The 288358-nt window shown below is 39.5% G+C and overlaps 1 protein-coding gene and 1 pseudogene across 14 annotated transcripts; one reads left to right on the top strand and one right to left on the bottom strand.

Moving 5' to 3' along the window:
* Positions 1 to 83429: 83429 nt before the first annotated feature.
* LOC122477200 lies at positions 83430 to 84305 on the bottom strand (annotated as a pseudogene).
* Positions 84306 to 95017: 10712 nt separating this feature from the next.
* Positions 95018 to 261317, top strand: HUWE1 (HECT, UBA and WWE domain containing E3 ubiquitin protein ligase 1). 14 transcript variants are annotated; one of them, XM_043570274.1, is made up of 86 exons: positions 97611 to 97780; positions 101142 to 101281; positions 106352 to 106417; positions 106634 to 106767; positions 126752 to 126820; positions 132618 to 132716; positions 133426 to 133632; positions 135013 to 135165; positions 156474 to 156536; positions 159010 to 159087; positions 160144 to 160191; positions 160275 to 160343; positions 160949 to 161048; positions 162352 to 162452; positions 162747 to 162897; positions 163033 to 163160; positions 163757 to 163897; positions 164108 to 164213; positions 165723 to 165857; positions 166362 to 166463; positions 166952 to 167032; positions 176043 to 176149; positions 176323 to 176500; positions 184323 to 184414; positions 185018 to 185229; positions 188197 to 188254; positions 189296 to 189472; positions 192494 to 192739; positions 193758 to 193891; positions 194738 to 194832; positions 204669 to 204860; positions 206993 to 207209; positions 207618 to 207740; positions 208929 to 209166; positions 209551 to 209781; positions 211296 to 211418; positions 211916 to 212011; positions 212600 to 212869; positions 214778 to 214930; positions 216497 to 216624; positions 216851 to 216932; positions 217588 to 217764; positions 218224 to 218383; positions 218660 to 219018; positions 221890 to 222085; positions 223285 to 223452; positions 224534 to 224679; positions 225092 to 225158; positions 226129 to 226343; positions 230099 to 230310; positions 230759 to 230941; positions 233511 to 233683; positions 234037 to 234185; positions 234944 to 235019; positions 235852 to 235950; positions 236539 to 236672; positions 236860 to 237028; positions 238381 to 238609; positions 239242 to 239420; positions 239705 to 239794; positions 239954 to 240108; positions 241246 to 241291; positions 243240 to 243524; positions 244362 to 244617; positions 244818 to 244948; positions 245476 to 245690; positions 245766 to 246054; positions 246193 to 246295; positions 247045 to 247591; positions 248280 to 248883; positions 249577 to 249698; positions 249811 to 249967; positions 251211 to 251343; positions 251620 to 251822; positions 252421 to 252548; positions 253836 to 253932; positions 254486 to 254641; positions 255299 to 255544; positions 255857 to 255974; positions 256789 to 256929; positions 257872 to 258159; positions 258275 to 258380; positions 259028 to 259145; positions 259446 to 259627; positions 259915 to 260105; positions 260693 to 261317. In XM_043570274.1, exons 5-86 carry the CDS (start codon positions 126776 to 126778, stop codon positions 260793 to 260795), a joined length of 13260 nt encoding a protein of 4419 aa, XP_043426209.1. In that variant the 5' UTR covers positions 97611 to 97780; positions 101142 to 101281; positions 106352 to 106417; positions 106634 to 106767; positions 126752 to 126775; the 3' UTR covers positions 260796 to 261317. The 14 variants fall into 14 exon arrangements, with proteins under 14 accessions (XP_043426211.1, XP_043426201.1, XP_043426204.1 ...); XM_043570276.1 differs by lacking the exons at positions 97611 to 97780; positions 106352 to 106417; positions 106634 to 106767 and adding exons at positions 95018 to 95137; positions 95340 to 95438 and having other exon boundaries at positions 194738 to 194805; XM_043570266.1 differs by lacking the exons at positions 97611 to 97780; positions 106352 to 106417; positions 106634 to 106767 and adding exons at positions 95018 to 95137; positions 95340 to 95438.
* Positions 261318 to 288358: the final 27041 nt, after the last annotated feature.

Genomic DNA, 288358 nt, shown 5'->3' with positions numbered 1-288358 from the left:
TCTTCAAAATTCCTTTGGCTATTCGGGGCCTTTTGTGGTTCCATATGAATTTTAGGATTGCTTGTTCTAGTTTCGAGAAGAATGCTGGTGCAATTTTGATTGGGATTGCATTGAATGTGTAGATAGCTTTAGGTAGTATTGACATTTTGACAATATTTATTCTTCCAATCCATGAGCAGGGAATGTCTTTCCATTTCTTTAAATCTTCTTCAATTTCCTTCATAAGCTTTCTATAGTTTTCAGCATACAGATCCTTTACATCTTTGGTTAGGTTTATTCCTAGGTATTTTATGCTTCTTGGTGCAATTGTGAATGGGATCAGTTTCTTTATTTGTCTTTCTGTTGCTTCATTGTTAGTGTATAAGAATGCAACTGATTTCTGTACATTGATTTTGTATCCTGCAACTTTGCTGAATTCCTGTATCAGTTCTAGCAGACTTTTGGTGGAATCTATCGGATTTTCCATGTATAATATCATGTCATCTGCAAAAAGCGAAAGCTTGACTTCATCTTTGCCAATTTTGATGCCTTTGATTTCCTTTTGTTGTCTGATTGCTGATGCTAGAACTTCTCACCACTGTTGTTTAACATAGTGTTGGAAGTTCTAGCATCAGCAATCAGACAACAAAAGGAAATCAAAGGCATCAAAATTGGCAAAGATGAAGTCAAGCTTTCATTTTTTGCAGATGACATATTATACATGGAAAATCCGATAGACTCCACCAGAAGTCTGGTAGAACTGATCCATGAATTTAGCAAAGTTGCAGAATACAAAATCAATGTAGAGAAATCAGTTGCATTCTTATACACTAATAATGAAGCAACAGAAATACAATAAAAGAAACTGATCCCATTCACAATTGCACCACGAAGCATAAAATACCTAGGAATAAACCTGACCAAAGATGTAAAATATCTGTATGCTGAAAACTATAGAAAGCTGATGAAGGAAATTGAAGAATATATAAAGAAATTGAAAGACATTCCCTGCTCATGGATTGGAAGAATAAATATTGTTAAAATGTCAATACTACCCAAAGCTATCTACACATTCAATGCAATCCCAATCAAAATTGCACCAGCATTTCTCAAAGCTAGAACAAGCAATCCTAAAATTCATATGGAACCACAAAAGGCCCCGAATAGCCAAAGTAATTTTGAAGAAGACCAAAGCAGGAGGCATCACAATCCCAGACTTTAGCCTCCACTACAAAGCTGTCATCATCAAGACAGCATGGTATTGGCACAAAAACAGACACATAGACCAATGGAATAGAATAGAAACCCCAGAACTAGACACACAAAAGTATGGCCAGCTAATCTTTGACAAAGCAGGAAAGAATATCCAATGGATAAAAGACAGTCTCTTTAACAAATGGTGCTGGGAGAACTGGACAGCAACAGGTAGAAGGATGAAACTAGACCACTTTCTTACACCATTCACAAAAACAAACTCAAAATGGATAAAGGACCTGAATGTGAGACAAGAAACCCTAGAGGAGAAAGCAGGGAAAAACCTCTCTGACCTCAGCCACAGCAATTTCTTCCTTGACACATCCCCAAAGGCAAGGGAATTAAAAGCACAAATGAACTATTGGGACCTCATCAAGATAAAAAGCTTCTGCACAGCAAAGGAAACAACCAACAAAACTAAAAGGCAACCAACGGAATGGGAAAAGGTATTTGCAAATGACATATCAGACAAAAGGCTAGTATCCAAAATCTATAAAGAGCTCACCAAACTCCACACCCAAAAAAACAATCCAGTGAAGAAATGGGAACAAAACATGAATAGACACTTCTCTAAAGAAGGCATGCAGATGGCCAACAGGCACATGAAAAGATGCTCAACGTCGCTCCTCATCAGGGAAATACAAATCAAAACCACAGTCACATACCACCTCATGCCAGTCAGAGTGGCTAAAATGAACAAAACAGGAGACTATAGATGCTGGAGAGCATGTGGAGAAATGGGAACCCTCTTGCACTGTTGGTGGTAATGCAAACTGGCGCAGCTGCTCTGGAAAACAGCGTGGAGGTTCCTCAAAAAATTAACAATAGACCTACCCTATGACACAGCAGTAGCACTGCTAGGAATTTACCCAAGGGATACAGGAGTGCTGACGCATAGGGGAACATGTACCCCAATGTTTATAGCAGCACTTTCAATAATAGCCAAATTATGGAAAGAGCCTAAATTCCATCAAATGACAAATGGATAAAGAAATTGTGGTTTATATACACAATGGAATACTACGTAGCAATGAGAAAGAATGAAATATGGCCTTTTGGAGCAACATGGATGGAACTGGAGAGTGTTATGCTAAGTGAAATAAGTCATACAGAGAAGGGCAGATTCCATATATTTTTGCTCCTTTGTGGATCCTGAGAAACTTAACAGAAGACCATGGTGGAAGGGGAGAAAAAAAATGGTTAGAGAGTGAGGGAGCCAAAACATAAGAGACTTTTAAAAACTGAGAACAAACTGAGGGTTTATGGGGGTTGGGAAGGAGGGGTGGGTGGGTGATGGGTATTGAGGAGGGCACCTGTTGGGATGAGCACTGGGTGTTGTATGGAAACCAGTGTGACAATAAATTTCATAATAAAAAAAAGAACAAAGGCAAACAAAGACATGTTCTTAGAAACAATAAACTTTGAAAGTTATCACCATCATACTCTGACTAAGGAAGATCCTATAGGATGTACTTCTGGAAGAAAGAAAGTGATCCCAAATGGAAGGTCTGAAATGCAAGAAGGAATAAAAAACAAAGAAAGTGGTAAATATGTGGGCAAATGTAAGTAAACATTGGCCACATTAGGCAGTAATAATAATGTCTAGAAGGATTAAATAAAGTACCCGACAATACATTTGCTCCTCTTCATCCCCAGTTTTGCCTTCAATTGAGCTAGAATCTGCTTCTAGATAACATTTACCTCTTGCAAAGCACACCCCATACAATAGGCCTTAAAGATCTGCAATTCTGGAATCTTCAGGAAGCACCTGGGACCTCAATTCCATAGAAGTGTGCTTCAGTTTGCCTGAGTACCTTCCAATTCCATCAGCTTTCCTTCATCTTTGCTGAAAAGCTCTTGGAAGGAAGTTTCCTTTGCCATTGTCCCTCTCATAATCTGACCACAATAATAAATAAACAAATAAATAAATACATACATACATACATACATACCAGACAATACCATCTAGGTTGGGAGGGAACAAAGCAAGTTATCTAGGATGAGGGTAAAGTTTTAATGAACTTTAGACTTTGATCAGAGGCAGGGTAACCAGTAAAATAATAGAAATCAAGGATTAACTTCCAAACCAGTAGAGAGGAAATAAATGGCATGATAAAAATATTCAATCAAAATGGATTAAAAAGCAAGATGTGAGAGAAAAAGAAATAGAATCTGTATCTGAATAGAATGGATAAAATAAGATATAAGATTTAAACCCTAATATATCAGTAACCATTTTAAAGGAAAGTAGATTTAAATGCTCCAGTTAGGAGATAAAGATTATCACAGTGGATAAAAAAAAATAAGCAAAACACAAAACAAAAAAGTCTTTAACTTGATGAATAATGTCTATAAAAAAACATATGGTAAACATCAAATTAGTGGAGAATTAATAGAACCATTCCATTAAAGTCAATAACAAGATAAGATTTCTTATATCTTCTTCTGTCGCAATATTGTACTAAAGGTCTTGACCCATGCAAAAATGGAGAATAAGACTATAGGAGTATAAGACTTTAAGAGTATAAAGAATATGAGTATAAGACTCAGAAAATAAAAGACAAAATTGTCATTATTATTCAATATGGTTGTCCACATAGAAAATCCAAGAAAATCTACACATCATTAGATCTAATAAGAAATTTCACTAGGATTTCTGGATAAAGATCAACATATAAAAATAGCACCCCTTGGGGCGCCTGGGTGGCTCAGTCGGTCAAGCGTATGACTTCGGCTCAAGTCACGATCTCGTGGTTTGTGGGTTCAAGCCCCACGTGGGGCTCTGTGCTGACAGCTTGGAGCCGGGGGCCTGCTTGGGAGTCTGGTCTCCTCTCTCTGCCCATCCCCCGCTTGTGCTCTGTCTCTCTCTGTGTCTCAAAAATAAATAAATAAATGTAAAAAAAAAATAGCACCCTTGCCTAAGTGGTTCAGTCAGTTAAGCATAAGACTCTTAATCTCAGCTCAAATCTTGATCTCAGGGTCATGAGTTCAAGCCCCATGTTGGGCTCTGCACTGGATGTGAAGCCTACTTAAAAAAAAAATTGCACCCCTATAACCAGTAATAACTATTCTAAAATGAAATTTTAAAAAGAACTCATTCACAGTGACAAGGAAACAAACCCATTCACAGTAATAAGGGGGGATAAAATGATATACCTGATGTATATGTTTTTTAATGCTGCATAATAAGTTAAAATAAATTTAGAGGCTTAAAACAGCACACACTTATTTTCTCACAGTTTCTGTGGATCAGGAGTCTGGGCACAGCTGAGATGGATCCTATGTTCAGGGTCTCACCAGAATGGAGTCAAGGTGTTGGCAGAGTCTATGGTCTCATCGCGGTCTCAGGGTCCTTTTCTAAGCTTACATGGTTATTAGCAGAATTCAGTTCCTTGCTATTGTAGAGCTGAGGGCTCTAATTTCTTGCTGTCACCTGAGGCCTTGCTCTCATTTCCTAAAAGCCATCCTCAGGTACTAGCTCTGATGCCTCCTTTTTATAGCATAGCAGCTTGCTTCTTTCTTCAAAGCCAGCAGGAGAATCTCATTTCAGTCTGCTATAATGGAGTCTTACATAATGTAATGTAATCATAGAAGTGACTATTCCATCACTTTTGTCACATAATGTCATCTAATCAAGGGAGCAACTATCCTATCATATTCATATCCACGTGCAAGGGAAGGTGAAGGTGATTATCCAGGATATGCATACCAGGAGGTGGAAATCTTAGGGGCCATCTTAGAATTGTACCTACTCACTTAAGAATAAATATAACAAAAATTGTGGTAAATATATTTGAGAAATATATGAAACATAGGCCATCAAAAAGAACCTACTTGAATAAGTGGAGGACTATCACAAATTTTGTGTGGTAAGACTCAGTATCATAAAGCTATGAACTTTCCCTAATTAATCTCTAAATTAAGTTAAATTCTAATCCAATAGGATTTTTATGGAATTTTTCAAACTGATTCTAAAATTCATATGGAATAGATTTGTTGAAGAATAATTATTGAGTTATGAAAAGTAATGAGGAGAAAAATTGACTTGTTTTACCAGATATCTTTATTTTACAGTTATAGTGATTAGAACAATGTGATACTGGTGCAGAAATAGACAAACGGATTACTGGAAGGGAATAGAAAAGCCAGAAATAAATCCATGGAACTTAGAATATTATAAAAGTGGCATTTCAAACACTGGGGAAAGGAAAGAATAGCCAATAAATGATATTGGAACAACATATTTTTACATGGAAAAAATAAAATTTGATCACTACTTTGTATCTTACACAGAGAATAATTCTAGATGGACAAAACTCTAAATATGAAAAGCAAACTTTTAAACCTATTAGAAGAAAATATCTGAAAATGTAATATGACCTTGGAGTAGGAAAGTTTTCCTTAACCAAGTTATAAAAAGCCCAAACCATAGACAAAAAGAATTATTTTTACTTTATTAAAATTAAACCTTCTATAAAATAAAAGCATATAAATAAAATATTAAGATGGGTGCCAGTTTGGGGCCCTGGGTGGCTCAGTTGGTTAAGCATCCAACTTCGGCTCAGGTCATGATCTCGAAGTTCATGTGTTTGAGACCCACGTCGGGCTCTGGGCTGACAGCTCAGAGCCTGGAGCCTGCTTCGGATTCTATGTCTCCTTCTCTCTCTGCCCCTCCCCCACTTGTGCTCTGTCTCTGTCTCTCAAAAATAAATAAATGTAGGGGCGCCTGGGTGGCGCAGTCGGTTAAGCGTCCGACTTCAGCCAGGTCACGATCTCGCGGTCCGTGAGTTCGAGCCCCGTGTCGGGCTCTGGGCTGATGGCTCAGAACCTGGAGCCTGTTTCCGATTCTGACTCCCTCTCTCTCTGCCCCTCCCCCGTTCATGCTCTGTCTCTGTCTCAAAAATAAATAAACGTTAAAAAAGAAAAAAGATTTAAAAAAAAATAAATAAATGTAAAAAACAAATTTTTTTAAAAGATGGGTGCCAGTTTGGGAAAAGATATTTGCAACACACATAACAGACAAAAATTAAAAACTGGTATAAAGAATTCCCACAGCACAATAAGAAAAAGATGAACAAAACTCAACAGATAAAGAAACAGTACATTAAAAGTCTACTACAGAAAAGGAAAATAAAATGAAAAGATACTCAACCTCACTAAATATCAAGAAAATATTAAATAAAACAGTGAAAAACCATTTCATATCCACCACACTGGCAAAAAGTTTATCTTCTGATACAGAATAGGTGGAACAGCAGAAATCCTCATGTTCTGCTATTGGAAGTGTAAATGGAGACAACCACTTTGGACAGAATTTTGACACTATTTAATGATACACAAGGTATGTTTACCATACTACCCAGTAATTTCACTTCTAGCTAATTTTCCTAGAGAAATTCTCCAACATGTGGACAAGGAGAATGTACTAAGATGCCCATCACAGCATTGTAATAGTGTAAAACTGGATAATGTGTAAATGTCCTTCAATAAATAAATGGGTAAATAAAATGTGGTACAGTCTTACAGTCAAATGCTACACAACAGCCAAAAGAAATTAACTGGATCTATGTATTATCAACACTTGACAGGAAGACCGGCGGCAAGATGGCGGCTTAGGAGGACGCTGGGCTCACCGCATGTCCTGCTGATCACTTAGATTCCATCTACACCTGCCTAAATAACCCAGAAAACCGCCAGAGGATTAGCAGACCAGAGTCGCCGGAGCCAAACGCAGACGAGAGGCCCACGGAAGAGGGTAGGAAGGGCAGCGAGGCGGTGCGCGCTCCACGGACTGGCGGGAGGGAGCCGGGGCGGAGGGGCAGCTCGCCGGCCAAGCAGAGACCCCGAGTCTGGCTTGCAAAAGCGGAGGGGCCTGACGGACTGTGTTCTGACAGCAAGCGCGACTTAGCGTCTGGGAGGTCATAAGTTAACAGCTCTGCTCGGAAAGCGGGAAGGATGGATGGAGGACAAAGGGAGGGAGAGCTGCTGAGCCCCCTGACAACAGAGCTCAGTTTGGTGGGGAACAAAGGCGCTCGCCAGCGCCATCTCCCCCGCCCATCCCCCAGCCGAAATCCCAAAGGGAACCGGTTCCTGCCAGGGAACTTGCTCGCTCCGCACAAACACCAAACTCTGCGCTTCGGTGGAGCCAAACCTCCGGCAGCGGATCTGACTCCCTCCCGCTGCCACAGGGCCCCTCCTGAAGTGGACCACCTAAGGAGAAGCGATCTAAGCCTGCCCCTCTTGCCCCCGAGCACCTTGCCTACCCACCCCAGCTAATACGCCAGATCCCCAGCATCACAAGCCTGGCAGGGTGCAAGTAGCCCAGACGAGCCACACCACCCCACAGTGAATCCCACCCCTAGGAGAGGGGAAGAGAAGGCACACACCAGTCTGACTGTGGCCCCAGTGGTGGGCTGGGGGCAGACATCAGGTCTGACTGCAGCCCCGCCCACCAACTCCAGTTATACACCACAGCACAGGGGAAGTGCCCTGCAGGTCCTCACCAATCCAGGGACTATCCAAAATGACCAAGCAGAAGAATTCCCCTCAGAAGAATCTCCAGGAAATAACAACAGCTAATGAGCTGATCAAAAAGGATTTAAATAATATAACAGAAAGTGAATTTAGAATAATAGTCATAAAATTAATCACTGGGCTTGAAAACAGTATAGAAGACAGCAGAGAATCTCTTGCTACAGAGATCAAGGGACTAAGGAACAGTCACGAGGAGCTGAAAAATGCTTTAAACGAAAGGCATAACAAAATGGAAACCACCACGGCTCGGATTGAAGAGGCAGAGGAGAGAATAGGTGAACTAGAAGATAAAGTTATGGAAAAAGAGGAAGCTGAGAGAAAGAGAGATAAAAAAATCCAGGAGTATGAGGGGAAAATTAGAGAATTAAGTGATACACTAAAAAGAAATAATATACGCATAATTGGTATCCCAGAGGAGGAAGAGAGAGGGAAAGGTGCTGAAGGGGTACTTGAAGAAATAATAGCTGAGAACTTCCCTGAACTGGGGAAGGAAAAAGGCGTTGAAATCCAAGAGGCACAGAGAACTCCCTTCAGACGTAACTTGAATCGATCTTCTGCACGACATATCATAGTGAAACTGGCAAAATACAAGGATAAAGAGAAAATTCTGAAAGCAGCAAGGGGTAAACGTGCCCTCACATATAAAGGGAGACCTATAAGACTCGTGACTGATCTCTCTTTTGAAACTTGGCAGGCCAGAAAGAATTGGCACGAGATTTTCAGGGTGCTAGACAGAAAACATATGCAGCCAAGAATCCTTTATCCAGCAAGTCTGTCATTCAGAATAGAAGGAGAGATAAAGGTCTTCCCAAACAAACAAAAACTGAAGGAATTTGTCACCACTAAACCAGCCCTACAAGAGATCCTAAGGGGGACCCTGTGAGACAAAGTCCCAGAGACATCACTATAAGCATAAAACATACAGACATCACAATGACTCTAAACCCGTATCTTTCTATAATAACACTGAATGTAAATGGATTAAATGCGCCAACCAAAAGACATAGGGTATCAGAATGGATAAAAAAACAAGACCCATCTATTTGCTGTCTACAAGAGACTCATTTTAGACCTGAGGACACCTTTAGATTGAGAGTGAGGGGATGGAGAACTATTTATCATGAGACTGGAAGCCAAAAGAAAGCTGGAGTAGCCATACTTATATCAGACAAACTAGACTTTAAATTAAAGGCTGTAACAAGAGATGAAGAAGGACATTATATAATAGTTACAGGGTCTATCCATCAGGAAGAGCTAACAATTATAAATGTCTATGCACCGAATACCGGAGCCCCCAAATATATAAAACAATTACTCATAAACATAAGCAACCTTATTGATAAGAATGTGGTAATTGCAGGGGACTTTAATACACCACTTACAGAAATGGATAGATCATCTAGACACACGGTCAATAAAGAAACAAGGGCCCTGAATGAGACATTGGATCAGATGGACTTGACAGATATATTTAGAACTCTGCATCCCAAAGCAACAGAATATTCTTTCTTCTCGAGTGCACATGGAACATTCTCCAAGATAGATCATATACTGGGTCACAAAACAGCCCTTCATCAGTTTACAAGAATTGAAATTATACCATGCTTACTTTCAGACCACAATGCTATGAAGCTTGAAATCAACCACAGAAAAAAGTCTGGAAAACCTCCAAAAGCATGGAGGTTAAAGAACACCCTACTAACGAATGAGTGGGTCAACCAGACAATTAGAGAAGAAATTAAAAAATATATGGAAACAAACGAAAATGAAAATACAACAATCCAAACGCTTTGGGACGCAGCAAAGGCAGTCCTGAGAGGAAAATACATTGCAATCCAGGCCTCTCTCAAGAAACAAGAAAAATCCCAAATACAAAATCTAACAGCACACCTAAAGGAACTAGAAGCAGAACAGCAAAGGCAGCCTAAGCCCAGCAGAACAAGAGAAATAATAAAGATCGGAGCAGAAATAAACAATAGAGAAACTAAAAAAACTGTAGAGCAGATCAAGGAAACCAAGAGTTGGTTTTTTGAAAAAATAAACAAAATTGACAAACCTCTAGCCAGGCTTCTCAAAAAGAAAAGGGAGATGACCCAAATAGATAAAATCATGAATGAAAATGGAATGATTACAACCAATCCCTCAGAGATACAAACAATTATCAGGGCATACTATGAAAACTTATATGCCAACAAATTGGACAACCTGGAAGAAATGGACAAATTCCTGAACACCCACACTCTTCCAAAACTCAATCAGGAGGAAATAGAAAGCTTGAACAGACCCATAACCAGTGAAGAAATTGAATCGGTTATCAAAAATCTCCCAACAAATAAGAGTCCAGGACCAGATGGCTTCCCAGGGGAGTTCTACCAGACGTTTAAAGCAGAGATAATACCTATCCTTCTCAAGCTATTCCAAGAAATAGGGAAGGAAAACTTCCAGACTCATTCTATGAAGCCAGTATTACTTTGATTCCTAAACCAGACAGAGACCCAGTAAAAAAAGAGAACTACAGGCCAATATCCCTGATGAATATGGATGCAAAAATTCTCAATAAGATACTAGCAAATCGAATTCAACGGCATATAAAAAGAATTATTCACCATGATCAAGTGGGATTCATTCCTGGGATGCAGGGCTGGTTCAACATTCGCAAATCAATCAACGTGATACATCACATTAACAAAAAAAGAGAGAAGAACCATATGATCCTGTCAATCGATGCAGAAAAAGCTTTCGACAAAATCCAGCACCCTTTCTTAATAAAAACCCTTGAGAAAGTCGGGATAGAAGGAACATACTTAAAGATCATAAAAGCCATTTATGAAAAGCCCACAGCTAACATCATCCTCAATGGGGAAAAACTGAAAGCTTTTTCCCTGAGATCAGGAACACGACAAGGATGCCCACTCTCACCGCTGCTGTTTAACATAGTGCTGGAAGTTCTAGCATCAGCAATCAGACAACAAAAGGAAATCAAAGGCATCAAAATTGGCAAAGATGAAGTCAAGCTTTCGCTTTTTGCAGATGACATGATATTATACATGGAAAATCCGATAGACTCCACCAAAAGTCTGCTAGAACTGATACAGGAATTCAGCAAAGTTGCAGGATACAAAATCAATGTACAGAAATCAGTTGCATTCTTATACACTAACAATGAAGCAACAGAAAGACAAATAAAGAACCTGATCCCATTCACAATTGCACCAAGAAGCATAAAATACCTAGGAATAAATCTAACCAAAGATGTAAAGGATCTGTATGCTGAAAACTATAGAAAGCTTATGAAGGAAATTGAAGAAGATTTAAAGAAATGGAAAGACATTCCCTGCTCATGGATTGGAAGAATAAATATTGTCAAAATGTCAATATTACCCAAAGCTATCTACACATTCAATGCAATCCCAATCAAAATTGCACCAGCATTCTTCTCGAAACTAGAACAAGCAATCCTAAAATTCATATGGAACCACAAAAGGCCCCGAATAGCCAAAGGAATTTTGAAGAAGAAGACCAAAGCAGGAGGCATCACAATCCCAGACTTTAGCCTCCACTACAAAGCTGTCATCATCAAGACAGCATGGTATTGGCACCAAAACAGACACATAGACCAATGGAATAGAATAGAAACCCCAGAACTAGACCCACAAACGTATGGCCAACTCATCTTTGACAAAGCAGGAAAGAACATCCAATGGAAAAAAGACAGCCTCTTTAACAAATGGTGCTGGGAGAACTGGACAGCAACATGCAGAAGGTTGAAACTAGACCACTTTCTCACACCATTCACAAAAATAAACTCAAAATGGATAAAGGACCTAAATGTGAGACAGGAAACCATCAAAACCTTAGAGGAGAAAGCAGGAAAAGACCTCTCTGACCTCAGCCGTAGCAATCTCTTACTCGACACATCCTCAAAGGCAAGGGAATTAAAAGCAAAAGTGAATTACTGGGACCTTATGAAGATAAAAAGCTGCACAGCAAAGGAAACAACCAACAAAACTAAAAGGCAACCAACGGAATGGGAAAAGATATTTGCAAATGACATATGGGACAAAGGGCTAGTATCCAAAATCTATAAAGAGCTCACCAAACTCCACACCCGAAAAACAAATAACCCAGTGAAGAAATGGGCAGAAAACATGAATAGACACTTCTCTAAAGAAGACATCCGGATGGCCAACAGGCACATGAAAAGATGTTCAGCGTCGCTCCTTATCAGGGAAATACAAATCAAAACCACACTCAGGTATCACCTCACGCCAGTCAGAGTGGCCAAAATGAACAAATCAGGAGACTATAGATGCTGGAGAGGATGTGGAGAAACGGGAACCCTCTTGCACTGTTGGTGGGAATGCAAATTGGGGCAGCCACTTTGGATAGCAGTGTGGAGGTTCCTCAGAAAATTAAAAATAGACCTACCCTATGACCCAGCAATAGCACTGCTAGGAATTTATCCAAGGGATACAGGAGCACTGATGCATAGGGCCACTTGTACCCCAATGTTCATAGCAGCACTCTCAACAATAGCCAAATTATGGAAAGAGCCTAAATGTCCATCAACTGATGAATGCATAAAGAAATTGTGGTTTATATACACAATGGAATATTACGTGGCAATGAGAAAAAATGAAATCTGGCCTTTTGTAGCAACGTGGATGGAGCTGGAGAGTGTGATGCTAAGTGAAATAAGCCATACAGAGAAAGACAGATACCATATGGTTTCACTCTTATGTGGATCCTGAGAAACTTAACAGGAACCCATGGGGGAGGGGAAGGAAAAAAAAAATAGGTTAGAATGGGAGAGAGCCAAAGCATGAGACTGTTAAAAACTGAGAACAAACTGAGGGTTGATGGGGGGTGGGAGGGAGGAGAGGGTGGGTGATGGGTATTGAGGAGGGCACCTTTTGGGATGAGCACTGGGTGTTGTATGGAAACCAATTTGTCAATAAATTTCAGAAAAAAAAAACACTTGACTGAAAAGAAGCAAGTTGCAATGTAATATACATCATTAACATATTATGCAATAATATATATTAAATATGTATGTATAGTCTGAAGCTTTTTTTGTAAAGTTAAAAATGCACAATACCATACTTTACTGCCTATACAGATATACATTTATGTAAATATTATTAAATTTAATGTTTATTTATTAAATAATGTTAAATTTGATACTATGAACACCAAATTCACAATAGCATTTTTATCTGGGTAGGAATAGAGGAACAGGATTGAGGATGGGTGGGCAAAGCACACTTCAACTTAATTGCTTAATTGCTTTTATCACTTTTAAAAGCATAGATTTGAAGTAGATGTGATAAAATGTTAACAATGAAGAATCCTGGGTGTATGGCTGTTTGTTATATTATTCTTTATACTTTTCTGAATTTTTAAATTATAAAATAAAATATACCATAGAAGGAAAAATTGGAAATTCTTCCCAAATTATGCTGGCAGCCAATTCCAGGATGTCTGTGGTGAGCAGCAACCAAAAAGGTAAAGGGAATGAAAGGAAAAGGAGCTGGTATGCCCATCACCATACAGTTCCCATGCTATTCAAGTGTTCTTGTCTATTTGTAAATCTTATTAGTCCTCCCAAAGCTCAAAAAAATATAAGATGACTAATACATCATTAATATTCCTATGTGTTCTATGAAAACAAAACTGTAAGGCTCTGGGCAGCAACTTCATAAAATGTCAAATTTTATAGGAAAATAAAGTATATATGTACAGAATTATTGAAAACTTGTTGGGATGAGCACTGGTTGTTGTATGTAAGTGATAAATCAATGGGTTCTACTCCTGAAACCAATAATACACTGTATGTTAACTAACTTGAGTTTAAATAAATAAATCATGTACTTTAAGAAAACCTTGCATATTAAAACAAGATTCTCAAAGAAGGATCTGGTAGAATAGAAGCTCTTTTATCTGATGGAATTATAACTGTAGTCAATCAGCAAATGGGAGAAGTCAGTAAAGCAGAGAATCACATACATATTCATATATTAAAACTTTTACTTTAAGTTAAAACATATAAATGTACATTCATTCACCAATCTTTATTTAAGATCAAGGACTTTTCTTTGTGTATGTTCCCACTAATTGGCCTTCTTCATTTTTCCTACAGAAACCATAGTTGGTGCATTATCTGTGAGTGACAGTTTTGGTTTCTTCAAAGTGGAGCAAGAACTTGAAGAGGATTCTAATGCAATCCTTTCAGAATTTTAAGAGGGGCTAATAATGTTGAATGTGCTTTCATATCCTCATTTTCCATCCCTTTTCTTGCAAAAACAAATCTCTTCATGTGTGTTTCCGTTTAACACCCCGTTTAATACATATTGTTCGTTCATCATCATTGAACTCACAGCCAACAGCACTATAACTCACGCCCAAATGAAGCTTACCTAACATGTGTGATTCCTTTATATAAGGTATATCACAGCCTTCTTTTGCTGAGAAACACTAGACAGCATTTAAGCATTAAGCTTGGAGGCCATTTTAAACAGTAAGCCACCAACAAAAGTCACAAAAATGTGAAAAACATGGCACTAAATATATCAGAAAGAGGACACTAGTTTACAGTATGAGAATACAAGCAAAAAGTCAGAACATCATCTTGTTTGACCTCAACTAGTCACATGAACATTAGGCAACCCAAATTTTTTGCCACTGTGCTCATCCACATGTCTGCAAATAACTATGAGAGTATTGCAAGTATTGATTTCAGGGCTACATATTAATTCTAGAGAGTAAGTGAATTCACAAGTATATGATTCATGAATAATGAGAATTGACTGAATATCCAAGATCACTCCATAGGAAGTCTGATAAGGATGCCACTCCTGGCATGCCACCACTGTCAAAGGTCACTTCATGCTACTGTCAGTTCTGAGAATAATTTTTCAACATTGTGCATCTGTTTCTCTTAAGTTTCAATGATGTAACAGAAGCATATTGTGAGAAAAACCCAGGGCCCTGTCTCTTATCAAGACTCATAATAGGGGGTTGCCTGGATGGCTCAGTCAGTTAAGCGTCTGACTTCAGCCCAGGTCATGATTTCATGGTTCATGAGTTTAAACCCTGCATCGGGCTGTATGCTGACAGCTCAGAACCTGGAGCCTGCTTCAGATTCTGAGTCTCCCTCTTTCCCTGCCCTTCCGTCACTTGTGCTCTCTCTTGCCCTCTCTCTCTCTCCCTCAAAAATAAATAGACATTTAAAAATATATATATTTAAATTTAAAAAAATTTTAAAGACTCATAATGGGAAATGATTTTTACATACAAAGGGTGTTCTGATGTTAGATAGTACCCACAATGATAAATACTCAGTAAAGTTTATTACTTTGCTCAAAGTCTGCATACACCATACTTTCCATGTTTACAGTTTGTGTTTCACATTGTTCCCACCTAAAATAATGCAGCTAAAGTTCCAACAACTGAAAATAGGCTCGTTCTCTCCCTAAAATGAGGGGCATCTCAAAGTCTTATCACTTATTATATCTGGCTCCAGTTCCAGAATATCTGTGTAATGTTCATCCCTCCTCCAGCTCTGATGCAATACTATCACAATATTCTGAGACTATGGTGTGAAAGCTAAAGTTCACTCTCACTACCAGCATTCCCCACATGAAGTAATGGTCAAAAAAAAAAAAAAAGAAGAAAAGAAAAGAAAGAAAAGGGAGATTTGTTAAAATAGATTAAAACATACATGGCATAATAAAAAATAAATTCAGGTGGAGTCTATAATTCTTGGTTTTACACTTGGTAAAGATGTAATTTGTACAAAAATAATGATACAAAAAACAGACACATAGACCAATGGAATAGAATAGAAACCCCAGAACTAGACCCACAAACGTATGGCCAACTCATCTTTGACAAACCAGGAAAGAACATCCAATGGAAAAAAGACAGCCTCTTTAACAAATGGTGCTGAGAGAACTGGACAGCAACATGCAGAAGGTTGAAACTAGACCACTTTCTCACACCATTCACAAAAATAAACTCAAAATGGATAAAGGACCTAAATGTGAGACAGGAAACCATCAAAACCTTAGAGGAGAAAGCAGGAAAAGACCTCTCTGACCTCAGCCGTAGCAATCTCTTACTCGACACATCCTCAAAGGCAAGGGAATTAAAAGCAAAAGTGAATTACTGGGACCTTATGAAGATAAAAAGCTGCACAGCAAAGGAAACAACCAACAAAACTAAAAGGCAACCAACGGAATGGGAAAAGATATTTGCAAATGACATATCGGACAAAGGGCTAGTATCCAAAATCTATAAAGAGCTCACCAAACTCCACACCCAAAAAACAAATAACCCAGTGAAGAAATGGGCAGAAAACATGAATAGACACTTCTCTAAAGAAGACATCCGGATGGCCAACAGGCACATGAAAAGATGTTCAGCGTCGCTCCTTATCAGGGAAATACAAATCAAAACCACACTCAGGTATCACCTCACGCCAGTCAGAGTGGCCAAAATGAACAAATCAGGAGACTATAGATGCTGGAGAGGATGTGGAGAAACAGGAACCCTCTTGCACTGTTGGTGGGAATGCAAATTGGTGCAGCCACTCTGGAAAGCAGTGTGCAGGTTCCTCAGAAAATTAAAAATAGACCTACCCTATGACCCAGCAATAGCACTGCTAGGAATTTATCCAAGGGATACAGGAGTACTGATGCGTAGGGCCACTTGTACCCCAATGTTCATAGCAGCACTCTCAACAATAGCCAAATTATGGAAAGAGCCTAAATGTCCATCAACTGATGAATGCATAAAGAAATTGTGGTTTATATACACAATGGAATATTATGTGGCAATGAGAAAGAATGAAATCTGGCCTTTTGTAGCAACGTGGATGGAACTGGAGAGTGTGATGCTAAGTGAAATAAGCCATACAGAGAAAGACAGATACCATATGGTTTCACTCTTATGTGGATCCTGAGAAACTTAACAGGAACCCATGGGGGAGGGGAAGGAAAAAAAAAAGAGGTTAGAATGGGAGAGAGCCAAAGCATAAGAGACTGTTAAAAACTGAGAACAAACTGAGGGTTGATGGGGGGTGGGAGGGAGGAGAGGGTGGGTGATGGGTATTGAGGAGGGCACCTTTTGGGATGAGCACTGGGTGTTGTATGGAAACCAATTTGTCAATAAATTTCAGAAAAAAAAATAAATAAAAATAAATAAAAATAAAAAAAAAATGAAAAAAAAATAATAAAAAATAAAATAAAATACAGGTGTTAATTGTAACTCCCAGAGCAATTACTTAGAAAATACCTCAAAAATGTGGTAAAGATGGCTCTGGTCCAAGATTGTGATTTAGGAAGACCCTAAACTCTCCTCCTCCATGGAACACACCAAATTACACCTATTTATAGAATAATGCCTCCTGAAGAAAAACAGAGGGGCAACTGAACAGCTTCTGCACAACATAAGATAGAGAGAATGGCAAAAGAGAACAGCAAGGGAGATACAGACAGGGGTGCCCACTGTATGGAATGTCCCAGGACCCCCAGATCACACTAGCCACAGATCCAGCCAGGGAACAAAAGTCATCAATCACACACAGTCTACATAGGGGAGAATCATACACAAGATCATTCCTTCAAGTTAAGGAGAAGCAGCTGTTTCATCTAATCCATAGAAAGAAACACAGAAAGTCAAGCAAAATGAGGAGACAAAGGAATATGCCTCAAAGAAAACAACACAAAACCTCAGAAAAAGAACTAAATGGAACAGAAATAAGCAATATACCTGATAAAGAATTAGGGGTGCCTGAGTGGTCATTTGCTTGAACATCCAACTCTTGATTTTGGCTCAGGTCATGATCCCAGAATCCCGGCATTGGGCTCCACACTGAGCATGGAGCCTACTTAAGGTTATCTCTCTCCCTCTGCCTCTCTCCTACACTCATGCTCTCTGTCTCTCTAAAATAAAAAAAATTTTTTAAATAATGCTCATAAAGATACTCACTGAACTGTAGAGAAGAGTGGAAGAACTCAGTGAGACCTTCAATAAAGAGATAGAAAAAATTTAAAAAGAATCAATTAGAGTTGATAAATGCACTAGAAATAAAAAAAAACACTAGAGGGAATCAGCAGTAGATTCATGGATGCAGAAGAACATATCAGCAATCTGGAAGATAGGGTAATGGAAAGCACCCAAGTTGAACAGCAAAAAGAGAAAAGAAATTTTTTTTAATGAGGATAGGTTAACAGATTTTTTAGACAAAATCAAGCAAACAAACATTTGCGTTATAGAGATCCCAGAAGGAGAAGAGAGAGAGAAAGTGATAGAAAACTTATTTGAAGAGATAATAGCTGAAAACTCCACTAACCTAAGGAAAGAAATAGATATCCAGACTGAGGAAGCACAGAAGTCCAAACAAGGTGAACCCAAAAAGATCCACACCATCACACATAATAATTAAAATGTCAAACTTTCAACATAGAGACTTTTTTTAATTTTTTTTTAACATTTATTTATTTTTGAGAGACAGAGACAGAGTATGAGCAGGGGAGGGGCAGAGAGAGGGAGACACAGAATTCGAAGCAGGCTCCGGGCTCCGAGCTGTCAGCACAGAGCCCGACGCGGGGCCCGAACCCACACACTGCGAGATCATGACCTGAGCCGAAATCGGACACTTAACCGACTGAGCCACCCAGGCGCCCCCAACATAGAGACTTTTAAAAGCAGCAAGGGAGAAGCAAAAAGTTACCTACAAGGAAAAACCTATAAGGTTATCAGCTGACTTTTCAGCAGGAATTTTGCAAGCCAGAGGGAATGGCATAATATATTCAAAGTGTTGAAAGGAAAAATCGTATCAACAAGAATATTCTAGTTGATAAAATTATCACTCAGATTTGAAGAATGTATAGTTTCCCAGACAAACAAAAGATAAAGTTTATCACCATCAAACTAGCCTTGCACAAAATACTAAAGGTAATTTATTAAGTGCAAAAGAAATGGCCATAAATAGATATAAGAAATTCATGAATAAAAATGTGTAAAATATGATAGCATATACACAAAACATGGAGGAGGGAGTAAAAAAATAGAAAGAAGTGTTTTTTAGAACACTTACGTTTTTGAACGTAAATAACTATCATATTAATATAGACTGCTATATACTTAAGGTGCTACGTAATAACCTCATGGTAACCACAAATCCCAAACCTATAATGGATACATAAAAAAATAAAGAGGAAGAAAGCCAAACATAACACTATAGAAACTCATCAATCACAAAGAAAAAGAATGTGAGAAAAATAAAAGGAACAGAGAAGAACTACAAAAGCAATGAAAAAACAAATAACAAAATATCAATACATTACCTATTGATTTAAATGAAATGGCCTACATTCTTCAATTGAAAGGAATAGGGTGGAAGAATGGATAAATAAACAAGACCCATCTATATGTTGCCTACAAGAGACTCACCTTAGACCTAAAGGCACATGCAGACTGAAAGTGAAGAGATGGAAAAATATTTACCATGAAAATGGAAGCAAAAAAAGAGCCATCATAGCAATATTTATATCAGACAAAATAAAACTTGAAGAATGTAATAAGACAAAGAAGGGCATTGAATAATGATAAAAAGAACAATCCAACAAGAGGATGTAATCATTGTAAATATCTACACACCCAACACTGGAGAATCTAAGTACATAAGGCAAATATTAACAGATATAAAAAGAAAAAATGATAGTAATAGAATAATAGTAGGGGACTTTAACACCTCACTTACATCAGTGAATGGATCATCCAGAAAGAAAATCAACAAGGAAAGAGTGTTTTAGAAATATGCATTAGACCAAATGGCCATAACATATACAGAACAATCCATTCAAAAACAGCAGAATGTACATTATTTTCAAGTGCACATGGTACATTCTCTATAATAGATCACACGTTAGGCCACAAAACAAGCCTCAATAAATTTAAGAAAATTGAAATCATACCATGCATCTTTTCTGACTACAACAGTATGAACCTAGAAAGAAATCACAAGAAAAAAAAAAAACTAGAAGAAACACAGTCACGTGGAGGCTAAACAAAATGATATTAAACCACCAATGGTGTCAGGAGAGGAATTAAGATGGTGGGGTAGTAAGGGAGGCCTACACTTGCCTCTTCATCCCTCAAACACAGCTAGATAAATGTTAAATCATTCTGAACACATGAGAAATTGATCGGAGGACTAAAGAACAAACTGCACAACCAGAGGGAAAAAAGAGGCCACATTGTGGAAGGTAGGAAGTGCATAGACGTAATCTGGTAGAAAAAATAAACACAAGTGCTACAGAGGGGAGGGAGCCTCTCATGAAGGGAGGGTAGAAAGAGAGAGAGAGGGCGTTGTGTGCAGGAGATTGCACAAGAAAAACACTTCCCCCAAACCATTGACTGGGAAAAGGAGAGGGGCTGATTATCACAAGTTTTTATAAGCATCAGAGCTCAAAGTCTGAAGTTTTAGAAGCCTGTGCCATCACCAGGATGGAGCCTGGCAGGCATAGTGGTACTCCTGTCAAGAAGGAGGGCAGAGGTCTGGGAGCAGACAGTGTGGTCTCAGGATCCCCTGGGTCACACTGGGATATACAGTTCCCCTTCTTGGAGTGCATTTCAGAGAGGTGGTGTTGTCTCTAAGGGGACAAAAAATGCTGGTGGTCATTACTGAGCTGCGCCATATATTAGCATAGCATCAGAGGCACCTACTGAGGGCAGCTAACCTGGACACCAACTTTTTGCTGCACTTTACCACAAATTCCAAGCCCCTGAGCATTCATGCAACTGCCCTCCAGGGACAAAACAGCACCAGCTGCAGCTCAGTGAGACCCTCTTACAGAGGATCAGTGAGGGTCCATGCTTCACCCAGTCCCTAAAATTTGGCATTTAAAAACACAGCCAGTGCGCCTGAAATTAAAAAAAAAAAGGAGTAATGCACCGCTGTTGTGTGGGCAGACAGCTCCAACACGGACAAGGTGAAGGCAGGGATCTGAGGGATCCTTGGGAAACATGAGGGGAGATGGTTCACTTTTCTGTGAGGGCTTCCTGAACAATGGCAGGTGCAAATTCCCCTCTCCTGGGATGAATGAGTGGGTTGATGCCATTTTTACCCCCCATCCATTATCTGGGATGGACTTCAGTGAGTAGAATTGCACCTACAGTGGAGGTTTGAGGTGCTTACACTTATTCCCACCCCCTGCCTTCTGCAGGCAGTTTTTTACAGGGCAAGTGTGCATAAAAGCAAGAGAAGCAGCAAGCCCTTCTCCCAGAAGACCAGCACAAACCCCCCCCACACACACGCACCAAGTCTACTGGCCATAGAATGTTACAAAACTTCAGCTCTAGTGGAAATAGGATCTAGCCTCTTTTAACAAGCAGACCAAAACACACCTAGTTAAAACTTGCCACACACTTTACAAGGTCCAAATACTCCTCAATGCGGGCAAGGAGAAATTCTGGAAAAGACAGACCTGAGGGAAAGAGCAGCCAAAACACAACTGCAGAGTGCACACAGCATATACCAGACACACTTCCTGAAGCACCAGGCCCTGGTCAGTATATGACATCTTTTTAATATAGTCATTACTCTCAGGAGCAGGAAACATAACAGGCTTTCTTAACATGCAGAAGACAGAGTTGTAGGCAAAATACCAAGATGGAAGATTTCATCCTAAAAGAAAGAACAAGAAAAAGTCATGGCCAAGGATCTAATTGAAACAGATATAATTAATTTGCCTGATCAAGAATTTAAAGGAGCAATCATAAGGATACTAGCTGGGCTTGAGAAAAGCATACAAGACACCAGGGAGTCCCTTACAATACAGATAAAAAACCTAAAAACTAGTCAGACCACAATAAAAAATGCTATAAATGAGATGCAAAACCAACTGGATGTAATGACAACAGAATGGAAGAAGCAGATGAAGGAATATGTGATATAGAAGATCAAATTATGGAAAATAATGAAGCTGAAAAGAGGAAGGAAAGAAAAATATTGGATAAAAAATGCAGACTAGGGAACTCAGAGACTCCATAAAGCATAATAAAATTTGTATCATAGGAGTACCAGAAGAAGAAGAGATGGAAAAAGAAGCAGAAGGTTTATTTGAGCAAATTATAGCTGAAAATTTCCCTGATCTTGGAAAGAAAGCACACATCCAAATCCAAGAGGCACAGAGAGATCCCATCAAAAGCAACAAAAGTAGTCCAACACCAAGATATATCATACAAAAATTTGCAAAATACAGAGATAAGGAAAACATCCTTAGAGCAGCAAAAGAAAAGAAAACCATAACTTACAAGGGAAGACAAATAAAGTTAGCAGCAGACTTATCAACAGAAACCTGGCAGGCCAGAAGGGAATGGCATGATATATTTAATGTACTGAATGGGAAAAATATGCAGCCAACAATACTCTAGGCAGCAAGGCTGTCATTCAGAACAGAAGGAGAGATTCCCAGGCAAACAAAAGCTAAGAGTTTGTGACCTCTAAACCATCCCTTCAATAAATATTAAAGGGGACTCTTTGAGTGGGAAAGTAAGACCAAAAGCAACAAAGAACAGAGGAAATAACAGAGAAAAATCTCCAGAAACAATGATTTATAGGTAATACAATGGCACTGAATTCATAACTATCAATAATCACTCTGAATGTTAATAGACTAAATGCTCCAATCAAAGGACATTGGGTATTAAAATGGATTAAAAAAACAAGACCCATATATGAGTCTGCCTACAAGAGACTCACTTTAGACCTAAAGACACGTAGAGACTGAAAGTAAAGTGATAGAAAACCATTTATCATGCTAATGGATGTCAAAAGAAAAATCCAGAAAAACTGGATTTTTAAACCAAAGACTATAACAAAAGATGAAGAAGGGCACTATATCATAATAAAGGAGTCTATCTTACAAGAAGATCTAACAATTTTAAATATTTATGCCCCCAAATTGAAAACACCCTGATATATAAAACAACAAATATGAAACATAAAGGAACTCATGGATAATAATACAATAATAGTAGGGGGCTTTAACACTCCACTTACATCAATGGACAGATCATCTAGCAGAAAACAACAAGTAAACAATGTCTTTGAATGACACACTGGACCAGATACACTTAGCAGATATATTCAGAACATTTCATCCTAAAGCAACAGAATGCACATTATTTTCCAGTACACATGTGTGACATTCTCCAGAATAGATCACATACTGGGTTACAAATCAGGCTTCTAGAAGTACAAAAAGATTGAGAATATACCATGCATATTTTCTGACCACAATGATATGAAACTTGAAGCCAAACACAAGAACAAATTTGGAAAGACCACAAATACATGGAGACTAAAGAACACCCTACTAAAGAATGAATAGGTTGGCCGGGAAATTAAAGAAGACATAAAGAAATACATGGAAACAAAATGAAAACACAACAGTCCAAAACTTTTGGGATACAGCAAAAGTGGTCATAACAGAGAAGTATATAGCAATACAGGTCTACCTCAAGAAGCAAGAAAAGCTTCAAAAACATAACTTAACCTTTCACCTAAAGGAGCTAGAAAAGGAACAGCAAATGAAGCATAAAACCAGCAGAAGAAGAGAAATAATAAAGATTAGAGCAGAAATAAATAATACAGAAACAAACAAACAAATAAACGAAAAACCACAGTACAGCAGATCAGTAAAAGTAGGAGCTTGTTTTTTGAAAGAATTAATAAAATTGATAAACCCCTAACGAGATGTATCAATAACAAAAGAGAAAGGGCCCAAATAATTACAATCATGAATTAGAAGAGATCACAACCAATACCACAGAAATACAAATAATTATAAGAGAATATTATGAAAAATTATATGCAAACAAATTGGGCAATCTGGAAGAAACGCATAAATTTTTAGAAACATATAAACCAACAAAACTGAAACAGGAAGAAATAGAAACCTTGTGCAGGCCAAAAGCCAGCAAGGAAATTGAATCAGTAATCAAAACTCTCCCAACAAACAAAACTCCTGGGCCAGATGGCTTCACAGGGGAATTCTACCAAACATTTAAGGAAAAATTAATACCTATTCTTCTCAAACTGTTCCCAAAATGGAGGAAATGGAGGAAAACTTCCAATTCATTCTATGAGGCCAGCATTATCTTGATTCCCACAAGACAAAGACCCCAATAAAAAGGACAATTAGAAGCGAATATCCCTGATGAACATAGATGCAAAAATTCTCCACGAAATACTAGTAAATCATATCCAACAGTACATTAAAATAATCATTCACCATGATCAAATGGGATTTATTCCAGGGCTGCAAGGGTGGTTCAATATTCACAAATCAATCAACGTGATACACAACATTAATAAAGGAAAGGAAAAGAATTATATGATCCTCTCATTAGACACAGAAAAATCATTTGACAAAGTACAGCATCTATTCTTGAAAAAAAAAAAACTTTAACAAAGTAGGGATAGATGGAACATACTTCAATATAATAAAGGCCATACACTAAAAACCCATAGCTAATATTATCCTCAATGGGAAAAAAACTGAGAGCTTTTCCTCTAAGGTTAGGAACAAGACAGGGATGCCTGCTCACAACATTGTTATTTAATATAGCACTAGAAGTCCTAACCTCGGCAATCAGAAAACCAAAAGAAATAAAAGGCTTCCAAACCAATAAAAAAGAAGTAAAACTTTCACTATTTGCAGACAACATAATACTCTATGTGGAAAATCTGAAAAACTCCACCAAACAATTGCTAGAACTGATACACAAAACCAGCAAAGTCCCAGGATACAAAATCAATGTACAGAAATTTGGCGCGTTTCTGTACACCAATAATGAAACAGCAGAAAGAGAAATCAAGAAATTGGTCTCATTTATAATTGCACCAAAATCCAGAAGATACCTGAGAATAAACCTAACTAAAGTGGCAAAAGATCTGTACTCTGAAAACTATAGAACACTTATGAACAAAATTGAAGATGATACAAAGAATTGGAAAAACATTCCATGCTTATGAATTGGAAGAACAAATATTGTTAAAATGTCTATACATCCCAAAGCAATATACATATTTAATGTAATCCCTATCAAAATATCACTAGCATTTTTTACAGAGCTAGAACAAACAATCCTAAAATTTGTATGGAACCACAGAAGACCCCAAATAGCCAAAGCAATCTTGAGAAAGCAAAGCAAAGCAAAGCTGGAGGCATCACAATTCCAAACTTGAAGCTCTGTTACAAAGCTATAGTGATCAAGACAGTATGGTACTGGCACAAAAACAGACACATAGATCAATGGAACAGAATAGAAAACCCAGAAATATACCCATAACTATATGGTCAACTAATCTTTGACAGAGTGAGAAGGAATATCCAATAGATAAAAGACAGTCTCTTCAACAAATGGTGTGGGGAAAACTGGAAAGCAACATGCAAAACAATGAAACTGGACAACTTTCTTACACCATACAAAAAAATAACTTCAAAATCGATGAAAGACCTAAATGTGAGATATAAACCATCAAAATCCTAGAGGACAACACAGGCAGCAACTTCTTTGACATAGGCCGCAGCAACTTCTTACTAGACACATCTCCAGAGGCAAGGGAAAGAAAAGCAAAAATGAACTATTGGGACTTCATCAAGATGAAAAGCCTCTGCACAACAAAGGAAACAATCAACAAAACTAAAAGGCAACCCACGGAATGGGAAAAGATATTTGCAAATGATATATCTAATAAAGGGTTAGTATACAAAATCTATAAAGAACTAATCAAATTCTACACCCAAAGAACAAATAATCCAGTGAAGAAATGGGCAGAAGACATGAATAGACTTTTTTCAAAGAAGACATCCATATGGCTAACAGACACATGAAAAGATGCTCAACATCACTCATTATCATGAAAATAGAAATCAAAACAACAAGATACCACCTCACACCTGTCAGGATGGTTAAAACTAACAACACAGTAAGCAACAGGTATTGGCGAGGATATGGAGAAAGGGGAACCCTCTTGCACTGTTGGTGGGAATGCAAACTGGTACAGCCACTCTAGAAAATGTATGTAGGTTTCTCAAAAAGCTAAAACTAGGACCACCTTATGACTCAGCAATTACACTACTATGTATTTACCCAAGGGATGCAAAAATACTGATTCAAAGGGACACACGCATCTGATGTTTATAGCATCATTATCAACAATAGTCAAATTATTGAAAGAGTCCAAATGTCCATTAACTGATGAATGGATAAAGAAGATATTGTGTTTATATATACAATGGAATATTACTCAGCCATTAGAAAGAATGAAATCTTGTGCGCCTGGGTGGCTCAGTCGGTTAAGTGTCTGACTTTGGCTCAGGTCACGATTTTGTGGTTCGTGAGTACAAGCCCCACATATGGGTTCTCTGCTGTGAGTGCAGGGCCTGCTTCATATCCTATCTCCCTCTCTCTCTGCCCCTCTGCCCACTTGCTCTCTCTCTCTCTCGCTCTCTCTCCAAAATAAATAAATAAACATTAAAAAATTAAAAAGAAAAAAAAGAAAAGATGAAATCTTGCCTTTTGGAACAACATGGAAGGAGCTAGAGAGTATTATGCTACATGGAATTAGTCAGAGAAAGACAGATACCTATGATTTCATTCATATGTAGACTATAAGAAACAAAACAGATGAACATAGGAGAAAGAAAAAAAGGAGAGGAAGGCAAACCATAAGAGACCCTTAATGACAGAGAACAAACTGAAGGTTGCTGGAGAGGAGGTGGGTGGGACACAGGCTAAATTGTGATGGATATTAAAGAGGGCACTTGTGATGAACACTGTATGTTATATGTAAGTGGTGAATCACTAAATTCTACTCCTGAAACCAGTATTACACTATATGTTAACTAAGTAGAATACAAATAAAAACTTGAAACAAGCAAACAAAAATAACCAACAACCAAATGGTCAATCAACCAATCAAATAAGAAATTTAAAAATACATGGAAACAAATGAAAATGAAAACACAATAGTCAAAAATCTTTGGGACACAGTGAAAGTGGTTCTAGAAGGATAACATATAGTGATTCAGGCCTACTTCAAGAAATGAGAAAAGGCTCAAACTGTCTAACCTTACACCTAAAGAAACTAGAAAAAGAAGAACAGACAAAGTCAAAGATGAATAGAATGAAGGTAATAATAAAAATCAGAACAGAAATAAATGACAGAGACTAAAACAATTTTTTAAACAAAATCAATGAAACCAAGAGCTGGGTCTTTGAAAAGATAAACAAAATTGACAAGCCCTTAGCCAGACTCATGAAGAACAAAATGAGAAAGAATCCAAATAAATAAAATCAGAAACAAAAGAGGGGCAACAACTAACACCACAGAAATACAAATAATTACAAGAAAATACTTTGAAAAATTATATGCCAACAAGTTGGACAACCTAGAAGAAATGGATAAATTCCTAGAAGCATATAAATAGAAAATATGGACAGGCCAATTGCTAGTAACAAAATGGAATTGTCTATTTTAAAAAACTACCAAAAAATAGAAGTTCAGGACCATATAGACACACAGGTGAATTCTACCAAACATTTAAAGAAAAAATACTACGTATTTTCCTCAAACTATTACAAAGAAAAAAAAAGAAGATAAAGGAAAGCTTCCAAATATATTCTATGAGGCCAGCATTACCCTGATACCAAAACCAGGCAAAGATAACAAAAATAAAGAAAACTAAAGGCCAATATCCCCGATGAACATAGATACGAAAATACTCAACAAAGTATTAGCAAACTGCATTCAACAATATATTAAAAAGTTCATTCACCACAATTGAGTGGAATTTGTTCTGGAGATGCAAAGGTGGTTCAATATTCACAAATCAATCAACATAATACACTACATCAACTAAACAAAGAATAAAAATCATATGATCAGGGGCGCATGGGTGGCTCAGTCGGTTAAGCGTCCGACTTCAGCTCAGGTCATGATCTTGCGGTCACGAGTTTGATCACCGCATAGGGCTCTGTGCTGACAGCTGAGAGCCTGGAGCCTGCTTTGGATTCTGTGTCTCCCTCTCTCTATATGCCCCCCTCCCTCCCCACATGTTCGCTCTCTCTCTCTCTCTCTCTCAAAAATAAACAAGCATCAAAAAATTTTTTTAAAATCATATCATTTCAATAGCTACAGAAAAAGAATTTGACAAAATTCAACATGCATTCATGATACAAACTCTCAGCAAGGAGAGAACATACCTCAATATAATAAAGGCCACACATGAAGAATCCACAAGTAATATCTTACTCAATGGAGAAAAACTGAGAACTTGTTCTGTGTATTTAAGAGTCTCTTATGGTTTGCCTCCCTCTGTTTTTATTTTTCCTTCCCTTCCCCTATGGTCATCTGTTGTGTTTCTTAAATTCCACATATGAGTGAAATCATATATCTGTCTTTCTCTGATTGACTTACTTCACTTAGCATAATACACTCTAGTTTCATCCATGCTGTTGCAAATGGCAAGATTTTATTCTTTTTGATCGCTGAGTAGTATCCCATTGTATATATCTACCACATTTTCTTTATCCATTCATCAGTTGATGGATATTTGAGCTCTTTCTATAATTTGGCTATTGTTGATAGCACTGCTATAAACATTGGGGTGCATGTGCCCCTTGAAATCAGCATTTGTGTATCCTTAGATAAATGCCTACTAGTGCAATTATTGGTTTACAAGGTGGTTCTATTTTTAATTTGGGGGTGGAACCTCCATACTGTTTTCTGGAGTGACTATGCCAGTCAACATTCCCACCAACAGTGCAAAAGGGTTCCCCTTTCTCCTCATTCTTGTCAACATCTGTTGTTTCTTGAGTTGTTAATTTTGGCCATTCTTGACAGGTGTGAGGTGGTACCTCATTGTGGTTTTGATATGTATTTCCCTGGTAATGAGTGGTGGTGAGCATATTTTCATGTGTCTGTTAGCCATCTGGATGTCTTACTCAGAAAAGTGTCTAGCCATGTCTTCTGCCCATTTCTTAACTGGGTTATTTGTTTTTTGGGGTGTTGAATTTGATAAGTTTTTAGATTGACATAGATTTATATGTCATTTAGATTTTGGATACTAACCCTTTATCAGATATGTAATTTACAAATATCTTCTCCCATTCCATTGGTTGCCTTTTAGTTTTGTTGATTGTTTTCATCACCATGCAGAAACTTTTTATCTTGATGTGGTCCCTTCATTTCTGGAGGTAACATTTCTTATATGAGGCCTGATGCTAAAACCAATGACATCATTAGGAAAGAAAACTATAGACCGATATCCCTTAATATAGATGCAAAAATACTCAACAAAATACTAGCAAACTGAATTTAGCAGCAAATAAAAAGGATTATACACCATGACCAAGTAGGATTTAGCCCAGGAAGGTAAGGTTGGTTTAATATACAAAAATCAAGCAATAAAGAACAAAAGTCATATGGCCATCACAGTAGACACATAAATTCATTTGATAAAATACAACACCCTTTCATAATAAAAACATGCAGCAGACTAGGAATAAAGTGGAACTTCTTGAACCTGATAAAGGTCATTATGAAAACCCTACCTCTAATACATACATAATGGTGAAGGACTGAGTGTTTACCCTTAAGATAAAGAAAAAGACAAGGATATCTACTCTTGCCATTTCTGTTCAACATTGTACTGAAGGTGCTAGCCAGTGTAATTAGGCAACCAAAGAAACAAAAAGCATCCAGATTGAAAAGGAAGAAGTTAAACCACATGTATCATAGATGATATGATCTTGTATATAGAAAATACTGAATAATCTATAATATCATTAGAACGAATAAGCAAGTTCACCAAGGTCACAGGATACAAGATCCATATATAAAAATCAATTGTTTTTCCATATACTGGCAATAAACAATTCAAAAATAAATTAAGACAATAATTCCAGTTTTGAAAGCATCAAAAAGTATAAAATACAAAAAACTTTAACAAAGAGTGCAAGAATTACACTCTGAAAGCTATATAACATCATTGAACGAGATTTTAAGACCTATATAAATGGAGGGGTGCCTGAATGGCTCAGTTGGTTAAGCATCCGACTTTGGCTCAGGTCATAATCTCACGGTTTGTGAGTTCGAACCCTATGTCATGCTCTGTGCTGACAGCTCAGAGCCTGGAGCCTGCTTCAGATTCTGTGTGTGTATGTGTGTGTGTGTGTATCCACCTCCCCCTCCCCGTCTCTCTCTCAAAAATAAATAATTGTTAAAAAAAATTTTAATAAAATACAAAAATTTAAAAAGACCTACACAAACGGTAAGAATACTGTGAAAGATTTAATGAAGATGTCGATTTTCCTAAAATTAGGGTACATATTTAGTGAAATTCTTATCAAAATCCCAGCAAGATTTTTTTGTACATATAAACAATATTACCCTAAAATTTATATAAGTAAAGGCAAAGGAACCACAATAGTTAAAACAACTTGGAAAAAATAATAAAATAGGAGGACCCACTCCACCTGATTTCAAGACATATTACATAGCTACAATTAGCAAGACTATGTGTTATTGGTGGAAGGATAGACACATAGATCAATGGAACAGATAGAAAACCCAGAAACAGACCCACAAAAGTCCTGTCAACTTATTTTTGACAAAGATGAAAAATAAATTCAATGGAGGAAAGATAGCCTCTTCAACAAAAAGTGCTGAAGCAATAAGATATCCATAAGCAGATAGATGAACTTCTACCTAAACCTCAAACTTTATACAAAAATTAACTAAAATGGTTCATAGATTTAAATATAAAATGTAAAATTATAATAATTTTAGAAGAAAATATTGAAGAAAATCTTCAGAATCTAGGGGTTGTTGAAGTGTTCTTAGGCTTGACACAAAAAAACATGACCCATAAAAGAAAAATATCAACAAATTGGACTTTATCAAAACTTAAAACTTTTGTTCTACAAAAGAACTTGTTAAAAGGGTAAAAAGACAAACTATAAACTAGGACAAATATTTTCAAACCACATATTTGATAAAGGACTTCTATCTAAAATTCATAAAGAAATCTCAAAACTCAGCAGTAAAAAATAGATAATCCAATTAGAAAATAAGCAAAAGATATAAAGAGACATTTTACTAAAAATGATATATGGATGACACATAAGCAAAGGAAAATATATTGAACAGCATCAACCATTAGACAAATGCAAATTAAAATCATAAAGGGGTACCACTACTTACCTATTAAAACAACTAAAATAAAAAATAGTGACAAACCAAATGCTGGCAAGGATGTGGAAAAACTGGATCTCTTATGCAATCCTGATAGAGCCACTCTCAAAATGGTAGAGCCACTCTCAAAAATAGTTTAACAGTTTATTATAAAACTAAACATGCAATTACTATGTGACTCAGGAATTGCACTCTTGGACATTTATCCCAGAAAAATGAAAACTTTTGTTCACATAAAAACCTGTACATAAACGTTCATAAGCACTTTATTCCTAATGGCAAAAGTACTGGAAACAATCCAAGTATCTTTCCATGAGTGAATGGCTGAACAAATTCTGATACAGCCATATAATGGTATAATGCTCAACAATTAAATTGATATATGCAAAATATTGATGCATGGATAATGAAACAAAGTCAATACCTAGGAGTCACACACTGTATGATTCTTTTTATATCATATTCTTCAAATTACAGAATTACAGAGATGGAGAACAGATTAATGGCTGCAAAGGATTAGGGATGGTAGGGGTAAGAAACAGATGGATGTATCTATAAAGGCATAGCATCAGGGGATTATTGTGGTTACGGAATAGTACTGTGTGTTGATTGCAATGGTGGCTACACATATCTACGTACTTTATACTAATGTCATTTGGGGAAACTGAGTGAAGGGTACACTTAACCTCTTTGTACTACCTTTTTAACTTCATATGAATCTAAGTTGGTTCAAAATAAAAAGTTTCCTTAACAAACAAAAATGTTTGTTTATAAATCAGGCTGATCTTCCCTGTAACACTAAATGCCAGAAGACAATAGATCTATGTCTACAGTTTTGAATGGAAATGGCTGTGACTCCAAAATTTTATACTTAGCCAAATTGCCTTTCATATGTAAAGGAAATAGAAAGGCATGCTCAACTTCATTCATTTATTCCACAAGATATTTTGAGTTCAGGTAAGATATTCTGTACCAGGTAATATGCTAGGTGCTGGGGATAAAAAGGTAAAAATATAAATATGTTTCCTTCCCTCATGAAGCCCTCCAAAAGTATTGTGTGGTGCTTAGAATAAATTAGCACAGAAACAAATGTAGAAATACTTTAAAACTGAAATCATTTCCATAAAGAATAGAGTGCCATTATTTAGAATAATGTGGGAGAACCTAATTTAGAATGTGTGACCAGTACTATTGGTTTGCCATCCCAAATCATTCCCAGCCCCTTTCTTCTCATCACATAAACTGAGAAAGCTAAATGTTCACTTTGGCAGCCTCCTTCACAACTAAGGAGTAGGCATGGACCTGAGAAATCTGTTCTGAGGCTTCTTGGAAAGATTTCCTTTCCTGATAAAAATGCAAAGAAAACTTTTTCTTTCCTATTTTTTGATGACTGAAGCTATGGCAGACCCCTGAAGGGAATAGGTTGATAACAAAAGCCAAAACGTTTTCTGGTGTTAGGCCATTATTTTCCTGGTCCTTTGGCTAGGAGAACAGGCTTTTCTTGAAGTTTTTTTGTCTGGGCCTGTTGGCAATTCAGAGTTGGAGGCTTCTGCAGTATTCTATCCAATCAGGACATAGGGGAGGCACTAAGGAAACAAAGGGACTCACTGTTGTGTTGTTCCTCAAGTCCCAAGGTCCCTAGGCAGTTTATCTCCTTTCCACCATTCAGAGTCTTCATATGCTTGTTTGTTGCATACATCCAGCATTTATTAGTTGTAAGAGCGAAGACCTGGAAAGAATAAGCTATTCCATCTGGGAGAACTGGAAGTCCAGAAACTAGTTTAAATGTTCATTCTGGCTCTGTAGAGCCTGGCTTATACAGAGGCAAGGATAGAGCATGTACATTTATTAGGAAACTGTTGCATTGTTCCCAGACATGTGATGGCAGTAGAATCATAGACACCAACAAATCTGAAATATATGTTAGAAATAGAATTAAATGGACTTGCTATTGGATTAGGAGTGGGGGGTAAGGAAAAGAAAGGAATCAAACAGAAATCATTTAATATCTGGCATTTTCAGAGATGGAGGAGACTGGGGCAGGGATGGCTTTCAAGGGGAGGGGAAAGGAAAGCAGCATTTTCATTTTGAACGTGTTAAATTTGAAATGTCTGTTCCAAAAAACTAGCAGAGATGTCATGTAGACATCTAGAGCCTGGAAGAGTGGCCTAGGCTAGAGTATTTAAATTGGGAATCTTCAGATTAAAACCTTGGTACTAAAGAAAGTCACTTAAGGAGAACATATACAAAGAGAAGAGGGCCAGGACCAAGTCCTGAGAAGCTCCAATATGTAGAGACAGAAAAGTCATAAAAGAATTATAAGAAGAGGCTAGTGATGTAGGCAGCAAGCCTGCAAGTCTTCTGTGACTCTGGTGTCACAGAAGTTGAGAAAGGAAAACATTTCAAAAAGAAAGGAGTAGTAAATGGTGCCAAATCATGATGGAAACAGAAATTAGAAGTCAGCAAGGTAGCCACTGGATTTGGCAACATGGAATCCACTTGTCATATTGACAAAAGCAGTTTAAGTTGGATTATGAGGTTGGAAGCCAAATTTGAATGAACTGATGAATAAAGGGAAATCAAGAGGTGGTAACCATAAAGAAGAGCATAGACAACCATTTTTGGAGGGGTGGCTGTGAAGGAGAACAGGGATTTTCATTCATTCACTCTGCAAATAGTTACTGAATGATTAATATAGTATGGGTATTGTTCTAGGCTCTGGGAATATATCTGTGAACAAAACACAGTGGGAAAGCCCTAATGTGAAAAATTATCCGGATAAAGACTCAAAGGAGGATTTTGAGGTTAGAAAAGCTAGAATATGTCAATAATCTACTTGAAATAAAAATACTGTTCTGCAGAATAGTGGATAACACAAGAAGAAAAGTCCTTGAAAAGGCAAAACATTAATCATAGGCTCAGAAAATATATATCACCAGTACCTTGTGAAAATTACTTGAAAATGATCTCCAAACAATGAGGCAAAGTTAAGTTTAAGAATCAACTTCTAGGGGCGCCTGGGTGGCGCAGTCGGTTAAGCGTCTGACTTCAGCCAGGTCACGATCTCGCGGTCCGGGAGTTCGAGCCCCGCGTCAGACTCTGGGCTGATGGCTCAGAGCCTGGAGCCTGTTTCCGATTCTGTGTCTCCCTCTCTCTCTGCCCCTCCCCCGTTCATGCTCTGTCTCTCTCTGTCCCCAAAATAAATAAACGTTGAAAAAAAAAAAAGAATCAACTTCTAGGGATGCCTGGGTGGCTCAGTTAATCGTCTGAATTCTGCTCAGGTCATGATCTCACAGTTTGTGAGTTCAAGCCCCGTGTAGGGCTCTGGGCTGACAGCTTTGAGCCTAGAGCCTGCTTCGGATTCTGTGTCTTCCTCTCTCTCTGCCCCTCCCCTGCTTGTGCTCTCTTTCTCTCAAAAATAAATAAATAAACATTTAAAAAGGAATCAACTTCTAGTTTGAAAATAATAAATTTTCAACATTTATTGTGTTTTTTTCAAGCATACAGAAAAATTATAAGAATGATACATTGAACACTCATATATTCACCATCTAGATTCTATAATTAATATTTAGCTAAATTTGTTTTGTCACTATCTATAGCAACTCATACTACTTTTTAAAAATTTTTTTAACATTTATTTATTTTTGAGAGAGAGACAGAGCATGAGTGGGATCAGGGCAGAGAGAGAGGGAGACACATAATCTGAAGCAAGCTCCAGGTTCTGAGCTGTCAGCACAGAGCCTGATGCGGGGCTCAAACTCATGAACCATGAGATCATGACCTGAGCTGAAGTCGGACGATTAACTGACTGAGTCACCCAGGTATCCCTCATATTACTTTTTGATGCATTTCAAAGTGCTAGAGACATCAATACACTCATCTCCAAGCACTTCAGAATGCATAAAAGGTAATGATTTCAGCACGTGTTTAAGTCCCTTTTTTTCATAATCCCATTGAAACAACCTAAGAACTATAAAGATAGGAAAAGCTCTTTATAGGTGAACAACGAACAGATTAGAAACTTTTAAAAGCATCTACAAGACTGTCAGATAAAAGCAGTGAGTAACCTAAATTCAACTCAAAACAAAGTAGAGGTTCATGTAAGAAGTAAGAGGACTGTTCTCTCAGAAGAGCTTTGGAAATGTCCAAAGTTAGCAGCTGAGACTGGAAACAGAGGCAGGCAACAAGATAGATACAAGGGAGAAAACCAAACAACTAGGGTAACTGTTTCAGCATCCCACATGTGGACCAACTGGCTCAAGTCTGACTCCAGCCTTCATTTGCTTCAGATGGTGAGGAAAGTGGGCGGCATTACCATAGGAAGATTCTAAAATAGGTAGGTGAACCAGTTAGAGAAGGTGTGATGTGCCCCAATTAGCTGCAGGCTGTCACAATTATCATTGGCACATCAGGAACTTCCTTGCACTGTGGGTTCCCTATTTTCCATGGGAAACTGCACTTAGGACCCAATACAAGAGCTCTAAATCTCAGACAGCAGGAGCCTGAGGTGAGAGTGGAATAAAAGATCACTCTAGGGAAAAATTCAAATCAAGAGAGACATTGGGTACCACCCACCATATTGCTGGCACATAGAATAGCTGAGGGAAAAAACTAGTCATTTGACAAAATACTTAACCTCCCTGATATATGACTACATTTTGGTAGTTCATTCCATACTCTTCATGTCTTAATTGAATTCCCCCAATACAGTAAAATAAAACTACAGAAAATACAAGCTTTCAATTTTCTTCTTTGTCTAGAGTATCATCTCAGAGGGAATCTGTCTCAAATGTCAGGAAGAGACAAACATAGGCTCCCTCTTCAGAATTACCAGTCAGAGACCAGTAATGAACTTGTGAAAAAAATTCAAAAAATTTTAGAGAGAAGACCATTCCAAGGAAATGTTTACCTTTGAAATAGACTTGATGGGATGAATAGGTGATAACTTTAGAAAATTGTAAATTAGTATTCTCAATGAGCTTTTAGAGGACATTCCATTTCTACAGAGGGAACAATCGAAGCTTAATTTCAGATGAAAAACATAATTGCTGAATTTGAAAACATAATGGTGATAGTGAACAGTACATTGGATATTGCAGCAAAAAGTCAGTTACTTAGAATAAAAGCTAAAGAAATTCTTTTATAATCTAAAAATTAAAAAAAAAGATGATGATAATGAGTCAAAAGAAAAACCACATGAAAGAATTTCATGAGTAAGGAATGAAATCCTATAAGAATCCAGAAGGAAAAGAGTAGGTTAACCACAAATGGAAAAAAATTAGGCCACCATCAGATTTCTTTTCCACATCATAAAATGTGAGAACTGAGCATTATCTATAGAGTTTAGGGGAAGCCAAAGTTGTGATCCAAGAACTCTATATCCCACCAAGTTATCGCTCATGTATGAGGGTAGAAAAAAAGACATTCCCAGATAGTCAGGGACTCAGAAGGCATACACATTTATTTCCCCCATGCCCAATCCTGCTTTGTAGAAAAAATTTTCTGTGCACAGACCATGGAAAATGTCCCCAAACACCTGGCTCTATGGACCATGCCCCAAAACTGAACATATCAGGTTATTCAGAGAACTGGAAATGGGACCCTGAGAGACTGGTCAGGGAGAGAGCTCTGGGCATTTGAAGCAAAAGGTCATTTAGAGTCAAGGTGGGAATCGCCATTATTGTAAACCTGCAAGTTCAAATTATGGTGGAGCAGTGAGGCTCTGAGGGAGAGGAAGAATCTGATTTGCAGAAAGAAGCAGGAGAATGAAGTGGATCCAGAGAGAGAGAAAAAAGAAAGACAATGACTTATTTTTCTGTCTTTGGTTATGTAAAGATGCTGTTGTTTTTGTTTTATAAAACCCCTTTTTGTCATTTTTCATGTTTTATTTCTGTATTGGTTAATGTTCTTGTAGTTGAAGTAACAGAAACAAACTAGGATTAGCTTATACAAGAAAGAGGATACTTTATAAAGATGTAAGAGTGGCTTGAGAAATCCAAAGGAAAAATGAAACCAGACCTCAGGAAACAAAGTCTTAAACACCCAGGAAGTAACCTCTTTCCATCGCTAATCTCTGCTTCTCAATATATATTTGTTTCATTCTTCTCTCTCTTGCCAATTGATTCTCACTGCTTCCTAGTCTACCTGTTGGGAAATGATTACCAACAGCTCCAGAGTTTCCATCTCCTCCATTGTTTAAGAGAGCTTTCAGCCTGAGATGGGAATCTCTTAGACTCAATTCCAAGGGCTGCAGGGAAAAGGATTATTGGTTCTGTTTGGATCAGATGCCCACTCCCAGTCTAATCACATGTATCCAGGGTGATTCCCAAAGTATTCCTAAGAAGTGTTGACTATAGACTATCTTATTTTATTTTTCTTTAAAATTTTTAAACGTTTATTTATTTTTGAGAGAGAAAGACAGAGACAGAGCACAAGCGGGGAAGGGCAGAGAGAGACAGGGAGACATAGAATCTGAAGCAGGCTCCAGGCTCTGAACTGTCAGCACAGAGCCTGATGCAGGTCTCGAACTCATGAGCCGTTGATCATGATCTGACCTGAGCCAAAGTCAGACGCTCAACCTACTAAGCCACCCAGGTGCCCTTAGACTATTTTAATTACAAATATGAATATGTTGGATGATAACAACTGTTGGCAAGGATGTGGAGAAATCAGAACCCTCATACATTGCTGGTGGGAATGGAAATGGTGCAACTACTTTAAAAAACAGTTCATCAACGTCTTAAATGGTACAGCACAGAGTTACCATATGACCCAGGAATTCCACTCCTGGGCATATAGTCAAAAGAATTGAAAACATATGCCCACATTAACACTTATACACAAATGTTCATAGCAGCATTATTCATAATAGCCCCAAAGTGGAAAAAAAACAAATGTCCACCAATTGACAAACAGATAAACAAAATGTGATATACCTATGGAATTTAACATAATTTAACCATAAAAAAGAATGAAGTATTGGTATATGATATAACATGGATAAATCTTAAAAACATGCTAAGTAACAGAAGCCAACATAAAAGGCCACATGTTGTATAATTTCATTTATATATAATGTACAGAAAAGGCAAGTCTATAGAGACAAGAAGTGATTGCCAGGGTCTAGAGGAAGGAGAAGTGGGTAGTGAATGCTAAGTGGTATGGGGTTTCCTTATGGGATGAAGAAAATATTCTAGAACATTTAATACCCTGAATTAGTTATTGGTGATGGTTGCACAACCTTGTAAATACACGAAAAAATCATTAAATTGTACACTTTAAAAGGATGAATTTTTTGATATGTGAATATGTCTCAACAAAATAATTGTATGGGAAAAAATGAAAGAAACCTTTAAAAACAATACTTATTATTCTTTAAAAATCTGAACAATAAGGAACCCCATAAAGGAAAAAGGCAGTAGTTTTCTGATCACCTCTAAGGAGTAACCATTGTTAGCAGGGTGTTGTATATTCTCCCAGACCTTTTGTTATACATATAAAATGTACGTATACTCTCCATAAGTAAGTTTAGTGAGGTTTTTTTTTCTCTTTCACAAGGTTCAAATAGATAGAATCATACTATATGCTGTTTTAAAATTTTCTCTGCACCTTGCATGAGTTCTACATTGTGTTGACCAAAGCCTGCACTCAGTGTTGGGTAGGATGGATACGGTCCACATGCTGATGGACAGAGTGCACCCCTAGGTAGTCCTCTGGGGGTAGGAAAATTCCTTGCCTTCCAGGGGACATCAGTTGCCTGGGTACTATACTACCTTATCTCTGCATCCCAAGGGCTTCAGCTCACACAGCTGCCCTTGTTTCATCCTTCACCCTTGACTCTCTTTTGCTATGTTTCTATTATATCTAAATTTGGAACACCCCCTTCTTCAAGATGCCTCCACCTTTTGCTTTATTAATTTTTAAAAATTTGTTAAAGTTTATTTATTTATTTTGAGAGAGACAGAGACAACGTGAGCAGTGGAGGGACAGAGAGAGAGGGACAGGGAGAATCCCCAGCAGGCTCGGCACCATCAGAATAGAGCCTGATGCAGGGCCTGAACTCACGAAACCATGAGATCATGACCTGAGCCCAAACCGAGAGTCGGATGCTTAACGGATTGAGCCATCCAGGTGCCCCAAGATGCCTCCACCTTTTGTAGCATTTGTTGCCTGATTGTGTGATTCAAGTATTTGGTTTCCTTCATCTTTCCAATCACATTTGCCTTCTCTCTTTCACAGATTCCTCATAATTCTAGATCTTCTGGGAGTATCTATTTCAGTTTTCAAGCACCACATGTATTTATTTTAGAAATATGTAATTTCTGGGGCTCCTGGTGGCTCAGCCAGTTCAGTGTCCAACTCTTGATTTCACCTCAGGTCATGATCTCACAGTTCATGAGACTGAGCCCTGCATCAGGCTCTGTGTTGACAGCAAGGAGCCTGCTTGGGATTCTCTCTCTGTCTCCCTCAAAACAAATAAATAAACTTAAATATATATATATATATATATATATATATATATATATATATATATATCGGGGCGCCTGGGTGGCTCAGTCGGTTAAGCGTCCGACTTCGGCTCAGGTGATGATCTTATGGTCCGTGAGTTCGAGCCCTGCGTAGGGCTCTGTGCTGACAGCTCAGAGCCTGGAGCCCGTTTCAGATTCTGTGTCTCCCTCTCTCTCTGCCCCTCCCCTGTTCATGCTCTCTCTCTGTCCCAAAAATAAATAAACGTTAAAAAATTTAAAATATTCCTAGCAGTGCTATTGCTGGGCCATAGGGTACAGGAGTACTGATGCATAGGGGCACTTGTACCCCAATGTTCATAGCAGCACTCTCAACAATAGCCAAATTATGGAAAGAGCCTAAATGTCCATCAACTGATGAATGGATAAAGCAATTGTGGTTTATATACACAATGGAATACTACGTGGCAATGAGAAAAAATGAAATATGGCCTTTTGTAGCAACGTGGATGGAACTGGAGAGTGTGATGCTAAGTGAAATAAGCCATACAGAGAAAGACAGATACCATATGGTTTCACTCTTATGTGGATGCTGAGAAACTTAACAGGAACCCATGGGGGAGGGGAAGGAAAAAAAAAAAAAAGAGGTTAGAGTGGGAGAGAGCCAAAGCATAAGAGACTGTTAAAAACTGAGAACAAACTGAGGGTTGATGGGGGGTGGGAGGGAGGGGAGGGTGGGTGATGGGTATTGAGGAGGGCACCTTTTGGGATGAGCACTGGGTGTTGTATGGAAACCAATTTGTCAATAAATTTCATACATATAAAAAAAATAAATAAAAAATAAAAAATATATATATATGTATATATATATAATTTATATAATTTCCAAATAGAGTAGGAGGAAGATGCTGGATCATGTGCTTAGTCCTCCATCTTGATCTACTCTCCTTCATACTGCTTTATGACTTATCTTTTTCATTCAGCAATATATAATGGGGTATTGGTTAAGATCCCTTGATTACAAGCCACCAAACCCGATTTATTTTAACAAAATAAAAAAAGGGAATTTACTGAAAGAAGAATGAGATAACTCACAGAATCAAAGAAAAGCTTAACAACTGAACCTGAGAAAAGACAAGAACCAGGACAACTTGTAGGATCTCGATAATCAGTTCTAATGAACAGGATGTCACTGTTGAGAGAGGTTTTCTCCTATAATAATTTTCCTATTTTTGTGTGATTACACCCAAGATTCAAGTTCTTGAGAGAGTTTTATTGGCCTAAACTAGATCACATGCTCAGTCCTTCAGCATGGTAAATAAGAGGATTTAATGGGTAGTTTCATCAATAGTTGGTGGGTTCTTGCCCCCATATCCAACTTTGTGCTGAACCACAGTGCTTCAATGGTTCTGTGTTGAACCAGTCCTGTGTTGAACTACGGTTGGTGGTTTCAAGCCCCATATCCAGCTTTGTGCTGACAGTGTGGAGCCTGCTTCAGATTCTCTGTCTCCCTCACTCTCTGCCCCTCCCCAACTTGCTCTCTCTCTCTTTCTCTCTCAAAAATAAATAAACATTAAAAAAGACTAATGTAATTTTTGGGATGGGATAGTTTTTCACATGAAAAAGGAGGAGTTATTACTAAAGGAAGTATACTATACAGACAAGAAATGATAGCTGCCCACCAAAGGCCCATCCTCATCTGCCCAATAACCACCTTCCTATACCTACAATTTCAAAAAATGCCCCCTTATATAATGCAACTGTTCCGTGTACAATTGAAAGCACACTCAGCCCTTTCCCCTAGAGTCAACTGAAGTCTCATCAGTTACTACACCCAGATCCAAGTCTAGGATCTCTGCATGATAACTTTCTTTCCCCACTTCCATGCTGATCCGTATATTCTGTAATCCATGGACTAAATAATAGCATTCACTATCACATCCATCACTTCTACATAGAGCAATGGAGGAGAGTTTTAAAAAATATTTAAATATATGTAAATATAGACATATGTATGTGTAAAACATGAAGTATAATGTTTAAGTGAAAATGTAAATATTCATTTTTACAACTGGCCAGGAGGCTGTGGTTGGTATTTATGATTTCCCTTCCCCATTACCCATTCTAAATTTTGAGCTATTGGTGAGCCTGTCTACATGGAGTTGTTTTAGTCTTCCACTAGCTTTTACTTCTGGACACAGTAGTAGCAGAAAGTGCCCCAGAAGATTTGCTGGCAGGGGAGCAACCATACTCAACCATACCCCATTGGGTAGTAGCAATCCTGTTTCACCTTGATAGAGTCAGTCATTCCAACCTAATCGGTAAGTCCCTTCCTTTTTCTGGCTTGTCTTCCCAGCAGCATGAGAAGCTTGAAATGACAACGTGGCTGTTGTCAAATATACTTCAGGGGAAGCATTCCTTTCTTCAGTATTAAAACCTCTAAACTGATAGAGTTCAGAATCGCAGAAACAGGAAGCAACATTTTTACAAGTGATGCATTAAGTATAATAGTAAGAAGGATCACTCCTATTTACATCCCCTGGTTCCTTGGTCCCTGTGTTCTAGCTATGAAATAAAAGCACCATATATTTATCAGTTACTATAGAATGGCATCCTGTCTTAACAAGATGCTGCCTACCAACTGAGGCACAACTATCCTTCCCATTCTATAAAGCTAGTTGGTTTTGGTTGATGGGAAATGTGGTAACACCAGTGCACGTCAGTTCCTTGCCTGACTTTTTCTTCTGTAAGGTAAGTTTCTTGGTCAGTGACATCTTTCTATGTACCTGTCATAATGGATAAGGTATTCAATAAGCCCATGGATAGTGAAATTTGCAGAAGCACAGTGAGCAAGGGAGGTAGATATGTTTCCAGAATAATTAGACATTACAGAGACAACAAATCACTGCCTGCTCCATGAGGGAAGGGGTCTAGCATAATCAACATGCCACTGTAGCTGGTTTGTCCTCTTGAGCCATAATCCCTCATTGAAAGCTTATGACAAGCAATCTGGGTTAACAACATGGTCACTCAGCAAAGACCAATTCAAACTTAGGAGGGGGGAGTTGGATTATTGTTCATGAGTCCATTTAGCAAGTGCTGGGTTGGCTGAGAAGGGAGGTTTACTGATGTTCATAGGATGGTGCATCTTGTCCACCTGCTTATTGAGAGCCTCCTCTGTAGTTGGGTGCATTGGTGAGTATTCTGGGAGTATACAAACAGTCCCAAAATCTGGGACCATTTTGAGAGTTCTGTGTGCATGTTTCTTCCTTAGATCTCTATTTCCCTTTCATTATGGAATATTTGTGGGAACACCAATTTTATTGCTTGTTAGATCAGAAAAAAAATAATGACAAGCAGCTTAGGTTGTATGCCTAAGGATGTTGTATGCCTAAGATCAGGTATTCAGTCTCCACCAGAGCAAACCATGATGTGCTACTAAAAAGGAGATCAGTGTTTGATGAGAGGGGCACAGATTTATTCCAAACTCTTAAACATCTCAGTTGTGATTTCCCTATCAGGGCTTTCCATAGAATCCCTTCCCATTGCACATTAAGCTGTTTGTTCCATAATGGAGATAGGGGAAAGAGTCTGAATGGATTTTGGATTTTGAAATGGTTGATGTTCCCTTCCTCCAGCCAGCACCAGAGGGAGAGAGAGAGAGTGTGTGCGCTTTCTTTGGATTCTTCTCATTCTATATATAGAACCTGTGGTGGGGGAATTCCTGGATGAAAATGCAGCAATAATGCCCCTGTCACTCCCACGAGATCCATACTCTCATGCTGGCTCACACTCCAGCAATTGCCCCCAGCAATTCATCAAAACTTCTAGTTTAATGTTCTTACTTCTTGCCAGCTTTTTTCATTTTTTAATATTTTATTTATTTATTTTGAGAGAGAGAGAGAGAGAGGAGCAGGGGAGGGGCAGAGGGAGAGAGAGGGAAAGAGAGAATCCTGAGCAGCCTTCATGCTCAGCACAGAGCCTGAAGCGGACCTGACCTCAAGAACCATGAGATCATGACCTAAGCCAAAATCAAGACTTGACGCTTAACCCAAATGAGCCACCCAGGTGCCTCCAGCTTTTTCTGATAAGGGTTAAGAGTGACATCTTTCTAGCTCTCAACATCTCCAAGTTGAAACTGGACATTCATTGGAGACTGAAATTTGAATTTCATGTGATTTTCATATGTCACAAAACTTTATTCTTCCTTTGATTTTTTTCATCTCTTGAAAAATTTAAAACTACTGTTAGCTCACATCCTGTACAAAAGCAGGCAACAGGCTGGATTTGGCCCACTAGTGGTAGTTTACCAATCCTGATCTGAGGGATTTATGCTACCTTATGGTCATGTGATATGGGAAAAGGTCTACCGAGTATCTTCCAAGAAAGGTTCTGGATGTGTCCTTACTCTGAGAGGCACATAAAAAAGACAGTCCAGATTCTTCCTTTTGATGTTGCATGACTGAATGTGATACACAGAACTTGAGAAGCCACATTGCAACTGTGAGGGGACTAGCCTCAGGAAGCTGAGGGTGGCAGAACAGAAAGATAACAAGATTCTCGGGTCCTTGATGACATTGTTGAGCAGTTAAATTAACAAACACTGGAGCCATCCTACCTCATAACATATTATATAATACAATTTATCTTTAATTATATCTTTAATTATTTAATTTATTATAATTATATCTTTAATATCTTTAATTATAGGTATTTTAGAGTTATATTTTTTGTTAGACATTCTAACTAAAACAGTAAGTCAAAAGTTCATGTTTTTTAGAGAGAGACAAACAAAAGAAAGACTCTTAACTATAGAGAACAAACTGATGGCTGCCAGAGTGGTGGGGTATGGGTGAAATAGATAAAGAGGATCAAGAGTACACTTACCTGGGAATGAAGCTGGTGCAGACACTCTGGAAAACAGTATATTAAGTTTCCTCAAAAAACTAAAAATAGAACTACTCTACAACCCAGCAATTGCACTACTAGGCATTTATCCACGGGATACAGGTGTGCTGTTTCAAAGAGACACATGCACCCCCATGTTTATAGCAGCACTATCAACAATAGCCAAAGTATGGAAAGAGTCCAAATGTCCATCGATGGATGAATGGATAAAGAAGATGTGGTATATATATATATATATATATATATATATACAAACAATAGAGTATTACTCGGCAATCAAAAAGAATGAAATCTTGCCATTTGCAACTACATGGATGGAACTGGAGGGTATTATGCTAAGTGAAATTAGTCAGAGAAAGACAAAAATCATATGACTTCACTCATATGAGGACTTTACGAGACAAAACAGATGAACATAAGGGAAGGGAAACAAAAATAATGTAAAAGCAGGGAGGGGGACAAAACAGAAGAAACTCATAAATATGGAGAACAAACTGAGGATTACTGGAGGGGTTGTGGGAGGGGCGATGGGCTAAATGGGTAAAAGGCATTAAGTAATCTACTCCTGAAATCATTGTTGCACTATATGCTAACTAATTTGGATGTAAATTTTTTTAATATGGAATTTATTGTCAAATTGGTTTCCATACAACACCCAGTGCTCATCCCAACAGGTGCCCTCCTCCATACCCATCACCCACCCTCCCCTCCCTCCCACCCTCCATCAACCCTCAGTTTGTTCTCAGTTTTTAAGAGTCTCTTATGTTTGGATGTAAATTTTTAAAAATAAAACAAGTTAAAAATAAGAAAAGAAAAGAAAAGAAAAGAAAAGAAAAGAAAAGAAAAGAAAAGAAAAGAAAAGAAAAAGAAAGTGATGTAAGGTGGTGGTTGTTGTATGAGTATAGAAGTCTTATGGAAGGTGAAGGTATTAAAAATTATATGCTTTCCTAGAATATGCCAATGACTTTTCATGCTTGTCACTTTTACCATATTGTGAAACTTTTTAGGATAAATAAATGGATTAAGTAATATGAATAAAAAAGAGTACACTTACCAAAAAAAAGTTCTATTATTATGATGAGCAATGAGTAATGTACAGAATTGTTAAATCACTTATATTGTACACCTAAAACTAACATAACACTGTAAATATACCCGATATAAAAATAATAAATTAAAAAAATTCTTTTACTTCATCAAAATAATTATGTTCATTTGAAGAAATTATTTTTATTTAATTTTAATTTTAATTCCACTTATTTAGCATACAGTATTATATTAGTTTCAGGTATACAATATAGTAATTCAATAGTTCCATACATCACCCTGTGCCCATCCTGACAAGTGCACTCCTTAATCCTGATCACATATTTAACCCATTCCCCAACCCTCTCCCCTCTGGTAACCATCAGATTGTTCTCTACAATTAAGAGTCTGTTTCTTGCTTTGTCTCTCTCTCTCTCTCTCTCTCTCTCATTTTTTTCCCTTTGCTTTTTTCTTCAATTCCACATATGAGTAAAATCATATAGTATTTGTTTTTCTCTGACTGACTTATTTTACTTGGCATTCATCCTCTCTAGTTCCATCCATGTCTTTGCAAATGGCAATATTTCATTCTTGTTAATGGCCGGATCCTATCCCATAATATATATATATATATATATATATATATATATATATATATCACATCTTCTTTATCCATTCATCAATCAGTGAAAACTGGGGCTACTTCTATATCTTGGCTACTGTAAGTAATGCTGCTATAAATATAGGGGTGCATGTATCCCTTTGAATTAGGGTTCTTTTATTCCTTGGGTAAATACCTAGTAGTGTGCTTGCTGGATCATAAGGTAGTTCTATTTTTAACACTTTGAGGAACCTCCATACTAATTGCCACAGCGGCTGCACAAGTTTGCATTCCCACCAACTGTGCACGAGTGTTTCTTTTTCTCTACATTCTCCCCAATGACTGTTGTTTCTTGTGTTGTTGATTTTGCCCATTCTGACAGGTGTGAGGTGATGTCTCATTGTAGTTTTGATTGACATTTCCCTGATGATTAGTGATGTTGAGCCACTTTTCATGTGTTTGTTGGCCATCTGCATGTCTTCTTTGGAAAAGTATCTGTTCATGACTTCTGTCCATTTTTTATCTGGATTATTTGGTTTGTGTGTGTCAAGTTGTGTCAGTTCTTTATACATTTTGGATACTAACCCTTTATTGGATATGTCATGTGCAAAAATCTCCCATTTCCTAGGCTGACTTTTAGTTTGTTGATTGTTTCCTTCACTGTGCAAAAGTTTTTATTTTCATCAAGTCCCAATAGTTTATTTTTGCTTTTGTTTCCCAGGCCTCAGGAGACATATCTTAAAAGAATTTGCTACAGATGATATCAGAGATTTACTGCCTATGTTCTCCTCTAAGATTTTTATGGTTTCAGGTCTCACATTTAGGTCTTTAATCCATTTTGAATTTTTTCTTATGTATGGGTGAAAGAAAGTGGTCCAGTTTCAGTATTTTGCATGTTGCTGTCCAGTTTTTCCAATAGTATTTTTTGAAGAGACTGTCCTTTTCCCATTGGATAGTCTTTCCTGCTTTGTCAAGATTAATTGACCATATAGTTGTGAGTTCACTTTTGGGTTTTCTGTTTTGTTCCATTGATCTATGTGCCTATATTTGTACCAGTATCACACAGTTTTGATTACTACAACTTTTTAAAAACATTTTAAAAGTTTATTTATTTTTGAGAGAGAGAGAAAGAGAATGAGAGAGAGAGAGAGAGAGAGAGAGAGAGAGAGAGAGAGAACCCGAAGCAGGTTCGGGTTCAGCACAGAGACCAATGCGGGGCTCAAACCCACGAACTGTGACATCATGACTTGAGCGGAAGTCGGACGCTTAATCAACTGAGCTACCCAGGTACCCCCAATTACTACAGCCTTAAAATATAAGTTGAAGTCTGGAATTGTGATTCCTCCAGCTTTGTTTTCCTTTTTCAATATTGCTTTGGCTATTCAGAGTCTTTAGTGGCTCCATACAAATTTTAGGATTGTTTATTACAGCTCTGTGAAAAATGTTATTGTTATTTTGATAGGGGTTGTATTAAATGCTTAGATTGCTTTGGACAGTATAGACATTTAAACAACATTTGTTCTACCAAGCCATGAGCATTTTCATTTCTTTGTGTCATCTTCAATTTCTTTCATCAGTGTTTTATAGTTTACAGAGTACAGGTCTTTCACCTCTTTGGTTATGTGTATTCCTAGGAATCATATTATTTTTTGGTGTAATTGTAAATGGGATTGTTGTCTTCATTTTTCTTTCTGATGGTTCATTATTGGTGTATAGAAATTCAGGAGATTTCTGTACATTGATTTTGTATCCTGTGACTACTGAATTTGTAGATCAGTTCTAGCAGTTTTTTGGTGGAGTCTTTTGGGTTTTCTATATAGAGTATCATGTCATTGTCAAATGCTTCTTCCTTACTGATTGAATGCCTTGTATTTCTTTTGGTTGTCTGATTGCTGTGGCTAGGACTTCCAGTATTATGTTGAATAAAAGTGGTGAGAGTAGGGGTGCCTGGGTGGCTCAGTTGGTTAAGCGTTTGACTCTTGATTTTGGCTCAGGTCAGGATCTCACGGTTCATGAGTTTGTGCTGACAGTGTGGAGCCTGCTTGGGATTCTCTCTCTCCCTCTCTCTGCCCCTCCTGTGCTCTCCTTCCCTAAAAAACAAAACAAAACAAAACAAAAACTTTAAAAAACGTGGTAAGAGTAGACATCCATGTCTTGATTGTGACCTTAGGGGAAAAGCTTTCAGTTTTTCTCCATTAAGGATGATGTTAATTGTGGGGTTTTCATATATGAACTTTATTATGTTGAGGTATGTTCCCTATAAACCTATTTTGTTGAGGGTTTTTAAAATTTTTTTTCAACGTTTATTTATTTTTGGGACAGAGAGAGACAGAGCATGAACAGGGGAGGGGCAGAGAGAGAGGGAGACACAGAATCGGAAACAGGCTCCAGGCTCCGAGCCATCAGCCCAGAGCCTGACGCGGGGCTCGAACTCACGGACCGCGAGATCACGACCTGGCTGAAGTCGGACGTTTAACCGACTGCGCCACCCAGGCGCCCCTGTTGAGGGTTTTTATCATGAATGGATGTTGTACTTTGTCAAATGATTTTTTTGAGTCTATTGAAATGATCCTATGGTGCCTATCCTTTCTCTTATTGAGGTGATATATGACTTTGATTGACTTGCCTATATTGAACCCAGGAATAAATTCTACTTGATCGTGGTGAACAATTTTTTTAAATGTATTGTTGAATTTGGGGCGCCTGGGTGGCGCAGTCGGTTAAGCGTCCGACTTCAGCCAGGTCACGATCTCGCGGTCCGTGAGTTCGAGCCCCGCGTCAGGCTCTGGGTTGATGGCTCAGAGCCTGGAGCCTGTTTCCGATTCTGTGTCTCCCTCTCTCTCTGCCCCTCCCCTGTTCATGCTCTGTCTCTCTCTGTCCCAAAAATAAATAAACGTTGATAAATGTATTGTTGAATTTGGTTTGATAGTATTTTATTAAGAATTTTTGCATCATGGGGCGCCTGGGTGGCTCAGTTGGTGGAGATCTGACTTCAGTTCAGGTCATGATCTCGTGGTCCATGAGTTTGAGCCCTGCGTTGGGCTCTGTGCTGACAACTTGGAGCCTGGACCCTGCTTCAGATTCTGTGTCTCCCTCTCTCTCTCTCTCTGCCCCTCCCCCACTCATGCTCTGTCTCTCATTCTCAAAAATGAATAAATGTGAAAAAATATTTTTAAAAAAGAATTTTGCATCTATTTTCATCAGGGATATTGGCCTGTAGTTCTCTTTTTTACTGGTGTCTTTATCTGGTTTTGGTATTAGGGTACTGGCTTCATAGAATAAATTTGGAAGTTTTCCCTTTTTTCTATATTTTGGAATACTTTAAGAAGAACAAATATTAACTCTTGTTTAAAAGTTTGGTAGAATTTGCCTGTGAAGCCACCTGGTCCTGGACTTTTGTTTGTTGGGAGTTTTTTGATTACTGACTCAAATTCTTTGCTGGTTATCAGTATGTTCAAATGTTCTATTTCCTCCAGTTTCAGTTTTGGTAGTTTAAAATGTTTCTAAAAATTCATCCGTTTCTTCTATGCTATCCAATTTGTTGGCATATAGTTTTTCATAATATTCTCTTAAGATTATTTGTATTTCTGGGGCGCCTGGGTGGATCAGTCGGCTAAGTGTCTGACTTCGGCTCAGGTCATGATCTTGCGGTTTGTGAGTTTGAGACCCGCGTCGGGCTCTGTGCTGACAGTTTGGAGCCTGGAGCCTGCTTCGGATTCTGTGTCTCCTTCTCTCTCTGCCCCTCCCCCACTTGTGCTCTGTCTCTTTTTATCTATCAAAAATAAATAAATGTAAAAAAAATTTTTTTAAGATTATTTATATTTCTGTGGTGTTGGTTATTTCTTCTGTCTCATTTGTCATTTTATTTATTTGAGTCCTTTCTCTTTTTCCCTTGATAAATCTGCTTGGAGGTTTATCACATATGAGAGAGGAGAAATGGATAAATTCCTAGAAACATATAACTACCAAAACTGAATCAGGAAGAAATAGAAAACTAGAACAGGCCAATAACCAGCAAAGAAATTGAATCAGTAATCAAAACTTACCCAAAAAACAAAAGTCTAGGGCCAGGTGGCTTTCCAGGGGAATTCTACCAAACTTTTAAATAAGTGTTAATACCTACTCTTCTCAAACTATTGCAAAAATTAGAAATGGAAGGAAAGCTTCCAAATTCATTCTATGAGGCCAGCATTACTATGATCCCAAAACCAAAGACGCCACTAAGATGGAGAACTACAAGGGTGCCTGGGTGTCTCAGTTGGTTAAGGATTCAACTCTTGATTTTGACTCAGGTCATGCTCTCACGGTTTGTGGGATCAAGCCCTGCATCAGGCTCTGCACTGACAGCAAGGAGCTTGCTTGGGATTCTCTCTCTCCCTCACTCTCTCTGTCTATCTCTCTCTCTGTCAAAATATATAACATCTAAACAAACAAAAAAGAGAACTACAAGCCAATATCCCTGATGAACATGTATGCAAAAATTCTCAAGAAAATACTAGCTAATCAAATCCAACAGTACATTAAAAAAAACATTCACCATGATTAAGTAGGATTTATTCCTGGGCTGCAGGGGTGGTTAAATATTCACAAATCAATCAACATGATGTGCCACATTAATAAAAGAAAAGATAATAAAGAAGTTATCAAACTCAACACCCAAAAAACAAATAATCCAGTGAAGAAATGGGCAAAAGACATGAATAGACACTTCTCCAAAGAAAACATCCAGATAGCCAACTGATACATGAAAAAATGCTCAACATCACTCATCATCAGGGAAATACAAATCAAAACCACAATGAGATATGACCTTACACCTGTAAGAATGGCTTTGGTTCAGGTCATGATCTCATAGTCTGTGGGTTTGAGTCCCACATCAGGCTCTGTGCTGACAGAATCGAGCCTGCTTGGAATTCTCTCTCTCTCTCTCTCTCTCTCCCTCTCTGTCTTCCCCTCCACCTCTTGAGCATGCTCTCTCTCTCTCTCTCTCAATAAATAAATAATCTTTAAAAAAATCAATAATAAAAAAAGCAATTAAATAAAAAACAGGCAAATGATTTGACCAGACACTTTACCACAGAAGATATATAGATGTCAATAAGCAAATAAAAAGATACTCAAGGGGCACCTGGGTGGGTCAGTCAATTGAGCGTCCAACTATTGATTTTGGGTCAGATTATAAAACTGTGGTTCATGGGATCAGGCCCCTTGGCAGCCTCCATGCTGACAGCATGGAGCTTGCTAGGAATTCTTTCTCTCCCTCTCTCTCTCTCTCTCTCTGCCCTCACCCCGCTAGTGTGTGCTCTCTTCCTCTCTCTCAAAATCAATAAATAAACTTTTAAAAAAGAGACTTAAGATCATTAGCCACTAAGGAAGTGCAAATTAAAATTACAATGTGATACCACTAGTCTCTTATTAGAATGGCTAAAGTTAAAAAGACTACTAAAACCAATTGTGGAATATGTGGAGGAACTGGAACTCTCACACAATGCTAGCAGAATGTAAAGTGGTACAGCCTCTTTGGAAAACAGTTCAGTAGTCTTTTGAAATGTTAAATATACATCTGCCATATGATTCAATCATTCTTCTCCTAGGAATTTACCCTCAAAAAAGAAAAGTATTTTCACACACGGACATGTAGAAGAGTGCTTATAGCCGCTTTATTTTTAACAGTCACCAACTAGAAATAGTCCAAAGGTCCATCAACAGGTAAATGGATGAACTAATTGTGGTACAACTATACAATGGAATTCTACTCAGCAATAAAAATGAATGAACTGGGGCGCCTGGGTGGCTCAGTCGGTTAAGTGTCCGACTTCAGCTCAGGTCACGATCTCGCGGTCTGTGAGTTCGATCCCCGCGTCGGGCTCTGGGCTGATGGCTCAGAGCCTGGAGCCTGCTTCCGATTCTATGTCTCCCTCTCTCTCTGTCCCTCCCCCATTCATGCTCTGTCTCTCTCTGTCTCAAAAATAAATAAACGTTAAAAAAAATTTAAAAAAATGAATGAACTACTGATACAACAGCATGGATGAATCCCAAAATAGAGAAGCCAGACAAAAAAGACTACATACTGCCTGACTCCATTCCTATAAAGGGCTAGAATATGAAAGCTAATCAAGCCATAAAAGGACATGGAGGAATCTTAAATTCACTCTGCTGAGTAAAAGAAGCCAGGCCACAGAATGTATGATTCCAAATATATGACAACCCTGAAAAAGCGGAACTATGGAGTGAACAGTAAAAAGATCAGTGGTTGCCAAGGGTTTGTGGAGAGGAAGTGAGGGATGAATAGGTAGAAAACCAGGGATTCTTAGGGCAGAGGAACCATTCTGTATGATACTGTAATGGTGGATGACATTACACATTTGTCAAAACCAAGAGAACTACACAACACAGAGTGAACCCAAATGTAAACTACAGTTTTAGCTAATAGTAATGTTATCAATATCAGTTCAATTGTAACAAATGTACTATGCTAATGCCAAATGTTATGAATAGGGGAGAATGGGGACATAGAGGAGAGGGGGTATATGGAAACTGTATTTTCTGCACAATGTTTGTGCATACATAAAACTGCTCTAAAAAATAAAGTTTATTAATTTACTTTAAAAAAAGAGAAAGTTCAAGCTAATCTATAGTGACAGAAACAGAGCAGTGGTTGCTAGGAGTAGGGGTAGAGGGAGCCAGGGTAGGTAGGAGTGATTACAAAGGGGCTAGGGAAATTTTGGTGGTGAAGGATATACTCATTATATAGATTGTGTTGATGGTTTCATTGGCATACACATATGTCAAAACTTATCAAATTGTGTACTCTAAATATGTGCAGTTTATTAAATCCATTAGTTCTCAATAAAACTCAAAAAACTCTTGGCTTACACAAGTTAAGATGGGTTTTCTATTGCTTTTAACAATTTTTAAAATTTATTTTAAATGTTGTATTTATTTTTGAGAGAGAGTGTGAGCAAGTGGGGGGGCAGAGAGAGAGGGAGACACAGAATCCAAAGCATGATCCAGGCTCTGAGCTATCAGCACAGAGCCTGATGCAGGGCTCCAACCCACGATCTGTGAGGTCATGACCTGAGCCGAAGTAGGGCCCTCAACCGACTGAGCCACTCAGGCACCCCAACGATTTTTAAATTTTTTAATGTTTTGGAGAGAGAGAGAGAGAGAGCACAAACAGGGGAAGGGCAGAGAGAGTAAGACACAGAATCCAAAGCAGGCTCTAGGCTCTGAGATATCAGCACAGAGCCGGAGGCAGGGCTCAAACTCACGAGCCATGAGGTCATTACCTGAGCTGAAGTCAGACACTTAACCAACTGAGCCACCAAGGTGCCCTGCTTTTTAACTAAAATTTTTGCCTGATACAATCATCATAGTTAAGCAAACTATGTCTAAATGATACATTTAACCAACCTTCAATGCACCCAGTTGCACAGTGGCAGAAGAAAAACTAAGTAGCTAAAATTAAAACTCGCATTTGAAGAAGAGAAAAGGAAATAGCACACAGCAGTTACTACTTGGCCAAAGTCCAGACTCTAGTGGGGGTAACAAGGATTCCATTCCCTCGGTACAGTACATTCCTTGATCCACCAATCTGTCTGTTCCTACCTCTGGGTCTGTCTTGGGAGAATTACCCTGGCTTATTAACCCCCTTTGTCCCGTTTGGGATTATTGGGAAGAAATCCTCTTCTTGAGGCTGTATCACTTTAATGGCACACTTTTTGTTGGCAGATTCAGTGTTTCTGAAAGTATGATACCTTATCCACCTGCACTAGAATCCCCTGTTTAAAATGCAGGCTCACCTGGGTCTCACCTCTGACCTACTGAATCATAATCACTGGGAGTATGGCCTAGAAATCTACATTTTATCAATCATTCTAGGTGATTCTTAGGTATACTGTAGTTTAAAAACATTGGTTCAAGCCTTGAATTGTCATTCTCATTTCATACAAAGGAAAGTTTAATTTAGGTTTCAATATTATTTATTCTCATATTGATAATCCCTTCTGAGAGTGTCCTAACATGGCTTCTCAAACTAGGGTCCGTGGCCTGGAGTCCCCCCTTCCCAGGGGTTCAAAAGTGTATTCTCAGTCGTTCATAAATACTTCATTTTTAAAATTTTTCTTTTGATGATAATCTAAATGCAACAATTATAATTCTAGATTTGGATGATCGCCTCATAGTAAAGTCCGGCTATATAATTTTGGTAGCCATGTTACCACTGATTTTGTTATAAAGTTGGTACCCAGGCATATTATTTCAGTTGTCAGGTGTATAATAGTGTCTGTGGCCCTCTGTCCCTAGCTAGTGATGTGCTCATATGTCCCATTCCTTGTCTCAAAGTGTAGATATAGTACTTCCTCTTTGACACAGTACAGTAGATGCCCAAGGTAACCTGAAAGCACCCCTTCAAGTGCTAGAGCTAAGGGTCTTCACACATTAGCTAGATGATAGTGATATAGGGTCTTGAGGCACAGACAGGATCTTGTTTCCATTCATGTCACAAGAGGGCAGTAAGAAGATGAGGTCCTGGGGTACAGGCAGGGCAACTTTGTCATGAAGATGCCTAGGAGGCAAGATCTCAAAGAACAAAGTGATGTTTCATTCATGGGATGGATACCTTTGAGACTTAGCCCCTGGCCATGGTTTGGGTTTGGTTCCCTGGTCCAAATCAGTGTTTCTCATGACAATACTCCTCACCCATTGACAGGCCCTTCTCAGGCTATGTAACTACAGCCAGTGGCTGGTTTCCATTACCTTAAAGGATGAGTAAATGTTTTCATTTTTTCAAGATCTCAACCTAGCCTCAAGAAGGACTTCTTGCCACAATGTGTGTGTCACAATTGGAGCTCTCACAATTTACTATGCTATGCTCCCAGTAAAAATCTTTGTGTCTCCACAAGGAAAATTCATTCCCCATCCCAAGAGAAAAAGGAATGTGTCATTTTCTAAAACTGATTCAAAAATTCCCGTGTGGTGGTTTCAGAGATGATTGAATTAACAACCAACACCATCAAAGGCACAGGGTCTTCCATTCTTCTTTCTGTCTTCCTCTACTGACAGCAGATCTTTCTTCCTGGTTGCAAGGTGGCTGCAGCAGTTCTAGCATTGCATGCAGACACAGAAACGTCCTGTTAAGAAGAGGGGAGTTTCCTTCTATACATCTCCTTTTATTAGTGAGGAAACCCATTCCCAAAAGTCCCCCAATAGACTTCCCCTCAGATCCTAGGACATGATCCCCTCAGATCCTAGATCACATGCCCATACCTAAACCGATCATGGACTGGGAGAATGAGCCCATTAATGATTGGCATTGACTATTCAAGATTTCACCATCACCTCAAAAGAGGGCTGGGGTAAGGCCCCTTCCCTAAGCACATGACCACTTCAGGACTATGCCAGCAAGGAAGAAGAGAAAGAAATGAATTTAAGCAATTAGCGTCGTCTACTTTACCTACCTACCTTCAGATTTCCCTCATATGGATTGGTCCAAAGGGTGCTGCACAGGATCCCCCAGAGGTGTAGATGGGTGGGCATCTTGATAACTGGCTGTCTCCATCTTCCCACTTGAATTCACCACCAAGCTCCCTCACACCTGGTATTTTGGGTTCTGTTTCCCTCAATTTCGTACACAGCTGAATCCCTCAAAGAATTTGTTCCTACCTTCTGTTACGGATGTGGCAAGATTGTTCCCTGTCTACATTGGGGTATGTGGAGGTAGTTTTTCTAATCAGTTCCTTTATAAGCAATAAGCTATTTTGGTAGATCACTTTATCTGGACTTGACTACATTTCTGACTACACTTTGTACACAGTAATGGTACCCAAGTTACCTTAACACGTGCTAGGAAGTAGCTGTCTAGTGATGGCTCACAGAGCAGCCCCAAATTTCACAGCAGCACTCAGGCCCCTTATCCTGTCATTTCCCTTGCCTTTTTCTCTTCTTGCTTATGATGAGAGACAGTAGTAGCTAGCTTACCAACCACTACTAAGGGTATTAAGGGTAGATGAACACTGAATGAAGTTACCTGTAGTCTTGCCTCCCTCACCTATTCCAAATCAGAGATCAGTGAGCAGCTAAGTATGTTATCCAAATACAAAAAAGCAGTGACAAATCCTATGGCATTAATTCATCCTGGTGTATTTCAGATGTGTGCCAAGAATGCCTCATATTGGTTCCACTGCATTTTCTCATCAGGCCTGAGCATCCCAAATATATCTAATATAAGTCATTTAAACCCCTCTGGTTATGGGTCTCCCCAGGGATGGTAGGGCTCAGTCCTGAGCTTCTGTACCCTAGCTATTCAAAGTATTGTCGTTGGCAAATGTAAATTTAGAGGATAGCTCCTATACTGAGAATTTTAGAACAGAAACTCCCTAAAGTTGTTATACATAGATTTCTTATCTTTGGCACCAAATGGCTGCTATCAGAAAATATACTCTGGTGCCTGATTTTGTCCCCAGGTGTGTTTGGGTGCATCCCATTGAGGGATCAAAGGCAATGACTTGCTGAGAAAAGTACTCTAAATTCTCTCCCTCTACCCACCACCACCACCTACTTGCTCCCAGATCACCCAAGTCATCATGCCAGGGCCTCTAAACAAGGAAGTTATATTCTAAGGCCAATACTAATTGCTTTCTCTGCCTTGTATAGGGGACTGAAACTCCTGGTCCTGCCCCCGCTCCCAACCATTAGGCAGTTCTCATTCACTCCAATCTGGCAGCAAAATATTAAGGCCCTGAGGGAAATAGAACCCTTGTTCTTTTTTTTTTTTTTTTTTGGATCACTTTCCTCAGCTCAGGGTCAGCCCACTCTGCCTTCCTCTACTCTACTCCCAAATGAGGTAGCGATGACTAACTTGGTGCCACGTGACACCAGGCAGCCCCCCCCCAACCATCAGCCTGTACTCTGTCTCTCGCTACTCTTCTTGCGTGTACATTTGAACCCACTTCCTCTGGTTAGGGACTTCCCCATCTTATGATTCTTGGAAGGAGGCAGGCTCTGACTGCCAACACGGACTTAAGAATGCCACATTTACTCTCCCTTGCAGCTACGGTGTTGGCACATAACCTAGACCAATCACCCTAGACTTTGTCTTAAAAGTTAGAGACTCGGAGACTGAGTCTCTCTCTCAGGCAGCACTAGGATTCACGGCCACACAGAGCTTCCTGCAGGGAAACAGTGGTGAAAGCTACAGACTGGAGTGCTCAGAGGTGCTGCAGTGGGCTCCTCACCAGACCAGTTCTGCGATGTGGTTTGAGTGTTGTTCCTGCCTGCAAACCTACTTCTCCAGCCCGCCTGCTCGTTCTGGGAGCTGCCCAATATCCTTTTTTTTTAATATGAAATTTATTGTCGAATCGGTTTCCATACAACACCCAGCGCTCATCCCAAAAGGTGCCCTCCTCAATACCTATCACCCACCCACCACTCCCTCCCACCCCCCATCAACCCTCAGTTTATTCTCAGTTTTTAAGAGTCTCTTATGGTTTGCCTCCTTCCCTCTCTGTAACTTTTTTTTCCTCTTCCCCTCCCCCATGGTATTCTGTTAAGTTTCTCAGGATCCCCATAAGAGTGAAAACATATCGTATATGTCTTTCTGTGTATGGCTTATTTCACTTAGCATCACACTCTCCAGTTCCACCCATGTTGCTACAAAAGGCCATATTTCATTCTTTCTCATTGCCAAGTAGTATTCCATTGTATATATAAACCACAACTTCTTTATCCATTCATCGATTGATGGACATTTAGGCTCTTTCCATAATTTGGCTATTGTTGAGAGTGCTGCTATAAACATTGGGGTACAAGTGCCCCTATGCATCAGCACTCCTGTATCCCTTGGGTAAATTCCTAGCAGTGCTATTGCTGGGTCATAGGGTAGGTTTATTTTTAATTTTGGGGGGAACCTCCACACTGTTTTCCAGAGTGGCTGCACCAGTTTGCATTCCCACCAACAGTACAAGAGGGTTCCTGTTTCTCCACATCCTCTCCAGCATCTATAGTCAATATCTTTTTAATGAATTCTTTTTCTACCTAAATCAGCCAGAGTCCAATTCTGTTGCTTGCAATCAAGGATCTGTGCTGTTACACAGCTGCTTCTCCTTCAGGAATTTGTCCTAGTTCCAAGAAGACCCCAAAGGCTTTCTTTGTCCCCAGGGAGAGTTGAAGGGGATTCTTCATAGATTTCCATTTTGTTATACATACTAAAATTATAAACAGTAAAGCTACCCACTATTGTCCCATGGTATCTAGTTTACTATCAGTGAACACATATGTTCTGAGCAATGCCAGAAAGCCCCTTTTAAAGAGATTTTGTCCTGGCAAAAGACCTTATAATGCTTCTTGAAATAATTAGTTTCATGATGTCCTGTACATAGTAGACCTGATCTTTGTGAACACATTATTTTGAAATGGGGATTTAAAATGTACTTTGGCAGGAAATAAATATTCAAATGTAATGAGTAAAATTGATTGTGTTTCTTTTGAGATGACGCAATAGCTGCCTGGTATTGAGCCTGCTTCTCCAGTGTGTGGTGGCAGGAAGGTTTTCAAAGTTTACCTTGGTACCTTTGAAACCTAGTAAGCGACTAGTTCCCTTTCTAAGCTCTGGGGCAGAATCTAGCCCTAAATGATAAGGCACTAACAATGTCCTCAAACCTGACCAAAATAGGGCCACACCTTGCTGGAAATTGGAATTTTAGCCATGTCAGTCTGTCTGGGAAGACAGTGGGGCCAGCCCTTCTGTCATGACTGCCAGGATCCACCTTTCCCATTTATTTCCACCTGCTGTGCCCACTTTAGGAGGGTCAAATGTGGCTGCATTGGATGTTGTACCAAAGCTGTCCCTATAGGCACTAAGCACCTGGGGCTTGAGGGGATGGATGCAAGGTTTCTGCAAGTCAAGAATATATGAGCTGGTACAGGAATTTGGGGGAATGATAGAACTGTTATATATCTTGATTATGGTAGTGGTTGTATGACAGACTCTAGGCTCTGTCTAAACTTGTAGAACTACACACTAATAAGAGTAAATTTTATTGTATATAAGTTATAGAGAAATTCAGGGGTTTTTTTTCTTTAAAGAATAAGAGTGCTGGAACATCTATTTTCCATATGTAAATTGTGGCTGTGCAGTAGCACAGCAAGCAGGCACATGACCACCATAAAGGACAGTGCCTCCAGCTAATCTGAAAGCACTATGTGACTGTCAGTTCACACTTAAATAGCCACCTCAAACATGAACTTCTAACACTTGTGACTGACTGCACAATTTAGGGAAAGGAATTCAAATTTGTGAGGAGGGTATTGGGCATCTTTCAGGCTTTTGCTGGAAGCTGAAAGAATCTGTTCCCCTTTGTCTTGATATAGAACTATTTATTCCTAGACCCAAAAAGCTAACACCTATGTGCATAATGAAAGGCTTTGTAGGATCACCTAATGCTGAGAAAGCAATTTTCACTGAACAGCCCATAAGACCCAAATTCCCAGTAATAGGACCAACTTTCCCTAAAAGTTTTATGGAGTGGCTGGATTCCCACTATTCTGCTACTTAGTCGGTAAAGCCCTGGTCCCAATCACCTTCAGGTGCTGTGTCACACAACTCTTGGTTGACCTCCTATCCCAGTAGTTCTCAGCCTTGGCTGCAGTTTAGAATCACTTGATACCCAGACTACCACTCAGAGCAGTTAGGTAAGAATCTCTGGGGTGTGGGACGTAACATCAGTGCTATTTTTTAAAAATACCTCAGGTGATGTCTCTACTTTGGAAAGGGGACATGCTAGTGGTGCCTGGGTGGCTCAGTCAGTTGAGCATCTGACTCTTGATTTCGGCTCAGGTCATGATCTCACAGTTCTTGTGTTTGAGCCCGGCGTCAGGCTCAGTGCTGACAGCATGGAGCCTGCTTGGACTTCTCTCACACCGTCCTGTCTGCCCCTCCCCTGCTTGTGCTCTTTCTCTCTCTCTCTCTCTCTCTCAAAATAAATAGATGAAAATGGAAAGGGGGCATCCTTCCATTTCATGGACTGGCAGAAACACAGGAAAAGGAATGTATTAGTCTGCTCAGGCCACCATAACAAAATATCTCAGACTGGGTGGCTTACACCACAGAAATTTATTTTCTCACAGTTCTAGAGGCTAGAAGTCCAAGATCAAGGTGCCAGCAAGGTTGGTTTCCCCTGAGCTCTCTTTTTGGTTTATACATGGACACCCTCTTGCTGCCTCTTCACGAAGTGATCTCTCTGTGTCATGCGCCCTGGCATCTCTTTGTGTGTCCTCATCTCCTCTACTTATAAGGACACCAGTCAGATTAGATTAGAGTCCACCCTAATGGCCTCATTTAAAAATTTGTTTTTGTTTTTTTATTTTAATGTTTATTTTTGAGAGCAAGAGAGAGACAGAGCACGAGCGGAGGAGGGGCAGAGAGGCGTCCCCCCTAGTGGCCTCATTTTAACTTAATTTCCTTTTTGAGGCACTGAGTGGCTCAGTAGGTTAAGTGTCCCACTACGGCTCAGGTCATGATCTCGCACTCCGTGAGTTTGGGCCCCTCATCAGGCTCTGTGCTGACAGCTCAGAGCTTGGAGCCTGCTTCGAATTCTGGGTCTCCCTCTCTCTGCCCTTTCCTCACTCATGCTCTCTCTCTCTCTCTTTCTCTCTGTCAAATACAAATAAACATTAAAAAAATTAAAGGCTCTATCTCCAAATACAGTAATGTTCTGAGGTACTGAAGGTTAGGGCTTTATATGAGATGGGGATGGGGGACATAATTCAGCCTATAACAAAGGAGATCATGGTTCCTGGTAATACTCCTTAACTTTTTTAGCTTAACCTGTTGGGCTTAATAGACAAACTCATGGTACTTTGAGAGTGTGGTTGCCTGAATCAAGGGTAGGAGACTAGAATTCAACAGGCCAGTCCAGTTTCTATCTTCACAAGACAATTCTCTCAATACCAACCACTGTTTCTCTTAGGACCAATGTTGGGCACTTCTGCTTTGTCTCCAGAAGTCTCTGAGGTGGATAAGCATAGGACATTAATCAAATTAACTTCAAATTCCCTGCTGCACCCTAAGCTGTAAAGTCTATCCCTGTCATATCTCCCTACCAGATTATACCCACATTGTCTAAAACAGTTCACCAGAAGTTACATGTTCAGCCCAAATGTAGTATTAAAATGTCACAAATAATGTATCAATGTCCAAATTCTGAACAATGTGAAATTTCTCCTCTCCTGAAATTCTTAGGAGGAAAGTAAATTTCAAAATTCCGAAGAAATTTAGGTCCAAAATTATTTCCTTCCCTTTTACTATTTCTGCTCACTCTCAGCTAGAAGGGTCTCACTCTGCGGTGGGAAGAGAATGGAGGTTCCTTTGACAACTTAAACCTGGGCTGCCATCCACTGGAATAGGTGTTCACTCAGGATCCCCTAAAAAGAATTAATCCAACTCCAAGATTCTCATAAATCCCATTGTGTAAGAGTTAAAAAATTACTTAGACACATAAGATTTTCCCATCTCCAATGCCACATGTACAACTTCAGAAGAACATAATGCAAAGAAGCAACTAGACAAAAAAATTCTGCAGAACCATCGGCCTGGTATCCTCAGCAAATCAGTATTATTAAAGATGGTCTGTGATAGATTAAAAGAGACTTAAGGGACATAAGAGCAAAATGTAATGTATGGTCTGGATTGGGTACTGCTTTGGATGAAGCAACTGCAAGGGACATTTTTAGGTCATTTGGGGAAATATAAATATGATCTTGGTGTTAAGTCAGTTGAAATTTTACTGAAATAGCAAAACAGAGGTTGATAACTAAAAAAAGAACAGGGTAATACAACAGTATATGTAGTAAGATCTCGGTTTGTTGATAAAACAAAAGCACGTATAGACACACACATGCTCATGTGCGCACACACACACACACACACAGAGAGAGAGAGAGAGAGAGAAAGGAGAGATCCTGAAAGCAATGCACCAGGGTCTTACAGTGGTGATTGCTGGGTAGTAGAAATTTTACTTACGTAATTATTTATCATATTTCTGCTTGTCTATATAGTCTCATTTCCTGTAATGCATTGGGACTGCTTCTGTATTAATAAAATATTATTTAAAAAATTCTTAGTCACAAGCAAATCTCAGCCACTGAAGCAGTTGTCCCAAGCAAAATTATGATGCTAGAAAGTAGTATATAATACAGTCCAGACCCACACCGCCGTCAGAAAGCAAAGCGTGTATCTATCAGAGACAGCAATATCTGGAGGAAAGAAGAGTAACCACAGAAAACGTGAGAGAAAGAGGAAATTGTCTTGCTTTCAGTCTCAACAGGAGGCAACTTACATCGTGCTATTTGTCTAGGGTCCACAACCTTTCACTTTGAACTCTGCTGGGATTTATCAAGAGATTAACAGTAGCACTCAGTTTACCCTATGGTAGAGGATGAAGTTCCATGCATGTTTGCTGTTACCTCTCTCAGAGAGTGGCATTTGAGACAATCCTGTCTTCTTGAAAAGTTAAAAGATATTTTGCGGTGGCACCCTAGTCCTTAGGTCATCTTTGTGGCTCCTTTCCTCAACCTCTACTCTATTTGAAACCACTTAATTCCCCATTTTGAACCCTGTGCTCCTGGCATCCCGCATTCCCCTAAGGATGGGCTTTGTGTGGTGACCCAGCCTCCACACTGTGAGCAGTTACAAGTAGTAAGCATGGCTCTGAGCATGGTTCAGAACCTTACTGCAGGAATTTTCTATCGCTGCGGAAACAAATTACCACAAACTTAGTGGCTTAAAACACACATGCATTCTCTTACAGTTCCAGTGGTCAGACATCCCACATAAGTCTCACTGGCTGAAAATCAAGTGTTACCGGCCCCATTCCCTGTCTGCAGGCTCCAGAGGAGAATCCATTTTGTGCTCATTTGAACTGTTGGCAGAATTCAGGTTTTTAAAAAAATTTTTCAATGTTTATTTTATTTTTGAGAGAGAGAGACAGAGCTGAGCAAGGGAGGGCAGAGAGAGAGTGAGACACAGAATCTGAAGCAAGGCTCCAAGCTGCCAGCACAGAACCTGACACAGGCCTCAAACCCACAAACCATGAGATCGTGATCTAAGCCAAAGTTGGACGATTAACTGAGCCACCCTGGTGCCCCAGAGTTCAGGGTTTTTTTTGAAGTTGTTGAACAGAGGTTCCCATTTTCTTGCTAGCTACAAACTAAAGCTGACTACATTCCTTGGTTTGCGGCCCCTCCTCCACCTTCAAACTCAGCAACACTGAATCTCTCAGACCCACTCTTCCTCCACTTTTAAAGACTGGTGTGTTTAGACTGGGCTATCTCTGTTTCTGACCCCTGGAGAGCTCCTTTTTTATAGTTTTCAAGCTCAGCCATCCATTTTTTTAACTTTAAAAATATTTTATAAAACTGTGGGACAACTGTTTCAAATTGAAACTAAAGAGACATAAGATGCAGTGCATGAAACTCGACTGGATACTGGTTTTTAAGAAAGCTATGAAAATTATAATAAGATATTTGTGATAGAGGATAAAGAATTTCCCAAATGGAAAGCTAAAGGACAGTTTCAAATAAGTCCCAACAGCTATATATGTCTCTGGACTACCTCATTGTCCTTGCCGACTAACAGTATAGAGATTTTATAAGATGCTGTGTGTTTTTAGGCTTGTGTATTATTTAGTGTTCATTTGGAGAGAAGCTTGCTTTCTTTTTCTCCTTCAATCAGTAAGTGACCAAGTGATACTGACACTTGGTATCATGAGGCCCTGAATATTTCAGAATGTTCTGGGTGCTTGATAAAAGAGTCAGAAAGTTCAACATTAACGGAGATTGTTAAATTGGGGGGGGGTGCAGAATATAACTTTAATTCACTGTTTTTATGACAGCATTTAGAATAGTGTATCAGGGTTAGAGAAAATAGGTTAAGTATATTAATAAGATCTCATGAAAACCAGGTAATAATTTTATGGGATTGGAACTATCTGCTTGAACACATGTCTTATTCTTATCTTCTTATGTTATTTTTTGAGCTGACTCTTGTTATACGTTTAATTAGCTTCTTTCCTAATGTTATTACCCATGAATTCAGTAGTAATGAGAAGCTGTATACTCTGCTCCAACAATAATCCTGATATGATATTGAAAATGGCTTTCTAACTAAAAGGATTCGAGAGTCCTTGATACTTTATATAGTACAGAAGAATTCAAGATGATCATGTGATCTCTTGCTATTATCAGAAATCAAGGACACACTGAGAGGTAGCAAGATATCCTTAAAAACAACAATATGGCCATCATCTACAGAGAACTGATATAGTGACAATTTGAGTATCCAAAAGGAAATGATAATGAAAGCTAAGTGCATCTACTTTGGTGTGTGTAAAGTAATAAAGTATGATGCTTTAAAGAACCCCCAAATATAAATTGTACTAGAAATAATCCTATATGCCCAATTCTCACTGTAAATATGTGGGATAAATCACTCAAATGATAAATTTGCAGTGTTTTAAGTTGTAAAACCAATACAATATCTTTCTTACATGAGGAAGTTTAAATAGACATTATGGTGAGGTGGTAATATATTTATTTTGTTTTCTTCCCACAATACACGAAGTGGTAAATTTTAGAAACATTCCCCAGTATAAATGGGTTTGTTTCATTTTATCTTTATTTATTTATTTATAAAACTATTTATTTATTTATGTAATTTATTGTCAAATTGGCTTCCATAAAACACCCAGTGCTCATCCTAACAAGTGCCCTCATTTTGTCTTTATATAGTCACTTAGATTTCAACTTTCTCAGTTAACAATTGTTCAGCTGCTTTCCACCTTTAAAATTTTTGTTGATGTCTACTACTGACCTTATTTACTTCTCCTTTTCCTTAATTGTAATTTTTTTATTTGAGAGAGAAAGAGAATTAACAGGAGAGGGGCAGAGGGAGAAAGAGAGAGAGAGAGAGAGAGAGAGAGAGAGAGAGAGAGAGAAAGAGAGAGAGAATCCTAAGCAGGCTCCACGCTAAGCACAGAGCCGGATTCAGAGTTCAATCCCACCACCCTGGGATCAGGACCTGAGCCAATATCAAGAGTTGGATGCTCAGCCAATGGAACCACCCAGGCGCCCCTCCTTAATTGTATTTTTGGTAGAGTTGGAATGAGAAATAACAATGTAAATGAATATCCATTTAATTATGTTTAGTGTGTAAGTAAGAGGGGTTTTTTAGAAATAAAGTATTTCAATTATAAATAAAAACAGAAGCTATTAAAGACATTTGGGGGACAACCAGGGAAATATTAATATGGCCTAGATGATATTATTAGATATTAAAATATTATTGTGAGGATACTATTGTTAATTTCCTTCGCTATGACAAAGGTTTTGTGATTATATAGGAGAATATTCTTTCAAGATGCACACTGAAGTTTTTAGGAATAATGTAAGTCAACTCACTTTCAGATGTTTCAAAAAATTAGATATATGATGATAGATAAAGCAAATATGGCATAATGTTAACAACTGAAACTGAGTGGTGAGCATAATGATATTCACAGTATTAATTTGGATTTTTCTATGCATTTGAGATTTTTCACAATTAAAAACTGGGAACATTTTACAGTAGCTTTCTAGGCATTTGAAACAGGGCTGAGGGGAGGTTTTAGCAAATGCCCAAGTCACCATCTTGATCCAGAAGCTCAGCTAAATTTTTCATATTTTAATCTGCTTCTTAGGTTGGTTACCTCTCCTTCTCTAAAGTGTACATGGCTATATTCACTAGGGTATAGGTTCAGTTTCTTGTAACAGACATACAAATTGACAGAGGCATAAATAAAGCAGAAATTTATTTCCCTTGGATGTAACAGACCAGAAGAAGGCAGTTCAGGACTAGTGTGGTAGCTGTTCTATAAGATTTTTCAGAGATTCAATCACCAGAATTGTGCTCCTAACCATATGATACAAAATGGCTCACATTTCAGCCAGTAGGATGAAGAAGGGAAGAGCTCTTACATTAAGGTCTCTATCCGAAAGTTGTACACATCATTTCCAGTCACATCCCATCCGCTAATATTTAGCCACACCTAGCTGCAATGGAGAATAGGAAATGCAATCTTTAGCTGGGCAGGTATGTGCATACCTAAAAAGATAATTACCTTGAAAGAAGGTGAGAACAGATATTGAAGGACAATTAGCAATGTCTGACGCATTAGTTACTACTTTTTGAATCACAGTGCATTCCTTCCTTTTTCTTTAATTTTGGATTCAGACTTAGACACTTGGTTTTCCTAAAAAAAATCCTCTATCTTTTGTCTTGTGAAATTCATCATAGTGAAAAACAAGTACTCGAGAAATTGTGGTTAACTAAACCTATTGTGGCAATCATTTTACAATATATACATATATCAAATTATTATCATGTATGCCTTAAAGTAATAAGATGTTATATGTCCATTATATCTCAATAAAACTTGGAGGGGGAGAAATTCTGGATCTGGCAAAAGTATCTACAGTTCAACAATTCTTGTCTACCTTCACCTTCCAGAATTGGATAATTCCACCAGAAGATATTCTCCCATTAAAATCAACATCTATTCCAGACTTAACTCAATCCATTATTTTCTTGCCTGATTTCCCTGTTGTATGTCATCTTCCCCATTTCTTTGTCTTGGAGTCCTAACCCTACACAGGTTCTAAGCTTGTGCCCACGAGGACATGTCATACTTGTTCTCCCACCCATATTTGTGTTGCCTTGAAACTCATCTAAAATGCTTGAAGTATTTTACAATGATCCTTAGTCTCTCTTTCATAAATCTGTCCAAATTTTTATACTCACTTAATGTTACGGTTTATAGTAGTTTTCTATTACCACAAACTTCCAGGCTTAACAATACAAATTTATTATCTCATTATTCTGTAGATCAGCAGTCCAGATTGGCCCAACTGGTTTCTCTGCTCCAGATTTCACAAGGCCAGAATCAAGGTATCGGCCAGCTGGGCTCTTACTGAGAGGCTCTGGGAGTAATCTGCTTCCAAAGCTCATTCAGGCTGTTGTCAAAATCTAGTTTTTTGCACTGACAGACCTGAGGGCAGAGTTTTCTTGTTGGCAGTCAGATGGGAGTGGCCCTTAGTTTAAAGGCCTATTTCCAGTCCTTGCACGTTGATCCTTACATCTTACACTTGGAATCTTTCTGATTTCTCCTTCTGCCATATCTCTCTTGCTGCCAGCAGTAGGTTCTTTGATTTTAAGGGCTATCATATTGGGTCTACCTGGAAAATCCAGGATAATCTCCCTGTCTTAAAGTCTGTATCCTTAATTATGTCTGCAAAATCCCTTTTGTCATGTAATACATCATATTCACAGTTTTTCAGGATTAGAGTGTAAACATTTTGGGGGAGGGGGCATTTTGCCTACTAAGCTGAGGTCTCTAAGGTCAGCTTTCAGAGAACACCTTTATATGCAAATACTTTGCCCATAGCATTGTAGATCTGGACTCTCACTGGTAGAGTAATTCCAGTGTGTTTTTGTTCTCTATCTCTTTTTGGTTTCTTTGGGACTCCGAAAAGCTCTCTGACCTAGTAACAATTAAAATATCTCCCTGTTGTCTAGTTACATCTTTAAAAGCTTTTAGATCTGAGTATCTCTTTTTCCCTTTCATCTCTGTTTAGCTCATTATCCAGTTTTCCTAAGATCACATTTTTCAAGACAATCCCTCTCTTTCTCCAGCTTAAATAGCATAACATTTTGTATCTTTTTCTTTCATTCTCCTACTGCTCTTGTTCTGACAGTAATGCTTATTTTTATTTTTCTAACGTTTTATTATGGGAAATTTCAAACATACACAAAATTAGAGAGATACTATAATGAACCCCTAAGAATAGTATAATGAATCACTCAGCTTCAATAATTATCGACACTTCGCCAATTTTATTTTTTTTAAGTTTTTAAAAGTTTATTTATTTATTTTGAGAGAAAGAGACAGAGAGAGCGCAAGCAGGGGAGGGGCAGAGAAAGGGAGAGACAGAATCCCAAGCAGGCTCTGTCAGCAGGACTCGAACGCACAAACTGTGAGATAATGACTGGAGTGGACATCAAGAGTCAGACGCTTAACCACTGAGCCACACAGGCACCCTGGCACTTTGCCAATTTTAATTCATCTATTCATACTGTTTTTCTGGAATATTTCAAAGCAAATCTCAGAAATGTCATATCACTCACACATAAATTAGAATAAAGCATTATTTTGAAGGAAATCCAGTGCCTCCTTGATTTTGCAAGCAAACCCTATTCCTAGAGATGGTGGTCTTTACATTTTTTGGTTTAGTCTTTGGAACTTTAATAATTTTAAGACTTGTTTCTTCACCTCAATACAAGAAGATGTTATAGCATAGCATATATATACTTTATATGGTAGGGGCTCCCATTTCTCTATCTATACCTTGATAAAAATCACCTGCCTTCCTAGGTTAAAACCAGAGTCTGGGTCTTTAAAATCCAAAGTCATAATCATGTTTCATGTAATTAATAAGTCCAGTGCCAACCTGACACCAGGCGGAGATGGTGGTGGTGTTGGGGGGAAAGGGGATGAGTCTAGGAGTCTGTGGACATGCCACAAAAATTCAAGAAGGCAGCTCCTCCATATTTTTTCCTTGCCTCTGTAACAAGATGCAATTCAAATCAAGATAGAGGGATGGTACTGATAGAATGTCACCTACTAAGTGCAAAATATATAATTTCACTCTTTAGTACTTTGTGGTTCACATGGAATTTAGCTACTTTTGCAGTTAAAAGCCTCAGCCTATAGTTCTGAGAAATAGGAAAAAAAAGGAGCAAAAATGTTTCAGCCCTCTGATTGTTAAAGCTGTTTTCAACACTGTAATTAATGTAACATTGTGTGTCAATTATACTTCAAAAAACTGTTTTGAGGTGAACCTAACCAAGGCCAAAATATTCTTTTCCTGATACTCTAATCCCTTTCTCAGCCACAAAAGCATGCACAGTCTGTTCTTACTAGGGTTCACTTGGTTCCACCTGCTTTTAGACACCTGCCACAGTTGTAAGGTCAAAGACCTCTAGGGCCTGTGATTTCTAAAGCTGCTGTCTATTAAAAGCAGTGGCATGTCTGCAGACACCAATCATAATGTAAACTGCTACAAACTCCCAAAGTCAATGATGAGCATGGCCAGTGCTTTCCAAGGCTTGACCTTATGGCAAAAACAAACAAAAAAGAAAGAAAGAAAGAAAGAAAGAGAAAGAAAAGAAAGAAAACCAGCTGCAACACATGTGCACACCGGCCACCACACTCCCACAAAGAGAACTGCTTCCCTCAAATGTTATTCTAGATCTCAAATGCCAGTCATTGCATTTGTTTCTTGAGGTTTCTCAACCCAGACACCATGGGGGTACCTCTAAAGGTCCTATCTATAATCATATCACTTTCTCCCCTGAATTCCAAACTAGTTATGAAATAGACACAAGAGGGGCCTCGGTGGCTCAGTCGGTTAAGTGTTCGACTTCGGCTCAGGTCATGATCTCTCCATTCGGAGAGTTCGGAACCCCACATTGGGCTCTGTGCTGACAGCTCGGAACCTGGAGCCTGCTTCAGATTCTATGTCTCCCTATCTCTCTGCCCCTCCCCTGCTCTCTCTCTCTCTCTCTCTCTCTCTCTCTCTCAAAAATAAATAGAACATTAAAAAAATAAACAGACACAAGGGTCAAAGAGGGATCTGAATATTGAGATTTATTGTTGATAAGACTGATTTGGAGAATGGATCCGTGGCCTGCAGCCTGAATCGGGTTTTCAACTTTTTTATCCCAAACCTAGATTTTTGTGCCTTCCTGAGGGAATAGATGTGTCTGTGCAGCGGAGCCTTACCCCGCTAAGCTGGCCTTAGTAAGGCTTGGCCACATGGAGGGGCAGATAGGAGGACATAGCATGCTATATAGGCAAGGGAGCTCTGAAAAACATGGCAGGGAGCTCAGCAGGGGCTGAGCAATAAGCCCTCAATTAAATTTTGGAATCTCACCAATCAGTCACTGTGGGGAGGAGGTGGTAAGTGAAAGAGGTGGCGTGACACATAGTGGGGACTGGAAAGCTCTCATCCCAACACTTCTGAAAGGGCAGAAATTTCTAGTTCATGTACAGATGGAAATACTAGAAAGGGAAACATCACATAACTAATAAATATGGTCAAAGGGGAAGAAGCAAGAGAAGGGCTCCTTCCCCACAAGGCCAGGGCTTTCTCCAGTGGCCAGCCTTACATACTCACTGCATGACTGGAACAAACCAGAATGCAGTAATATGTAGAAATGGGTACTCCAGTGCCCAGTAGAAACACTGGAACATACTGGTTTCGCTCCATGAACATCTCTTAAGAGTCTTGCCTGATTACTGTGGCCATATGGGAGGGAGAGAACTTTAGAGCTAATTTAAGCCCAGTTATTGGTGGTTTGTGTTTTTTTGTTTTTGTTTTTGTTTTTTTTTGCCCCAGATGGCAGAAGACAATCAAGTCCAAATGCAAGACAGAGAATAAAAGAGAACTTAAAACAGAGCTTGCAAAATGGTAGCCTGCTGAAGAGATCCAGTCCACAGATGTGCTTGAATTGGCCTGTAAGATTTTAAAGATCTTTTTAAGTTTATTTATTTATTTTCAGAGAGAGCGTGTGTGCACACGCGCATGAGCGGGTGAGGGGCAGAGAGAGAAGGAGAGAGGGAATCCCAAGCAGACTCCACACTGACAGTGCAGAGCCCAATGCAGGGTTCAAACTCACAAACCGTGAGATCAAGCCCTAAATTGAAATCAAGAGTCGGATGCTTAACTGACTGAGCCACCCAGGCACCCCTAAAAAGATATTTTTCAAATTAATTGTCAGCACCTAAAAATTGGTAGAGCTCATATAAAAACCCAGATTTTATGTCCTCTCTGGAAAAGTTGGAAGATTCTGGCCATGCCAATGTGCATTTCTGTATGGCAAAATCAGCTGGACAGAGTAGCCACTGCTTCTTTTAGGAAGGGGCACAGTCCCCACCTAGGCTTTTGTGTGACTTGCCTACATTTGGGTTTGTGATCTCTGATTTAAATTGACCAGCATTAGCGATTGTTTGTGATCTGAAAGAAATGCAAATCACCCATCTCTGGGAGTGTTTAATCATGCCAGAGTGAGTATTTGGCAATGTAGAGAGTGCCAAGGAGGTGTGTGCCAAGAATCTGACCATCCATCAGCAAGGGGAGGGATGAGAAGACATCTGTCTATGTAACGAGGATGAAGAAATTGTTATGAGAGGCAGGAGAAAAGGGGGCCACAGCCCGCAGTGTGGAGAAGCAGGCTAGGCTGGAGCAGGTGACAGCAGGAGTCAATTACAGCCAAGTGTTGCTAGGGCAACTCAGTCTCCATGAACAGCCTGGAGGGCCTCTGGCCCTCTCACTGCTAAGGCAGCTGATTTAGGAGGCTAGAGCTCTGAGGTCAGGGAAGCTTATGGGGGAAAAGATAAGGCTGCTGAAGCATTGTCCTGGGTTAGGGCTCCAGTCTTGGTAACAGGTACAGAGGGAGCCACAACATCCCACACAAGAGTTACTGGTGGCTACTCTAAAGGCCTCTGGAATTTAGAACCATTACGTCTCCACCCTTCAGGCCACTTCTTTCCAAACTGCAGGTTGTAACTCATTGGTGGGCTATGCAATTAATTTCGTGGGACAAGATCGGCATTTAAAATTTTTTTAATGTTTATTTATTTTTGAGAGAGAGAGAGAGAGTGCGAGCAGGGGAGGGGCAGAGAGAGAGAGAGAGAGACAGAATCTAAAGCAGGCCCCAGGTTCGAGCTGAGCTGTCAGCACAGAGCCCAACGCGGGGCTGGAACCCATGAACCACGAGATCATGACCTGAGTCGAAGTTGATGCTTAACCGACTGAGCCACCCAGGTGCCCCCGATCAGCATGTTTAAAAACAAAACAAATGAATACAATATTTTATAATTTTCTAATTTTTTTTTGCTTAAAAATACTTAAATTCTATTTGTTTATTTATAATTTACATCCAAGTTAGTTAGCATATAGTGTAATAATAATTTCAGGGGTACATTCCTTAATGCCCCTTACCTATTTAGCCCATCCTCCCTCCCACAACCCCTCCAGTAACCCTCTGTTCTCCATATAAAATGTTTATTTTTGAGAGAGAGAGAGAGAGAGCAAGTGGGGGAGGGGCAGAGAGCGAGGGGGACAGAGGATCTGAAGCAGGCTCTTGGCTGACAGCAGAGAGCCCGATGCGGGGCTCGAACTCAAGAATCGTGAGATCGTGATCTGAGCTGAAGTCCCACGCTTAACTGAGCCACCCAGGCACCCCTAAATACAAAATTTAAACAACAGAGTGCATTACACACAGTAAATACTGTTTTGTGAAACAGTGGTTTCAGATGTCTCTGAGTGTACGTGTGCATGCATGTACGGAATTGTGATGTCAAATATGTTTCTTATTATGTAAATTGAGCACAAAGAAGTTTGAAAGCCTCTGTCACAGGCTACAGTCAGTCACCGTGGCCAGCTGATTGGATGTGCCTCATTTGGCATGTCTAGTGGAGCTTTTTGCTCTTTTGTTTTTGTTGTTGTGAGCAAGAATGGCAGATGTAGGCCAATTATAACCTTCTAAGGAGGACTCTCTGGTATCAGAAAAAATACAGGTTATGTTGGGCCAGCTGGGAAACAGGTTTTGAGGTGTGGCTTCTCAGAAGAAGTGCAACTCCACCTGACTGCTCGAGACTCTACCCACTAGGAGTGGGAGCACTGCAGGTGATTGTGCAGGTGAAACCAAAAGGAGAGCCTGCTCCACAGTAGTGGACCCAAATTATGCTTTTGTCGGGAATTTTCCAGGTTTTTTGCCTCAAATTTTTATTTAAATTCCAGTTAGTTGGGGCACCTGGGTGGCGCAGTCGGTTAAGCGTCCGACTTCAGCCAGGTCACGATCTCGCGGTCCGTGAGTTCGAGCCCCGCGTCAGGCTCTGGGCTGATGGCTCGGAGCCTGGAGCCTGTTTCCAATTCTGTGTCTCCCTCTCTCTCTGCCCCTCCCCCGTTCATGCTCTGTCTCTCTCTGTCCCAAAAATAAATAAACATTGAAAAAAAAATTTTTTTTAAATAAAAATTCCAGTTACTTAATATATAGTGTAATATTAGTTTCAGGTGTAGAATTTAGTGATTCAATACTTCCATACAACACCCGGTGCTCATCACAAGTCCCCTCCTTAATGTCCATCACCTATTTCACCCATCCCCCACCCACCTCCCTTCTGGTAACCATCAGTTTATTCTCTATAGTTGAGAGTCTGTTTCTTGGTTTTCCTCTCTTCCCCCCACCATGTTCGTTTGTTTTGTTTCTTAAATTCCACATATGAGTGAAACCATATATTTGTCTTTCTCTGACTGATTTCACTTAGCATAATACTCTGTAGCTCCACCCACGTCATTGCAAATGGCAAGATTCCATTCTTTTTTATGGGTAATATTCCATTGTGTGTGTGTGTGCGTGTGGGTGTGGGTGTGGGTGTGTGTGTGTATTTATGTGTGTGTGTGTGTATACATACCACATCTTCTTTATCCATTCATCAGTCAATGGACATTTGGGTTCTTTCCATAATTTGGCTACTATAGATAATGCTGTAAACATCAGGGTGCACGTATCCCTTCAAATTAGTATTTTTGCGGTTTTGGGGTAACTACCTAGTAGTGCTATTGCTGGATCACAGAGTAGTTCTATTGTTAACTTTTTGAGGAACCTCCATACTGTTTTCCAGAGTAGCTGTACCAGTTTGCATTCCCACTAACTGTGTAAAAGGGTTCCCCTTTCTCCATATCCTTGCCAACACCTGTTGTTTCCTGTGTTAATTTTAGCCATTCTGACTGGTGTGAGGTGATATTTCATTGTAGTTTTCATTTGTGTTTCCTTGATGATGAGTGATGTTGAACATCTTTTCACGTGTCTGTTAGCCATCTATATGTCTTCTTTGGAAAAATGTCTATTTATGTCTTCTGCCCATTTTTTGAATGGATTATTTGTTTTTTGGGTGTTGAGTTGTGTAAGTTCTTTATATATTTTGTATTCTAACCCTTTATCAGGTATGTCATTTGCAAATATTTTCTCCCATTCTCTGGGTTGCCTTTTAGTTTTATTGATTGTTTCCTTTGCTGTGCAGAAGCTTTTTATCTTGATGAAGTCCAAATGATTTATTTTTGCTTTTGTTTCCCTTGCCTCCAGAGACAAGAAGTAAGAAGTTGCTAGAAGTAAGAAGTTGCTACAACTGACGTAAAAGATGTTGCTATGTTCTCTAGAATTCTGATGGTTTCCAATCTCACATTAAGGATTTTCATCCATTTTGAATTTATTTTTCTGTATGGTGTAAGAAAGTGGTCCAGTTTCATTCTTTTGCATATTGCTGTCCAGTTTTCCCAACACCATTTGTTGAAGAGACTTTCTCCCATTGCATATTCTTTTCTACTTTGTTGAAGATTAATTGACCATATAGTTGTGGGTTCATTTCTGGGTTTTTTATTCTGTTCCACTGACCTATGTGTCTGTTTTTGTGCCAGTACCATATAGTCTTGATCACTACAACTTTGTAATATAACTTGAAGTCTGAAATCATGATGCCTCCAGCTTTTCTTTTCTTTTTCAAGATTGCTTCGACTATTCAGGGTCTTTTGTGGTTCCATACAAATGTTAGGACTGTTTGTTTTAGCTCTGTGAAAAATGCTGGTGATTAATAGGGATTACATTAAACGTGTAGATCGCTTTGGGTAATACAGACATTTTAACAATATTCTTTATTTCAATCCATAAGCACGGAATGTCTTTCCATTTCTTTTTGTCAACTTCAATTTCTTTCATCAGTGCTTTATAGTTTTCAGACTACAGGTCTTTCACTTCTTTGATTAGGTTTATTCCAACATATGCTTTGGTTTTTGGTGCAATTGTAAGTGGGACTGATTCCTTAATTTCTCTTTCTGCTAGTTCATTATTGGTGTATAGAAATGCAACAGATTTCTGTACCTTGATTTTGTATTCTGCAACTTTACTGAATTCGTGCATCAGTTTTAGCAATTTTTTTGGTGCAGTCTTTGGGGTTTTCTATATAGAGTATCATGTCATCTGTAAGCAGTAAAAGTTTGACCTCTTCCTGTCTGATTTGGATGACTTTCATTTCTTTGTGTTGTCTGCTGTGGTGAGGACTTTCCAGAACCATGTTAAATAACAATGGTGACAGTGGACATCCCTGTCTTGTTCCTAACTTTAGAGGAAAAGCTCTGTTTTCCCCCCACTGAGGATGATATTAGCTGTGCATTTTTCATATATGGCCTTTTTTTTCTGAAATTTATTGACAAATTGGTTTCCATACAACACCCAGTGCTCATCCCAAAAGGTGCCCTCCTCAATACCCATCACCCACCCTCTCCTCCCCCCCACCCCCCATCAACCCTCAGTCTGTTCTCAGTTTTCAACAGGCTCTTATGCTTTGGCTCTCTCCCATTCTAACCTCTTTTTTTTTTTTTCCTTCCCCTCCCCCATGGGTTCCTGTTAAGTTTCTCAGGATCCACATAAGAGTGAAACCATATGGTATCTGTCTTTCTCTGTATGGCTTATTTCACTTAGCATCACACTCTCCAGTTCCATCCACGTTGCTACAAAAGGCCATATTTCATTTTTTCTCATTGCCATGTAATATTCCATTGTGTATATAAACCACAATTTCTTTATCCATTCATCAGTTGATGGACATTTAGGCTCTTTCCATAATTTGGCTATTGTTGAGAGTGCTGCTATGAACATTGGGGTACAAGTGGCCCTATGCATCAGTGCTCCTGTATCCCTTGGATAAATTCCTAGCAGTGCTATTGCTGGGTCATAGGGTAGGTCTATTTTTAATTTTCTGAGGAACCTCCACACTGCTTTCCAGAGCGGCTGCACCAATTTGCATTCCCACCAACAGTGCAAGAGGGTTCCCGTTTCTCCACATCCTCTCCAGCATCTATAGTCTCCTGATTTGTTCATTTTGGCCACTCTGACTGGCGTGAGGTGATACCTGAGTGTGGTTTTGATTTGTATTTCCCTGATAAGGAGCGACGCTGAACATCTTTTCATGTGCCTGTTGGCCATCCGGATGTCTTCTTTAGAGAAGTGTCTATTCATGTTTTCTGCCCATTTCTTCACTGGGTTATTTGTTTTTTGGGTGTGGAGTTTGGTGAGTTCTTTATAGATTTTGGATACTAGCCCTTTGTCCGATATGTCATTTGCGAATATCTTTTCCCATTCCGTTGGTTGCCTTTTAGTTTTGTTGGTTGTTTCCTTTGCTGTGCAGAAGCTTTTTATCTTCATAAGGTCCCAGTAATTCACTTTTGCTTTTAATTCCCTTGCCTTTGGGGATGTGTCGAGTAAGAGATTGCTACGGCTGAGGTCAGAGAGGTCTTTTCCTGCTTTCTCCTCTAAGGTTTTGATGGTTTCCTGTCTCACATTTAGGTCCTTTATCCATTTTGAGTTTATTTTTGTGAATGGTGTGAGAAAGTGGTCTAGTTTCAACCTTCTGCATGTTGCTGTCCAGTTCTCCCAGCACCATTTGTTAAAGAGGCTGTCTTTTTTCCATTGGATGTTCTTTCCTGCTTTGTCAAAGATGAGTTGGCCATACGTTTGTGGGTCTAGTTCTGGGGTTTCTATTCTATTCCATTGGTCTATGTGTCTGTTTTGGTGCCAATCCCATGCTGTCTTGATGATGACAGCTTTGTAGTAGAGGCTAAAGTCTGGGATTGTGATGCCTCCTGCTTTGGTCTTCTTCTTCAAAATTCCTTTGGCTATTCGGGGCCTTTTGTGGTTCCATATGAATTTTAGGATTGCTTGTTCTAGTTTCGAGAAGAATGCTGGTGCAATTTTGATTGGGATTGCATTGAATGTGTAGATAGCTTTGGGTAGTATTGACATTTTGACAATATTTATTTTTCCAATCCATGAGCAGGGAATGTCTTTCCATTTCTTTAAATCTTCTTCAATTTCCTTCAGAAGCTTTCTATAGTTTTCAGCATACAGATCCTTTACATCTTTGGTTAGATTTATTCCTAGGTATTTTATGCTTCTTGGTGCAATTGTGAATGGGATCAGTTTCTTTATTTGTCTTTCTGTTGCTTCATTGTTAGTGTATAAGAATGCAACTGATTTCTGTACATTGATTTTGTATCCTGCAACTTTGCTGAATTCCTGTATCAGTTCTAGCAGACTTTTGGTGGAGTCTATCGGATTTTCCATGTATAATATCATGTCATCTGCAAGAAGCGAAAGCTTGACTTCATCTTTGCCAATTTGGATGCCTTTGATTTCCTTTTGTTGTCTGATTGCTGATGCTAGAACTTCCAGCACTATGTTAAACAGCAGCGGTGAGAGTGGGCATCCTTGTCGTGTTCCTGATCTCAGGGAAAAAGCTTTCAGTTTTTCCCCGTTGAGGATGATGTTAGCTGTGGGCTTTTCATAAATGGATTTTATGATCTTTAAGTATGTTCCTTCTATCCCGACTTTCTCAAGGGTTTTTATTAAGAAAGGGTGCTGGATTTTGTCGAAGGCCTTTTCTGCATCGATTGACAGGATCATATGGTTCTTCTCTCTTTTTTTGTTAATGTGATGTATCACGTTGATTGATTTGCGAATGTTGAACCAGCCCTGCATCCCAGGAATGAATCCCACTTGATCATGGTGAATAATTCTTTTTATATGCCTTTGAATTCGATTTGCTAGTATCTTATTGAGAATTTTTGCATCCATATTCATCAGGGATATTGGCCTGTAGTTCTCTTTTTTTACTGGGTCTCTGTCTGGTTTAGGAATCAAAGTAATACTGGCTTCATAGAATGAGTCTGGAAGTTTTCCTTCCCTTTCTATTTCTTGGAATAGCTTGAGAAGGATAGGTATTATCTCTGCTTTAAACGTCTGGTAGAACTCCCCTGGGAAGCCATCTGGTCCTGGACTCTTATTTGTTGGGAGATTTTTGATAACCGATTCAATTTCTTCACTGGTTATGGGTCTGTTCAAGCTTTCTATTTCCTCCTGATTGAGTTTTGGAAGAGTGTGGGTGTTCAGGAATTTGTCCATTTCTTCCAGGTTGTCCAATTTGTTGGCATATAAGTTTTCATAGTATTCCCTGATAATTGTTTGTATCTCTGAGGGATTGGTTGTAATCATTCCATTTTCATTCATGATTTTATCTATTTGGGTCATCTCCCTTTTCTTTTTGAGAAGCCTGGCTAGAGGTTTGTCAATTTTGTTTATTTTTTCAAAAAACCAACTCTTGGTTTCGTTGATCTGCTCTACAGTTTTTTTAGTTTCTATATTGTTTATTTCTGCTCTGATCTTTATTATTTCTCTTCTTCTGCTGGACTTAGGCTGCCTTTGCTGTTCTGCTTCTAGTTCCTTTAGGTGTGCTGTTAGATTTTGTATTTGGGATTTTTCTTGTTTCTTGAGATAGGCCTGGATTGCAATGTATTTTCCTCTCAGGACTGCCTTTGCTGCATCCCAAAGCGTTTGGATTGTTGTATTTTCATTTTCGTTTGTTTCCATATATTTTTTAATTTCTTCTCTAATTGCCTGGTTGACCCACTCATTCGTTAGTAGGGTGTTCTTTAACCTCCATGCTTTTGGAGGTTTTCCAGACTTTTTTCTGTGGTTGATTTCAAGCTTCATAGCATTGTGGTCTGAAAGTAAGCATGGTATAATTTCAATTCTTGTAAACTTATGAAGGGCTGTTTTGTGACCCAGTATATGATCTATCTTGGAGAATGTTCCATGTGCACTCGAGAAGAAAGTATATTCTGTTGCTTTGGGATGCAGAGTTCTAAATATATCTGTCAAGTCCATCTGATCCAATGTCTCATTCAGGGCCCTTGTTTCTTTATTGACCGTGTGTCTAGATGATCTATCCATTTCTGTAAGTGGTGTATTAAAGTCCCCTGCAATTACCACATTCTTATCAATAAGGTTGCTTATGTTTATGAGTAATTGTTTTATATATTTGGGGGCTCCGGTATTCGGTGCATAGACATTTATAATTGTTAGCTCTTCCTGATGGATAGACCCTGTAACTATTATATAATGTCCTTCTTCATCTCTTGTTACAGCCTTTAATTTAAAGTCTAGTTTGTCTGATATAAGTATGGCTACTCCAGCTTTCTTTTGGCTTCCAGTCGCATGATAAATAGTTCTCCATCCCCTCACTCTCAATCTAAAGGTGTCCTCAGGTCTAAAATGAGTCTCTTGTAGACAGCAAATAGATGGGTCTTGTTTTTTTATCCATTCTGATACCCTATGTCTTTTGGTTGGCGCATTTAATCCATTTACATTCAGTGTTATTATAGAAAGATACGGGTTTAGAGTCATTGTGATGTCTGTATGTTTTATGCTTATAGTGATGTCTCTGGGACTTTGTCTCACAGGGTCCCCCTTAGGATCTCTTGTAGGGCTGGTTTAGTGGTGACAAATTCCTTCAGTTTTTGTTTGTTTGGGAAGACCTTTATCTCTCCTTCTATTCTAAATGACAGACTTGCTGGATAAAGGATTCTGGGCTGCATATTTTTTCTGTCTAGCACCCTGAAAATCTCGTGCCAATTCTTTCTGGCCTGCCAAGTTTCAAAAGAGAGATCAGTCACGAGTCTTATAGGTCTCCCTTTATATGTGAGGGCACGTTTACCCCTTGCTGCTTTCAGAATTTTCTCTTTATCCTTGTATTTTGCCAGTTTCACTATGATATGTCGTGCAGAAGATCGATTCAAGTTACGTCTGAAGGGAGTTCTCTGTGCCTCTTGGATTTCAATGCCTTTTTCCTTCCCCAGTTCAGGGAAGTTCTCAGCTATGATTTCTTCAAGTACCCCTTCAGCACCTTTCCCTCTCTCTTCCTCCTCTGGGATACCAATTATGCATATATTATTTCTTTTTAGTGTATCACTTAATTCTCTAATTTTCCCCTCATACTCCTGGATTTTTTTATCTCTCTTTTTCTCAGCTTCCTCTTTTTCCATAACTTTATCTTCTAGTTCACCTATTCTGTCCTCTGCCTCTTCAAGCCGAGCTGTGGTGGTTTCCATTTTGTTATGCATTTCGTTTAAAGCGTTTTTCAGCTCCTCGTGACTGTTCCTTAGTCCCTTGATCTCTGTAGCAAGAGATTCTCTGCTGTCCTGTATACTGTTTTCAAGCCCAGCGATTAATTTTATGACTATTATTCTAAATTCACTTTCTGTTATATTATTTAAATCCTTTTTGATCAGCTCATTAGCTGTTGTTATTTCCTGGAGATTCTTCTGAGGGGAGTTCTTCCGCTTGGTCATTTTGGATAGTCCCTGGCGTGGTGAGGACCTGCAGGGCACTTCCCCTGTGCTGTGGTGTATACCTGGAGTTGGTGGGCGGGGCCGCAGTCAGACCTGATGTCTGCCCCCAGCCCACCGCTGGGGCCACAGTCAGACTGGTGTGTGCCTTCTCTTCCCCTCTCCTAGGGGCGGGATTCACTGTGGGGTGGTGTGGCTCGTCTGGGCTACTTGCACCCTGCCAGGCTTGTGATGCTGGGGATCCGGTGTATTAGCTGGGGTGGGTAGGCAAGGTGCTCGGGGGCAGGAGGGGCAGGCTTAGATCGCTTCTCCTTAGGTGATCCACTTCAGGAGGGGCCCTGTGGCAGCGGGAAGTAGTCAGATCCGCTGCCGGAGGTTTGGCTCCGCCGAAGTGCAGAGTTGGGTGTTTGCGCGGAGCGAGCAAGTTCCCTGGCAGGAACCGGTTCCCTTTGGGATTTCGGCTGGGGGATGGGCGGGGGAGATGGCGCTGGCGAGCGCCTTTGTTCCCCACCAAACTGAGCTCTGTTGTCAGGGGGCTCAGCAGCTCTCCCTCCCTTTGTGCTCCAGCCTTCCCGCTTTCCGAGCAGAGCTGTTAATTTATGACCTCCCAGACGCTAAGTCGCGCTTGTTGTGGGAACACAGTCCGTCAGGCCCCTCCGCTTTTGCAAGCCAGACTCGGGGGCTCTGCTTGGCCGGCGAGCCGCCCCTCCGCCCCGGCTCCCTCCCGCCAGTCCGTGGAGCGCGCACCGCCTCGCCGCCCTTCCTACCCTCTTCCGTGGGCCTCTCGTCTGCGTTTGGCTCCGGCGACTCTGTTCTGCTAATCCTCTGGCAGTTTTCTGGGTTATTTAGGCAGGTGTAGATGGAATCTAAGTGATCAGCAGGACGTGCGGTGAGCCCAGCGTCCTCCTAAGCCGCCATCTTGCCTCAACTCCATATATGGCCTTTATAAGGCCTTTCATATATGGCCTTTATTTCATATATGGCCATATATGGCATTATTTCATATATGGCCTTTATGCATATATGAAATATGCATATTTCATATATGGCCATTATGGCCATATTATATACGTCCATTTTCATATATGGCCATTATTATTCATATATGGCCTCCCTCTATCACTACTTTGTTGAGGTTTTCTACCATGAGTGAACATTGTAGTTTTTCAAGTGCTTTTTCTGCATCTATTGAGAGGATCATATGGTTCTTATCCTTTCTTTTATTAAGGTGGTGTATCACATTGACTGATTTGTGAATATTGAACTACCCCTGCAGCCCACTTGATCGTGGTGAATGATTCTTTTAATGTACTGTTGGATTTGATTTGCTATTGTTTTGTTGAGAATTTTTGCATCTACGTTCTTCAGGGATATTGGCCTGTAGTTCTCATTTTTAGTGGGATCTTTGTCTGATTTTGGAATCAGGGTAATGCTGGCCTCATAGAATGAGTTTGGAATTTTTCCTTCCTTTTCCATTTTTTGCAATAGTTTGAGAATAGGTATTAACTCTTCTTTAAATGTTTGGTAGAATTTCCCTGTGAAGCCATCTGGCCTTGGACTTTTGTTTTTTGGGAGATTTTTGATTACCAATTCAATTTCTTTGCTGGTTATCAGTCTGTTCAAGTTTTCTATTTCTTCCTGTTTCAGTTTTGGTAGTTTGTATGTGTCTAGGAGTTTGTCCATTTCTCACAGCCTGTCTGATTTGTTGGCATATAGAATTTCATAATATTATAACTGTTTGTATTTCTGTGGTGTTAGTTCTTATTTCTCCTCTTTCGTTTGTGATTTTATTTATTTGGGTCCCTTCTTTTTTTTTTTTTTTAATTTTTTTTTCAACGTTTATTTATTTTTGGGACAGAGAGAGACACAGCATGAACGGGGGAGGGGCAGAGAGAGAGGGAGATACAGAATCGGAAACAGGCTCCAGGCTCTGAGCCATCAGCCCAGAGCCCGATGCGGGGCTCGAACTCACGGACCGCGAGATTGTGACCTGGCTGAAGTCGGACTCTTAACCGACTGCGCCACCCAGGCGCCCCCCTTCTTTTTTGTTTTTGATAAGTCTGACTAGGGGTTTATCAATTTTATTAATTTTTTCAAAGACCAGCTCCTCATTCCATTGATCTGTTCTAATTTTTTTTTTAGTTTCGGTATCACTTATTTCTGCTCTTATCTTTATCATTTCCCTTCTTCTGCTGGCTTAGGCTTCATTTGTTGTTCTATACCTAGCTCCTTTAGATGCAAGATTAGATTATTTATTTGAGATTGTTCTTTCTTCTTGAGGTAGGTCTGTATTGCAATATACTATGGAATTTTCCAGGGTTTTTAGGAGTCACATCATTCGCATCATTGATTTTTCATGTCCCACATTGTTGGTACCCTACCCAATGGCCATCCTTCAGTTTCTCCCTCCCTGATACACCCCCATTTCTGTTGATATTTAGGGAAATCCTAGACTTCACGGGAGCTGGGATCTCAAATGAAGACCCACAAAATGTCAGCCCCCAATTTTTATTACATTCAAAAGACATCACAATTACTTAGCTTGTTATAAAAGTTTCTACATGTATAATCTCAATTTCTGCACTTATTTTGTCTTGGACTAGTAACCAACAGTTTGTAGATTAGCACCAGCCCAGGGGCCAGACTATGAGTGGCACTGGTCTGAGCTAACTAATCATGGTAATTCTAATTCCCTCACCAAATGATTGGTTTGGGCATGGACAAAAAACAGGGACAAGAGGGTATGTTTACTGGGGATGCCTAGGAAAATTTCTCTTGGTCTTAATAAGGGACACATGATATTTATAATCTTTCTTCCAGCCTTTTGATGTTAGTGTATGACCATGTGATGCCTGAGTAGCTACAGCTATCCTGGCGTCATAAGGTGAAGGACCAACAGGCAGAGGATAGTGGAACAAGATGGCAAGGATGAAAAATGGTTGAACAAAGCTGCAATTGTGTACTGATTCACCAGACATACCAGGTGTCATTCTAAATCTAGCTTCATTTTTTTGTATTTTAATTTTTTTTCAAGCTTCCATTCACTTTATTTTTCTTATGAGGTAACCACAGCCAGAGCCTGGGTCCTCTGCACAGAGACTCTGGGTTGGGTCTTTACAAGACCCAGTGAATTCCTGATAGGGAGACTTGGTGAACACAGTCTCTTTCCAAAGGTCAGGCATGAGATAGCTGTAGGTCTTGGAAATGGCATCAAAAGTAGCCTTGGTGAAGTTGCCCAGGGTGGCAGTGCACCCCCTTGCTGAGGTATAGTAGTCAATACCAGCCAGCAGCAGCAGCTTCTTGGGCACAGGGACTGAGACAATGCCAGTGCCTCTCAGGGGCAGGGATGAGGTGCACCAGCACAGAGCCACAGCAACCTGTCACTTTGCATGGGACAGTGTGGGGCTTGCAGATCTTGTTCCCCCAGTAGCCTCGCCACATGGGAACCATGGAAAGCTTGGACAGGATGATGGCCCCACGGATGGCAGTGGCTACCTCTTTGGAGCACTTAACACCCAGACCAACGTGTCCATTGTAATCTCTGATGGCAACAAATGCCTTGAACCTGGTTCGCTGGCCAGCGTGGGTCTGCTTTAGCAAAGGTATAATCTTTGAAACCTGGTCCTTGAGGGACAACCCCAGGAAAAAGTCAATGATCTCAGATTCCTTGATGGGCAGGGAAAAGAGATAGATCTCCTCCAGGTATTTGATCTTCGTGTCCTTGACCAGGTGGCCCAGCTTGGTGATGGGGATCCACTCCTCGTTCTCAGCCTTGCCTCCATGAGCTCCGCTGCCCCGGCCCTGGCCCGGGATGCCGCTGCCTGCCGAAGCCTCCGCGGAAGCCGCCAAAGCCTCCCATTCCAGGGCCTCGGGGCCCTCCAGGGCCTCGGGGCCCTCCCGGCCCTCCAGCAGGACCGGCGTCATCTGCCATTTGGTGTTTTCCCAGAGAAGCAACTGTATTTTAATTTTAAATTAATATACAGTAAATTTGATTTTTTGTGTGTACAGTTCCATGAATTTTAATACATACAGAGATTCATGTAACCACCAACATAATCAGGATACCGAATAGTTCCATCATCCCATAAAACTCCATCATGCTATTGCTTTGAAGTCACACCCTCTCTCTACTCCTAACCACTGATCTGTTCTCCATCGCTATATTTTTGTCCTTTCAAAAATGTCATATAAATGGAAGCAAACAGTACATAATATTTTGAAGTCATCTTCTTTCACTCAGTACAATGCTTCTGAGATTCATTCAAGTTCTTGCATATTCATTCCTTTTTATTGATAAGTAGTATTCCATTGGATGGACATATCACAGTTTATCCATTCATCACTTAAAGGGTATTTGGGTTGTTTCCAACTTTTGGTGATTATGAATAGAATACTTCTAAAGATTTTATGTACAGGTTTTGTGTGAACACAGGTTTTTATTTCTCTAGGGCAAATAACTAGGCTTGGCATTGCTGGGTTATACAGTAAGTATATATTTAACTTTATAAGCTGCCTGTTTTCCAGGGTGTCTATAGCATTTTGCATCCTCACCAGCAATATAAGAAAGTTCCAGATGTTTCCCTATATTTTCCTTTAAAAATCTTATAGTTTTATGATTTACATTCAGATCTGTGATCCATTCTGAGGTAATTTTGGTATTAAGTATGAGGTTTTAGTCAAAGTTCATTTCTTATATATGGATGTCCAATTGTTCTAATATCATTTGTTGAAAAGACTGTCATTTCCCCCATTGAATTCTTTGTACCTTTGTCACAAATTAATTGACCATATTTGTGTGGGTCTATTTCTGAATTCCCTATTCTGTTGCATTGTTCTATATGTCTGTCCCTTCACCAACACCACACTGTCTTGATTGCTGTAGCTATTTGGTAAGTCTTAAATTCGGGTGGTGTGACTCCTCCAAGTTTATTAATCTTTTCAAAATCATTTTGGTTATTCTACTTCCTTTACCATTCTATATGAATTTTAGACTCAACCCAACTCTATTTTACAAAAAATCTTGAGATTTTTATAGGAACTGCATTAAATCTATAGACCAACTTAGGGAGAACTGACATCTTTAATATTTTGAGTGTTCCAGTCCATAAAAATGGTATGTTTCTCCAGTTATTTAGGTCTTTGGAAATTTCTTTCATCAGAATTTTATAGGTTTAAGCATATAGATCCTGTATATGTTTTTTTCTTTTAAAATTTTTTTTTTATTTTTGAGAGAGAGAGACAGAGCACAAGCAGGGGAGGGGCAGAGAGAGAGAGAGGGAGACACGGAATATGAAGCAGGCTACAGGCTCTGAGCTATCAGCACAGAGCCCAATGTGGGGCTTGAACCCACGAGCCATGAGATCATGACCTGGGCCAAAGTCGGATACTTAACCGATTGAGCCACCTAGGCGCCCCAAGATCCTATACATGTTAGATTTTTCCCTAAGTATTTCATTTTCTAGAGCTACTATAAATAGTACTGTTTATTGCTAGTATACAGAAATGTGATTGATATCTTTGTGTTGATCTTGTATTCTGCAACCTTGCTAAATTTACTTATTAGTTCTAGGTGTGTGTGTATGTGTGTGTTATTTTGGGTTGTCATCTGTAAATAGGGATGGTTTTATTCATCCCCTCTCCTTTCTTCTCCTCTCCATCCCTAACTGCCTACAGTTGAGCTGCCTAATTCAGATGAAATATAAGAGTGGAGGATAAATAGAGTTGTTATAGGTCATCTGCAAATTATTCAAGTTGCTTTGAAGTCATTCTACAGCAAGGTGACAAAAATATTACATGCAAATGATGTGATCATGTACTATGAAAAATGGTAAAGCAATAATAAAAATTTTACAATAATAAATATTACAAAAATACCAGTACTTATGTGCCAGGGACTGTTCCAATTATTGTACATAAACAAACTTTTGTAATCACAACCCTATGATGTGGGTACTATTATCCCCATCTTACAGATGTGTAAACTATGAATGGCAGAGGTGGGCACAAACCCAGGTAGTCTGGCTCCATTGCTTACACCCTTAATCATTACCCATTGGAACAGAAGTTTCTAGAAATGGACTCTACAATATCTGAGATATTAGTATGATTTCAAATGAGTAAAACATTGACTATTCAACAATTATATAGAAATAACTGGATAGCTATTGGGAAAAATTAAAGTTGGAAACCTACATTTATACTACACATCAAAATAAAACCCATATGGAACATGCATTTAAAGGTGAAAATTAAAACCATAAAGGTGCTAAAAGAAAACATAGAGAAAGAATTTTAAAATCTTAAGGTGGGGAAAGGTTTTCAAAGTACAGCACATAAGCCATCTATTATACATGAAATAATCAGGGGTGCCTGGGTGACTCAGTCGGTTAAGTGAACAGCTCAGAGCCTGGAGCCTGCTTCAGATTCTGTGTCTCCCTCTCTCTCTGCCCCTTCCCCACTTGCGTTCTCTCTCTCTCTTAAAAAGAAATAAACATTAAAAAAAGAAATAATCAGTAATTTGATTATATAAAATATTTTAAATTTGTATATTCTAAGAAATTTACAAGTTAAAAGACAAACTGAGGAAAGTATCTGTGACAGGAAGCCAAAGTGTTATTATCCACAATATAAACAGAACTATTCCAAATCAACAAGAAAATACTAAATTCAATAAAAACCTGGGCAAGCAACACAAACAGGCTACATATTTGAAAAAAGAAGAATACAAATGGCTAAGAAACAAATTAAGAGGTGTTCAATTTCACCAAAACATCAAAAACATGAAAATGAAAGCAATGAAATATCACCTTGTATCAGATTAGCAATGATAAAATAAGGGAAAATACACAGCTTTGGTAAGGGTATGGGGAAAAAAAACATTCTCATACTCTGGTACTAGGAATATAAATGTGTATAATATATTTGGGAGGGAGAACTGGCAATATCTATCCAGTTGCAAAATGTGCATACCCATTGCAGCAATTTCATTTCCAGGCATTTGTTTTACAGAAGTACATACATGTACAAAGCTCTTTACAAGGATGTTCATTTTAGCACTCTATAATGATGAAAGCTCAGTAACAATCCAAAGAAACATCTACCCTATGCAAATAATTAAAAACCAGTGTATACCTTTAAATATTGACATATTAAGAAACTCATAACTGTTATCTATTTATTTCTGAGGATTCTCAAGGGATTTCATATAGGGTGACTAAAATGGGCATAATCATAATGCTTGCCTTACAGGGTTTTTTATTCATTCAATCTTTCAAAAAATATTTATTGAAAAGATACAATTGTCAGGCACTATGATAGGTGCTGGGGTACAAATATAAACAAAAATGACATGGACCCTGCTCTCAAGGAGATCACTGTTTAGTGTAGGGTGTATGTGGGGTGTGTGTGTGTGTGTGGGCAGGGAGAAGGAACAGACCTTAATCACACAACTGTACAGTTGTCTTGGGTGCCTAGGAAGGCAAATAGCAGAATATTATGAAAGTATTACAGGGTGCCCTGATCCAGTTTTGGGGGGTCAGGGAAGGCTTCTCTGAAGTGGTATTTGAATTAAAAAGAAAGATAGTGATAGGCCAAGCACTTGTATAAATGCCAGCTCCAGAGATTAGTTTAAAATAATACACACACACGCACACACACACACACACACACACACTGACATAGAAAGAATGTCAAGAATACACCAAGTCATTCATCAGTCAATGGACATTTGGGCTCCTTCCATAATTTGGCTATTGCTGACAATGCTGCTGTAAACATTGGGGTGCATGTGTCCCTTGGAATTAGTATTTTTGTGATCTTTGGTAACTACCTGGTAGTGCAATTGCTGGACCATAGGGTAGTTCTAATTTTAACTTTCTGAGGAACCTCCATACTGTTTTCTAGAGTGACTGCACCAGTTTTCATTCCCACCAACAATGTAACAGAGGGGAGGTAGGTGGGAGGATGGGTTAAATATATAATGGGAATTAAGGAGCGCACTTGTGATGAGCACCAGGTATTGTATGTTAAGTGTTGAATCTCTAAATGTACACCTGAAACTAACATTACACTTTATGTTAACTAACTGGAATTTAAATTAGAACTTAAAAAATACATTAAGTCAATAAAGCAGGTTGTAAAGCATATATGGCATGATTCTCCCCCTTTTTATGGTTTAAAAAGTCCTATATTATAATACACATATGTATCAATATATAGATAGAATACAATCTGGAAGAATATAAACCATACTAACAGTTGTTAACTCTATTTGAATAGTTTATGAGTTTGACATTCTGTAATCAGAAAAACCAATAAAGATATATATGAGGAGTGATAGCATCAACATTAGAAATATTAGTATTCAAGGCAAAATGTTTTAAAAAGGGTAAAGAGAGATACAGATAAAAGAAACTATCTACCAAGAATATCTTCTATCATAAACATACATACTGAACAATATTACATAAAAATATATGAAAACAGAAAATCAGATAAGTTATACCTTATAATGTGTATTTTTTAAACAATGCCTATACAACACTTGCAAAAATTGATCATATACTGAGTCACAAAAGAAAGCACAATACATTTCCAATAGTAGAAACGATAAAAGTCACATTATTGGACCACAGTGCAATACAACTAACTTATATCCACAAAAACAGAAAAAAAAAAGTTGAGTCACTTCAAATATCAAATAACACTTCTAAATAACTCATGGTCAAAGAATAAATCAAAACCAAAATTATAGACTAGAAATTAATAAGAATTAAAACACTACATATTAAGGTCAAACACAGAAAAAGGTTATAACTTTAGATGCTTTTAGAAATAAATGACTGAAAATGAATAAACCACATGTTTCATGTAAGCCATTACAAAGAAAGCAGCAAAATACACTTGAGAGAACTAGAGGAATATATTAATAAGTATAAAAGCTGAAAATAATTATTTCTCGAGTAGAGAGTGGGGAAAATGGTAGAATAGGAAAATAAATCCAAGAAATGGTCCTTTGTAAATATCAACAAAGCAGAAAAACCTCTACGGTCTAGTTAAAAGAGAAAGAAAGAAATGCATCAAAAAATAAGACTGTTTAATTCATGGATAGATGATAGCTATGTGATAAAGCAAGTGTATTAAAACATTAATGGTAAAATGTATGTTTGTGGGTATGCAGGTATTTACTATAAGATTCTTTCAACTTTTCTATATGTTTGAAAACATTCATAATAAAATATATGAAAATCTATTATCATCCAGAACAATAAGTTTTGGGAACATTGCATTAGAAGTTTCATTAAAACCAGGGAAGAGACAAAGATGCCCACTGTTACCTCTATATTTAACATTTTTCTAGAAATTCAATAAAATGTAATATGTCAAGTCATTGCACATAGGAATTATAACCATGAAACAGAGGGAAATCATTATTTGTAGATGATATCATGATCTACCTCTAAAACTAAAGAGAGTAAATATAAAAACCATTAGAACTGACAAAGAAGGTAGGTAGGGTGACCAGTTACAAAAAGATGTCCCATTATGCACAAAAAATATAAAGACTACTTCCAAATAGAGGTTGTAGCGCAAAGAGATGTGTGAAAGGTGTCTTTCATGTTTTGCTCCATGTTCAGTACTTCTGTGATATTTGAATCTTTTATAACCAGAATGATTCACGTAGTTGTTTGAAAAAGGGAAAATAAATCTATGGTAGGCAGAATCCTAAAATGCTCCCTTCCTCAGATTTTCAGACTGTGAATATAATACCTGTGATTATGTTATATTACCTGCCAAAAGGGATTTTGCAGATGTAATTAAAGTTCCCCTTAAAATGGGGAAATTATTCTGGATTATCCCAATGGCCTTAATCTAATTGCACAAGCCTTTTAAAAGCAGAAAGTTTTCTCAGGTTAGTGGCAGAAGAGAAAGGCAGAGAGATCCTAAGCAAAAGGATTCAGCATGCCACTGCTGGCTTGAAGATGGAAAGAGGTAAGTAAGGAGAAGAAAGTGTGGGTGACCTCTAGAAGGTGGGAGCATGGGGATCTCAGTCCTACAATGGCAAGGAACTAAATATTGACAACAGCTTGAATGAAGTTGGAAATGGATTCTTCCCCAGAGCCTCCAGATAAAACCCAAGTCTGGAGACACCTTGATTTTGGCAATTGTTTGATCCAAAACAAAGAACTCAGACAAGCTCACCAAGACTTCTCACATACAGAACTGTGAGACAATAAGGTATTATTTTAAACTGCTAAATACGTAGTGATTTGTTATGCAAAAATAGAAAACAAATACAAAATACTTCACATGTGCAAAACAATGAAATATGTAGCCTATCAAATTTTCAAAGGTTTAAAACCCTTTAATGACCCAGTCATGCAAGCAGGATGGGGAAATGACTCACCTACATGCCCCAAGGGAATGTAAATTGGTAAAATCTTTCCCAAAGTACACTGGGCCCCTAAAATGTGGATATGTTTTACTTTGCTGAAATTTATTGTAGTTGAATAAACATAGTGGTGAGCAAAGATTTTTCTGAATATCCTTTACAGAACTACTTATAACAGTGGACAATTACAAACAACATGAGTGGGGCACCTGGGTGGCTCACTCGATTGAGTGTCTGACTCTTGGTTTTGGCTCAGGTTATAATTTCACGGTTTGTGGGTTCGAGCCCCATGTCAGGCTCTGTGCTGGTCATTCGGAGCCTGCTTGGGATTCCCTGTTCTCCCTCTCTCTCTGCCCCTCTCTCTCTGCCCCTCCCCGGCTCGCTCTCGCTCTCTCTCTCTCTCTCTCAAAATAAATGAATAAACATTAAAAAAAAAAAAAAAAAAGAAACGGGCACCTGCGTGGGTGGCTCAGTTGGTTAAGTGTTCGACTTCAGCTCAGGTCATGATCTCAAAGGTTGTGGGTTCTAGCCCAGCATTGGGCTCTATGTTGACAGCTCTGAGCCTGGAGCCTGCCTCAGATTCTGTGTCTCCCTCTCTCTCTGCTCCTCCCCCACTCACACTCTATCTCTCTCTTTCTCAAAAATAAATAAACATTAAAAAAAAGAAAATATGATTATACAGCAATAGAAGACTGGTTTGTCAAATGTAATATCCTACAACCATTTGATGAAGTAAACTTATGCAAATAGAAGGCCGATAGGAATTCTTATAGAACTCTACAAGCTAATTTTAGAATTCATCTGGGAAAGAAAATGCACAAGAAAAGTCAAGAAATTCGTGGGAAAAAAAGAGAGGGGCTTGCCCTAGCAGATATGAAATAATAATTTAAAGCTCAAGTGCTTAAAAAATGTGTGGTATTGATGCTCATATGGATTTTAGGACTATTGAACTGATGATTTACATTAAAACCTATGTCTATACTTAGGAGTTTGGTTTTTGATAAGGGGAAAAGAATGATCTGTTCAATAAATGTTTAGGGCCTAATGAAAAATACTAATAAGTAATTAGTATTACAAGGGAATAATAGTCACGTATTAAGCATAATATTGTTAGAATGTTTAATGACTTAGAAAAATGTTTACCAGAAAAATTCCAGATAATTAAAGAGCTAAACATAAAAAAATCTAAAATATTACAAGGAAATACAGAACAATGTTTCTAATCTTGGAGTAGAAAGGCCTTCTTATGCAAGATTCAAAATGCAAAAGCCATAAAAGAAATGACTGATAAATCTGAATACACCAACTTTAAAAACATCTATGCCCAAAAAGACCCCACGAGCAAAGTTTAAAAATAAGCAGAGGTCTGCGAAACATTTCCCACACATGTAACAAAGATTTATATCCAGACTACATAATTCAATAACAAGAAGCCAAATAATGCAACTGGAAAACAGATAAAAGATATGAACAGGCAAGTCAAACCAACACAAGCAAGTAGCCCACCAACATATGAAACTATCCCTTAACCTCACTAACAATCAGCAAAATGCAAATAATAAGACATTTTTCACCCATCACATTGGCAAAATATTCAAACAATTGGTTAATATTGAGTGTGGATAAAAATTTAGGGGAATGGTTATTCTTATTCACTGCTGGTGGAGGTATAAACTGAGTCATTCTGCATGGCAATTTGGCATTACATATTAAAATTTCAAAATGTGCTGTCTTTGAGCTATCTATTTCACTTTTCCATATTTGTCCTACAGAAATATTTTAGCATATGCACAAAAAATGTACAAGGATTTTCACTGCAGCACTGTCAATAGTAAGAAAAAATAACACTCTAATAGTAAAAAATTGAAAACAATATATATTTATCAATGGGTGACTATATCAATAGTTAACTATAGTACACTCACTCAATGGAATACTATGCAGTACATAAAACAATTGAGGTAGATTTATATACACTGACATGGAAAGATCTTCAAGCCACAGAAAGTGAATACAGCAATGAACAGAACAATACATAAAATAGGATGTCATTTATATCTTCAAAAAGGAAAAAACACAAAACAAAGCTATGTATTTCTATATGTGTATATGAATCTAAGAGGAACTTTAAATTTATCTGTGTTAAGTGTTTTGCAATAATGTATTCATTCATGTGTAATTAGGAAAACCTTTGTAAAATGAAAAAAGGACAAAAAGCTAAAGAAAGGAATGTTTCATGTCATTAAAATGATATAAAATAAAATAAAATAAAATAAAATGTTATAGACAAATATTTAATTATATGGAAAATACTTACTAGGTTATTAAATAACAGCATGCCATACTTTTGTTTAAAACTATAGGGGCGCCTGGGTGGCTCAGTCGGTTAAGCATCCAACTTCAGCCCAGGTCATGATCTCGCAGTCTGTGAGTTCGAGCCCCGCGTCGGGCTCTGTGCTGACAGCTGAGAGCCTGGAGCCTGCTTCTGATTCTGTGTCTCCCTCTCTTTCTGCCCCTCCCCTACTCATGCTCTGTCTCTCTCTGTCTCAGAAATAAATAAACATTAAAAAAAACTATAAATACATATATAATGCATAGTAAAAGGCAAGGAGGACAAAACTAAAGCATTAATAGTGGTCCTCTCTAGGTGGTGAGATTACAAGTTTTTTATCTTTTGGTATTTTCTTTATGCTTTCATATATTTTCTGAATATTCTACAATAAGAAAAATAGAAGTGTGTGTGTGTGTGTGTGTGTGTGTGTGTGTGTAAGGGGATGCTGGTTGGAATTAAGACTATAAAAGGAGTGCAATTGCCAAGAGAACTAAAGGATGCTACAGATTGAAATGATAACGAGGATTGTGGAGGTAAGTGGGATTTTAGAATTAGGAGTTGGAAAACTAGACTTTATGGGGCCTAGGAATTAACAGTAGAAATGTAGGGGTTAGAATTAGGCATAGAGCCCATGGATTATTAGAATTAATGCAGTTGCTGTGAGAGATTGGAATTAGAGTCAAAAGCCTTACTAAATTAAAAGGTTTTTTGAAGACTATAAGCACTATTGATGAGGATATTGGAATATCCAACTAAATTGGAATTCTCACATATTTCTGGTGGGACCGTATATTGTTAAAATTGTTCTGAAAAGCCTGTCATGTGCTTTTGGGAGGAGTGACCTTTTGACCCTATCTATTCCACTTCTACAAATTTCTCCTCGAGAAAAATCTTAGAAATATGCACATATTTAGTTATATCAAAGTTCATGTCCGTATTTCTTTTAATTAAAAAAACCTAAAAATAGAATCCTGGTTAAATAATTAACATTACAATGGAATAACATTCACCCATTAAATATTTAATGGATCAATCTCTCTGAAAAGGGGCCTCCATAAAGCAGAGATCATACACAAAATTTTATGTATAAATATTTATTTGGCAGGCAGTGGATCCATTCATCAGATTCTCAATTCGAGGCATGAACCACTGTTCTGGAGGGCTAGAATTAGAACTGGAAGGTATAATTATAGTTTTTATTTCCTCTATGTCTCAAGAGTACTTTGAATAGTGCGTTTTGTCTTTATGCTTTAAAATACTAAGTTAATACATGCTTTAAAAAAACTCAAACCTTATCGAAGTATTTAAAGTTGCGATTCAAAATTCCCCTCTCTTTTCACCTTCTAATCTCATTCTGCAACCCAGATGAAGCGCGATTAATAGGGGTATCTCCTACCAGATCCTTTTTATTCCTATGCATTCACAGGTGCAGATCCTCTATAAATTCTGCCAATCGCACTACCACCCCAAATAATACCAAGGAGAACAATAAAGAGGATGTTTATTGAGAGCTTACTACGTGCCTGAAGTACGTGTTCTAAGGGTTTGCCGCGGGGGGGGGGGGGGGGGAGGGGAATTAACTGTGGTCAGCGTCCCCGTCGTCTCCAGCCCTCCACACCGTGTCCCCGCTTGCCCTCTTGCCCCCCATTCTTCACAAGGCGGCCGGAGAGATTGTTAATTTTTAAACGTAAATCAAATCAAATCAAATCAAATCACGTCACCCTTCAGCGGCTCACATCGTGCCTCGAATCAGATCCCAATTCCTTAGCGACCCTACTATCCTCTAATGTTGGATATGCTGGACAGGGAATAAATAGCTCAGGCGCAGTCCGCTATAGGGGACTCTACTCTACCGCGGAGGGAGTGCCCTCTAGAGGGGCAGGGGCGGGGCTTCTCAAGCGGGGGGGTGGAGCCTCAGATCGGGTGTGAGGAGAGCCAGAGGGGTAGGTTTTCCGCGGAGGGCGAGCGAAGGGAGCAGGGCCGAAGCAGGGCCGCGGACCGGCCACGCTCTCGCGGGCCCCGCGGAGCTACTGCCACCGAGGTAAGCGTCTTTTCCCCGGGTCGGGGGGGGCGGCCTTTGCTCGCGAGGCCGTCCTCGGCTCCTCGCGGAGGGTTGTTCCCACGGGACCCTGCGCAGAGTCGCGGAGGTGGCGGCCTTGGGGAGCCAGCAGGGGAGGCTGGTGAAGGGGCCCGGCGGCCTGCCCCAGCCCTCCCTCAACCCCGCCTTCTCTCCCCTCCCCCAGGCCTTGGCAAGCGCCAGCCCAAAGCTAGCGGCATCTTCTGGGGCAGCGGGGCAGCGGCAGGCAGCGCAGCGGGAGAGCGGCTGACAGTGGGGATGCGAGGTACCGGCATTAGCTGTGGCCAAGTGGCCCTAGAGAGGGAGTAGAGGCCAGGCCTTCAGCGTTTATCTCACGGGTTCTCGGAAGGCGGCCTCAGAGGAGGGGGAAGGTGAGGGGCCGATAGGCAGGCTTCGCGGGTAACTACTAGGCGTTGTATATGTATGTTTTGGTATTTAAATGGTACTACACACACACACGCAAAAACATTCGTTTCGGTTAATTGCTTTTTAAAAACTTAATATATCTTGTAGATCTTCATATATCAGGGACTCTAAATTTATCTCATTTATAAACAGCTGCATTGTATGATTGTACTACAGTTTATTTAACCATTTCCCGATTGGTGTACATTAGCTGGTTTTCCTTTGGCGGGGGGAAGGGGGCTATTACAAGCAATGCTATAATGAATGGGTTTGTATATATACGTTTCATGCACATGTATGAGTATTTCCGTAGGAGAAATTCTTAGAAGAGTAATCGCTACTCAGTGTATATGCATTTTGAATTTTGATAGATTTGTCCAAATTGCCTTACCAAAAGGCTATACTGATTTACACTCTTTCAATGTTGTGCAATATTGCCCATTTTTCCACAGTTGTGCCAACATGAATTATTATCAATTTTTGTAATTTGGGCCAATTTGAAGCGCAAAAAATGGTATGTCATTGTTTTCATTTGCATTTCTCCGATTACCAGTGAAATTGAACATATTTTTTATTTGCCCGATTATAAAAGTAAGTAGGCAAATATAAAATATCTATAAGCAATAAGCATTTCGAAAATTTAATATTAAAAACCCCATTCGTAGTAGCAAGAAAAACGAAAAAAATACCTAGAAGTAAACTACAAAACTTTATTGAGGTATATAATAAAAGAACGTTTGCATACATGGAGAAGGGATACCATGCTTCTCGGTAGGAAGGCTCAATTTTGTAGTGATGGTAATTTTTCCTATGTTGAGTTATACAATTGATGGAATTTCAATAAATATGCCAAGTTTTTGGAACTTAATATGATTCTAAAGTTCATCCAGAAAAAAAGATGGCTAAGAAAAACCGAGAAAATATTTTAAAAGATAAGTAAAGATGGGGGTATTTGTACTACCAGCTATTAAAATGTACTCTAAAGGAACAGTATTTAAATTAGAATGGACAGAACAATGCATTAGAATAGAAAAGCCCACAAATGGAGCCAGATTGGATCCAAGATTTATTGGAGAAACATTGTTGGCTAGACGTGGAAAAACTGCCATATTAAAAACTGCAAGCACGCACCCCCCATCCCCCGCTTGAATTTTCCTTTGAGGGCAGACTCCTTTGTTTGGAGAAAACCACTTTATTGGATCTTTTGGTTATGCCAAGGTAAAGCGTCAGGAGTTAAAAATTAGTGGCTTTAGAGCTAGAACTAAAGATATGAGCCTTTCGTTACATTAAGATGGATTCAGGTTAGCCTGCAGTGCGGCGATGGAAGGAGTGTGGTTATTAGGTCTTAAAATTTTTTCCCCCGATCTAATGGGCAAAAAATGTTATGTCATTGTTTTCATTTGCATTTGTGAGCTTATTGTGAGACTGAACGTCTTTCATGTGTTAGTCCAGGATAATATGTGACTACTGGAGGCAGGTAACAATAGGGGACCCATTGCTCCTCTTCCAGGACGCAGTTTGGTTAATTGGTACAGCTCTGTCCGGGAGCGTGAGAATAAACAGGTTGACTTTTTAAATTTTCCTTAAGCACTAGGCTCTAGACACCTTAGATCGGGGGCGGAGGCAGTTTTCAGGACATGGCCGAGATTTGGCGCTGAGCTGTGTCATCGCGAGGTTTGGCAGCCAGCTCCGCAGTGGGTCGGAAACCTCGTGGTAGGCGAGATCCCTGCAGGACGGGAGGTTCCTCCCTTCCCCCCGAAAAAACTCCCAGTCATTTTCGTGAAGCTCCGCCTCTCTCCTTTTTAGGAGCGTGCATTAGGTCTCGCGAGATCTCGTGTTTCCTAAAGGCGAGGCGCGGGCGGCATCCTGCAGTGAATTCGAAGGTCTCGCAGAAACTAAAACGTAATATCGCGATAGTTCTCTCGGCGCATGCGGGAGCCGGCGGCAGCGGCAGATTGGCTCCGCCCCTCGGTGCTTAGTGAGGTTGTGCGTCATTTGCTCTTCGCTTCGCGTAGGGTGAGAGCGGAACCGTAAAGACTTCGGCTTTGGTGGGAGGAGGGGTCTGGGAAGGGCTGGGCTCAGGCTTTTCCCGTCCGGTAGGAGGTTCTCGCGGGATCGCGCGGAGGCGGCCGCGGTTAGCGTACGGACTGCAGCAGCCGCGGAGGCGGCGGTAGCGTCTTCGGCTCGTGCTGTTCTTATCCGGTGAGTTCTCGCGCGAGCGGGGTTACGTCCTCGTGGGATCCGTTGGCGGTGGCGGAGGTAGCTTGGGGGAGGGGGGCAGTGACTAGGGTCGGTCCGCTTGCTGTTAAGATGGCGGCGGGAGATGATGTCTGTCCGGCCAGGACCCGAGACTGAAGTGTTGGCTGTCCGCGTTTATGACGCTTCTCAGGCACCCGACGTTAAGGAGGTGAAGGTTGGGGAAACAGTGAGGTGCCGGTAAGCCAAACCTGAGGCGAAAACCACGCCGTCTCTGTTCGGTTGAGGCGACACCATTTCCCGGGCCTCAGTCGCGTGTGGGCCCGCCTTTGCCCCACCAATCGGTTGTCGCCACTGCAGTGGGCGGGTTGGGAAGGGTGGGGGGCGGGAGACCTGGAGTTAGTTAGGGACTGGGGTTGGGGGTTAGATTGGGCGGTGGGGGGAAGGGGACCAACCTACGACGGCTGGTTCCCTTTCCACTACCTTTTTTCGGGCCTGCCTCTGTTCTCCGCCCCTTCAGCGGCCCAGATGAATCTCCTGGTTTTTCTTGAGTTGAGGTGGGTTCTACTTCCCCAACTGCCTTGGTGTTTGAACTAAGATTTAGGGGTCTAGTTTTGGTGTCTCTGACGTACTCCTCCTCCTTTTCCCCTAATTCTGTCCTCATCCACATGGATATTTGAGGATTGTATTTAAGAGGAGCTTTTCCCTGTCACCCCCACCCCAGCCCTATTAAGGAAAAGCTTAGCCAAGTTCTCTAACCTGTCCTGTCTCCCTCTTCCATTGGTCCTCTTGACGCAAGCGTTGAGTAGAGCCTTTCCCCTTTCTTGCATTTACTCCATCTTTGTGGATGGAACTGTACAGTAGCCTTCCGTTTCCTCAGGTCTTCAGATTTGTATGACCCTGATTCGAGTACACGACACTGATTTCTGCAACTTTGCAGGCTGCTCGACCACTTTTAATTCTTAGATGGAACAATGAATGGATTGGTGGTTGGATGATTGCAGATCATCTGTTCTTGGGGCTGTTAGCCTTTCCTTCCTCATTACACTCCCCGACACCCCCGGCCTCCCGCCAGAACCCTAAAGGAAAAGCTGTGGAGGATAATCCTCCAATAAACCAACTTTTTGTCCTTCTCTATCCCCTGCAGTCTTTCTTTGCAAGCTTGGGAACTGCCCCTTTTCCCTGCCTTCCTCTGAGTTCCTGAGTCCTCTTGGTCTGTGCACCTCTATCTTTGCTTCTGATCACCTCCTAACATGCTTCTCAATTCTTTTATACCCCTCCCCGTGTTCTTTTTTCAGGACTTCCATCCCTTAGAGAGAAGATACCCTCCTGTCAGGCTCCACTACATTTTCCCCTCCTCCATGTGCTAGAAAATAAAATAGCTTTGATTATCCTCTGACCCTCAATCATTGCCCTGTTCTACTTTTTTCTTTGCTTTTCCCCCATTCCACCATTACTGTAGACAATTCCCTATCATTTGTTTTCTTTATAGATTACATATTCACCATTGTTTTCTCTTAGGCTCCCTTAGCCTTGCATAGATTGAGGAGACACCAACATTCTCCAGTCAAGGGAGGCACTGGTATGGTGGAAATAACTGTATGCTTTGGATTCACATGGGAGTTTGTGACCTTGGGCATATGACTTCAGATTCTCAGTTTTTTCATCCGTGTAATAGGGATAGTAGCGCTTTATAGGTGCTAGAATTAGTTTGTAAAGTGTCTGGCTTATGATAGACACACAATAAATTGTAGTTAGTTTTTATTGGTGTAAGAATAGATTGGAAGATGTATCTGTGTCATAGGGTAGTTTTATGACCTGAGAAAGAAGAGATTTTTATTCCTCTAAGTTTTTAGTATATTTCTAGGCTTGTCCTATCGTTTTTGTAGTTTTTTCCTCCTTTTGGATCACACTATTTTATCTCCTTTGGTTCATGATGTTTGATTGGAATTCCCACCTGTGTTAACCTACTAGTCTAGGAATTTTAGTGCAAAATCACTATCTTGAAATGACCACTGGCCATGAGAATCCTGTCAAGAACCACATCCAGGTGTTTGCCTTTTAGAAGGGATGCCTCATCCCTTGCCTACTCCCTTCCACTGCTTCAAAGAGAGTCTGTCCTGTTGTTCGCCCAAAGATGAAATTTGTTACCATGCTTTACACAGTAAGCAAGGGAATTTCTGCCAGTTAGTTTTCAAGTGTTCATACTGCTTTTCTCCCACCTCCTTTCTTTGGTTCCTCAGATTAGTGTGGGGATCTGCTATTTGGCTTTACCTGCACAAGGCAATTCCTATCTGAGAGAATTTAGGAAAGTTGTTTGGAATACCAAGATACTTTCCCATAGTGAGTTACTGCTAGTTTTTTTAATATACTACTTCTTGTTGTATTTTACCGTGTTATATTTTCTAGCATTCTTATTAAATAGAAGTGAATGTATTCAATTTGAAGGTAGTTTTTCCTACTGTTAATATTTTGATTAGACCAATATTAAACTCAACACTTTTACCTATTACCTTGGCCGGGTGATGAGGTTTGAAATAGGAATATGATGATGTGAAAAGTTTACCTAGGAGTAAAGATACCATAGGTAACCATCTGGTAATTAACTACGTGGGCACTAGTTTTGAGCTTTCGGGCTTGCTTTGTTCAGTTTAAAGTGCTTTGGAGGTAATAGAGTTTTCCCCCTATTCATTGGAGGACAGGAGATCACTTTCTGTTTTGTGATATTGCCTTGGTGTTTTTTGTACAGTGGGTCAAGTAATGAATCAGAAATTAACTAAACCTCAATTTGATTCTTGTTCAGAACTAGAATAAATCTGGGAATGATAATCTAGGTGTGACCTAAAAGGTTTAATTTATTCTAGGTAGATCTCAGAGAAGTGAGGAAGGAGTGGCAATACCAGTTAAAAGCTTTGTGTAAGGTTCAGTGGCACAGTTCAACCTGAGTTTCCCAGGTGTTTATCAATTGTCTCCCAGTATGCCCAAAAAGATGTGTGAAGTTGTAAAGTAGTGTGTGGTTCTTTTCACACACAAAAAAATAAATTTAACATTGCCTTAGTATCAGTTTACAGTGAGTATATAAAGTTTTCTATAAAGTAATTACTGTCCCCTATAATTTCGTTTGGGTTGAGGACTGAGTTGAATTTTCAGGGGGTGTTGTCTGAATGTCAGAATGGAAGAATTGGCTTGGCTTTTGGTTTTGAATTCTTATTACTGTCTAAAGCAGGTCCTTAAAAATGCAAATTGATATGTGAGGGCTATTACTTAAATAATAATTGAGTATGTTTGAACATTTATATAATGGTTAACTCCCCCACACCCTAATAAATGTGTATCTCTCTCTCCCCACCCTTTTTTTTTTTTGTAGGTCCTCCAGTAGTCTGATCTGAGTGGGTTAGCACTCCAGAGGAACCAGCAGACCAAGACCAACTTGGTCAGGAAGGTTCAGGAGGCTGTAGAAGTGTTGGGATTTCCCACCAGGATGAGTATGATTGGCTGTGATTTTAGGTTAGTTTTTGTAGATCTTTGGGTAGTATTTGTATTTTACTTCCTGGAATGGAGGTAGTGGTGGGGAGTGTATGTATTTCCATTTTGTAATTGAGCTACTTTGGTTTTTTTCATTATTTGGATCTGATGTGGCATTGGTTGCATATCATGTTATTGTTTAAATGAATTCTGTGTGCACATGATTTTTAAATCACCCTAAGCACCATTCAGAAAATAAAATTACAAGATACTATGTCTAATTAGTTATTTCTCAAAGAGTTATGAAAAATATCAAACATACAGAAACTGGATAGTGTAATAATCCCCCTGTGTACCCATAACCAGCTTAACAGTTGCCAACTTGTAGCGGTTCTTCTTCATCTGTACTTCTACCTACTATCCCCACCCATTATTTTGAAATAAACCCCTGCTGTCATATTTTTATTTGTAAAATATTTGTATCTCTAAAAGAAAAGGGCTCTTTAAACATAATCTCAAAACCATTATCACAACTCAAAACATTAACAATGATTTTTGAAGATATCAAATATGAAACTAATGTTCAAATTTTAGTTTGTATTAGGGTCCAAAGAAAGTCCATTTGTCACAAAGGTGGATTGATGTTTATTTCTTAAATCTGTTTTAATCTGCAGGTTCCCTCTCTCTTTTTCTGATTTATGTGTTGAAGAAATTGTTCTGCAGTTTCCCTCACATTTGGTGATTACATCCCAGCAGTGGTATCTAGCTCATTCTTACTAAGTTAAAGACCTTGGAGGACCCCCATTATAATGGGACAATGGCAGTAATCTCCTGTATCCCAGTTGGAGTTGATAGTGCTGGCCTAGGCACTATCCTGAAATAACTAGTCATGGATTCCCCTTACTGTGGTAGAGTCTGATTTAATTGATACCTGATCTCAGTTCCATGTCTTGGCCCTGCTTGCTGTTCCACATGAAAAGTAGGCCTCCTTATGGAAGAAGCTAATGTTTTCTAGATAATGACCTGACTGTGCCTTTGGGATTTTTCATGGTTTCAATTTCCTAGGTGGCTTAGTTATTTTCATACTATCTTAAAATGTTGCTTTTTATTCTTTTGATGTTGGTATCTCAGCTGCTCTGACTCATAACTTCTAAGCTATTAAGACTTAGTGGTGAGTTCTTCTGGCTAGAATAAAGTTTTTGAAATGGCAATACTAAACAATTTCTGAGAACTTTCACTTTCCTCTTGATTTTCAGCTATTAATATACAACCATGGTTTTTCTGTTGTTATTTTTCATTTTATTTCTTTTGGAAATAATGTTCTACAGCATAAAGTCGTTTAAACTGTTCATTTCTCTCCTTGTGCAGAATTGGTTATCTTGGGATCTACTGTATGTCCCTTCCATGGTCAAACCTGGGAATGGAAGTTGGCACATAAAGGCTCCAGCCAGCCTTTGACTTAAGCACAAATGTGGGCAGAACAAGGCCACTTGTGCCTACTTTTGAAATGAGAGTCATTCCAAGTTGTAGAGGCAGAGAGGATAGAGGTCATGAATGAAAGTTTTTGAGGTACTTAGATGAAATATGATTTTGAATCACCAGTGCTACGGATCAGGAGTTCAGGCTTTTCAGTTCTTCGTTCATTAATGGAGAAATCAGATCACTAGTTGAAAAGTGACCACGTAAAGAGGTAATTTCTTGGGAATTACAGCGAAGTCCATTTATTTGGCCAAAAAATTTTGAGCATGTTGGATGTAGTGGTTAGGTATTTACTCCTGTCTTGAGTTTTCTGTAGTTACTAGGAAGTTTGAACAAGGTCACTTAAACCTTCTAATCCAGAGTTTTGAAACTGGGATAACTAGATTTTTGGAACAGAACTTTACACAGTAGGCATTGCAATGTTTGAATTGTTTCCAGAGTTCTTAACAGCTACAAGTCTTTAATGGAAGAGCTGTTGGTTTTTTCTCTTTCGTTGCGTGTTTTCAACCATGGGTTCAGAGTATTGAAATGCCAAACTTGGTTGCTTTGAAAATATTTGCCCTTCATGTTCCATGTTACCTTTCCTGCAGTTAGATTAAGTTGTTAAAATCTCATGTGTAGCTGTAACCATATTAAGCTGCTTTACAATGATCTCACCATCTATAAGGTTGATAGTCAAAGTACTTGGGCTCTGGGTGTTTGCTGTATTGTTCTCCAACTTGTTTCATCAATGACTGGTTACCAGATGTTTATATGTTAATGTCAGGGATAATTCAGCTCTGAAGATTCTTTGGAAGCCTTCTCATTTGATGTGTCATAGGGGTTGAGTTCCTAAAACTTGATGTACTTGTTGATCAGCTTGGTCTTCTGGTTATAGAAATGTTTTCAAGTAGTGAAAGAGTGGCTCTCTATGAGGAGAACAACTCTGGGTTTCATTTGGACTGTTAATACTGAGCATTTTCACATTTTAGTTCCCTTAAAAAGTTTTTAATTGTTTGGCTTTAAAAATTACAGTGGTGACATGGATTGATCCCAGAATGTGATTTTACAAAAGTTGGAATTTCTTTTAGCTTCTTATGAATATTGAATGGAAATTGGTATTATACATGGATTCAGTCTGGGTTACGCATTGGACTCGAGAAGTGTGAAAGTTCTTTTTCCAACCCTAGATTCTGATTGTATAGTGACTAAAAGGGACAAGGAGTAGGGAGGTTCAAATTACTCTGGAATGATCTTTTAGTATAATCATTTAGATTTTAAAGATTGGTAAATGTGAACATACTGCCATGAATTTATGTACCATCTTTAGCATAACCCAGATTTTAAGTCCTTATAATTAGATATCAGAGATAATTGCTTTGGAAATACTGGGATATATTAACATTTGGTGGCTGCTTATGTTCTGGAATGCTTTTGGAAGATTGCTTTTTTAATGATAACATTATTTGCCTGATGATTTTCTTATTCACCTGTCTTTATAGTGAAGTGTATTTCTCCTGGTCTTTGCATTTTTTTTATCTGCTAATTCTTTATTATTGCATTCTGCCAATTGAGTTCTTATAGGTGGAAAGATCTTTCAGCATAGTGATTAAAAACATGGACTTTGGAGCCAGACTCCCTGGGTTCAAGTTCTGGCTCCATTTTTTACTAGTTGTCATCTTGTGCAAATTATTTTTTTTATTTTTTTTTAAGGTTTATTCATTTTTGAGACAGAGAGAGACAGAGCATGAATAGGGGAAGGTCAGAGAGAGAGGGAGACACAGAATCTGAAACAGGCTCCAGGCTCTGAGCTGTCAGCACAGAGCCCGACGTGGGGCTCGAACTCACGGACCGCGAGATCCTGACCTGAGCCGAAGTCGGACGCCCAACCGACTGAGCCACCCAGGCGCCCCTTGTGCAAATTATTTAACCTCTGTGCCCCAGTTCTTAATCTGTAAAATGCTGATAATGTTACCTATTTCATAAGGTTTTGGAAAAGTTTAGCTGAGTTAATGCATTTAAAATGCTTAGAATAGTAGTTTTGAAACTTCAGGGAACATCAGATTCACCTAGAGGGCTTGCTGAAGTAGATGGCTGGGCTCCAACTCCAGAGGTTCTGATCCTGTAGGTCTGGGAGGGGCCTGAGACTTTGCATTTCCAGCAAGTTCCCAGGAGTTGCTGATGTTTATGGTCATGGAATCAAGGGAATAGAACAATGCTTGGCATAGTGCTAACTTTTTTCTGGACTGATTTCTCAGTCCCTGAGTAAAACACTTTACTTTCCAGTGCTGTTTAGTACTGCTTTGAGCTGGAAGCGTTTTTAAAATCCTCTGTTGCAGTGGTTCTCAAAATGTGGTCATTCAAAATGTGTGCAACAGCAGCAACATCTGGGAGCTTGTCAGAAATGGAAATTTTTGGGCTCTATCCCAGTCTTTATTTTAAAAGTGTGTCTTGGCTTAACTGGGGTGTCTTAGACTTTTTTTTAAAACAGTTTTGTTGAGACATAATTCCCATCCCATACAACTTGCCCATTTAAAGCGTACGGTGGTCTTCAGTGTTTTCATGGTTGTAGAGCCACTACACACCAATTTTAAAACATTTTAATCCCTAGAGGAAACCCAGTACCACCACTCATTATTTTATGTTTCTATAATTTTCCTAGTCTAGGCATATCATAGAAATAGAATCATATCATATGTAAGCAGCATTAATGTGATTAAAGTGTTTTTCTTTTATTGTAACTAATAATATACAAATAGGAAAAACCACCCCAAAACAAATTTATAGTGTAATAAATTATTTTAGGGCAAACACTTTTGTAACCATAACTCAAGAAATAGAACCTTGCCTGTTACCCTGTTAAGTCCATCCACCTGCCCATCCCAACCACAGAATCCAGAAAGTATCTCTCTGGAAAGTATCTACTGTTCTGAGTTTATAGTAATCACTTGCATTCTGTTCTGTCTTTATTATCCAAGTGTATATCCCTGGACAGTTAATTTGCTTTGTCCATTTATTTAAAACTTGATGTATTTTAAATACTTGTAACTTCCCTTTCTTTCTTTTCCTTATGCTATATCTGTTGAAGAACTCAGGCCATTTGACCTGTGGAGTTTCCCACAGACTGGATTTTGCTTATTGCCTACTCAGTACAGTTCTTACATATTCCTCTGTCCTCTGTATTTCATGCAAATTGACAGTGGATTCAGAGGATTTTATAAATTTAGGTTCATTCCCTTTGGCAAGAATATTGGTGGTGTGTTCACAGCATTCATTAAGTTGTAATGATGTCTTGTGTTTTTTTTTTTATATTAACAGCGATTTCTGAACATTAGTCATTGGGAATGTCAAAATGCTGATGTTCTAACTCTGTCATTTTGTTTTCATATATTAAGTGGAATAATTATAAGGTTACTCAGTGATACAGTTTGTAGGAGAAGGATAGGATTAATGATGAATTAAAAAATTTTTTCTGGCCACATATTAGTTTTGTCATGTTGGACACATTAACGTATCTGTTGCCTCATCTGGGGGAAATACATTATTTGTGGGGTTATTGGGCTTAAATGGGAAAATGTAAGTTGTTAGTACACTCTATGTGGTCAGTAGATGGTTATTTCTTTAACATACTATTTCACTTAACCCCTCCAACAGCTCAGAGATGGGCAGTCACGGTGGTGAAGTGATGGCCAGTTAGCAAAGCCTGTCTGGACCCTTCAGGTCTGTGTTGGGATCATCAGTGGTGGGGAGGAAAGGGTTGTTCTTTGGTCATTTTGGGGCTGACTCTGGCCAGTGATAACTGGGTGTTAACCAGAGTAGTTTTTTCACTTTGCCACGCATTAGGAATCACATTCATATCCTCTGAAGGGTCTTATCCAGTTCTGTGGTGATGTGTAATAATACATTGGTTGTCTTTATCTCCCTATATCTACACAGCCCCCTGTGGCTCAACTTTGTTCTGTTCATGATTCTGCTGTAACCTTAGTAACCCATAATGAGTCTTCGTAATGGTCATCAGTATCACCACTGTTAACATACTTCAGTAGCACCATACACAGATTAGAAAAGAGGTAAATATTATCCCTTTTAACATTTTATATATTCTCTGAAGTACAGCACATGGCATATAGTAAGTGTTCAGTAAATTGGAAGCCATTGTTTTTTAAATTAATGTATGTTTTTTCTTCATGTCTTAACCTCTTTTTAGTTCAGTAAGCATTTACTGAGTGTTTTTAAGTACAAGGATCTAGGGACATAAAATGAATGGTAGTTGTTCTCTTCACTGAAGAAACTCAGTTCATTTAAGGACTGGGATGATGTTTAAAGGTCCTTAGCCTTTTCCTTTATGTTAACATTTTTTCCCTGCTTTGTCCATGCATGATATAACCTATTATATTTTAAAGCTCTCCTTAACTCTTTATCCCCAGCCTTTGAGACTGCTGATATGTGAGAAAGCCTGCAGTTGTCTTCTATGAATACTGGGTAATACCAAGAAAAACCTTTGGGTTTCAAAATGGCACATGTGATTAACACTGTGATACCAGTTTATAGTCTTCAGGTGGACCTTTAACTGGTTTACAGTCTCCATCCTATTGCTTTGACTGTCTTCTGTGCTCTCCCTCCTCTTACCTCCCCTCCCCCATCATTCTGCAAGATGTTTGCTGCATAAAGGTATCTATTTTTAGAGGTATTGGGTATTGGCTCCTATACCCAATTAGTGATCTATAAAGTATGTAAAGAGACCACTGTGCTTCATATAAACTAGAATTGGAGTGTGCCTCAGGTTTCATTCTCAATTATGAAATGGTAATCAAAAAGCCTGCTTCATAAGTTGCTATGAGCATTAAAGTGAGATGATGTATTATTTCAAATGTTTAAATTGTACAGTATACTACAAAGGTAAGGCCATAGTAATTTATGTAAAATAAATACTTAATAGCTATGTTACTTGGGGCAAATTACTTCATCACTGAAACAGTTTCCTCATCCTTTAAATGAGGGTGATGATATCTCAGTCACTCAACAAATATTTGAGGACATACCCAATAATGCTAGATACTGGGGATATAGAGGCAAGCAACTGGAGGAGGGAGGGCAGCATGGTGTACCAGGGGAGAGAGACTTGTAAATCACAGTCAAAATGATCATTACAATGAGGAGGAGTGAACAAAATGTGCTATAGCAGTTTATGGGAGGGCATCAGAAAATGTCACAAAAAAATTTATTCGAGTTAAACAAGATTTGTGAAAAGTACATCATGAACTCAAAGAAATGCTGTACAAAAATGAAGTTAGTTAAATGTATCCCAAATGAATCAGTAGCCACAACCATTATTTGATTTCTTCACAAGAGTTGTGCTTTAGTTGTGTTTATTTCCTTAAGCTGGATTTTATGAGCTCCTCTAGGGTGGTGTGTGCTCCTATAATAGGTATCCTGAAAGTACTAAGTAAAACGTTGGTTTGTGAGCATAATTTGTTCCGGAAACATGCTTGTAATCCAAAGCACTCATATATCAAAGCGAATTTCAAGAACCATTGACTCAGTTGGGATCATGTGACATTTGGTGTCACTTACATTGCAAGACATTGCTTGTTATTAAGTTAAAATTTATTGGAAAGGTGTGCTCGTCTTGCGGAACACTCACAGAAAAAGTTACTCGAAATCCAAGGTTTTACTGTACTTGCATCTAAAAGGATCTTTTTCATTCACTTATATCATTTTCTACTTTCTGTTACTGAATTAATTTAGGAAAAACTAGGAAATGTGTTATTTTGGGAAAAGATTCCTACTCCCACAAAAATATTCAGTCATCATTAACATTTTGTTTGGTGTGTTCCCATCTTAATAAGAGTAACAGTTTAAAAGTAAGAGGAGCAGAAAATTAGGGACAGACTTTACCCAGAATAGGAACTAAAACTGTCTGGTAACAAGAAAAGATACTCAAATACCAGAATTGCAAACTAAAATGAGATACTTTTTAACCATTAGATTGGCAAAAAATAGTTAGATACTACCAGGTCATGGCAAAAATACAGGTGAGAGTATGGTCTTAGAATACTGCCACAAGTGGTATAAATTAATACAGCTATTTATACGGAGATAATTTTGGCAAGTTGCAAGATAGCATGTACTATATGGCGCTATTTATATATTTTTTAAAAACTAGGGTAAACTGATTATTTGGAAGGAGTAGCCAAGGCAAACTTTAGCTTTTTCTGTAATTATTCTGTAATTATTGCATTTCTTTTTCTGAGAAATTCAAAATATACTGAAGAATACAGAGAATAATATAACAAAAACCCTTTCCCTACCCCCCTCTCCTGAGCTGATGATCATCTTTAACATTTATTTTTACTTTAGATCTTTTAATGGGGAGGTTTGATATAAGGGGAAATATTTAAGAACTTTCTCCCAGCATTCCCCTCCCTACTGCTATCTTTACCACGAATTGCTTGAATTATTATATTGTGAGAATGGTATAAATTACTCATGTAAGTAGAAATTTAAAAACTATGTGATGTTCACACTATTACTTATGTAATACTGTTTGCATACTTGTTAAAAGTTTATAAAACCCTTTAATAAGAGTACTTTGGGAATGGGATGTTATTGAGTCATTTGTTCATTTTATTGTAATTCTTGTTTGAAAATGCTTTCCTGACTTTAAGTAATGTTCCCCATGATTATAGAAGTATACATGGCTTACTATTGAAATAATACAGATAAGCACAGAAATTTCTTGCCATTCAGATGAATACTATTAGTATGTTGGTACATAATATATTCTTCCAATGCTTTTCTTTATGTTTGAGTAGCACAAGCACACTTTTTTTCAAAAATTTATTCTTTGCAAAAATGTAATTCATAACCTTCCCTCCAACTTTTTATTGTGAAAATTTTCAAACATAAAAATGTTGAAAGACTAGCACAATGAGCATCTATATCACCAACAGTTGTTAAAATTTGCCATATTTGATTTATATGTACACATGGGCATTTAATTTTTCTGAAGCATATGAAGTTAGAGTGACATTTCATCCTTAAATCCTTTGCCAGGCATGTCTTAATCAGGACCTACAATGCCATTTATCACACCTAGGAAATTCGTTCTTTTTGTTAATATTATCTAGTATCCTGTCCATATTTACATTTCCTTGGTTGTCCCCAAATTGTCTTTTTTTTTTTAGCTGTTCCCCAAACCAATATAGAAATGGTGTTTTGAAATTTGTTGTTCCCACTTAATATATTGATCTCTGTTCTGTCATAATATATACTTCTATAACATTTCTAATGGCTGGATTATATTGTGTACATGATTTATAGTTTATTAACCAACTCCCTATGTTCAAACCTTTTTAAGTCCTAGTCTTCCATGATCTTTAACAATGCTTCCTAGCACACAGTAGTCCATTTGGTAAATAAGTGCTGAGTAAAGGAAAGAAACTCAAGAGCATCCAAATGAGAAGTCTTTGTGACATTATGTTTATTTCCTTAAGAAATTTCTAGAACTGGAATGCAAAACTGTAAGACTTTTGATACTTCTCAAATTGCCCTTCAGAAATATTATCCTGCATTATTCACTGTGGTATGTTTAGCATATAATCCATGTTGACTTAGAGTATGACAGCACCTCAGGGTAAGCCCTGATACATTAGTATTAGAGAAGAGCATAAATCCGGATAGATTCAGTATCCTTGCTATAGGTGGCTCTTTCCTTAAATCTATACCTACTGCCATGTTTTGTGGGGGCTAGCTTGACTCCTCCAGCCTAGAGTACCTTGCAGTCCTTTGACCTAATCTGGGTATCCATTTCCAGGCTCCTCAAATTTCCTAACTGTCTTTGCAAGGCCATCCTTAAGAGGCAGTATAGTCTGGAGAGATGCAGGTATCACTTGACAACCTTTCACATGGAGCATTTTGGTTTTTTATATTTTTATTTTTTAATTTTAGAGTGGGAGCGGGGATGAGGGGCAGAGAGAGAGAATCTCAAGCAGACTGTGCTCAGTGTGGAGCCTGATGTAGGGCTCTGTCTCACAACCGTGAGATCATGACCTGAGCCAAAGTCGGGACGCTTAACCAACTGAGCCACCCAGGTGCCCCACCAGTGACTTTAAAATGGTAGTCTTCTGGGGTGCCTGGGTGGTTCAGTCGGTTAAGTGTCCAACTTCGGCTCGGGTCATGATCTCACAGTTTGTGAGTTTGAGCCTCACGTCAGGCTCTGTGCTGACAGCTCAGAGCTTGGAGCCTGCTTCGGATTCTGTGTCTCCCTCTCTCTCTGCCCCTCCCCTGCTTATGCTCTGTCTCAAAAATAAATAAAACGTTAAAAAAAAATTAAAAATGGTAGTCTAACAGAAGAGCTGAGAAAGAACCTGTATTTGATATTATCCATATCAAACTCATTTTTTTAAAGTTTATTTAATATTGAGAGAGAGACAGCACAAGTGGGGGAGGGGCAGAGAGAGAGGGAAACAGAATCCCAAGCAGGCTGTCTCTGCATTGTCAGCACACAGCCTGATGCAGGGCTTGAACTCATGAAACCGTGAGATCATGATCTGAGCCAAAACCAAGAGTAGGATGCTTAACTGACTGGCGCCTCATCATACTCCTTATTTTTTAGGCTCAGGTTAGGGGAAGTGATTTGTCCAAGATAACAAATGTTGCTGATAAGTGGTGGAGTTGGGTGTCAAACCCAGGTGAACCTATTTCCACTGTGCTCTATCTTTTCTTGAAACTGAACTGAATCAGTTTCTAAATATGCCAGCAGATATCATCCATAGAAGTGCAGAATAAGTGGCCCCTTCCTATAAGAAAGTTACCCCTCATAATCTGGAAATTTTAGGGAAGTAGAAAGGTAAATGAGAAAAAGCAAAGAAAGCTCAGTTTCTTTGTCCTTTTGACTGCGGTGGCTACTTTTCAACACGGGGATCAATTTTGAGCTCTTTCATGGGACAATTCAATTTGGCTATGTGTGTTACCATGCATATTTATGGATGCCATAAGCCTGTAGATAGGACTGGATTTCCTATTTGTAAAACTTTCAAATTAATGTTTTCTAAGCTCATCTTTTTTCCCTTTTCAAACGTTTTAAATTATAAAAGTAACGTGTTTACTGTTAAAAGATTCAAACAAAATATTTTATTTAAAAATTAGTGTCCCTGTCCTTCCCCAAATGATAGTCTTGTTTTATTCATACCACATTTCAAAAATCTTCTGACAATTGGTGTATATTCTTTTATACCTTTTAGCATTTACATACTGTGCTTATCTATTTATGTGCTATGTGTATTTTTATGTCAAAACATACAACTCAACTCCATTCTTTTTAATGGTTGCATTGAATTTCAAAGCATGGATCTAGTATAATTTAATCACTCCCTACTGTTGAGCCTTAGAAGTAGAATTCATTCTGGGTCAGAGTGGTACCATTTAAATTTTTGATCAGTACTGCCAAAATGACCTCCAGAAAGGCTATACTGAATTACCATTCTGAGCAGCAGTGTCTTTCAGTGCCCTTTTCTCCACATATATCTGCCAAAACAAGATACTGTTGATCTTTTTATTTTTAATTTTAACCAGTCTGATAAGTGAGAAATAGCACCTTCTTTCTTTGGTTAGAATTTTTGTAAGGATTAGGATGAGCAAATGTTACATCCTCTGTAAATTGCAAGTTTTTGCCCTTTTTATCTTATTTTAATGTTTTATGTATTTTGAGAGAGAGCAAGAGTACAAGTGGGGGGGGGCAGAGAAGGGGAGAGAGAATCCCAAGCAGGCTCCACTCTGTCAGCAAAGAGCCTAATGCAGGGCTCCATCCCATGAACCATGAGATCATGACCTGAGCCAAAATCAAGAGTCAGATGCTTAACCAACTGAGCCACCCAGGTGCCCCAAGTTTGTGCCCTTTTACTTTCAGTCAGATTATCTTACTGTGTTTTGGGAGTTCTTTGTATATTAGAAATAAATTTTTTGCCAAGATTAAAAGAATATTTACATGCATTATCTTTAGCTTTTTGTGTTTAAGTAATAATGTGAAGTAGGTGTGTGCTTTTATTTTTGTCCAAATGGTTAACGGGTAGTTCCTATTTTATCTTGGGAAAGACTATTTGGTTTTTGAATATATGTTCAGCTTAAAACTGAATTATTTGGGAAAGTGTAGTTTGTTAAAACATAAAAGTTGGAACTTGTGCTAAATAGAAAACTGGCTTGGTTACTTTTTGGTCTTTAGTTTTTGAGAATAATTCAAATTGTTCATGTTTAATATTTAACATTTGTCTTGAACTGGAAATAATGCTTTAAGAGATTGTAATTACTTTATTTTCATTTTATATGTTTGAGGCCCAGATTATCCTAAGGTCACAAAGTTAGTTGGTGGCAGGGAATTAGAGTACCTTTGCATATTATTCATTCATTTTCAGCAAACATCTTTCGTGTTATAGACATAAATGTTTTAAAGCAGCAGATTGTTCACATTATTTGGCTTAATTAAAGGACATTGGAAATGAGTGTATGCCAGTCTGTGTGTCATGCCATTAAATTTACTCAGCCAGTTTTGTCTATATGCTGGGATATAATTTTTTTTTCTAAAAGCGTTGTTTTAAGTTTTCTTGTCAATGAACTAATTTCAGCCTCATAAAAATCCTATGAGGTTGGAGTTATTTTATACTGAGAGGAGTTTGCTGCCCTGTTGATAATTGCTCTAATTATTGTTCTTTTAAATCATATAAAAGAATCTTGGTCTCTCTTCCTTCTAAATTCATTTGAACCAGCTCAAAATAGTTGAGATAAACTTAAAATCTCTGATTCTTAAGTTGTATGGCCCAGACAGTAGTTAGTAGAGTGTTTAATCTTTGGAGAACTTATAACTAACTTGAGAACGAGATCCAGAGCTGCTCGGTCTCATCAAAGTTGAGTTTAATTTTTTGGTTCATGTCAGTACTTTAATATTCTAGAGATTGATATATGCTTAATATTCTCTTTCATATTCAGATAACATGTAGAAAGGTTGAAAAGACCAGCTCTTCCTTGCTTTTGATTCTTTCTGTTTGTAATATCTGTCATAAGATTGTTACCCTTAGGGGCGCCTGGGTGGCTTAATTGGTTAAGTGCCTGGCTTTGGCTCAGGTCATTATCTCGCAGTTTGTGGGTTCAAGCCCTGCGTCAGGCTCTGTGCTGACAGCTCAGAGCCTGGAGCTTGTTTCAGATTTTGTGTCTCCCTCTCTCTGCCCCTCCCCCGCTTGATCTCTGTCGCTTGCTCTCTCAAAAATAAACATTAAAGAAAAGATTGTTGCCCTGAGATTAATCTGGAACTACAAGAACTAGAACAGGGGCGCCTGGGTGGCTCAGTTGGTTAAGCGTCTGACTCTTGGTTTCAGCTCAGGTCATGATCTCACAGTTTCATGAGTTTGAGCCCTGCATCAGGCACTGTGCTGACAGTGTGCAGCCTGCCTGGGATTCTCTCTCTCCTCTCTCTGCCCCTCCCCTGCTCTCTCTCTCAAAATTTAAAAAATTTTTAAATACAAATAAAAGAACTAGAGCAAAAAATAATATGGCTTATTCATTGCCAGATACAGTCCTTTGAGATGGACTATGTTGTTTATTTTACAGAGGTTACCCATTCATAGAGGTATAGGAACTTGTGGAAGGTCATACAGCTAGTAAATGGAATTTAAGCCCAGTCCCATTCAACTCCCAGGCCTTTGTACTGTGCTGTTGTCCTCTACTTCATTTTGACTTTTCTTCCAGTAGCATTTCTCAATTTCTACCTTTAAACTTAAATAATCCACAATGTACGGTAGCAAGTAAATATGTTACTGAGGTCTCTTCTCTCCCCATACAGATACATCTTTTGTTAGACTATTTTTAGGCATTAAACTTAGCTTTTATTTAGAAATATACTTAATCTAGCCTTTTATTTTTTTAATTTTTTATGTTTATTTATTTTTGAAAGATAGAGACACAGCACAAGCAGGGATGGGGCAGAGAGAGAGGGGGACACAGAATCTGAAGCAGGCTCCAGGCTCTGAGCTGTCAGCACAGAGCTCGACGTGGGGCTCAAACTCACGAACTGCGATATCGTGACCTGAGCCAAAGTCGGATGCTCAACTGACTGAGCCACCTAATCTCATCTTTTAATCTAGCCTTTTAATAGGTTTGTGCCTCTTCTACCTTTCTTCAGGATATGGGACTAGAGGATTTTATCCAGGAATACAGAATTCCCTCTTACACAGAGGAGGTTTAATCTTGAGAGATGCTGTATATTTCTTTGTAAATCCAGGGATATGAGACAGTTGGAGCTGAATAATGCAAAAGGGTTGGAATTCTATTCTTTGGTTTCCTGTACTTTTTGTATTTGACAGTAGCCTATCGTGGCTTTAGAGGCAAAAAACATATGCCTGTGTTTCATTAAGTGAAAGTGAAAACAATGTAGTCATTAAGCAAGCTATGTCTTGGAGATCTTTTCTGTGGGGTGATGGTTCCTAATGTTTCAGGTCATAGATCTCTTTAAGAAGCCAGTGAAAGCTATAAACTGTGTTCTCAGAAAAATACCAACATATGCAGAAACTTTCCATAGAACGTCAGAATTATTGTGGGGATCCCTTGGTATAGGACAAGAGGAAATGTTTTGATTATGTCCAAATTGCTGTGTTGTTTGTTTTTATATTTTCGTGGTATATGTTGATCCAGATATAAAGCACTATGCCTGCAAAGTGATACTGGGCTAATTGTTTCACTTTTGCCGAAGCTGTACTCTGCTTTACGCAACGTGAATCTCTAAAAACCCAAATTTTTAAAAAATCAAGAGAATTGTGGTTGGTGTTATATAAGGATTTATTTTATGTATTCTGTTGCTCTCTTGTAATTGTGTTTCTGGCTTTGCTTTGGCCACCAGGAAGTTGTAATTTCATTGTGCATTTTCATGTACTTTTTGTTGCTTTTATGTGATCATTGCTTCTAGTTTTCCTTTTTCTCTGATTTACATTTCTGAACACCTGGCTATCTCCTAGCACCTATTGCAATGCCCTGTGTGTAGTGCATTCATACCTATATGTTGAATAGAATATATGCAGAATAAATGAATCATAAATTGGTTTCCTCAGTTGAAAATTTCACCAAGAGTGTGACTTGGATTTTTAGCTTCCTTAAACATTTACTGGATAGTCCTTCATGTATTATTCTAATAAGTGACGGTTCCTATTCTGGTGACAGTAAAGATAAATAGACACAGTCCCACTCATGCAGAACCTACCCTAGTGGGGAGACTGACATGTAAATAAAGAGGTGTGTTGATTGAGGATATATGCAGTACACAGTGGGGGCACAAAGGAGGGAGTGATCAATTTTACTCTGGGGAAGAGGGTATCTGAAAAGGCTTCATAGAAGTATCATTTAAGCTGAGCTCTAGGGGATATGCAGAGAGCAGCCATTTTAGCAGAAAGCACAATCTGAATCAAGGTATTAAAAGTCTTGAATGTTAGGGGAACTATAAAAAGCCTCGCATGGTTAAAGCACTGGGGAGCCAAGGGCAGTAATATGTAATGTTGTGGCCCTGGTAAGAGAGGTGAGCAGGGACCAGGTCTTGGATGCTGGGTTAGGTAAGGAGTTAGCACTTGATGATGTAGGTAGATTTTGAGTTTGAGGAGATTGCTCTGGTAGTGATGTGGAAGATAGAATGGAGGGACCTGGCAGGATAAAGTCTTAATTTAAATTTAATTTATGAGATTTTCAAACATGTACAAAGAGAATAACATAATGAACCTGGGTGTACCTGTTACCCAGCTTCAGCAGTTATCAACACATGGCTATTCTTGCTTTATTTATACCCCATTCTTTTAAAGAAAATTCCTAAGTGAGTTACAAATAGGCAAAGCACAATTAATGCTATCTAACAAAGCAGCTCTTACATCTGGCTGTGCAACTAGATCACCTATGTAGCTTGAGAAAAAAGTTCCCACCTCCTATTTACTGAGTCAGATACTTGTGTGGCCTGACATTTTTAGTTCTTAAAATGAATCTCAGATGATTTTGTACAGCCAGGGTTGAGAACTCTGGATTTAATTTTTAAGTAAATTGTTTTTAAGATAATTTTTAAGCAGCTTGATTTCTGGCAGATGTTTTTTCTGAACTCAACTGAATGTTGCCTGTGGCCCTTCTGGGTGAAGTTCACCTATTAGAAAGTGGCACGCTTTTTTTACGGTTAAGTTCTTAATATTAGTTTGAATACAGAGTATTAGTTTAAAGGCTGATGTCTTAATTTTCGGTAGATGTGGGCAAGACTGAAAGAAAACGCATTTGCATCTTTGAAATTGGATATGATGAAAAGGAAATAACTATTGTTACAATTGATCTCTTACACCAAATCCAGCCACAAGTAAGGAAGGGGATGTGAGACAGATCAGTCTTAGAGAGTGTACTAGGATTATTCCAGAGCACTAGTTGAAAAGGCATAGATAGACAAGGAATCTCTTCCTGTCTTCCTTAATTTACATAATTTTCATGCTGGCATTACTCTTTGGTTTTTTTTGGTCATTGTTGGGAATGCTAAGAAGGGGCTGCTTGGCATGCTGCCATTTCCTTTCTTCTGGCGAAACTGATCTGTGACTTTGGTGAGCCCTGTTTTGTTGCCTGATTTTTCTGATGCCAGTTTGTCTCTATTAAGTAATTGGGAGTAATGACCAAAAGGATAACTCTTAGATCTGCAGCTTCCCAGGGCTGTAGGGTAGAGCAAATGTAGGGGATGCATTCTCAGACACCATTCTTTTCTTTTTAATTTTTTAAAATGTTTACTTATTTTTGAGAGAGACAGAGCATGAATTGGGGAAGGGGCAGAGAGAGAGGGAGACACAGAATCCAAAGCAGGCTCTAGGCTCTGAGCTATCAGCACGGAGCCCAATGCGAGGCTTGAACCCACGAACCATGAGATCATGACCTGAGCTGAAGTCGGACCCTTCACTGACTGAGCCAACCCAGGTGACCCTCTCACACACCATTCTTACCTCCAGAGTCGGTATTGGAGGTTTCAGATTCCTCATCCTTGGTATCCCTGCAAGAGATTTTTTTGAGTATACTGCAGAGCAAAGATATACACTTACTTGAGGTATATAGTGTTCACAGATTTTGAAGGAGAATCAACCAGGGTAATTTCCAGATTTGTCTTGAGTGAATAAAAGCTATTTTTTGGTTGCTTTATTACTACATTTTACTATCAGTGTCCAATAAAATCTAGGTTAGCAATCCTCAGGGTCATGTTTTATTTATATGGCCAACGATAGGGTTATTGGAGTCTATAGGAGGGGTTTGGCAGGATGGACTATGTATATAGACATTTTGTGTACTGTAGAGTTGTGGAGCAGATTTGGTTTTAATCCAGCTCTACCACTTACTGAGTATGTGGCTACTCTTGGCCTTAGTAAACTGGGAACAGTCTTCAAGTTGTTACAGCTTCATATAAGGATTAGAGATAATGCATAGTTAGGTGGTCAGTAAATATTAGCTGATGTTATTATGATGACACATGGGTTCTGTGATTATTTGTTGGATGGATATTAATATAAATAATCAGAAACTAGACTGGATGGAAATGTGCCCTCTTTAAGAAATCAGTTAATGTGCTTTCTGTGCCTTCCTAATCAAACAGTGTATAGCAGGCTGGATTTCAAGATTCACTTCACTGCTTCCTGAGATAATGGATGGTCCAGGCAGTTCTCACCTGAATTTTCTTTCAGAGACTTTTAGAGGCAAAGGCTTTTGCTTTGTGGTACATTGGAGGTTAGGGTTCTCTAAAGCATTTTTTGTTTACAAACGGCCATAATGCTTTTCCATGATTTCAAGGGGAATTTTAGGCTGACTCAGATTCAACCATACTCCCATACATGTTTGAACCATTTCTTAACCTACCAATACTAAATCAATAAATATTGAGTGCTTGCTGTGTGCTAAACTCCAGGATTAAACAGCAGAGTGTATAGGAAAGAAGCTCCAAGAGCAGGCAGCAGCCACTCCAGGGCATTTGTTTAGATGATATTGTTCTTAATTTGATTCATGCCATTTGGAATAGGGGCCACTCTTTTCAACCTTAAGAAAAATTGTACAAAAGGAAAATTCTTACTATAAATGGATGCATGATTATAGAAAGGTTGGAAGGACCTGGAAAGCGTGAAGCATAAATAAATAAAAACCGTGTTATCATGCCACCTAGAGGCAACCACTGATAATGTTTTTTTTTTTTTTATCTTGCTCCCAGGTTTGTGGGGTTTTGTGTGTATGCTTGTTTTAAACTTCCTCACCCTTGTGGCAAACATTTTGTCATTAATAGGGACGTGATAGGTACAGGGTACAATGTAAGCACATACAGAGATAGTCAAGTATTAAGAGATTGGGGAGAGGATTGTCATAATTCTCGTTAGTACTTGTGTTTTCAAAATCCAGATAAGTGTTCATTATGTTAAGGTGAAATAGAGGTTTAAGGGTCCCCTACCCTCAACTTTCTTAGGGATTTTCTTTCTGTTACCTCCTCTTGCCCTCTACCTTTCAGTGACCCCATAATTCTCTGCTTGCATTTACAGCCACCTTTTCAGAAGAGTTTTCTACACGTTCCATCTATATTGCCTCGCTTTCCATTGGTTCCCTGACTCACTCCAGTCTGGCTTCCCTTCCCACCATCCCCCTGAAACTGTTGTTGGTCAAGTTATCTCTACCCCCAATTTCAACATACATTTTTCAGGACATACCTCATTTCGACATTGGACACAATAGATCAGTCTGGCCATCTTTTGTCTTTCATGATAGCATAATGAACTAGTTTTGCTTCTACCTCACCAACCTCGCCTTTTCTGGTAGATTGGGGTGCCTGGGTAGCTCAGTCAGTTAAGTGTCTGACTCTTGATCTCGGCTCAGGTTATTATCTTGCCATTCGTGAGATCGAGCCTCGCGCCAGGCTCCACACTGAGAGTATGGAGCCTGCTTGGGATTCTCTCTCCCTCTCTGCTTTTCCCCTTCCCTGCTTGTACATGAGCTCTCTCTCTGTCTCTCAAAATAAACATTAAAAAAAAAACAATGTTGTATCAAGTAGGAACTTAGTTCTGGGCCTCTTTCCTTCCTTCTTTTTAAGTCATCATCTCCAGACCCATGACTTCAAATACTGTCTATATGCTGACAATCACAGATTTTTATTCTCAGTGTGTACTTCTTTCATGAACTTCATTCTGTAAATATTTGTCTACCTATCATGTGGAAGATGATGTGCTACATGCCAAGAGCTTAATACTGTAGAAAGTCAGACTAGTTATATTGATACTTGCTATGAGAGAAACAAGCAACGTAGTGTAATTGAAAAATAACAGACCAGCTTTAGGTGGGTTGCCATGGGAAGCCACTTTGGGTCTTAAAGTCACTCCTTAAAGGGAACTAGCTGAGGGAAGAATAGGTGTGTTGGGGCAGAAGCATTCCAGTGGAATAGCAGTTGTAAAGGTCTAGAGGCCAGAAGGAACTTAAAGCATTCTAGAAACTAAATGGAAAGACTAAAGTGGTAGTGCAAAGAGGAGATTGGAGAGAGTTGCAGGAACTAAATCATGCCAGAGCCCTGAGACTCATGGTTAGAGTTGGGATATAATTTTAGGGAAACTGTTGAAAGGTTTTAAGCAAGGAAGTAACATGAGCTGACTTATGTTTTAAGATTATTTTTCCTGCTCTCTGGAGAATGGATTGGATGAAAGTGAGTATGGAAGTGAGATCAGTTATCCCTATTTCACAGTTGAGGAAACAGAAGTGCACAGAGGCTGATTGTCCATGCTCATACAGTGAGTAAGTGATACAGCAGGGATTCTAACCTGGGTTTCCTGATTTTGAGCCTGTTTTCTGATCTGGTGCTTCTCAAACTTTAAATATATTAATCACCTGAAGATCTCAGGGGCGCCTGGGTGGCACAGTCGGTTAAGCGTCCGACTTCAGCCAGGTCACGATCTCGCGGTCCGTGAGTTCGAGCCCCGCGTCGGGCTCTGGGCTGATGGCTCAGAGCCTGGAGCCTGTTTCTGATTCTGTGTCTCCCTCTCTCTCTCTGCCCCTCCCCCGTTCATGCTCTGTCTCTCTCTGTCCCAAAAATAAATAAACGTCAAAAAAAAAAAAGATCTCATTAAAATACAGGTTGATTCTTCAGCTCTGGGTGAGATTCTGCATTTTCAATAATTCTCAGATGATGTCAGTGCTGTTGATCCTTCAGCCATACTTTGAATTGTAAGGCTAACCTGCCACTATACTCAGCTGCTATTGAGCCAGCTTGGAAATTACTCCTCTCCCTTTAAGCTAATTCAGTATTGAAAGTCATTCTAAATTTTATCACCTGGAGGTGGTTACACAGAGTGAGTTGCCCTTTAAAGAGTGACTTCTCCTCAGTATATATTAAGTGAACACTCTTGCCTTGATGTAAACAAACCCTGTAAAACCAAGATTAGAAACCTCAAAGGTAAATGAAGTTTGGGGGAAAGGAGGAAGGGAAAAAAGAAATGGTTAATTAAATAGAAGTGTTAAGTAATGTATAGCTGTGGATGGTGGTTCATAATTCATTAATTTCCTTAAAGTCGATCTTTAAACCTTATTTTAGGAAGAAATCTTTATTACCTGTAAAGATTGCTTGGTGCTCAGAGTTCTGGTCTGAGCCAACAAAGGCAATAGGCCATTTCCAGAGATTTGTTTAGTACTAATTTCTTTTTGTTAGAGGCTTTTTTATGTAAAGGATTTTAACTTGTTTAACTTCTAAGCATTAGGTAGAACTCATTCCCTGGTCATTAGTATGATTTGACGGTATCTCAGCTTCTCACATTGTGCCCCAGCTTCCTGTCTTGCAGTAATTTTCTGAATAGGATCTAACAGTGTAGAAGAATCTGTCACAAATACATGTTTTCATCTGCAGGAATTTATTGTAATAAAACTAGTAAAATGGGGCACCTGGGCGGCTCAGTTGGTTAAGTATCCGACTTTGGTTCAGATCATGATCTCACTGTCTGTGAGTTCGAGCCCCGCATTGGGCTCTCCACTGAGCGCTCAGAGCCTGGAGTCTGCTTCGGATTCTGTTTCCTTCTCTCTGCCCCTCCCCTGCTCTCTCTCTTTTAAATAAATAAACATTAAAAAAATAAATCTAAAGCGAACAGCATGTTATTAAAGCATGGACTTGGGAGCCAAAAAGGCCTAGATTTAAATCTTGGTGCCAACTAGCTAGACAAGCCACTTAATTTCTCTGAGCCTTCGTTTTTCTATCTGTAAATGGGACAAAACTTGGTTTGAGTGGTGAGGATTGTATGAAAGACTATTATTATATGAAGACTCTAAGCAGCATGTCTCAAAGTTTGTTCTTTGGGATACTTACATTCATGGACTTCGAGTAGATAACACTTGAAAAAATTGTTCTGTGGCCTAATAAGTTTCCTTTACCCAAGGTTTCTTGGAGCCATTAGTAACGTAAGTCAGCCACCTAACTATTCTAAAGGAAAATTCCTTTTGTACTTCCATTTGTAACATTTCGCAAGTTACTGAAACCTTGTCTTCCTTCATGGAGCAAAATCATCTAAAATGCTTTAGGAAACACCAACCTGAGTATTGTCTGGCTTATAGTGAGTGCTCAAAAAATACTTTCCCTTCCCACTGTGAAACTAGCTTAGAATAACTAGGGGGAAAAAACTTTTGAAATTTTCATAATTGATGTCTCATGGACTGTGATACCTTTCTTTTTCAAACTATAGGTGTTTCTTGCAACAAAATTATATAAACAGGTTAACATTGCACTTGTTTGAGGGAACATGTGTGTTCATTCATTTGTTTTGGACTGGTTATTTAATTGGGTGCCTATCATCTGAATCTGTTTATGAAAAGTTTGGAGCCCAAACACTGGAAACTGAAAAAATACTTGCTCTCCCTGAACCTTGACAATTATGGCCTGGACTTACCCCTGTACTTTACCAATCAGATGCTCACACTTGGAACTTTTGGTGTCTAGAGCCATTGATGCAAATAACCTGAGACTGTTCAGAAATCATTCTGCCACCAGGGGTAGCTTCTAGGCATCCAGAGTCTGGTGTTGACAGTAGAGGCACCCCCAGCTAAGCTGTGCCTGTGGGAGGTCCCTTGGCTGTAGTCTTAGACTGCATAGCTTCCTTGGTTCCTCCCCATTTTCTGAATGTGGATCAGTAAGCCTTCCTGATGATTCCCTGAGCTGTCTGTTATCCTTCCATTATTTCAGTTTTCTGCTTTAGTTAGCCAGTCTATTCTCAACCCAGGCCCTTGACTGGTACAGAATCCTAAGTCAAAACAGCTGTAGTTAAAGTGAGATGTGTGTGAAGATTTGCCCATGACCTCGTCTACATTTTCTTAAGCCATTAAAATACTTGGAGCTAAAAAAAAAAAATAGTTGCAGCTACAAGCTAATCCTGCTTTTGTTTTGGAGGGTTGTTTGGGTTTTTGTTGAATTTTGAGAGTTCTTTGTATATTCTAGATATTATATATAGTTTTGAAAATATTTTTTCCCAGTGAGTTCTATAGTTTAAGTCTGATCTGTTTTTTTACTTTGCAGTCTTAAATTGAGATAATCAACATACAACATTATAATGGTTTCAGGTGTACAACATAGTGATTTGATTGTATATATATAGTGTAATGATCACAGTAAGTCTAGTTATAATTTTTTCTTGCATTGAAAAGTTTTAAGATCTGCTCTCATCAGTTTTCAAATATATAATACAGTATTAACTATAGTCACCATGCTATACATTACATCTTCATGACCTATTTGTTTTGTAACCAGTTGACCACTTTCACTCATTTCACTCACTCCTGCCTCTGGCATCTAACAGTGTGTTCTCTGTGAGTTTAGTGTTTTGGGAGTTTTTTGTTTCTTGATACTCTGCATGTAAGTGAGACCATACCATATTTGTCTCCTCTGACTTATTTCACTTAGCATAATGCCTTCAAGGTCTAGCCATTTGTCACAAATGTCAAGATTTCCTTCTTTTTTATGGCTGAATAATATTCGTGTGTATCCACTCATCCATCAGTGGACAGTTAGGTTGTTTCCATGTCTTGGCTGTTGTGAATAATGCAGTAAACATGGGGATGCATATGTCTTTTTAAGTTAGTGTTTTCATTTCCTTTGGCTAAATACTCAAGTGGATTGATGGATATTTTTAATGTTTTGAGGACCCTCCATACTGTTTTCCCATATTGGCTGCACCAGTTTACATTCCCACCAACAGTACACAAGGGTTTGCTTTTCTCCACAATCATCACATGTTTCATTTTGAGTTAATTTTTATGTAAAGTATGTGACTTAGGTCAAAGTTTATCTTTTTGCCTATAGATGGCTACTTGCTCTGGTACCATTTGGTGATGAAACTATCCTTTGATTGAATTGTGTCAAAAATCAGTTGGGCATATTTGTATGAGTCTATTTCTATTCTTACTGGTATATGTGTCTGTCCACCTCCAGTACTACATATATTGTCTTGATTATTACAGGGTGGTATACATATGAATGTCATAAAATCAGAGAGAGGGATTCCTACTTTTTCAAAATTATTTTAGCTATCGTAGTTCCTTTCAGCTATTGTAGTTCCTTTGTCTTTCCATATACATTTTATAATAATCTCAGTTTATTTAAAAAAAAGAATCTTGCTGGGATTTAGATAGGATCTGTGTTAAACCTGCATGTCAATTTGAGGGGAATTGCCATCTTTAATATGTTGACCCATCTTAATCTATGAGGATGGTATATCTCTCCATATATATAGATCTTCTTTGATTTAAAAAAAATTTTTTTTAACGTTTACTTATTATCAAGAGACAGAGTGTGAGCATGGGAGGGGCAGAGAGAGAGGGAGACACAGAATCCGAAGCAGGCTCCAGGCTCTGAGCTGTCAGCACAGAGCCCGACGTGGGGCTCGAACCCACAAATGGCGAGATCATGGCCTGAGCTGAAGTCAGATGCTCAACCGACTGAGCCACCCAGGCGCCCCCTTCTTTGATTTTTTTTTAAATCAACATTTTATGGTTTTCAACATACAAGTCCTGTACATGCTTCGTTAGATTTACACCTAAGTATTTCAAGTTTTGTTTTGAGCAATTGTGAGTGGTAGTGTACTTTTAGGTTTGGAGTGTATGTATAGTCTATTGCCAGTATATAGAAATAGATTGATTTGTGGATGTTTATCTTATATCCTGCAACTTTACTGAGATCATTTATTCTGGGAGAGGTGTTTTTGTAAGTTTGGGGGATTTTATACTTAAATAATCCTTTGTCATCTGCACATAGGGAGTTTTGTTTCCTCCTTTCTGATCTGTGTACCTCTAATTTCCTTTTCTTATTGCAGTGACTAGAACTTCCAACACTGTGTTGAATAAAAGTGGTGAGAATGGACATCTTTACTTTGTTCCTAATTTTGAAGGGAAAGGCATTCAGTGATTTGGGTTGTATGGTGTTGGGGCTGGCTGCTACTTCCTGCAGCAGAGTTAGTCTTATAGCCTCCCAGCAAATGACTGCAGCCACAATAATGTGATAGCCACTTGCTTTAGGTAATGAGTATGAGAAGTTTTGTGAGAAAAATCAAAACTGAGTATAAGTAGCTCACTTACAGTTTTTACTACATGGATCGGATTGTTGCCAGAATCCTATTGGCCTCGTTTTAGATATTTTGGAAGTTGTTGGCAGCTGGCACTTGGTTCATTTTTTTTAGATGCTGAGGTAATTTTTTAAAAAGTAATTTGGAATCCCATATCTTAAAATGTGAACCTTAGAGGGAAAACATTTTTTTTCTTCCAGGAATGCATTTTAGAATATACTCTGGATGTTTGATCAGTTCTTCCTGAATGCCCATTGGTTGAAGAGATACCGACCATGTAGGCAAATAACACTTTATTTCCACACTACTGAGTATGTTGGACTAAATCTAGGCCAGAAGCTGCCTGAATTTTATACCTGTGCTTGGTCACCTTTATATTATGACAGCCTTCTTGGGGAAGGGACACTCACCTTCAGTTACTGCTATGTAGCAAATACATTATTATCAGGAGAATCTTTGGTATATAGAGAGCTTTCAGTTCACCTCTACCTCTGTCCATGTGTCCTGGCTGCTAAGGGGAGAATCCTTTATTTCTTCTTGTGCCTTGGTCAGAGCATCTTGAGGGACCTGTCTACCATGAAAGATCACGTAGGTTTATACTAGGGGTTACCCACTTTTGTGCCTTCCAAACTGAAAGATCTTAGTAAAATGATTGTGTTCTGTGCTCAGGAAATTTCTAGTGGGAGTCTTCTATCTCATTTTCTAATTAAAAATTAAAGTATTATGCTGCCTTTGTTCTTATAACACAACTAATATATTTTTATTGGTTAAAACAGTAAAAGATACAAAGATGCATCTACATAATCCTTTTGGTCAGCAGTGAGTTAACATTTTGATGCATACCCCTTCTAAGTGGTTTAGATAGGTTTATACTATTTGTTTTGTAATTTTTATTTCACCATGAACATCTTTCTGTTATATAATTGGGTGCAGTGTTTATAACAATTGTGAAATATTTCATTTTAAACCAATCCTTTTTGGGCGTGTGTTCTTTTCCAATTTTTCACTATTACATATGGTCATGGAGTATAGGTTTTTATGGTTAAATATTTTGTGCATCCTTATGATTTTCTTTGGCTAAATTCCCAGAAGTAGAATTACTAAGTTTTCCAGAAAACTGCAAGGATATGGTGAATTTTTCCATCCTGAGGTGTGTTAAAAACATTGTGATCTTTTATTTTCAATTATGAGTTTGAGAGGTTTGTTTTTAAAAAGCGCTTTAATTTTGGCTTAAATTGATTAGTCTTATGCAACATATGGATGTGGGCCAGTTTTATCTGGAGATATTCCTTATCCTTCCCTACCTCATAGCTGTGCCTGTGAGTTCGCGTAGCATCATCATAACTCCAGAGTTTTTGCTTTAAGCATTTTGCATGCTCTTCATTCTATCTTATGTCGAGCATGTAGAGCTCAAGATTGCAACTTTAAATTCTCACTTTTTTGGGGAATTTCTTTTCAGATCATAAAACAGAAAATCGAAAACATGAAAGTAGACAGGACTAAACTGAAAAAGACACCTACTGAGGCTGTAAGTATCCAAAAGTATGGTCTTATTTTTTTCATTTTAGAAAAAGTTCTTGCAGACAGTTCACCATACTGACCTTCCAAATACATCATCATTTATATAAACAAAGTGCAATAAAACAGCAAGTTGTCTTGAAAAAGTCAAATTTGCTTTTGAACTTCCCTTGTTTAAAAAGGCAAATAAGCAAAAGAGAGGGAAATAAACCATTAAAAGACTCTTTATAGAGAATAAACTGAGGATTTATGGAGGGGAGGTGGGTGGGGGATGGGCTATAAATGTGTGATGGGCTTTAAGGAGGGCGATTGGCATGTTGAGCACTGGGTGTTATATGTAAGTAGTGAATCACTAAATTCTACTCCTGAAACCTATATTACACTGTATGATAACTAACTAGAATTTAAATAAAACTTTGGAAAAAAGTGAATAAGCTAGTCACCAGTGGAAAGTAAGCACTAAATTGTTGTAGCTGTATGTACCTGAAGTAGGCTCTCTGGCTGCTTTTCTTATGCACTGAAAGGCAGTATGGTATAATGGAAAGAGCAGGTGTGGATTCAAATTCTGTCTGTACTTGTGTGGTCTTTCTCAATTTTGTTTTCGAGAAAATTAAAGTAGTAACATGTTTCTTAACTAGATTTCTTGTGGGGCCAGTGGTGTAGCTTTTTTAAATCATGGATTCTTAATCATACAGTTTAGTTTAACCTGTATTAATCTGTGTGTTGGGTGACCATGTCCTAGCAGCAGAAATCCTAGCTTCAGTCCAGTATTCTATCAGCTGTCTTAAACTGCGTTTTGAGGTTAAGAAAGTATTGCCTTGTTACAACTCTCCTGTAGACCCCGTTGTTCAAGGAGCACAAGTTTTGGAATTAGACATGAGTTTGAATCTTACTAGTTTTTGTGGCTAAGCATTTATTTGCTCACCTGGTTTTCACAGTGGTAAAACAGGGTTGATAATTCTTCCCTCCTTGGTATGAGGCAGATGCTTAGCAAAGGATTTGGCACATAATCAGTTTATTTGCTAAATACAGGTCACTTGGTTTTTAAAAACTAACTACCTGGCAAGTATCACTATGGATATCGCTATTAACAGTTTGCTATATTTCTTCTAGTCTTTAAAAGATTATTGCATGGACATTCTCTGCCCTTTTTTGTTAAGTATTACACTGATGAGTGCGAGAAATGCTGTCTTCCCATACCCTCTCTAGCATTACAGATTATCTTTTAAATTTTTGTTAATAAGGGGGGAAAATATTACATGGTTATAATCTGCATGCCTTAATTAAATATATTTTCAAGTTTATTGACCTTATATTGGTTATCTGAACATGCTATACATTTTTGTGTTTGCCGTTGAAATGTCAGGTTGTTTCTTCTTGAATGCCGTACATAATGGGTATATTCACTTTCATAGCTGTTGCAGATACGTTTGATTTTGGTTTTGATGTGTTTTGGCATCTTGGATTTTTAAGTATATTTTTAATGTTTATTTTGAGTGAGAGTGCAAGGAGGAGAGGGACAAAGAGGGAGAAAGAATCCCAAGCAGGGTCCACACTGTCAGCAGAGAGCCTGATGTGGGACTCGAACCCATGAACCGCAAGACCATGACCTGAGCCAAAATCAAGTGTTAGATGCTCAACTGACTGAGTCACTCAGGCCCCCCCACTTTTAAATATATTTTTTAATGGGCATCTTGAATTTATGACATTTATGTACTCAAATTATTTTGGAAACTAAAGAGCAAATAGAAACCTTGTCTTAAGAAGTGACACAAATTAAAACAGTAACATCAGTGTAAGAAAATAACCTAGAAAAGGATCCTAGTATTCATGTGCATAAGAACGTAACATATGATAATTGTAGGAATTATTGGTTGTTAGGGAAAGGCAATATCAGTCAAGAAATGGTTTCAGGACAATTGTTTGACTTTTGAGGGGTGGGGACTATTATACTGAAATAAATTCTAGATAAAAGTCAAATATTTTTAAAAGAAATTCACATCTAGATTATAGGTGTAAAATATAGATGGATATTTACCTAGTCTTGGATGGAGATGTCCCTTCCAAGCATTAAAGCAAAGGAGAAAAAATAATGGAAGCATAAAGTAGTATATCCAAAGAAAAAGGCACATGACAAGCTGGGGGAAATATTTGTAACCCAGTATACAGTTGACCCTTGAGGAACCCGGTTTTGAACTGCATAGGTCTACTGATATGTGGACTTTTTCCAATAAATTCAGTACTGTAAATGTATATTTCTTATGGTTTTCTTAAAAATTACAGCACTTTATTTTTTCTAGCTTTATTGTAGGAATATAGTATATAATATACACACCAAAAGAAATATGTGTTAATTGTGTATGTTATCAGTAAGGCTTCTAGTCAACAGTAGGCTATTGGTAGTTAAGGTTTTGGGGAGTCAAAAGTTACCCGTGGATTTTCTACTGCATGGGGGTTTGTCAGCACCCTTAATTCCCATGTTGTTCAGTGAACTGTAGTTAATATCTTTAGTAGCTACATCAGTAGGAGAGATGAATATCCCAATGACAAAATGGGCATAGATCATTTCAGAAAAGAACAGATTCAGTAAACTTCTAGAATAATTTAACGTTGTAGATAATCAAAGAAATGCAAATTAAAATTTTTTTTTCTTTTATTACCTAATGGATTGTTAGGGATTTGTTCTTGGGGTGACACCTATATACAAATTTCTGGCTCACAACATTTGATAGCTACTAATTAATTACTTAGGACGAACTCCTGGAATTGGAATGTTTAGATCATAGACCATACATTTTTAAGGCTTAAAGATGCCTAGTTTCCTTGAGCAACATACTCAATTCTCTGTACTGTGGTTAATACTAGATACTATTTTTAAGAAGGACATTTATTTATTTGTGCATGCATGCATGCCATTTGATCCCTTTACCCATTTTCCTCTCCTGGCCACCTCTGGCAACCACCAGTCTATTGAGCTTGGGTTTTTATTTTGTTTTTTTGTTTTTTGAATTCTGTGTATAAGTGAGATCATAGGGTATTTGTATTTAACTTATTTCACTTAGCTTAATGCCCTCAGGGTCCATCCATGTTGTCACAAATGGCAAGATTCTGTTCTTTTTTATGGATGAATAGTATTCCACTGTATATGTATACTACATCTTCATCCATTCATTTAAGATGGACACTTAGATTGTTTCATATCTTGGCTATTGTAAATAATGTTGCAGTCAACCTGGGGCTGCATATATCCTTTCAAATTATTGTTTTATTTTCTTGAGATAAATACCCAGAAGTGGAACTGCTAGATCTTATGGTAGTTCTATTTTTAATTTTTTTGAGGAATCTTCACACTGTTTTCCATAGTGTCTGCACATGAAAGACATTTATTGATCACTTTGTATATTAGCAGCTGTGCAAAGGATTTTCCCCCTAGATTTGATATCTTTATTGGAGCAAATCAAAGTGAACCTTGGCAATTAGTACACAGCCATTGAATTGGCAAATGCTTTCTTTTGTATTGCCAGAAGGAAAATAATAATCAGTTTGTATTATTGCATTTATGCAGCAGGAACAAGATGGTAAAGATACACTTTTGTCCCTGGTGCATTCTGCAAACTATGGACCTTGATACAGCTGATAAAACAGAACATTGTGCTGACACATTACATTGATGCCATTAGGCTGGCTGAATCTTGTGAGCAGAAAACACAAGTACCTTAGATGCCTTAGGCATTTGTGTACCAGAGAGTGCCCTTTGAAGCTTGAGGGCCTCCCACATCAGGAAAGTTTCTAGGGGTCCCGAAGTCTGGGAAATGTCAAGATTTCCCTTCTAAAGTAGAGATAAATTGCTGCACCTTGTACCATGCACCATGAAGACAGAGGAACAACGTATGAGGTTCTCTTTGGATTTTGGAAACACCATGTATCAAATATGGGCTTGGTGTTTTGATTCATTTGCTGGATAACCACTAAAGTGATAGTGAGGTCTGGATCTAGAAAAGATTCTGCAAAAGGTTCAGGCTATGATGCAAGCTGCCCTACTATGCGGACATCTTGACCTAGTAGATCCAGATGTCTGATTTAGGTGTCAGCCAAAGATGCCTCTGGCAAGCCCTGATAGGGGAAGTGCAGCTAAGATTCCTAGAATTTGGCAATACTATTACCTGCCAACAAGTATTCTGACATTCAGAAAAGCAGTTTCAGGCTTGCTACTGGAACTTGATAAAAACTGAATGCCTGATTATGAGATACCAAGTGACTATAGTATTCAAATGTTCATCATGAATTGGGTGTGATCTAACCCACAAAATCATAAAATTGGTTCTGCATAGCTGCAGATTAGATTTGAAGTGGTATATTTGATACTAAACTTCAGTAGGTTCAGAAGGCACAAGTGAACTACATGAGTAGATGGTTTAGATTCCCATGTTATGTTTATCCTGCTTCATCACCTCTCCCTCAACCTATATGACTTCAAGGAGAGGAGAGAAAAGTGCAGGCCTGGTTTATGGAAGGATTTTATGCCAAGAATTTTACATGCCTTTAATCACCACAAAAATTTGAGGTAGCTCTTAATAACGCTTACTTCAGAGGGAGAAACCCCTGCTATTCCATGTTTGTTTTGGGTACTTAAGGTACCTCTAGTTTAAATCTCATGATGACATTGCTGGGTAAATAGGTGATGTTAGTTTATTTTGCAGAAGAGGATACGGAGATTCAGAGAGGTAGCTTACCAACTGTCTAATTCCAAAGCTCATACTCTTTGAAGTAGTATGCTGTGTCTCAATATTTAAACTCCTATTATGTGAAATAAGTGCTTTATGTATGTTGCAAACATTTGAGCTTCACATTACCAAGGTAGTTATTAAGTGTGTTTTCCTGGTAAGAAAACTGTGGCTGAGAGATTGGAGTAGCTCATGATCAAACAGCTTAGTAAACATCAAGCTAAGAACTGAACCCAGGTTTGTTTGGTTGCAAATCTAGGCCCATTTTCAGGATGCCATGCAAGTGTAGTCCTTTCCAGCTGCCATGCATAATAGACTTCTATGTCCCATTCCCTATCCTTCCTCCTCTGCTTTAAGAAACTTTACTATAAACTGTCAATCCACACCTTGTTACCTGACAAACAGGCCTTTCATCAGTTAAAGAGAGCAGGAATGTATGGCAATGGGAACCCCATAAGAATGAAGTCCCAGTGTTCAGAAGCTCTTGGCCCTCCTACAGTTAAGAGGATTTAATAGTTGTAGGAAAATATAGCCACCTTTAACTTCACCTTTAACTGTGAATTCACTAGGGCTTTTCAGTGTTCCTCTGATTTCAAGATTTCTTATCAGGTATTCTAGTTAATTTTCAGACTGTGGTACAGATTCCATTTTTTTTTTAATGTCTAGCTTGTTTCCTTTATTTCTATTGTACAAGTTTATCCAAGTTAAAAATGCACAGATGGGGACACCTAGGTGGCTCAGTCAGTTAAGCATCTGACTTGACTTCAGTTCAGGTCATGATCTCATGGTCTGTGAGTTTGAGCCTCGTGTCATGCTCTGTGCTGACAGCTCAGAGCCTGGAGCCTGCTTCAGATTCTGTCTTCCTTTCTCTCTGCCCCTCCCCCACTCATGCTCTGTATCTCTCTCTCAAAAAAAATAAACATTAAAAAAATGAAAATGAACAGATGGATGGTTTTATTATAAGATTTCCATTTAATCCCAAGTGATTGTCTGGCAAATTTCCAGTTTTCTAAATTGCTGAGTGTGTTGGCTTAAAGATTCCTTTACTCCAAAAAACCTTTTGTGAATACCTGTTTTTCTCAGCCTGCAGACTGCAGAGCCTTAATAGACAAACTCAAAGTTTGTAATGATGAGCAACTACTCTTGGAACTGCAGCAAATCAAAACATGGAACATTGGAAAGGTATGTGAACCCACACTCCCAAAAGGCAGGGCTCCCTGGACTAGTACATCATTTTGTATGTTCTGATATGGAAAGAGAAACCACAGTGAGGTAGCATCATTCATCAATTAGTATCTGATAAGCTGTATGTCTACAGTTATAAGCTGTATTATCTAAGCTGTATGTCTAGTATAGCTCTAGGTCAGTAGCTTTTAGCTTATGAATAGTTACCAAGGAAATTTTGAAAGAAAATGTGAAAGGAAAAGTTTGCTAGCTGAGGGTGAGGAACATTTACACGGGTGATGATAAAGAATCTCAACCACAGAATTCCTTTAGTTTGACTGACAGTATGAGTTTGAAATAGTTAAAAGAATCTTCTTTAGATAACTCTAAAAGTGAACATTTTTGATAAAATGGATTCTGGCAGGGAGAGTCATTGTTTTGTAGACCTCAGAAGGTAGCCAGAATTCTCCCTTTAAAGACCTAGTTAGGGTGTCTACTGGTGTTTGTACATAATGTACTTTGATGGATATAACAATGATCACAGGTTTATGTGGCTCAGAGTATGATCTTTGTCATATGGATTTCTGTACTGGTAGGGGGATTGAAGAGAAGCAAAGGTGGGAAGTGAACTTGTCTAGGTGTCCTGCTCAGCAATCCATTGTAGCAAAGTACCCAATAGTACTTCGACCTTATTCTTACATGTTCCTCTTTCTCTTCCTCTCTCCAGTGTGAGTTATATCACTGGGTGGATCTGTTGGACCGCTTTGATGGAATTCTGGCAGATGCTGGACAAACAGTGGAGAATATGTCATGGATGCTCGTGTGTGATAGGCCGGAGAGAGAACAACTAAAAATGCTTCTCTTGGCTGTGTTGAACTTCACTGCCTTGCTCATTGAGTACAGCTTTTCCCGGCATCTGTACAGTTCCATAGAGGTATGAGAGGTTCAAGCCTATGTGATCTGTTCTTAACTAGAATCGCTCATATCTAGAAATAAATTGCTATTTCTCTCTGATAATTCTTTCCTTTTCATTTTGGAGCTCTAGGGTTTTCAGTGTCAAAGACAATGATAAAATTGAGAATGTAATACATATATTGAAGTATTCCTGGGAATTTGTGGGAATTGATCTTTGTTCCACATTCATTATTAGAGCAGCCCCAAACCACTTAAACTATTGGAAATAGTTTGATTTCCTTGACACATTACTCATTGCCTAAGTGCCCTGTTGTTAGTGTTAATTTTTCTAATTCTTTGGTAAACAGAATTGAAAGGAAATGGTTTGGGAAAAGAAGTGGAATAACTGAACTAAAGTATAGCACCCAGAGTTTTAAGTGAGGAACAGATAAGCAGTCTGTTAAAGATAAAATACATTAGTTGCAAAAGGAAGACCATGGCCTTCAGGATTATCAGCAACCAGAAATACCTAGGTTTATTGCCATCTAAATGACATACTGATTTTAACACTGACTAGATGCTTAAATATATTGATAGACTTCGATTTTATTAAAAAATCAAAGCAGTCACTCTTGGGTTAATGTTGCATACACTATACTGTAACAGTCATAAGTGCCACCAGCTGTTGTTTTTTTGTTTTTGTTTAATTTTTTTTAATGTTTACTTTTGACAGAGAGAGAAAGACAGAGACAGAGACAGAGACAGAGACAGAGCATGAGCGGGGGAGGGGCAGAGAGAGAGGGAGACACAGAATCCGAAGCAGGCTCCAGGCTCTGAGCTGTCAGCACAGAGCCCGATGCAGGTCTCAAACCCACGAACTGCAAGATCATGACCTGAGCTGAAGTCAGACACTCAACCGACTGAGCCACCCAGGTGCCCCATCACCAGCTGTTGTTGATATCTTTAGCTTCCATATGGAGAACCCTACATTTTAATTCATTCTATATCTCAAAGAATACAGGAGCATAAAATTATCTTTCTTTCACAGTTCTTTTAGTCTAGCTGGAGACTTAATGTTCTTGAGTTCCACTATGTATTAAAATATCACATTTGTCTCTTTTGTAATTTCTTTTTCTTGTGGGGACACCTGTGCGGTTTTGAGCTGCTGCTCATGTGTTTTTGTTTTTGTTTTTGTTTTTGTTTTACTTTTATTGGACTTTGTGGCTTGCTGCCAGATTATAAGTTGCTTGGGAACAAGGTTGCATGTTGTAGGTGCGCAAATATTTATAAATTTTTTTGTATTGTTAAACTTCTTAATAGCTTTGTATATATTGACAAATCTATTACTACATTGGTATTTTAAGTTTTCAAGGCCTAGTGTGCCTAATACCATGAACTTGCCCTTTTTTGTTCCCTGTAGCATTTGACAACTTTATTGGCTTCCTCCGATATGCAAGTGGTGCTGGCAGTCCTTAATCTTCTGTATGTATTTAGCAAAAGATCAAACTATATCACACGCCTTGGATCTGACAAGAGAACCCCACTGCTAACCCGGCTGCAACACTTGGCAGAGGTGAGTCATGGGTAAAGAGTGGAAGGGCACAAAATTGGACCATATAGTTCCTTTCCACAGGTGTTTTTTGCATTGTCAAAATGGATAGTAATCCCTAAGTTTACTGGCCTAATTAAATGGAATTATGGGGGCCCCATTAGCGAAGTTCCCCCTAAACCTAAGAAGTATTCTCAATTGTTATGAAGTAATCGTGAGAGATTTCATGAATCTCTACTCACAAAGTAGAATCTCCCTTTTTTCAAAAATGACAACTTCGTTCTGGAAAGTTTAGAATCAGATTCTACTCACGAGGGAGGTATAGTGCAATGAAAGATCTGGATTGGAGTCTTGTCTTGTCCCTGCTTATTAGCTCTGATACCAGTTTTTTCATTTGGGAATTTAGTATATCTACCTTCAGAGTAGTTTCAGAATAAAATACAAGGTATTTTGCGCTGTGCTCAGTAATTGGCTTGTGATGGTAGTAATTGTAATTGAAGGCAAAAAGAACTCTCATGTAAAAGTTCAACTCCACCAAACTATTGTCCAATGTTTCTAGACACAAGGATGATACGTACTTAGGTTTGAAAGAGGTAGCCATTGCTAGAACGTTTTGTTAGAAGAAATTGGTAAGTCTGACTTTTTAAAAGCCAATTGAATGGTTAACTCAAATAATGTAACTCAAGTTTCAGGCTATTTTTAGGTACGTGATTCCTTAAAAATCATTTTTGTAGGATAGTGAATGCAACATGTATTGTGAAAATTCTAGGACATACAGAAAAGTGTAAAGAGAATATTAATCACCTGTATATAACTTACCCAGATGCAGCTTCCTTCAAAATTTGAGCATATTTTCTTACATTTGCAAATATGCATATAGAGACATGCAGCCTGTTTTCTTTAACATAAGTAATTTTCTGTTATTAAAAAAATGTAAAACAGTTCAACATTGGCTACCCAAATAACAGTAAAAGGGAAAAGAAGCCATATCTCAAGTAGATGATGCTTCAAAAGCATTTGATAAAATTCAGCACATTAATAAAAACTAATATAAACTCTTAGAAATAGGAAAACAAACTTTAAATTTATGAATCATCTACCAGAAGTCATAATGGGAAAGCTGAAGCATTTCCATTGAATTCTAAAGTCAGACAAGATGCTACCTACTACTTTTGCCACTGGAATTTGTAGTAGAGGTCCTAACAAATACAAGAGAAAAGAAAGAAATGAACGATACATACTAAAAGAGAAAACTTGTTACTATATGAAGGTGATAGGTTTGAGGCTTTTGGGTTTTTTGGGGAGATAGCATAAAATTACTAGAACTAACAAAAGTACAGTGAGACAACCAAGTCAACAGTCAGTGTATAGAAACAAATATCTCCTCTGTACAGTAGTAATAAACAACTAGATGATTAGAATAAAGACCTCATTCACAGGATCAACAAGTATAGTTAAACTGTATTGGGCAAAACCATACATTTAAGAGAAGATAATGTAGAAGGTTATATTGTGATATACTGGTAGGGAAGGAACTCTTAAAAACTTTAAAGTGTAAATCTTACTGTAAAAATTTGAATTTTATAATACAAAATTAAGACTTCCTTTTCAATGGAAAACATCATAATTCACTGCTATGCTAGCACTTAACTGGAGTGTAAATCAGCACACTGCTTCCTTGAATGAGAAAAACACTAGTTCACCTAAACAGTGCACCTACTGATGTGGCTAACAACATTCTGGTGCCAATTCATTTTGTCATGGACCAATCAATACCACATTCAAACAGTTGGTGGAATAACAGCTGGTCTGTGGACAATATTAAGCAGCACTGCCAAAGATAAAACTTAGTAGTGATAGATTGAGAAGTGTTTAGCCATGTTTTAAAACTGTCAAGGGACTGTCCCTGTAGTATATTTAAGGAACTCCTCCAAATTAACATGGATAAACAAAAGTATGGATAGATAATTCACAGAAAACTCAGCACATTAATGATGCTCCAGACTCATTAGTAATTAGAGAAATACAACTAAAGCAAGATACAGCCTTTTAAACTGTCAGATCAGCAAAAATTAGAAAACTGTGTAATGGTAAGTGCTAATAGGCATGTGAGGCTATAGGAACCCTTGACTGGTACTCCTGGTATATATCCCAAAGATATCACATTATTCCGTCAGGTAACATGTGGGAGAATATTGCATCATTGTGGCAGTAGATTGGATAAGCAAAATGGAGTTTATGCATATTGTGGACTGTGTAGCAGTTAGAAGCAGGGGACCAAATAATGCACGTAGCAACATCAGTAGCTTTTGAAAATAATGCTGAGTGAGAGGGAGTTAAAAATGTTTATTGGTAGTACCGTTTCTGAAACTTAAAGTTGTGCACCAAAAGCAACATACAGTTTTGAAAAAACAGAAATTAAAGGATATAGGAAGTGGTGAAAAGTGTTGTCTTTGGCAAGGAGAAAGTAATGTGTATGGGCAGTAATTGGATGGACAGGTGGTGTATATAAACAAGTAAAAGAAAATAAACCTAACCAGCAGTATTTAAGATCTGTTAGAACAAAACAACCCTTACTTACAGATTTAAAAAATGATCTAAATTTGTTAGCAAAGACAGATGATGCCATTTTTTGCATGAGAAGACTCAATATAGTAGAAGCCCTCTTAGATCAAATTAGGGTTAATAGTTGGTAGGTTAATTATTGTTAAAATGTTGTTAAAGCAGAACTTTTTTAAGTTTATTTATTTTGAGAGAAAACGTGCATGCACACGAGCAGGGGAGTGGCAGGAAAAGAGAGAATCCCAAGTGAGCTCTGCACCAGTAGCATGGTTTGTAAAGGAACTTGAATACAGAATTAGAAATTTCTATAATTTACCCCTGAATCTCTTTCCCCTAACTTGACACTATTTTTATATTTTTTTATTTTATTTTTTTTAATGTTTATTTATTTTTGAGAGACAGCACAAGCAGAGGGGGTGGGCAGAGAGACAGGTAGACACAGTGCAAAGTAGGCTTCAGGATCCGAGCTATCAGCACAGAGCCCAATGCAGGGCATAAACCCACAAACTGCAAGATCATGACCTGAAGTCAGACACTCAACTGAGTCACCCAGGCGCCCTGACACTACTTTTAGCATCTTGCCTTTTAGTCTTTGCCAAGTATTCAGATTAGTTTTTATTTTAAGAAGATAGTTCCTTTTTCAGTTTAAATCATTGTTTTATATGGTATTTTATTTATATAAATATTTTTTGAGAGAGAGCATGCACATGTGCATGAGTGGGGGAGGGGCACAAAAAGAGAGAGAATCTTAAGCAGGCTCCATACTCAGTGCAAAGCCCAACATGGGGTTCTGTCTCATGACTGTGAGATCATGACCTGAGCCAAAATCAAGAGTCACATGCTTAACTGACTGAGCCACCCAGGTGGCCTTGTATTTTTTTTTAAATGTTTATTTATTTTTGAGACAGAGCATGAACGGGAGAGGGTCAGAGAGAGAGGGAGACACAGAATTGGAAACAGGCTCCAGGCTCTGAGGTGTCAGCAGAGAGCCCGACGCGGGGCTCGAACTCACGGACTGTGAGATCATGACCTGAGCCGAAGTCGGACGCTTAACCAACTGAGCCACCCGGGCGCCCCTGATATTTTCACATCCTTCTATATTCAGGTTCCTTTAGAAACTAAAATCTTGACACCATTAATTGCTCTACAGACAGCTGACATAAATGAGTTTGAAGACCAACACCTGGCTTGGTACACTTACCAATAACTGGTGGGAGCAAAAGAGTGACTGCAGCAAGATTGCATTAGTCAATATATTTTACAGAAGGCATGGAGAATACAGTTAATCTGTCAAATTGGTTAAGTAGAGGCCCTGTTAATAGCATTTACTAGAAAGCAGAAGGCACAAAAATATCTAAGAAAATACTGATAAAGAATCAGGGTCAGTTGCTGTAACAGATAACAAAATATAAAGCCATAGTAGTTTTAATTTTTTTAATTGGCATAGAAATAGACATATCTGCAGAATAAAATAGTCAGCCTCATTTATAAAGAAAAGTACAGTTGGCTGTTTGAGGGAAAAATGTGTTGTAGGTCGTTTCTTCACCCTATTCACATAAATCCTAGAAACATATTTAGGAGTAAATATAGGCAACTCTTGAACATCTTTCATGAGGAAGGATTTCCTAAGTCAAGAAACCTATAAGCCCTTTTTTAAAGTTGACAGATTTTATGTGAAAGTATTAAAACTTGTGTGTAAGAATTAAAAGGCAGATGACTTCTTAAGCTGGGAAAAAATGTTTGTACTGTATACAACAAAGGAATAATGTTATAAAAATAGCATCTAGAGGGTGGGTGATGGGTATTGAGGAGGGCACCTTTTGGGATGAGCACTGGGTGTTGTATGGAAACCAATTTGTCAATAAATTTCAGAAAAAAAAATAAAAAAAAATATGAATCAGTAAAAAAAAATAAAAATAAAAATAGCATCTATAAATTATTAAAAATGTAGTAAGTAATCCAGTAGGAAAACATGCAAAAGTATATGAACATGTCTGTTCACAGAGGAATATTAAATATTTTTAAAGAATTGGTCAAGAAAACATGAAAAGTTTACACTAGGAATAATGGGGAAATGCATATTATGTGAGGTCATTTTTAACCACTAGATTGGCAATAGTATATAGTATTGACTAGGTTGTAGGGAAACAGTACTTACAGGTACATATAAACTATTGGTGTCAAAATGTCCTTTTGTAGGGCTTGGCCACATCTTTCATTTAAAAATGTATACATTTTTGGGGCGCCTGGGTGGCGCAGTCGGTTAAGCGTCCGACTTCAGCCAGGTCACGATCTCGCGGTCCGGGAGTTCGAGCCCCGCGTCAGGCTCTGGGCTGATGGCTCAGAGCCTGGAGCCTGTTTCCGATTCTGTGTCTCCCTCTCTCTCTGCCCCTCCCCAGTTCGTGCTCTGTCTCTCTCTGTCCCAAAAATAAATAAATGTTAAAAAAAATTTTTTTAATGTGTACATTTTAGGGGTGCCTGGGTGTCCCAGTTAGTTGAGCGTCCGACTCTTGATTTCAGCTCAGGTCATGATGCTAGGATTGTAGGATTGAGCTCTCTATTGGTCTCCACTCTGAGTGTGGAGCTTGCTTAAGATTCTCTGTCTCTCTCTCTAAGAAAATAAAAATGTATACATTTTATTTCATCCAATAGTTCTATTTTAAAGAAATGTTAGAAACATATTCAGATGTGTGCAAAAGTTATATTGAAGTATTCTTATTGCACCATTGTTTGAGAAAAATTTTTGAAATGTCATAATTAACATGGCATCAACCGATGTATGACACTAAAAAAGCTCCTCAATGAAAGGATCTCTTAGCAAGAAAACTTAGTTGAAGATCCCGTCTATGGTTTTTTAAAAGTCCAAAAGTAAAACTGTATTAGTAAAGTCCAGAAAGTTACATATCTAATTGTAAGCTCTGAAAGGGAATTGGGGGGAACGATGGTGGGTGAGTTTCACTTTTTATATTCTCTACTTTGAATGTTTTATAGCCATTGTGTATTATGTATTATTTTTATAATTGAGAATTTGTAATGACTTTGTAGATATATTTTTAATGGCTATTATATTCCATTGTGCTATAGTTGTTAACCTGACTTAGTACCTATTATATGTAATCCTCTTAATACTCTGAAGCTAGGAATTATCCTCATTTTACAGATGAAGAGTATGAGGTGTTAAGCAAGGTGAAGTGATTGCTTATAATTCCCACAACCAGGTGTTGATGGAACTGGGGTTTGAAACCTGATCTATTTGCTTATATGTGCCATCCCCTTTCCAAGAGCTATACTATGTTGAATGGTTTTCAGATTTCAAAACAAGCTTTACATTTAAAGATGGAAGAACATTCTAGTTAATTTGGTATTTTGTGTAGAGCCATAACACACCTACCAGAGTTAATATCTTGCCAGATATTAATTTAGAAAGTAAAAATTAAGATGTATACTGTACTCTTACATGGCACACATATGCAAAGTGTGGAAGTGTAGGATTTTCTTTTTTTCTTTTTTTTTTTTTTTTTTTTGCTGTTGTTTTTGGATAGTTCAGGATTATCAGGTTCATTTCTTCCCTTAGACCATTCTATTACCAGGAAGGATTGCTTAAATGATTGCTATTACAGTGTTCTCCCTGCCTCCTCACCTTATCCATGGGGGATATATTCCAAGACTCGCACTGGATGCCTGAAACTGCAGACAGTACTGACCCCATATATACTGTTTTTTTTTTTCCTGTACATACCTGTGATAAAGCTTAGTTTATAAATTAGGCACAGTAAGAGATTAACAATAACTAATAATAAAATAGAATAATTATAAGAATATACTATAGGGGCGCCTGGGTGGCGCAGTCGGTTAAGCGTCCGACTTCAGCCAGGTCACGATCTCGCGGTCCGTGAGTTCGAGCCCCGCGTCAGGCTCTGGGCTGATGGCTCAGAGCCTGGAGCCTGTTTCCGATTCTGTGTCTCCCTCTCTCTCTGCCCCTCCCCCATTCATGCTCTGTCTCTCTCTGTCCCAAAAATAAATAAACGTTGAAAAAAAAATTAAAAAAAAAAAGAATATACTATAATAAAAGTTACATGAATATGGTTTCTCTGAAAATAACTTACTGTACTGTATTCAGTCTTCATCTTGTCATGATATGAGATGATAAAATGCCTATGTGATGAGATGAAGTGAGGTGAATGACTAGGCAATGTGACATAGTCATCATAATGTAGCCTTAGGCTACTGTTGACTATCTGACAGTACCTCAGAAGAAGGATCATCTTTCAGATTGCTCTTGTCTGTGGGTACCAAAAACCATGGAGAATGAAACTGCAGATACTGGGGGACTGCTGTATGTTCTTTTGTGTTTTGGACTCCTTTTACCTTTGACAGATATGCTTCCTTTTTCCTCTGAATTGGGATAACATAGAGGCTGTAGATTGAAGGCTGATTTTTAAGTCCCAAACAATTCAGAATCTTGATGGGTGCAATACATTGCAGCTTTTGTTAATACATAGTGTGTGATGCTTTGTTATTACAAATAAGAGAATCTTGCAGGTTTTTGAGGGGTTAGACATAATATGCTAGGTGTTAAGTAATAATAACTATCATTACTTACACTCCCTATTAAAATTTTAAAACTTCATTTTTCTCAAATGTAAAATTCTTTAAAAATGTAACTTGTTGATATGGTTTGCTTTCTCCTACATCTTCCTTTTGAAATGTAACAGTTTTTATAACAGTGGTCTTCATAGACATTTTGGTTCATGTCTCTTCAGTTTTTAGACTGCTTTTTGAATCAATTCTTTTGTTATCCACGCCTGTGCAACAAATACATGTATTCACTTGCATGTGGTTAAGAACCTGGATTTAGAGGACCTAGAGCTCTTAACAGATCAAATTAATCTCAGTTTATGGATCTGTAAATTGGGGGTTATGATCATCTACCTCCTAGATTTCAGGTATAAACTAACAGGTCATGAAACATTTAGGTTTAATGCTGATCATGTTGCAAGTACGTAATGGAAGCTAATTTTGAAGATGGATGTCAGCACATAACTACATGATATTCCCTTTTATATTTGCTTTCTTTTAAGACCATATATACATTATTTTGCACAAACCTATACATACTGTCACACAGTTTTTTTGTGCATTCTTCTTTCTCTTGGGTCATCTTCCTACAGTCTTCCTACAATCCTGTATGTATTTTATCTTCATATTATATTGACACATTGGGGGTATTTTTTTTATATGAAATTTATTATCAAATTGGTTTCTATACAACACCCAGTGCTCATCCCAAAAGGTGCCCTCCTCAATACCTATCACCCACCCTCCCCTCCTCCCACCCCCCATCAACCCTCAGTTCTCAGTTTTTAAGAGTCTCTTATGCTTTGGCTCTCTCCCTCTCTAACCTCATAGAGGGTATTTTTAAGGGTACTTTTGTCATTGAATTACAAAGGCAGGACACTTTTGCATCTAAATTTTCTTATTTAATATTTTGTTAAAATTCGCTAAATCACTGTATAGCTATGTCATTCTTTTAAAGGTTACACAGTATTCCATAGTTTGTATGTTCTGTAATTTATACAACTATTTCCCTATTAATGCATACTCTTTTTTTTTCCTGTTAACAGTGATTGGTACATTAAGCAATCTTGTACTTTTACCCTTACTTACTGATAGTTTTGATTCTGTGAAAGAATCCCAGTAATAATCCGTGTTACTTTAATTGGCCCTTACTTTATGAGTAGTGAATTTGAGCATCTTTTTTGGGCTATTAGGATTTGCTCTTGTGAATTGTCTGTTCGTTTGCCTATTTTTTTCTTAGTTTAGTGTTTTTCTGCTATAAAAGCTCGTTGGAGATAATAGCCCTTTGTCATCTGTTAATTTTTTTCCAAATCTTCATGTTGTTTTGTTTATTGTGTTTATGTACATACTTGTTTTCAGAAATGGTTCAGAAAAAGTGTGGAATGGCTTTTAGGAAAAGTGTTGAATATCATGTTTTGGTCTTTATGAAAAATGACTGTGTATGTGGTATCTTTTCTCATGATAGGTTTTTAGTGACTCAGTTAATCCAATGTTGTGGGCCAGTTGTAAATATGAACAGTGGCTAGTAAATTGCAAATGTAGGGGAAGTTCTCCAAGAAGGCTTATTGAATTGTTAAAAGCCAGTTGGTTTGGTGAAGGTCTAGTACACTGGTTTTCAAACTTGACCATGTGGCAGAGTCACTTTATTAAAACATAGATTGGTCTCCGTCCCCTGCTCACACACCTTTACCTCTTTCCCCCTCCAGTTTTTGATTCAGTAGACCTAGGACAGGGCCCGGTAATGTGCATTGTTAACAAATTTCTAGGTGATACTAAGGCTGCTGATCCAGGGACCACACTTTGAAAACCACTGGTCTAGTCTGTCCTATTGTAAAGCTACAAAATCTTACTGAATTCTTACAGTTTCATCTCAAAGAACATCAAGCTTTTTCCTGATGTCTGAATACTTACTCTTTAGCAAATCCCATCTAGTGACGTGGTGTCAAATATGCCTTTATGGCATGGTTGATACAATAGTTATTTATTGGGTGTCTGCTTAATTGCTAGGATCATATGATAACACTATAGGATAGATGAGGATAATGACATTCAGAAGTTATATTATTTTCGGAAAAAGCCTATAGGCTCTTAGTCCCTGATAAAGTGTGAAATGCATTATTTGCTGTTACTGTCTTAGGTGTTTGGGGTTGTTATAGCATGGTTTTTATTCCAAACCTGGGTATCGGCCTGAGACCTGGCTCTTGAATCCACACCCAAACCTTCCAGTTGACACCATTCAAGAAGTATATAACCAGCCTGTCCTGGATAAAACATGTTCTGTTCTTTATAAAGGTCACGTAGTAGTTGAAAAACCAGGTATATGTGTATAATAAAAAGAACAAAGAACTAGTTGCTCTGAGTAGTACTAATAATAAGTACCCTAGAATTTCAAACATTCCATAGATTTACCTTGTTGGCTGCACAAGAAACTTCCTCATAATAAAATATATATGATTGATATTTTTAAGAAATTCAGAAATCTACAGAAGATAATTTATCATGATCATGTATCCTTAGTATTTTGGTAGATTTTCTTGGACTTTATTTTATACATATTTCTTTACATAGCTGAACACATGGTATATATAATTTTATAACTTCATTTAATATACTAGCATTGGTGTTTTCCCTTGTTAATTTTGCATAATTTTGTAAGAAATGTTTCTTTGTGTTTAATATAATGGTAATATGAATGTCACATTATCACAGACTTTCATGAATCAGATTTGACTTGGCACATGGTCTTTTAAGGATTCCAGCTTATTAGGGCAAGTCATTGGTGCTTGATTTTTATTAATTACAAAACATGGGAAGAAAGATTCTGTGATGACATGAATAGTGGAAGTTAATACTAAAACAATTGTGACAACAGAAGAACAAAAGGAAAATAATTGTGAAGGTGTACAGCTTTTCAAGCTTATTCTGCCTTGCAGAATAATTCCTTCAAGCCAATAATTCCTTGGCTTGAATCTCAGTCTCTTCTATGTGGCATCAAATGAAGATGTATTAAAAAGTGGAGTGTTGAAAGTATGAAGGTAAAAGCATTCAGAGAAAGTATAACTCCATCTTCTTTTGTTGTTTCGGTGGGCAAGGTCTTTTTGGTGATGAAACTAATACCATCAGAGAAAAAATTGATATTAAGGTACGGTTTTATATCTTCTGTAAGTGAATACTTTAAATACTGTGAAGTTATGCCATCATACAATTCTCTCTGTTTACATAACATTGCTCTTATTTGTTTGGGTTATTTTCAATATTTTTCTATTGTAAATAATGCCACAGTGAATATCTTTAATGCATCAGTATGTGGTAACAGATGCTTTTATTAAGTTCTTAATGTTGGACCTTCTAATTTACACATTCTTGTCTCATTTAATCTTGAGAAAGATGCTACAAGCATCATTTTCTCAATTCTTTTTAACAGGAATGGTTCATTTTTTTACTGTATATTTTAATGTTTATTTTTGAGGGGGGGAGGGGCAGAGAGAGAGGGAGACAGATGATCTGAAGTGGGCTCTGAGCTGACAGCAGAGAGGCTGATGCAGGACTCAAACTCAAACTGCAAGATCACAACCTCAGCCAAAGTCAGATGCTCAACCAACTGAACCACCCAGGCGTGCTTCATCATTTTCTCAATTTTATACATAGATTGAGGTAAAGATCAGAAAAATCTAGTAACTTGTTCTGACTATCGAAGATGAACATCATAATAGCCAGCTGCCTTAAATCTTTCCCTTTTCACTGGTACCTGCTATCTATATGTACCTTTGAAAAAGAAAGCAAGAGAAAGCAAGAACTTCTATTTTCCGGGGGGGTGGGGGGGAGGTCAGTCTAGCTAAAGGCATGTCTATTTTTGTTGATTTTTTTTTTCAAAGAACCAAATTTGGTTTACTTATATTTTCTGTTTCATTTATCTCTGCTCTAAGTTTTACTATTCTTTCTGTTTGCTGTGGGTCTCATTCACTCTTTTTTTCCCTAGTTCCTTAAGGTGAAAGGTTAGTAATTTTAGATATTTTTTTTTTAATGTAGGCAATTATAGCTGTGAATTTCCTTGTAAGCACTGCTTTCAGTGTATCCTATAAGTTTTAGTATGTCATGTTTTTATTTTCATTCATTTTGGGGAATTTTCTAATTTCTTTCCATTCTGAAGAAGATACCTTTATATGATTTTATTCTTTCTAAATTTCTTGAAGCTTGTTTTGTGGTCTATCTGGGAGAATGTTTTACTTGTACATCAGAAGAAATGTGTGTTCTGTTGTGTGGATTATTATATCTGTTAGGTCTAGTTCGTCTTCTATTTTCTTGTTTATCTTTTGTCTAGTTATAAATGTTTGCTTTGTGGGTTAGACTAACATCTTGATTTTTGAGAAGTTAGTTTGAATTAATACCAACTTAGTTTTGGGGAGCCTGGGTGGTTCAGTCAGTTAAGCGTCTCTTGGTTTCGGCTCAGGTTATGATCTTACTGTCTGAGAGATCGAGCCCAGTGTTGACAGCTTGGAACCTGCTTGGGATCCTCTGTCTCCCGCTCTCTCTGCCCCTTCCCCACTTGCACTCTTTCCCTCAAAATAAACATTTTTTTAAATACTTAGTTTTAATAGCACACAAAAACTTTGCTCCTGTGTAGCTGTTTCCCCCACTTTGTATTGTTGTTGCCACAAATTACATCTATACGTTGTGTGCCTATCAACATAAATGTATAATTACTCTTTTATATAGTTGTCTTTTCAAGCACACGAAACAAGAGGAGTTATAAAACTAAAAATACATCAGTGCTTTTATAATTTACCTATGTAGTTACCTTACTGGTGTCTTTTATTTCTTCATATGGAGTCAAGTTACTGTCTTACGCCCTTTCATTTCAACCTGAAGGACTCCAGTTAGCATTTCTTGAATCACGTGTGCCAGCAACAAGCTCCCTCAGCTTTTATCTGGGAATGTCTTAATTTCTCCTACATTTTTGAAGGATAATTGTGCCAGGTCCAGAATTCTTGACTGGCAGTTCTACTCTTCTAGGACTTTGACTGTGTCTTCCCACTGTACTCTGACATCCGTGGTTTCTGATGAAAAATTAGCTATTGATCTTATTGAGGATGCCTGGTACTTGACAAGTCCTTATTCTCTTGAATTGGGATTTATAGGTCAAGTCTTTGGTCAAATATGATATGATTTTGGCCATTATTTCTTTAATTTCTCTGCTCCTCTTACTCCTTTCATTCTGGGACTCTCATTATGCATATGTTGGTACACTCGATGGAGTCCCCACATAACTCTTAGACTATACTTTTAATTTTCTTTGTTTCCACTCTTTCAACTGGGTAATGCAATTGACCTAGCTTCAGATTTATTGATTTTTTTTTTCACCTTCCAGAATTTATTTTTCAAATCTATTTGTCTCAGAATTTTTACAAAAGTAATACATGTTTAGTGTTAAAAATTAAGAAAACACAGAAAATTGTAAAGAAGAAAATAACAAATAAAAATAACAAATCACCATCATGTAGAAAAAATAACTGATAACGTTGTGTTTCATATGCTGCTTTTCCCCCACATAACCCATGGTATTTTCCCACACGAATTAAATATTCTTTGAAAATGTAATTTTTAAAATAGAACTACCATATGATCCAGTAATCACACTATTGGGTATTTATCGAAAGAATATGAAAACACTTAATTTGAAAGGATATATATACACCTTTATGCTTATTGCAGCATTATTTACAACAGCCTAATGATGAAAGTAGCATGTGTCCATCAATAGATGAATAAATAAAGGTGTGTGTGTGTGTGTGTGTAATGGAATAATACTCAGCCGTAAAAAAAATGAAATCTTGCCATTTGCAACAACATGGATGGAGCTACAGCGTATAATGCTAAGTGAAATAAATCAGAGAAAGACAAATACCATATGATTTCACTCATTTGGAATTTAAGAAACAAAACAGATGAGCAAAGGGAAAACCAAAGAACAGATGGTTGCTGGGGCGGGGGCGAAGGGATGGGTGAAATAGCTGAAGGAGATTACACTCCTTGATGAGCACAGAGTAATATATGGAATTATTGAATCTGTATTGTGTACTTGAAAGTAATTTAGCAATTATGTATGTCAACTATACTAGAAGTAAAATAAAAATGCATAAATAAAATATGTGTTGGCTTAAAGATTAAAAAAATAATAAAGTTAATTTCATTTCAGTATTTGACTGGACATTAGTCTTGGCTTCTAAACTGCCCTCCTTGTCCTCTTGAGTTTTCCATAACTGCCCTTCTATGTCTGCTTGGCCAGTACCTCCTCCTGTGCTCAGCCTCTGTCACCTGCTGTAGTTACCATTTTTTGTGGTGAGAACATTTAATATTTACTCTCAGCAACTGACAAGTATATTGTCAACTATATTGACAAGTATATTGTCGGTATTGTTAACTATAGTTACCATGCTGTACATTAGATCCCCAGATCTTCTTATCATATATAACTGGAAGTTTATACTCTTTGACCAACATCTTCCCATTTGCCCCAGCCCCTGGCAACTACCATTCTGTTTCTAGGAGTTCAGCTTTTTTAGATTCCACATATAAGTGATAGGATACAGTAATTATCTTTCTCTGTCTTATTTCAATTACTAAAATACCCTCAAGGTCCATCCATGTTGTCACAAAAGGCAGGATTTCCTTCTTTCTCCTGGCTGAATATTAGTCCTGTGTTTGTCTGTGTGTGTGTGTGACATCTTTATCCATTCATCCATAGATGAACACTTAGTTTGTCACCATAGGTTGGCTGGTGTGAATGTTGCAGTTAATATGAGAGGGAAGATATCTCTTTGATGTCCTAATACCATCTCTTTTGGATATATGCCCAGAATTGGGATTGCTGGATCATATAGTAGTTCTATTTTTAATTTTTTGAGGATAGCATTTCACTAGGAACTGTACCAACAGTGCATGAGGGTCTCCTTTTCTCCAAATCTTAGCCAATACTTATTTCTTAACTGTATTTTGATTCTAACAGGCATGAAGCAGTATTTCATTATGGTTGTGATTTGCATTTCCCTGATGATTAGCAGTATTGAGCACCATTTCAAATACCTGTTGGCCATTTGTATGTCTTCTTTGGGAAAATGTCTATTTAACTCCTGTGCCCATTTTAAAATCTTTTTTGTGTGTGTTACTGAGTTGTATGAATTATTTTAGTGTTGTGTCACTTCATTTTGCTTTTGTTGCTTATGCTTTTTGGTATCCTATCCAAAAAAACTAATAATTATTACCAAGACCAGTGTCAAGGAGCTTTTCCTCTATGTTTTCTTTTTTTTTTCCTAATTTTTTTTTTTACATTTTGTTTATTTTTGATATACAGAGAGAGAGACAGAGCACAAGTGGGGGAGGGGCAGAGAGAGAGGGAGACACAGAATCTGAACCAGGCTCCAGGCTCTGAGCTGTCCGCACAGAGCCCGATGTGGGGCTCAAACTCATAAACGGTGAGATCATGACCTGAGCCGACGTGAGATGCCTAACTGACTGAGCCACCCAGGCGCCCCTCCTGTATGTTTTCTTTTAGGAGTTTCAGGTCTTTAGGAGTTTCAGGTCTCATGTTGAAGTCTTTAATCCATTTCAAGTTCATTTTCTTGAGTGGTAAAAGAAAGGAATCTATTTTCTTTTTTCTGCGTTTTGTTACCCAGTTTTCCCAGCACCACTTATCAAAGAGTCTATTTTTTCCCCATTGATTATTCTTGGCTCCCTTTCAAATATTAGTTGACCATATATGTGAGGGTTTATTTCTGGGCTCTTGATTCTGTTTTGTTGGTGTGTTTGTCTGTGTTTATGTCAATATCATACTGGGTCTTCTTTATTGCTATAGCTTTGTAATAATGTTTGAAATCAGGAAGTATGATACCTCTAGCTTTACAGTTCTTTCTTCCGATTGCTTTAGCTATTTGGGGTCTTTTGTGGTTCCATATAAATTTGAGGATTTTTTTTTCTATTTCTCTGAAAAATGTCATTGGACTTTTGATAGCAATTACATTGAATCTACAGGTGACTTTGGATTGTATGGATGTTTTTTTTTTCAATTATTTTTTTAGTGTTTATTTTTGAGACACAGAGCAAGAGACAGCGTGCAATTGGGGGAGGGGCAGACAGAGGGAGACACAGACTCTGAAGCAAGCTCCAGGCTCTAAGCTATCAGCACAGAGCTTGACATGGGGCTCAAACTCAGGAACCGTGAGATCATGACCTGAGCTAAAAAGTCAAGACGCTTAACCAACTGAGCCACCCAGGCGCCCTGGATTGTATGGATGTTTTAACAGTGTTCTTGGGATTCATGAACACAGAATATCTTTTTATTTGTGTCTTCAATTTCTTTCGTTAGCATTTTAGTTTTCAGTGTACAGTCTTTCATCTTCCTTAAATTTATTTTTTTAATGTTTATTTTTGAGAGAGAGAGTGAGCGGTGGAGGGGGAGGGGCAGAGAGGGGGGGGCAGAGACACAGAATCCGAAGCCATCTCCAGACTCCAAGCTAGCTGTCCCCACAGAGCCCAACATGGGGCTGGAACTCACTAACCACAAGATCATGACCTGAGCCGAAGTTGGACACCCAACCAACTGAGCCACTCAGACGCCCTCATTAAATCTATTTCTAAATATTTTACTGTTTCTGGTGCTGCCTGTTTTCTTTACTTCTTTTTCATATAGTTCATTAATGTTTAGAAATGTGACTGATTTCTATATGTTTATTTTATATTCTGCAGCTTTACTGAATTCTAACAGTTTTTTGGTGGGATTTTTTGGCTTTTTGTATACATAAGATCACATCATTTGCAAATGGAGACCGTTTTATTTCTTGCTTTCCAAATTGGTTGCCTTTTATTTCTTTAATTGCCTAATTGCTCTGCTAGGACTTTTAGTACTGTATTGAATAGGAGTGTTAAGAGTGGGGATCCTTATCGTGTTCAGGATCTTGGAGAGCTTTCATCCTTCTACCATTTGATTTTGATAGTAGCTATGGGCTTGTCACATATGGCCTTTATTATGTTGAGCTGTGTTCCTTTTATATCCCTTTTGTTTTAGTTTTTATCATGAAAGGGCATTGAATTTTTGTCAAATGTTTTTTTCAGCATCTGTTGACATAATCATATGATTTTTGTCTTTTATTCTGTTATTATGGTGTATCATATTTGTTGGCTTGTTTTTGTTGAACTACCCTTGCATCCCAAGGATAGATCCTACTTGAAAATGGTGTATGATCGTTTTGATGTGCTGTGCAATTTGGTTTGCTAGTATTTTGATGACAGTTTTGTGTCTTTGTCCATCAGAGATGGTGGCCTGTAGTTTTCTTCTAGTGTCCTGTTAGGGTAATTCTGGCCTCTTAAAATGAGTTGGAAGTCTGGCCTCTGCAAATTTTTGGTAAGAATTTGAGAAGAATTGGTATTAATTTTTTTAAATGTTTGATGAATGTATTAGGGAAACCCATCTGATCCTAGGCTTTTCTGTGTTTTGATTACTGATTTAATATTCCTGCTCATTATTAGTCTGCTTAGATTTTTTATTTCTTCATTATTTACCCTTGGTAAGTTCTCTGTTTCTAGGAATTTACCCAGTTCTTAGAGGTTATCCAATTTGGCAATGTGTTCATAAGTAGTCTCTATTTTTATTATGTTTTTAAATATTCCAGTATAGTTAACATACAATGTTCTATTAGTTTAATGTGTACAGTATAGTGATTCAACAATTCTTTACATTCTCCGTGCTCATTATCAGTGTACTCTTAACCCCGACCACCTATTTCACCCATCTCCGCACCCACCTCCCCTCTGGTAACATCTGTTCCCTGTAGTGAAGAGTCTGTTTGTTGGTTTTTCTCTCTCTTTGTATTTTTCCTTTTCTTCTTTGTTTTGTTTCTTAAATTCCATATATTAGAGAAATCATAGGTAGTCTCTTAATAATCCTTTCTATCTATGTGGTATCCATTGTAATGTGTCTTTCATTTCTGATTTTATTTAAATCTTCACTCTTATTTTCTTAGTCTAGCTAAAGTTTTGTCTATTTTGTTTATCTTCCCCCCACTCCAAAAAACACACCTCTTATTTTTATTGAGCTCATGTATTGTTGGCTCTTTTTTTTGTCTCTATTTCATTTGTATCTGCTGTGATCATTGTTATTTCCTTCCTTCTACTAACTTTGGGCTTAGTTTGTTCTTTTTCTAGTTATAAAGTTAGGTTGTATTTGAGATCTTTCTCGTTTCTTACTGTAGTCATTTATCCCTGTAAATTTCCTCTTACAGCTTTTTTTGGTTCATCCCATAAGTTTTGATAAGTTGTGTTTGCATTTTATTTTTTGTCTCAAGATATTTTTTAATTTCCCTTTTGATTTCTTTTTTTGACTCCTTGATTTTTCAGGAGTGTATTGTTTAATTTCCACATACTGTGAATTTTTCAGTTTTCCTCCTATTGATTTCTAGTTTCGTACCATTGTGGTTAGGAAAGATACTTGGTATAATTTCAGTCTTCTTAAATTTGCTAAGACTTGTTTCGTGACCTGTCATATAATCTATCTGGGAGAATGTTCTATGTGTGTTTGAGAAAAGTGTATATTCTGCTGCTGTTCAGTGAAATGTTCTGTATAGTCCTGGTAGGTCCATTGATCTAAAAAGTATAGTTCAGTAACTCAAAGGGATACATGCACCCAATGTTCCCCAATGTTTATAGCAGCATTATTTACAATAGGCAGATTATTGGCAACAATCAAGTGTCCATCAACTGATGAATGAATAAAGATGTACGTGTGTGTACACACACACACACACACACACACACACACAGGAATATTACCCAGCCATATAAAAGAGGAAGTCTTGCCATTTGCAACAACATGGATAGAGCTAGAGAGTATTATGCTAAGCGAAATAAGTCAGAGAAAGACAAATACCATATGATTTCACTTATATGTAGAATTTAAGAAACAAACAAGCAAATGGGAAAAATAGGCAAACCAAGAAACAGACTCCTAACTATAGAGAAAAACTCCCAGAGGGGAGGTGAGTTCGGGGTGGGTTAAATAGGTGATATGGATTAAGGAGTGTACTTGTTGTGATGAGCCACCAGGTGTTGTATGGAAGTGTTGAATCACTATATCATACACCTGAAATTAATATCATACTGTATATTTACTTGAATTTAAATAAAAACTTAAAAAAATGTACAGTTCAAGTCTAACATTTCCTTATATTCTGTCAGGGCAATCTATCCCTCATTGAAAGTAGCGTGTACCATTGTTGAAAGTACCAGTCTACCATTATGTATTGTTATCTGTTTCTCCCTTTAGATGTTAGTATTTGCTTAATATATTTAGGTGTTCGAGTATTGTATGTATATAATTTACAATTGTTATATGCTCTTTGAATTGACCACTTTATAAATAATGACCTTCTTTGTCTCTTGTTACAGGTTTTGAGTAAAAGTCTATTTTGTCTGAAATAAGTATAGCTTACCCATTGTCTCTCCTTTGGTTTCTATTGCATAGAATATCTTTTTCCAGCCCTTCACTTTGAGTCTGCATGTACCCTTAAAGGTGAAGTGAGTCTTTTGGAAGCTGCTGGGTCTTGTTTTTTTTTTATCCATCTAAGTATTCCATCTGTGCCTTTTGATTGGAAAATCAGTACACCTACATTTAGAGTAATTATTAATGGGCAAAGGCAATGCCTTTGTTTTTATTGTTTTTATGTTTTTAATGTTTTCAGGCTGTTTTGTATTTTCCTCGTCCTTTCTTCCTCTCTTGCTAACTTCCTTTGTGAATTGTTTTTCCATAATAATATCCTTTGATTCTTTCTGTTGATCTTTTTTGTATCTAACTAGGTTTTTGTTTCTGGCTACAATGAGTCTTATGTAAACATCTTATAGATATAAAAGTGTATTTTAAGCTGATAACTTTGATTGTATACAAATATTCCACCCTTTTACTTCCTCCAAATTCATTTTATGTTTTTAATGTTCGGTTTACCTCTTTTTGTAGTGTATATTCTTTAAGAAATTATTTTAGCTTTTAATATTTTTAATACTTTTATCCTTTAACTTTTATCATCTGTGGATGATTCTTTAAGACCGTGTTCTTCTGGGGCTCCTTAGACTGGCTGCAGCTGGTTTACAGGCTACTGCAGGGTCTATAGCTGAGACCAAGGTCTGTAGGTCTATTACCCAACAGGTGGGTGAGACTCCGCCCCCATCCCTTGGCTTATGGGGCTAGGTTTCCCAACTCCAGCAGAGGCACTTATGTCCATGGATGGATGCCAAATTGTTGTTGCATGGTGGCAGTGAGGTCTTATTTGGCCTTATTTGGATGCTGACATCACTGCTCATGTTCATGTTGGTGTAACTTTTTTTTTCCCCTTTATGTGTTGCACAGTGTCTCATTTCTTTGCACACCTCATAGTTTTTTTGTTGCATAATGGATATTATTTTTTAATATTTATAATTTTTTATATTTTTAATATATAATTTTTAAAATATTTTTAATATTATATTATTTTTTTAATGTTAATATTTTTAAATTATTTTAATATTTTAAAAATATTTTTAATATTATAATGTGGCTGCTCTGGAAATCAAATTCTCACTCTTTCCTAGGGCTTGTTATGGTTTGTTGTTTAGTTAGACTTTTCTGAAGTGATTTCATAACTGTTTTTGTGTGGTCATTGAAGTCTGTTCTCTTAGTTTAGTGGTCAGCTAGTGGTTTGCCTTAGACTCCTGGAACAAAAAAATACATATTTTTCCCAGTCTTTGTAGGTGGGTTCTGTGTGTACGTTGGTATCTTTAGTGGCAATACTCAATATCTTCAGTACTTAACCAGGATGTTTATAACTCTGCCTTAGCCTTTACTTCTGGCTTGCACAGAGCCTGATGCTCATCCAGAGGTGTGGAACTTAGGGCCTTCTCAGGTATTTTCTACGAGTGTGCTTAGTTGGCCTCAGGCACACACATGGCCTTCTAGATTCCCAGGAATCTGTGGAACTTTTCCAAGTCCTTATTCTCCAAAGCATCTCATTCCCCAGCCTTTTTCCCCAAGCTTTTCACTTTGTCTGTTGTTTTATCCAATTGTATTGTATGCCTTGTCCCAGGAAGTGAGGACTAATGCATTTGCCTTTGAAGGATTTCAATAAATGCTCATTCCACCCTTGATAGCATCCGAATCAGACTAAAATAAAAATGTTTGATATCAAACACATTGAAAATGCAAGCTAGTTTATTAAGCAAGATTATATGGTCAGAGGTTTGGATTGGAAAGCCAATAATGTACAATTTAGTCATTCTCCCCCAGTACCTTAGGGGCTAGTACTTGATGAGTTTTTAGACTTTGTGGAGGCAGAGTATATTTGGAGTAAGCAACATACAGTCTTCTGCTTTGCAACTTGGCAACCATGTCAAAAAGGAACTGTACAGGGGCTCCTGGGTGGCTCAGTAGATTGAGTGCTCGACTCTTGATTTCAGCTCAGGTCATGATCTCATGGTTTGCAAGATCGAGTCCCATCCTGGAGCCTCCTTGGGATTCTCTTTCTGCACCACCGCACCCCCGGCTCAAAATAAATAAACTTTAAAAAAAAAAAAAAGGAGATATAGAGCATGTGATTCCTCAGTCTAGTGAGGGAGGTGAAAATGTATTTGGAAAGCAGAATACTGAAGGCCTGATGAGATAAGACTTACCTGTCAGCAAGTATGACTGCAAACATGCACAGTTCGATTATTTGCAATAGTTGCTTATGTTCTTCCCAGTCGCTATTTGATCTCATTGGAGAAATTACCTTTAGCCCAGATCATCTTGCCTTGAGTCTTTTTTTTTAATGTTTGTTTATTTTTGAGAGAAAGAGCACAAGCAGGGGAGGGGCAGAGAGAGAAAGGAGAGACACAGAATCCGAAGCAGGCTCCAGGCTCTGAGCTATCAGCACAGAGCCCGACGCAGGGCTCAAACTCAGAAACTGAGATTAAGACCTGAGCTAAGGTCAGTAAGACCTTAACCTGACTGAGCCACCCAGGCGCCCCTTGCCTTGAGTCTTTAGTCCTTGCTTCTATTTCTTCCTTCTCTTTGTTGGACTTTCACATTGGCTGTCTCCTTGACGCTGTGTTTCAAGCAGCCACATACTCTTTTTAAGTATTTTATATACAAGGCTACCTTAAACACTATTTTAACACTGTCTTTTTCCTTTGTTAAGAGCTGGGGTGGAAAGGAGAATGGCTTTGGACTTGCAGAATGTTGCAGAGACTTGCATATGATGGTAAGTAATTCTTGGATATGGGTATCTTGGCAGAGCTATTATTTTGAGCCTTACTTTACAATGAATATATGGAATATTAAGTTGCCACTTCAGATCAAGATCTTTGAGGAACCTGACATCAGTTAAGACAGAACACACCTTATCTAGGTGTTTGGGCCCTCATTGTGTTGGCATTTGGAAGAATTTCAGAAACACGGTGTATGTTCATACCCAGGTCTTAAGTAGAACGCTGCATTTGGTGAATCAGTTTGAAAGTGATGAGAAATCCTAGAAAGTGCATTTGCTTGCATTCTTTCACTGTCACTGTTGGAACTCTGGGCAGTGTGGTGCAATTTTTAAGAATGGATGCTTGAGGGGCGCCTGGATGGCTCAGTCAGGTAAATATCTGACTTCAGCTCAGGTCATGATATCATGGTTTGGAGTCCGAGCCCCGCATCGGGCTGTTTTCAGCATAGAGCCTGCTTTGGATCCTCTGTCCCTCTTTCTCCGCCCCTCCCGTTTGCTTACTTGTGTGTGCTCACACGCTCTCTTGCTCTCTCACTCTCTCTCAAAATAAAATAAACTTTAAAAAATTTTAAACACACAGACAAAAAAAAAGAATGGACACTGGGAACAGTTCTGCCATGAGAGTTATTGGGACCTTTACAATGTTACATGTGCTTTCCAAGTTTACCACTCATGCCCTGTCCTACCTTTTTATCTGTGCTTAGATTACAAGCTTAGGCCATCCTCCTTTCTGCTTTGCTATGTTGCTTTGTGATCCCAATTTGGGATCACAATTGGGTGTGTGAAAACCATTCTATGTCAGGAAGCAACTATATTTTTTAGCAGATGTTGCTGTCTTTGTCAGATTGTCGTGTATAGGACAAATAGCTGTGATGAAATGTAGTGATTTTATTTTAGCAAGCCTTTTTCCCCTGGAGGAATGGTTCTTTTTCTGATCAAAGAAAACTACAAATTAGAACAAATTACTTTCCCATCTTAGTTGGTATATTTTCTTTAGTGTGCATTATAGGAATGAATATTGGGTAGTATGGGAAATAAGTGTTACCTAATGAGCAAAGCTACATCTTAAAGAGTATTCAGTTTGGAATTCTAATTCTGAGAAAATAACATTTCATCTTTAAGTTGGTTAATTCTGAGCCTCCATTTGTGTATCAAGTTTGTTCTTTACCCCTTGGGCAAAACAGTATGATATACTCTACTAGGTTTGTATGATGCCTGTTTTGGGCCCAGCCTTTGTTGAGAAATCACACACATCCTTCTATTTATTGATATTTGGTGTATCAGTGAGACTTTGAAAAGTATGATGTATACTTTCAAAGGAATTAACATATATATACATGTTTTAAAAACTTCTAAGATTCTCCATTTCCAGAGACAACCACTGCGATTGTTTGTTTTTTTTTAACATTTATTCATGTTTTAAGAGAGCACAAGCAGGGGAGGGGCAGAGAGAGAACAAGACACAGAATCCAAAGCAGGCTCCAGGCTCTGAGCTTTCAGCACAGAGCCTGATGCAGGGTTTGAATTCATGAACTGTAAGATCATGACCTGAGCTAAAGTCAGACGCTTAACCAACTGAGCCACCCAAGTGTCCCATACTGCTACTGGTTTCTTTTAAGGATTCATTCTAATGTACATTCTGTTGTGGTCTTAATTTTGTTTTTGCTTTTTTAGAGTTAAAGAGGATTTGTTGCCAGGGTCTGGTTCATAGTGACTTGGTATTTACCTGTGCAGAAAGCATTTTGATATCATAGGAAGTGGTGTAGAATGATATGAAAGGGACTATTTGAAGAATTAAGAAGGTATACCAGTGAGGCATAGTTTGAATAAAATATTTCCAGAGGTGATGATGTACACTAAAATTTCCAAGAGAATGTTCTTTTCCCTTCTCGAGCTGGTACCTAGACTCTTATATTTGTTCTCCATCCTTTCTTGGATTCTTATTCATTATTGGTTGGTGGACTTGCCTCTCTTTTCCCTCTTAAGAATAGCTGCAGCCAGAATTGATCTCTTGAAAGGGCAACTGATAACTTATAAGTAAGAAATATGAAGGCATTTGGAGCCTTGGGCTTCATCCTCCTGATTGTGTGTGTGTGTGTGTGTTTAATGTTTATTTATTTATTTTGAGAGAGAGTGTGCACGTGAGCTGTGGGGGGAAGGAAAGAGAGAATCCCAAGCAGTCTTCTTGCTATTAGCATAGAGCCCGATGTGTGGCTCAATCTCACAAACTGAGATCATGACTTGCGCCGAACTCAAGAGTCACTTAACCAGTTGATCCACCCAGGCGCCCCTGATTCTGTGTCTTATAAGACATCTGAATTCTGCTAAGAAAGGAGTAAAGGCAGTGTAGCTGCTGTGACTATACTGCTTATTCTGCTGCTACGATGATTTGGACAAGTGGTTAGGACTTGGAAGGAAGAGTGGGGGAGAAGATGGTATCTAATTCTTTCATGTGCTTTATACACAGAAATACCCACCCAGTGCAACTACACTACACTTTGAATTCTATGCAGACCCTGGGGCCGAGGTCAAAATCGAGAAAAGAGTAAGTCTCATGATAGACTTGTTCTGATAGAGTCTATCATGTACTGTAACTGGGGTTGACTTTTTCTAGGACTCCTCAGTTAAATGAGGGAATGGTTTTGAGCTACATTGCTGCCCTCCCAATTTATATACATCTACCAGTTTCTTAGGAATAAGTGTTATTGTATGCCCTGCTCTGGTAGGTTTGGATCTTACTTATGTTGGAGCTGGCGAAGGATAGGACTCCTCTATGGTGTGTTGCCATGATGTGCATTTTTCTTCATTTCAGTTGGGAATTCCAACATGCAGTTTAAGTCTGGATAGTTATCACTCAACTTTCTCTACTTAAGCCCGTTTGCAAGAAGTCTATATATTGCTTACAGGGTACTGCTTCAATTATGTGATCATTCCATATTCTTTGAGGAAATACTAAAATTATTTTTGTTTAGAAGTAGCTTAGTGAATAAGATCTTCTTTTTGATCTATAGCATAATGAATAATCCTTATAGATTAATGACTCCTTGAAAACAGTTGTAATGCATATTTGGAGAGTGAAGCCATTTTCATGGATTTTGTCTTTGCTATGAATACATGATCTGTAGGATAAGGAAGAGAAAAAGACAAAAAAAATACAAATACAGAAAACACTGGTGGTTGCCAGAGTGGAGGTGGGTGGAAGGGTAGGTGAAGCAAATAAAGGAGATAAAGAGTACTGTGATCAGCACTAAGTAATGTGTAGAAATGCTAAATCCTTATACTGTACACTTGAAACACTGTATGTAAGTTATACTTCAATCTAAAAGTGACAAACTTTTTTTTAAGGAATGAGGAAGAATATGAAATGTGTCTGTGCATTATATTTTGATACTATTATCTTCAAAGAAGCTTTCTTGAAAATATTCTGTATATAAAATGGATATTTTGGGGCATTCTAAAGTTGCTTTGACTTTAAGAGCATTCAGTTAGGCTTCAGCCTAGGGTGGCATCTTGGTTTTCAGACGACTCTCTTGCAGTCTTATGGCAGGGCAAGCTGAGGTATTACAGTGACTCCTAATAACTCTCCTATCTTAAATTTCAGACGACTAGTAACACACTACATTATATTCACATAGAACAACTTGACAAGGTAAGAGGAATTTTTTACTATTGGCTAGTTTCCTAACATTCAGTTTACTTTTTGTTCCTAACCATTTTTTTTTTCTAATGTAGATTTCAGAAAGCCCTTCTGAAATCATGGAATCTCTTACCAAAATGTACAGCATTCCTAAGGATAAACAGGTATGGTAGGTCCTAATAATTATCTAAAGGGTGTGGTTGTTATCCATATAGATTAATGATGTGTGCTGGGCTGAGAGACAGTATATCAGAAAGGATCATGGGTAAATTAGTTAGCCTCAGTGAGCCTTAGTTTCCTCATCTTTTATGAGGCCGACACCTACTAACTTCCTAGGTCCTTATGAGAGTTTGGGTAAAACATAAGCTGCCTTACCCACCATGTGAATCTAATAAGTGTTAGTAGCTTAACACTTTGCATGCCAAAGAAGAAAACATTTAGTTGTGTTATTTTTTTCTGTTCATTGTTATAGTAATAAAATATTTGATTTGATTAATTACAATCTGAACTCTTGCCAAATGTCTTCAGTTTGTTTCCTGTCAGTATAGTGATAGTTCTTGGCTTATGTTAGGATATTAGGAGTCTCTGAGCCTGTGTTTTGTGGCACTCATTTTGTCAGCTAGCCTCAGAGTGGAATTGTTCTGTTTGACACCTTAACAAATAGCAACTATAAACCATTTAACAAATATCCCAAGAGGTAAGATTTAACCTTCAGAAAGTATAGTCCCCTTTTTCATTGATTGCTAATTTAGGTCTTGTATCTTTACAGATGCTGTTATTTACACACATACGGCTGGCCCATGGTTTTTCTAATCACAGGAAGCGATTACAGGCTGTTCAAGCCAGGTTGCATGCTATATCTATATTAGGTAAGAGAATAGCACTGTAATTAATAGGCCCTGATTTGGCAATTTAGAGATAAATTCCTTTGAGCTTCATCTGTCCTTGATGCTGTGAGGCTTATTGTAGTTACTTTAAGTGGCAAGTTAAATTGTAAAATTGCCAGCATTTCTAATGTTCACCATATTCATCATTCTTCAGCTCCTTAATGTTGTATTAGAAAAAGGATATACTTACAGACATAGCACATGGGTTTAGTCTTGATTTTTGTCCTTTTCTTGTTTTGATGGGTGTTCAGGTAGCCCTCTCCCCTGGCCCCTAGTCTTCCTCTTGCCATTTCATCTTCCTCTTCTGTCCCTTCAGTGGTATAATTTTAAGTCAGAAGGTATTTGTTAAGAAGTCAATACTATGCATTTTACTTTTACTGTAGAGTGGTAGAGTGGAAAAGGACACTGGTTTTGGAATCAGTCCTGGGCTCTCATCCAGATTCTGCAAATGATTAGCTTATGGGTTATGCTTTTGGCCTCAGTTTCTTCATTTAATACTGGGACAACACTTCCCTTATAGGCTAATATAAGGATTAAATGAAAACCTATAAAGCACCTAGCATGGCAGACACATAGAAGGTATAAAATGATAGCTGCTATTAATATTACCAGCCTTAGTATGTTATTGTCTGCTCTTTTAAACTATGAGTTCCTTGAAGTGAAATTCCTGCTTTTCACTTTGTATTCAACACCTAGCATAACTTCTGGCACATTGGTGGGTATGTTTTTGGTAAACTAAATGAATTATGTTCTAATCCCATTAGTTTGCACTTTAGGAGACTATGTCTACTGTTACTTCTGTGAGGGATTCTTTGAAAGTGGATTATAGATATTCTCAGCTTTTATTCCACATGACATACAAGTTTCTGACTTAGTCTATAGTTGTCCAAAATTCTTTTCTTTACAGCCTATAAAGTGTTGCCAGTGAAAAACAGAAGCACATGAAGAGACTAAAATGGAAGTCTATCTCCAGTGTACAATAGTTGTTATATCAAGTAGTGATGTGCTAAAAAACATTAACTCTTCACATTCTTTTCATACTTCCATTTTCCCAAAATCCTTGCTCATGACAACCGATGCTAATAATAGGAGGATCTGTCACTTTGGAGGGTATTTAGGGCTTATCACTATATTTGATCAGTCCTCTAGAATTCAGTGATTCTGTCCTCCAGTGCTGGTTGGAAGGGAATCTTTTCTTAGAACCAATAGGTGCCAAAAGGTTTGTCATTGGGCAGTGGCTTGACCACTGCCTTCTTGCCTAAAGTGTTTATTTCTCCTTTTGCAGTGTATTCCAATGCCTTGCAGGAGTCCGCAAACAGTATCTTGTATAATGGGTTGATAGAGGAGTTGGTAGATGTCCTTCAGATAACAGATAAGCAGCTTATGGTAAGTATTAATATTCTCCTGTGTGTGTCAGGCTTGTGTGTATTTATTTTCCTTTTGGTTTTTCCCAGGGGTTGAGAATGAACCCCAAGAGAGAAGCTTGGCTCTTTTACTTCTTCTTCTTTGGATATTTACCTACAGAGTTAACAAGTGCTGGATATTCAGTGTTCTCAACAGACCTCCATCTCCCCTAAACAGTCAACAGTAGAATGAGTTAAATTTTGGAATATTGTGTATTAGCAACTTGGCTCACATCCAATGTTTAACACATCCCATGTTTGCCTTCTACTTTCTTAGGAGATTAAAGCCGCGTCTTTACGAACATTAACATCAATTGTCCATTTGGAGAGAACTCCCAAACTCAGCAGTATTATTGACTGTACTGGAACTGCCTCTTACCATGGATTTTTGCCTGTACTTGTGCGGAACTGCATCCAGGCCATGATTGGTAAGTTTTGATGATTGTTATTTTAGGCAGCAAGAACTTTACCCTTTTGCTCGTGAGTCTTTGTTTAACATCTTGCCAGCTTAATATCACATTCTCAGCTTGCTCTTTTTCTGTCTCTCCCAACTTCCCTTATAGATCCTTCCATGGATCCATACCCTCACCAGTTTGCCACTGCTCTCTTCTCTTTTTTATACCATCTGGCCAGCTATGATGCAGGTGGTGAAGCCTTGGTCTCCTGTGGAATGATGGAAGCCTTATTGAAGGTGCTCTACTTTTTTTAAAAAATAACATTTGTGGGGAAATGAACTAAGAGCAAGTATAGACTTACAAGTTTGGAATGGTTCACAGTGAGAGCAAACAGCATAAGAAAGCTTACCCAGAAAACGTTATCCTTAATTTTTCTAGTTTGGCATTCTAGTTATCTGTCTCATTAATAACTTTTAAGAGCAGCCATCTCCATTATTAAGAATTGATCAAAGTCCAGCATGGTGTGATAGTCAGAAGACCCCAGGTACGAGTCAAGACTAGCTACATCTTCTGATGACCTTAGGCTGTCACCCTAAAGAAAATGTATGTAAAGGTACTTTGTAAATTGTGTTATTAAGGTAATAGGCTTTAGTGTGTGCTGGGCACTAGACACCAGCTTTTTTTCTCCCTGAGTATTTTATTTAATCCTGAAAGGTAATTTAGGTCCGCATTATCTCTGAAGGATGAGTCCCAGAAGTGATAGACTTGACGAACACCTGTTTTTTCTCCCACACCTCCCCGAGACCCTAGACTGCATGTTTCTATAAAAGTATATTCACAGTTTTGTGTTTTTTTTCAGTTGATTAGCTTTGCCTCCTTTTCTCTTCGATAGGTCATAAAGTTTCTTGGCGATGAACAGGATCAGATAACGTTTGTCACCAGAGCTGTCAGAGTGGTTGACCTCATCACCAACCTGGACATGGCAGCTTTTCAATCCCATAGTGGGCTTTCTATCTTCATTTATAGACTTGAGGTATTATTATATAAGGAGCACTTAACATAGACCCTACCCAGTAAGATTTGAGCCTAGGAAGTATCCTAATAACCCCCAAAGAGCCATCTTAGCCCTTTTCTGTTTTTAGAAACCAATTTTGTAATCTGCCTTTGACATTCTTTCATTATAATTATTTTTAATCTCTGATATATATGTAGGATTTTCTTACTACTTTTCCCTTGATTGTAGCATGAAGTAGATTTGTGCCGAAAAGAATGTCCATTTGTGATCAAGCCAAAGATCCAGAGACCTAGTACTACACAAGAAGGAGAAGAAATGGAAACAGATATGGATGGTAATGAACACTTATTAAGTCAATATATTTGTGGTTGGCATTTTCCTATCATCCAACCCTAATTTTCATTCTTCCTTCTTATAAATTCTAAAGTGCACAACTGATTTGATTATGTATTTGTATAAATACAAAACTATTTTTCTATATAAGTGATTTGTATGTTGTTTTTCATGAGGATAATTGTAAATGGGGGAGGCACAAGTTGTTGGGAATAGAGATGGAAGATGAAGCAGATGGTAGAGCAGCAGTAGAGCCCCTCTGTTTTATTTCAAGACTTTAATAGGTGTCTTCTAAGTATTGATTCATTATCTTCTTATTCCTGCTAAAATGTAAGTTCCATGAGATCAGGTACTGTTTTGTTCACTGCTCTATTCTTCAGCAGTGCCTGATACATCGTAGGTGTTTAAATATGTGTTTGGGGAAAATAAGGAGAACGTAGACTCTAAAATGGGCTCTTTTGAAACTATCAGGCTATTTTGAGAAGGATGAGGAGAGGTGAAAAATTTGTTGAATAGGGAACATGTTTTAAATCATAAAGTCAAAAAGATAGGTGGCCTAATAGTCTTAATCTTTGGGTTCATCATCATGTGTGTGCTTTTTTTTTTAAACCTCCCTACCCTCTCCATGCATAGTTAATGATAATAGTAATAAAAACAAAAAACTTCTCCAGAACAGCTTTCTTAGAATTTAAATTGTTATCAACCAATCCAGGTGATTCTGATGTGTTTGTAGAGAAAATTTCCTATTCAACAAAAACGGGTTACAAAATCATGAGTTGTGCTTCCATGTATATAAGTAGGCACAAATGGGAATGTTTATGTATAAAAAGATTGGAAGAGGGGTGCCTGGGTGGCTCAGTCGGTTAAGCATCCGACTTCAGCTCAGGTCATGATCTCACAGTCCGTGAGTTCCAGCCCCGCATCGGGCTCTGTGCTGACAGCTCAGAGCCTGGAGCCTGCTTCAGATTCTGTGTCTCCCTCTCTCTCTGACCCTCCCCCATTCATGCTCTGTCTCTCTCTGTCTCAAAACTAAATAAACGTTAAAAATTTAAAAAAAAAATAAAAAGATTGGAAGAGTATTTAAAAATGTAAACTGATTTATTGCTAGTGGAGCTTTATTATATTGTACAAGTTGTAAGAAGTAATTTTGTATCATGTACTTCATTAAAATTCCAAAAAGCTCTGCCTGCTGTCTGCTACCCACCAGTAGTATATGAAATTCCATGTTTTACTTACCACTCTTTTTCCTCCCACCACATTTGGTGGGTAAGAAATATTGAAAGGGATTTCTTTTGAAGGATTGTTTTTAATTTGCATATCTTAACCCATGACGTTAAATACTTTTCTATTTGTGAAAAGTTTACATTTTTATTTTGGGTCTCAATATTCTAATCTAGTCTCCATTTTTATATCATTCATCTCACCTTAATGGGAAAAAATTTCTCAAACTATCGTTCTTTTGGTGGTGCCTTTATTCTAACTAGTTTCTTTATCATAACTTTTACTCTAGTTGCAGATGTGACTATGGAAAGTAGTCCGGGCTTATCCATCTCTATGGAGCACCGGCTAGATGTTGACTTAAGGGCATCAAGTTCCAGCAGCAGCACTAGCATCTCCTCTGGCTCTGGACCTGGCCCCCGTCCTGGTGTGTAGACAAGTAGATACATAGTCTTTCACACTGAATTACTAAACTAGTAAAGAAGGTGCTTTGGGAATAGCTTTAGTGGTATATTTTGAGGATTGCTTCTTAGGACTGTGCATGTTACTGTACCATTCTGGTGTCCATTTTCTTATATTAACATGTATTTCATACTTCTCCAACTGTTCACACATTGATTATTTTATCAAAGCAGCCATATCAGAACACAGATAATATCTAAAACAGTAACTGAGGATCAAAAAGTTAATCTTTTTACTTTGTGGTTTTACTTCAGGCTTTTAATTTTAGCATTAGTTTTGTGTAGGCCTCAGTGATTTACTTTCCCAATTTCAAAGCTTAGTAAGTATTCTTCCCACCATTCAGAGATGTCACTTTGAATGCTAGTGTTGATATAGTGTATATGCGTCTCTTAAAAATTTGTTCTATGTGCCTGTTCAATCTGGTCTCATGGTGAACTCAACATAATCCTCCATCTTTCTCCCTTGCCAGGAGTTCAGTGTATTCCACAAAGAGCAGCACTTCTCAAATCCATGTTAAATTTCCTCAAGAAGGCCATTCAAGACCCTGCTTTCTCAGACGGCATACGACATGGTATTTGATTTTAGATACTTTCTTGAAGGATGTTTGACTTTCTCAGAGATTAGTGATTTTGATACTTTCTGATGTTACTCTTTTTTTGTAAGACAGGCTTAAGAAAAGGCCTGCCATTTTGAATAGCCTTTAGTCATTTAGTGTCACTTTTCCTAGACCTAAGGATTCTAGCCATTTTCATAATGATTCACCTATGTTTTTCCTTTTTCAGCTTTTGACTCTGTGCTCACTTCTGGCCTGCTACTTCACTTTGTCTGTGTCTGTATTCTTTTATTCTTTGATCCACTGTTAAGAGGCTATTTCATGGACAAGGAATAAATAATAGAATGTGAGGAGGAGACAAGTAGAAACCATTAGACTGGAATCAGCACAAGAGTTTGTTTACCACAGTGGTGGTACACATAATATATTGCTCCATCAACCCTACCCATCAAACTACTCCTGGACTAATCATATTCTCCTTGATGTTCACTTTTCTTTTCTCTTAGTGATGGATGGTTCTCTCCCTACCTCCCTGAAGCACATCATCAGCAATGCAGAATACTATGGCCCATCACTCTTCCTCCTAGGTAAGTGGTGTTAATAATTGGTTATACCAAGCTGGAATGACCTGCCAGTTCTCTGTATATTTTACATTCTTGCAGGGTTTTATTGTCCACATTTGTCCACTGTGTGATTATGTATCTTTCTAGTTAGTGATGAAATAAAGATCAGAATTCAGTTTCAAATATCCATTTCTGGAATGCCAAACATACAGTATGTAAGCAATACGTTATAAACCATGTGTGATAAGTACTGTTATACATTTGTGCCATACTTACTGCTGCAAGTGTGACTTTTTCAATGGTTAGTCCTTAATCTTGGTCCAGAAAATTCAGTCAGCATGGTTTCCATTCTTAGAATTGAATGTCAGACCCCACAAACTACAGTATAGAAAATCATTTCTCACTGTAGAAAATGCAGTTTCAGAAGCTGTGGATACTTTGTATTTGTAAAAACATCTTTGCAATTTTATGTTGGCAATACTTTGAGTATTGCTGTTGTTAAAACCTCATTTTTGTTAACTGGCATTTATTGAGTGCCACATATTTAGGACAGTGTTTGAGATATTTAGCTTCTAGAATTCTTCTTAAAACTAAAGGAATGGGGACGCCTGGGTGCCTCAGTCATGTAAGCATCCGACTCTTGATTTCCACACAGGTCATGACCCCAGGGTCCTGGGAACAAGCCCCATGTCGGGCTCTGTGCTAAGTATGGAGCCCGCTTAGGATTCTCATATTCTCCCCCCCCCCACCCTCTCACTTCGTCTCTCTCTCTCTCTCTCTCTCTCTCTCCCTCCCTCCCTCCCTCCCTCCCTCCCCCCCCCCTTTTCCTCCCCCTCCTTTCTCTCCCCTTCTGCCCCTCTCTCCTCATCCGCAGTCTTTCTCTAAAATACAAATGAAAGAAATTAAAGGAATGTAATGGGAAGTGTAGAAATAGAGGAAACCTCCTTGTACCAGTAACACATGTTTTTTTGATAATTTGGGATGTCTGGAGGGAGTAGTTTTGGCTACTTCAACTTGGTACTTACTCCCCTGCTGAAGCAAATTAGGATTTTTAAATTTAAAGTTTATGTCCTATGACCTTGCTAGATTCACTTTGTAGTTTATAGTTGCTTTGTTTTTATTTTTAAAGATTTTTTTCAAGTTTATTTATTTTGAGAAGAGAGCACATGGGTGATTGGGGGAGGGGCAGAGAGAGGGAGGGAGAGAATCCCAAGCAGGCTTCATGCTCAGCACAGAGCCCACACCCTGGGATCATGACTTGAGCTGAAATCAAGAGTTGGACACTTAACCGAGCCACGCAGGCACACCCCCATAATTGCTTTGTTAATTTCTTAAGCTATTCTATACAGTTTTGTCATCTACAAATAGTTCTTTTTTTATTTTTTTTATTTTTTATTTTTTTTTGCTTTTTATGTCTTCGTGCATTGGCAAAGATTTCCAATACAGTGCTAAATAGAGGTGGTGAGAATGGGCCTTTTTGCTTTGTTCATGAACTCAAGGGAAAAGCATTCAGTATTTCACCATTAAGTTTGAGGTTAGCAGAAGGTTTTGTTCCTCTTTGTCAGGTTGAGGAAGTGTTTCTTTGTATTATAGCAACTCCATCTTGACATAGACTCCCTCCCAAGGTTAGGTTCATATGACAGAACTCATGACAGCAGCCTTTTGGTAAGATTGAAGATTTGTTAACACAGGTAGAGAAGTCCCAAGTCAAGATGCAGAGAAGGATGGCTCTTTCTGGAAGGAAACCCCAGAACAGAGAAAAGCCAGGTGCACAGGCATCTTATAAAGAGGAAGTTTAAAGGAGACAGCAAGAGGACACATGTGGGGTGTGGGCGGGGAGCAAGTGAGGCCTCTCAGAATGACGCAGGAAGCCAGAAATGAGACTTAGAACACTAAAGCAAACATTAGTGGAGGGCAGAATTCCTTCTCTAGAGTCCTGATTCATCCCTGATGTTTGAATTAACATAGCAACCTTCCTGGATTCCTATAAATAAACTTGTACTTGAGAGGGACCAGATTTGCAAAGCCAATTTAAAATAATTAGTCCAACAATTACTGTTTTAGCTCCATAAGTGATACTACAGCCTTTCACCCCAGGCAGAAGGAGAGAGCCAGGAAACAAAATTAATGGGGTTTTGAGAATCTCTTGGCACATTTTTATAATATAGTTGGATGTTTAGTTCTTTTATTTTGTTGAAGTATTCTGGATACTTGAACCTGTATATTAGCCCACATGCAGCAGGAAGTCCCATTTAAGGCACAAACACCACCTTAAAATAACAGTAGATAGTTAAATGCCAATCTTTTTACCAACTATCATAGCAGCTAGACTCCTTTTTCCCTCATTAAGGGCTTCTAAGGCTTGAGGTGTTTGGTTTATATGGTCGGCCAGTTGTGCCATTGTTGAGATAGTCTCTATGAAAGGTATCTGTGTTACAGAATTAAAAACACCTAAGGTGCAGCTCAATATAATAGATAAAAAGATGGCCCAGTGCTCCCTTTTGTGGCAAAACTCGATGAAAGTGCTAGACATTCTGGTTGAAACTAGGGTACCTGGGTACTAAATGTTCATAGGACACAGGTCATCGTATGGGTTAGAAGGAAGCAGTTGATGGAGTAGAATGTATGACTTTGCTGAACAGGAGTTGTGTCATAGATCCAGTAGCCTAAGGTGGTTGGAAGGTGGAGTTTCTAGTGGCCAAATTATATCAGGGAAGACATGCAAGGGCAAAATAGTCTCAACGTGGTGGAGGGTATCATTGTGTAGACTGGATTGGTGGGGGAAGCTGGAAGGGCATGAAGGAAGTCAGTGAGGAAGCATCTGGTGAGGTTGTGAAGTCTTGTTCAACAACTATGTGCTGAAACCAACCAAATAAGGATTCTGACTCCTCCCAAATTCAGCCTCTGGCCCTTTTACCCCACTTTTATACCCAACTGTATCCCTTTTAACTTTTCTAACTGCCTTTTCTTCTCTCTCACCGTCTGTCTTAGTGCTGCCACATTTTAACGTGTTCATGTCTGCTTGTGCTCTATTCCTAGTTTAGCTGATGCCAACACTATGATGGTTATTATGGACTGCTTAACCGGAGAGGGTGGTAGGTAGTCAATATCAATACTGAAGACCTTCAAGGGGACAAGAGTTACTTATATAACTGATTGCCTGGGCTTGGGCACCTGTTAACATTGCTAGAGTTTTAGTGCTCAGGTTACGTTCTCTGTTAATATTACATAAATATTGTCTGTCAGGTTGAGGAAGATGGGAAATGTTGGTACAGTTATGGTGGAGTAATGGAAAGTGAAGTGTGGGACTGTCAGATAATGAGGCTCTTGGAATGGTGACAAGTGATGTGGCCACCCATTACAGGTGCAGTTAATATTTGGGGGTGTCACCACTGAGCCTGGGACTACCAGTTGTACTGAAATCATCATCTAGGATGCTGGGTTGATAGGAGTGCTGGCCTAGCCCAAAAACTTTAACGGAAGGCTTTATACATTTGAGAAATAATTACAAAAGTGACTGAATGTCAGTATGACATTGTGTCTAGGAGTTATAGAGTAATTTCTTACAGGGAACTGTGGACTGATTGAATATCCCCAAGTAATTGAGGTCATAGCATGGGCATAGAGGAGACCAAAGAGTGTGGCATTGATTGAGTTGAAATGGTAGATTCCTAGACCCAGGCCATGAGCCAAATCAGGCATTGCCAGGCCAACCAGAACCAGAATGTTCCAAAGTATTTTCAGATCTGTTGTGGTCTATAGGTCTTGGTGTGGTGGAAGTGCCCATTTATTATGGAAGTCACAGGTATTGTTAACCCAGATTCTATAGTGGTTTGCTGTTCGTTATCTCTCTAATAGGGTGGATTAAGAGCTAGTCCTGTTTGAGAAGGTTAGTACTGGGAACTAATCTAAGATCTTCCTTTCCTCTTTAGAAGAACCATAAAATTATAGGTGTGGGAACAGGCAGGCACCAAGACCTACATTTCCTACCAAGAGGGACCTCCAGTTAACCAACCTTTGAAACTATTATATTGGGAAAGGTCTTCAGCAAAGACCTTCTTTTTGTGGCATACAGAGTAGTCTTAGAAGGTGAAGGCCTTCAGTTTTCAGTGGATTCCTTTGTTACCTAACTCAATACAGGCACCAATCTAGCATAGGTTGCACCAGGATAAAAAAGTCTTTAAGTGAGGAGGGATTGATTCTATTTAGGTATTACAGATTCATAATACATATACATTCATATACAGATTCACAAAAGGGAAATTGTCCCTTTTGTGGCTAGAGAAGGAATAGAGAGGTCCTTGTTGAGGATTTTGTTAGGATGTCCTGTGACTTAAAATGTTGACAGTTTAGGATAAGAAAAAAGTGGGCAAATAGAGACCAATTCAGTAGACCGTTGTCCATTTCATAAATTTAAGAGCATGTCTGTAAGTAGATTATTAGGTTTTTGTATTAGGTCTGCTGTCTGCAGATGATAAGTTGGAAGTCCCAGGTGGTGCCTTGTTTGTACTGCCCATGCTCAGACTGAATGGATAAAATGTGTACCCACATCAGAGTCAGTGTTATCTGGATGCTAAAAGGAAACTAACATTTAATGCGGCCTATATTAAGTGTTGGTAGTAGCATGGCAGGAAGGGTAAACCAAGAACAGGCTTGTATAACACTGAATCTTTGTGAGGGCATAGTACTTGAACCAGCAGATAGGGACAGTGGCTCGATAAAATGAATTTCCCAGTCAGAGAAGGGGTGTTCACCCCTTTGTATGTATTCCCGTTGACTATGACACCAATGGCAGGACGTTGTGCAAAGATCACATTGGGAGGCTGGAGCTTGGGCCAAGGCCAGTAGCATTGGATGCTGTGGCATTTAGCCCAAATTTTAAACGTTCCGGGACTGCGATGGCTGGAGGTCTCATAGGGCCTGTTGAGCCACGGGCAAGGAACAATATCTGAACTTATTTGAAAAGTATGAAAAAGTCAGTCAGCTATGAGCTTCCTCTGTGGCAGTCTTGGCATGAGTGGAGACATCAGACTTCAATTCTAATATGCAAAATTTGAGCAGCAATATATTCCCAGTGTAGAAAGCCCTTTGGGCACCATCCTGAATGTGGTAACTTTTGAGCCCATTGACCAAAAAACCAATAAGGCCATTAGCTATCATCCAGGTGTCTATAAAAATGTGAACAATGGTCATACCTTTATTGAGGTGTGTCCTCCAGTACTAGAATGACTGCAGTCAGCTGTCTAGTTGGGCTGACTCTTGAGCCCCATCCTTTATCAGAAGTGACCTGGTCATGAGTTAGAAAGCGACAACTTTTCCAGCAGGCTCCATCACATGTAATTGGTGTTATTGCCATCTGTAACATAAATAGACTCCCTTTCTACTGGATTTCCTACTCAATAAAGGTTATGTACCTGTGCGTTTAAGACAAAAGCCTGAGGCTGTAAGTTCACACTTTGACTTATTTTGGACCTTTTAACTGTAATTTACTTTGTTTGCTCTTCACATTTTAAAAGATGTTTCAAGTATTCAATCCACCCTTTAGTTGTTTTTGGCAGAATGATTTATTCATACAACTATTGTGCCTTTTTTATATTGAAGAATTTTATATGTTGATGAATTTTTTGTGACTGCCAGTGTTTTTCTTTTTTCTCAAGTCCTGTGTCTTCTGTTAATTTTTTTTTCATATTCTGAGTCTTAATTTTCTTACTCCTTTTTTTGTAATAGTTATTCCTATATTTTATTGACATCTAAACTTTAAAAATTTCTCAGTTTATCTTCTGCCAAGCTGAATAAAATAAGACCTTCAACCTGCCTTCACCCCTTTCTCATCATTTTCTTTGTCTTCTTTTTTTAGTAACTCTTGATTTTTCCTTTCTGATTCATTTTAATTTTGTTGGAGTGCATCTTTGGGTAATTTTTAAAGTGTTATACTTCTTTTACTTTCAGAATTTTTTAGGCCTTTCTCCATTGTCTTCTAATGTTACATAGTGTAGATAACCATGATGTTAAACTGGTTCTTGTTCCTTTGTAGGTAACTTCATTTTCTCTATTCTTAGAGTTCACAAATTTCACCAGGATGTATTTCATTCTGTTTCTTTTCAGTATTCTCTCATAGCACTTGGTTAGGCCCTTTATAATATCTGAATATTTTTTTTGCTTCAGGAAAATTCCTGAATTTGGTTCCTCTTACTTACTCTGTCCAGGAAGCCCTATTATACAGCTAGTAAGCCTACCACATTGATCGCATGTCACTTCCTGAGAGAATCTCTCTATAATTTTTCAAGATGCCTACTGAATTATCAAACTTCTTATTTGTTACAAACTTTTAAAATTTCTATTTCCTTATTCTTTTAAATTTTTATAATGTTTATTTTTGAGCGAGAGAACTAGCAGGAGTGGGGAAGGGGCAGAAAGAGAGGGAGACACAGAATCTGAAGCAGGCTCCAGGATCTGAGCTGTCAACACAGAGCCTGACATGGGGCTCAAACCCACGAACCGCAAGATCATGACCTGAGCCAAAGTTGGACACTTTACCAACTGAGCTAGCCAGGTGCCCCTCTGTTTCCTTATTCTTAAGGGACCCTTTGTCTTAACACACCATGGCTGTTTTATGGGTTTTGTAGATTCTAGTTTCAATTTAATCATTAATTTTTTGAGGGTTGTCTTTCATTATTTAACTCTCAAGAGTCAGTTGCTAGGTCCCATATGGAGCCAGTTGGATTTTGGGTGTTTCCTTTTTTAAATTCTAATATTTGGTCATCTGTTAATTTTAAAAGAGGGTTTAAACTGTCAGATTGCATTAGTAGCATTATGACATAGCCTTTTAGTTAGACCTCTGGAAAATAAAAATTTGATGTCCTAGTAACCTCTAGTAGAACATTAGTTTTAGTTTATGAATACTAAATTTTAGTGACCCCTTGGAATTAAGACATTTGTAAAAAAAAAAAAAAAAAAAAAAAAAAGATCTACGGAAGGGTGTATTATATACCAGTAGGAACCCGCAAAAGGACTTAACTTTTCCATAAGTTTATAGCCCATCACAAATCCCAAAGACCATTGACAGCTGTTGGTCCCCAGTAATTGTCATGTATTTGCCATTTCAATGACATTTGGAATAGATGAGTGGTGCTCTATTCACCATCTTAAACTGATAAAATCCTTTGGTATCATTTAGATCTCAGGTATCAGCATTACAAGTTTGTTTTACACATGGTTTATTAATATTGTGTGCGTGTGCACCTCTTTGTCAGGTTTTAAAATAAAAAATTTTAAATCTCGTAAAATGAGCTGGCAAGCCTTGTCTTAATGGCTCTTAGGTTTAATAACACTCCCATCTAAAACTTTTGGTTCAGTGCCTTTCTGTTACTTGGTATTTTTACTTCTAAAAATTCTTGTGGCTATTGGTGTAGTCTCTTTTGCTATCATTTCTTGGGAATCAATTTTTATGACATTTTCTTACAAAAGAAAGCATTGCATTTCACTCATTATTAACATACAGTTTGTAAAAGAACTTTATTGTTCTGAACCCGGTTAGATCCTTTGTTTCATTGCTGACATATTGCTTGCTTTTCTTAGATTACCCATAAGTCTGTAAGCTTTTTCAGTCTTTTCAAAGGGCTAGATATTGGTTTTAATTATTCATGCTATTTGCTTGCAGTTTCACTAAATTTTGTGGTTTTTTTTTCAATTATTTCTAGCTTCACTTTTGATTACCTTTTAATGTTAAATCTTCTTGAGCATTGATATTAGTCTTTATATCACTTTTTTTTAACATTTATTTATTTTAAGAGAGACTGAGCACAAGCAAGGGAGGGACAGAGAGACTGTAGGGACAGAGGGTCCATCCAGAGTGGGCCCTGGGCTGACAGCAGAGAGCCCAAGGCAGGGCTCAAACTCATGAACCATGAGATCATGACCTGAGCCGAAGTTGGACACTTAACTGACTGAGCCACCCAAGTGCCCCGACAGCACATTTAAAATATATTGTCAAAAATTGGTCAGAATAGGGGCACCTGGGTGGCGCAGTCGGTTAAGCGTCCGACTTCAGCCAGGTCACGATCTCGTGGCCCGTGAGTTCGAGCCCCGCGTCAGGCTCTGGGCTGATGGCTCAGAGCCTGGAGCCTGTTTCCAATTCTGTGTCTCCCTCTCTCTCTGCCCCTCCCTCGTTCATGCTCTGTCTCTCTCTGTCCCAAAAATAAATAAATGTTGGGAAAAAAAATTTAAAAAAAAATCGGTCAGAATAATACCTAAGAACTCTTAATGCTAATGGTATTTTAAAATTGGTGAAAGGCTTTTTAGAAGACATTTTGTCTGTTCCATCAGTTACGTTTATAATTACCTCAACCCAGCAAACCCCTCTCCCCAATTTTAGATATTTTTTCTGCTTAAATGAACAAAAAAGGATATGCTTTTAGGCTTATCAGTTCTCACAGTTGTGGACTAGTTTATATCCACAGAGGTTCATGTATTTAGGGGAATGGTATGCAGCCAGTCAAATTGAATGAACTACAGTGACTGGGAAAAATAAAGGAGTATGTATGATACGTATTATAATTTAGAAGAAATAGGTTATATAGCAGTATAACCTCATCGTTATAAAAATATGTTCATTAAATCTTAGTGTTTTTGTTTTTCATTTATATATTTAATAAAACTACATACTTTTAAGATGAAGAGCATGATCTGGTGGTATACATAGCAAAGTGATTTCTATAATCAACCTAATTAACAAGACATCCACATAGTTACTCTTTTTTTTTTTTTTTAATGTTATGAGAGTACCTGAAATCTCTCTTGGTATATTTTTCAGTATTCAGTAGGGTATTCATAATTATTTTTATGCCTGTACATTGCCCATAAAAATCTTGAAGGTTTGTCACCAAATTCTTAAGTGATCTTTTGATGAGCAGTGAAGTTTCATTTCAGAGACATTTCATTTGTTGTATATATTGAGTTGGTTTTTTAAGCCTTTGGAGTTTTGTTAATACCTGTAAAGAATCTCCCACTTTCTCATATTTCTTATCTTTTTTAGCTACTGAAGTGGTGACTGTGTTTGTATTTCAAGAACCATCACTGCTCTCCTCACTCCAGGACAATGGATTAACAGATGTCATGCTTCATGCACTACTTATCAAAGATGTGAGTCCTTTTCTGCTTTTGTGTGAAGATTGCTCTGTACGTACCCCTCCCCACAGAGGATGATACAGAGACATACACCCTACTATCTCTTTGCAGTACCCTGGTCAAAGTTTCCTGGCATCTACATCTGAATTATTTTAGATGTCTTCAAACTCACTTTATCTTCTCTCTAGGTTCCTGCTACCCGTGAAGTCCTTGGCTCCCTCCCAAATGTATTTAGTGCACTCTGCTTGAATGCCCGAGGTCTTCAGTCATTTGTACAGTGTCAGCCTTTTGAACGTCTTTTCAAAGTTCTTCTGTCTCCAGATTACCTCCCAGCCATGCGAAGGAGGAGGAGCTCTGATCCTCTTGGTAAGTCACCAGGATTTATCTCATAATTGGTGCCAATATTTTAATTCTATTTATTTATTTATTTACTTATTTATTTATTTATTTATTTATTTATTGTTAGTTTTTTTAATATATGAAATTTATTGTCAAATTGGTTTCCATACAACACCCAGTGCTCATCCCAAAAGGTGCCCTCTTGAGTACCCATCACCTACCCTCCCCTCCCTCCCACCCCCCATCAACCCTCAGTTTGTTCTTAGTTTTTAAGAGTCTCTTCTGCTTGGGCTCTCTCCCACTCTAACCTCTTTTTTTTTCCTTCCCCTCCCCCATGGGTTTCTGCTAAGTTTTTCAGAATCCACATAAGATTGAAAACATATGGTATCTGTCTTTCCCTGTATGGCTTATTTCACTTAGCATCACACTCTCCAGTTCCATCCACGTTGCTACAAAGGGCCATGTTTCATTCTTTCTCATTGCCACGTAGTATTCCATTGTGTATATAAACCACAATTTCTTTATCCATTCATCAGTTGATGGACATTTAGGCTCTTTCCACAATTTGGCTATTGTTGAGAGTGCTGCTATAAACATTGGGGTACAAGTCCCCCTATGCATCAGTATTCCAGTATCCCTTGGGTAAATTCTTAGCAGTGCTACTGCTGGGTCATAGGGTAGGCCTATTGTTAATTTTTTCAGGAACCTCCACACTGTTTTACAGAGCAGCTGTACCAGTTGGCATTCCCACCAACAGTGCAAGAGGGTTCCCATTTCTCCACATCCTCTCCAGCATCTATAGTCTCCTGATTTGTTCATTTTGGCCACTCTGACTGGCGTGAGGTGATAATCTGAGTGTGGTTTTGATTTGTATTTCCGTGATGAGGAGCGACGTTGAGCATCTTTTCATGTGCCTGTTGGCCATCTGGATGTCTTCTTTAGAGAAGTGTCTATTCATGTTTTCTGCCCATTTCTTCACTGGATTATTTGTTTTTCGGGTGTGGAGTTTGGTGAGCTCTTTATAGATTTTGGATACCAGCCCTTTGTCCGATATGTCATTTGCAAATACCTTTTCCCATTCCGTTGGTTGCCTTTTAGTTTTGTGGGTTGTTTACTGTGCAGAAGCTTTTTATCTTGATGAGGTCCCAATAGTTCATTTGTGCTTTTAATTCCCTTGCCTTTGGGGATGTGTCAAGTAAGAAATTGCTGCAGCTGAGGTCAGAGAGGTTTTTCCCTGCTTGCTCCTCTAGGGTTCTAGTGGTTTCCTGTCTCACATTCAGGTCCTTTATCCATTTTGAGTTTATTTTTGTGAATGGTGTAAGAAAGTGGTCTAGTTTCATTCTTCTGCATGTTGCTGTCCAGTTCTCCCAACACCATGTGTTAAAGAGACTGTCTTTTTTCCATTGGATCTTCTTTCCTGCTTTGTCAAAGATTAGCTGGCCATACTTTTGTGGGTCTAGTTCTGGAGATTCTGTCCTATTCCATTGGTCTGTGTGTCTGTTTTTGTGCCAATACCATGCTGTCTTGATGATTGCAGCTTTGTGGTAGAGGCTAAATTCTGGGATTGTGATGCCTCCTGCTTTGGTCTTCCTCAAAATTACTTTGGCTGTTCGGGCTTTTTGTGGTTCCATATGAACTTTAGGATTGCTTGTTCTAGCTCCGAGAAGAATGCTGGTGCAATTTTGATTGGGATTGCATTGAATGTGTAGATACCTTTGGGTAGTATTGACATTTTGACAATATTTATTCTTCCAATCCATGAGCAGGGAATGTTTTTCCATTTCTTTATATCTTCAATTTCCTTTATAAGCTTTCCATAGTTTTCAGCATACAGATCTTGTACATTTTGGTTAGATTTATTCTAGGTATTTTATGCTTCTTGGTGCAATTGTGAATGGGATCAGTTTCTTTGTCTTTCTGTTGCTTCGTTATTAGTGTATAAGAATGCAACTGATTTCTGTACATTGATTTTGTATCCTGCAACTTTGCTGAATTCATGTATCAGTTCTAGCAGACTTTTGGTGGAGTCTATCGGATTTTCCATGTATAATATCATGTCATCTGCAAAAAGTGAGAGCTTGATTTAATCTTGGCCAACTTTGATGCCTTTGATTTCCTTTTGTTGTCTGATTGCTGATGCTAGCACTTCCAACACTATGTGAAACAACAGCGGTGAGAGTGGACATCCCTGTCGTTTTCCTGATCTCAGGGGGAAAGCTCTTAGTTTTTCCCCATTGAGGATGATATTAGCTGTGGGCTTTTCATAAATGGCTTTTTTGATGTTTAAGTATGTTCTTTCTATCCCGAAGTTCATGAGGGTTTTTATTAAGAAAGGATGCTGAGGGGCGCCTGGGTGGCGCAGTCGGTTAAGCGTCCAACTTCAGCCAGGTCGCAGTCTCGCGGTCCGTGAGTTCGAGCCCGCGTCAGGCTCTGGGCTGATGGCTCAGAGCCTGGAGCCTGTTTCCAATTCTGTGTCTCCCTCTCTCTCTGCCCCTCCCCCATTTATGCTCTGTCTCTCTCTGTCCCAAAAATAAATAAACGTTGAAAAAGAAAGGATGCTGAATTTTGTCAAATGCTTTTTCTGCATCGGTTGACAGGATCATATGGTTCGTTTCTTTTATTAATGTGATGTATCACGTTGATTGATTTGCGAATGTTGAACCAGCCCTGCATCCCAGCAATGAATCCCACTTGATCATGGTGAATAATTCGTGTTATGAGCTGTTGAATTCGATTTGCTAGTATCTTACTGAGAATTTTTGCATCCATATTCATCAGGGATAATTGGCCTGTAGTTCTCTTTTTTTACTGGGTCTCTGTCTGGTTTAGAAATCTGAGTAATACTGGCTTCATAGAATGAGTCTGGAAGTTTTCCTTCCCTTCCTATTTTTTGCAATAGGTTGAGTAGGATAGGTATTATCTCTGCTTTAAATGTCGGGTAGAATTCCCCAGGGAAGCCATGTGGTCCTGGACTCTTATTTGTTGGGAGATTTTTGATAACTGATTCAGTTTCTTTGCTGGTTATGGGTCTGTTCAAGCTTTCTATTTCCTCCTGATTGAGTTTTGGAAGAGTGTGGGTGTTTAGGAATTTGTCCATTTCTTCCAGGTTGTCCAGTTTGTTGGCATATAATTTTTCATCGTATTCCCTGATTATTGCTTGTATCTCTGAGGGATTGGTTGTAATAATTCCATTTTCATTCATGATTTTATCAATTTGGGTCATCTCCCTTTTGTTTTTGAGAAGCCTGGCTCGAGGTTTATCAATTTTGTTTATTTTTTCAAAAAACCAACTCTTGGTTTCATTGATCTGCTCTACAGTTTTTTTAGATTCTCTATTGTTTGTTTCTGCTCTGATCTTTATTATCTGTCTTCTTCTGCTGAGTTAGGGGTGTCTTTGCTGCTCAGCTTCTATTTCCTTTAGGTGTGCTGTTAGCTTTTGTATTTGGGATTTTTCTTGTTTCTTGAGATAGGCCTGGATTGCAATGTATTTTCCTCTCAGGACTGCCTTCGCTGCATCCCAAAGTGTTTGGATTGTTGTATTTTCATTTTCGTTTGTTTCCATATATTTTTTTAATTTCTCCTCTAATTGCTTGGTTGACCCACTCATTCGTTAGTAGGGTGTTCTTTAACCTCCATGCTTTTGGAGGTTTTCCAGACTTTTTCTTGTGGTTGATTTCAAGCTTCATAGCATTGTGGTCTGAAAGTATGCATGGTATGATCTCAATTCTTGTATACTTATGAAGGGCTGTTTTGTGACCCCGTATGTGATCTATTTTGGAGGATGTTCCATGTGCACTCGAGAAGAAAGTATATTCTGTTGCTTTGGGATGCAGAGTTCTAAATATATCTGTCAAGTCCATCTGATCCAATGTATCATTCAGGGCCCTTGTTTCTTTATTGACCGTGTTGTCTAGATGATCTTTTCATTTTGTAAGTGGAGTGTTAAAGTCCCCTGCAATTACCACATTCTTATCAATAAGGTTGCTTATGTTTGTGAGTAAATCTGTTATATATTTGGGGGCTCCCATATTCGGCGCATAGATATTTATAATTGTTAGCTCTTCCTGATGGATAGTCCCTGGAATTATTAAATAATGCCCTTCTTCATCTCTTGTTACAGCCTTTAATTTGAAGTCTAGTTTGTCTGATATAAGTATGGCTACTCCAGCTTTCTCTGAGTTCCAGTAGCATGATAGATAGTTCTCCATCCCCTCAGTTTCGATCTGAAGGTGTCCTCAGGTCTAAAATGAGTCTTTTTGTAGACAGCAAATAGATGGGTGTTGTTTTTTATCCATTCTGACACCCTATGTCTTTTGGTTGGCGCATTTAGTCCATTTACATTCAGTGTTATTATAGAAAGATATGGGTTTAGAGTCATTGTGATGTCTGTATGTTTTATGCTTGTAGTGATGTCTCTGGTACTTTGTCTCACAGGGTCCCCCTTAGGATCTCTTGTAGGGCTGGTTTAGTGGTAACGAATTCCTTCAGTTTTTCTTTGTTTGGGAAGACCTTTATCTCTCCTTCTATTCTAAATGACAGACTTGCTGGATAAAGGATTCTCGGCTGCATATTTTCTGTTCATCACATTGAAGATCTCCTGCCATTCCTTTCTGGCCTACCAAGTTTCAGTAGAGAGATCGGTCACGAGTCTTATAGGTCTCCCTTTATATGTTAGAGCATATTTATCCCTTGCTGCTTTCAGAATTTTCTCTTTATCCTTGTATTGTGCTAGTTTCACTATGATATGTCGTGCAGAAGATCGATTCAAGTTATGTCTGAAGGGAGTTTTCTGTGCCTCTTGGATTTCGGTGCCTTTTTACTTCCCCAGATGAGGGAAGTTCTCAGCTATTATTTCTTCAAGTACCCCTTCGCACCTTTCCCTCTCTCTTCCTCCTGTGAAATACCTATTATGCGTAGATTATTTCTCTTTAGTGCATCACTTAGTTCTCTCATTTTCCCCTCATACTCCTGGATTTTTTTATCTCTCTTTTTCTCAGCTTCTTCTTTTTCTATAATTTTATCTTCTAGTTCACCTATTCTCTCCTCTGCCTCTTCATTCTGAGATGTGTTCATCTCCATTTTATTTTGCAGCACATTAATAGCATTTTTTAACCCTTCTGGCTGTTCGTTAGTCCCTTGATCTCTGTAGCAATAGATTCTCTGCCGTCCTTTATATTGTTTTCAAGCCCGGCGATTAACTTTATGACCATTCTAAATTCACTTTCTGTTATATTGTTTAAATTGTTTTTTATCAGTTCGTTAGTTGTTGTTATTTCCTGGAGGTTTTTTTGAGGGGAATTCTTCCATTTCATCATTTTGGATAGTCCCTGGAGTGGTGCAGAACTGCAGGGCACTTCCTCTGTGTTGTCTTGAATAACTTGCGTTGGTGGGCAGGGCCGCATTCAGACCTGATGCCTGCCCCCAGCCCACCGCTGGGGCCACAGTCAGACTGGTGTGTACCTTCTCTTCCCCTTCTCCTAAGGGCGGGATTCACTGTTGGGTGGTATGGCCCGCCCAGGCTACTTGCACACTGCCAGGCTTGTGGTGCTGGGGATCTGGTGTATTAGCTGGGGTGGATTGGCAAGGTGCAGAGGGGCGGGAGGGGCAGGCTCAGCCCACTTTTCCTTCGCTTTGGGAGGGGCCCTGTGGCACCAGGAGGGAGTCAGACCCACCGGAGGGATGGATCCGCAGAAGCACAGCGTTGGGTGTTTGCGTGTTGCAAGGAAGTTCCCTGACAGGAACTGGTTCCCTTTGGGATTTTGGCTGGGGGATGGGTGAGGGAGATGGCCCTGGCGAGCGCATTTGTTCCCCACCAAGCTGCGCTCTGTTGTCTGGTGCTCAACAACTCTCCCTCCCGTTGTCCTCCAGCCCTCCCGTTCTCCGAGCAGATCTGTTAACTTATAACCATCCAGATTTTAAGTCCCCCTTGCCATCAGAGCACACTCCATCCTGCCCCTCCGTTTTTGCAAGCCAGACTCGGGGCCTCTGCTTTGCCGGCAGGCTGCCCCCCGCCTCTCCGCCCTTCCTACCCTCTTCCATGGATCTCTTGTCTATGCTTGGCTCTGGAGAATTCGTTCTGCTAATCTTCTGGCGATTTTCTGGGTTATTTAGACAGGTGTGGGTGGAGTCTAAATGATCCGCAGGACGGGGTGAGCCTAGCATCCTCCTATGTCACCATCTTCCCCTGGTGCCAAGATTTTAGATGTTAGATGGTTATCAAGCCACCACTTGGCAAGGAAGTCCTTTCTTGAACTCACGTCGTTTCTCTGGCTAGATTTGCTAAGCTTAATGGGAATTATCACTGTAATTATCGTTGTATCACTATTTACGTTGTATTGCAGGTAGAAAGAAGACTTCATCCTTATCCTCTGCTCATATTTTCATGCTTCTCAACAGTTCAGTGTGTGTGTGTGTGTGTGTGTGTGTGTGTGTGTGTAAGTTCAGGGTTTTAATCTGAATTGGGACAAGTGTTGGGAAAACCAGACTTTGGCCATAGAAACTTTTTCCTTCCTAGGACACCAAGGGGACCAGATCATGTCCCCAGGTGCCCCTGAGTGGCTCCAGATCTCTGGGTGGTGCCTCCAGGCCATATCCTCAAGCTCCAATTGGCTGCAGGGTTTGGGCTGGTCAGAAGCTACACTGTAGTAGAGTGACTTGCAGAGACTACACCCCCTCCTCTTGGGTCAGGGCAGGAGAGGCAGTCCCAGATTCCCCTATGGGCTCCCAGGTAGCAAGGCCTATACTGTGCTTCTACCACAATGGGAGAACCTGGGGGAGCAAGAATTATCCAGTGAAGATCTTGGGGGTGAGGTCACTTAGGGCATGGGGTCTGACAGAGGCGGCAAAACAGAGAGAAGGAGGGTCTCCTTGGGAGTCCACATTTCCACCTGTCATCACTCTGTGCCACTGAGACACCTCAGTGACCAGAGCTTGAAAGATGCTGATGACTCTTTTCCGGTGACCTTTTAGATGTCAGCAACAAAGCAGTGGTGTTCCTCAGACTATCAACCATTTGTTATTAAATGTACGGTTATGGTGCTAGTGAGAAATGGGTATTAGGGGCAGTAGATTTCCAGGCCCACCATCTAATCTGTTGCAACAGGAGATATAAAGTCCCAAGGTGTTTGTTTCCGTGATCTTCTATTCTAATGTTCAAATCCCTACGATAGTAAGAAATTAATAGATTTTCTTCTCAGTGTATTTGAGGCCAGATTATTATAGAATAATGAGAAAGTAGGGCTCCAGAATCTAGTTTTCACAAATGTGCTTTGTGCTTTCAGCCACCACTGTAGCATTCTAGCCAATATCGTTCTTAATTGGGGCAGCCAGTGTGTTAATGGTTTTATGCTCCTCTCTCTCCCTCCCTCCTAGTTCAGACCTTGGCATTAGAGATTGCCAGAGTAGAATGTAGAATATGTGGTTATTTTAAAATGTTTTCACTAGGACCACCTGGGTGGCACAGTCAGTTGGATATCCCACTCTTGATCTCAGCTCGGGTCATGATCTCATGGTTTGTGGGTTCAAGCCTCACAATGGGCTCTACACTGATGGTGTGGAACCCGCTTGGGATTCTGTCTCTGCTTCTCTCTGTCCCTTCCCCACTTGTGTGCTCGCTCTGTCTCACAAAATAAGTTAAAAATTTTTTTAATGTTTTCGCTAGACTGATAAAGTTCCTTTTTCCTCCCCAGTGATTTGCTTTCAGAGGTTGGTGTGAATTCATTTGAGAAAGCATGGCATTAGAAAATCACAACAACCTTCTCAGTTTCTTCTTTCCTCCTCGTATTGGCAGAGAAAATAGCTCAAGCTCTATTTTCTTCAGTCTTTCTAACAGTTCATTTTTTGCTTTAAGGGGATACCGCATCTAACCTGGGGAGTGCTGTTGATGAGCTCATGAGACATCAGCCCACCCTCAAAACAGATGCAACAACTGCAATCATTAAGGTATGAAGTGATAAGGCTGACCGTGGGCATGAGAGAGCAGTTAAGGGGGAGTTTTTACGAAAAAGCTTGGCCTACTGGAGGTCATTGGGATTCTTGGCCTATGCCTAGAAGATGATTATGTCTACCTTATTTTCTCCTTATCCTTGGGTTGGTCCTTGCCCCCCCCTCCTACCCCCAGAAAGTCACTTAAGTATTATTTTCTTCTATAGGGTATTAACAAGTTGCCAGGATTTAGCTTCTATTTGTAAAAGCATATTAGTTTTTCTAACCTTTGTTTCTTGGTATTTTTTTTCACATTTAGTAGCCCTGCCAGTTACAGTATAGTATATGCCTGGTGCTTATGAATTAGGACATGGAGTCAGGTTAGTCACTTAACTGCTATGTGATCCTGAACAAGTTACTTAACTTCACGAAACTTCAGTTACCTTGTGTGTAAAATAGGATTGATGACTATATTCCAGGAGTGATGTATGTTATATACATATGTCAAGATAAAGTGTTTTGTGTCAGCACTTCTGTGTCAACACATAGAAAATGCTCCAAAAATGTGTTAGTTGTCCCATTTCTTATTTACTAATAAATAATATTTCCTGTGTCTTTCAGTTACTTGAAGAAATTTGTAACCTTGGAAGAGACCCTAAATACATCTGTCAGAAGCCATCAATCCAGAAGGCAGATGGCACTGCCACTGCTCCTCCTCCAAGGTCTAATCATGCTGCAGAAGAGGCCTCTAGTGAGGATGAGGAGGAGGAAGAAGTACAGGCCATGCAGAGCTTTAATTCTGCCCAACAGAATGAAACTGAGCCTAATCAGCAGTAAGTGTTTGCAAGACAGGTCCCCTAGCCTTGTGACCTTGGGCATGTCATTTTCATCCATAAAAGCTAGGGAGTTGGATTAGATCATTATAAGGTTCTTCCAGCCCTAGGAGTCTTGTTTTTCTTTCTTTGACCATTGTGTATCATTTATCCTTTCATATTTAATTGTATTGGTTGCCTTAGGAAGGTGTCCTTCTTACAAAGTTCATGAAATTCAATCAGTTCACTATATCAAGTTGATGGGCTTCTCTCAGAGAACTTATGTTCCCATTGTTGGTATAGTATTCGTATCATTGCTTAATTGTTTGCATAAGTGAGCACATATGAAACATCCTACTTTTGAAGCCTGTCTCCTAAGAAGTCCTTAAGAATTACAGGGATTTGTTGTGGGTCTTTGTTTTTTGTTTGATTACTATCTGTTCATTGCAGATAAATCAAAAGTATTTGGAATGTACTGTATGGTTGTAACCAGGCACAGTAGATTTTCCTTCTTATTTCTATTTAAGGTTTGTTTTATATTAAAATTGAGTACCTAGATGGTGAAATGGGGATGGGGGTGGGTTTAAAGACTGCTGGCTGATAGTGGCTCTTTGAAGCTTTTATTGTTCACATGCTAGGAATGAAATGTAACTATTGTAGGTATAACTCTTAGGGGTGTGATCCCTCTGGACTGTCATGCATTTATTCATTTAATAAGTGCTCTTTTGGTTTATAAATAACTAGTTCTGAGAAAAGCAGGAATGTTTTAGGTGTGGATATGAATGGGTTTAGGCTAGTGTTGAAGGATTGCTGGGAACTTAAGAGAAAATTATGGTCGAGTAGATAGAAGGAGTGAAGGCCTAGACTCAAATCGGTGCCTTTTTACAACTCTAGGAAGTAATGAGCCTGTTGGTATGAGTTTTTGTTTTCTTTTTGAGGAGAGGCATTAACCACTAAGTACTGTACATTGCTTTGTTGAGCAGATGTCTTACCCTTGTCTGAGAAGGCAACTCTACCTTCATTCTAACAGCATATTCTATTTTGATTAAAATGTTCTCTTTCTGGAAGAGGAGGACACCTGAAAGAAAGCAAGACTTAACATGCAAAGGAGTCAGAATCAGTGCTTCCTTGCCACATCCTTGATTGTCTGCCACCCTGCTGGGATATGATTTCCTTTCCTGGCTACAAAACAAGAGAAGGATTTCTTAAACTTGAGAGGTGGGAGGGTGGTTTTGAGTGAAGCTGGGCATGTTCATCTGCATATAATGTTTTCTCTGCCTAGACATCTTACACCTTAGATCTAACATGCCCAGATTTCAAGCTGTCATAGTAAATTGACATTTTCTCATGGCCTCATGTTTTTTCACTCCATGCTTTTCTTAGGATATGTGTCACCGTGTTATAGCCATACTTATCCCCATCTGCAGATTATCTTATCTCCTTCTTTTCTATCTACCAAATTCCTGCAAAGCTAGCTCAGATGTCTCATTCTTAAAGGAGCTTTTCCTTTTTTTTACCTCCAAAGGGGGAGTTGATCATGTTTACTATTCTTGCATGACGTTTTCAGCCTGGAAGCCAAAAGATGAAGATAGTGAAAAAAAGTGGTTACCAGTTTGCTCCTAGATGTGGATTAAGAACCATTATTGGTTTGTTTTCTCTCTCATTCTCCTCCCTAACTTCCATCTAGCAAATGAGGGAAGTACCTGGGTCCCATTTCATAATATTACTTTGGCTCTTTGCCGTTACCGTTGTTTTTTTACAAAGGGACAGGTGTTTCATCTGGGCTAGAACCACACCTGCACTCCTTAGCAGTAGAGATGGATCTCTGGGTTCTTTCCCAGGAGGTACAGTCAGGCTGGGGTGGATGATTACTGTGAGTAGGAATTGCTGTAGTGGTTGAGGAGGAACTTTATAGTCAAGGAAAAGTTGCAGTCTTCCCATGGAATCATTTCACTCCTGGCTTATAGACACCTCCCCCCCCCCTTTGTAGTAAGTTCTTCCCTGTATTCTTCAAATATCCTTGTCAAACTCTAACTCTAGGTATGTCATCACTGAAGCCACTGTCTAGTCTGCATTTTGATGCCTGGTAAATCTTTATTTACATCTTGAGGACTATTAACTTCTTGCCAGTTTTCTTGCCCTCTCTCTCCCCCCACCTCTCCCTTCTTTTATTTCTGCCCTTTACCCAAATGTCTTCAAGGGCCTATATCCAGAATGCTCCCTATTCGACTGAAGTTTTGACCCTTCCTAGGGTTCATCTTTGAGGTAAATTGTGTTTCATTTTAATAGATATTTTGGGTTTCCCCCCTTTTGTTTCTTGCAAAAGCCAAGATTGGGCTTAAAGGCTTCGTTTCCTGCAGCTATGGCATTACTGCCAGCCGCCTTGTCTGTGGTGCAGCATTTAAGTGTTTGAAGCAAAAGACCTGATGACAGGTTTTGGATATTTCAGGGACTGTTGTGATAACAAGTATAAATAGTTAGGGAAGGAGGGCTTGGGTGTTAGCTTCGTCTTTGATTAACTGTTCTGAATCGTTTGTCAATCTAAGCATGGAATTTTGAACAAAATTAAATTCCATTTCCTGCCGTCTATTGTAACTTTAAACCTGATGCAAGAACATGGTAAGATGTTGTATTTGTTTCTTTGCCTAGCTCCTATCTTCAAGCAAATGTGTCAGTAGTTTCAGTCGAACTTATTGTTTTCATACCGATGAATTCCTCCTATGATAGTTTGCCTAAGATAGGATAGTTTTTTTTGAGATATGTGCAAATGCTGAGTTTGTTAAGGCCTGGTTTTTTCTTTTGTGCTCTCAACCTAGGCAGGCTAGAAAAGCTAGCTTCAGATTTGATTTCAGTTTTTTTCTTTTTCCTTGTGCTGTACTAAAGACTAACTTAAAGAAAGAACCTAGAATTTCGTGCTGTTTCCCTTTCCTTTGTTTTCTTGCACTAGTATTGCAAATTTGTGTAACTCACTCTTTTCTCCCTTAACAGGGTTGTTGGTACAGAAGAACGTATTCCTATTCCCCTCATGGATTACATCCTTAATGTGGTAAGATTCATGGTAGGGCAAACTGAGTAAAGGTGTGTGTTATTCTGGAAAACGTGTGGGATTACCAAATAGTCCAGTGATTTTTACATTTATTTTCACTGGAGCCTTTACAGTGCAGAACAGTGGGCAAAGATGTGCAAACCTTGTTCTGTGAGACTGGTTTGCCAAAAATGGACAACACTCTTCCCCTTTTTTAGATACTCCCAATTTTCTGTTCATTGCTACTATTCCCAATTGGAATCCAAGCAGAAGAGTGGGATTTGTTAGGCCAGTCCAGTATTATGTTCTATGAATATGTCCAACATATATTTTTTCCCATTATTTGCTAGATTTCCCATTAATTTCTCTTTTGTATAAAAAAATAGTAATGTGACGTTTCGTTTTAACTTCCCGTGTGTCTCAAGAAAAAAGTAAAGAGTTTGAATTTTCCCAGAATTATTTCTTTATAAGGGGAAGCCCACTTAGCAATTAGTCTAGCCCACTAAGCACTTCCAAGACTTCCAGAGATGGTATCTTTGGAAGAGATGTGCCTGTGTGTTTGTTGCCCACATTTTACTTTGTTACCCTTAAAAAATGCTTTGTTTGGTCCAAACCACTCTTCCAGAGTTCTGGTTTTCATTTGTATTATGGGCACATTGAGGGAAGGTATCCATTTTTGCTTCCAGGGGAGAGGTAATGCACTGTGACACTAGGAGCAAATTAAGAGAATTAGATCTGATTTTGCCACTAATTCATGGGTGTGGCTCTGAGCAAGTCATTTATCCTCTCTATGCTCTCAAATTATATAACTTTAGGTAGCCAAAAAGGTAGATTGGGGAAAAGTAATTATTCGTATTTGTGGTGTTTGTTTTTTGTTTTTTGTGGGTGTTTTTGGCAGATGTTTAGGGTCCATATCATCTCTATACTTACTTACCTGAGGTTTTGGTATCTTAGAAAATACTGATTACATGAATACAAGGCTACCCCTGTTCTTACTCCAAGCTGGCCTTTTAGTTCCAGGTGTTAGTCTCTAACATTTTCTTTTTCATTTTCATTACCTAGATGAAATTTGTGGAATCTATTCTGAGCAACAATACAACAGATGACCACTGCCAGGAATTTGTGAATCAGAAAGGACTCTTGCCTTTGGTCACCATTTTGGGTCTTCCCAATCTGCCCATTGATTTTCCTACATCTGCGGCCTGTCAGGCTGTTGCAGGTGTCTGCAAATCCATATTGGTAAGAGCATCTGGCTAAATATTTTCATTTCTTTTTAGAAATTAATTTTGCAGTACTTCTGTATACATGTTTTTATTGTGGTCTCCCTTTACCTACAACCAAAAAATAATGAAGAAATTTGTGGTTATGTGCTACAGGTGAATTTTGTTCCTAATAAATAGTGTGTCACATCATTTCTCATTGAAAAATTGAAGTTGTTTATTGTTCCTAGGTTTGGTACATAGTTCTAACATTTGAGTTTATTGGAAGAGAAAGTATATCTTCAAGAATGTTTTGGAGCTGGGTTTTATTATGTCATCCTTTCTCATAGATACTTTTAACACAATCTGGTATTGTTTAGTTAATGTAGTTTTTTTTCCTTTTTCAAGATTGTTCAAGTTTTGCCAAGAAATTAAGTGCTTTATTTTTTTTAAATAGTGGTAAAATACACAGCACATGATATTTACCACTTTAACCATTTTTAACTGTATGGTTCGGTAGTGTTAAGTACATTCACATTGTTGCAAACCAATCTCCAGAAGTTTTTTATCTTGCAAAACTGAAATTCTGTACTCATTAAATTACAACTCTGCATTCCCCTTGCCCTCCCAGCCCATGGTAAATTTGTTCTACTTTCTGTCACTCTGAATTTGACTGTTCTAGGTACCTCATGTAATTCATAAGCTGTTTGTTTTTCTGTGGTTGGCTTATTTTGCATAGCATAATGTCTTCAAGTTTCACCCATGTTATAGCATATGTCAGAATTTCCTTTCTTTTTATGGCTCTATTATATGTGTAAGCCACATTTTGTTTATCCATTCATTCACTGATAAACATTTGGGCTACTTCCACCTTTTGGCTATTTTGAATACTGCTGAAATGAACACGGGTGTGCCTGTATTTCTTCAAGACTGTGTGTGTGTGTGTGTGTGTGTGTGTGTGTGGTGAGAACACTTAAGATCTATTCTCAGCAAATTTCAAGTATATAATATAGTATTAACTATAGACACCATGCTTATATTAAATCTCCAGAACTTACTCATAACTGAAAATTTGCCCTTTGACCAACATCTCCACATTTCCCCCCAGCCCCTGGCAACCATCATTCTGCTCTCTGGTTCTTTGAATTTAACTTGTTTAGATCCCACATAAAAGTGTGATCATACTCAAGACTCCTTTCAGTTCTTTTGGTTATACACTCAGAAGTAGGATTGGTGGACTATATGGTAGTTCAATTTTTAATTTTTCAAGGAACCACCATACTGTTTTTCATAGCTCCACCATTTCACATTCTTACCAACAATGCACAGGGGTTCCAGTTTCTCTGCATCCTCGCCAACACTTGTTAATTTTCTTTTTCTTTGTTTTTCCTTGATAGTAGCCAACCTAGTAGGTATAAGTGCAACCTCATGGTTTGTGTGCATCTTTCTAATGATTAGTGATGTTGAGTATCTTTTTATGTGCTTATTGGCCATTTGTGTATCTTTGGAGAGATGTCTACTCAAGTCCTTTGCCCATTTTTTAGTGGGGTTTGATTCTTGTTGTTGAGTTGTAGGAGTTCTTTATATATTCTGGTTACTCCTTATCAGATAAATGATTTGCAATATTTTCTCCCACTCTATGGGTTGCCTTTTACCTCTGTTAATAGTGTGCTTTGATGCACAAAAGCTTTCAATTCTGATGAAATCCATTTCATCTTTTTTTCCTGCCATTGCTGTGCTTTTGATGTCAAATCTAAAAAACCATTGCCAAATCCAGTGTCACACAGCTTTTACACTATGGCTCCTTTTAGGTGTTTTTATATTTTTAGCTGCTACCTTCAGGTCTTTGATCTATTTTGAGTAATTTTTTCATATGGTGTAAAGTAAGGCCCAACTTCATTCTTTTGCATGTAGATACCCAGTTTTCCCACCACTATTTGTTGAAAAGCCTGTTCTTTCTCTTGCACCTTTGTCTTGACACCCTTATCAAAAATCATTTGACTGTAGATGTAAGGGTTTATTTTTGGGCGTTATTCTATTCTGTTGGTCTTAAAGTCTGTCTTTATGCCAGAACCACATTTTTATTACTGTAGCTTTGTGATAAGTTTGGAAATCAGGAAGTTTGAGATCTACAACTTTGTTCTTTTTCAAGATAGTTGTATCTATTTGGGGTCCCTTGAGATTCTTCTTAAGGATTTTAAGAGAGAGATTTCTATTTCTTACCCCCACCCAAAGGCCATTGACCTTTTCATAGGGACTGCATTAAATCTATGAAGTTCCTTTATTAGCTGTATTGTGCAATGGCAAGTAATTGCTGCTAAAAATCAGTAATCCAGTTGCTTATGGACTTGGAAGGGTCCATAATTGTGACATAGCTGTAATTAATGTTTTATTTTGCTTTACTCTTTGCAATATTTAATTAAGTGCTGTTCATAAGAGAGAGAGGAAAAGGGGCTGTGATCCATCTTTATCCTACCTCTAAGATACTGTGTGAGAATGGATAGATGTGTTTAAAGCCACAGGAAAAACACTTAAGTTCTCCTGTCTTTGGATGACAGAATTTTCTGTGGACTCAAAAAGCAAATTACAAGGGCCATATAATCTTGAGTCGTCTCATAAAAAAGGAGATTGCCTAGCTGATACCTATTCTAGAATCACCTCTTATTTTAGGAAAAGAACAGTTGTAATACCGGTTTACTTCCATGCTTTGGAACCTTGCCTAATATTTCTCCCTATTGAGAAAAATTTGTAATTAATCACATAGTGTGGAGTCCTTCCTGTAACAGTATTTCAGTTTGGCCATCACAAGCTTTTAAATATGATTGGCCTACCACATTTGAAAGCCTCTCATTTGAGAGAAGTAAAATGTTTCTTTAGGAGGCATTTAGGTATGTCCTACCTGCATTCATATTTTGGCTCTGCCATTTACCCAGATGGGAGACCATGGCCAGATTTGAAATTTGTGAGACTTGTCTTGCACTTCTTCCATTGTGACTATTAAAGACATGATGCATATGAAATTCATTGTACATTAATGATTTAATTATTATTCTTGTTTCAGACACTGTCACATGAACCCAAAGTTCTTCAGGAGGGTCTCCTTCAGTTGGACTCCATCCTTTCATCCTTGGAGCCGTTACACCGCCCAATTGAATCCCCTGGGGGCTCAGTGTTATTGCGAGAACTGGCTTGTGCTGGCAATGTTGCTGATGCTACCCTCTCAGCTCAGGCCACACCTCTACTGCATGCACTTACTGCTGCCCACGCCTACATCATGATGTTTGTTCATACTTGCAGAGTTGGACAGGTAAGAACTAGGGTTGAGCAAGTTGGTTTAAAGCTGGTAAAATACCTGTGGCATATACTGGGCATCTTACTGTGCTTAGAAGCAGTTCTACCTGGGCTAGCTGCTAAAAGAACAGATTTTTTTTCAGTGAGTAATACAGGTTTATGTATCAGGTTGCTGTCTAGTTTTGCTTTGCCTTAGTATTTTTTTTTTCATTAGAATTTGGGTTACCATATAATTTGTTTTCTGAATTGGACTTTGTTGAGAGGAAAAGAGGTTGCTATAAATAATGGGCAGCTATATAGGCCAACTGGAATATGTAGTCACCTCTTTTAGTAGGCAAGCCTCAATTGGGTGCTTATCTGGCCTTATTGTTTCCCAATCTTTCTACAAATGCATGTAGGCCTAGTAATGGGATGGCAAGAAAGAAATTTGACCACAGAACATTTAAGTCAGTGGTAATTAACAGATTAATAAAGATTACTTAAATATCAAACCCTATGCCTGCCATCCGTGTGAGGTTCCTCTTGTGGTTCCAGAAACACAGGGTGTTTTTGTGTGCTCACAGTTTTACAGCCTTTAGTTCTCAAGTATTCAGTTCTAAAGATTAATGATGTAATGTTTCAGCACCCATGTTCTATGCCTTTGAGCAGGAGTATATTCTTTGGATCAAATCAAATGAAAAGCACAGGTATAAACTATTTAGAAAACAATTCAATTGCATTACAAAGCTTAGGGATTTATTTTCATGACTTTTTATTAAATTAAATAAAATTCATGTGAAATGTTCCCTTCAAGAAATTAAATCAAATGTTTATTGAAATTAAGAAATAAGAGGAAAATAACAAGCTCCCTACCACCTAAAAAAATTAGAAGGCTGTCAATGAATCTACAGAACTGTTTCTTTAGAAGGTTGCACATGACTGTTGTCTTTCACTTTCCAAGAAAGCAATGAGAAGAAAATGAGAAGGGATGTTAGACACAGACAAATGTTGAGGAGGGCATCCCAAAGATCAGCTTCTGTTTACTTTGATTGCAGAGTGAAATTCGTTCCATCTCCGTAAACCAGTGGGGTTCTCAGTTGGGTCTGAGTGTTCTGAGCAAGCTGAGCCAGTTATACTGTTCCCTGGTGTGGGAAAGCACTGTTCTTCTCTCCCTGTGTACCCCAAACAGGTAAGGGAATGGTCATCTCTTTATTATCTTTGTCTTTCCTAACAGAGAAACTAAGTTCAATTATCCTGGAGGATTGTTTTGGTCAAGGATAGAAGGCTATTAGTAAAGAGTTCAGAGGGTTCCTTATCTGTCTTAGTGCATTCAGGCTGCTGTAACATAATGCCACAGACTGGATCCTTATAAACAGCAGAATTTTATTGTTTGTTCATAGTTCTGGAAACTGGAAGTCTGAGGCTGTGGTGCTGGCATGGTTGAGTGAGGGTCCTTTTCTGGGTTGTAGACTTTTAATTGTTTTTTATCTTCACATGGTGGAAGGGACTAGGAATCTTTCTAGAGCGTCTTTTATGCTTGGTCCCATTAATTTTATGCCTATTTATTTATTTATTTATTTATTTATTCATTTTATGCTTAGCCCCATTCATGAGGGTTCTCCCTCAAGATGTAAGAACTTCCCAAAGGCCTTACCGACTAATACCATCACATTGGGCATTAGGATTTTAACATACGATTTTGAGGGGACACAAATGTTCAGTCCATAGTATTGTCCTTCCCATTTACCAGCCTGGGGGCTTGCTTATAAATGTATTATCTTCTACATCTTTGATCTTATGTCCTTATTATGCAGTGTCAGCATGATAGGTATTTTAAATTTGTTACCCAAATCCAAAGAGTTGATTTCAAAACCTTGTTGAGTGTTACCTCAGGAACTTGATCATTGCAGATACCCTATTAGGTTAACTTACCTGTTACAGGGAGGATAGTGTCAGTCAAGCAGATTAGGAACCAAGCATAACTTTAAAAATGAGCTATGACAGTTCTTTTTTCTCATGGTTTGTCTTGTTGCAGCCTACCATCTGGGTGTGAATTTGGCCAGGCGGACATGCAGAAACTGGTTCCAAAGGATGAGAAGGCAGGTACGACCCAGGGCGGAAAAAGATCAGGTAACCAAGAAACCAAAATCTTAGCCATTAATTCTCCTGAATTCTGTCTCTGTGTCTTTATAGGTGACTGTGTGTGTGTGTGTGTGTGTGTGTGTGTGTGTGTGTGTGTAAATTTAGTTACCTCTGTTTTCCTTAGTCCTCAATTTTTTTTCCTTTCATTTTTATTTTAAAATTATTTTCACTCATTTTCTCTATAAAATGTATATACACATAATGGTAAAAATTATGGGATGTAGTAGAAAGAACAATTACTCATATTTGTATCACAAATAATATTTTGGAAGTATCTACCTGATCTTTCCCCTTGGGGATACATTTTATTAACATAGTTGAGATTATCTTAGAGGTAATATTTTAGATCTCTTTTCACTTGACATTAAGTGCCATGTAAAGAAAGGGTTTGTGAAGTAACCATTCCCTGTTAAGTTTCTAATGTACTATTTTTAAAAATGAGTATCTTTTTATATAGTTTTCTGTAAAGGGAAGATTAATTCCTAGAAGTTACTGTATCAAAGCGTATGGTGGGACTCTAATTTGTGTATGCATACTTATCAGAAGCTTAATTTCCCTGCTTAAAGATGGCAAATGATTGTCTTAAGTGACTGTGGAACACTTTAGAACCACACTGTTCAATATGGTAGCCACTAGCCATATGTGGAATGTTGAACACTCATAAGGTAGCCAGTACAGCTAAAAAATTGAATTTTTTTCTTCCTCTTTTGCTCTCCCTCCCTGTTTTTTTTAAATGTTTATTTTTGAAAGAGAGAGCATGAGGGGAGGACAGAGGATCTGAAGCAGGCTCCGCATTGACCACAGGGAGCCTGATGCAGGGCTCAAGCTCAACAAACCATGAGATGTTGACCTGAGCCACCCAGGTGTCCCCCCCCCCAATCTTTCTTCTTCCCCTTTCTCTCTATCTTCCCTCTTGCTCTTTTTTTTTCTTTATTTCCTCTTACAAGGGGAGGGTATTATGTTTTGAATTGTGTCTCCCCACCCCACCTACACAAAAAAACTATGTTGAAGCACTAAACCCCCAGCACCTCAAAATGTGACTTTATTTGGAAATAGGGTTGCTAAACATGTAGTTGAGATTATATAGATTGGATGGAGAAAACTGAATTCTTAATTTTTGTTAGTTTCAATATAACAACTATTACTGTGTTCAGTTGTTAGAAGGCTTCTAAGTATGTTTAGAACAACTTCGGTATGTGAATGTATTTTTTTTTTTTCAACTAAATTCTGTGAAATCGGTACCTGGGTGGTTCAGTCAGTTAAGTGTCCGACTCTTGATCTCAGCTCAGCTCTTGATCTCAGGGTCATGACTTTAAGCCCCAGGGTGGGCTCCACGCTGGGCATGCATCCTACGTGTGTGTGTGTGTGTGTGTGTGTGTGTGTGTGTGTGTATACACACACACATATATTCATACATGCATAAAATGTATGAAATAAACGTAGATCAGCTATTTCTATGAAAATATAATGTCCAAATTGAGATGTACTCTAAACGTATTTATAGATACCTGGTTTTTAAAAATTACTGAGTATAAAAACTTAACAATTTTTATATATGATTATATGTTGAAAAATAAAAATTGAATAAATTGGGTTAAACAGTATATTAAAAATTATCTGTTTGGGGCGCCTGGATGGCTCAGTCAGTTAAGCATCCGACTTCGGCTCAGGTCATGATCTTAAAATTCGTGAGTTTGAGCCTTGCACTGGGTTCTGTGCTGACAGCTCAGAACCTGGAGCCTGCTTCAGATTCTGTGTCTCCCTCTCTCTCTGCTTTTCTCTCTCTTTCTCTCTCTCTCAAAAATGAATATTAAAAAATTTTTAAATTTTTTTAATGTTTTTATTTATTTTTGAGACCGAGAGAGACAGCATGAGCAGGGGAGGGGCAGAGAGAGAGGGAGACACAGAATCTGAAGCAGGCTCCAGGCTCTGAGCTGTCAACACAGAGCCCGATGCAGTTCTCGAACCCACAGACCGTGAGATCATGACGTGAGCTGAAGGTGGATGCTTAACCGACTGAGCCACCCAGGCGCCCCAACATTAAAAAATTTTTTAAAAATTATGTTTTTAATTTTTAATGTGGCTACTAGAAAATTTTAAATTATATGTGGCTCACACATATATGGACAGGGCTATTTTGTTTTTCTGATTCCATGTTATATATTTAAAATTTTTCTTTTATATTTGTTAAAAGTTTTTATTTTAATTCCAGTAGGTTAACATGAAGTGTTGTATTAGCTTCAGTTCTATAGTATAGTGATTCAACAATTCCATACATCACCTGGACAAGCTCATCAGGACAAGTACACTCCTTAATCCCCATTGCCTATATAACCCCTTCCCCAACCCCTCCCCTCTGGTAATGATCAGTTCTGTATAATTCTTTCTTGGTTTGTCTCACTCTCTTTTTTCCCCTTTTGCTCATTTGTTCTGTTCCTTAAATTCCACATAAGAGTGAAATCATACAGTGTTTATCTTTGACTTGTTTTGCTTAGCATTATACTAAGTCCATCCACATCCTTGCAAATGGCAAGATTTCATTCTTTTTTATGGTTGAAGAACATTCCATTTTCATATGTGCCACTTTTTCTTTATCCATTTATCAGTCAGTGAACACTTGGTCTGTTTCCATATCTTGGCTATTGTAAATAATGCTAGTTTAAACATAGGGGTGCATGTATCCCTTTGAATTAGTGTTTTTGCATTCTTTGGATAACTACCTAGTAGCGCAATTGCTGAATTGTAGGGTAGTTCTATTTTTAACTTTCTGAGGAACCTCCATACTATTTTCCAAAGTGACTGCACCAATTTCCATTCCCACCAGCAGTGAAAATGGGTTCCTTTTTTTCTACATCCTCACCAGCACCTTTTGTTTCTTGTGGCTTTGATTTTAGCCATTCTGACAGGTGTGAGGTGATAGCTCAATGTAGTTTTGATTTGCATTTCCCTGATGGTGAGTGATGATGAACATCCTGTGTTTTTTTGCCATCTCTATACTTTCTTTGGAAAAATAATCTGTTCATGTCTTCTGCCCATTTTTTGGTTGGATTATATGTTTTTTGGGTGTTGTAGCAGTAAGTTGTTTGTATATTTTGGATAGTAACGCTTTATCGGACACGTCATTTGCAAATACTTTCTCACGTGCTGTAGGCTACTTTTTAATTTTGTTGTTTTCCTTTACTGTGCAGAAGATTTTTATTTTGATGTAGTCCCAATAGTATATTTTTGCTTTTGTTTCCCTTGCCTTAGGAGACATATCTAGAAAATGTTGCTATGGCTGATGTCATAGAGGTTACAGCCTGTGTTCTCTTCTAGGGCTTTTATAGATACAGATCTCACATTTAGGTCTTTGACCCATTTTGAATTTATTTTTGTGTATGGTGTAAGAAAGTGGTCCAGTTTCATTCTTTTACATCTTGTCCATTTTTCCTTACAGCATTTGTTGAAGAGACCATCTTATTCCTATTGTATATTCTTTCCTGCTTTGACAAAATGAGTTGACCATATAGTTGTGTCTATTTCTGGGTTTTCTTTTCTGTTCCGTTGATCTGTGTGTCTGGTTTTTTTTTTTTTTGCCAGTACCATACAGTTTTCGATAACTGCAGCTTTATATTATAACTTGAAGTCTGAAAATGTGATGCCTCCAGCTTTGTTTTTTTTTTTTTTTTCAAGGTTTCTTTGGCTATTGGGGGTCTTTTGTGTTTCCATACAAATTTTAGGATTGTTTGTTGTGGTTCTGTAAAAATTCCTGCTGGTATTTTGATAGGATTGCATTAAGTGTGTAGGTTGCTTTGGGAAGTATAGACATTTTAACAATATTTGTTCTTCCAATCCATGAGCACGGAATGTCTTTCCGTCCATTTCTTTGTGTTCTCTTCAATTTCTTTCATCAGTGTTTTAGAGTACCGCTGTGGTTCAGTTTATTCCTAGAGTATGTTATTTTTGGTGCATGGGATTGCTACCGCTGTGGTTCAGTTTATTCCTAGAGTATGTTATTTTTGGTGCATGGGATTGTTCTTAATTTCTCTTTCTCTTCATTATTGGTGTATAGAAATGCACCAGATTTCTGTATGTTGATTTTGTGTCCTGTGACTTTACTGAATATGTATATCCGTTCTAGCATTTTTTAGTGGAGTCTTTAGGGTTTTCTATATATAGTATTATGTCATCTAGAAATAGGGAAAATTTCACTTCTTCCTTACTTTTGGATGTCTTTTATTTCTTTTTCTTTTCTGATTCCTGTGGCTAGGACTTCGAGTGATGTGATGAATAAAAGTGATAAGAGTGGGCATCCTTGTCTTATTCTTGATCTTAAAAGAAAAGCTCTCAGTTTTCCCCTTCAGGATGATGTGAGCTTTGTTTTTCATATGTGGCCTTTATTATGTTTAGGTATATTTCCTCTAAACCTACTTTGTTGGTTTTTTTTTTTTATCATGAATAGATACTGTTCTTTGTCGTACTTTTTCTGCATCTTCTTGAAATTATCTTATGATTCTTATCCTTTCTCTTACTGATTTGATATATCACACTGATCGATTTGCAAATATTGAACCACCCTTACAACCCGGGAATAAATCCTACTTGATCATGGTGAATGTTTTTTTAATATACTGTTGAATTTGGTTTGCTAGGAGTTTATTGAGGGCTTTTGCATCTGTGTTCATCAGGGATAGTGACCTGTAGTTCTCTCGTTCAGTGGTGTCTTTATCTGGTATTGGTATCAGGGTAATGCTGGCCTCATAAAAAGAATTTAGAAGTTTTCTTTCCCTTTATATTTTTTGGAATAGTTTGAGATGAATAGGAATTAAGTCTTCTTTGATTTAATGTTTGGTAGAATTCGCCTGTGAAGCCATCCAGTCCTGGACTTCTGTTTGCTGGGAGTTTATTGATTACTGACTCCGTTTCTTTGCTGGTTATCAGTCTGTTCAAATTTTCTATTTCCTCCTGTTTCAGTTTTGGTAGTTTATATGTTTCTAAGTATTTGTCCATTTCTTCTGGGTTGTCCAGTTTGTTAGCATATGGTTTTTCATAACATTCTCATGATTTTTTGTATTTCTGTGGTGTTGGTTGTTATTTCTCCTTTCTCATTGGTGATTTTATTTTTGTCCTTTCTCTTTACTGAGGATTAAAGAACCAGCTGCAGTTATCATTCATCTGTTCTGTTGTGGTTTTTTTTAGTTCTAGATCATTTCTACTCTAATCTTTATTATTTCCTTCCTTCTGCTGGCTTTAGGTTTTGGTTGTTTTTCCAGCTCTTTTTGGTGTAGGTTGTTTGAGATTTCTTGCTTGTTGAGGTAGGCCTATATTGCTAAATATTTCCCTCTTAGAACTGTCTTTGCTGCATCCCAGAGATTTTGGACCATTGTGTTTTTCATTGGTTTCCATGTACTTTTCAAATTTCTTCTTTGATTTCATGGTTGACCCATTCGTTGTTTAGTAGCATGTTGTTTAACCTCCACGTATTTGTGGTCTTTCCAGATTTTTAAAAAATGTTTACTTATTTTGAGACAGCACATGCAAGTGAGGGAGGGATAGACAGAATCCCAATCAGGCTCCGTGCTGTCAGCACAGATGTGGGGGCTCCATCTCAAAAACCCTGAGATCATGACCTGAGCTGAAATCAAGAGTTGGACACTTAAACCAACTAACCCACTCAGGCGCCCCTCAGATTTTTTCTTGTGGTTGACTTATGTTGTCATAGCATTGTGGTCAGAAAAGATGCATGGTATGACTTCAATCTTCTTAAATTTGTTGAAGCTAGTTTTCTGGACTAATGTGTGATCTTTTCTGTAGACTGTTCCATGTATAATTGAAAGGAATGTGTATGTGTTATTTTGCTATTTTGTTTCAGGATGGAATGTTTTGAATATATCTGTTAAATCCATGTGGTCCAGTGTGTCATTCAAAGTCCTTGTTACCTTGTTGATTCCCTGTTTAGATGATCAGTCCATTAATGTAAGTGGGTGTGTTAAAGTCCCCTACTATTATTGTATTACTATCAATTAGTTCCTTTATGTTTGTTATCAACTATATTGTGTATTTGGGTGCTCCTTTGTGAGTGCATATTCACAATTGTTACAGTTTTTTGTTGGATTGTCCCTTTTATTATTATATAGTGTCCTCCTTTGTCTCAGTCTTTGTTTTAAAGCCTATTTTGTCCAGTATAAGTGTTGCTATTCTGACTTTCTTTTGACAACCATTTGCATGATAGATGATTCTCCAGCCCCTCGAATTCCACTTGCAGGTGTCTTTAGGTCTAACATGAGTCTCTTTTAGGCAGGATGGGTCTTGCTTTTTTATCCATATTGTCACTGTGTGTCTTTTGACTGCAGTGTTTAGTCCATTTACATTCAAAGTAATTATTGATAGATATGTAATGCCATTTTGTTACTTGTTTTGTGGTTGTTTCTGAAATTTTCTGATCCTTTCTTATCTTTCATGGTTTGCTGTTTTCTTTAGTGATCTATTTGGATTTCTTTCTCTTTATTCTTTGAATATTTTTAGTGGTTTTTGATAGATGGTTACCATGATGTTCGTATATAACTTTCTTTTGCATATAGCAGTCTATATTAGTTGGTTGTGGTTTAAGTTTGAACCCATTCTTCTCTCCCCATGTTTTAGGTATTTGTTGTTACATTTTATATCCTTTTTTGTGAGTTCCTTGATATTGTCACTTTTTTTAATTAAAAATTTTTTAATGTTTGTTTTTTGAGAGAGAGGGAGACACAGAATCTGATGCAGGCTCCAGGCTCTGAGCTCTCATTGCAAAGCCTAATGCAGGGCTTGAACTCACAAACCACAAGATCATGACCTGAGCCAAAGTCAGACACTTAACTGACTGAGCCACCCAGGCACCCCAATATTGTCACTTTTGATCTCTCTTTTCTACTCAGAGTCCTCTTTACTATTTCTTACAGGGCTGCTTTAGTGTTTGTGAACTCCTTTAGTTTTTGTCTGGGAAACTCTTTATCTCTACTTCTGTTCTGAATTATAACCTTGCTGAATAAACTATTCCTGGCCACAGATTTTTTTCCCATTCAACACTTTGAATATTTCATGCCATGCCCTTCTGGCTTACCAAGTTTCTGCTGAAAAATCTGCTTGCCTTCTGGGTTTTCCCTCATAGGTTACCAACTTTTTTTGTCTTGCTGCTTTTTGATTCTTCTCTTTATCACTATATTTTGCATATTTATTTCTTTTTTTCTTCCTGCTTTTCAGTTTTTTCTTTATCATTGTATTTTGCAAAATTAATCACAGTGTCTTTGTGTTCATCTGCTTTTGTTGATTCTGTTGGGGGTTCTCTGTGCCTCATGAATCTGCATATCTGTTTCCTTCCCCAGATTAGGGAAGTTTCCAGCTATTATTTCTTCAAATTTTGTACCCCCCTTTCTCTCTCTTCTGGGTCTCCTTGTAGTAATGAATGCTATGTTTTGTGGACTCAGTGAGTTCGATGGGTCTGTTTTCATGTGCATATTTCCCAGCTCGCATGCGCTAGCTGGGAGAGGGGAAGAGGGAAAGAGAATCTTAAGCAAACTCTTGCTCAGCGAGGAGCCCAATGCAGGGCTCGATCCTATATGAGCCTGGGATCATGACCTGAGCTGAAATCAAGAGTTGAACACTCAGCTGACTGAGCCACATTAGGTGCCCATAGCCCCTCTGTTTTTTAAACCCAAACGTTATGGGAATTAATCTCCTCTTGTGAGTTTCCTCGTGCGAGTGCCTGTTTCCCTACCCTCTCTGCACCCTACTCCCTCCCTTCTGTGGGCAGCCTCCCTGGGCCTTTCTGACCTTCCTAACCTCTCAGATGCAGTTGCTTCTCTATATTTAGTTGTGGAGTTTGTTCTGCTGGTCTTCGAATTGCTCTTCAGTTTATTGACTTGGATGTGGATGATATCTAATTGTAAACGTGGGAGTAGATGATTTCAGGGCCGTCCTACTCTGCCATCTTTTAGGCTCCTTTGTACAGTGGTATTTTTATTTAAGTAATCTCTACATCCAGTGTGGGGCTTGAACTCACAATCCCGAGATCAAGAGTTGCATGCACTTCCAACCAAGCCAGCCAACCAAGCACCCCTGTACAATGGTATTTTAGAGAATAGCTTTTATGTTATATCACAATAAAAGTTCCAAATTGCAATAAGCATAAATTATACACAATTTTCAGATTCTAATGCACCAAACCTAAAATTAATAAAACCAACTTTTGGGGCACCTGGATGGCTCAGTTGGTTAAGCATCTGGCTTCAGCTTGGGTCGTGATCTCTCAGTTTGTGGGTTCCAGCCCCGTGTTGGGCTCCGTACTGACAGCTCAGAGCCTGGAACCTGCTTCAGATTCTGTCTCTCCCTCTCTCTGCCCCTCCCCCACTCGTGCTCTGTCTCTCAAAGATCAAGAAACCTTAAAATTTTTTAATTAAAAAAAATAAAGGCAACTTTCTGGAAAGTTTTTTTTTTAATTTTTTAAATGTTTATTTACTTTTGAGATAGAGACAGAGTGTGAGTTTGTGGAACTCGAACTCATGGACTGCGAGATTATGACCTGAGCTGAAGTCGGACGCTTAACCGACTGAGCCACTCAGGTGCCCCTGGAAACTTTTTTCCCCTATATTCTGCAACAGGGAAGAAATCAATTTGGTGGACTATTAAGAAAACAGTGAAGACAGTTCCATATATAAAAACCCATAAGATATGCTTACAAATTGTACTGAGTTTAACTAAACGTAGGGAAAATGCTTAAGGAATAAAGGCATAACTTAACCAAATAAGGAGTTACACAATAGCTAGTTATTATGGGGGAGGGGAGAGCACTAATAAAACAAGCACAAACCTTTGGCCCATTTAAATTTGGAGAGGGACGCCTGGGTGGCTCAGTAGGTTGAAGCATCCAACTCTTGATTTTGGCTCAGGTCATGATCTCACAGTTAGATTGAGCCCCGCTTTGGGCTCCATGTTGAAAATGCTTAGGATAATCTCACTCTCTTTCTGCCCCTCTCCCCTACTCGCTGACTCTCTAAAATAAAAAAATAATAAAGTATTAATAAATTCGGAGAAAGAGGACCAAACCAAAAATTAGAACCTCGAATTTAGTCAAATACACCAAATTTTGACTCAAAGAAACTATAAAATAATTTACTAGGAAGGATATATGAACAAAATTAGACTCTGTCAAAGAATTGCTTCACCTAACAATCTGGATATATTTTTTTTCTAACAATGTCTTTTACATATTTAACAAAGATGACTCCCATTTCCACAGGGTTTCTTAGAACATTACAAAAAAAACTTGGTGATGTGTTTTATTAACGTTTGTCTAAAGCTGATTATTAGATCTAAGAGCACACATATCCCCACCAAAAAAGAAAAAGATTACACCTCACATTCATATGCAAAAATCTTATATGCTAGAAAATGTATTTCTCCAGTGGTAATTTATGATATTTAATTTGAGTTTATTAGCAAGCCATGAAATTCAAACAAGGTATTCACCTTGACAGCATTGGTTGGGGCAGGGAGGGTGCACCACTCATATTGTAGTCTGTGTGAATGGTGCCCCTGTGTCATGCAGTACCTAGTCTTAGAAGGTAGCCCTGTTTTAAGACAGTTCATATGCTCTCACTGGAAAATGTCAGTATTAGCTACTTAGAAGGGCTTCAAGGAGAGGAGCATGTTAGTACAGTTTTGTTTTGTTTTTCTATTTCAGATTTAGGAAGTTTTGGAAACTTAAAGTGTAACAAGCACCATGGGTAGCTATTTCTTGTGACTTCAGAACAAGGAACCAGGTAAGTGACAACTCAACATGGTCTTACTGCTTTCCTCTGTGTCTACAGATGGGGAACAGGATGGAACAGCTCCAAGTATGGATGCTTCTACCCAGGGCTTATTAGAAGGCATTGGGCTTGATGGTGATACATTGGCTCCCATGGAGACAGATGAACCTACTGCTTCAGATTCTAAGGGCAAATCTAAAATCACACCTGCTATGGCTGCCAGAATCAAGCAAATCAAGCCTTTATTGTCAGGTGAGTGATTTTTTTCTTTCTACTCCCTTTTCTGGGTTTCAGAGCTTTAACCAGTTCTCAGACAAATTCAGTTCATATGGCTGCGTTGTTTCCTTTAAGGAACTTTTCAACTTTGGTGACTTATTTTCAGGTGTACTTAATACAATATCTGCTATGTGATAGGCTTTGTACTAAGTGCTAGGGATACAGGCATAAGAGACTCGCTTCTTGAAAGCTATGTCTACCCCTCCTTGTCTTTAATTCTTTCCTACCTATTCATCAACTACTGCAAATGGCTTCTACTCCTACCATTCCACTGAAATGTCTCATTAGTAACCTATTGCTAAGTCCATTGGATACTCTTCAGCTCCTTTCTCACTTTTTTGCAAGATGATAGTTGGCCCACCACCTCAAAATACTCTTTTCTTGGCTTCTGTGGTATGAAACTGTCCTGTTTTCCTGTTACTTGTGTGGCTACTCCACCCAGTCTCCTTTTCCTTTCTCTGTCCCTTAAACATAGCTGGCAAGTGACATGGTTGATTCATGTTTTAATAATGTAAATTTGGCAGCTCTGTGGAGACCACATTAACATGATACAAGACTGCATTAAAGATGTGCACGGATCTTTGTCTTCTTTTGCCTCTTAATGTCAGTGTTTAAGGAACCTATTTTGTATGTTCCTCAATATTTACCTCTTTCTGACACCTTAATGTAGAGGAAAGTGAAGACATAACTCCTGGGAATCTGGAGCTGTGCCCCAAAACAAGCAGAAAATGGACTTTGGTTATTCTGTTTATTATTTTTAACTCCCTTGAATTTTACATTCTGTTCTAATTTGTTTACTTCTACTCGTTTTAATTTGAAAATCTACCACCACAAACCCCATATTGAAGGTAAATTGACCAAGAAGGTGCTCATGGTTTACCTCTACTTTCTTTGCTAGACCTTTTGGACAACTCTGACCTTAGAAAAATCTGGGGTTTATTTGTGGGCCCGGCCCATGCTTTTAATGTCTATTTATCTGTGGCTACTGGCCTTTTATCTTCTTTTCTTATCCTTGCTAACAACCTTTGAGCCACTTTGCTGTTTGTTCACCTGAAGGTGAAACAAAGTGCAGTCTTAGGTTTGAATGCATTGGTTTTTCAGAGTCTGGGTATACCCAGCATCCAGCCAAGCAGTGCAAGTATCTGTACCACTTAATATTAGGAAATCCTAATTCGGATGGATTAAGAAGAAGAAAGGCATATTCCTTTTTTCTTAGGCTGTTTAACTCAGCTTACTAAGTTTCGGGTATGATATGTACTGCCAGCTCTAGTAGAGCCTATTTTTCACAGTGCATTGTTGTACACAAGAGATTTTACTTTGACTCAGATCTAACCTTTCTTAACTCTGGATCATGATAAAATGTTTGTTTTAGAAATTCTATAGCAGTATTTTCATTTATGATTTTGAGTAATATTGTAGAACAAAAATACAGAGAAATGGTTTAAGAAAAGCAAAGAAACACCCAAATAGAATATGTTTGGCCATGTTTCCTTTCCCTTTTTCTATTTTCAAACATGAGTTTGGATTCTACTCTTTGGTTCAACAACGTATACCAAAAAGCATCCTACAAGGATGAAAATTTGAAATACTTACAATCTACCTAACACCTTAAGAAAGGCATTTATAAAATTGTTAAGCTTTTCATAGCAATCTTTTTTCCTTTGGGGATCATACATTTAATGTGATCAGACAATATATAGTATATCTGATGTTCTTTCCTTGTCCAAATTGTTAACGGTTTTGCTATGTTTAAAGTTCTGTAGGCATTTTAAGTGATTCCATAACCCAGTAGATGTATTCATTTACTTAACTGGTTCATATTGCTGTGTTGCTTTTTCTACAAAGACGGTTTCCATTAATATGTACTTTAACAATGTGTTTATCTTGTCTTTCACATATATAATGAGTGCCAACATATTTCTCTGTTGCCTTCAAAAGAGGCATTTATTCTCTGGAACTTCCTTTTTGGATTGTCAGATGTAGAAACAAATCCAGGTGTTTGTGTGGGAGGAAGTGGTCGATCATAAAAATATATCGTCAGTAATGTCAGTTATAATGAAACCATTCTGAGAGTACTCTCATGCCTTATTTTGACTTTTGGGTTCCAGCTTCCTCCAGATTAGGCCGAGCACTTGCTGAACTATTTGGACTCCTTGTTAAACTTTGCGTGGGGTCTCCTGTCCGCCAGAGAAGGAGCCATCATGCTGCCAGCACCACCACAGCACCGACACCTGCTGCTCGATCCACAGCTTCAGCCCTCACTAAGCTCCTCACAAAGGGCTTATCTTGGCAACCTCCACCATATACACCTACTCCCCGCTTCAGGTGAGATTCTGCTTGAGATACAGAATCAAATTCATTGCTTTTCTACTTAAATGGAGAGTGAACCACTGAACTAGAGGACTTGAAAGGTCCCCTGTTAACTATAGATGCGTAGCCTACATGCAGTTTAATGTACTGTCTTGGTTTTTCTTAGTCTAGAATATAGAGATTTTTCAAGTATTTATAATCAAACTATATTTCAGTAACCTTGTATTTTTTCCTAGGTGTAAAAATCATCACCTTTTTTGCTTTAGAAATTTTAACAACCAGACTAGCCACCCACCTGAATTCCAGTCAGTCTCTCAGTCACTTCAGTACAATGTTAAATTGTACTCTAGGCTTCTACATGAATTTTCCTACTGCTTCTGTGAATGCTTCAGAGAAGTCTAAAATTTTTTTCCCCTCTTTCAGGCTGACATTCTTCATCTGTTCCGTTGGTTTTACATCTCCAATGCTGTTTGATGAGAGGAAATATCCTTACCATCTCATGCTGCAGAAATTTCTCTGCTCTGGAGGCCACAATGCTCTTTTTGAGTAAGAATCGAGTTGTTTCACAGAGAAGCATTTTTTGGAGTTTGGTCTTTCTGTGTGCCTTAGCACACAACTTTCTACATCACCTGTCCTGTGACCATGAGATACATAGAGACAGCCATTAGTTACACCCTTTTACATTCTGGGAACTAGACATATTTGTCTGTCTTCTTGGAGGTTGGGATTCACCCTGTCTTAGAGGTGTTCATAAGGGTCTCTGCTTTTTCTCATTTGGTTTTTAGTGCTTGGTACATATTTTTCTAATAGACTTGTCTTTTTCTATTGTTTCTCTGACTGATAATTTTTCTCCTTCTCTTAGTCTGAAGATTCTAAGCTGAATTTCACTTTTTTATCGAAGTATAGTTGACATATAGTTTTCTGTTTGTTTCAGGTGTACAACATGATTTGACGGTTTTGTGCATTATGCAGTTTTCATCCCAATAAGTGTAGTTACCATCTGTCACCATACAAAGTTATTATAATGTTATTAGCTTCATTCCCTATGCCGCAGTTTTCATTTCTGTGAAGTGCTTGTGTTTTATAACTAAGTTTGTACTTCTTTTTTTTTTTTTTTAATTTTTTTTTTCAAATGTTTTATTTATTTTTGGGACAGAGAGAGACAGAGCATGAGCGGGGGAGGGTCAGAGAGAGAGGGAGACACAGAATCGGAAACAGGCTCCAGGCTCTGAGCCATCAGCCCAGAGCCTGACGCGGGGCTCGAACTCACGGACCGCGAGATCGTGACCTGGCTGAAGTCGGACGCTTAACCGACTGCGCCACCCAGGCGCCCCGTCTAAGTTTGTACTTCTTAATCCCCTTCACCTATTTTACCCATTCCCCTACTCCCTTCCCTTCTGGTAACCACTTTTGTTTTTTTGTTTGTTCAGTTTGGCTTTGAAAAGTAAAGCTAAAAGTGGTAATCATTCTGCAGTCTGTATGTGTATCAAATCATCACATTGTATACCTTGAACTTACATATGTTATATGTCAGTAATACCCCAATAAATCTGGAGTAAACCCTCCTCCCCAAAAAGATAAAGCTAATAAATATTGGATAGATGAGCAGCTGTAGCTCTAAGAGGAGGGACGTGTAGTGCCAGTGTAGATACTGGGAACCTTCTGAATGCCCCCCCCCCCCGCCATCTACAATACTAATATTCTCTGTATATACTTTTTCTTTTTTGAATTTAGAACTTTCAACTGGGCTCTGTCCATGGGAGGCAAAGTTCCTGTTGCTGAGGGATTAGAACATTCAGATTTACCTGATGGCACAGGAGAATTCCTAGATGCCTGGCTAATGCTAGTGGAGAAGATGGTGAATCCCACCACGGTGCTTGAATCTCCACATTCACTGCCTGCCAAATTGCCTGGAGGCGTCCAGAACTTTCCACAATTCAGTGCCCTCCGCTTCCTTGTGGTAACTCAGAAAGTGAGTATTGAGCATTCTGAAACCAAGACAAATTTCTCATGCTGATTAGGTAGCTCTCCTTCTTTTTGGTCCTTAATGAAATAACTTGATTGTTGGAGAACCATTGGATCCTACTCCCAGATAAGGGCTGCCTTACAGAAGAGGGGGATAGAGACCATTGGAGAATATGCTGTGGTGTAAATATTTAAACTGTAAACTTGAGATTGGTTCTTTAGATTGGGTTCAATGCTTCTTCTGTGTGCTTCTTCATGCCCCTCAGGGTCAAGGATTTTGTTGTTGGCACTGACCTTTTGTGGAGAGACTTTCCCGTAAGTCCTTGACTTACTCCTCCAGTAGCTTTGAATTGAGATAGAATGATCACGCAGCTTTTCAAATGATTTCTAGGCAGCCTTTACTTGCATCAAGAACCTTTGGAACCGGAAACCCCTGAAGGTATATGGTGGGCGAATGGCTGAGTCCATGCTGGCCATCCTATGCCACATTCTCCGAGGAGAACCTGTGATTCGAGAGAGACTAAGCAAAGAGAAGGAGGGGTCTCGAGGAGAAGAGGACACAGGGCAAGAAGAAGGTGGCTCTCGCCGGGAACCTCAAGTCAACCAGCAGCAACTGCAACAGGTAGGGTCCTAGCCTCCCACTCCAGGGCCTAGGCTTTGCACCTGATAGAGTATACTGCTTGTGGGTTTTCTAAGTTTACATGCCACTGAGTGCCTGGTCCTCTTAGATAGGAGATACGTTTAAATTTGTTCCCTCTTAGCATTTCTTTTTTCTCCTGAGAAAGCTGGAGTGTAATTTTCATGCTCCTAACAGGTAAAAGATTTGTGTCCTCCCAAGCATGTTGTTAAGTATTAAAACTTTTTTACAGTATTCTCAATAGGCTGTGGCTGCCATGTTCTTTGGACACAAACTGTTCTCAGCTACTTTCTCATTCTGTAGAGGGAAAGGGTAGGGGTATCGTGACCCAAAATTTATTCTCCAACAGAGCTCTCTGAAACCTTATCTACAAAACTTTTGTTTGTTGTCTTTAAGTAAATATATAAACCACATTTTGAAAATTGGAGGCTAGGGGCGCCTGGGTGGCGCAGTCGGTTAAGCGTCCGACTTCAGCCAGGTCACGATCTCACGGTCGGTGAGTTCGAGCCCCGCGTCAAGCTCTGGGCTGATGGCTCAGAGCCTGGAGCCTGTTTCCGATTCTGTGTCTCCCTCTCTCTCTGCCCTTCCCCCGCTCATGCTCTGTCTCTCTCTGTCCCAAAAATAAAAATAAAAATAAAAAAATAAAAAAAGAAAGAAAATTGGAGGCTAGAAGCAGACTGAGGAGGCTCTACAATCCTGACAATTCAGTATCACAGAGCATTTAGCATATTCCTCTGGGAATTTATGTGTGTATGTGTGCTCTCTTTATGTCTAGAGTCCTTTTTAAATACAAATATGTCTTTTAAATATACATATGTAACTATTAAATGCTCACTTTAAGAAAATTTGGAAATATAACAAAATATTTTTAAAGGCATTCATAATGTCAGCAGAAAAGATGGGTTTTCATCACTTGATTTTGTGTCTAATTAACATCATACAGTATGTAGAATTGTACTGCTGTCATTAAGAAAATGGGTGATTTTTTAGCTTCCTGTCATTCCTTTATTACTGGATGTTAATCCTCTTATTTGTTGTAAATCAGTGGTGTATAGTTTCTTTTTGTACATATCTTTCTGTACATCTCATGATTATTTCCTAGTAATAAAATGTCTGGGTCAGTTTCTCAGGCTCTTGTTCTGTTGCCAGTTTGTTTTCCAGAAGAGTGGGGATCCATTTTTGCTTCTGTGTATGAATCTCAATCTGTGAATTAGAGTGATCCTGTTCATGGTGATAAACATCTAGCCCCGTTTTCTTAGAGGATAGAATTGAGAATCACCTTGGCTCCCTGCCCCAATGTGTAGCTCTGATGTTTGAATGCTGTGGAAGCACCAAATGGAAAGGATTGTTTATTTACTTAACTACCTTAGCTTATTACTGTTCTCAGTTCATATGAAGTTAGAAAACCTTGTTTTCATCTTGGAAGGGTTTCTACCTTTTAAAAATGTATTTGAATTTCTCTTTTATTGTGGTTCTGAGATCCTGCATTCTTTTTGTAGCTCATGGACATGGGCTTCACAAGGGAACATGCCATGGAGGCCCTCTTGAACACCAGCACCATGGAGCAGGCCACAGAGTACCTTCTAACCCACCCTCCCCCAATCATGGGAGGAGTTGTTCGAGTAAGTTGGCTTAGCAGTTGTAATTTTCTAGGGCATTGGTTTGGCTGCTGCTATGTTTTTTCTTCTGTTGTGTTTCCATCATTGGTCTTCCCTTCTATAAACTACTTGTCATTTTCAGACTTCTGCATGCCAGTATTTTTGTTTTGTGATAACACTGTTCTAGAATGTAATAAGCAGAAGCTTCCTATCTCCCAGCCATGCAAATTACTGGACTTTTTTTGCAGAAGAACTCTTAGTATCCACAGTCAGGAAGCAATAGAAGAAATGCTTTTCTGAAATGCAGACTAGGTAGTCACATTGAAGTCCCCTTCCTATGCTTAATTTCATTGTGATTTCCCCTCTTTGTTTTTGTAGCAACCAGGTAAGCCTAGGATTTGAACTTAGAGAGCAGCATTCAGGGCACCTTCTCTTTTTCTCTAAAGCTTGAGCACAGGATGTCTGATTTCTTGTGAGTTGTTATGTGTTTTGTTGCTGGATTTTCTGTTGCTTCTCTGTAGGATCTGAGTATGTCGGAAGAGGACCAGATGATGAGAGCAATTGCCATGTCTCTAGGACAGGATATCCCAATGGATCAAAGAGCGGAATCACCTGAGGTAACTAGGACATAGGACATCCAAAAGGGTCTGACAACATTAATCTTTACTGTTTTTATGGACATTCTGCTACTACTGCAATGTAATTGGTGGAATTAATGTCTAAAGAAAAGTCATGAGAGTATTCATTCATCCCAACCTTGCCATCACTGATCTACATTGTACTGACCTGAAGCTAAGTGAGGCAGATGAAATGTTAACCTTTATTGTCAAATAAGAGACCCAAAATATACCTGGTAATTAGGCCAATCTTGGCTTGTCTGTTCTTAAATAACAATTGCTTCAGTTTACTTAGACTGGCAGAGAATGCAGGACCATTTCTCCAGGTGATTTTCTTGGGAGGGTGTGATACAGGATGCTGCAAATAAATTTGCAATACTTTGGGAGTTAGAAGTGTCTTTCTCTGCTTTTCCTGTCTTGCCTTAGCCTTTGTGGCTGCCCTCATGAATAATTGCCACGCCTAAGAACATATCTCCTGCTTGAGGAGAAAGGTAGTAGGTATTCAGTATGGTAGGGCCAGTACATTTTTAGAGTATTCTCTGTCTTCGCCTCTCCCATATGCTATCATTCTTCCTTCCCCGCCTCCAGGAAGTTGCTTGTCGGAAGGAGGAGGAGGAACGGAAAGCTCGGGAAAAGCAGGAGGAGGAAGAAGCTAAATGTCTAGAGAAGTTCCAGGATGCTGATCCACTGGAACAAGATGAGCTCCACACTTTCACAGATACCATGTTGCCAGGCTGCTTTCACCTTCTTGATGAGCTGCCGGACACAGTATACCGGGTGTGTGATCTGATCATGACCGCAATCAAACGTAATGGAGCTGACTATCGAGACATGATTCTGAAGCAAGTAGTCAATCAGGTGAGCTCTCCAGGAGCCAGAAGAAAGGAGAGTGTGAAGTGGTTTTTCTGCCATCCATCAAAATCTGATTTATTATTATTTTTTTAAATAAAACTGTTGGCTTGGGGCTTGGAGGGTTTTGTTTTGTTTTTGCATTTTGCCTGATATGGATATATTCTCTTTGAATTCTTTAGATCTGGTAATCTTGCTCTTTCTTGAGTGTTCCCTGCAAAAAGTGAATAAACTACTTAACAAAAAATACCTTTTCAAGGAAAAAACAAAGCTTTCTTTTTCTAGGCATCTCCTCTGAAATTCATCCAAAACGTTCCAAATGTGTCTCACTCTTGAGCCAAGTTAGTCCCCTTGGACTATCCGTGAATAAATGTTTTATTTTCCCTCTCCTATGCAACCACTTTGACAAGTCCCCATCCTGATTAATAGTTGTGACCTGATATTTGTCTTCTTTTAAAGTGTTTTTCTTTATTATGAAATTAACGTGTACTAGTTAACATGAAAAGGATAAGAAATAACCCTGAATCCCCACACAAAAAGATAGTTAATATTTTAGTCCTATTTACCTTTTTTTTTAACTGTTCATGTTTTTAAATCATTGGAATCTTCTTTTGTATATTTTTTTAAGTCAAGAGAGCAGAGGAAGAAATCAAAAAGTGATTCATGTGGGGTGCCTGGGGGGCTCAGTCAGTTAGGCATCTGATTTCAGCTCAGGTCATGATCTCATGGTGTGTGGGTTCAAGCCCCGTGTCGGGCTCTGTGCTGACAGCTCAGAGCCTGTAGCCTGCTTCAGATTCTGTGTCTCCCTCTCTCTCTGTCCCTCCCCGCCTCATGTTCTGTCTCTCTCTGTCTCTGAAAAATGAATAAACCTTAAAAAAAATTTTTTTAAGTGATATATGTAAACATAATAATTTTAGTGTGTGGAGATAGCACAAAAGTAAAAGGAGAACTGGGTAAACCTTTTTTTCTCAAGATAGGATCTAGGTTTAGTTATCTTTTATATTAAGAGCTTATAGAAATGGTTTTAAGAAAACTAAAACCTAGAAAACAGCAATTATGTCAAATTTATAAGAAATTGAACATGCAGACTAAAGACCAACATTTCTAACATTCTGGTTTATTTTTGTTTTTAATGGTAATTCTGTGGCAATTGTAGTAAAAGATTGTTGATGGAAATGTAAGTTGGAGAACCTTTGGGGTTGACTTACATGCACTAGAAATTAAAAATGTTTTTAATTTTTTTTGTTTATTTTTGAGAGAGAGACTATGCCTGAGTGGGGAAGGACAGAGAGGGAGGGAGACACAGAATCCAAAGCAGGCTCCAGGCTTCAGGCTCCACGCTGTCAATGCAAAGCCCAACACGGGACTCGAATTCAGTGAACCATGAGATCAGGACCTGAGCTGAAGTCAGATGCTTAACCAACTGAGTCACCCAGGCACCCCTAGATTTTTTTTTTAATGTTTATTTTTGAGAGAGACAGAGTGCGAGCGGGGAAGGGGCAGAGAGAGAGAGAGGGAGACAAAGAATCTGAAACAGGCTCTAGGCTCTGAGATATTCACACAGAGCCTGACGCAGGGCTCTAACTCAGGGACCATGAGATCATGACTTGAGCCAAAGTTGGACACTTAGTGAGCCACCCAGGCACCCAGAAATTTTTTAAATATTCATTTCCTTTAAGTTAAAATTGAGGCTTCTTGTAATCTAGCCTAAGAAACTCCTCTTTTTAGAGGCATTCCTTTCGTAGCATGCATCTTTTGATACACTAAATCCCTTTAGTTAATGTTTTATTATTCACTCATCCTTCAGCAAATGTGTTGGGAGTGGAGGGAGTGTTTTATAAGGTTAAGGATGTTTTGACAAACCTTATCATACTCTATCTACAGTTACCTGACTTGGCCACTTCTCTGCTTTTCTAGGTGTGGGAAGCTGCTGATGTGTTGATCAAAGCTGCTCTTCCCCTGACAACGAGTGACACAAAAACTGTGTCAGAGTGGATCAGTCAGATGGCCACCCTGCCCCAAGCCTCCAATTTAGCTACTAGAATCTTGCTTTTAACACTGCTTTTTGAGGTAAGATTTAGATCTTTTGGTTCCTGTAATTCATCATTAAAGAACTATAAAACACCTACCATTTGAGACCTTCAAGAAGGTAGAATTGTAAGACATGATCTCTTCATTTCATGAGCCCACAGTGTCCGATAGGCTATAAGACATATAATTAAGTACAGTATGCAGTGTTCTGTGCCACATGAATAGTATAAAGAATTTTCTCTGAGTTCAGGAGGAGGGCAAATGTATCACTTCTGGCTAATGAAGGAAGAGCTTCTCAGAACAAGTGTTAATTAATTGAATCATGTCTTAGAGGATTTGGGGGGTGGTAGTTATAAGGTTTTTAGAATGACTATCCCAGTACAGTTGTGGGATAGTTTGGCCTCTCTGAGGAAACCTAACTGGTAGACAAAAGGTGGGGTCAGATGTGGAAATTGGATGATGGGCATCAGATAGAATCTGATTATTCCTTCATACTTGGTCAATCAACAGATTATTTTAAGCAAGAGAATGGCCAGGACATGTTCTTATTTCATCCTACATAGGAATTAGGAGACAACTGACTTTGAACAAGTGACTCTTCATTTGTAGGTCAGGCTTAACAGTAAAACCTGAACTTAAGAGAGTAAACCCTTTACAAGAACTCAGGAGATTAAGTCCAGTGTATGTGTCAAATTGTGTGTTTACAGTCTTGGGGTTTTCCTTTTTTGATGGAAGTGGTAATTCTTATTATAGCACTTGTGAATAAATAACTTTTGGGAAGGATTGCAAAGTACTGAATGCAGGGTCCCCAATAACATTATAATACAGATGTAAATCACTCATGAATCTCCCCCCCCTTTTAAAAATCACAAGTAACAGTCTTTAATTTTTTTCTAGTCCTTTTTTATGCATTTAAAATAATTAGGATCAGACCATTTTAAAAAAGAAAATTTTGTATTTTGTTCTCTCAGTATTATGAATATTTTCCATGTCATGTATACATTCCATCTTTTGGATGTCCCCTAGTTTAAGTAATTGCCTATTGGACATTTACATTACTTCCAGTGCAGCCCCTATAAAGGTGTGTGTAGCACCTGTAGGGGAACTACTAACTAACTGTTGCTATGTTTAATTATTCCATCTTCCTGGAAAGAATATAAAGGTTCTCTGTAAATCAGAAGCTTTTCAATTTCAACATAATTAAGATTATATTTCCTAGATGGTAATCCTTAATGATAATGATATTAATGATCCTAATAACAGCTTCTGTATAAGTACATACTAATGTGCCAGGCAATGCATTGGGCATTAGAGTGAACGAGTATACACACACACACACACACACACACACACACACACACACACTTCATTTAATCCCCACAATTAACATTCGAAGTAGAAATTATTACTTCCTATGACCCCTGAGGGTCTAAACACTGAAGGCCTAGAGAATTTAAGTAACTCAGATCACACAGCTAGTAGGTGGTAGAGGTGGAATTTTAATTCAGCAGTTCTCTTAGTGTTCAGCTTTGTGTTTTCCTATACTGTGCCAATCCTTAACGGTGAATAGAAGTTGTATTTATTTATTTTTCTTTGGCCAATTAGGAGTTGAAGCTACCTTGTGCCTGGGTCGTTGAATCTAGTGGCATCCTTAATGTCCTAATCAAACTCTTGGAAGTGGTTCAACCCTGCCTACAGGCCGCCAAGGAGCAAAAAGAGGTCCAGACCCCGAAGTGAGTGATCTTGTATCTCACCTGGTTTCATTTCTGTTCCTCTCAGACTTGGGCCCTATAGCTCAGGCCCTAAATCAAGCACTTTTCTAGAGCATGTATGAGGCAAATCTTGTGTACCTTTTGTGGTTTGAAAATAGATGAGGTGCCTCATAAAATCACGTTAAGTTTTCCCATATTGTACAGGTTTTCTGGCTTGCCCAAAGTAAATCATTTCTTTCTTTTTTAGGTGGATCACCCCCGTGTTGCTCCTGATAGATTTCTATGAGAAGACAGCCATCTCTTCAAAAAGGAGAGCCCAAATGACTAAGGTATATAATACATAGTTGACAAAACTGCTTAGCCTCTTGAGGTAAGAATAGACCAGAAGAGAATATGGTAGAGTAGTAAAGAATGAATGGAAAGCTGCCTGATCAAGACCTAAATCTCTTGAAGGATCTCAGTAGCTATATTTTTCTTCCGAATGGCGAGTTAGAATTATTTTTTTATGGAGCTTCTGGGTGAAGGACCCTAGAACTTACCTGGAAGAAAATGTTAAAGGAGTGTGCTATCTCCAGAGGAGAGAGTGGCTTCTATATGAAGGACTGAGTGTGCAGCAATTCCTACAAAAGCCAAGTGCTTTTTATACAAAAATTATATAGGCCACATTATCTCAGTGCCTTCTCAGAAACAGAAATTTGGTTCCTGCACATTTGAACTAATGTTTCCCATTTGTGGAAAACAGTTGGAAACAAAAGAAAAGCAGAGGATTGCAGGACAAGGGTGTAGAGGTCTTCATGCTTATGGAAGGGATCAGGAATGTGAGAATTAATGTATACAAAAAACTTCTCTTGGTTCTCAAAATTCTACTAAATGTTCACAGTATTCTTTCTTTTTCCTGGTTAGCTTTAGTAGTGAACAGTTACTGTTTCTTCTAACAACCAAACTTGTAGAAAATACAAAGAAATTTTTTGTTTTTGTATTTAGTATCTACAGTCCAACAACAACAACTGGCGCTGGTTTGATGACCGCTCTGGGCGTTGGTGTAGTTACAGTGCAAGCAACAACAGCACTATTGATTCTGCCTGGAAATCTGGAGAGACGAGTGTGCGTTTCACTGCAGGCCGAAGAAGATACACTGTCCAGTTCACTACAATGGTGCAGGTACGTGCTCACTCAGTGCTGTAAACTTCTTTGAAAAGAGGGAAGATGCTGAGTATGCCTTTTGGTTTGCTTCTTCCTGAACCAGACGTCCTGACATGTGTTATAAGAAGCGCTATTACCACTACTAAATTCGGTATAGCTGACAGAGAATGGAGTCTTCCTAAAGTCATTAGTTAGACCGTGAGTCTGTTGTTCATGGCAATTTGATACTGTTCCAACCAGAAATGATTTTAAGTGTTAGGGATGGTATATACTCTGTTGGAAAGTTTCCAGTTTGTTATAGGGCCTTGTGTATGCTGCTTTACTTTTGGGGACCTTCAGGCTTTCTCTCTGTAGGTGATAAGGATGGGAAAAGTTGCCAGGGTTCCTTCCTATTGCAGCATTTTACCTGGGAGTTGCAGCCCCTCTTATAGTTTCCCTTTTTTTGTAGAGCTGTTCTTTGTCTTCTTGAATTTCTAGGTTAATGAGGAAACAGGGAATCGGCGCCCTGTGATGCTGACTCTCCTGAGGGTACCACGGCTGAATAAAAACTCAAAAAATAGCAATGGACAGGAACTAGAGAAGACGCTGGAAGAAAGCAAAGAAATGGATATCAAACGTAAAGAAAATAAACCCAGTGGTATGGACCTTCAGTTTTGAATCTTTCAAGGAGTGTTACATAAAGCTTCATGTGCCTTTATGGCTTAAGTTTTGGCCAATTTTATCATGAGTGATTTCTTACCCATCATATTGCTTGGTGACTTAAAGATACACAGTCCCTTTTATCTGGTCCTAAAATTGGTGTTTGGTATATTTTTTAATAGAAACAAACCCAAGTGCTTGACCTAGCTATGCGGGAGAGATATGGAAGGAAATGTCAAATTAAACTTCTGAACTCTTACTTTCTCATTTGTAGATACTCCTTTGGCCCTAGAGAGTACAAATACTGAAAAGGAGACGAGCCTGGAAGAAACAAAAATTGGGGAGATCCTGATCCAGGGCCTGACAGAGGATATGGTGACTGTTTTAATCCGGGCCTGTGTGAGCATGCTAGGAGTCCCTGTAGACCCAGACACTTTGCATGCCACCCTTCGTCTCTGCCTGAGGCTCACCCGAGACCACAAATACGCCATGATGTTTGCAGAGCTAAAGAGTACCCGCATGATCTTGAATTTGACCCAGAGCTCAGGTTTCAATGGGTTTACCCCCCTGGTCACCCTTCTTTTAAGACATATCATTGAGGATCCCTGCACCCTCCGTCATACCATGGAAAAGGTGAGTCTTTTTGATGTCAGAAGCTGGTTTAGCTTTATATCATGCCTTTGTTCTCCTTGATCTCAGATACACTTCTGGTTTTTCATAGGGTATATAACGAGGTACACAGACTATATGTTTTGTCCAGCAAACTTTCCCAGCTGTGTGCTCAAGTGCTTGCTTACATATGAAAGATTGTCCCATTGAATGATTTTTTTTTTAACTAGAAAATAACATTTTCTGTCCTTAACATTTACTACAGTAATAAATCTTACCTATAAAGTCCTCTTTGGCAGTATAGGTTTTTTGAACCAAAAACTGTTAATGAGGAACTGGGATACCTTTCACGAAGTATATGTCTTAAAGTTGATTCCCTTATAGGAGTATTTCTCATGTATTCACCTGTGAGCACATTTTCCAAACATTGTATTTTGGAGTTGTAAAAGTAGTAAAGTTTTGGGAATATTATAATAGGCCAGACACTTTAATAAGCATTTGCAGATACCCGTTGTGCAGATTGGAAAATTAAGACGTTTATATGTTTATTTTAGGAAACACAAAGCAGTGGAAAAAATGACAAAGTAATTAGAAAAGAGAAAAATGTTTATGGGGCACATGGGTGGCTCAGGTCATGATCTCGCAGTTCATAAGTTCCAGCCCTGCATCAGGCTGCCTGCTGTCAGCACAGAGCCTGCTTCACATCCTCTGTCCCCTTTTCTCTCTTCCCCTTCCCCACTCACGCACATTCTCTCTCAAAAATAAATTTTTAAAAACATGAAAAAAATTTTGTAACATCAACATAAGACCTCAAAGGGGAGAAGTAGGGAGGACAAATGTCTTATTTCCTCCTATTAATTCTTTGTCAACAGTCATCATGTGAATGTTATTGGACTTCCATTTTCCTCTCTTGGGACACTGTTTCCTACATTTATAATTAGTGTTGCAATTTGCATTTTTGTGCATGGTTTTGTCACATTTAAGATTTGTTTTTCTCAGAAATTCCTAGAAATTGGATGAAAACGTATGAGTATTTTTTAACTTGCTTGCCAAAAAGGTGGAACCACTTTATACTTCTGTGTGTATGAGTATACATCTCGCATTCATTCACCCAGCCTATTTGATTTCATCTGACAGGAGCAAAATCAAAAGAAGGAGCACTATTAAAAACAGCATATATACTGATCCAGGGCAAGAGACAGCCCAGCAGGGAAGAAACAGCTACATACAGATAGAATTCTGACTTAAAAACAAAATACTTAAAACGTTTAACGTTTATACAACTTAAAAAATGCTAGGAAGGGGCACTGGGGTTGGCTCGCATCTGACTCTTGATTTCCGCTCAGGTCATGATCTTATGGTTTGTGATTTAAAGCCCTGCATTGGGCTCTGTGCTGACTGTGGAGCCTGCTTGGGGTTCTCTCTTTCTCCCTCTCTTTGCCCCTCCCTGGCTCAGTCTCTCTCTCTCAAAATAAATAAAACTTCAATTTTTTTTAAATGCTAAGGGGGCGCCTAGGTGACTAAGTCGGTTAAGCATCTAACTCTTGATTTCAGCGCAGGTCATGATCTCATGGTTTGTGGGTTTAGGCGCCACGTCAGGCTCTGTGCTAGCAGCTGTGGAGCCTGCTTGAGATTCTGTCTGTCTGTCTCTCTCTCTCTGCCCCTCCCCTGCTCACTCGCTCTCGCAATAAATTAATAAACATTTAAAAAAAATTTAATGCCTGGAAAATACAGGTTCTTGTTGGATAAGAGCTTTCTAAGCCTAATTGTATTTAGGATTATGAGGAGCAAAGGAAGATCAGTGGCAGTTTTAATGTATCAAGTTGGCAAAATGTAAATGCTTGATAATATCCATTGAAGGTATGGGTATGGACAACCAGGCATACTCTTACTTTTTTGGTAGGAGTGGAAATTGGTGCAGCCACATTGGAGGGCAATTTGGTACTGTCAGTTTGAGATATTCTTTGACCTAGAAATTCTATGACTAGGAATTTATTTGATAATTAAAGTCAAGTATGCCAAGGTACATATACAAGAATGTTCACTATAGAAGAAACTGGAGATCTAATGTCCAGCAGAGGACTGGATAACTAAATTACAGCACATTCTTTATAGTGAAATTAGACTTTTCAGTATTTAAAAAATGAGAGTTTAGGATTATAGCTTTACAGGTAAGATATTGGGGTTAATATGTTCAACTAAAGAGATGACTGATTTGGTAAGGAAAGCATTAAGGTTCCAAAAGATGTTTGTGAACATAGTTCACAAAGGAATGATAATGGAAAATACGGTAGTTATTTTCTTTATACCTTCTTGTATTTTCTATTGATTAATGAGTCCTTTTGTGAAGACCAAAAGCATAATGTGTAAGCCCTATAGTTTCAGAGCAAGCCATCTGTAAATAGTTCAGTATTTCCTGTGTCTAAGACTGATGATTGACTTTGAGGCATAAAGAAACGTTTAATTTCGTTCTTAAACACTGAGTGGATATTGGTATTGCATATTTTTAGAGTTTGAACCATTCTGGTTTAAAATTGGGACAGCATTTGGGAAGGCTAGGAGCTGGCACTTACATGTGAGGGCTATAATTTAGATGATCAGTGGTCTAGATACATTTCCCAATTTCTATAAAGATAACATGCCATCTGTTATAATAATTGATAGTTTTGGGATGTGCTGAATCCTGTAACTTTTTATAAGCCACATATTTTGAATCAGGAAGGAATGGGACTTAAAAGACCCAAGTGCATCTTTTCCCAAAAACCTAAAACTATCATCCAGTGTCTTGAGGCAGAGTTTGGATAGTATTTTAGTCCTTGGTAACTCTTCCTTGAATGCAATTGGAGTTTTAGAAAGTGGTCATTAATCCACATTGCTTCTTCCTTTCTTTACTAGGTGGTTCGCTCAGCAGCTACAAGTGGAGCTGGTAGCACTACCTCTGGTGTTGTATCTGGCAGCCTTGGTTCTCGGGAGATCAATTATATCCTTCGTGTCCTGGGGCCAGCTGCATGCCGCAATCCAGACATTTTCACTGAAGTAGCCAACTGCTGTATCCGCATTGCCCTTCCAGCCCCTCGAGGCTCAGGAACTGGTGAGTTTCTCCCCTTCTCCTGGCCTTTGAGACATTGAAGTCTATGGCCTAGTATAACCCCAGAGATAACTTGGAAAGCTTCCTTAAGCAAGTGTTGGGACATGTGGGCCAGTTCAGAGGTACTTCAATATTTCTTATGTCTATCTGTCTATCTTACTTGCCCTGTGGTAATCCCTGCCAGAGACACCAAGGACTCATTTGGTCTAGTCCTTGCCCTCAAAGAATTTGTCTTAGTGTGACAACAGAGTGTGAATGGTTTACAGATAAAGTGGTAATTGAGGGACAAGTGGACATGTGACTCACATGGTACAGTAGGAAGTACACTGTATCATCAGTGTGTTCTTGCCCAAAATGTTTGGCCCATATTTAATTATGAGGAAGCAATTAAATGCAAATTTTGAGACATTCTGTAAGACAGCTCACCTGCACTCTACAAAAATATTAATGTCATAAAGGGAAAAAAATGCAAGGTTCTCCTAGATGATGAAACTAGAAAGAACTACCAACCATGATGGGACTCTGGACCCAGGTAAAGAGATTTGGAGAAATTTGAATACTGTATATTAGATGATTATATCTGTGTTAAATGCCTTGGGTGTTAATGATGGTATTATGGTTATGTAGAAAAATATCTTTGATCTTAGCATCTAGATGAAAAGCATATGGGTGCTTTACTAACCTTTCAACTTTTCTGTAGGGTTGTGGAGGGAGAGTTGTGTTTTGTTTTGTTTTTTAATAAAATGTTGGGAAGGGAGCTAATTATTTTTGGAAGCCCCCAGATATGTGCCTGACCTCCTGTGCTGGGCATGTCTCCTGTATGATCTCATTTAATCCTCAAATTTTAGGAATGAAAAAAGAATAATTTTAGGAGTGAGAAAATTAAGGTTTGTTGAAGTAATCTGGCCAGTGATCCTGTAAACAGAACTGGATTTCAAAACCAAGTCTCCCCCAACTGCAAAGCCTATACTCTTTTTACTATTTGGTACTGCTGTAATAAATTCTGTGGGATTTAGGGAAAGTAAAAGCTAGATTTCCTAGTAGGCTATTTGAACGTTGTTTGGAAATGGCCTTTTGTCCCAAGCATGTGTGTTTATACAAACCCCCTTCTGAGTCTTTACTGGTTATGAGTCTTTATCAGTAATCAAGTATAGGTACTGGTTCACTGTTGACTGATTTTTCTCTGTCTGACTTTGGCTTAGCTTCAGATGATGAATTTGAGAATCTTAGAATTAAAGGTCCTAATGCTGTACAGCTAGTGAAGACGACCCCTTTGAAGCCCTCACCTCTGCCTGTCATTCCTGATACCATCAAGGAAGTGATCTATGATATGCTGAATGCCCTGGCTGCATACCATGCTCCAGAGGAAGGTATGTATCTAGTCTACCTCAGGAGGCCGGGCACTTTGCCTGGATCTCTCAACCAACTTATGGCATAGTGAGCACTCCTTGTGTGCCCATGTGCTCTTCTCTGAAAAAACCAATGGTCATACATTATGACAGATGGCAAGGTAGTGGTGAGTCTTAAAGCAAGGCATCTGACCTTGTGGGGGTGACCTATAGGAAGGTTTCTTAGAACAAGTGGTTTCTGAAATAAGTCTTGAATGATAAGAATGAGAATGCTGACATATGAGAGTATCCCATACAGAGGGAAGAATGAACAAAGATTAAAGAGGAGATAATGGCATCTTGTGGGCAGGAAAATTTATACCAAAAAGTCTCTAATGTTTTCATTCTCTCTGTTGCTAAAACATCTTTGTTTCCAAAATAACTGGGATCAGTATTAGAAGGTGTGATTAGGCTTCCTGACCTTTGAGACCACCATCCCAATCTACCTTTATTCCTAGTTAAGGTGCTGCTTGTAAGTACTGGTAAAGTCATGAGTGAATTAATTGGAACTTAAGATTGCATTCCAGTCATATCCTTCAGGATTTTATTTAGGACATACTTAATTGATAGGGCCCACAGAATTGCCAAAAATTGGTGAATATAATCTTTAATTAAGTCAAAATATGAGTCTTTGGTGCTTTTCATCTATTGAGCACTTTGATCCATATAGAGCTTCTTGCTTCTACAACCATAGAACCTTTATTCTACCTCACATATCAGCCCCACCCCCCAAAATAATTTAGCTTATATAGCTAGGGTAACCATTTATTGATCTCTCTTGCACTAGGTATAATACCAAGTATGTTCATTTAAGCTTAGTTGTGAAGCTGAGGAAAGTGAGAAAAATAAGTAAATTGCTTGTGGTCACAAAACTAGTTAGTAAAAGAATGAGGCTTTCAACCATGCTCTCTTGGTCATAACTACGTTTCTCCTCTTAAGTGAAAGTCTAGCCACATCACTATGTAAATAGTCATAGTAAGTGAAGTGAAATTGACCAAGCTGCCAAATAGGCATTAGCATTGCATAGTTATTAATGAGTTTTGTTTTGTTTTTGTTTTTCTAGCAGAGAAATCTGATCCTAAACCTGGGGGTATGACCCAAGAGGTTGGCCAGCTCCTGCAAGACATGGGTGATGATGTATACCAGCAGTACCGGTCACTTACTCGTCAGGGCAGTGACTTTGATGCACAGTCAGGTTTTTCCATTAATGTAAGTCAATTCCAACCTCCTGTTTTCTTTCTCGCTTTCTGATACCTATGTGTTCTCCATATTTAAGGTTATGCCAGGGAAATTTCAAAGGTATTAATTTTGATGTATCTGTAAATTATCTGTTGCCTAAGAATGAAGATAAATTTGGGGTATCCCTGGGATTTTTCTCTCTTTGGATTGGAAATACTCATTTTTCATTCTCATTGTCCCTTGTACGTGCCCCCAATCTTCCAGTCACTGTTTATAATGATAACTTCCCACAGATTATAGTATGTACGGAGTGAAGATGGTTAAAAGATCAGCCAAAGAGAGTCTGTAGTATTCGTAATGAGTACCCTGGGAAGGGTTCCTACCATTTAGAGACAGCTGTCTCTGAAATTAATAATGGCTCAGGGGTATTCTTCCTCCGTAGAGTCAGGTCTTTGCTGCAGATGGTACCTCCACTGAGACTTCCACATCTGGGACATCCCAAGGAGAAGGTAATGGTTTACTTTTCTCCCTCTTTTGTTGTTACTTTCTTGAGAGAACAAAGAAACTGTGGGTGTCCTGGGCAGGGGATATGGGAATACAGGCATAATTGTCACATTTACTTGTCTAAGTGAACTTTTCTCAAGGGTGAGCTCCATGTTCTATAAGTAAAGGATTTCTCTATGCTAAAATTAGTAGAACTGTGACTTACCTAACAAAGTAATGGTTGCTGTGGTGAGATCTTTTAGATCTACTCTTTAAACCACCACATATATTTCTTATGGTGGGTTTTATGCTGGCGTATAGAGCTTTGGTGCCAGTGACACAATTCTAGCCATAAACCTTGCATGGTGGATTCTAGCAGTGTTACCAGAGCCCGTTGGCTACTTAGTCAACAATTAGAGAAATGTCACATGGAAACAAATCTAAGGATACCTTCCAAGAGCTGCTGCTTCTTGGATAGGAAAGATCTTTGAGATCTAACCAAGGAGATACCATACTTGATATAACTGCTGGAATGGAGGCATGCTGGGATAAGGTACAGTGGGCACATGTACCCACTATGTCTCTGTATTCCTGGATGAGACAGGAAAGTATTTATGGAGGAGATCAGAATTTGAATTAAGTTAGATAAGTAAATGTGTGCCAGGGAGACGTGGGAAGGAAAGGTAAAAGGGGGTACATAAGGCGTCTTTGGAGAACTCTTAGTACAGTATTTCTGGAGTGCAAAATTTTGTATAAAAGGAGGGAAATGGCAGAAGATATGTCAACAGTTGGGCAAAGCCTCCCTGCTGCACCATATCCACAAATTATATCTGAGACCTGTCATCCTATGTGTCCTTCCACTGCATTATGAGGAGGACATTCCTTGTATCAGTGACCTAAAGTGGAATAGAAGTAGTATTCTCTTTCCACATAAGGCTTGATGTTTGCCAGTATTTCAGTGTGAAATTGAACCAGTGTTTGACTCTTTCTCAACAGCATCAACTCCAGAAGAGTCTCGTGATGGGAAGAAAGATAAAGAAGGGGACCGAGCCTCTGAGGAAGGCAAGCAGAAGGGCAAGGGCAGCAAACCTTTAATGCCCACCTCCACTATTCTTCGTCTTCTGGCAGAGTTGGTGAGGTCCTATGTTGGTATCGCTACTCTGATTGCCAACTACAGCTACACTGTGGGCCAGTCTGAGCTGATTAAAGAGGTAATATTTCTAGTCTGTTTAAGATTTGATACTGTCATCATTTGGATACAAATGTGTCAGACAGTTTGCTAGGAACCTGCACATGTTAGCCCAATGTTGAGAGGCAGAGGCCTCTTAGACACGTTAAAGAAGCTAGGCTTTTCCCCATGATGCAGAGCTATCGGGCTCATTACAGGGAGTGAGTTTGTGCCATTTGTTAATTTGTTTGCAGAAAATCACTTGTTCTGCAGTGTAAAGACTGCAAAACGCAAGATTTGGAGTCAGACCAATTAGGAATCTGATGTAGATAGCAATCTAGGTAATACAGGATCTTGGTGAAGTTGTTGGGGAAAAAAATGGGTGAGTTGAAGAGATGTTTTAAAGGTAGAAATGGATCTTTGGAAAATAAAAACAAAATCAAGGATTCCGATGTTTCTTGTTTTATGTTTTTCTATTCCTTTTATGTTAGAAGAAATGGCTTGAAGAGAAAATGTGTAATTTGAAAGGTATCTGTGGTTTGTCTACATAAGGGTGTCTGGGGGACAGTAGAATAAGCCAAATAGACAAAATGGCTGTTTATCTTCCAGATATACTCACACCTGTGCAAAGACACCTGATATGGTAATAGTATTGGTAACATAGAACATAAGGAAAGCCTAAATGTTTATCAGAGCTGTGGGAAAGAAATGTCTTGATATGGAATTGATCATGTTCCCATATACATAAAAGGGGTTCCCAAGGAGATTTTTTTCAAAAAGGGAACCTTGTTTGGGAGGCTATATTTTAATTTCATGGTTAGTAAGCAGTAAATGGTCTGAGAGTAGAGTAGGGGCATTAATGTTGCAGGCAAAGAATATGAAATCAGCTGCCATTTTTAAGCTAGTTTTACTTTAATCTGAGTTTTTTAAAATACATACAAAAATATACAATTCCTGAATGAGTCGTTAGTTTTTCTTGGATGACTATTACCCAAATTAAAACATTAAAAACTCCACAAAAGCTTACCCCTTCATGCCTTTCTGCAGCTCCCCCTCCCTTTTAAACTTCCATAATGTCAACCATTATCTTGAGTTCTGTTGTCATAGATTGGTTTTGCACTTTATATAAATAGAATCATACAGTGTATATTCCTTTGTTTGCAATATCCATTTTTGTGTGTGGTAGTAGTTTATTTGCTGTATAGGATTCCATTGTGTGAATGTAACACAGTCTTGTCCATTCTAGTGCTAATAGACAATTGGGTAGTTTTCCATTTTACAGGTATTGAAAGTAGTGTTGCTACAGTCCATTCTTATATATGTCTTGGTGAACGTATACAGTTGACTCTCGAACAACGCAGGGATATTAAGGGTGCTGACACCTCCTTCCCCTCTCCTCACGTATGTAGTTGAAAATCTGCATAAACTGTTGACTCCCCCAAATATTTTACTAATATCCTCCTGTTGACCAGAAACTTTACCAATATCATAAACACTCCATTAACACATATTTTGTATGGTTACATATATTAGAGGAAGAAAAATGTTATTACCCCTGAGAAAAAATAAAATTGTAATTTCTGCTTGGATCACTAATTCTTAGATTGTTGCAACTTTGAGCTGAAACTCTTAAATACAAATTTGCTTGTTCACAATTTTTTTTAATTAAATAGAAAAAAACAATTTAACCGAAACTATTTAATTTCAAATTGAAAAGGCAGTAAGGGAAATAAAGACTTGCTAATGGTTTCAGTAAAAAAAAAATTGTAAGGTAGAGAAAATGTATTTACAGTATGGCACCAATATATTGAAAAAAAATCTGCATATAAGTGGACCCACACAGTTCAAATCCGTGTTATTCAAGGATAAACTGGATTAAGTGTTTCTATTAGGTGTTAACATGCCTAAGGAGTAGAATTGCTGGTCTCTTCAGCTTTAGCAAATGGCACCAAAAGTTTTCCAGAGTGGTTGTGTCCATTTATATTATTACCAAGCACAGCATATGGTATGCTTGCCATACCTCCTTGCCAACACTTGGTATTTTCTTATTTTTCATTTTAGCTGTTCTAGTGGATTACTACAAATCCACTAGATTTTGCATTATGGTTAAAATATCCTTTTCTGTATTGGCTATTTGGGTATTCTCCTGTGAGGTGTCCAAGTCTTATATTCTTGTTCTCTACTGAATTTTTTACATATTCTAGATACAAGTCCTTTGTGGAGTTATGTATACTAAATATACATTAGGCTTTTATTTCAAAGCTTTTACTCATTATGCCAGTTGTAGTTAATATAAGCATTCCTTGTGGAATAAGACATTTAATTGCAAATTTATTAAGTATCTATTATGTGTCACATGACCTTGTGGTACTGGGTACTCCTAGGTGATTTACAAATACTGTTGATTAATCCTTACCTCAGCACTAGAAGGTTGTTGGTATTGCTCCCCTTAATAGAGAAGTAGAGAAGGCTCAGAAAGGTTAGTAACTTGTTCAAGGCCAAACTGCAGAGTAACAGGATTAGAATTGGAATCCAGGTCTCTGGTTATAAATCCAAGTCTTTTACTACATCACCCTGCTTTCCCAAATTGCAAAGCTTTTTTTCCAGTTTTTACTAATAATGTTACATAACATATTTACACAATTTTGTATTTTATTCAGTACTGGGGAATTTTTATCTCTAATAATCCCATCTTAACCTAGCCACCGTATCTAATTTTCCAGACTCTAGAATTCTTCAATGCAGTTTTTATTGAGGCAAAATTTACATAAAATCAAGCATTTTAAAGTGTACCATTGAGTGGCATTTGGTACATTCAGTGTTATACAGCCATCCTTTCTAATTAACTCCAAAATTTTGATCCAATATCTGCTTAAATGACAATAGAACTAAGTTTCTTTCTAATATAAAGAATTCCGGGGGCACCTGGGTGGCGCAGTTGGTTAAGCGTCCGACTTCAGCCAGGTCACGATCTCGCGGTCCGTGAGTTTGAGCCCCGCGTCGGGCTCTGGGCTGATGGCTCAGAGCCTGGAGCTTGCTTCCGATTCTGTGTCTCCCTCTCTCTCTGCCCCTCCCCCGTTCATGCTCTGTCTCTCTCTGTGCAAAAATAAATAAACATTGAAAAAAAAAATTAAAAAAAAAAAAAAGAATTCCGGACAGAAGTCCTTGTTAGAAGGAACAAGTCTCACGTAATTTCTTTCCCTTGTTGGGCCTTTTTTTGCTATTTACTTTGCATTAAATATTTTTGCATATCTATCTGTGTCTGTGCTGTTTCTCTTTTAAATGCCTATTTTTAGCCTAGGGTCCTTAGCACATTATAGGTATCAATAAACATTACAACTTAATTGAATACGTGAAGGCATTATAGCACTTAATTATGAACAAGATTTGAATCCTTGCCATTGGTTAAGTTCTTTGCACAGGCCCTGTTTCTTTGGGCCTCATATTACCCATCTGTCAGAATGGGAAAATACTGAACTTGCCTTAACTGTTCTATAGGTTTACTGTGAACAGTTCTTTTAAATACCACACATAAAAATGTTTTGAGAAATACCAAGTAACCTATAAATGAAAATGTGTAAACTAGTGAGAAATGAGTGGAGTTTAAAAGCATAAAATCTGGATTTGCTCACTTAGTTTGTACTTTCAAACCTTGGTTTTCTCATCTGTAAAGTGGACCTGATAATCACTGACTGGGTGACTTGAAGGATCAACTTTGTGTATGTGTACCTTGTTGATGTGTAAACAATATGGCATAATTATGCTTGTGAGTAAATGTCATAATTAATGATTTTTCAGGACTGCAGTGTGCTAGCCTTTGTTCTGGACCACCTCCTCCCACATACCCAGAATGCAGAAGACAAGGACACACCTGCCCTGGCCCGCCTATTCCTTGCAAGCCTAGCTGCTGCAGGGAGTGGCACAGATGCCCAAGTAGCCCTTGTGAATGAAGTAAAAGCAGCTCTGGGACGGGCACTGGCTATGGCTGAGAGTACAGAGAAACATGCCAGGTAAAACCCATCCATGCCTGACCTAGTGCTGATAATCAGTAGCATCTCCTTACTCCATTCTTGGCCTGTGGGATTCCTAGCACTTGAACAAGAGTTCTGGTCACACTGGCACTGTATATTCTCTGGTCCTCTCAAAAGTTCTAGTGCCTCAAAATACCTAGAGAACTGATTACATTTGGAGGAGGGTAAACAGCTTAGAACAAAGGGATGTTGTCATTATAGTTCTGATATCTTCAAGAAATTGAGCAGATTATTCAGTCTTATTTTTTTAATTATGTGTAAAGAAAATTAAGAATGCTACCACTCAGGGAGTGAGCTCTCACCTGTTTAAATGTTAACTTCCAGAAGGAAACACAGGGCACCAGGAGGGTTATCTGAGGCCGGTTAGTTTAAGACTCCTAAGAATGGGCAGTATTCATATGATAGAGGTGTCAAACTTCTCTCCCAGGCTTCAAGCAGTGATGTGTATCATCAGTACTATCATGGAGTCCTGCCCCTCAACGTCCAGCTTCTACAGCAGTGCCACAGCCAAGACCCAGCACAATGGCATGAACAACATTATTCGACTCTTCCTGAAGAAAGGACTGGTTAATGACCTGGCAAGAGTGCCTCATAGCCTGGACCTGTCCAGGTAAAATTATTCCTGAACTCCAGCTGCAGGCTTTTGCCCTCTCTTTAATCATGCTGCTTTTATTTCTTCATTTGCTTGTGTTTCATGTATCCTCACCAGAATCAGTAGTGAGCCACTGGTGTGATAGGAAAAGTTTGGGTATAGGTGGGAACCTGAGTTCTTAGTATTGTGGTTTTTAAGCAAGGCACTTGCCTTTCTTTAGACCTTAGTTTTCTCATTTGCTTCATACTCAAGAGTTGGACTGTATCAGTAATTTTTTCCCCAAGATTCCCCCATCTTAATTAAAAGTAACCTTTTATTATAAGATTATATGTATATCATGAAAAATGCAGATGAGCAAAAGTAAATACTGGGTTTCTACCACCAGATATCACTGTTACTTTACTACATTCTTCGATGGTTTTTTCATATACATACAAAATGTATTTTTTACTAAAATGATATATATGCTGTTGTATAACCTAGGTTGGATTAGGGTTTTTTGTTTTTCCAGTTATAAATCTCTACCTTGCTTTCGTAAGTAAATTTTCATCATATATAACACCCAAATCCATATTCAGGAATTTTTGTCTGAACCAGAATCTAGTTACAGACCTTGCATTACATCTAGCTATATCCTCTGAATCTGTTATTCTAACACAGAATATTAATTAATTTTTTAATTTTCATTTTATTTCTGCTAATGACACTAACTTGTTAAGGTGACCAGGCCTGCTGTCATGCTGAATGTTTTGACTTCTAGATTTGGTCCATTTGGTTCCTTGCAGTGTCATTTAACTTGTTCCTTTACTCCCTGTTTTCTGTTAACTTCTAATTAGAGCTAGAGGCTTAATGGAGCAATTTGAAATTATTGGTTAGGATATATCATAAATGAGGTGTATCTCATATTCCATCATGGGGAGACACATCTCTTTGAACTGTCATTAATAATCATGATAAAATTGACTTACTCTAGAGTAGAGTACTGTTAAATTTCCCCCCTTCTTATTAGAAAGTAGCCTATATTACTGTTTTGGTGCTATATAAATGTCTGGTTTCCTATCAGCCGTATACCTAATTAATGATCTTAACACCAACTGATAATCCTTTCCTGTGTCAGTTTTTTTGGGGGGATTATCAATGACTTTTCTAATTTCTGTCATTCCTTCGACATTATTAGCTGGCATTTTTCTGTGACAGCCCCAGTTCAAGGGGGAGAGTCTGGTTACCCTGAAATACAGTTCCTACTTAAGAGGCAGGATAAAAACTTAATTTTTTTTCTTAAGTCGCTAATTTTTAGAGTAAAGTCAAAATAGATTTAATCACCACCTCAAATGCAACTTTTCTCTGGTTTTTCTATTTTTATTGATTTTTTTTTTAAGCCTGTGATTGAATTATTTGGATCTCTGCAGTCATTATTCTTTTCCATTACACTTTTGGCCCATGGGGCCTCTTCAAGTTGATTTTTGTCCTCTTGATACAAGCTCATTAATTTTTTAAAAACATTTAAAAATTTTAGACTCACAGTGTAATGAGCACCATATGTTTCATGTAGATTAACCAGTGGTTATCATTCTGTCCTATTTGCTTTAGTTCCTCCTCTCCTTCCCTCTTTTAGGAGCAGAGTCATTGCAGACAACATGATGCTTAACCTCTGAATACTTTAGCATGTGTCTCCTAAGAATAAACATTCTTATACGTGGCTAGGATATCGTCACATCTAAGAAATTTTACCATTGATATAATAGGATTCAACATGTAGTTCATATTCCAATATCCCCAGTTATTCCAAGTATGTCTTTATAGCTTGGGAGAGAGCGTTTTAATCCAGCATCCAGTGAGCATCACTAATTGCATCTGATGTCATGTGTATCTTGTTTTTTTATGACATTTGACTATTTTGAAGAATCTGGAAGGCGCCAAATGTCTCAGAATATTCCATAACCTGAATTTGTCTAATTGCTTCCTTATGGCTAGGTTCAGGTTAAACTTCTGGCATGAATACTACATGGGTGATATTTGCCCTTGGTGCATCACATCAAGAGACACATAATGCTAATTTGTCCCATTATTGGTGATGCTAAGTTTGATCACATAAACATTAGCTTTCCCTTTTGTACTTAATAAATGTTTTATGGGTGATGCTTTGAGTTCATATGAAGATTACATGAATATCTTATGCCCTGAAGATTTTTAACTCAGTAGGTTAGCATTTATTGATGATCCCTGCCTGGATCGCTTACATTGCTGTTCAAAAAGTGAGGATTTCTGATTTTCTCATTCCTATTTATTAGCAGGCATTCTTTTATAATGAAGATTTCCTTCTGATTATGTTTGTATCCCTGTGGCTGCAGTTTCTTTTTATATTTAATATGGTATAATCCACTATCGTCATGATTTTTTATTCTCAGATTTGGCCTGTGGTAATGACCCCATCAATTTTTTAAAGCCTTCGGGCCCAACAAGATGTTCCAGGCTCACCTTGTACCCTCCATGCCCCATCCCCTGGAATCAGTTGTTACTCTGATGAGCCTTGGTTCCTTTTAGTGCAGGTTTCTGTGCTAAGTTCGTCTCTGTATCTTTACCTCAGTCCAAACATGGCCAACACAGTCAATGCTGCTTTGAAGCCTTTGGAAACACTTTCCCGGATTGTAAACCAGCCTAGTAGCCTTTTTGGCAGCAAGAGTGCTTCTAGCAAGAGCAAGTCTGAGCAGGATGCCCAAGGAGCTGCTCAGGACTCCAATAGCAACCAGCAGGACCCAGGTAGGGAATTAGAGCCAATGGACTGGAGAGCAGGCTGGGTGGGCATAGTTACTTTATGGGCATGGCATCACAACTCTTCTGGCTTGGTATTGTTTCCCTGGGAAATTGCTGGCCTTATAGAGATCTGTCATAGTGGCGTGGGAATCTGCCCCACAAAGAATTCCTTAAAATTGCAGCCTTATTTGGCTATCCTCACACGTAGCCTTGTCTTTTCCTTTGTCACCCATTCATTTTTTCTCTGAGAACTTGTAAACTTGCCCAGGGAAGGGACCTTATTGTCTTCCATGCTTGCCTCGTGGTGCCCTGCATATAGGCACCCTTTGATTATTTTGCTGGTTGGTTGATTGTTTCAGGCGAGCCTGGGGAAGCAGAAGTGCAGGAGGAGGATCATGATGTCACTCAGACAGAGGTGGCAGATGGGGATATCATGGATGGGGAGGCTGAAACCGACTCAGTGGTGATTGCTGGGCAGCCTGAGGTGCTCAGTTCACAAGAGATGCAGGTAGGGAGGCAGATCACCCAGCATACCCCTTTTGCGGCGCTAAACAGAATCCCCAAGTGGTGTGGGTGGGTGAGTACCTTAGATCCTTGCCTCAGTGCTGTCTGCTTTGCACAGGAGCACAGATGATATGCTTAGTAGATGTTCAGTAAATGTGTTTGAATTGTATTAAATGAGAGGTGGGGATAAGGCCAGGATGCCATCCATGTACTATGAAATGGAATGGATCCCAGCAGGAATCCCAGACCTAGGCACAGGTGAAATGTGGATGTAGAAAACTGGCCTGAGCCCTTTGGGCCCAAGGTCTTTGATTTATTTGGCGCTGGTCATTAATGGAAACTCCTTAATATCACTGTTGTGCCTATAGCACCAGGTCTCACTGGAGCCATTCAAACAACTATTTTCTAAAGACCCTAAAGAAAGCATTGTGATTTCTGGAGCTGGTAGCAGTTGTAAGAAATGGGGCGTACAGTCCTAAGCTGCTAGCTCTGAGGAGATCTGCATGTATTTCTGGATAGTATAAAGACTCGCCTGGTCTTGAGATAACTGGGATGAACCCATTTGAAGGACAGTCTGAGTGTGGATTGACAGCACATGGTAGTTTCTGTGCTCTTAGCACCAAATGTGTGGTGTTTATGCAACATTCTCTGTCACACGTTATCCTGGAAATATGTACTCCCTTGCTGGCTTTTTTTAGGGTTTCCATGCTAGCGCAATGATAGACTTGTGTGCATCCATATATATGTTCTATTTCTCTCCAGGTTGAGAATGAGCTGGAGGACCTGATAGATGAGTTGCTTGAGAGGGATGGCGGATCTGGGAACAGTACAATTATAGGTGAGAGCCCCAGAACTGAGTATAGCCTTTACCTTTGCCTCAGTCTCTCTTGGGAGGACCCTTTTTCTCATCATCTGCTTGCTCAGCTCTGCCTAAGGGCTCATAGCCAGCCTAGATTGCTGCTTGTCTTGATGTTGACGATCTTACAGATGAGAAATTCACAAACCATCTACAGACCTGTGGCGGATCTGAAGTGTTGCCTATGTGGGGGAGGTGGAGGGGGTGGCCATCAGTATAAATGATACATCAGGCACATCAAGAGTGTTTTTTATTCATGGAATCCTAGAGGAGGCTGTAGAGCCTGTAGGGTGAGAAAGTGCTTTCCTTGCAGTTCTTTAGCAAAATCCAGGGGCTTTCTGCCTCTGAGTCTCAGTAGTGTAAAAAGTGTGATGATTCCCTAAGGGTGGCCCGTTTTTACAACTCAAACGGAAAACGGCAAAGGTACCCTACTGTCACCTGGCTCCAAGGGTCTATGTGTTACTTGTTTTTATTTTATTGATGAAGGAAATCAAAGGATAAACGGAAGTAGACATGTATTCTTAAATTTGACAAGACTTTTCACACCCATTATCCTCTGTGGTTTCACAATTAGTGGGATTGGCAGAGCAGATGTGATCATCCCATTTTACAGATGAGGAAACTGAGACTCAGACAGGTAAAGTGACTGGCCAAGCTCACCTAGCTAGTCGACAGCAGAGAACCTAGGTCTTCTCCCTCATCCAAAAAAAAAAAAGTGGATATCTGCTGGGTGTACATAGCTACTTTAGACGCACCCAATCTGGAAAGGGAAGTCCTCTGTTGTTCAGTGAAGGCTCTGCTCTGTAACCTTCAGTGAGCAGAAGTGGAGAGGATGAATCACAAGAGGACGTGCTGATGGATGAAGCTCCTTCCAACCTCAGCCAAGCTTCCACCTTGCAGGCCAACCGAGAAGGTGAGAGTGCCGAGGCCAGAAAGGCCTCCCTTCTTGCCCTGCACGTCTGACAGACACTACACTAGGGTTTTCCTGGAGGCAGCTGCCCACATGTGCAGAATAAGGAAGCATCTGTCTGCATGCGCTGACATATATCATCCACTTTATACTCAGCCAGTTTTTCAAATAACATGTTACTACTGCTTACCCAAAAGTTTGTCACTTCTTACTTGGTTCGCTTTCTTCTCACCCACCTGCTATCATCGCTCCAGATTCCCTCTTACCAACAGGATGCAGTCAGTAGCAAAGTAGAGCTGGAAAGGCAAGGGGGCACCAGCAGACTTGGCCAAGTCCTAGACCATGGCTCCTGAAGCACCACCCTATAGCCAGCCTCCACATTCAGCCACCCTGCTCAGCGTGTTGATGCATTGATTGGCACTCTCAGGAAATCAGGGCTGGCTCACTAAGTCTGTACATCACCCCAGATCTGGTTCTTCCTCTCCTAGAGTCAGATACCCCATCGCCTTCCCACTCAATCTGCCGGCCTGCCACAGTAGCCTGTTTGCTAGCTGCTCAGTATAGTCCTCCAATGTGCTCCCTTTGTTTTAGATTCCATGAATATCCTGGACCCTGAGGATGAGGAGGAGCACACTCAGGAAGAGGACAGCAGTGGCAGTAACGAGGATGAGGATGATAGTCAGGATGAAGAGGAGGAGGAGGAGGAAGATGAGGAAGATGATCAGGTGAGGGGGGACTGTGTTTGGGTTGGTTCAGACAACCTCTTCCATGGGAACACAGAGCTGGAGAAAACCAACAGTCTGGGTTGCTAGCCTCAGCGCCTCCCTCCCTCATGTGCAAATGTGGCCATGACATCAGACTTCAGAAAACCCTTACCTCCAGCAATTCTCCATCTCCTATTTTCCCCTTAAGGAGGATGATGAAGGTGAAGAGGGAGATGAAGACGATGACGACGATGGCTCTGAAATGGAATTGGATGAGGATTACCCTGATATGAACGCTTCTCCCTTGGTCCGATTTGAGCGCTTTGACCGGGAGGATGATCTCATCATTGAGTTTGACAACATGTTCTCCAGTGCTAGTAAGATACAGGGGCTCAGCTGGGTTTTATCTCTTGATTCTTATACCCTTCTTTAGGGTAAACCAAGCAGTGAACCAGAGCAGCTATCAATCTGATACAGACAGCACTTCTTTTCCTATGCTGACTTCCTGGGGCAAGGGATATCTGAATCCATCTCTCTCAATAAATGTATACTTAGAAGAAAGAATTGTGAGAGGCTGCTTTTTGTTCTCTCCACCTCAGTAAACAGGCAGCCATTTTAGAGCCTGGACAACTTGATGATTTGCTTGAATTTTTTTTTTTTAAGTGAGACCAAGGCTGACTGCATCACGCACCCATGTGCACACTACAGTGACAGGGCAATCAATTCTTTTGTCTGTAACACTGGATCTTGAGAGTTTGAATGAACACCTTTGAGCTTGGCATTGGGGAGTAGATTTGAGCACATTCACTCTGTTCATCAAGGACGCATCTTTTCGGAGGAGAGAGTGAATCTCTTTCCTTCTCCTCTATCTACGTCAAAGTTCACTTTTAGCATCTAGTTCTTAAAATCAAGCTGTCTTGAGAAGGCAGGTCTTGACCCCAAATCACAAGCATGGTATAGCAGAAAATACTGAACTGTGCTGGTCTGTTGTCTTGGCCAAGTAGTCTCTTACCTCTTTGAGCCTCAGTTTGTCACCTGTAAATGAAAAGTTTTTTTTTTTGAAAATGGGTTGTATTACATAATTTTCAAGGTGCCTTCTATTCTGTGATTTTTTTTTTTACATTTTTGTAATTTCTGTCAGTCTTCCTTACATTGAGCCTCCCTTCATTTAGTAAATCAAATTGAACAAATGTTTGAGGATGCCTACTATTTCCTAGGTACTAAGAATACAGCAGTGAAAAAGAAAACGGTCCCTTTCCCTCAAAGGAGCTTATGGTCTATTAGGAATCATAAGTAAGCAGGCATTACACTGTAGTATGGTAAGAAAGCCCAGAGTAAAGGGTTATTAAGCCAATCTGTAGAATCTGAGCAAGTGACATCTGGGCCAAAAACAAAAGAGCAAGTATAAAGAAGGGGGAGAGGATTGGAGTCTTCAAGGTGGAGGGAGTAGCATGTTTCTGAGGGGTCTAAAAGCATCACTGTGGCTGTAGTGTGGAAAATGGATTGGGAGAAGGTACTAGTTAGGAGACTGTTGCAATATATAGGTAAGAGATGGTGGCATAAGCTATGGTAGTGTCAGTGATTATACATGAGGCATGGGAATGAGGGAGAAAGGACAAAGCTCAGGTTTCCGTGTGAGGAAGTAAGGCCCAGGAGACATGGCTCTGGTTGAACAACCTTGGAAGAAATTTCTTTTTGACACTGACCCCTTTACATATTGTCCTTGCAGCAGACATCCCCCCATCCCCAGGAAATATCCCTACCACTCACCCACTGATGGTACGCCATGCAGACCACAGTTCTCTGACGCTGGGCAGTGGCTCCTCCACAACACGTCTCACCCAGGGCATCGGGCGCAGTCAGAGAACCCTAAGGCAGCTGACAGCCAATACAGGCCACACCATTCATGTTCATTACCCTGGGAATCGCCAGCCCAACCCTCCTCTTATACTCCAGAGGTGAGTTACGTTTGTCCCATTTCTTTTTGGGTTATATGTGCAGCCTTCTGGAGAATACCAGATTGTATCTTTTTGCTTCAGTGTCCTATGTATACATTCAACAGTCAGTGAATCATTTCATATGCCAAGCACTTAACACTTTAAATATAGACATGATGGGATTTCTGCCTTCAGGCTTAGAGTGTAGTGAGAAGAAAGGACATAATAATCCATGTACAGGCAACAGTGGGTATACAAGAGAGATATTATATCCTAACACAATTCCTGGAGTTATCAGTGACACTCACTGTACAAGGAACTATGGAATAATATGTGACCTCAACCCAAATAAAGTTCACAGACAGATGGAATGGTTAGAAAGATAACTAAGATTTATGCTTAGTGGGGCACCTGGCTGGCTCAGGCGGAGGAGCATTCGACTCTTGATCTCAGGGTCTTGAGTTAGAGCCCTGCATTGGGTGTGGAGATTTACCTAAATAAATAAGACTTTAAAAAAAAAAGATTTATGCTTAAGTATGATCAAGTCTATAATAGCATTAAGCATTTCCTAGAGGTTACAGAAAGGATCACAACAACAGTTGCAAGACCCCTATGGATTACAGTGACCATGGCATTCCACCATCACCCTACAGGTTGCTTGGTCCTTCTGCTGCTGCTGACATCCTTCAGCTGAGCAGCAGCCTTCCCCTACAAAGCCGAGGCCGAGCCCGCCTCCTCGTGGGCAACGATGATGTCCACATTATTGCCAGATCTGATGATGAGCTGCTGGATGACTTTTTCCATGACCAGAGCACAGCTACCAGTCAAGCAGGCAAGTTTGGTGAAAAGGAAGGATACATAGAGTTTTTCGCCTTCTACTTTTTCCCTGCTGAGGGAAAGGAGAACATTATCTGCCCTGCCTAGAGAAACCACATATTATAGGGGCAGAACCACTTGATAATTTAGCCAAGTTCAAAACTTTTACTATCTCTGGATACCTGTGATGTGCCAAACCTTGTGATAAGACATTGGGTCTTGTTAGAAAAATATGGCAATTTTTGCATCAGATGACATGTGACCAGGCCAGGAATCTCATTCTCTTTTGTTCCCTCACAGGGACCCTGTCCAGCATCCCCACAGCCCTAACCCGCTGGACAGAGGAATGCAAAGTTCTTGATGCTGAGAGCATGCATGACTGTGTTTCAGGTATGTGGTAGCTTGGTTATCTGAGCAGTAGTGAGCCTTCCACAGCTAGGATGAGTGCATGGGAGAATGTTGCCCTCATTCTCTGGCCACAAGCTCTGCCTCTTGGCTTCCTTCCTCACCTCCCCTGAGCAACCTCTGATCTTTGTTTCTGTGATCCAGTTGTTAAAGTGCCCATTGTCAATCACCTGGAATTCCTGAGGGATGAGGAGCTGGAAGAAAGGCGGGAGAAACGGAGGAAACAGTTGGCTGAGGAAGAAACAAAGATAACTGACAAAGGCAAAGAAGATAAGGAGAACAGAGATCAGAGTGCACAGGTGATTTGCAAGGGCTGGGAGGATTCATCTTTGGCTATGTCTGCCTTTACTTTCATGTGGTTTTGGCATACACATAGCACCAGTCATTGAAGAATCCTGGGATGTTCACATTGAACTTGAGAAATGATTCATTCCGAATTCACCATACATTCACATGTTTTTTAGGAAAAAGAATTCAAACCCAGAGGGAAAATTATTTCTCCATTGTCTCTCACTGGGGAAAACTGGAGAAAGAACCAGAGTGGCTCCTGACTTACCAGTCACACTGTGTAATCTCTACCTTCAGTGACTGCAGCTAGATTAGAAGAATGAATTTGATTATGCCCATGCTCTTGGGGGTTCAATTCCACTTCACTCTCTGAGGATTGACTTAACAAGTGTGGGGACAACCTTACCAAGATGGTCCCATGTCCATCATTTAAATAAGTTAGGCTTAGGTTTCGGCTTCAGATAAGGAAATGTTCCTTCCCTGAACCCCATAACCACATGTCATTTCTAAGGCTTGATTTTTCATTTTGATTTAGAAAGAAGCTACTGGTTTAGAAGTTTTGGGGACTTTAAACAATATTAGCTTTAAAATATATGGAGTAAAAGCTAACAGAAATACAAAGAAATTAAAAGACTTGAGTTGAAAGACTGTTATGTCCCATTCAGCAGTTAAGGTGTTAGGTTAAGGATATTAACAAGCTTGACCTAACAAATAACTTTGTATGGAAGTTTTGCTTGATATAAACAATAACATTGTTTCAAACATGTGAAAAGGGATAGAAAATCAGTAAGCCTGGTATATGATTTAAGAAGCTGGAGTAGACAAAATGAGCCCAAGGAAGGGAAATAAAGAGAGGTGAAACTTTAAGAAATTCTTGCTGGCCTCACAATTGTGTTTAGGTCATGTCCTATGCCAAGCCCAGCTCACTCTTCAGTCAGCCCTCTGGAAGTCCCCCCTGTCCCCAAGCCATCCTTGAACACAAGTATGTATTAGAGAAATTGGAGATACATTTGCTCACTAAAGTGCTCATCTTCATCCAGGTCATTGAACTCCTAGGTGGCTTATGTTGGAACTGGTGGCTATTATAGTTGACCCCTATCTTAATGTGCTTGCAAAGTCCCACATGGGTCTGTCTCTTCTCTTTCCAGTGTACTGCATCTAAGACCAGTGACTCCACCGAACAGAACCTCTCAGGTAACTCTACCCGCCTTTTTACCTTCTTGCTAATTGGTTGGCTCTTTTTCCTGACCCAAGTAGCTGGCCCAGGTGGGCTGAAGATGAATGAACACTGGTGCTCTGTGGGATGAGGTAGTAGATTGTATAGTTTTAGGGTCATACCCCATCTTGGAGATAACTATACAGTCTACTGTCTTTCCCACGGCGGTACACTTCCCCTCCGACGTGCTCTGTTCAGGTTCTCGCTCTGATCTTGCTGTGCTGCATTCTGGCATGTATAGCAAGGCCATGTGTCCTGCCCCCTTTGGTGACCACCATGGTGTGGTGCTTCATGAGAATACCTGATGGGCGGTAGTTCCCAAATGCCAGTCCTTAGTGGAAATGAACAAAGTAAAGGGATCGGGGCTCCTGAGTCGGTTAAGTGTCCAACTTCTGCTCAGGTCGTGATCTCATGGTCTGTGGGTTCGAGCCCTGTGTCGGGCTCTGTGCTGATAGCCTGGAGCGTGCTTCGGATTCTGTGTCTCCCTCTCTCTTTGATCCTCCCTTAACTCATGCTCTCTCTTTCTCTCTCTTAAAAATAAACATTAAAAAAAATTTTAGGGGTGCCTAGGTGGCTCAGTCAGTTAAGCGTCTGACTTTGGCTCAGGTCATGATCTTGCAGTTCACGAGTTCAAGCCATACATCAGGCTCTGTGCTGACAGCTCAGAGCCTGGAGCCAGCTTCCAATTCTTTCTCTCTCTCTCTCTCTCTCTCTCTGCCCCTTCCCTGCTCGCTTTCTGTCTCTCTCTGTCTCAAAAATAAATAAACATTTAAAAAAATTTTTTTTAATTTAAAAAGTAAGGAAGCTTTATTTTAAAAAAAACTAAAGAGGGATTAATGAGTTTTTCAGAAAGCTAAATTTATTCGATTTAAAGAAATTATGTCCTTTCTAGGTCTTTGGTATCAAAATATTTTTATTAAGTGATATTGATGGGATTCTTTTTTATTTGGCTAAACTAAAAGCTGGTAATCCTATGTTAGTCTCTTCTTATTTTTTCCTTTTTGTATAAACTTTGTGGGTCTGGAATCTAAAAGTCTAATATAGATATTATCTTGAGCAATCTGCTTTTGGGAAGGTAGCTCTGTGGGTTAAATGGTATTACTGCTGTAAGTTTCGTATTCCTCCTTCTAATCTTAATGTCAGTAGCTATTTCATGATTTTAGTAACTGGTCCGTATGGTATTAGGTCTCTCCCCCACCCCATCTCCTCAGAATTTTCCTCTGCTTTCCTATACCTTCTGTCTCCTTTGGCATTTGAGTTGCAAAATGATTATACTAAAGACTATTGTATTTTTTTTAAAGCAGTGAAAGTGGGTGGTAGGTGTCCTGATCCCTTTAATGAAAGAAAGGTCTTTGAAAAGGTCTGTCATCAGGAAAAATGGCCTTTTGCCTGCTGCCCTTGCTAGAGGATTCTGCTCATGCCGGGGTGAGGTAGTAAGTTGTATTGTTGTGGGGTAGGGATTTTAGGCCCCAATTAGAAGATAACTATACAACTTACTACTTTCCCTGGTGTGTGGCATATTCATACTTAGTCTTGGCACTGTTGCCTCCATCAGAGTTGTAGATATTCCTTGGATAATCAGGACCGGGGGAAAAAAAGGGAGGTGGAAGGGAATAGGTGATATTTAGGGTGAGGCAAATATCATTATAAAGTGACTTGAACTCTTTCCCCTTCCACCCAGGAAACAGAAAGATTTAATTCTTAGGATCTACAAAGATTCAGATCTCCATTTCTTGAGACTAAGATAGCACTGTGCCTTAGCCCTCATCCTGGGTATACCAGACCAGCCACAAGCTGTTCCTAGGAACGGTCATAGCCCGGGGGTGGGCAGGGGTACTTGTCAGGCCACTTGTGCTGATTAAGTGGTTCCCTGGGTTCTTGGCTGATTGCCCCTTAACACCCCCATTGTCATTCTTTCCGAGAAAGATGGGACTCCTATGCCTGACAGCTACCCAACAACCCCATCTTCTACCGATGCAGCAACATCTGAGTCCAAGGAGACCCTTGTCGCTCTGCAGCCCTCACAACAACAAACACTCCCACCCCCACCAGCCTTGGGAGACATTCCTCAAGAGCTGCAGTCCCCAGCTGGTGAAGGGGCAAGCTCTACACAGCTATTGATGCCCGTAGAGCCAGAGGAACTAGGTCCCACAAGGCCAAGTGGAGAAGCAGAAACGACTCAGATGGAGTTGTCCCCAGCTCCCACTATAAGTGAGTAGAATTTCAAGGTTTTGCCGGGGGGCGGGGGGGGGTGGGCAGGAGGGTATAGGGGTGGAGAATGGACATCTTTGTAGTTTCTCTTTACTTTTCTTAGAGAAATAATAGAAGCTCAAATTCTCAAAGAGTATGTTCTCACCTTGCACATTAGCTTTCCTAAAGTTGAGGTTTTTTCTCTGTGTCTTCAAGTGATAATATATCTGAGTGTCTAATGATATAAGTGATGATGCCAGCAGTTTATTGAGGTAATCAAACAACCCTCCTGGGACACCTGGATGGCTCAGTCAGAAGAGCATGCAGAAACAACCCTCTAAAGTAGGCAGTGTTATCTCCATGAATAAACTGAAACTCACATGAAATATTAGCCCAAGATCACTCAGTAAGTGGTTGAGCTGAGATTAAAATCCAGATCTGGGTGATTTTAAAGCTTGCTCTGCTTCAGTATCCTTCAGGGATGGCAAGCATCTGACCCCACACACATAGAGCTCTCCCATCCTGGCAGACACCATTTATATCATGGCACTGTTTCCCACTGGTTTAAAATGGGGCCTCAAAATTCTTCTCAGCAGTGTTCCAGCAGGATGAATTGAAACCTAATTGCTATTCCTGCTGTATACCATGCTGCCTATGATGTGCTCTGGAAAAGTCTTAAGGTGTAGGAGTTTTTTCCTTCAAGGAACATTGTTTATTTAGATAAACAGTACCAACACGCATGTATAAATGTTGCCTGCGGGGAATCTGAAAGTGACAGGCTCCCTTAATCTGGCTGCATCTTAATTCAGCCCCCTCTTCTAGGCAGAGATCTAACCTCTCCATGTGACTTCCTCCTAGCCTCTCTTTCCCCAGAGAGAGCTGAAGATTCTGATGCACTGACAGCTGTCAGCAGTCAACTGGAAGGCTCTCCCATGGACACCAGTAGCCTGGCTTCCTGTACCCTAGAGGAAGCTGTGGGTGACACCTCAGCAGCTGGCAGTTCTGAGCAGCCCACAGTAGGCAGCTCCACTCCTGGGGATGCCCCACCAGTTGTCACAGAAGTGCAAGGCAGGGGTGATGGGTCAGGGGAACCTGCCCCACCCCCTGAGGACAGGTAAGTACTGTGTACAGAGCAAGAAGAGGGCAGGATGTGATGGCGGGTCTTTCAAGCCACATGTAGACTTGTTAGCTACTGCATACACTTGGTGCATTAGGGAGGTCAACATAGCTTCTATGAGAAAGGGATATTGTAGGAGTGTTTTCTAAATAGGAAAGCATTAATACAAAAAACAACCTGAAATTTATTTTTTTCAGCTCTCCCCCTGCATCCTCTGAGAGTTCTTCCACCAGAGATTCTGCTGTGGCCATTTCTGGAGCAGATTCCCGGGGAATCCTAGAAGAGCCACTGCCTTCAACAAGCAGTGAAGAAGAAGATCCCCTTGCAGGTGAGCTCCATGTGTGCTCAGGCCACCCAGGGGTTGTTTAGGCTTCTTTTAGCCTTTGGCATGGAAATGGCCCACCAGTCAAACGGTTCCATTTGGAAGGCGGCATACACATGGGAGGAGGACTTAGCGGTAAGGGTGTGTTAATGCTGCATGACAGGATGAGCCCAGGCTTTGGAGTTAAACAGATCTTAGCTCAGGTTCCTCCCTCTGCAGCGACCTACCTTCAGAACCTGGGGGCATCACTTAACTTCTCTGATTCTCATTAATAATGAGGCAGTAATAATAGTTACATTGTAGGGTCTTTATAAAGATTAAGTGACAGTGTACACACAGAATCTGGCATATAACAAGTGCTATTCTGAGCCTAGGGAAGGTGAGTGGGCCTTCTGTGTGTCCTCTGTCTTTTGTGTGCAGTGAGGACAAACAAAGCTCATTTCCCACAAGCAAGGCCCTGAGTTTCTTTACTCAAGTACATCTTAAGCATCGGTAAAGGTGCGAGTTCCTTCACATCTTGCACCTCCCCTCAGGTATCAGTCTACCCGAAGGTGTGGACCCCTCTTTCCTGGCTGCTCTGCCTGATGACATTCGCCGGGAAGTCCTGCAGAACCAGCTGGGCATTCGTCCACCAACTCGGACTGCCCCTTCAGCAAATAACTCAGCTCCTGCAGTGGTGGGGAATCCTGGTGTGACTGAAGTGAGCCCTGAGTTCTTGGCTGCCCTGCCTCCAGCTATCCAAGAGGAAGTATGTGAGCAGGGAGCTGGTGGGACCAGGCTGCCTGGTTGTGGGTGTGCCCCATTGACATCTTCTGCTCTATAGGTGCTGGCGCAGCAAAGAGCTGAGCAACAGCGACGGGAACTGGCACAGAATGCTAGCTCAGACACCCCCATGGACCCTGTGACCTTCATCCAGACCCTACCCTCAGACCTGCGCCGTAGTGTCCTAGAGGACATGGAGGATAGCGTGTTGGCTGTGATGCCACCTGACATTGCAGCTGAGGCTCAAGCCCTGAGGCGAGAACAAGAAGCCCGGCAGCGACAACTCATGCATGAGCGGCTCTTTGGCCACAGTAGCACCTCTGCACTCTCTGCCATTCTCCGAAGCCCGGGTACAGAGGGAGGCAAGTGGGAGGGCTCTGAAATGTTTGAATTTGTATACACAAGGCTCTGTTGTTGCCCTTTGTGTTACTCAGACCTGGCATACTACCCGCCTCCCTAGTTTCAGTTTCCTATTTCTTTTCTTCCAGCTTTCACCAGTCGCCTCAGTGGCAACCGTGGAGTTCAGTACACTCGCCTTGCTGTGCAGAGGGGCGGCACCTTTCAAATGGGGGGTAGCAGCAGCCATAACAGGTACCTTTGTCTTTTTTCACCTTGCCATATCATCTCTCCCATATACTGCCAGTCCAACGTCCTTAATTTACAGGTAGAGAGACTCAGTGACCTCTCTAGCTGTTGCCTTGAATGAGTGGGGAGCCAAATCTTTGGACTCGCCTTCAGAAAGCCACACTTTGGGGTTGGTGTAGCTACTGTAAACCATAATCACAAAGTAAGGCAGGCTGGCAGCAGGTTGTGGTATAAGGAAAGCCATTTGCCTAGAGATTGTAATATCTAGGCCACAGAAGAAGAGGAGTTCATTACTACCCAGGCTGAAGCAGACTGTACCCAACATGCCAAAATGCAAAGGGAGTGATCAGTCTCTATGAGGCAGGCAGGCAACCCCCTAGTAGTCTAGAGAAGGCAGAAATAAACATTATTTTTAAGACTTCAAGTGCAATCCAATTTTACCAATTGATGATACAGACATCGTGTGATGTAAGGCAAGTCACTTAACCTATTTGAGCCTCTTGTTCATCACCTCAAAAATGGGCAATTCTTTAGTCTTCTGAGCAGCCCCGTACCAGCTGGTATGGACATTGTAGAGTGCTTGGTACCCAGTGGGCACACAAGAGGGCAGCTCTTATTATTAAGAGCCCTTAGACTTAGGCACTTCTCCTTCTTATGCCTCCTTGGAGGTATGCAGCTCATCCCCCTTACCCAGGCCTTTTACCTAATCCCAGCATTCTAGCTACGTGTTACCCAGAAACTATGCTCTGTTCCAGGCCTTCTGGCAGTAATGTAGACACTCTCCTCCGCCTCCGAGGACGACTCCTCCTGGACCACGAAGCCCTATCCTGTCTCCTGGTCCTACTTTTCGTGGATGAGCCAAAGCTTAATACAAGCCGTCTACACCGAGTACTGAGAAATCTCTGCTACCATGCCCAGACTCGCCACTGGGTCATCCGCAGCCTGCTGTCCATTTTGCAGCGTAGCAGTGAGAGTGAGCTGTGCATTGAAACACCCAAGCTCTCCTCAAGTGAGGAGAAGGGCAAAAAGTCAAGCAAGAGCTGTGGGTCAAGCAGCCATGAACACCGGCCCCTGGACCTCCTACACAAGATGGAGTCTAAGAGCTCCAACCAGCTTTCCTGGCTCTCAGTATCTATGGACGCAGCCCTAGGCTGCAGGACTAATATATTCCAGATTCAACGTTCAGGGGGTCGCAAACATACCGAGAAACATGCAAGCAGTGGCTCCACTGTCCACATCCACCCCCAGGCTGCTCCTGTTGTCTGCAGACATGTTCTGGACACGCTCATTCAGTTGGCCAAGGTGAGGAGCTTGAACCCAACCAACTCTTGGGGAAGAGGGATGGCAGTCACAGCCTAGATGAAATCTGAACTCTGAGAGAGCAAGTAGGTCTTTCTTCCGTTAGTGCTGAGGCCTGTATTGTTTCTGAGAGTTGTCAAGTGAATAATTTTGTGGGGTTCTTTTTACTTTTTGCAATTTTTGTGCATTATTTCGTTATCAAAACAACTTTCGGTAATCTGTATGATTGCTATTTTACACATGAAGAAGCTGGGGTACAGAAATTTTTAGTGGCTTTGTCACGTGGCTAGTAAGTGATGGAGCTGGACCTAGAACTTAGTTCAGTTTTCTTTTTAATAATCATTGATGCCATTTGTTGAAGGCCTGCCTTGTGCCAGGCACTGTGCAGAAATACATTATCTCCTTTTATCTCAACAATTTTTCAATGCAGCATAGGTGTGCTCCCCATTTCATAAATACACAGACTGATGCTAAGAAGTTAGCTAATCATCTCCCTTCAAAGCCCTTGTTTGTTTCTCTGGGCCACTTCACCATCCGTTAGATAAAACTCCTGTGTGACCTCTCTCCCATGTCACCAAAGCTATCCAAAGGAGTAGAGAGTCTCCTTTGGAACCAGTTGTCTTTCCTTGTCAAGAAGACATATTTTCTCTGTGCACCCCCTAGATCAAGCATGTCCTTCTCTTGCCGGCAGGTATTTCCCAGCCACTTTACACAGCAGCGGACCAAAGAAACAAACTGTGAGAGCGATCGGGAGAGGGGCAGTAAGCAGGCCTGCAGCCCATGCTCTTCACAGTCCACCAGCAGTGGCATTTGCACAGACTTCTGGGACTTATTGGTAAAACTGGACAACATGAATGTCAGCCGGAAAGGCAAGAACTCCGTGAAGTCAGTGCCAGTGAGCGCTGGTGGTGAGGGGGAAACCTCCCCATACAGCCTCGAGGCCTCTCCGCTGGGGCAGCTCATGAACATGTTGTCACACCCAGTCATCCGCCGGAGCTCTCTCTTAACTGAGAAACTCCTCAGACTCCTTTCTCTCATCTCAATTGCTCTCCCAGAAAACAAAGTATCGGAAGCACAGGCTAATTCTGGCAGCAGTGCTTCTTCCACCACTGTTGCCACCTCAACCACATCTACCACCACTACCACTGCCGCCTCCAGCACGCCCACTCCCCCTGCTGCAACCACCCCTGTCACTTCTGCTCCAGCTCTGGTTATTGCCACGGCTATATCCACCATTGCCGTAGCTGCTTCGACCACGGTGACTACCCCCACGACTGCTACCACTACTGTTTCAAGTAAGTGTGGATGTAGGCTGGAAGCCTGGAGTGTGTACACCCACCTCACCCCTCACTCCCCCATCCAGGTATTACTCCCTAAATGATAGCAGTCAGCTTGGTTTGTGTTTGTGAGAGCCAGAGGCATTCATTCTTGACCTCATCAGTCCCAATTCACTCTCTCCATCCTTTTCCTCCCCACACCCATCCATCCATCCACCCACACAGACACTCATAAAGACCAGCAGGCATTCACTGAATGTGGCTTCCCTAGGCTAAGCACCAAAAGGAGGGTAGAGAGAGAAAGTCCCTATTTTCAAAGAACTCCCAACCTTTCCATCCTGGTTGAAGGAGCCAGTTCTCAGGAAAGAGTTCAAGAACAGGCAGGACACCATGTGAATCAGGGTAGACTAGCCAAGCTGTCCTAGGAAGTAAAGGGAATGAGCCCTACAGCAGACTAGTAAGAATTATTTGAAGAAGATTTTGAGGAAGGGGCTCAATGGTAGGGAAACAGTTGAGAAATGTTTGGGATTATCACTTTAGAAGGTACAGTCCTGAGACTCCTTGACAAACTGAGTCATTGGGATTTGGCTTTGGTGGGTGGCTTTTCTTTTTCACTACTTTCCCGTATTGAAGCCTTGGATGATTTAGTGATTTCTTGGTTCTGGCCTGTGAGTTTTAGAGGCTTACAGTATTTCATCTGTTTCCTCAAAGCTTCTACAACTACTAAGGCCAGCAAATCTCCAGCAAAGGTGGGTGATGGGGGCAGCAGCAGTGCAGACTTTAAGATGGTATCCTCTGGCCTCACGGAAAACCAGCTACAGCTCTCTGTGGAGGTGAGTCCAGGCTCTTCTGAATTCCCAAGACTGGGGGAGAAAAGGTAAATGGGAGTAGATAAAGTTTTAATTCTTAAGTTGAGGCTCACCCCTTCTCTTTTCTTTTTCCCAGGTGTTGACGTCACACTCTTGTTCTGAAGAAGGTCTGGAAGATGCAGCAAATGTGTTACTACAGCTCTCTCGGGGGGACCCTGCAACCCGGGACACTGTTCTCAAGCTGCTACTGAATGGAGCTCGCCATCTGGGCTATACTCTTTGTAAACAGATAGGTAATAACAGGAGTAAAACGTCTTGTCTTTCTGAAACCTTCCACTGAGGTATCCCCTCTTTATGGAAGCCGTCCCCGAATCCCCAGGTTGAATCAAACTCCTTCCGCTTGTGTAGCATAGCCCCCTGTACTCTTTGTCTATTGCAACACTAATAATACTGGGTTGTCATCTGTTTTCCTCTGCTCAGTTGTTCATGGAGAGCAAGGCTGGGCTTTTCTCTATATTGCCAGTGCCCGGCACGTGGCATGTAATCCATGCTTATTAGTAAAGGAAAACAATCATGTATAGGACCAGCAGTGCTCTTTCTTCCACTTCTACATTCTGGGCACTTGTAGGAGTCCTATGATGAACCTGCCTAGGCAACTTCACCACCTCAGAGATGCACCTGCACTTAGGTTAGGCTCAAGAATTGAGAGTCCAAATGGTATCCTCTGCCTTTGTGTACTTGTGAGGGTACAAAAGTTCTAAGAACACTTGGAAATTGTCTCGTTTCAATCTTCCTTCCTGTTGTTACCAAGAGAAAACTAAAACCCAGGTTGATGAAGCAATTGAATTGACGAGTAGAGCCAGGTTTTCTTTCAGCATAGAGAGCCTGTTTGCTCTCTCCCACTCCCATCCCAATCATGGCTCTCCCTAGATTTTGGTTACCTGGTTAGTTCTCTCCTCACAAATGTGCCTGGGGCTTAGGTGATATGGATGTTAATTAAACTGTTATGACCCAGGACGTTATGTTCTTTGCTACATGAGAACTATATGGTTCTTTCGGGAGGAATTTGGCTACAGTCTGACCTTTCTTGACTGCTACCATTCAACACCCATGGGCCAGGCAGTGTCCTAGGCACTCTCCTGCAGTTCTTTCCTTATCCTCAAAATAGCCTTGTGAGATTAGTCTCGTTATTAAGATGGATAAGTAAACTGGGAGAAGGAGCTAAGCAGTTTGCCTGAGATCACCACAAAAACCTCAGAAGTTCAAAATGTATACAGGCTCCCAAACCGATACTTTTTGTTCTCTGTACTGATCTGCATTTCATGTAGATTGTACAGATTCTTGAGGCAGGGTAAATCGGTAGTCTCTGGATGGTTGATCCATGAACACACATAGGTGAACAGCAAAATTCTGCTCACTCCAGATTCTCTGCAGCTGAGCAAAGACAATAGCCTGGTAGGTTTCTTGCAAAGGTTTGGCTTTCAGCTGCTTCACTAGGGAAGTCTGAACACTTGCTGGCTCCTCTACTTGACCCAGGTACCCTTCTGGCTGAGTTACGGGAATATAACCTAGAACAGCAACGGCGAGCCCAGTGTGAGACCCTCTCTCCTGATGGCCTACCTGAGGAGCAGCCACAGACCACCAAGCTGAAAGGCAAAATGCAGAGCAGGTGGGTGGTAGCCACTCATTTGGCTATGGGGCCAAAATCTGGGATATTCTAAAAGGTGGCTCTTGCTGGTTTCCTGGTTTGTTTGGTTTTTTTCTCCCCCCTCTCTGGGCAGATTTCTTTATCTGTCCTATACATACCTGACCCTATTTTTTTCCCACTGTGGGATTTCCTTTGGAGATTCTTTAACCCTCTAGTCAACACCAAAAAGCCCTGCTCACTCTGGATGTTTGTGCTTTGATGCTGTCAATATACGCAAGCCACCTCTACACTGTCCAGGTTTGACATGGCTGAGAATGTGGTAATTGTGGCATCTCAGAAGCGACCTCTGGGTGGCCGGGAGCTCCAGCTGCCTTCTATGTCCATGTTGACATCCAAGACATCTACCCAGAAGTTCTTCTTGAGGGTACTGCAGGTCATCATCCAGCTCCGGGACGACACACGCCGAGCTAACAAGAAAGCCAAGCAGACAGGCAGGCTAGGTATGGAACTGGAGTGTCCAGTTGAGGGTCAGGGTTGGTGGTGGTGAACTCAGAGTCCCTGGAGGGCAGGACCTAATGTCATGTCTCCATCCTGCTTGAACTTTCCAAAAAAGGAAATGATGATACTTTGCTAGAATGTTGATGGCTGCATTCTGTATCTCACTCAAGCTGTCTGCATAGGAAATTCATTAGGGCAAGTGAGAATTAAAGGGGAGTGGAAATCTGGCAAAGAAATTGGGGGCAGATCTTTCACTGAATAAGGTTTAAGTCACCGTGTCTCCGTTCTGCTTCTTGGCTCACTCCTGACTAAAACTTTGCAGCCATGTTGCCTTAGCCATGGCCTGCCAAATCCTACCTTTCTTCCTGTCCCACAGAACCTTCTCTACCTGCTACTATCCATCTGTGTACCACCATGTCCCCTGCCCTTACTTGTAATGGTAGCTCTTAGTGCCTGGTGATGAGCACTGTGTAGCTGCCTGAGCTAAATAAAGCTCAGAGACTTCAGCAGGATGCCCTGTGGCAGCCCAGGTGATGGGAGAGAGAATATTGGGCATTCTTTCTACATTTTATATCTTGCCTTTCTTTTTCTTTCTCCCAGGTTCCTCCGGTTTAGGCTCAGCTAGCAGCATCCAGGCAGCTGTTCGGCAGCTGGAGGCTGAGGCTGATGCCATTATACAAATGGTACGTGAGGGTCAAAGGGCGCGGAGACAGCAACAAGCAGCAACGGTTAGCATGATGCCTGTGGCCCCTCATTCATTTGTCTCTCTCCCCTCCCCACCACATCGTCAGTGGGGTTTCACTGCCCTTACCTTGTATGCTTTTGCATTAAGTTTGCTGTATGAATGCTTCTGGACAACAGGGTTACTTTCTGTTGGTGTTTTCTCTACTGTTTGTTCATTGTTTTGTTGGTTTGGTTTGGATTGATATGATTTAAAGCTTGGCCATCATACCCCACTCCCAGCTATCCAGTCAATAGTGGCGCTTTTGCATACTGCATAATGCTAAGTGTCTGGGTTCTGAGGGGCTGTGGAATAAAGATTTTTCAGTCTCCTGGAATAATGCAAATACATCAGGAATCCAGCCCTTGAAATTCTCCCAAGCTTGGTCTACGTCCCACAGCCTCTTCTAGGCTATGGATGGTCCATCTACCCTGGCCTCTGCTTCTGTTTTCCATACTCTCTTGGTACCTTGGCACCTAGGCACTCAGGCACTTTTAGGAAGAAACCCTCAGGTTTCTAGATAGCCAACTCATTGTTGGGATCCCAGCACAGAGTGGCTGCGGGAAAAGCCTGGCATCATGTATGTATGCTGTGGCACTCTCATTGTTTTCCTGTTCTTGAAACATGCAAGTCACCTTCCCAAGATCCAGGAAATAAAGGTATCCTGAGGCTTGGTTTTTCTTTACGTATAATTACTATTCTACAGTATGATTTCATTGAGCATGCTGGGAACGTCCTAGAATTTGCAGGCTGTGACTCCCAACAAGGGAGAAAGGGAAAACAGCTATTATTATGAAGTACTTTTTTCTGCCCCGTCTTTCCCACACCTGATAGGGTAGATGTTGGCTTTGTGAATAATGCCACCCATCAAAGGCTTTCCCTTATTATTTCCCCTTTTCTGAGCAAACAGAAACAGAGAGCCAAACCTACAGTCTGTTCACTTGAGTTTTATATGTAGATGCGCATATATGTAATCTGTCCCCAGAAGAAGTCTTCCAAGTCTGTATCCAGAAGGCTGGTGTCTGACTAGATATAGGTCAAGAGTAGAGTGGAGGCAATGCAGGAATCTAAGGAGCTTTTCGGAAAAGCTTGCTAGCTCAGGGTGGAGGACAGCAAAGGAGGTGGGAAGGCCATTCTTTTCTGGAAAGCCACAGGGTTTTCTGACCAAATATATAGGAAAGCTCTTTCCAAACTTAGTATGTGTGAGAATGGGTAGAAACAGCCTCTAGCCTCTCCCTGAGGAAAGCAGAGTTGCATTGCACCCTTTATGTGACTTTGTCTCCCTTTTATCCAGTCGGAGTCAAGCCAGTCAGAGGCCTCTGTCCGGAGGGAGGAGTCACCCATGGATGTGGACCAGCCATCTCCCAGTGCTCAGGATACTCCGTCCATCGGTCAGTACTACTTCCTGTTTCCAGTGCACCAAAAGAGCCAGTCTTCATGAAGTGTCTGCTGGGTCCGCTGCTCTCTACATATATAAGCTCTGTTTTCCAGTTCCACTGAACGCTGGTTTTTGTAAACGTTAATAAGCTTTTACCAACGAAGATCAATATCACCATCTCACGCCCTTATTAGAGATTCGTAGCATACACTACAATTCCTGGAGTTAAGAAACTGTGATGTGATGTTAGATGTGGAGACAGCACGTGTTTCAGTTGTGGCTCCCCCATTTAGTGACTGGTACCTGAAGCAAATCTCTCTTGGCTTCAGTTTCCTTGAATGTGGCTCTTGCAAGTGAGAAACCAAATTTTTTATTGTATTAATTTTATTTAAATTTAAATTTTATCCAGTGTAGGATTAGAGCTTACTTCCAGATGTCACTCAGTATTACTTAGTAGCCGGTGAGCCAGTCTACTTGATCTAATGGCCTGCACAGCTGGTCTGGGAAAAAGCTAAATGGAGGAAATACCTCAAAGGCTTTCTGTCTCTCTTCTGTGTGGCCTATAGGCTCAGATGGAACCTCACAAGGGGAGAAGGAGAAGGAGGAGAGGCCACCTGAGTTACCCCTGCTCAGTGAGCAGCTGAGCTTGGACGAGCTATGGGACATGCTGGGAGAGTGTCTAAAGGAACTGGAGGAATCCCATGACCAGCATGCGGTGCTAGGTGAGTTGTGGCCTTTGGGCCAAGGTCCCAACCCACTGATCTGCTCTGGGCCCTTTCTGCCAGCTTAACTTTCTTCCTTCTAGATCACCCCCTCACTGTCTCTGAAATGAGAATTCAAAGGAGAATTCAAATTCTGTCACTTTAGTATCAGAAAAAAAAGATTTGCCTTCTCTTTTAGTAGCTGGTACCTTTCGCTTTTTAGACCAGGGGAATCTTTATAACTGGTAGCCTATTCCATTTTTATTTATTTTTTTTTTAATTTTTTTTTTAACGTTTATTTATTTTTGAGACAGAGAGAGACACAGCACAAACAGGGGAGGGTCAGAGAGAGAGGGAGACACAGAATCTGTAACAGGCTCCAGGCTCTGAGCTGTCAGCACAGAGCCCGACGCGGGGCTCGAACTCACGGACCGCGAGATCATGACCTGAGCTGAAGTTGGACACGTAACCAACTGAGCCACCCAGGCGCCCCTCCATTTTTCTTTAGTTTCAAGGAGGCTCAGACTTCCTCTGTGGCTTCATTTTTCTTTGTTACCATTGTATTTCTCCTGCAGGTTTTCAGTATTTCTTCCATACTGTACTTTTGTAATTTGATCATGAAGGAAAAGAGGTTTGTATGTTGAAGTTTCAAAACTTCCCTATCATTCCTACCCCCAGTGCTACAGCCAGCCGTCGAGGCCTTCTTCCTGGTCCATGCCACAGAGCGAGAGAGCAAGCCTCCTGTCCGAGACACCCGTGAGAGCCAGCTGGCACACATCAAGGACGAGCCTCCTCCACTCTCCCCTGCCCCCTTAACCCCAGCCACTCCTTCCTCCCTTGACCCATTCTTCTCCAGGGAGCCCTCGTCTATGCACATCTCCTCAAGCCTGCCCCCTGACACGCAGAAGTTCCTTCGCTTTGCAGGTACAGGGAACTCTTAGGCCTCCAGCGTAGAAGGATTCATTTTTTTTACAGGGTCATTTCATACATTTTATTCTTAGCTGTTTCATGGGGGAAAGGGATGGGACTGAGAGAGAGAGAGAGAGTGTGGGAGGGGGTGGCTGGGTGGGTAGGGGGAGAAAGAGAATGAAGCTAGTGAGGGTAGGGACCGGATCTGAAAGCCCTTTTGTGCCACACTTTTTTCTCTGAAATAAGAAAGTTGCTGGTTGGTTGGCTATCGTGTAGTCTTCTGGGAACCAGGACGTGCTGATTCCTGCTGTCCCTTTCTCCCCACAGAGACTCACCGCACTGTGTTAAACCAGATCCTACGGCAGTCCACCACCCACCTCGCTGATGGACCTTTTGCTGTCCTGGTAGACTACATTCGTGTCCTCGACTTTGATGTCAAGCGCAAGTATGTGCCCTGGAGGCTGTGGGGATGGGAACTTTTCAAATGCTATCATCTCTCCGAGAAAGGAGCCAAAATTCCTCCCAAAGGAGTGTTTTCAGAGAAAGAAGTTTCCATTGGTGGCAGCCCTTGGAAATGGTGCTGGGTGGGAGGGAAGAGATTCATCTGTGTCTCTGACAGTCATTATACCTAAATACTCCCTGGTCTTCTCCATCCTTCCTCAGAGAAGTGCAAAACCTTTATTTAATCACATGACTCCTAAAGTTCCATTCCATCCTTTGGGGTAATTAATACAGGAGGTGCAGGTAGCCATAGTATACTTACAGCATGGCTCAGCAGAAATTCTCTGCCACAGACTCTGTGGGCCTTTATTCGGTGACGATGGGAAAAATTTAGAGTTGGTAATGAATAACCTGCCTCTCCAAACTACTGGGCACTTCCCCAGGGGAACATGTGGGGAGCAAGGATCAAAGTGTTGGGAGGATGGGAGGACCATCACTGTGGGTCTTCATCCTAATCAAGATCAAGCAAACAGGGGGTGCCTGGGTGGCTCAGTCAGTTGAGCATCGGACTTTGGCTCAGGTCAGGATCTCGTGGTTTGTGAGTTCGAGCCCCGCATGGGGTCTGTGCTGACAGCTCGGAGCCTGGAGCCTGCTTTGGGTTCTGTGTCTCCCTCTGTCTCTGCCCCTCCCCTGCTCATGCTCTCTTTCTCTTTCTCTCACTCTTGAAAATAAATAAACATTAAAAAAAACAAAAAAGATCAAGCAAACAGAAGTTTGCTCTGCCACCCCAATCCTATTTTCCTTTTCTACCTCCCAAGATATTTCCGCCAAGAGCTAGAACGTTTGGATGAGGGGCTTCGGAAAGAAGACATGGCTGTGCACGTCCGCCGTGATCATGTGTTTGAAGATTCCTATCGTGAACTGCACCGGAAATCCCCTGAAGAAATGAAGAATCGATTGTAAGAGCCCATAAGAGAGAAAAGAGGATGGGAGGGTGGAGCAATTTCCTACATGGTAGTGAAGGCTTACTTAAGCACCAGATGTGCCCAGGAACTGAGGGAGGTGCTGCCCTCCCCAGCAGGAATTCCAAATAGGAACCTGGTATAGATAGTCTCACTGAGCTGTCTTCTGTCTTCTTGGTCTGGTCTCAGAAGACTGGTCTAATGCTGGCTAGGCTGGCCTTTGGGATGAGCTACGCAACAAATCCCAGAGCGAAGAGTCTTTGTCATTTATAAGGATAAACCTGATGGCTTCACAGAGAGCTTTCTCTGTTGTTACATTAGGAATGGGAAGACTGCTGAGCAGATGGTATCCTGGCTTCAGGGAGACCACACTTGCATGAGTGGCTCCTCACCAAATTGGTAATTGTTCACTGGTGATTCTGAAGCCACCTAGAAGAGATCAGCAGTTTAATGCCAGCGAGATGAAAGACCTGTTGGGAGTAGTTTGACGCTCCTGAGCTCAGGAACTTGATTCCTCCTCTCCCTCGTGGCATGGGTTCCCCATCCATGTAATCATATAGGAAGTCAGAGACACTTCTGAGACAGACTGGGCCCTGCTCCTCCACCACCAAATCCTTAACAGATATCAGCCTGATCAGCCCTCTCTGACACCGCTGGATTCCTCCTCTCCCTGCTTTCCCTAAGTGAGGCCCTCATTTAAGCCTCTATACCTTTCCTGTTGATGAACCTTTACTGATAATTCAGGACTTCTTTTCTGTCGATGCATTTTTTTTTTGTCCCAGATCCCTACCCTTGGGCTTTCCTGGCACTCTGTATTCACTTCTGTTCTCTGATCCTGTACTCCCCAGCCATTGCTTCACTCACTCACTCGGGTCATACTACATAATGAATGGATTTGTCCTGGGCTTTCTGCACATCTGTTTCTGGTCTCTTATGCAGGTATATAGTGTTTGAAGGAGAAGAAGGGCAGGATGCTGGAGGGCTCCTACGGGAGTGGTATATGATCATCTCTCGGGAGATGTTTAATCCTATGTATGCCTTGTTCCGTACCTCACCCGGTGACCGGGTCACCTACACCATCAACCCATCTTCCCACTGCAACCCCAACCACCTCAGCTACTTCAAGTTTGTTGGACGCATTGTGGCCAAAGCTGTATATGACAACCGCCTCCTGGAGTGCTATTTTACTCGGTCCTTCTACAAACACATCTTGGGCAAGTCTGTCAGGTGAGGATGTGGCAAAGGATCCACATTCTCTTTTGACAGGTTCTTTTCTTGTGTCCCACCCCCATGCTTCTCTCCTGCACCCTAACCCATGGTGACCCTGATCATGTTTTTCTAGATATACGGATATGGAGAGTGAAGATTACCACTTCTACCAGGGCCTGGTTTATCTGCTGGAAAATGATGTCTCCACACTAGGTTATGACCTCACCTTCAGCACTGAGGTAGGTCAAGAAATTGTCACCACAGCACATTCTAGCTAGTCCAGGAAACCCATTATGGGGCCACCCTTGAACTGGGATTGGATAATCTCTTATGCTTCTAAGGAAGCATCTCAACTTTTAAGTCCCATGCTCCATTCCCCATCCAGCAGTGAGCAGTGCAGTGAGCAGTGGGTATTTATATGAGACATCACAAACAGAAAAACCAGGATTTGTAAAACAATTCAAGTTCCTGTTTCCTCTTTATTTATATACATATGTATATATGTATTTAAAGCCTCCAATTCCATATGCTTCATTTCCAGAAGTAGTTCATTGTAGAAAAATTGTATAAATAAATATCAAAGTTAGTCTTCTTCCAAATTGTTTTTCATACAGATTGTACCGTATCATATTACACATGTTAATCATGCCTTTTCCCTTTTACCATTGACAATTTCCTTATTTTCAGCCTCTATGTGTTTTGAGGCCAAACCCTTGGCTTTTCTCTATTACAAAGTTATGAGCTCCTGAGAAAAGATACTTTTTTATGACCTTGCTTCATCTCTCTGCCCAGGACATGGCAAAGATTTTACATATTCCCAGGTAGCTGTATAAATCCCATCCTGGACCAAGCCTGGTATGAATGATTGGTGTTTTGGGTGTTCCAGGTCCAAGAGTTTGGAGTCTGTGAAGTTCGTGACCTCAAACCTAATGGGGCCAACATCTTGGTAACAGAAGAGAATAAGAAGGAGTATGTACACCTGGTGTGCCAGATGAGAATGACAGGTAGGGGAAATGTCCCTTATACTCCTTGTTGCTCATATGGGAAGAGGTCAGGCCTCACTCATTTCACAGATATTGTTTTTTCTCTTCCCCTGTGCCAGCCACAAATCCCAGCCAGAGTCCAAACACCTGACCAAAAAATATTTCCCTTAATTCACCCTATACAGGGGCCCAGAAACAGTGTTAGGTGAGGCAGGTATACCATTCACAATCCTAGTTGCAGCTGGAGCCAGATTGAGGACCTCTGACCTCTAACAGTTGTGTGAGTTTAGATGCCGCATGGCTTGTTGGTTCTCTCCCCAGGAGCCATCCGTAAACAGCTGGCAGCTTTCTTAGAAGGCTTCTATGAGATCATTCCAAAGCGCCTCATTTCTATCTTCACTGAGCAGGAGTTAGAGCTACTCATATCAGGACTGCCCACAATTGACATTGATGATTTGAAATCCAACACTGAATACCACAAGTACCAGTCCAACTCTATTCAGGTGAGCTGCTACTGGCATCTTTCTCCTATCCCTAAGCAGTGCTAGTTTGTATGACACCACATAAACCAGTACTCTTTGGGGGCATGAAGGGGGTATAGGTGACAGCTTACTTACACCTAACTCTTCATCCTTCTAGAACATGTTTTAGGTGATGTTTTTGCTCATCTTATGAATGGAGGAACTGAAGCCCATTTCACGGAAGGGACTTGCCTAAGATTTCAAATCCTATCCCCCCTCTTTCCAAGAGCTCTCTACCTAACACTGGCTTCTTGTGTCCCTTCCCACAGATCCAGTGGTTCTGGAGAGCATTGCGTTCTTTCGACCAAGCTGACCGTGCCAAGTTCCTCCAGTTTGTCACGGGTACTTCCAAAGTGCCCTTGCAAGGCTTTGCTGCCCTTGAAGGTATGAATGGCATTCAGAAGTTTCAGATCCATCGAGATGACAGGTCCACAGATCGCCTGCCTTCAGCTCACACATGGTAAGAGGAAGGATTTGTTCCCTGTTTTAAGCATTCATGATTGAGCTTGCATATTTGCTGCTTCTAGGCCCCTACCCAAGGGCAGGAACCCAAATCTGGCCCCAGCAATGCTAGACCTTGGGGTAGCTCACAGTTTGGTAGTTTTGTGGAAAAGGTGATGTTTGAGATGAGAAGCTGGCCCAGATTCACAGTAGGTTGGGGAGACATTGCAGGTCAACACTGCCACATGAGAGCACAGTGTATTCCAGGGCTCAGTTGGAGCAAGAGGTTGCAGGCAACAGAAGGCTGAATAACTCAGCAGAGGTTGGATCACCAGTGACCCCAAAGGCATCCTTGGAGCTTGCACATTAGCCCATAGGCAAAGCTGTGGTGTTTAAGGAGTGACAGGGTCAGATTTACATTTTAGGTGCCTCATGGCCAGTATTGGGGCCAGATTAGAAAAGGGCAGAGCAGGCTAGGATAAGACTGCAAGTCTTCAAGAAGTGAGGAGTAGGTTCCCTTAGGGAGGACATGTCAGTGGGCACCATGGGAACACAGGGATTTGGTTATAATCTTTTGTCACAAACTGATTTTTCTTCTTTCCCTAGTTTTAATCAGCTGGACCTGCCTGCCTATGAGAGCTTTGAGAAGCTCCGCCACATGCTACTATTGGCCATCCAGGAGTGTTCTGAAGGCTTTGGGCTGGCCTAATAAGGCTCTGCCCACCACTGTGGGGTTTTTCTATCATTGTTGGACCTGGGAATGGGGGGAAATGAAAACAAAAAAGAACCCGAAAGAAAATGTCAAAAACCAATAAATGAAATCCATCAACTCACCATGTGTGTGTCCCAGCTTCCCCAGCGCATACCCATTGCCCCTCTCCTGCTCATTTTCCCTCCCTCTCCCTTTTCCTCACCTCCTCCTCCCTGTTCCATGCCGTCCATGATCCCCAGCCCATGTGTTAAAAAGGCATTAGCCTTTGCAGGGACCTGTTTGTCCCAACTGTTTGAACAGTGTGCTCCTCAGATTCTGTGTTCAGAAGGATTTGCTGCATTGAGACTTGAAACCTTTGGATAGGGGAAAAAATTATATATATATATATTTTTTTGTTCTGTTTGCATTTCTTAATTTGTGCTTGGAATGTGTTGATGTGCACAGCTAATGATTCAATGCGAGACAAGATTGGCGTCTGTGTTGTGGAGGTTTCAAATAAAGAGCACTCTTCATAACTCACTTTTCACAATGGAGTTTTTTTCAAACTTAAACAACTCTTGAGCACATGCTAGACATCTGGAGAAAAGATGCAAATGGACTCCAGAAAACCATCTCTGCCACCACTACTGGTGCATCTTCCTTCTTCAAAGGCGGTTTCCCAGTTATCAGGAGAGATCAGCAGCCACCAGGAATTGAGGGAAGCATGTTTTTTAGAATGGGACCTGCACTTGAGGGCAGTGATGGTGTTACAGATTGCAGCCAAGGACAAAGCATCACCTTGCTTGAGGGGAACAAACCAGGTTTTAAGAAACATTCTGAGAACTCAACCCAACCGACAGTTCTGTTTGGTGAGCCTTTAGAACAGCCTCAAGTCTAGAGTTCAGTTTAAAATTTTGATTTCATTTAATATTTTAGTTTATTTCTAACAAATTTCAATAAGCAAGTAATTTGACTAGCTTTCCAGAAGAACAGTCTTCCCATCCTTTTTGGTTTTGTTTCGTCATCTGCCAGTCTGTTCACAGATCACCCAATAGTCTCTTGTGGTTTTTACTCCATCCAGCAGTTACAGCTGATCGAAGGACTTTGGTTCCAGCCTTCAAAGAAAAAAAATAATAAAGGTTTAGTTAGAAAAACAACCCCAAGTAATGCTTGCTTTGTGTGGTTTTTCTCATTTTCTGGAGGTCCTATTTCATAAAGATTTTCCCCTTAAGCTGATCCCCCTTGGCCCTGATGCAAATGGCTGCTAGATATTTTCTCCCTTTTTTAAATTGACACTTAACCTTTGCCTCATCTGGCTGACACCTGAGAAGACAGATGAATTGGCCCTGTCCCTACTACTGAGATTCTAGTCCAAGGAGAAGGAGACTGAGTAGTTCTGTGACAGATGTAGGAAGGGGTCCCCAGGTTCCCAGAGAAGTACCTGACCTAGCCTGGAAGATCAGGGAAGGCTTTCCATTGTCAGCCACTCGACTTGAATCCCAAGGCTGGGAGTCAAGATTAAGAAGGCGAGATTAATCTAGGTCAAGGCAGTAGGAGTCCAATTGACACAAGCAAAGGATGGTGGTGGCCTAAGATGAGGCTGGGAGTTCAGCAGGGCTTTGAAATGAAAAGAATAAGCAGAAATATGGTAGAATTGATAAATAAGCTTAAGAACGGATTCTTGGAGCACCTGGGTGGCTCAGTTTAAGTGTCTGACTTCAGCTCAGGTCATGATCTCACAGTTCTTGAGTTCGAGCCCTGTGCCAGGCTCTGTGCCGATAGCTTGGAGCCTGGAGCTGCTTCGGATTCTGTGTCTCCCTCTCTCTCTGCCACACCCCCACTCTCTCTCTCTCTCTCTCAAAAATAAACATTAGAAATTTTTGTTAAAAACTGATTCTTGGAAAAAAAGAATAAACCTCTAACATTTAAATTGGAGAGGTACAAGGTTTGGGAGTTGGGTATGGAGGCTGGGAGTACAGATGGAATAACCCTGAAAAACAAAAGCATCTAATTAAGTGGCATACTACAGAAACCTAATGGGACCCCAAGTATGATTTGCCTTTGGGATATGTGTGTGGTGTAATATTTATCACCTCAATGTCAGTCAAATAAAAAAATCCTGTCGATGCAAGGCATTTGCTAAAAATTATTACTGGTAACTTAAAAGTAAAGACAGTACCTTGATGAGGTTGCCTTAGACCAACAGCCAACATCACGCTGGAAGCATAATGTGGCCAATCACCACTATCAACACTTAACACCAGTTCTAACCAGTTCAATAAAGCAGAAAATGAGGTATAACTGTTGAGAAACTTCACTAAACAAAGAGAACCACAAGTTGTTAGAACTTAAAATTGACTCCCAACAAGAGGACTACTTAACAATGAGCAAAGCATTCACCCGTGTAAACATTTATTGTCCAACACGCATGAGTAGGTAGTAAATTCATACAGTGGAATTCTGTGTAGCAGTAAAAATATCCATTGAATTTATCAACATGCACAATCTTGACAAGTATGAGACCTGTTTAAAAGTCACAAAACTACTACATGGCATACATACCAAGAGCGTGAAAAACTACGTCTGTATATGTAAAGAGTATGAAAATCCATGCAGAAGTATGACAAAGTACTGCACAGTGTTCAGGATAAGTTATGGGGGACAAGGAGATGCAGTTTGGGACGGATAATTACACAGCCTCAACTATGTTGGTGATGTTTTATTTCTTAGGCTGGGTGGTGCTAGACAACGTGGGTGTTCCTTACAATGCTATCTGTTATAATACTTTATAACATCTGAAATATTTCGTAGTTTTTTGAGATAGACAATTTATTATATTTCACGATGAATTTGAGTTAGGCAGCAGGGGAGTCTGTAACAGGCCTAATTCTACATGAAGGCTAATTAATAGCTGCTTTCTTGATACGATTAAACAGGTCTCTTTTTGCCCCCTAGTAATTCCCACTGATCTGCCTGTGCATTATGATTACCATGGGTTGTTTCCTTATTAAAATAGTCCTCTTTTAATTATAGGGTGACCATGTATTTTGTCATCCAAAGTTAGACAATTTTAAGAATAAAAAGGATGCTATCAATAATTATGCTGGGCCACAGGCGCAAACCAGATAAACTGGAACATATGGTTCTATGTTTAGGATGTGTATCTGCCTTGGCTGGGGAGAGAATTATTACCCATAATAAACATAAAATATTATTGAGCACTTACCATGTGCTGACAATACTGAGAAGGCCGTGCTTTCCAAAAACTTATTGAAGGGAAGGAGGCAGGTGTTAGGAAAGTACAGGGGGCAGTGGGCACACAGAGACTTAACAGGCAGGGGTAGCAAGATTAAACATTTTCTCAAGTACAAGCAATAACCAGAGAACATAACAAGAAATAGATTATCTTCACAATGATAACAAAATACCCAAGAATAACCTTAAGAAGGAGTGTTTAGGACTCATGAAAAAAAATGGCAAAACTCACAAGCATAAAAAGGCAAATGAAGACTATCAATTTGCATAAAAATGCAAGTATAGCTGGCTTTGAGACTTTGGGGGACAAACTGACATGCTAAGCAAGATGGGAGTTGAAATAGACCTGGCAGAATGGCTTCAGCCATGAATATTCAGCATGCTGTGGGCTGTAAAAGAAAAAAAAGAAGAAGAAGAAGAAGTGCCAAGAGCCAGTTACAGAGGAATAGCTTTGTCAAGGTTAGGAAACTTGCCTAAGTACTGGGAAGGTAAAGGATAAAATTTTGCCTTTTAGTTTTGTTGTTTGTTTCCTTCACTGTGCAGAAGCTTTTTATCTTGATGAGGTCCCAATAGTTCAGGTTTGCTTTTGTTTCCCTTGCCTTCAGTGACATGGCTAGTAAGAAGTTGCCATGGCCAAGGTCAAAGAGGTTGCTGCCTGTGTTCTCTGGGATTCTGACATCCAAAGACCAAACAACTCAGGTAAGAAATGGGAAAAAGACATGATAGACACTTCCAAAGAAGACATCCAGATGGCTAACAGACACATGAAAAGATGCTCAACATCACTCATAATCAGGGAAATACAAATCAAACCCACAGTGAGAAACCACGTCAATGGTTAACATTAACAACAAGAAACAACAGGTGTTGGCGAGGATGCAGAGAAAGAGGAACCTTCTTGCACTGTTGGTGGGAATGCAAACTGGTGCAGCCACTCTGGAGAAGAGTATGGAGGTTCCTCAAGACACTAAAAATAGAACTACCCTATGACCCAGCAATTATACTATTAGGTATTTACCCAAAGGATACAAAAATACATATTCAAAGGGGTAGATGCACCCCGAAGTTTATAGCAGCATTATCAACAATAGCCAAAACTATGGAGAGAGCCCAAATGTCCATCGATTGATGAATGGATAAAGAAGATAGGGTGTGTGTGTGTGTGCACATATATATACATATACATACATATAATGGAATATTAGCCATCAAAAAGAATGAAATCTTGCCATTTGCAATGACATGGATGGAGCTAGAATGTGTTATGCTAAGCAAAATAAGTCAATCAGAGAAAGACAAATACCATATGATTTCACTCATGTGGAATTTAAGAAACAAAACAGAGCACATGGGAAGGGGGGTGAAGAGAAGAGACGGAAACAAACCACAAGAGACTTTTGATGATAGAGAACAAACTGAGGGTTGATGGAGGGAGGTGGGTGGGGATGAGCCAGATGGGCAATGGATATTAAAAAGAACACTTGTGATGAGCACTGGGTGTTGTATGTAAGTGATGAATCATTGAATTCTACTCCTGAAACCAGTATTTCACAGTATGTTAACTTAAATTTAAATTTAAAAAAATACAAATTTTGCTCTACACTTCACATAAATAAGTTCCAAATGGAAGAGTCAAGCATGAAAAATATGAACTTATTCTTTAAAGCACACAATGAAAATATGAGCAAATAATAACCGATAGGGATATGGAAAATCTAAGGCTAAAATCTATAAGAGACATCATAATGGAAAAGACTGATATATTTGACTACTAAAATGTTGGCAACACTGTGAACAGAATTAAAAAGCAATAACAATTTATGGGGCGCCTGGGTGGCTCAGTCAGTTGAGTGTCTGACTCTTGATCTCAGCTTAGGTCACTATCTCATGGTTCGTGAGTTCAAGCCCCACATTGGGCTCTGCACTGGCATTGCAGAGCCTGCTTGGGATTCTCTCTGCTCCTCCCCTGCCCTCTCTTTCTCTCTCTCAAAAAATAAACTAAAAAAAATTTTAAAAAAGCAATGACTGGGGCGCCTGGGTGGCGCAGTCGGTTAAGCATCCGACTTCAGCCAGGTCATGATCTCGCGGTCCGGGAGTTCGAGCCCCGCGTCAGGCTCTGGGCTGATGGCTCAGAGCCTGGAGCCTGTTTCCGATTCTGTGTCTCCCTCTCTCTCTGCCCCTCCCCCGTTCATGCTCTGTCTCTCTCTGTCCCAAAAATAAATAAAAAACGTTGAAAAAAAAAATTAAAAAAAAAAAAAAAAGAAAAAAAAAAAGCAATGACAATCTAGGAAAAAATATGTCTCTAACAGACAATGGGTTAATCATATATATATATATATATATATATATAGTGTGTGTGTGTGTATATAGTGTATTATGTGTTTATATATTTAAATATATTAAAATATATATATTATGGGGTACCTGGGTGGCTCAGTTGGTTGAGCATCCAACTTTGGCTCGGGTCATGATCTCGTGGTTTGTGAGCCTGCTTCAGATTCTGTGTCTCCCTCTCTCTCTGCCCCTCCCTCTGCTCATTCTGTCTCTCTCTCCTCTCTCTCTCTCAAAAATAAACATAAAAAAGTTAAAAAATATATATATATACATATATATATGTATATATATATATACATATATATATGTATATATATATATATATATAAAACTTACAAATCACTAAGAAACAAACTCCCCAACAGAAACACATACAAGTACATGAAAGGTGATTCACAAAAGAAGAAATATAAATGAGCAATAAGCATATAAAAATGCTTACCTCTGTGATAATTATTACCACTTCTGTAATAATCAAAGATCCATTAAAAGCGCAATGGAAACCACTTACCAAATTAAAATATAAGATGGTTACCAGAAGGGATGTGGGGTTGGGGTGGGACACGGCAGGGCGGGGGTGGGGTGCGCACGTGGAATGAGTTAAGCAGGTGATGGAAATTAAGGAGTGCAAGTTCATGATGAGCACCAGATGTTGTATGGAAGTGTTGAATCACTATATTGTACACCTGAAACTAATGTAACATTGTATATAACACACATATACACACACACACTCATATAAAGTTTTTACGTTAATTCCAGTTAACACAGGTGGGAGAGAATGTGAAGAAACGGGTACTGTTGTATAGTACAGAGAAACTGGCACCACCTTTCTGATGTGTAGTTTTGTAATGTCTATCGAGAAACTGAAAAGCAGCCCCTGACTTCTGGGAGCAGTCTGGCCTGATTGACATTCACGGTTAGGCTTTAATGTTTTCCCATTGAACATAAACAATTTCACAGAATATCAACATCAGAGAAGGCCATTCTGTAACCATTGGATTAAGACAAAATTGAGGGGCGCCTGAGTGGTTCAGTCGGTTGAGCATCCAACTCTTGATTTCAGCTCAGGTCATGACCTCACTGTTCATGAGTTCGAGCCCCACATTGAGCTGTGCACTGACAGTGCAGAGCCTGCTTTGGATTCTCTCTCTCTCTCTCTCTCTCTCTCTCTGTCCCTCTTCTGCTTGCTCTCTCTCTCTCAAAATAAATAAAAATAAACTTAAAAAAAAAAGACAAAATTGAAACCACTTCAAAATCATGTCTGAACACAGACAAAACGTCAGAGACATTGTCTAAACCACAGAAATCACCCAACATCCCCTATCCTGATTAATGAGTGGCTGCTTTCTTTTTTTTTTTTTTTTAGCCAATTACAGTTTTAGCCTCTTTCTAGTCCTCTCTATAGAGAAGATGTAGTAGCATACCCAATCATAAAATTACCCCCACTTCTGGATACTATTCAATCTGGACCAAATTTTCACTTTTTTGAATTGTCCCCAAATCACCTGCCCAAATCCTATGATACATCTTTCCTCTGAGATACCCCACAGACCCCATGTTGTGTGTTCTCCCTCACTACCAACTTTCTTGACTCAGGGCTACAGGGGCACTGACACAATGAAGAACTTCAAAATATGCACAATAAGGTGCCAAATGATATGTATCCTATACTCCTGTTAATGCTTTTTAATATTTATAAATTCAAATGGAAATTGGCAGCCCAAACTCTTTGGCTTGCCGACAACATGGTGAGTGTGTGCGTGGGGGGGTGGGGGTGGAGGGGGGGATGTTAATGTGAATGGTTTGGGTGGACCACAACATTGAGGCCCCACAGCCTCCACCACTCATTACACTTCTATCCTCCTGCTTTGTTCATTGAACAAACATTTATTGAGCATGTGCTGTGTGTCAGGCTAGGGATGCAAGCAGTGAACACTTGAGACATAAATTCGTGCTAACATGAAGCTGACATTCTAATGGGGAAGGCAGACAATAAACACATATATCAGGGAGTGAGTGACGTATTTTCTTTTCTGAAGACAAATACAGATGTAAAAAGAGAGTTGAGGGGGGAGGCTATTTTAGCTGAGGTGGTCAGAGGAAGGCGTCTCTGAAGAGATGATATTTAAGCTCAGAAGACCTGCCTGAAAGGAGCAAGAGTGTAAGCCATCGGAGTATCTCAAGGAATAGTGTTCCAGGCAGAGGGAACAGCCAGTGTAAATGCTCCGAAGTGGGAATTTGCATGGCATCTAGAAGGAAGACCAGTGGGGTTCTAGAGAGGTGAGTGATGGGAAGTGTCCTAAGAGTTGAGGTCAGAGAGACAGGGGCCAAATCCCAGGCTTTAACTCTGAGTTAGGTGGGAACTACCAAATGGGAATATATTGCATAGAAGAGATGTGACGCAGACCTCTCTACTGCAGGTGAAGAGTAGGTGGGAGGGGCCAGCGTGGAGGCCGGGGAAGTCTGAGGAGGCTGCTGCTGCCCTCTTCCAGGCGGGACACAAGTCACCGGCGAGGACTCTGAAAAAGTCATTAATAGGCTTACGCAGGCTTAGGTGAAACAAAGCATTGTTAACGGGAAAGGAGACTGAGGGCCTAAGGTAAGCCTGAGCCACCTCTGAATAATGATGATGGTGATGATGATGATGATGATGATGATTTCCTTGTCTATTTTTCACGTGAGCATGTGTTTCTACAATTGAAAATAAATAGCCTAGTTCCAGTGGGCACGCCCTGCCCACTCCCCTCTCAGACGAAATCTCTAGGATCTAGAAGCGCCCCACCCAGCCTTGCGCGCCACTGCAGGAAAGTCTCGCCCAACTCTTCTGAGTTTGCCGGGGGCTTGCCTGGTTTAAACACTGAAAATCCCACCTCCCGGGCGAACCAGGACAGTTGTTCACCCTCTCCAAGCAAACTTGCTCCTCGGCCACTGAGGACGGAAGCCGGGCGTCAAGCCCCGCCCCAGCGCGACCTCCAGCCAATGGCGGAGCGGGATGTGGAGCCCAGGCGCTCTCTGCCCGGCAACCCCAGCGCCTACCAGAAGCAGCTCAGCCGGAGGCCCCACGCCTAGACCGCCTTCCCCTAGGCCCTCCTCCTGGAAAATTAGTGGGTGTGACTCTGGGTTTGTGTAACTGGAAGACTTAGGGGAGGGGACATTGTTACTGTGTTGGGGAGATTGCATGTGGTCTAACTGCAAGTGATCGTGTGACACTGCGTGTGCACTGCTGTAACCGAATGGGCTCGTGGGGGCTAACTGTGCACTGTCGTTCCAAAAGTGGATGTGTGACGGTGTGACCGCGCGTGGCCCTGGTTTGGTGCCTTGAGTTGTGGTGCTTGGGTTGTTAAATAACAAAAATTTAACCGAGTAAATTTTAATGATCTAATTGTCTTTATTAATCCTTTCATGAATCGGGCAGCATCCCATCTAACCAAGTAGAGGGAAGCTCCAAAGGCTTACAGAAAGAGAAAGGTTTTTAAAGGCAGGACAAGGAAGTCATAAACAGAAAAAAGGATTATTTGGGATGAAGTCCACTTCCTTTGGGGGAAAAGGGGTCTTATTAGGTGGATGACCTCATTTTCCTTTTGGAGACTGAGAAGGAAGTCCCATGTGGCAGATTACTTTTTTGGTGCTGACCAGAAAATTCCTGAGTGGTTGGTTAAGACTACATGTCTGGGGCGGGGGCGCCTGGGTGGCTCAGTCGGTTAAGCTTCTGACCTCGGCTCAGGTCATGACCTCACGGGTCCGTGAGTTCCAGCCCCCAGTCGGGCTCTGTGCTGACAGCTCAGAGCCTGGAGCCTGCTTCGCTGTGTCTCCCTCTCTCTCTGACCCTCCTCCGTTCATGCTCTGTCTCTCTCTGTCTCAAAAATAAATAAATGTTAAAAAAGATTTTTAAAAGACTACATGTCTGGGGGAGGTTGAAACTACAATTAGGTTAGGTATTAAGCCCCAATTTGGTGACTTGGCCTAGCATAAATGACTCCATTTGGGGCCTGTGGTTTCCTTTTTAATAGTTTCCCCCGTTTGATCAGACTGTCAGCTTAATTTAGAGATGTGATCAAAATTTAAGGAATTAGAACTACTCCCAGCTTTCACTCTGAAGTTCTTGCAGTTGTTTCTCCTTTTGTGTGGTATCCACAGGTCTTAACCTTTGTGATGTTCACAAGTCATGGTTTTGGGGTCACAGTCTTTAAGTTGGTCATTCTCTTAGTCCCTTTTCTGACACCCCAGTCTCAGGAAGATAATTTGCTTGGCATGAGCAGCTTACAAACACGCATTTCAAGCTCTTGAGAGAATACAATGCATTGGGGAGATTATTATGATTATAACGAGCAGGAGAATTTCCAGTGTTTGGAATGCACTTTGGAGTGATGGTCCCCAAGACCCAAACCACTCAAAATTAAATAAGTGAAAGAAAGACCCTGCTGAAGGAATCCCATTTTTAAGCCAAGTGGCTTGCTCCAGGATCTTATGCAATTGTTTCAACTTCCCCAGGGACACCTGGGTGGCTCAGTTGGTTAAGTGTCCCACTGGTGACTTTGGCTCAGGTCTTGATCTCACGGTTCATGAGTAAGCCCCACCCCCGGCTCTGCGCTGACAGAGAGGAACCTGCTCAGGATTCTCTCTCTCTCCTCCTCTCTCTCTCTGCCCCTCCCCACTTGCTCTCTCTCTCTTTCTCTTGAAATAAATAAGTAAACATTAAGAAAAAAAAAGAAGCGTTAATCCAAATTCAGCAGGTGGTGTTGGCCACAGCACAGACACTTCCTTACTCAGCTAAAAGATAGTCAAGGGCTATCCTTATTATCAAGAACTACTTTGGCTAGAGAGTCTAAGGATCTTTTTAGGGCAACTATTGTCTTAGCAACAGAATCTACAATATCTTCAAGAGTTAAGGAGGGGGTCCTGATCATAGCCTCATTTACATTTGTTCCTAGCCAGAGAAGTAGGGCCCTGGTTCAGTGAATTCTGAGTCATTGAAAACTTCCTGGTAAGTCCTTTCTAACTCAATGATGTAAATACAGGAGAGTTGACCAATGATGTGTCTTAGTTCAGTTGTGGAAAGTTAGGGGCACAGTTAGAAAACCTAAAAGGCATTGATAGGTTACATGCCAGCCATCTAGGCATTCATAAACCCATAGAGAATGACAGACAAAGACAAACCCTGTCTTTGCACAGAGCATTCCCATTAGAGTGATACTGTTAACAAACTCACCCACAGGGATTCCTGCATTTACTCACTCAAGCCAGCGGTCAGTCAGGTTTTCAGTTCTTATGGGGAAGAGAATCCCTGAGCCTGAAATAGTCGTTCTAAATGCTTTGCAAAGATGGGCGCTGCTGGGGAGATCTCAGTGAGTGGGGAGTAGAGTAGGTCTGATCTAGATAATCATGGGAATGTGGGGGTGCAAGTGTACTAAGATTTATGGAGGTAGTTGTGTGTGTACATTTATAATTAGAGAAAGGTAAAAACAAGGCACTGGATGTTCTGGCCATAAAAGGGGCTCCTGGGTGGTTCAGTTGGTTAAGTGTTCAACTTCGGCTCAGGTCATGATCTCGCAGTTTGTAAGTTCGAGCCCCGCATCAGGCTCTGCGCTGACAGCTTGGAGCCTGGAGCCTGCGTCGAATTCTGTGTCTCCCTCTTTCTCAAAAATAAATAAGGGTTGATGGGGGGTGGGGGAGAGGGGAAAGTGGGTGATAGGCATGGAGGAGGGCACTTGTTGGGATGAGCACTGGGTGTTTTATGGAAACCAATTTGACAATAAATTATATTTTAAAATATAATAAAATAAATAAATAAACATTAAAAAATTTTTTTAGAAGTTGAGCTCAGTAAAAGACTTCTAAGGGTGGGGTGTGGTTGACTGTAGTTTGAAGTGACATAGGAATAGAAATTGGCCACAGGGAGGACCAGGGGGTCTCTAGCATCATGGGTAGACTGCTATCTTGGATGACAAATCCAGCAATCTGAAAGGTTACTGCTCCTCTTAGCAATGACCTAGGAAATACAGATGAGGGCATTATGTTTCCTGGCCAATGCTAGTAAAGGAAAGGGAAAAAAGGAGAAAGGGCTTCATGTTTAAAGTAGGAAGTCTTGGGGTGCCTGGGTGGCGCAGTCGGTTAAGCATCCGACTTCAGCCAGGTCACAATCTTACGGTCCGGGAGTTCGAGCCCCGCGTCAGGCTCTGGGCTGATGGCTCAGAGCCTGGAGCCTGTTTCTGATTCTGTGTCTCCCTCTCTCTCTGCCCCTCCCCCGTTCATGCTCTGTCTCTCTCTGTCCCAAAAATAAATAAATGTTGAAAAAAAAATTTTTTTAAATAAAAATAAAGTAGGAAGTCTTGATTTGATGTCTTTTTTCTTTTTTTTCTTTTCTTTTTTTTTTTTTTTTTGCTTGTTTGTTTGCTTGTTTTTCCTTACTTTTTGGTCTGATGTCTTGAGCAGAAGCAGTCTACCCCAATGTCAGTTACTTCTCTTCCTTGTCAGTTTGTGGGGGGTTTTTTGTTTTTTGTTTTTTCTTCCTTGACAATTTGCTTTGGAGGCCTCCAGACTGCACAGGATCAGCTTTCAGGTGAAACCTTCTTTAGTGTGAGGTGTGTATGTACCCCAGGCTCAATGCCTTCTAGTTCTGCAGTAATATCAGTGGTCAGGAGCACTTGGTAAGGCCCCTCCCAATGGGGCTGGAGGGCTGTCTTCCTCTGATGATATTTCCAGAATACCCAATCACCAGGCTCTAGGCTGGGACCTTTGAATTGGGATATGGGAAAACTTCTTTAACCTGTTGATAGGCTTGAGCATAAGACATTAAGGACTTACAGTAGCTGGCCATACTAGCTTGAGATAAGGGATCAGCAGAAGGTTTATGGCAATAAACACTGGTCTGCTAGTGACTATCTTGTATGGAATGAGATTATGATTTCCAAAGGGGGTGCTACAAATAGTCAGCAAGACCAAAGACGGTACCTTAGGCCAAGGGAGTCTGGTAGTTTCCACAAATTTAGATATTTTAAGTTTGAGGATCTCTTTAGTTCGCTTGACCTTGCCTGATGACTGAGGGTGATAGGACAGTGATAATTCCAAGAAGTTTGCAAGGTTTTTTGTTAAAGCTTGTATGATTTGCCCAATGAAGTGGGTTCCTCCATCCCTGGAGATCATGGAAGGTATAACCCAAGTGGAAAACGCATTTAACAGTGTCTTTGCCACTGTTAGGGGATCAGCCCTGTGGCAGGGGAATGCTTCAATCCATCCAGTAAAACACACATACAGTAACAAGAACATATTGATACCTTCATGTTAAGTGGCTGCTGAATGAAGTACAACTGCAGGTGTTCAAAGGGTCCAGAGGAAGGTCTGAGGCCTCAGGGAACAAAAACTCTTTTTCCAAGACGATAGACCTAACAAGTCAGACATTGGTGGTAAACTGTTTTTGCAGTTTTATAGAAGTCTCCCCACCAATGTCTATTTCCAATTTAAGTCATCTTAAATGCACCAGAGTAGGTGAAGGAATGTAAAAACCGAAAAACGGGGTTTGCCAGGGAGCTGGGAGGAACTAAGTAGCCATCTGGGGTTTCCCATAGCCCTGACCATTTAATGCACATTGTTTGCCCATCTTAATTTCTCTGATTCTGACTGTGGCCATGTTGTAAGGACATCAGGATGGCAAAATTCTGGCATTGAGGGCATCCCAGTAAAAGTCTAGCAGAAGCAGAATGGACTTCATCTACTTGTGCCACAACCTTTACAGATTCTGTTGTGGCTGACTTTGCATGAGAGTCAGCCAGGGCATTTCCCTGATACTCAGGTTCAGTCCTTTCAGTGTGAGCCTCAATTTTATTTTTTTTAAGTTTATTTATTTATTTTTAAAGAGAGAGAGAGAGAGAGAGAGAGAGAGAGAGAGAGAGAGAGAGAATCCCAAGCAGGCTCCGCGCTGTCAGTGCAGAACGCAATGTGGGGTTTGATCCCACGAACCATGAGATCACAACCTGAGCCAAAACCAAGAGTCATATGTTTAACCGACTCAGCCACCCAGGTGCCCTGAGCCTCAAGTTTAATGACAGCAATTACAGAAGGTAGAGAATAGCAGTGAGAAGGCCATTTACTTGCCCACTTTTCATTGGGCTCCCAGAGGATGTAAGAAAACTCCTTTGTTTCCATAACATCCCCAAATCATGGATAACCCCAAAGACATGCTGGTTATCAGTATAAATATTAACAGTTTGTCCTGATAACTGGCATGCTCTGGTAAGGGCACAGAGCTCTGCTCGTTGGGCTGATTTAGCTTGGGGAAGTTTCCCTTTTTGAGTAGCTCATATCGAATAGTAATAGTATAACCAGCCTGGAAATTCCCTTTTTCATGTCTACAGTATGACCTGTCCACAAACAAGATTAAATCAGGATGAGTTAAAAGGGTGTCTCATAAATCAGGATGCAATGCAATGAAATGGGATGTTATCACCTCGCAGTCACGGGGCTTGTCTTCATTGGGCGGGCATAGTAGTGTAGCAGGATTAAGGGTGTTGCAATGTTTAAGATGTAGATGAGGTGGTAGAAGCAGGAGGATCCCATAGGAGGTTAATCTGCTTGTAGAGAAAATGGTTTAGTCAATTCAGAATTAAGAAAACTTTGTACAGAATGAGGAGTTTGTAAATAGACATGATTTTTTAGAGTTAGATCCTCTGAGGCTTCTATTAACTTCACATCTGTGTCTATAGCCTTAAGACTGCTGGAACAGGTGCAAACAAGTGAAGCGAGTTGTGTGCTATAATAGGCAATAGGCATATGTTCATTACCAAGTTCTTGCATGAGCATTTCCAAGGGCTTCACTATCCCTTTCTTGCACAAATAAGGTGAAAGGTTTTGAGTAGGTCAGGTAGCCCTAAGACAAACAGTTCTTGTAGCACTTGTTTTAGGCTCTTGAAGGCCTGCTCATGTTTATCTTCCCAAGGAAGGGGCTCAAGGACTGAAATTTGAGTAAGTTCATACAGTGGAGAAGCTAACAGAGAAAAATTAGGAGCCATAATCTGCAATTGCCAGTCAAGCCCAGAAACCCATGAAATTTTTGCTTGTGGGCCTAGGAAATCCCTGCATTAGTTTAATTCTTTTTGGAAATAGCTGACTTCCTTCAGCGCTTAGATTATGACCTAGGTAATGAACAGAACTTAAAGACAATTTGCAATTTTTCCTTAGAGACTTTATGTCCCTTTTCAGCTAACTGTTGTAGCAAGTAAATGGAATCCTTTATGGATGCTTCTTTGGTAATTGAGCACAGCAAGAAATCATCTACATATTGTAAAAGGCTCAATTTCCTGGGGAATTGGAGGGTACTTAAATCTTGGTGTAGCACTTGGGAGAAATAAGAAGGGGCCTCAGTGAGCCCTTGAGGCATAACTGTCCAGGTATATTGTCAATCGTCCCAAGTAAAGGCAAACAGATATTGGCTGTTGAGGTCTACAGGGAAGCTAACAGATGCTGAACAAAGGTCTACAGCAATGAACCATTTGAGTCTAGTGGGACTTGTAACAGAAAGGTGTTCAGGTTTGGGACAACTGGGAAATGGGGAATAACTATCTTGTTAATAGCTCTCAAATCCTGGACAAATCACCATCCCCACCCATTAGGTTTAGGACCTATGGGTGTGTTACAGAGGCTAGTACAGAGAATGATTAGCCCCTGGGGGATCAGGTCTTACACTATGGGTGTGAAGTTTGGCCTCGGACTTTAATGGATGTTGAGGTGATTTAGAAAGAGGTTTAGTTATGTCTATTTGAATTTTTATAGGCTCTGCACTTTTTATTCTTTCAGTGTCTGTATTAGAAGTAGCCCACAGATTTGGGGGCACTTCGATTAAAATCAGGGTACTTTTGTTAGAAGTCTTCCTCTTCTATGTCAAGGACAAATTGTAAGAAATATAAAGGATCGGGCTTGCAGGTGACTGGATGGCTGAACTGGTTAAGCATCCACTTCTTTATTTCAGCTCTGGTCATGATCTCACAGTTCGTGAGATCGAGTCCCACGTCGGGCTCTGCACTGATGGTGTGGAGCCTGCTTGGGATTCTCTCTCTCCCTCTCTCTCTCTCTCTGTCCCTCCCCTCCCCTTCTCACACACACACACTCTCTCCTTCAAAATAAATAAATAAACATTTTTTTAAAAAGATCGGCTTGAGTTGGTGAGTAAATTCCAAGAGGAGGTCTCCATTGGAGGCAAAACATATTAGCCCTTTTAATTTACAGAGATCTCTACCTAATAGGTTGACTAAGGCTGCATCTCAGCAAAAAAGAATGTTTCTCAGTGAAGTGTCCCAGAGTTATTTGTATTGGTTGAGATATAAACTCTCTCTGAATTTTATTAGATACCCTCACTATGGAAACCTCCTTATTACTCCAAGGGATTTGTCCTGTGATCGTGGAGTTTAAGGTAGAAAAGCATAACTCTGCTATCAACTAGAATTTGGCACAATTTCCCATTAATTTTAATTTTAGTTTCCTCTTGGCTGTTTAAGGGAATTATTGTTAATACTTTACCAGAGAACCCCTCGAAGTCTCATCAGCTGTGGGAGGACACCATGTGGGGGGCCCTCCTTTGGAGGTACATATAAGGGCCTTCAGGAAAAATTTGCATAGGACCTTTGATGACAATCTCTTTTCCAGTGTCCCAGGTGATTACAGCTGAGACATGGATCCTTGAGCCAGTGTCTTGATGCTGTACCCCTAGGAGGGTGCAATTTGAGAGGCCCACATGTTATTTTATGTCTCTGGCCTTGGGGCCGCTGTAACTATAAGGCTAATAGCTTGGCAGATTATTGTTTGTGGTCTTGCTCCAGGGCTCTTCTAAAATGCTCAGCTATGGTCATGAGTTCAGTCAGGCCAGTGGCCTCCCATCCTGTTTTCTGTCTTTTTACCAATCCACTAATTTCAGGAGATAATCCACTTACAAATAGAGCAGGCTGGGTGACCTTATTTATTGTATGGAACCCCAAATGCTGTAGAAAGAAGGCTTCTAAACAGGCTTTAAAGTCTGCCACTGATTCACCTTCTTTTTGTTTGCAAGTTTGTATAATAACTGATCAGTGTGGGCAAGGAAGACCCTAGGAATGGCTTGTAAGGGTTCAGGTGCCATTTTGCGAGATTTTTCCAGTCTCTGAGATGTTGAAGGTCCAGGATATTGAATATCATCCTCGGGGTTTTACCATCTTGCTTCCTGCATCCATTTCTGGGCTTTACCAGGTCCTACCAGCATGTGTACAAGCTGATGAAGAGCTGGCAGCCTGTGTTTTGTTTTACATAACGCCTTGTGTCTTTAATTTTTCATTAGCCTTCTGTGATGAATCTCTTAATGAAGCTATTTTGGAATATTGAAGTCTTTTGGAGACTTCTGCATACCAGTTAAAACAGGTATCTCATTCTGTTTGTTTAATTTGGGATCTCTTGCCTTCAAGTGCACTTTGTATATGAACAATCTTGTCTAATTGGAACATTCCCTGTAATTCCCATTGTAATTCTAGGTTGCTTTTAGAAAGATTTTGCCATTTTACTAGATATCTGCCGCTTCAGGGACTATAGTTTTTAGACATAAGCAGGTGTGCCTGAAGGTAGCACACTCAACTCTCAAAATTTAAAGGATCTCACTTCAATTAGCTAGACCTTTGGGTTTCTCAGAGCCAAACCAATGCCTAAGAAGGACATGACATGAGGTTTGGAATTGTGGGGTGTTTTACAGTGTACCTTGTTGCAAAGAAGTTTTCTTAAGGTTGGTGAGTATCACTCTAACCCATTCTGTGACTAACTTATCCTATCAGGGCAGTTTACTTGAGGTGCCAAGTGCTTAAACAACCTTTAAATGTTTGACCCATGCCCACCAATGTTTGAGACTTTTTTTTTTAATTCCAAGATTCCCGTTAGCAACTAGGCTTTATTTAAAATACAATTTTACTGACCTGAGGCCTTGTACTGTACCCAGCCCAGCTTAAATCAGACCCAGTCTGATCCTGGACCCCATCTAGTTTTTAAGCCAGACCCAGTCCAACTCAGTCCAGTAACCTACAACAGTTCCGAATGTGGAATCTGGGGACTGGGGACAGGATTGAGGTTTTTCAGTCAAAATAGGGAACTGTGGAAAGCAAATTAATATTGGGAGCTCAACATAAAGAAAATGGAGCTCAGAACTGAAAGAAACTTACCAAAGGCCCTTGGAAACAGGGAGAAACAGAGAACTCAAGAGCTCACAGGCACCACACCTATGTTTCTCATTGTCCCCAAATGCTGTCAGAAGTTCACTTTGGATCCTGATGCTGCCACCAAATCTGTTCAATAACAAAAACTCAATCAAGTAAACTTTAAAGATCTAATTGGCCATATTAATCCATTCATGAATCATATAGCATCTCATCTAGCAAGTAGAGGGGAGCTCCAAAGGGCCACAGAAAGGGAAAGGTTTTTAAAGGCAAGACAAGGAAGTCAGAAACAGAAAAGGGGATTGTTTGGGGTGCGGTGACCTCCTTTGGGGGAAAAGGGGTTGTATTAGGTAGATTACCTCATTTTCCTTTTGGGGATAGAGAAGGCCCATGTGACAGGTTACCTTATCGGGGCTGACCAGAAAACTCCTGGCTGACTGGTTAAGACTACATGTCTGGGGGAGGTTGAAACTACAACTAGGTTAGGTATTAAGCCCCAGTTTGGTGACTTGGCCTAGCGTAAGTGACTCCATTTTGCGCCTGTGGTTTCCTTTTTAACAGTGTGAGTTTCAGTCAGTATTTGACATGAAAGAGTGGCCATCAGTGAGTGTGTTTGTGTTTCTGTGTGTGTGTGTGTGTGTGTGTGTGAGAGAGAGAGAGAGAGAGAGAGAGAGAGAGAGAGAGAGAGAGAGACTGTGTGAGCACATGTCTGCATGGAATTGCCTCTGAGTTTGGAACTAGCTTTCTTATAGCCAAAAATATTCTCTTTGTATCCCTGGGTCTCTCTGGGCTTGTATGTACTTGCATAGTAGTCAGGCCATAGGTTCTGGAATTAGACCAACTAGCCTGGGTACAGATCCTGGCTCTGACACTGGCTAAGTAACCTTGAACAAAGTATTGAACCTCCCTGTTCCTCAGTTTCCTCATCTGCAAAACACGAATCCTAATCATTTCTATTTGGTGGAGCATAAGATGAAACAATACTTATCTGGTGCTCAACACAGTGCCTGGCCCATAAGAAGCATTGGGTAAACATTTGCTCATATTAACATGTGACTGTACCTGCAGGAGTGTGCACTTGTGATTCTGCCGGCATTTCAGAGATCATGCATTTATGCATGACTCTTATGGGTTTCATCAGTTTAAGAAATATTAATTTGGCACCTCCTAGATACCAGGCACTAGACACTGCATATGCAGTTATGAAAAAAAAAAACAGCCATAATCCCCTGCCTTCAGTCAACTACCACCTTCGGGATCTGACCACACTGACCACTTTTAACACTACAGATACACTTACTTATTGATGTACAAAATTGCGTGGGCACAAATATATTGCAGGAAAGATTATCTAAATCAGTGGTGACTAGTTACACCTATTGTAGTCCATCCTCATGATGCTATTTAGGCCTCTTCTATTTCTTGACTCTATTCTGTTCCATTGATCTATTTGTCTATCTTGATTCCAATACCATGCTGTTTTGATTACTGTAACTTTATTTTATTTTTTTTAAGTAGGCTCCACACCCAATGTGGGGCTTGAACTCATGACCCTAAGATCAAGAGTCGTATGCTCTGGTAATGAGGAGTTCCAACATGGCAGAGAAATAGGGGGATCCTTACGTCCCACGTCTCTCAAACAAAGAAGTGTAGAAGCCAAAGGGCTTTGAACACAAGAGCCTGGGAGGAAAAGAGACTGAATCTACTAGGAAGAAAATGAGAAAGCTGGAAAAAAGATAGGTAGGTAACTGCGAACTGGGGGAGATAAAAAAAAAAAAGGCCACATGGGCACAGAGGGGAGGGACCCCCTTCTGCGGAGAGACAAAGGGAAGAGAAAAGCGGCTAGGGAAGTGCAGAACCATATCTAGACATGTAAAAGACTTCGGACTAAGAGTCCACTCTACTGACTGAGCTACCCAGGCACCCCTGACTGCTGTAACTTTGTAAGAAGCCTTGAAATCAGGTAGTGTTAGGCCCTCCAATTTTGTTCCTCTCTTATAATGTTGTTTTGGCTATTCTAGATACTTTGCATAGAAATTTTATAAAAAGTTTGTCAATTTTTACCCACCCCTCCAAAAAACATCTCCTGGTATTTTGATTAGGATGTCATTGTATCTATAGATTAATTTGTGGAGAACTGACATTGCAGCAATATTGAGTATTTCAGTCCATGAACATGGTATATCTCTCCATCTATGTTGCTCTTCTTTAATTTCCAGTGCTTCCCAGTGTAAAGCATTTGCAAGTCTTTTGCTAAATTTTCCCCCAAGTATTTCACCTTTTTATGGTATTGTATTTTGTACTTCAATTTCTGACCATTCATTGATAGTATATAGAAGTACAATTTTTTTCTATTAAACATGTATCCTGCAATCTAGCTAAACTCACTTATTAGTTCCAGTAGGTTTTTTTTGTAGATTCTACAGGATTTTCTGCATAGGTAATCATGTTGTGTGCAAGTAAAAACAGTTTTACTTCTTTTCCAGTCAGTCTGACTTTTATTTATTTTTTTTGCCTTATTGCCCTGGCTAGACCCTCCAGCACAATGTTAAACAGAAATGGTGGGAGTAGGCATCCTTCCTTGACTTTTTCTTTTTTCTTTTAATGTTTATTTATTTCTGAGACAGAGACAGAGCATGAGTGGGAGAGGGGCAGAGAGAGAGGGAGACACAGAATCTGAAGCAGGCTCCAGGCTCTGAGCTGTCAGCACAGAGCTTGATGTGGGGCTCAAACTCACAAACGGTGAGATCATGACCTAAGTCAAAGTCGGACGCTCAATCGACTGAGCCACCCAGGCGCCCCATTCCTTGACTTTTTCTGATCTTAGGGTGAAAACACTCTACTTTTTACCTTTAAGAATGAAGTTAGATTTAAAAGAAGAATGAAATTAGACATAGGTTGTATGTAGATACTCTGTATCAGGTTGAAGAAACCCCCAAACTCCTAATTTTATAAGAGATTGGTTTTTGTTTCTTCTTTTTTTAAGTCACAGATGGATGTTAGGTTTTGTCAATGTTTTTACTTGTGTCAGTTGAGATGATCATATATTTTTGCTTTATTAGTCCATTAATATGATGAGTTACACTGATTGGATTTCAATTGTTAAACCAACCTTGTATTCTTAGGATTAAACCCTACTTGGTCATGATATGCAATCCTTTTTATATATTATGTTGGATTTGATTTACTCAAATTTTGTTTAAAACTTGCATATCTATGTTTACGAGGGATATTTGATCTGTAGCTTTCTTTTCTCATAATATCCTTTTTGTAACAAAGATTTTACTTTTACAGCAGTTTTATTTATTTATGTTTTTATTTTAGAGAGAAAGAGTACCCAAGCAGGGGAGAGGGGCAGAGGAAGAAAGAGAGAGAATCCTAAGCAGGCTCCACACTCAGCATGGAGCCCAATGTGGGGCTCGATCCCACAACTGCAAGATCATGACCTGAGTCAAAATCAAGAGTCAGACGCTCAACCAACTGAGCCACCAGGCTCCCTTACCAGTTTTAGACTCATAGCAAAATTGAGGAGAAAGTATGGATATTTCCCATATAACCTTCCACCCCTACACATGAATAGATTCCCTCATTATCAAAATCTTGTACTAGGTGGTATATTTGTTATAACTGATGAACCTACATTAACACATCTTAATCACCCAAAGTCCATAGTTTACATTAGAGTTTACTTGTGGTGTTGTATATTCTATAGGTTTGAAAAATATGTAATGACATATATCCATTATAATGGATAGTTTCACTACCCTAAAAATCCTCTGTTCTCTGCCTATTCTTTCCTCCCTCCCTTTCCCTAACCCCTGGCAACCACTGATCTCCAGTTTTGTCTGCCTCCAGTTTTGTCTTTTCCAGAATGTCATATAGTTGGAACCATATAATATACAGCCTTTTCAAATCAGCTGCTTTTACTTAGTCATATGTATTTAAGGTTCTTCCATGTCTTTTCATGGCTTGATAGCTCTTTTCTACTTAGCATTGAATTCTATTCCATTGTCTGGATGTACCACAGTTTGTTTATCCATTCACCTACTGAAGGACATCTTCGTTGCTTTCAAGTTTGGACAATTATAAATAAAGCTGCTACAAATATCCATGTGCAGATTTTTTAAAAAAATTTTTTTATGTTTTATTTTATTTTTGAGAGAGACAAAGGCAGAGTGTGAGTGAGGGAGGGGCACAGAAAGGGAGACACAGAATGTGAAGCAGGCTCCAGGCTTCAAGCCTGCAGCAGAGGGCCCAACGCGGGGCTCGAACTCACGAACCATGAGATCATGACCTAAGTCAAAGTCGGACGCTTAACCAACTGAGCCACCCAGGCGCCCCTCCATGTGCAGATTTTTGTGTGGACACAGTTTTCAAATTCCTTTAGGTAAACCTACCAAGGAACATGACTGCTGGATGATATGGTGAGAGTATGTTTAGTTTTGTAAGAAACTGCCAAACTTTCAAAGTGGCTGTACCATTTTGCATTCCCACTAGCAATGCACGAAAATTCCTTTTGCTTTGTATCCTAACCAGCATTTGGTGGTGTCAGCATTCAGAATTTTGGCCACTCTGATAGGTATGTAGTAGTATCTCCTTGTTGTTTACATTTGTATTTCTCTAATGACATAGGATATGGAGCATCTTTTCATATGCTCATTTGCCACCTGATATCTTTTTTGGTGAGGTGCCTGTTGAGGTTTTTGGCCCATTTTTATATTGAGTTGTTACTTTTCTTACTATGGAGTTTTAAGAATTCTTTTTTTAAGTACATTTTTTAATGTTTTTATTTATTTTTGAGAGAGAGAGAGAGAACGCAAGCAGGGGTGGGGGCACAGAGAAAGGGGGACAGAGTATCTGAAGCAGGCTTTGCCCTGATAGCAGTGAGCCTGATGTGGGGTCCAAACTCGTGAACCTTGAGATCATGACCTGAGCTGAAGTCGGACACTCAACTGAGCCACCCAGGTACCCTGAGTTTTAAGAATTCTTTATATATTTTGGATAACAGTCCTCTATCAGATAGGTCGTTTCAAATATTTCTCTCAGTTTGTGGCTGATCTTTTCATTCTCCTGTCTTCTACAGAACAGAAATTTTTAAATTTTATCAAAGTCCAGCTTATCAATTCTTCCTTTCATGGATCATGTCTTTGGCATTATATCTAAAGAGTTATTGCCAATCCCAAGATTATCTTGATTTTCTCCTGTGGTATCTTTTAGGAGATTTATAGTTTGCATTTTATGTTTGGGATTGTGATCCATTTTGAATTAATATTTGTGAAGGGTATAAGGTTGGTATCTGGATTCCTTTTTTGGCATGTGGGTGTCAAGTTGTTCCAGCACCATTTTTTTGGTAGTAAGAACACTTAATATGAGATCTACCCTGTTAACAAATTTTTAAAAGTACAATGCATTATTGTTGACTATATAGGTACAGCATTGTACAGCAGCTCTCTAGAGCTTATCCATCTTATTTGACTGAATCTTTATGCCAATTGATCAGTAACTCCCCATTTCCCTCTTACTCCAACCCTTGACAACTACCATTCCATTCTGTGATTCTATGAATTTGACTATTTTGGATACCTCATATGAGTAGAATCATGTAGTATTTGTCTTTCTGTGACTGACTTATTTCATTTAGCATATTGTCATCAAGTTTCATCCATGTTGTTGCATATTGCATATTTTCCTTCTTTTTTAAGGCTGAATAAATAGTATTCCATTGTATATATTTACATTTTCTTTACCTATTCATTAATTAATGGATGCTTATGTTGTTTCTGTATCTTGGCTATTGTGAATACTGCTGCAATTAACACAAGGGTGCTTATATCCCTTTGAGATCCTGATTTCAATTTTTTTGGAGATATAACCAGAAGTGGAATTGCTGGATCATATGATAATTCTATTTTTCATTTTTTGAGGAACCCCAATACTGTTCCATAGTGGCTACACCATTTTGTATTCCCACCATCAGTGTGCAAGGGTTCTAATTTCTCCATATCTTTGCCAATACTTTGTTTGTTTGTTTGTTTGTTTGTTTGTTTTTAAAGTAATCTCCACACTCAATATGGGGCTTGAACTCATGGCCCTGAGATCAAGAGTCACATGCTCCGCCAACTGAGCTCGCCAGGTGCCCTCCCCCTTTTTAAATAATAGCTATCCTGACAGGTGCCAGCACCTGTTGAAAGATTATCTTTGCCCCCTTGTATTACATTTGCTCCTTTGTCAAAGATCAGTTGATTATGTTTATGTGGATCTATTTCTGAGCTCTCTTCTATTCCATTGATCTAGGTCTATTCTTTTGGTAATACCATGCTGGCTTATATACTGTAGCTTTATAGTAAGTCTTAAAGTTGGGTAGTATCAGTCCTCCTACTCTGTTCTCCTTCAATCAATATTGAATGTTGGCCATTGTGGTCTTTTGTCTCTCTATTATACATTTTACAATCAGTGTGTTGATATCCATGAAATAACTTGCTGGGATTTCTTTGTCTGATTAGGTATCACGATTAGAATAATGCTGAACTCATAGAATATGTTGGGAAGTGTTCCCACCCTGTGTTAGGCAAATTTCTATGATGGCCCCCAAGATTCCCAGTCTCTGGTATACACATACCTTCTCCTAGTTATTTAGTTAAACATGAATCTAGTTACTGCTGTTAAGGGAGTTTGAAGATGTAACGGTCCAAAATCAAAAGCACTAGAAACATTTGACACACTGTTGCTGGCTCGAAGACCTGGGGGTGGGGGTCACATGGCAAAGAATACAGTGGCCTCTGGGAGAAAAGAATAGCCTCAGCTGATTGCCCACAAGAAAGTGGGATCCTCCATCCTACAACTGCAAGGAACTCAATTTTGCCAGCAAGAATGAGCTTGGAAGCATTTTTCCCCAGAGCCTCCAGACAAGAACTTAGTGTGGCCAGCATCTTGATTGCAGCCTAGTTATACCCTGAGCAGAGAGCCTAAGTCATGTTGTGCTGGGATTCTGACCTACAGAAACCGAGATAATAAATGAATATTGATTGAAGCCATTAAGTTTATAGTAGTCTGTTATGCAGCAATAGAAAATCAATATATTTCTTTTCTATATCCTTGAACTGTTTGTATACAACTACTATTATTTCTTCCTTAATTGTTTGGTCAAATAGAATGCCCAGTGAGGCTATCTGGCATGGGATTTTATTTATGGAAACGTCTTTAACTATGAAATAAATTTCTTTAAAGACATATGGCTATTCAGGTTGTATTTTTTCTGGAGTGAGCTTGGTAGCATGTGTCTTTTAAGGAATGTGTCTATTTTATCTAAATTGTCAAATTTGTGAGTATAAAACTCTTTATAACATCCCTTTATTATTATCTCAATTTCTGTAGGATTTATAGTGTTGTCCCATATCTTACTCCTGATATTAGTTATTTGGGTCTTCTCTCTCTTTTCCCTCCTCATTCTGGCTAGAGGTTTGTAAATTTTATTAATCTTCCCAAAAAGCCAGCTATTGGTTTCTTTGATTTTCTCTATTGTTTTTCTGTTTTCTACTTGTGATTCCTGCTCTTATCTTTGTTATTTCCTTTTTCTGCTTATTTTGGGTTTAATTTCCTCTTTTTATCATAATTTCTTGAGCTGAGGTCATTGGTTTGAGACTATTCTTTTTTAATATAAGCGTTTAATGCTACAAATTTCTTTCTAAGCACTGATTTTGCTGGATTCCATAAATTTTGATAAATTATATTTTAATTTTAATTCCATTCAGAATACTTTCTAATTTTCCTTATGATTTCTTCTTTGACCCCTGGTGTGTTATTTGTCAATTTATTGCCTCTCAACTTCAAATTCACCCTTTCTGCCTGCTCTGTGATAATGGAGCATATTTTACCTATTTTTCCTTTGCCAGCTAGCACTGAAGGTTTCTCAGTACAGGGTGCAAGAGAGATATTGCAAGAGAAAAAGAGGTTTCCTTCCTGATTCCTGTGTGCTTGCTTGGCAGTCTTCTTCTACATCACTTTTTCTAGCATCAGACTCCTGCAATGCTCACAACTTTTCTAGTGCCTGGTCCTCACAGTACATGATGGCCAGTAGCACCCAGTGATCAGCAGCTTTTTGCTCCCCCTAGCACTTAACTCTCAGGCATTTTGGTAGCAAGCTGAGTGCTTCTGGATTCTGCAGCTTCCCCAGGGCCTGGCTCCTTAGGTGCACAGAGGCCAGCAGCACTCCGTGAATCCCATGGCAGGCAGATTTATGGCAAGTTCCAGAGGATAGATTTCCAGCAAGTTCCACCAGTGCAGCACCACAGTGACTTCTCTGCCATTCAATGAGCTATAGTCATGCCTCTCCAACAAAATCTGGATCTCAGTCCCAAGGCATTGTACTTCACCCTAGAGGTAGTGATTACTTGTTTTTTTGAGGGGGGAGAAGGCAAGCTGGGGAGAGGGGCAGAGGGAGAGAGAGAGAGAATCTTTAGCAGGCTCACACTGAGCGTGGAGCCCAATGTGGGGCTTAATCCCATGACTCTGGGATCATGACATGAATTGAAATCAAGAGTTGGACACTCAACAGACTGAGCCACCCAGGCGCCCTAGTGACTACTTCTTATATCTGCTATTCCTGTATTCCTTAGAGTTCTCTTTACATCCTCCTAGCCAACCTCTCATTATTCTTATCCCTGTTATAGGTAATTCCTTATATTAACTTACCCTGTTCAAATTACTGTGTCATTCCTCTTTACAGATAGGACTCAAGCTGATACCAATAGTGTCTGTCTGTCACCAAGAGTGGTCCCAGGAAACAGACCTGCAGAGATGAGACTTTGGGTTTGGTTTGTTCACACCTCTGGGCTTGAGCACAGTGCCTACCAATGAGAAATGGATGCTAGTAATCCATGGCATACAGTAGCATCATGATTAATCAATCTATGGTTAATTATGATGAAATGTCAACTGAAGCACATCCTTGGAAGCCTAAATGGCTGCTGCATTTGACCATTATGGCAATAATAATGGCTGGCAATAAAGACTCAGATGTGGGATGGATTATTCTGAGTGCACTGAGCACTTACAAAGAGAAATGACAAGCTTAGGCCCATTAATTTCTCAGCTCAAGCCACAGTCTAAGAACCAGAGAGCTTTCATGATGCCTAAAAAGATGCTTTTAGTTATTGTAGCTACAGGGCTAATATTGCTGAAAATAAAATACAATATTTAACTGTAGGGGTTGTTGAATTGCAATGACAATTGAATTCACAGTCTCGGCAAGCTTCTCATGTGAAAGTTAGGGCACTGACTGGATCCTGAAATTGGAATGGTAACATCAGTTTGGTTCCAGATGACACTGACAATCTTGAACTACCAAGTTATTCTGAGCCTCCCTTACTAATGGAAGTAGCTTGCCCTTCAGTGTCTGAGCCTAGCCTTTCTCTCCTTGAAAATACTGTAAAAAACTTGGTCCAAATGCCTTGAAAGGGGATGATGATTCTCCTCAAGACCAATAACAACCACCCCCTATTGCTGATAGAACCATAACTAAGGTCAGCACGTTCCAGGGGAACAAGCGCATGCTATGACCAAGGAGAAAACAGCTTATATACCAAAAGAATTGTAAGACTTTGATGGTGTATATTGGCCAAAGCCTGGGATATCAGTGCAGAAGCAGATTCTAAAGGATGTTAGGTGAATGAGGGCATAATTCATTGATATTGGTACACTTACTAGAGATTCTGGATTTAATGTGTCAGCACATGCAGCTGAAGGTGGCTCTAAGAGCTTACTTCGTTGATTAACTGAAACTGGGACTCTTTGTGGCCCACATTAATGAGGTTGAGATGCCAGAGGTGCCCT

The sequence above is a fragment of the Prionailurus bengalensis genome, chromosome X (genome assembly GCF_016509475.1).
Source record: "Prionailurus bengalensis isolate Pbe53 chromosome X, Fcat_Pben_1.1_paternal_pri, whole genome shotgun sequence".
In the NCBI taxonomy this organism is placed as follows: domain Eukaryota; kingdom Metazoa; phylum Chordata; class Mammalia; order Carnivora; family Felidae; genus Prionailurus; species Prionailurus bengalensis.
Note: the sequence above shows the minus strand (reverse complement) of the source record. Positions and strands in the feature narration are given on the sequence as shown.

Excerpts from the sequence above, each read along its gene's own strand:
- HUWE1 (XM_043570269.1), top strand. The coding sequence starts at position 126,776 with ATGAAAGTAGACAGGACTAAACTGAAAAAGACACCTACTGAGGCT. Across the intron at positions 207,210-207,617 it reads ACACCTACTCCCCGCTTCAG|GCTGACATTCTTCATCTGTT; the intron begins GTGAGATTCTGC and ends CCCCTCTTTCAG. Across the intron at positions 248,884-249,576 it reads TGCTACCACTACTGTTTCAA|CTTCTACAACTACTAAGGCC; the intron begins GTAAGTGTGGAT and ends GTTTCCTCAAAG.